The sequence below is a fragment of the Scyliorhinus torazame genome, chromosome 3, assembly GCF_047496885.1.
Source record: "Scyliorhinus torazame isolate Kashiwa2021f chromosome 3, sScyTor2.1, whole genome shotgun sequence".
Classification (NCBI taxonomy): Eukaryota; Metazoa; Chordata; class Chondrichthyes; order Carcharhiniformes; family Scyliorhinidae; genus Scyliorhinus; species Scyliorhinus torazame.
The window spans coordinates 302969747-303182336 of NC_092709.1; the positions used below are offsets into that span (position 1 = coordinate 302969747).

The following is a 212590-nucleotide window of genomic DNA, read 5'->3' on the forward strand; positions in this document are numbered from 1 at the left end:
GTGCCTGCGCCACGTCGGCCAGCGCCTGGGCAATGCCGGCGGCATTCTCAGCCATGGCCGGCTGTGATTAGGCCACGCTCAGAAGCGCCGCTGCAATTCCCACGTGGCTCTGGGACGCCTGTAAGGTAGCAGCCCTGTCCTGGGCCTAGACCAGCGCCTGCACAAAATGCTCCAGCCTTTGACATGCTGATCCATAGCCAAAACCCCTCCGCCCCAATGCCTCCAGTGTGGATGCCACCCATGTGGTGTTGGCCTCGGGCCATGCATGGTCGGCACCACCTCCTGTTCCAGGATGCGGGTGGACTCCTCCAACTGTGCTGGCAGGTGCTGTGGATGCTCGCCGACAAACCCTCATGTAGTCCCTGGCTCTGCGACTGCATATCCGCAATTGATGGGACTGTCCGTTCCAGAAGCCCGAAACCCATCTTGGGGTCAGCCCGCCCTCCGACAGTCCGCCCCCTCGGGTGTTCCTACCTCCACCTGACGTACTGGACCAGCTGTGTGGTGCGCATCAGACAGTGTCTCAGGAGCCTCTTCACTAAAGTGCCCAACCGAGGTGAATGGTGGAGGGTGTTGCAAGACACAAGACACAATGCACGATTAGATTGCGGGCCAGGGGAGGAGTGGGGGTGGTGGGGATGAGGGTGAGGGTAGGGTAAGGGTGGTGTGGGGGTGAGTATGTTGTGGGGGTGGTGTTGGGGGCAGGGTGTTGTCCGTGTCATGGGGAACCGCAACTCAGTCGGGTCTCACTTCTTCCCGCACAGCCGATCTGCACCCTGGCGATCTCCCTTTCCGCTGCGCCGCCGACCACATCCAGGGCCCTCTGCTCTGTCACGGTGAGGGAACGGCAGGTGGCGATTTGACGCCAAATCGCAATGCTTGGCAGTGGCGTTCCGAACCGCACATACAGTAAACACCGTTTGCATATCATCAGCGGGCCCAGCCCGGTATCTCCGGGGCCTCCGCGATTCTCCGCCTCCGATGGGTCGAGTTCCCGACGGCGCAGTTCATTTGTGCTTTTAAATATTGTGAAACCGGCGTGGTGGGAGGGAGAGAGAGGGGCTACGGAAAGTGACCAACATCGCCATAGTTTCCTCACAGTTGTGCCGCTGGCCGGGGGCTTCTGCCAGGGCTGGGGGAAATGGCGGGGGTGGCTGAGGGGTTGGGGTGGAAGGGCACAGAACACCATGGCCACAGAAGCCATGCAGTTGCGCACACCGCTAACAGCCCACTTTGAACTTAGGGCAACAGGTCGTATAGGTCCCCCCCCCCGGGCACCCCTCTGGGTGCCCTCTGGCCCCAGCCAACCCATCAGCTGTTGTGCGTGCTTCAGCACAACCAGTGCCATCTTTTTGGCTGGGATAAGTGTGTATGTGGATTGTTATGTGTATGGGTGGCACGGTAGCACAGTGTTTAGCACTGCTGCTTCACGCGCCAGGTCCCCAGGTTCGATTCCCGCTTGGGTCACTGTGCGGAGACTGCACGTTCTCCCCGTGTTTGCGTGGGTTTCCTCCGGGTGCTCTGGTTTCCTCCCATAAGTCCCAAAAGACGTGTTGTTAGGTGAATTGGACATTCTGAATTCTCCCTCAGTGTACCCGAACAGTCGCCAGAGCGTGGCAACTAGGGGATTTCCATAGTAACTTCATTGCAGTGTTAATGAAAGCCTACTTGGGACAGTAATAAAGATGATTATTATAAAGGGTAGGATTGCAGGTGTGTGGGACAGGGGTGAGTGCTACGGGCACAGTGCTGCCGGCTCACCCTGGCCACCCTGAGGAAGTTGTGCAGTTTTTTTACGGCACTGCTGGCTGGTCCGGATGGTGTTGCTGGTGGCGCTAACCGCCTCTGCCACCTGTGCCCAGGCACAGTGAATGGCAGCCGCTGGCAACCTCCTTCCCGGGGTACAGGGTCAACTGTCTCTCCTCCACTGCATCCAGGAGGGTCTCCAGCTCGGCTTCCATTAAACATGGGCCCCACATCTTGCTGCCATCTTGTTGGCTGGGTTAGTGTCTGTGGGGAGTGAAGTGTGTTTATGCTGCTGCAGCTTGTCAGCCTCCTGAGTGTCAATCACGGACCTGGTGAATCCGGCACCGATTCTCCTTGGAATCGGTTGTGTTCCACGTGGCGCCGGTGCTAGCCCCTCCACAGTCGCTGAATCGGTCCAAGTGCAGCGCCGGTTTTGCTGTCGTGGATCTCTACGAATCCTGTGCCGGCGTCAACACTTAATTTCGGGAATAGAGAATCCAGCCCCATATCTTTCCTTAAATAAGGGGACCAAAACTGCTCACAGTACTCCAGATGCGGTCTCACCAGTACCTTGTACAATTACAGCAAGACTTCCCGACTCTTAAACTCCAACCCGCTCGAAATAAGGGCCAACATTCCATCAGCTTTCCAGGTTACTTGCTCCATGTGTGTGCTAGCTTTCTGTGTTTCGTGTACAAGTACCCCCAAGTCCCTTTGTGTTGCAGCTCTCTGCAGTTTTCTCCATTTAAATAATACTCTGTTCTTTTGTTCTCCCTTCCAAAATCAACAACTTTATATTTTCCCACATTATACTCCATTTGCCAACTTTTTGTCCACTTACTTAACCTATCAATATCTCTCTGTAAACTGTTTCTCGCCCACTTCCGATGAATTCCAGTAGTTAATCCACTGGGTATGTTCAGTTCCTCCTCCTCTTCATCTGCTCCCAGTAGTAATGGTCTGATTTGCCACCTCTGTATACTGGAAGCAGGAACATACATTCTCATGACAGCTCCTATTTCTGATATTCTCAGGTGACAATGTGGAGCATTAGCATTGGGGCTGTGTAAACAGGAAGGTCAACTGGATATTGGGAGGGATAAATGGGAGTTCAGAGGGAAGCCATTAACAATGATTTGAGGCAACAAATGTAAACAATTTGATTGTGCCCCCAGAATATTGATGTGAGCCTAGCTGCTGATTGTGTCCATTGGGCAGTTTCCTTGCTGTCATACTTTACTGACCTATCTCTGTCTCCTTCCCTCTACATCTCCCTCTTTCATATGTGGTTGTCCCCTGGGTTTAACTACGTTTGTCACTGACATTTCCTGTTTTCTGCAGAAATACTGCTTTGCAGCAGCGAGTAATTGCTTTCCAGGGGCAGAGTTTAGGTTCGCCTACGATCAGAGAGAAACTGTGAATCTTATAATGATTTCAGACAGCCAGAACTTGCCCTCAGCATGTGAGAGAGGGGTACCATGCATTTTACACTGGGGCTTTCTGACAACCCAACAGCTTCATCGTCACTTTTATTGACACCAGATTTCCATTTTTTTAATTGAAGGTCCAACTGACAGCAATGAGAAAGAGACCACATAATATATTTAAGTGAGGGATAAATATTGGTCAATGCTCTTGGCGAGTTCTCTGCTTTTCTTCGACAAGCGCAATGGGATACCGCGGGCTGGATTCTCCACTGTCGGGATTCTCCGTTATGACGGCAGCGTACTCACGCTCAGGGATTTCCTGACAGCGTGGGGCTGGCCACAATGGGAAACCCCGTTGGCCGGCTGGCGGGACGGAGAATCTCGCTGCCGGCGGGGGCGCAACGCACCAGAACACTTTTGCAGCGGAATGGAGAATCCGGCCCCGTATTCCCACCTGAGAGGGCAGATGGGCTTTGCTTTAACATCCGACCCACCGCACCAGTTTTCCATCCAGCCAGCCGGTCAATGGGGTTTCCCCTTGTGGGCAGGCCCACGCCGTCGGGAAATCCCCGGGTGTTGATACACAGCCGGCGCCACAGAGAATCCCGCCAGCGGAGAATCCAGCCCACCCTTTCTGACAGAGCAGTTCTGCCTCTGTTCTGGACTGGACTGAAGAGCTCTCACCTCCTTTCAAAAGTGGGATGTATTGGAATAATCAAGCTTAGAAGTAATGAAGGCGTCAATGAGGGTTTCAGCAACAGATGAGCTGAGAAGGGGCAAAGTTGGGCAATGTTGTGGAGGTGAAATACACGGTCTTGGGCACGGAAGTGATGTCAGAGCATCATCTCGGTGTCAAATGTGACATCAAGGTTGTGAACAGAGTGGCTTAATCTCACAGTGTTGCCAGGGTGAGGAATGGAGTCAAGCAGTCAGTTTGGAGCAGTGACCAGTGTAGGATAAGCAGACTGATGATTTAGCAGCAGTGGAGGAGTATCGAGATGGTGTTGAGGTAGGGCTGCATGCCATCAGTGTACATGTAAAACCTAACAGTACTTTCAGATGATGCCACCGAGGGGTAATGAGAAAAAGGATGGGGTCAAGGACCTTTATCACCCAGAAGGGAAAGAGCAGCGGGTATATGGGATCACTGAATCTCTGAAGTGTTACAGCACAGAAGGATGCTACTTGGCCCATCGTGTCTGCAATGGCTCTTTGAACGAGCAATTCACCTACTTCCATTCTCTCGTCTTCTTCTTGTAACCCTGTACATTTTTCCTTTTTACATTCTTAATTTTTCAATCTACATTTCACCTCGCAATGGAAGGCAAGAAATATAGTCAATTTAGGGAGTTGAGTTCAATCATGGGAGAATTTAACTATCCTGCCATTAATTTTACAGAACAATTAGGTAAAGTGGATAAAGGAATGGACTTTTTTTTAACCTAAATGTGAAAAGCCAAACAAGGGAAGATTCACTATTGAATCTAGTAATGAACTAGAGCAGATAAGAGAAGTAAAAGTAGGGGATCATCTAGGCAACAGTGACCATAACACAATATGCTTTATGATGATGATAGAGAAGGACATAAATATGATGGAAACCAGCTTAACATATTGGAGAGAAGCTGATTCCGCAAGACTGAGTATAGAATTTGGGAAAATAAAATAGAACATAGAACAGACAGTGCGGAAGGAGGCCATTCGGCCCATCGAATCTGCACCGACCCACTTAAGCCCTCACTTCCACCCTATCCCCGTAACCCAATAACCTCTTCTAACCTTTTTGGACACTAAGGGCAATTTAGCATGCCCAATCCACCTAACCTGCACGTCTTTGGGCTGTGGGAGGAAACCGGAGCACCCGGAGGAAACCCACGCAGACATGGGGAAAACGTGCAGACTCCGCACAGACAGTGACCCAGCGGGGAATCGAACCAGGGACCCTGGCACTGTGAAGCCACAGTGCTATCCACTTGTGCTACAGTGCTGCCCAAAATGTGCAACAATATTGACAACAACAATGTGGAACAACAATGGGAAAAATTAAACTGGTGTTCAACAGAGTGCATGGAAAATATATTCTGCTGAAGGAACGAACAAGGGGACTCCATAAGTGAATAAAGATGTAAGGGGATTAGGGGTTATGGGGAGAGGGCAGGAGAATGGGGATGAGGAATATATCAGCCCTACCGAATGGCGGAGCAGACTCAATGGGCCGAATGGCCTAATTCTGCTCCTGTATCTTATGGTCTAAGGACATTAAAACAAAGGATATACTTGACATAGAGGGAGTGCTGTGAAGGTTTGCCAGACTGATCCCTGGGATGGTGGGGTTGTCCTATGAGGAGAAATTGGGGAGACTGGGCCTGCATTCTCTAGAGTTTAGAAGAGTGAGGGGCCATCTCATTGAAGCATACAAAATTCTTACAGGGCTTAATAGGGTAGATGCAGGATGGGGTGGAGGGTCCTAGAACCTCAGAACAAGGGATATGGCATTTAGGACTGAGATGGTGGTGAATCTTTGGAATTTTCTATCCCAGAGGGCTGTGGTGGTTTTCATAGAATTTACAGTGCAGAAGGAGGCCATTCGGCCCATCGAATCTGCACCAGCTCTTGGAAAGAGCACCCCACCCAAGGTCAACACCTCCACCCTATCCCCATATCCCAGTAACCCCACCCAACACTAAGGGAAATTTTGGACACTTAGGGCAATTTATCATGGCCAATCCACCTAACCTGCACATCTTTGGACTGTGGGAGGAAACAGGAGCACCCAGAGGAAACCCACGCACACACGGGGAGGATGTGCAAACTCCGCACAGACAGTGACCCAAGCCGGAATCGAACCTGGGGCCACTGGAGCTGTGAAGCAATTGTGCTATCCACAATGCTACCGTGCTGCCCGTTCAGTCATTGAGTATGTTCAAACAGAGATCAAGGAATTTTTAGATTTTGAAGGCATCAAGGAATATGGGGCTGGTGCGGGAAAATGGCATTGAGATAGAGGATCAGCCATGACCTGGTTGAATTGCAGAGCAGGCTCAAGAGGCTGAATGCCCCACTCCTGCTCATATTTTCTATGCTCTCAACGCAGTAAAATAATTTACAGGTATAAAGCTAAAAAAGGAAGACTCTGATAGAAATATGACCCTTAAGGAATAAACTGGATAATACCATTGGCGACGACAGAGAGATGCCAGAATATTAAATATATTGCTTTGGAGTTTACCAGGGAGATAGTACAGGTAGACATGATATTGAGTGATGAAATGAGCAGTGAGGTAAGTGCATTTAACTAAAAAAGGTAGTGGATTGAATAAACTAATCACGTTTGAAGAGGAGAAAGCACTTGGTCAGGATGGATTGCATCCATGGATTTTTAAAGTATCTAAGGAAGAGGTAGCAGATGTGTTACTATACATATTTAGTAATTTGTTAGAAAATGGTATAATACCAGAAGATTGGTGGATAGCTAATGTAATTTGTAAATTTAGAAATGTAACGCTAGGGCAGCATGGTGGCGCGGTGGATGAGCCCTGCTGTCTCACGGCGCCGAGGTCCCAAGTTTGATCCCGGCTCTGGGTCACTGTCCATGTGGAGTTTGCACATTCTCCGCGTGTTTGCGTGTGTTTCGCCCCCAATTCCCAAAGATGAGCAGGGTAGGTGGATTGGCCTCGATAAATTGCCCCTTAATTGGAAAAAATGAATTGGGTACTCTAAATTTATTTTAAAAAAGAAACGTAATGTTAGTGGTAAGAATGAATTTGGACTAAAGAAAACAGAAGAACATCCAGGGCATAATTTTTGGGTCTTTAGCCAGCAGATTTGCAGGCAGATGAGGGCCTGTAAATTCCCTGGGTGATGGTCTTCCTGCTGCCTACCTGCCTACTCTCGATCTGTTCACAACTATATTGGATTGGATTGGATTTGTTTATTGTCACGTGTACCGAGGTACAGTGAAAAGTATTTTTCTGCGAGCAGCTCAATAGATCATTAAGTACATGAGAAGAAAAGGGAATAAAAGAAAATATATAATAGGGCAACACAAGATACACAATGTAACTACATAAGCACTGGCATCAGATGAAACATACAGGGTGTAGTGTTAATGAAGTCAGTCCATAAGAGGGTCATTTAGGAGTCTGGTGACAGTGGGGAAGAAGCTGTTTTTGAGTGTTCGTGCGTGTTCTCAGACTTCTGTATCTCCTGCCCGATGGAAGAAGCTGGAAGAGTGAATAAGCCGGGTGGGAGGGATCTTTGATTATACTGCCCGCTTTCCCCAGGCAGCGGGAGGTGTAGATGGAGTCAATGGATGGGAGGCAGGTTTGTGTGATGGACTGGGCGGTGTTCACGACTCTCTGAAGTTTCTTGCGGTCCTGGGCCGAGCAGTTGCCATACCAGGCTGTGATGCAGCCCGATAGGATGCTTTCTATGGTGCATCTGTAAAAGTTGGTAAGACTCAATGTGGACATGCCGTATTTCCATAGTTTCGTGAGGAAGTATAGGCGCTGTTGTGCCTTCTTGGTGGTAGCGTCAACGTGGGTGGACCAGGACAGATTTTGGAGATGTGCACCCCTAGAAATTTGAAACTGCTAACCATCTCCACCTCGGCCCCGTTGATGCTGACAGGGGTGTGTACAGTACTTTGCTTCCTGAAGTCAATTCCCAGCTCTTTAGTTTTGCTGGCATTGAGGGAGAGATTGTTGTCGCTACACCACTCCACTAGGTTCTCTATCTCCCTCCTGTATTCGGACTCATCGTTATTCGAGATCTGGCCCACTATCGTCGTATCGTCAGCAAACTTGTAGATGGAGTTGGAACCAAGTTTTGCCACGCAGTCGTGTGTGTACAGGGAGTAGAGTAGGGGGCTAAGTACGCAGTCTTGCGGGGCGCCGGTGTTGAGGACTATTGTGGAGGAGGTGTTGTTGTTCATTCTTACTGATTGTGGTCTGTTGGTCAGAAAATCGAGGATCCAGTTGCAGAGTGGGGAGCTAAGTCCTAGGTTTTGGAGCTTTGATATGAGCTTGGCTGGGATTATGGTGTTGAAGGCGGAGCTGTAGTCAATAAATAGGAGTCTAATGTAGGAGTCCTTGTTGTCGAGATGCTCGAGGGATGAGTGTAGGGCCAGGGAAATGGTGTCTAATGTGGACCGGTTGCAGCGGTATGCGAATTGCAGTGGATCAAGGCGTTCTGGGAGTATGGAGGTGATGCGCTTCATGATCAACCTCTCGAAGTACTTCATTACGTATGTAGGACTATATGTAGGACAGGCAAGGTCCAAGGCAACCACCAGCCCCAATTGAGTCCCTTAAATGGCCAATTATTGCCTACTTAAGTGTCACTTCCCATCCAGTCTCAAGTTTGGCCTTCCCGTAATGCCACTTTAATTTTCTTTCTTCTCTCATTTCAGTGGCCCTGACCAGGTTCATACTCATCCAGGTCTGCTTCATAGTGATCCTGACCTGCTGCACTCTCCTCCCAGTCTGCTTTACAGTGATCCTGACCTGCTGCATACTCCTCCCGGTCTGCTTCACAGTGATCCCGTCCTGCTGCACACTCCTCCCGGTCTGCTTCATAGTGATCCTGACGTGCTGCACTCTCCTCCCGGTCTGCTTCACAGTGATCTTAACCTGCTGCACACTCCTCCCAGTCAGCTTCACAGTGATCCTGACTTGTTGCAGTCACCTCCAGGTCTGCTTCACAGTGATTCCGACCTGCTACACACTCTTCCCGGTCTGCTTTACAGTGATCCTGATCGGCTGCACACTCCTCCCGCTGTGTTTCAGAGTGATTCCGACCTGCTGCACACTCCTCCCGGTCTGCTTCCCAATATACCCGACCTGCTGCACACTCCTCCTGGCCTGCTTCCCAGTGATCTTGACCTGCTGCACACTCCTCCCGGTCTGCTTCACAGTGATCCTGACCTGCTGCACTCTCCTCCCGGTCTGCTTCACAGTGATCCTGACTGCTGCACACTCCTCCCGGTCTGCTTCACAGTGATCCTGACTGCTGCACACTCCTCCCGGTCTGCTTCACAGTGATCCTGACCTGTTGGAGAGTATTCCAGCTCCAACAACACTGAAGAAACTGATCACCATTTGGACAAAACAGCTTGCTTGATTGGCACCCTATCCACCATGTAAAACATTAATTCTCTCCACCACTGAAGCACAGTAACAGCAGTGTGGACCATCTACAAGATGCATTGCAGCAACTCACCAAAGATCTTCAGCAGCATCTGACATCTACCATCTAGAAGGACAGATTCATGGGAACACCACCGCCTGCAAGTTCTTTTCAAAACCATACACAGCCCTGATTTGGAACTACATTGCTATTCCTTCATCGGAGGAGGAGGAGCAGTCTCTGTCAGGGAGAGAACCTGAGAACATCTAAGACACTCAGAAGGTAAGAAGGTAAGTAAGTGATTTTTACTCATTTTTACTTTTATACCTTTTTCAAATTGTGTGTGTCGGGGGGAAACTGAAGTGACATCACAGAAAAGCTGTGACCTGAGTGGCTGGTTGGGAATCTACATAAAATTTAAAAAATTAAGCATTGGTAACTAATTAAACATAATTACTTAATTATAATTTAGAGGGGTATCTAAGCCAGAGATCGGAGAGTACTATATTTAGTTTTCGCATTTATATTAGAAATCTAGTGCTAGGAAACAGCATAAAAAATAAAAAAAATATATAATAAAAATAAAAAAAACCTTTTAATTTTAATTAATTGACGCAATGTCAGTTAGAGGGGTGCAGTGCTCTGACTGTGAGATGTGGCAGGTCCGGGAGGCTTCCAGCGTCCCGGATGGCTTCATCTGCAGAAGGTGCACCGAACTGGAGCTCCTCACAGACCGCATGGTTCGGTTGGTGCAGCAATTGGATGTACTTAGGAGCATGCAGGTGGCGGAAAGCGTCATAGATCGCAGTTATATAAATGTGGTCACACCCAAGGTGCAGGCAGAGAAATGGGTGACCACCAGAAAGGGCAGGCAGTCAGTGCAGGAATCCCCTGTGGTTGTCCCCCTCTCGAATAGGTATACCCCTTTGGATACTGTCGGGGAGGGATAGCCTATCACCACTGCCGGCTCTGATGTTCAGAAGGGTGGGTTAAAGCGCAGAAGAGCAATAGTAATAGGGGACTCTATAGTCAGGGGCACAGATAGGCACTTCTGTGGACGTGAAAGAGACTCCAGGATGGTATGTTGCCTCCTTGGTGCCAGGGTCCAGGATGTCTCCGAACGGGTAGAGGGCATCCTGAAGGGGGAGGGCAAACAGGCAGAGGTCATTGTACATATTGGTACTAACGACATAGGCAGGAAGGGGCATGAGGTCCTGCAGCAGGAGTTCAGGGAGCTAGGCAGAAAGTTAAAAGACAGGACCTCTAGGGTTGTAATCTCGGGATTACTCCCTGTGCCACATGCCAGTGAGGCTAGAAATAGGAAGATAGAGCAGCTAAACACGTGGCTAAACAGCTGGTGTAGGAGGGAGGGTTTCCGTTATCTGGACCACTGAGAGCTCTTCCGCGGCAGGTGTGACCTATATATGAAGGACGGGTTGCATCTAAACTGGAGAGGCATAAATATCCTGGCCGCGAGGTTTACTAGTGTCACACGGGAGGGTTTAAACTAGTATGGCAGGGGTGGGCACGGGAGCAATAGGTCAGGAGGTGAGAGCATTGAGGGAGAACTAGGGAATAGGGACAGTGGGGCTCTGAGGCAGAGCAGACAGGGAGAAGTTGCTGAACACAGCGGGTCTGGTGGCCTGAAGTGCATATGTTTTAATGCAAGAAGTATTACGGGTAAGGCAGATGAACTTAGAGCTTGGATTAGTACTTGGAACTGTGATGTTGTTGCCATTACAGAGACCTGGTTGGGGGAAGGGCAGGATTGGCAGCTAAACGTTCCAGGATTTAGATGTTTCAGGCGGGATAAAGGGGGATGTAAAAGGGGTGGCGGAGTTGCGCTACTGGTTAGGGAGTATGTCACAGCTGTACTGCGGGAGGACACCTCAGAGGGCAGTGAGGCTATATGGGTAGAGATCAGGAATAAGAAGGGTGCAGTCACAATGTTGGGGGTTTAACTACAGGCCTCCCAACAGCCAGCGGGAGATAGAGGAGCAGATAGGTAGACAGATTTTGGAAAAGAGTAAAAACAACAGGGTTGTGGTGATGGGAGACTTCAACTTCCCCAATATTGACTGGGACTCACTTAGTGCCAGGGGCTTAGATGGGGCGGAGTTTGTAAGGAGCATCCAGGAGGGCTTCTTAAAACAATATGTAGACAGTCCAACTAGGGAAGGGGCGGTACTGGACCTGGTATTGGGGAATGAGCCCGGCCAGGTGGTAGATGTTTCAGTAGGGGAGCATTTCGGGAACAGTGACCACAATTCAGTAAGTTTCAAAGTGCTGGTGGACAAGGATAAGAGTGGTCCTAGGATGAATGTGCTAAATTGGGGGAAGGCTAATTATAACAATATTAGGCGGGAACTGAAGAACATAGATTGGGGGCGGATGTTTGAGGGCAAATCAACATCTGACATGTGGGAGGCTTTCAAGTGTCAGTTGAAAGGAATTCAGGACCGGCATGTTCCTGTGAGGAAGAAGGAAAAATACGGCAATTTTCGGGAACCTTGGATAACGAGAGATATTGTAGGCCTCGTCAAAAAGAAAAAGGAGGCATTTGTCAGGGCTAAAAGGCTGGGAACAGACGAAGCCTGTGTGGAATATAAGGAAAGTAGGAAGGAACTTAAGCAAGGAGTCAGGAGGGCTAGAAGGGGTCACGAAAAGTCATTGGCAAATAGGGTTAAGGAAAATCCCAAGGCTTTTTACACGTACATAAAAAGCAAGAGGGTAGCCAGGGAAAGGGTTGGCCCACTGAAGGATAGGCAAGGGAATGTATGTGTGGAGCCAGAGGAAATGGGCGAGGTACTAAATGAATACTTTGCATCAGTGTTCACCAAAGAGAAGAAATTGGTAGATGTTGAGTCTGGAGAAGGGTGTGTAGATAGCCTGGGTCACATTGAGATCCAAAAAGACAAGGTGTTGGGTGTCTTAAAAAATATTAAGGTAGATAAGTCCCCAGGGCCTGATGGGATCTACCCCAGAATACTGAAGGAGGCTGGAGAGGAAATTGCTGAGGCCTTGACAGAAATCTTTGGATCCTCACTGTCTTCAGGTGATGTCCCGGAGGACTGGAGAATAGCCAATGTTGTTCCTCTGTTTAAGAAGGGTAGCAAGGATAATCCAGGGAACTACAGGCCGGTAAGCCTTACTTCAGTGGTAGGGAAATTACTGGAGAGAATTCTTCGAGACAGGATCTACCCCCATTTGGAAGCAAATGGACGTATTAGTGAGAGGCAGCATGGTTTTGTGAAGGGGAGGTCGTGTCTCACTAACTTGATAGAGTTTTTTGAGGAGGTCACTAAGATGATTGATGCAGGTAGGGCAGTGGATGTTGTCTATATGGACTTTAGTAAGGCCTTTGACAAGGTCCCTCATGGTAGACTAGTACAAAAGGTGAAGTCACACAGGATCAGGGGTGAGCTGGCAAGGTGGATACAGAACTGGCTAGGTCATAGAAGGCAGAGAGTAGCAATGGAAGGATGCTTTTCTAATTGGAGGGCTGTGACCAGTGGTGTTCCACAGGGATCAGTGCTGGGACCTTTGCTGTTTGTAGTATATATAAATGATTTGGAGGAAAATGTAACTGGTCTGATTAGTAAGTTTGCAGACGACACAAAGGTTGGTGGAATTGCGGATAGCGATGAGGACTGTCAGAGGATACAGCAGGATTTAGATTGTTTGGAGACTTGGGCGGAGAGATGGCAGATGGCGTTTAATCCGGACAAATATGAGGTAATGCATTTTGGAAGGTCTAATGCAGGTAGGGAATATACAGTGAATGGTAGAACCCTCAAGAGTATTGAAAGTCAAAGAGATCTAGGAGTACAGGTCCACAGGTCACTGAAAGGGGCAACACAGGTGGAGAAGGTAGTCAAGAAGGCAAACGGCATGCTTGCCTTCATTGGCCGAGGCATTGAGTATAAGAATTGGCAAGTCATGTTGCTGCTGTATAGAACCTTAGTTAGGCCACACTTGGAGTATAGTGTTCAATTCTGGTCGCCACACTACCAGAAGGATGTGGAGGCTTTAGAGAGGGTGCAGAAGAGATTTACCAGAATGTTACCTGGTATGGAGGGCATTAGCTATGAGGAGCGGTTGAATAAACTCGGTTTGTTCTCACTGGAACGAAGGAGGTCGAGGGGCGACCTGATAGAGGTCTACAAAATTATGAGGGGCATAGACAGAGTGGATAGTCAGAGGCTTTTCCCGGGGTAGAGGGGTCAATTACTAGGGGGCATAGGTTTAAGGTGAGAGGGGCAAGGTTTAGAGTAGATGTACGAGGCAAGTTTTTTACGCAGAGGGTAGTGGGTGCCTGGAACTCGCTACCGGAGGAGGTGGTGGAAGCAGGGACGATAGTGACATTTAAGGGGCATCTTGACAAATACATGAATAGGATGGGAATAGAGGGATACGGACCCAGGAAGTGTAGAAGATTGTAGTTTAGTCGGGCAGCATGGTCGGCACCGGCTTGGAGGGCCGAAATGCCTGTTCCTGTGCTGTACATTTCTTTGTTCTTTGTTGCTGGGTCAAAATCATGGAACTCCTTTCCTAACATCACTGTGGGTGTATCTGCACCAAATGGACTGCAGCGGTTGAAGGAAGCTCGGCACCACCTTTTCAAAATCAGTTAATGATGGGTAACAAGTGCTAGCCTAACCCGTGACACCCCCTCGATCCATGAACAGAATACCCCACAGACTGCAGCAATCAAGAAAGGTGCTAAACATTCACTGACCGCGGTGCCACAATACTCCGTAGTAAAATACCTTCTCAGTTCGTTCTGCCCAGCAAGATATGGCGAGAGAAAAAACAATTCTGACCCTTAGATAATTATTTCTATTTAAATAATGTGCAGGAAATGGCAGACAAGTGCAAGATGTGGAGTGTGCAAACCACCAGTCATTTCTGGACTGGTATGCACTATAGCATATTCCTACACATCTAGTGCTACATAATCCAATTTATTTGTTCATTTGTATGGGATGTGCTACCAGCATTGTCACTTTAGGGGTTTTAAGGATGATCATTGTAATCCCTCGCCGTTTGGAGTCCTATTTTAAAAATCTGTGAATGTGTAGATAAATGAAACCTCGGCCAGATCGTTTGTTTATAGAATGGGTGGGGGAGAAGGAGAGAGTGTATGTGTGTGTGTGCTGGGGAGGAGAAGGGGGGGGGGGGGGGGGGCTCTCTTGTCCTTGACGACTTGCGCTAGTGACCTTGTTTATTATTCTGAGAGGAGGTAGGTGGCTGAAGATAGGAAAACAGAGGCGAGCAACCCAGAGAGAGCAATGTGACACGAGTGAATGAGAGAGACCACAAAAACTGCCTCGCGTGGGTTTAATTGTTACTCCAAATGCTTATTTATTTTTACGAGATTTTTACGATATTTAAGATCGGCACACGTTGTTTGGCGGGGGGTGGGGTGGGGGGGGGGGGACTGGACAAAAGACAGAATTTAAACATGTTTGCATGTTATTGCCCAGCGGGAGAGGGGGAGAAGCGGCTGCAGCGAAACTGAACCGTGCGGCTGGAGAGGCTGGACCGGCCCCCATTCCCTTTAAAGCAAATGTTTCCCAGCGACTAGTTTCTGTGGTGGGAAGTGCCCTGCTCGCTCGACTTGTTTTACAATTAAAAGCCTCCGCACTACCTGGCATCGGCAGCAATTAACGCTGCATATTTCACATTGTGTTCCCGGGCTTCTTTGCTGCTGATTCGTTTGCGGGGGGGGGGGGGGGGGGGGGGTCAAGAAAATATATTTAGATTTTTTTTTAATTAAAAAAAAATAGGGAACTTTGTTTTTTTTTTAAGGGTGTGTGTGTGTGGTGGGGTGCATTGTGTGCATTGCATAAAGGAGATTGCGACTCCAGTCTATCACAACAGATTTCAAGGGTGAACGGACAGAATCAAAGAGTTTGGCGATTGATGGACTGACTGAATTCAGCGTTGCAGCGGCGCCTTGCTTTCACCGCGGCAGGTCGCAGATTTGCCTGGCAGGGGGCTTTTTGAAAGAAGACCCTCTTCTCCCACACTCAGCCCACCCCATCCTCAGCGAGGGGTCGCCTTCATGTTAGCAGAATGTACGCAGACCCTTCGGGAAGAGATCTGCTGGGGAACCGAACCCTGTTTTTCATATTTATCTGTTCCTTTGCAATAGTCACTCTGCTGCAGCAGATCCTCTACGGCAAGAACTACGTTAAGAGGTAAGGTAACTTCTATCTTCCAAATAGCTGGCAATGAATGGTTTACACGTGCAGGGAGAACTGGGAGGAACCAGCAGATCCCGAGTTTCATTATTCCAACTCAAATTCCCACACTTGCCCGAATTGTTCTTCTTGAGCTAGGGGGGTACACGGGACACCAGCGGAACTCCAGCATCACTTGTGTACACTGCCTCCCACCGTCCACCCAACCCCACAATTCGCCGTTCCCATATGTGATCATAGATTTTCAGCATATTTCCAACAGTGTCAAAGTGAAGTCCCATTCTGCTATTATCCAGTGCTCCGAGGTGGAGGCTCAATGCTAAGTCGTCAATACTGCTAAACGTTGGTGAGGGCCAATTTTGCAATTGTCCTCTGGATATCGAGTGTTAACAAGGCTGCACTTATTGCCCATTCCAAGGTGGCCCCTGAAAAGCTGGTGGTGGGCTTTCATACTGGACAAGCGGTGATGTGGCTTCCACCATGATACTGGGGAGGGAGCACCACAAAATGATCTCACCGATGATAAAAGAACAGAGGCGTCTCTAAATTAGGATGTTGCATGGGAGGGTAGCTCGGAAATGATTGTATTCCCAATATTACTGTGGTTGGGATTGTTGGGGGTGGGAGGGGAGAGGGAGCGAGAACTTGCATTCATATCATGTATTTTGCGACCTTGGGCGTCCCGATGATATAGCCCATTAAGTAATTTTCCGAAATGTGGTTACTGTTACAATGTTGGAAAAAGGGAATCGAATTTGCATACAGCAAGATTTCACAAACAGCAGTATGATATTATTCAGTCTGTTTCAGTGATGTTGGTCGAGAATAAACATCAACCAGCACACTGTGGGAGAATGCCCTTCTTCTTCACACCCTTTTGAGAAAGCAGACAGGCCTTTGGTTTAACATCTCATGAAAGAATGCACCTCGAACAGTGCAGCACAGAGAATCAGGCTACATTTTGTTCTCAGGTTTCTGGAGTGGGACTCGAACCTCTTCTGACTCAAAGGTGAGGGTGCTGCCACTGAGAATGCCTGAGTAATCCTGGCAAAATGCTGCCCTGCATCTTGTAAATTGTACATGTTGCAGCCATGAGGTCAAGTGAGCTACTTTACATTCAATGATATTGAACTTCTTGAGGTTTGCTGGGGTTGCACCCATCTAATCAAATAATGATGTATGGAATGTTAGCCTTCATTGCAATTGTATGCTGCAGTTGCACAGTGCCTTGGTAAGGAGGCTACACCTGGAGTATTGTGTGGTCTCCTTCCCAATGGATGTACTGGCCATAGAGACTGCAATGAAGGTTTGCCAGAAGGTTTGGGATGGCACAGTGGTTAGCACTGCTGCCTCACAGCGGCAGGGACCCGGATTCAATTCCTCGGGTGACTGTCTGTGTGGAGATTGCACTTTCTCCCCGTGTCTGAGTGGGTTTCCTCCGCCTGCTCTGGTTTCCTCCCATAAAGATGTGCAGGTTCGGTGGATTGGCCCTCCTCACAGACCGCATGGTTCGGTTGGAGCAGCAATTGGATGCACTTAGGAGCATGCAGGTGGCGGAAAGCGTCATAGATCGCAGTTATGTAAGTGTGGTCACACCCAAGGTGCAGGCAGAGAAATGGGTGACCACCAGAAAGGGCAGGCAGTCAGTGCAGGAATCCCCTGTGGTTGTCCCCCTCTCGAACAGATATACCCCTTTGGATACTGTCGGGGGGGATAGCCTATCAGGGGAAAACAGCAGCAGCCAGAGCAGTGGCACCACGGCTGGCTCTGATGTTCAGAAGGGAGGGTCAAAGCGCAGAAGAGTAATAGTTATAGGGGACTCTATAGTCAGGGGCACAGATAGGCGCTTCTGTGGACGTGAAAGAGACTCCAGGATGGTATGTTGCCTCCCTGGTGCCAGGGTCCAGGATGTCTCCGAACGGGTAGAGGGAATCCTGAAGGGGGAGGGCAAACAGGCAGAGGTCGTTGTACATATTGGTACTAACGACATAGGCAGGAAGGGGCATGAGGTCCTGCAGCAGGAGTTCAGGGAGCTAGGCAGAAAGTTAAAAGACAGGACCTCGAGGGTTGTAATCTCGGGATTACTCCCTGTGCCACGTGCCAGTGAGGCTAGAAATAGGAAGATAGAGCAGACAAACACGTGGCTAAACAGCTGGTGTAGGAGGGAGGGTTTCTGTTATCTGGACCACTGGGAGCTCTTCCGGGGCAGGTGTGACCTGTATAAGATGGACGGGTTGCATCTAAACCGGAGAGGCATAAATATCCTGGCCGCGAGATTTGCTAGTGTCACACGGGAGGGTTTAAACTAGTATGGCAGGGGGGTGGGCACGGGAGCAATAGGTCAGAAGGTGAGAGCATTGAGGGAGAACTAGGGAATAGGGACAGTGTGGCTCTGAGGCAGAGCAGACGGGGAGAAGTTGCTGAACACAGCGGGTCTGGTGGCCTGAAGTGCATATGTTTTAATGCAAGGAGCATTACGGGTAAGGCAGATGAACTTAGAGCTTGGATTACTACTTGGAACTATGATGTTGTTGCCATTACAGAGACCTGGTTGAGGGAAGGGCAGGATTGGCAGCTAAACGTTCCAGGATTTAGATGTTTCAGGCGGGATAGAGGGGGATGTAAAAGGGGAGGCGGAGTTGCGCTACTTGTTCAGGAGAGTATCACAGCTATACAGCGAGAGGACACTTCAGAGGGCAGTGAGGCTATATGGGTAGAGATCAGGAATAAGAAGGGTGCAGTCACAATGTTGGGGGTATACTACAGGCCTCCCAACAGCCAGCGGGAGATAGAGGAGCAGATAGGTAGACAGATTTTGGAAAAGAGTAAAAACAACAGGGTTGTGGTGATGGGAGACTTCAACTTCCCCAATATTGATTGGGACTCACTTAGTGCCAGGGGCTTAGACGGGGCAGAGTTTGTAAGGAGCATCCAGGAGCGCTTCTTAAAACAATATGTAAACAGTCCAACTAGGGAAGGGGCGGTACTGGACCTGGTATTGGGGAATGAGCCCGGCCAGGTGGTAGATGTTTCAGTAGGGGAGCATTTCGGTAACAGTGACCACAATTCAGTAAGTTTTAAAGTACTGGTGGACAAGGATAAGAGTGGTCCGAGGATGAATGTGCTAAATTGGGGGAAGGCTAATTATAACAATATTAGGCGAGAACTGAAGAACATAGATTGGGGGCGGATGTTTGAGGGCAAATCAACATCTGACATGTGGGAGGCTTTCAAGTGTCAGTTGAAAGGAATACAGGACAGGCATGTTCCTGTGAGGAAGAAAGATAAATACGGCAATTTTCGGGAACCTTGGATGACGAGTGATATTGTAGGCCTCGTCAAAAAGAAAAAGGAGGCATTTGTCAGGGCTAAAAGGCTGGGAACAGACGAAGCCTGTGTGGCATATAAGGAAAGTAGGAAGGAACTTAAGCAAGGAGTCAGGAGGGCTAGAAGGGGTCATGAAAAGTCATTGGCAAATAGGGTTAAGGAAAATCCCAAGGCTTTTTACACGTACATAAAAAGCAAGAGGGTAGCCAGGGAAAGGGTTGGCCCACTGAAGGATAGGCAAGGGAATCTATGTGTGGAGCCAGAGGAAATGGGCGAGGTACTAAATGAATACTTTGCATCAGTATTCACCAAAGAGAAGGAATTGGTAGATGTTGAGTCTGGAGAAGGGGGTGTAGATAGCCTGGGTCACATTGTGATCCAAAAAGACGAGGTGTTGGGTGTCTTAAAAAATATTAAGGTAGATAAGTCCCCAGGGCCGGATGGGATCTACCCCAGAATACTGAAGGAGGCTGGAGAGGAAATTGCTGAGGCCTTGACAGAAATCTTTGGATCCTCGCTGTCTTCAGGGGATGTCCCGGAGGACTGGAGAATAGCCAATGTTGTTCCTCTGTTTAAGAAGGGTGGCAGGGATAATCCCGGGAACTACAGGCCGGTGAGCCTTACTTCAGTGGTAGGGAAATTACTGGAGAGAATTCTTCGAGACAGGATCTCCTCCCATTTGGAAGCAAATGGACGTATTAGTGAGAGGCAGCACGGTTTTGTGAAGGGGAGGTCGTGTCTCACTAACTTGATAGAGTTTTTCGAGGAGGTCACTAAGATGATTGATGCAGGTAGGGCAGTAGATGTTGTCTATATGGACTTCAGTAAGGCCTTTGACAAGGTCCCTCATGGTAGACTAGTACAAAAGGTGAAGTCACACGGGATCAGGGGTGAACTGGCAAGGTGGATACAGAACTGGCTAGGCCATAGAAGGCAGAGGGTAGCAATGGAGGGATGCTTTTCTAATTGGAGGGCTGTGACCAGTGGTGTTCCACAGGGATCAGTGCTGGGACCTTTGCTCTTTGTAGTATATATAAATGATTTGGAGGAAAATGTAACTGGTCTGATTAGTAAGTTTGCAGACGACACAAAGGTTGGTGGAATTGCGGATAGCGATGAGGACTGTCTGAGGATACAGCAGGATTTAGATTGTTTGGAGACTTGGGCGGAGAGATGGCAGATGGAGTTTAACCTGGACAAATGTGAGGTAATGCATTTTGGAAGGGCTAATGCAGGTAGGGAATATACAGTGAATGGTAGAACCCTCAAGAGTATTGAAAGTCAAAGAGATCTAGGAGTACAGGTCCACAGATCACTGAAAGGGGCTACACAGGTGGAGAAGGTAGTCAAGAAGGCATACGGCATGCTTGCCTTCATTGGCCGGGGCATTGAGTATAAGAATTGGCAAGTCATGTTGCAGCTGTATAGAACCTTAGTTAGGCCACACTTGGAGTATAGTGTTCAATTCTGGTCGCCACACTACCAGAAGGATGTGGAGGCTTTAGAGAGGGTGCAGAAGAGATTTACCAGAATGTTGCCTGGTATGGAGGGCATAAGCTATGAGGAGCGATTGAATAAACTCGGTTTGTTCTCACTGGAACGAAGGAGGTTGAGGGGCGACCTGATAGAGGTATACAAAATTATGAGGGGCATAGACAGAGTGGATAGTCAGAGGCTTTTCCCCAGGGTAGAGGGGTCAATTACTAGGGGGCATAGGTTTAAGGTGAGAGGGGCAAAGTTTAGAGTAGATGTACGAGGCAAGTTTTTTACGCAGAGGGTAGTGGGTGCCTGGAACTCACTACCGGAGGAGGTAGTGGAGGCAGGGACGATAGGGACATTTAAGGGGCATCTTGACAAATATATGAATAGGATGGGAGTAGAGGGATACGGACCCAGGAAGTGTAGAGGATTGTAGTTTGGTCGGGCAGTATGGTCGGCGCGGGCTTGGAGGGCCGAAGGGCCTGTTCCTGTGCTGTACATTTCTTTGTTCTTTGTTTTGTTCTTAATGTCAAAGTTAGGTGGGGTTACGTGGTTCGATAAGGCAGTGGGTCTAGGTAGGGTGCTCTTTCAGAGGGTCAGTGCAGACTCAATGGGCCAAATGGCCTCCTTCTGCGCTGTAGGAATTCTATGGTTGTATGATTCAGACTAATCCTGGGGCTGGTGGGATTGATCTATGTGGAGAGATTGAGGAGACTGGACCTGTATTCTCTGGGGTTTAGAAGAATGAGAGGTGACCTCATTGAAACTTACAAAATTCTTACAGGGCTTGACAGGGTGGATGCAGAAAGGATGTTTCCCTTGGTTGGGCGGTCTAGAGCCAAGAGACATAGGGACTGTATTCTCCGATCGCTGACGCCAAAATCACATTCAGCGATCGGCTGGAGAATCTACTTTTACGCTGCAATCGGGGGCACCGCCGTTTTTCTGATGCTTCGCCCCCTCAAAAATGTCGTACCCGAGAAGTACACACACACCGGGGGATGTCACCTGAGGCCCTCCCCCCGATGCTCCACCCCCAATGGGCCGAGTCCCCGACGGAGTGGGACACGTGTCCTCACAACGTTTTGGGACCTCGCATGGCGGCTGCGGACTGTGTCCAGCTCCGCCTCAGTTGGTGGGGAGGGGGGGGGGGAACCGTTCCACTGGCAGGGCGGGCTTCGGTAGGGGATGGAGTGATTGATGGGGGGGGGGGGGTCCGGGGATGGCGAGGGGGGTTACAGGGGGGACAGTTTTTGGCAGGCAGGGTCCGCCTGAGGCCGGTGCCATGCTCTACGGCGGCGACTGATACAGCTCACAGCCGTGCATATGCGCGGCCACGGACCTTGCCATTCTGCGGCCGCATCCGCAGGTAAAGCCGGGGGCTTTACGTGGCGCGGCTGCTAGCCCCCCACCGAGCGGAGGATCGGTGTGGGGGCGGCGCCGGCTTTCTGGTCGTAAGACCAGACGGATCCTGCGGACATAGCTGCAGAATCGGAGAATCCAGCACATAGTCTCAGAATAAGAGGCAGGCTATTGATGACGGAGATGAGGAGGAATTTCTTCAGTGAAAGGGCAGTGAATCTTTGAAATTGTACACCCCCGAGGGATTTGGAGGCTCAATCGTTCAGTATGTTTAAAGCAGAGGTCAGTAGATTTCTAGATACCAATGACATTAAAGGACACGGGGATAGTGCAGCAAGATGGGTGTTGATGTAAAAGATCAGCTTTGATCTAGTTAAATGGTGGAGCAGGCTCAAGGGGCCGAATGGCCTACTTCTGCTCCTATTTCCTGTGTTCCTAAGAAAATTCAATCATACTCACTAAATCATGGTTAGCCTTGTAGTTGGGCAGCTAGGCACTGAGGGATTGAGAGCTCAGCCACTCCTGGTGTACAAAGCCTCTGCCCTGCTCTAACACCCACAGTGTTGATATGATTGGTCCAGCAGAGCTTCCTGTCAATAGTGCGCCAAGATGATGATAGTGGAATACTTGACAATGGTGGTGTTATTGAAGGTCAATGCAAGATGGTTGAGCGTTAGCTCTTATTCAAAATGGTCATTAGCTGAAACTTAAGTAGTGTGCATGTAATTTTGCTTTAAATTGAATTGTTTCCCTACTTTAATACGCACAAACATTGAAGCAAAGATCTTCTAACGTCTATGGCTTATGACTTCATGGAGTTTAAAAGACAGCTGTTTCCATTCAACTATGTTCGAAAAATCCAATTTTCCGATGAAGGGTTGCAGCCAAAATACTGAACAATGTTTCTCTTTCTGATGCTGACTGCCATGGTATGCATTTCTAACATTTTCCTTTGAAATTCCCTACCCCAGAGAGAAGTGGAGGCTGTAGAGTAAAGCGTTACCATCAGGAACACGTGATGCTGATGTAACTATGATTTAATGACACATGACTAAGTTACAGAGATTTGGAGGATGGAGAAGTCCAACCCTGTGCAAAGTTCCTAAGGTGCACATAGAGCATAGAGTTGAAAATAAATAGTAATGGTTTTAACAAACTACAATCTTGAGTAACTTACTTAAGGAAAGTAAATAAATCTCAAAGAACCTGACCTAGACCCAAACGCATGATGGAACATAGTGACAGCAGACAGCGAGTAAAAGACCCAGAAAAACACCAAGAAACGATTACAGGCCTGACAAGCCCACATAAACCTTTAAAGAGGGATGAAAGGATGGATTGAAGGTTCATCAAAAAAATTGGAGCATCATAGAATTTACATAGAATTTACAGTGCAGAAGGAGGCCATGCGGCCCATCGAGCCTGCACCGGCCCTTGGAAAGAGCACCCACATAAGCCCATGCCTCCACCCTATCACCGTATCTCAGTAACCCCATCCAACCTTTTTGGACACTAAGGGCAATTTATTATGGCCAATCCACCTAACCTGCACATCTTTGGACAGTGGGAGGAAACCGGAGTGCCCGGAGGAAACCCATGCAGACACGGGGAGAACGTGCAAACTCCGCATAGACAGTGACCCAAGCCAGGAATCTAACCTGGGACCTTGGAGCTGTGAAGCAACTGTGCTCACCACTGTGAACCACTGTGCTACTGTGCTGCATCCTGATTGTAGCAGATGCAAGCTGAGATACGGAGCTGGAGTCAGGACAGCAGTGAACACAGAACAGAATGAACAATCAACACCAGTGAAGCTGCTTAGTATAAGCATGTAACCTACACTGTCAATCCCAGAACCTTTCAAAACACTAAATGCTCGTAACAGGCTCAGCATTACAACAACCAGAGAAAGAGATTTTCCAGGTTTAGAACTGGTTGTGGTTTGCACAAAAAGGTCAGTATTTACTCCATGTAGTTGGTCCTATTGCCAACATAATACTGAGACAGGGAGTCAATGAGACTTCAAGCTTTTATGAGGTGGATCTCTAAACAATCAATTTATAGTTTGGTGTTCACACAAATTTAAGTATAGAACAGGCAAAATTTAACAAGGTAAAACAAACAGCAGGCGAGAGCATGGATTCAGCCATCAATAATCTACATGGACTGGCAGAAAATTGTGACTGCTGAATATTGAGGGATGAATTGATTTGTGACTAGGCAGGGTAGATGAAAGGAAGATGTTACCAATGATAGGTGTGTCCATAACCAGAGGTCACAGTCTGAGGATTCAGGGTAAACCATTTCAGACAGAGATGAGGAGACATTTCTTCACCCAAAGAGTGGTGAGCCTGTGGAATCCATTACCCCAGGAAGTAGTTGATGCTAAAACATTGAATATATTCAAGAGGCGGCTAGATATAGCACTTGGGGAGAAAGGGATCAAAGGCTATGGGGAGAAAGCAGGATTAGGCTATTGAGTTGGATGATCAGCCATGATCATGATAAATGGCGGAGCAGGCTCGAAGGGCCAAAAGGCCTCCTCCTGCTCCTATCTTCTGTGCATCTATGTATCTATATGCGATCACATAGTAATTGGAGCCCTAGATAAAGCTCCATCAGATTTCTTGCAAACGAGGGAAGATCAAACTCTAATTAAGGCAGGACAAATTGCGAGACAAACCGAGCTCAGAAAGCAAAATAGCGTGTTTGCGGGGAAGGTGAGGTATCTTTGAAACAAGTGAGTGAGGCCATTCAATATGTAAGTCAGAAGAGGGAGAGTGCGCCAAAACAGGAGCCCTCAAAAATGGGGGAAAGAGAGCCATCTACCATCTTGAAACAATTTTGGTATGGCGGGAAAAAACTGCCCAAGCGGCAAGAATTCCCCGCAGTGCCACAACTGTGCAAAATTAGGACATTTTAAAATTGTCTTCTGATCTAAAACACAGCCTGCAAAAAGAAAGAAAAATATTAAGGGCAAACCACACACAAGAGTGGAAGAATCGCAGAAAAAGGAAATCATTTTCAGGGAGGTACGGCAAACAGAAAATAAATACAGCCGCATTAAATGCGAAGTGTATGGACAACCCACAGAGGCAGTCTTATTTGACAAAGTAAAGCGTTTAAGCACATTACAATACAACCATCACCCATCTAGTTACAAGGTCCAGAAGTGAAAGTCATAGGACAACTCCTGGCAAAATTAACATGCGAGGATAGAGAACTCTTGAGTCGATTTCGGCGGCGTGAGAGCAGCTGGTTAGTCAGTTTCAGCGGGAGCATTGCGGAAGGAGGGTGCTGGGAGGTAAGTCAACCTTTAAAAGCACTTCTCTTTGCAGGGGCAGGCCAGTCGATTTCGGCGGCGTGAGAGCAGCTGGTTAGTCAGTTTCAGCGGGAGCATTGCGGAAGGAGGGTGCTGGGAGGTAAGTCAACCTTTAAAAGCACTTCTCTTTGCAGGGGCAGGCCAGTCGATTTCGGCGGCGTGAGAGCAGCTGGTTCGTCAGTTTCAGCGGGAGCATTGCGGAAGGAGGGTGCTGGGAGGTAAGTCAACCTTTAAAAGCACTTCTCTTTGCAGGGGCAGGCCAGTCGATTTCGGCGGCGTGAGAGCAGCTGGTTAGTCAGTTTCAGCGGGAGCATTGCGGAAGGAGGGTGCTGGGAGGTAAGTCAACCTTTAAAAGCACTTCTCTTTGCAGGGGCAGGCCAGTCGATTTCGGCGGCGTGAGAGCAGCTGGTTAGTCAGTTTCAGCGGGAGCATTGCGGAAGGAGGGTGCTGGGAGGTAAGTCAACCTTTAAAAGCACTTCTCTTTGCAGGGGCAGGCCAGTCGATTTCGGCGGCGTGAGAGCAGCTGGTTAGTCAGTTTCAGCGGGAGCATTGCGGAAGGAGGGTGCTGGGAGGTAAGTCAACCTTTAAAAGCACTTCTCTTTGCAGGGGCAGGCCAGTCGATTTCGGCGGCGTGAGAGCAGCTGGTGAGTGGTGAGTCAGTTTCAGCAGGAGCTGAGACTTTTTCTCTTTTCTTTAAATTAGTTTTTTAGGCGGGATCAGGAAGTCGACCCGCGGACGTCTGGGAAGACCCTCACCAATAAATTCTGGTGGAGAGGAAACCCGAGACACTACACGTGTAGTGTCTCCCACCCGCCCTCCTCCTCTAACCTAATAATAAAACCCATTGGTCTGAGGTAAGTACCATATTTTTATTATATTATTATTATTTTTTATAAAAATTTAATTTAGTTGTTAGCTAGATCTTGGTAGAAAGTTAGAGGAATGGCAGGGAAGGGAGTACAATGTTCCTCCTGCAGGATGTTTGAGGTGAGGGATGCAGTTAGTGTCCCTGCTGATTTTACCTGCAGGAAGTGCTGCCATCTCCAGCTCCTCCAAGACCGAGTTAGGGAACTGGAGCTGGAGTTGGAAGAACTTCGGATCATTCGGGAGGCAGAAGGGGTCATAGATAGCAGCTTCAGGGAATTAGTTACACCAAAGATTGGAGATAGGTGGGTAACTGTAAGAGGGACTGGGAAAAAACAGTCAGTGCAGGGATCCCCTGCGGTCGTTCCCCTAAGAAACAAGTATACCGCTTTGGATACTTGTGGGGGGGACGACTTACCAGGGGTAAGCCATGGGGTACGGGCCTCTGGCACGGAGTCTGTCCCTGTTGCTCAGAAGGGAAGGGGGGAGAGGAGCAGAGCATTAGTAATTGGGGACTCTATAGTCAGGGGCACAGATAGGAGATTTTGTGGGAGCGTGAGAGACTCACGTTTGGTATGTTGCCTCCCAGGTGCAAGGGTACGTGATGTCTCGGATCGTGTTTTCCGGGTCCTTAGGGGGGAGGGGGAGCAGCCCCAAGTCGTGGTCCACATTGGCACCAACGACATAGGTAGGAAAGGGGACAAGGATGTCAGGCAGGCTTTCAGGGAGCTAGGATGGAAGCTCAGAACTAGAACTAACAGAGTTGTTATCTCTGGGTTGTTGCCCATGCCACGTGATAGTAAGATGAGGAATAGGGAGAGAGAGCATTTAAACACGTGGCTACAGGGATGGTGCAGGCGGGAGGGTTTCAGATTTTTGGATAACTGGGGCTCTTTCTGGGGAAGGTGGGACCTCTACAGACAGGATGGTCTACATCTGAACCTGAGGGGCACAAATATCCTGGGGGGGAGATTTGTTAGTGCTCTTTGGGGGGGTTTAAACTAATGCAGCAGGGGCATGGGAACCTGGATTGTAGTTTTAGGGTAAGGGAGAATGAGAGTAAAGAGGTCAGGAGCACAGATTTGACGTCGCAGGAGGGGGCCAGCGTTCAGGTAGGTGGTTTGAAGTGTGTCTACTTCAATGCCAGGAGTATACGAAACAAGGTTGGGGAACTGGCAGCGTGGGTTGGTACCTGGGACTTCGATGTTGTGGCCATTTCGGAGACATGGATAGAGCAGGGACAGGAATGGATGTTGCAGGTTCCGGGGTTTAGGTGTTTTAGTAAGCTCAGAGAAGGAGGCAAAAGAGGGGGAGGTGTGGCGCTGCTAGTCAAGAGCAGTATTACGGTGGCGGAGAGGATGCTAGATGGGGACTCTTCTTCCGAGGTAGTATTGGCTGAAGTTAGAAACAGGAAAGGAGAGGTCACCCTGTTGGGAGTTTTTTATAGGCCTCCTAATAGTTCTAGGGATGTAGAGGAAAGGATGGCGAAGATGATTCTGGATATGAGCGAAAGTAACAGGGTAGTTATTATGGGAGACTTTAACTTTCCAAATATTGACTGGAAAAGATATAGTTCGAGTACAATAGATGGGTCGTTTTTTGTACAGTGTGTGCAGGAGGGTTTCCTGAAACAATATGTTGACAGGCCAACAAGAGGCGAGGCCACGTTGGATTTGGTTTTGGGTAATGAACCAGGCCAGGTGTTGGATTTGGAGGTAGGAGAGCACTTTGGGGACAGTGACCACAATTCGGTGACGTTTACGTTAATGATGGAAAGGGATAAGTATACACCGCAGGGCAAGAGTTATAGCTGGGGGAAGGGCAATTATGATGCCATTAGACGTGACTTGGGGGGGATAAGGTGGAGAAGTAGGCTGCAAGTGTTGGGCACACTGGATAAGTGGGGCTTGTTCAAGGATCAGCTACTGCGTGTTCTTGATAAGTATGTACCGGTCAGACAGGGAGGAAGGCGTCGAGCGAGGGAACCGTGGTTTACCAGGGAAGTGGAATCTCTTGTTAAGAGGAAGAAGGAGGCCTATGTGAAGATGAAGTGTGAAGTTTCGGTTGGGGCGATGGATAGTTACAAGGTAGCGAGGAAGGATCTAAAGAGAGAGCTAAGACGAGCAAGGAGGGGACATGAGAAGTATTTGGCAGGAAGGATCAAGGAAAACCCAAAAGCTTTCTATAGGTATGTCAGGAATAAGCGAATGACTAGGGAAAGAGTAGGACCAGTCAAGGACAGGGATGGGAAATTGTGTGTGGAGTCTGAAGAGATAGGCGAGATACTAAATGAATATTTTTCGTCAGTATTCACTCAGGAAAAAGATAATGTTGTGGAGGAGAATGCTGAGCCCCAGGCTAATAGAATAGATGGCATTGAGGTACGTAGGGAAGAGGTGTTGGCAATTCTGGACAGGCTGAAAATAGATAAGTCCCCGGGACCTGATGGGATTTATCCTAGGATTCTATGGGAGGCCAGGGAAGAGATTGCTGGACCTTTGGCTTTGATTTTTATGTCATCATTGGCTACAGGAATAGTGCCAGAGGACTGGAGGACAGCAAATGTGGTCCCTTTGTTCAAAAAGGGGAGCAGAGACAACCCCGGCAACTATAGACCGGTGAGCCTCACGTCTGTAGTGGGTAAAGTCTTGGAGGGGATTATAAGGGACAAGATTTATAATCATCTAGATAGGAATGATATGATCAGGGATAGTCAGCATGGCTTTGTGAAGGGTAGGTCATGCCTCACAAACCTTATTGAGTTCTTTGAGAAGGTGACTGAACAGGTAGACGAGGGTAGAGCAGTTGATGTGGTGTATATGGATTTCAGCAAAGCGTTTGATAAGGTTCCCCACGGTAGGCTATTGCAAAAAATACGGAGGCTGGGGATTAAGGGTGATTTAGAGATGTGGATCAGAAATTGGCTAGCTGAAAGAAGACAGAGGGTGGTGGTTGATGGGAAATGTTCAGAATGGAGTACAGTCACAAGTGGAGTACCACAAGGATCTGTTCTGGGGCCGTTGCTGTTTGTCATTTTTATCAATGACCTAGAGGAAGGCACAGAAGGGTGGGTGAGTAAATTTGCAGATGATACTAAAGTCGGTGGTGTTGTCGATAGTGTGGAAGGATGTAGCAGGTTACAGAGGGATATAGATAAGCTGCAGAGCTGGGCTGAGAGGTGGCAAATGGAGTTTAATGTAGAGAAGTGTGAGGTGATTCACTTTGGAAGGAATAACAGGAATGCGGAATATTTGGCTAATGGTAAAGTTCTTGAAAGTGTGGCTGAGCAGAGGGATCTAGGTGTCCATGTACATAGATCCCTGAAAGTTGCCACCCAGGTTGATAGGGTTGTGAAGAAGGCCTATGGAGTGTTGGCCTTTATTGGTAGAGGGATTGAGTTCCGGAGTCGGGAGGTCATGTTGCAGCTGTACAGAACTCTGGTCCGGCCGCATTTGGAGTATTGCGTACAGTTCTGGTCACCGCATTATAGGAAGGACGTGGAGGCTTTGGAGCGGGTGCAGAGGAGATTTACCAGGATGTTGCCTGGTATGGAGCGAAAATCTTATGAGGAAAGGCTGACGGACTTGAGGTTGTTTTCGTTGGAGAGAAGAAGGTTAAGAGGAGACTTAATAGAGGCATACAAAATGATCAGGGGGTTGGATAGGGTGGACAGTGAGAGCCTTCTCCCGCGGATGGATATGGCTGGCATGAGGGGACATAACTTTAAACTGAGGGGTAATAGATATAGGACAGAGGTCAGAGGTAGGTTCTTTACGCAAAGAGTAGTGAGGCCGTGGAATGCCCTACCTGCTACAGTAGTGAACTCGCCAACATTGAGGGCATTTAAAAGTTTATTGGATAAACATATGGATGATAATGGCATAGTGTAGGTTAGATGGCTTTTGTTTCGGTGCAACATCGTGGGCCGAAGGGCCTGTACTGCGCTGTATTGTTCTATGTTCTATGTTCTATGTAACTCATTGAAGCTCTGCAAGTCTGAATCATCGTTATTAAGCAGGAAGGCATGCTTACAATTGATGCTGACATATAAAGTTGATGAAGTTGCTGATGAGTTGAACAGTAGCACATCAGGAGTGAATATCCAAGATTATTTAGAGGCTTGAGAAAACTGGAAGACCATGTCACCATAAAAGCTGATGGTAAACCAATTTGCCCCCTCATCCCGAGGGAAGGTCCTTCACCCACTCTTGGACAATGTCAAGGGTGAAATCAAGCACATAGTACAGCAGGTAGTTAGCTCTCCAGTCACCATACCAACAAGGCGATGTTCTGGAATGCTCACAGTCCCCCAAAGCCAAATGACTCAATTAGAATCTCAATGGATTTGACTCGGCTAAATAAATCACTAGAATGTGAGATCCACCCGATGGCCTCAGCAAATTAGAGTCCTGCCAAACTAGCTAAAAGTACATTATGCACCAAATTAGATACAAATGGCTGCTTTTGGTACTTGCCTCTGGATAAGGAATCCAGACCATTTTTATAACACCAATCAGTCATTATTGCTTAAATAGGTTACCGTTTGGAATTCTATCTGCACCAGAAATATTCCAGAGAACAATGTCTCAGACCTGAAGAAAGCATGGAAGGAGTAATGTGTCAAATGGGTGACATGCTCGTATACTGCTTCACAACAGATCAGCATGACCATAGAGTGAACACAGTCCTGAAAGTTCCACAAGATGCAGTTGGATACTGAATGAGAAATGTGAATTTGCAAAAACTAATATTACATTTTTAGGGCACATTGCGCAAGCCTCAGGAATAACAGAGAAGCCAAAAGTGATTACAGAGTTCCAACAGCCCAGGAACATTACAGAGTTATAGATATTCCTAGAATGGCCAACCAATAGGCAAGTTCCTAACAATTTTGGCAGGAACCACTGAGGCATTAAGTCAGATGTTGAGGCAAGGTGGCATTCGAATGTGGATTTGCCGAATGCTTTTGGCAAGATCAAAAATGTCTAATTTCTCCTGAAATTTTAGTGCTCTACAATCTAGAACTGCCAACCGTAGTAGCAGCAGATGCATTGTTCACAGATCTGGGTACATATATACATCTCCTCAATGAAATTCAAATCCTCATTTTGGTTCCTTCAACTGGTATTCTTGATAGTGCACCTGCTGTTTGGAACCTCCCTTGAATGTATTCAGTTACTGCCGAATGCCTCATTGGTCTCAGTCTGAAGTGTTGAATTCTAAGCGGTATTTTGTAATCTCCTTAATTTATTTTCTCATTCCTAGCCTTGTTTGCCCTCCACATATGCATTGTCCTCCATCATCCTCCTATCTCATCTCAGTTCTCCCTCCCTCCCTTCCCTGTCTTAACCCTCCATTTATCTCCTGCCCATCTGCCCCCCCCCCCCCCCCCCCGATGGGAGTTACATGCCCATAAGACCAACAGTTTGCTCTATGAAGGCCCTCCATGTGCCATGGCTTTCATCAAATCTCTCTTCTGCTTCACAGAGCAGGTCTTACAGGTTTCATCAGCTAGATTTGCAGCAGGAAGTATCTGTGACCATTTGACCCATCTATAAACCTGTAGCCCTGGGGCAACCAGCTGTGACACTTGCGAGCGGCACAGCGCTGATGCATTCTGGCAGCTCAGTGATCTCGCCCACCCACCTGCAACTGGTGCTTCTGGCCATCCATAGCAACATTGATATTGAGCAAGTAAAGACCCCCTCCCCATATCGAGAGGCAATCTCATTGAAACCCACAAAATTCTGAGGGGGCTTGATTGGGTAGCGCTGAGAGGATGTTTCTGTTGGCTGTGGAATCTTAAACACGGGCACAGTCTCAGGGTAAGGGGTTGATCATTTAGGACCGAGATTAGGATAAATCACTAGGTGGTGGTGTGGCGGGGAGAGTGGTATTGCCACTTGACTAGTAATCCAGAGGCCCACGGTAAAGCTCTGAGGACCTGGGTTTGAATCCCACTGCATACTCATGGAATCCTACATTACAGACAATGTCCCTGGCACCACCATCACTAGCCCTGGGCATGTCCTATCTCAATGGCAGGACAGGCACAGTGGTATATAGGTGGGAGGGAACTGCCTCAATGTCAACTCTGAACCCCCTTAAGTTTCATGGCTAATTACCATGTACTGCACCCCCCCCCCCCCCCCCCCCCCCAACTCAACTAATGAACTGATGCTCGTCCATGTTGAACACCATGGAGGAAGCATGTGCTCAGCATGTACTCCGGGTGGAGGGATATGAATGTCCACCACTTAGGGTGACTAGGTAGTGCCACCACAGACCGAGCTGGCTGGGTCCTAAAGGACATAGCTGATAAACTGGGTCTGCGGCAGGGGGGGTGAGGAAACCAGCAGAGAGAAAAACATACATGACCTCATCCTCACCAAACTGCCAGCAGCAGATATACCTGTCCATGACTGTATTGGGAGGAGTGACCATCGCACAGTCGTTGGGGAGATGTAGTCCCGACTTCACATTTTCCATCATGTGTGGCGTTATCACCATGCTAAATGGGATTGCTTTCAAATAAATCTATCAACTTAAAATTGGACAATCATGAGATGCTCCACAAATATTCCCATCCTCAATGATGGAGGAGCCTAGCACATCAGTGCAAAAGATGAGGCTGAGACATTTGCAACAATCTTCAAACAGAAGTACTGAGTGGATGATCCATCTCCACCTCCAGAGGTCCCCAGATCGCAGTCTTCAGCCAATTCTATTCATGACATCAAGAAACAGCCAAAGGCACTGGATACTGCAAAGGCTATGGACCCCGACAATATTGGGCAATAGTACTAAAGACTTGTGCTCCTGAACTTGCCGCACCCCTAGCCAAGTTGTTCCAGCACAGCTACAACACTGGTATCTACCCAGCAACGTGGAAAATTGCCCAAGTAAGTCCTGTATAAAAAGACAGGCAAATCCAACCTAGCCATTTCTGCCCCATAACTCTTGATCATCAGTAAATTGAAGGAAGGAGTCATCAACAGTGCTATCAAGCAGCACTTGCTTGGCAATAATCTGCTCACTGACGCTCAGTTTGGGTTCTGCCAGGGCCACTTAGCTCCTGGTCTCATTACAGCCTTAATTCAAACGTGGACAAAAGAGCTGAACTCCAGAGATGAGATGAGTGACTGCCCTTGACATCAAGGCAGTATTTGACAGAATGCGGCATCAAGGAGCCCCAGCAAAACTGGAGTCAATGGGAATCAGAGGGAAAACTTTCCGCTGATTGGAGTCATACCTAGCACAAAGGAAAATCGTAAGAACTGTTACAACACCAGGTTAAAGTCCAACAGGTTTGTTTCAAACACTAGCTTTCGGAGCACTGCTCCTTCCTCAGGTGAACCAGGATTCAGATAGGGTACCTGTGTCAAACCAGATTACATCTTGGTACCAATAAGAAGATAGAATGCAAGGATCCAGGAAGATTATATTGGCCTTTAAGGGGACAAAGCACAGAGCCCCGGTAAAATATCAGTGTTTAAAGGGTTAAACCATGAGGTTAGGGTATGTAAATTTGAGTTAAGAAAGCTGAAGGTAATTTAATCGAGGTGCTCAACATGATAAAGAGATTGAATAAGTTATACACAGATAAACTGTTTCCTCTTTTGGTGAAATCTATGACAAGGAGGCAAAGTTTAAAATTAGGGATGGCCCATTTCGGAGTGAAATGAGGAAGCAATTTTCAAACGATAGTATAATGGAAATCTCAAACTCTCTTCATAAAAGGCTCTGTGTATGTTGGTCAGTTGAAATCGTTAAGATTACAATCAATGGATTTTTATTTGTTAAGGGTACCAAGGGATATGGAACAGAGTTAAAGTTTGGGGGGGGGGGGCAGCATGGTGGCACAGAGGTTAGCACTGCTGCCTACGGCGACGAGGACATGGGTTCGATCCTGGCCCCGGGTCACTGACCATGTGGAGTTTGCACATTCTCCCCGTGTCTGCATGGGTCTCACCCCCACAGTAAAAAAAGATGTGCACAGTAGGCGAATTGAATTGAAATGAAATGAAAATTGCTTATTGTCACAAGTAGGCTTCAAATGAAGTTACTGTGAAAGTTGCCACATTCCAGCACCTGTTCAGGAAGGCTGGTACGGGAATTGAACCGTGCTGCTGGCCTGCCTTGGTCTGCTTTAAAAGCCAGCTCTTTAGCCCAGTGCCAAACCAGCCCCTTGCCCCTTAATTGGAAAAAAAGAATTGGGTACTCTAAATTTTAAAAAACGAGTGAAAGTTTGGGACATGGAGTTGACGTACAGATTAGTCATGATGTAATTGGATGACGGGGACAGGCTGAATGGATGCATCATGCAGGTCATTCCCAATATTCTGCCAGTAGTCATGATGCTGTCATTCTGTGGCTAACTGGCGCCAGCTGCATTTAAGCTGCCACAGGAAAGCAAATGGTGCTACTGTGTGACAAGCGACATGGTTGGTGAGTCATCAGTGATGACTCTGGTGCATAACCCATGTATGTGTGCACAGAATGGGTATCATGAAAGCCATGCTGCCTCATGGAATGTGATAGCGGAGGCCATTTTCACACTGAAACAACACTTCAGCTGCCTGGGAGGCTCTGGGGAACCTGCAGTGCTCGACAGATGTCAAGAATTATTCTGACCTGCTCCATGCTGCACACCCTCGCCACCCTAACCAATTTGTTAGGTCAGAGCCCACATTGGTCCACCTGGAGAATCTCTTCGATCTGAAGTGTTAGGAAGTTTTCCCTCAGTTTTCCTCCATTTTCCATGCTCCATCCTCCATGGAAAGGCAGATGCCTGAGCACCCATTAATACACTTGGTTTCCTGGTAGCTGGAGCTGGTATTTTCCCTTGGTAAGCTTACCCTGTGCCAGTCACTTGCTCAAACACCTCTAACCAATAAATACATGGCAGGTACCTAAGATATCAGGGTGGTCACCTCTCCCCCTGTCCATCATGTTAGCTTGAAGTCACCTTTTAGCTTAGTTTATGCTGAGGGTCATTTGTTAGACTTTACCAAACAATTGTATAGATGAGAGGGTAAAAGACACCGTTCTATCAACTTAGGAATATCAACGTGGAAGTCCGAACTTCCATGTCCGAAGTCCAACATGGAGGTTTGGTGTACAAATTACCAACAATCTGTCCTGGTCCACTCACGTCAATGCTACGAACAAGAAAGCACAACAGCGCCGATACTCCCTCAGGAAACTAAGGAAATTCGGCATGTCCACATTGACTCTTACCAATTTTTACAAATGGACGATAGAAAGCATCCTATCTGGCTGCATCACAGCCTGGTATGGCAACTGCTCGGACCAAGACCGTAGGAAACTACAAAGAGTCGTGAACACAGCCCTGTCCATCACCCGGACCCGCCTCCCATCCATTGACTCTGTCTACACCTCCCCGCTGCCTTGGGAAAGCGGGCAGTGTAATCAAAGACCCCTCCCACCCGGGTTATTCTTTCTTCCAACCTCTTCCATGGGGCAGGAGTTACAAAAGTCTGAGAACACGCACCAACAGAGTCAAAAACAGCGTCTTCCCCACTGTTAACAGACTCCTGAATAGCCCTCTTATGGACTGAACTGATCTCTCCAAGCATCTTCTCTACTGAGTAGTACTACGCACCGTATGCTTCACCCGATGTCTGTGCCTTATGTATTTACATTATGTATTTATGTATGTCCCATGTTTTGCATGTATGGAGCAATCTATCTGGACTGTACGCAGAACAATAATTTTCACTGTGCCTCGGTACACATGACAATAAATTCGAATGGAATCGAATCAGGAAATCTCAACACCTCTCGGGACTATTTCCGTGTTTTTCCAGAGAGGGTAAGCAAACAGTTTCTCTGCCAAGGTTGCCTTATGCTGTGCCTACCAGTTCCATAACTGAAAAGTACAATTTAGTAAAGATCCTACACTCTCAGTAATCCTAGTAATCTGGTGGAGGATAGATTGATGGATTGCTGGAACACTCTGTAACCCCTTTGTCGGCTGTAACGATCGCAGAGTCTGAGTTTGTAAGGCAGCAAGCTGACAGCAGTCTGAGATTCCACTGTAGCACTCAGATTGGGAACCTGCTGTTTATGTTTCAGTGGAAGCTGTGACGTCGACTGTCAAATGCTACATCATGTTTGGGTTCACAAGACTGCGAATGGAGTTGGCCACCACTTCCTCGCTGCATTGGATGAACTAAAAGCTCTGCTCAAAGCCTCGTACCAAGTTGGTGTGGGACTCCTCTCTGCTCTTTGGTATTCACTGCTGCTCCTGTTGCCCCATCCAAGTCTTCATGTGGGCCCACTGCAGCAGAACCCAATGTAGACCTCACACTTCGCTGAGCTGGCACCTGCACTATCTTAGCTTCCTGCCCTGGCTGTGACTCACTTATGCCTGCTATCTCACCACACGCAGATTCCGCTGCTAGTCTATATCTTAAAATACATTAGTGTCGATAGCTGAGCTTGTGAATGTGAATATGAAATCTCGTGACAGTGCTGTATTTTCATCACCGTTCTCATCTTAATGTTCTTCCAATGCCTGGCCAAGATGCATTCCATTGAACGCAATGGAAAATAAAATCGGGCAGTGTGCCAGCCTCGAGAAGGTTTATTATGACCAGGTGAGAAGGAGTGAACTGGTTCCACTCTATTCATCTTCCTCAATTGGTCACAATAAAAGTTTAAGTTTTGTTTTCACAAGGATACGTCTTTTTGAAATCCAAATTTGTTTAACTATTTATGCAGTGAGCAATAAGCAGCCAATCAAACAAGGTTTTCTTAAGGTAAAGAAAGAGCAAATTTATTCACCATTAAACCTGGCATCCACATGCACACATACACACGTCTACACGCATACACAGACATACACACAAGCGGGCGCACACACAGACAGACAGACATACACACGCGCACACACACATACACACACACACGCACAAACAGACACACACAGACAGACACACTGCACACAGGCAGACAGACAGACATACACGCACACACACAGATAAACACAGACACACAAACACACATGCAGATAGACACATGCAGAAACACTCACACACAAACACACACACAAATAAACACAGACAGACACACAGCCACACAAACACACATGCACAAACATGCAAATACACATGCGCAAACACACACACACAAAACATACGTTGACACACGCACACACCCATACATACATTCAGACACAGGCATACACACACTCACAAATATACACACATGCGCATACACATACAAGCGCAAACATGCAAACATACAAATATGCAGACGCGTGCAAAAACATACAAACACACACACACACACAGGTATCACAGGGCCAATTTGGATTAGCTGGTTTCTTGGATGAGGTCAGTTGTAGAAGATGTTGCAATTGATGCCTTTCATGCGACGGTGCAGACACGATGGGCTGAAGGGCCTTTTCTGCACTGTATGTTCCTGTGATTCTCTGTGATCTAAGTTTGCTCCTCAGTAGGTTTCTAGTAAATTCGATTTCCGAACCACTTGTTCCAAAAAAGAGAGAGGGCACTTGTAACCTCTGCTGAAAACCTTCTTGACGGATTCCCTGGGCTGGACTCTCCGATTCTGAGGCTATGTTCCCACACCTGCATGGGAACGGGGGCGTTTTACGACCGGAAATTTGGTGTAAAACAGCCACCGATCTTCTGTTTGGCTGGGGGCTAGCAGCTGAGCAGCGTAGAGCACCCGGCTCTAGCTACCGATACGGCCTGGAGAATTGACGGGCTTGTGGCCACACATGCGCACGGCGGCGGCCGGCCGTGCCGTGCAACATAACACTGGCCGCTCGCGGACCCGGTCTGCAAAATAGTGTCCCCCCTTTGGCCGGCTTGCGCGCCTCAGACCACCCCCAACAGTTCCCCCTGCCCCTGACAAAGTCCCCCCTGCCCACGGATCAGCCCTCCCCGACTGTGGTGGTGCTGGACTGAGTCTGCAGCTTCCATGCCGAGTTCCCGACGGATGATACCACATGCGACCGACGCCATCAGGAACTGGGTCAGTCGGGGGCGCAGCATTGGGGGGCAACTTTGGAGGGGGCGGGGCATCACGAAAGCGGCGCCGCCCCCGATTTGTCAGAAATGGGTATTCTCTGGCCAATCGCTGACAGCGATTTTGGCATCGGCAACCGGAGAATCCCGCCCCTGTGTCACTTGCAATCTCCCTGCATAGGCTGCAGATCGACCTGTTCTAATTCACCCATTGTGCGAGTCCTAGGGGTTTTGCGTGGGTCTGCCTGTGGATATTAGAACAAAGAACAATACAGTACAGGAACAGGCCCTACGGCCCTCCAATCCTGCGCCAATCACATGTCCTATCTAGACCAGCCGCCTGTATCCTTCTATACCTTGTCTGTTCATGTGCCTATCCAGATAAGTCTGAAATGTCGCTAACGTATCTGCCTCAACCACCTCACTTGGCAGTGCATTCCAGGTCACCACCACCCTCTCTGTAAAAAACCTCTCCCGCACATCTTCCCTGAAGATTTTCCCCCTCACCTTGAACTTGTGCCCCCTTGTAATTGTCATTTCCGACCTGGGAAAAAGCCTCCAACTAGTCACCCTACTATACCCTAATAATTTTTATAAACATCTATTAGGTCGCCCCTCAGCCTCCGTCTCTCTAGGGAGAACAATCTAAATTTATTCAATCTCTCCTATAGCTAATACCCTCCATACGGCAACATCCTGGTAAACCTTTTCTGTACTCTCTCCAAAGCCTCCACGTCCTTCTGGTAGTGTGGTGACCAGAATTGGACACAGTATTCCAAATGTGGCCTAACCAACGTTCTATATAATTGTAACATAATTTTCGAGCTTTTATACTCGACACCCCGTCCTATGAAGGCAAGCATGCCATATGCTTTCTTTACCACCATTTCCACCTGTGCTGCCACTTTTAAGGATCTGTGGACCTGCACGCCCAGATCTCTCGGCGTCTCTATGCGCCTGATGGTTCTGCCATTTATTTTATAGCTCCCACCTGAATTGGATCTACCAAAATGCATCACCTCGCATTTGTCCGGGTTAAATTCCATCTTCCATTTCTCTGCCCAATTTTGCAGCCTATCTATATCCTGTTGTATTCTCTGACAATCGTCATCACTATCTGCAACTCCTGCAATCTTAGTATCATCCACAAACTTGCTAATCAGACCCACTGCATTTTCATCCAAGTCATCTATATATATTACAAAGAGCAGAGGTCCCAGTACTGATTCCTGCGGAACACCACTAGTTACAGACCTCCATTCGGAAAAACACCCTTCCACTGCTACCCTCTGTCTTCTATGGCCAAGACAATTCTGGATCCATCCAGCTAGTTCACCCCTGACCTCATGTGATGTAATCTTTATTTCAATATTGTTTCAATATCCAATAGCAATGTGGTTGACACTTAAATGCCCTCTGAAATGTCCTAGCAAGGCACTCAGTTGTATTCAACTGCTATGAAAACACGAAAAAGGAATGAAACCAGATGGAAAACCTGGCCTCAAACCAGGAACTGGAAAAGACAACGGCAAACCCAGTCATGCCGACTCTGCAACGTCCTCCTTACGAACATTTGGGGACTTTTGCCAAAGTTGGGAGAGCTGTCTCACAGACTAGTGAAGCAACAGCCTGATATAGTCACACTCACAGAATCATAGCTGACAGACAATGTCCCAGACACCACAATCACCATTCCTGGGTATGTCCTGTCTCTCCGGCAAGACAGACCCAGCAGAGGTGGCGGCACAGTGGTATACAGTCAGGAGGGAGTTGCCCCGGGAGTCCTCAACATCGACTCTGAACCCCAGGAAATCTCATGGCTTCAGGTTAAACATGGGCAAGGAAACCTCCTGCTGATTACCACGTACCGGCCACCATCAGCTGAAGAATCCGTACTCCTCCATGTTGAACACCACTTGGAGGAAGCAGTGAGGGTGGCAAGGGTGCAGAATATGCTGTGGGTGGGGGACTCCAATGTCATCACCAAGAGTGGCTCGGTATTACCACCATAGACCGAGCTGGCCGGGTCCCAAAGGACAAAGCTGCTAGACCGGGACTGCAGCAGGTGGTGAGGGAACCAACAAGAGGAAAAAATATACTTGACCTCCTCCTCACCGATCTGCCTGCCGCAGATGCATCTGTCCATGACAGTCCATGGTGGAAGAGACCAATGAGGGGCAGCACGGTAACACAGAGGTTAGCACTGCTGCCTCACGGTGCCAACGAGCCAGGTTCGATTCCGGCCCCGGATCACTGTCCGTGTGGAGTTTGCACATTTAAAAAAAACGCATTTTATTCAAACTTGCATCAAAGTAGTTACAGCAAATAAACACCCCGGGAAACATTCTTCCCAACAATCAACTATACAGTTTGTCTTGCCGGGCAGGATTCCCGGCCCCGCCACGCCACATTTCCACCCCGACCGGCCGGCGGGATTCTCCGTTACGCCGGCCGGTCAATGGGCTTTCCCATTGTGGGGCAGCCCCACGCCGTCGGGAAACCCGCGGGCGCCGCTATAACGGAGAATCCCGGCAGCGGAGAATCCCGGCTCCCGTGTCTGCGTGGGTCTCACCGCCACAACCCAAAGATGTGCAGGGTAGGTGGATCGGCAACGCTAAATTGCCCCTTAATTGGGAATTTAAAAAATTTATTGGGTACTATAAATTCAAAATAAAAGAAGTGACCACTGTGCTGTCCTTGAGGAGATAAGTCCACTCTTGACATTCTCCCGTGTTTGCGTGGGTTTCCTCCGGGTGCTCCGGCTTCCTCCCAGAGTCGAAAGATGTGCAGGTTAGGTGGATTGGCCCTTAGTGTCCAAACAAAAAGGTTAGGTGGGATTACTGGGTTATGGGGATAGGATGGAGGCATGGGCTCAAATAGGGTGCTCTTTCCAAGAGCCGGTGCAGACTCGATGGGCCGAATGGCCTCTTTCTGGACTGTAAATTCTATGACTCTATGTCATTGAGGGTACCCTCCATCGTTAACACATACCACTGTGCTGAATGGGATAGACTTCAAACAGATCTAGCAACTCAAGTCTGGGCACCCATGAGGTGTTGTGGGCCATCAACAGCAGCAAAATTGTATTCAACCTCATGGCCCAGCAAATCCTCCACTCTACCAGAACCACCAAGCCAGGGGATCAACTCTGAAGAGTGTAGGAGAGCATGACAGGAGCAAAATCAGGCATACCAAAACATAAGGTGTCAACCTGGTGAAGCTACAACACAGGACAAGTGTGCCAAACAGCATAAGTAGCAAGCAATAGGCAGAACTAAGTGATTCCACAACAAACACATCAGATATAAGCTCTGCAGTCCTGCTACATCCAGCCATGAATGGCGATGGACAATTAAACAACTCACTGGAGGAGGAGGCTCCACAAATATCCCCATCCTCAATGATGGAAGAACCCAGTACATATGTGCAAAAGAGAAGGCCGAGGCATTCGTAACAATCTTCAGCCTGAAGTGTTAAGTGGATGATCCATCTCGGTCTCCTCCGGAGGTCTCCAGCATCACAGATGTCAGTCTTCAGCCAATACCATTCACTCTGCGTGATATCAAGAAGTGGCTGAAGGCACTGGATACTGCAAAGACTATGGGCCCTGACAATATGGCAGCAAAAGTACTGAAAACTTGTGCTCCAGAACTTGCTGCACCCCTAGCCAAGCTGTTTCAGTACAGCTACAACACTGGCATCTACCCGCCAATGTGGAGAATTGCCCAGGTGTGTCCTGTACACCAGAAACAAGATAAATCCAACCCAGCCAATTACCACCCTATTAGTCTACTCTTCATCGTAAGAAAAGTGATGGAAGGAGTCATCAACAGTGTTATCAAGCGGCACTTACTCAGCAGTAACTTCCTCACGGACATTCAGTTTGGATTCCGCTAGAGTCACTCGGCTCCTGACCACATTACAGCCTTGGTTCAAACATGGACAAAAGAGTTGAATGCCAGAGATGAGGGGAGAGTGACTGCCCTTGACATCAAGGCAGCATTTGACCGAGTGTGGCATCAAGGAGCCCGAGCTAAACTGGAGTCGATGGGAATCGGGGGAAAACTCTACGCTGGTTGGAGTCATATCTAGCACAAAGGAAGATGGTTGTGGTGGTTGGAGGTCAATCATCTCCGCTACAGGACATCACTGCAGGAGTTCTTTAGGGCAGTGTCCTAGGCCCAACCACCTTTAGGTGCCTTATCAATGACTTTCCTTCCATCACAAGGTTAGAAGTGGGGATGTTTATGGATGACTGCACAGTGTTAAGCACCATTCGCGACCCCTCAGATAATGAAGCAGTCGTGTCCAAATGCAGCAAGAACTGAACAATATCCAGGCTTGGGCTGAAAAGTGGCAAGTTACATTGGTGCCACACAAGAGGCAAGCAATGATTATCTCCTACAAGAGAGGATCTAACCATCGCCTCTTGACATTCAATGGCATTACCATCGCTGAATCCCCCACAATCAACATACTGGGGGTAATCATTGATCAGAAACTGAACTGGACTAGTCACATTAATACGTGGCTACCAGGGCAGGTCAAAGGCTAGGAATCCTACAGCGGGTAACTCAACTCCTGACCCCTCCCCAAAGCCTGTCCGCAATCTACAAGGCACAAGTCAGAAGTGTAATGAAATACTCTCCACTTGCCTGGATGAGTGCAGCTCCAACAACATTCAAGAAGCTCCACACCATCCAGGACAAAGCAGCCCGCTTGATTGCTCCTCCTTCCACAAACATTCAAACCCTCCACCACCAACGAACAGTGGCAGCCGTGGATACCATCTACAAGAGGCACTGCAGGAACTCACCAAGGTTCCTTAGACAGCACCATCCAAACCCACGACCACTACCATCTAGAAGGACAAGAGCAGCCAATACCTGGGAACCCCACCACTTGGAAGTACACCTCAAAGTCACTCACCATCCTGACTTGGAAATATATCACTGTTCCTCCACTGTGGCTGGGGCAACATCCTGTATCTCCCTCCCTAACAGGACAGTGGATGTACCTACACCTCAGGGACTGTTGCGGTTCAAGAAGGTAACACACCACCACCTTCTGAAGGGCAACTAGGGATGGGCAATAAATGCTGGCCTAACCAGTGATGCCCACATCCCGTAAATGAATTAAAAAACATTTTTTAAAAATCCGGCACTTTAAAGTCTCTTCCTTAAACAGTGACAAATTTCGATGGACCGGAAAATCGGAAATTATCGGAAAAATCCCTCTCTTTACAATCTCTTGGGGGTGTATCGATTGCTTTTCCATATTCACCTTGGCAGTTGGCTTTGTATATTTAAGTAGTTTGTTCTATTTCATTTGAAATTTTGAAATGACCAGTCAGTTAATAGTAAAATACTCATTTTCAAAAGTAAAGGGGCATAGTCTCATGCCAGGTTGTCTTTGCAAACTCTTGCTCCAACTGTTCGGGAATGTTTGTGGCAGGGGTATGGGAACCGATGCAGAAAGTCAGAGGAAAGGAAAGTGGGGACAGAAACAAAAGGCAGTAAGGGGAAAAGTGAAAGGCAGAGAAACCAAAATCAAAAAGGGCCACAGTACAGAGACTGTGGAGAACTCAGTGAATGGGTCCAATAAGGCTAAGATGAATAAAACACAGGGAGAGTGCACAAAACATGACCGGAAGATGTTCTGAGAAAGCAGAGTAAGAAGTCTTACAACACCAGGTTAAAGTTCATCAGGTTTGTTTCGAATCACTAGCTTTTGGAGCGCTGCTCCTTCCTCAGGTGAATGAAGAGGTATGTTCCAGAAACTTGGGCGAGATTCTCCACTCCCGCGCCAGTTGGGAGAATCGCCTGGGCCGCCAAAATTTCCCGGGACGCCGGTCCGACGCCCTCCCGCGATTCTCCCAAGCGGCGGGAACGGCCCCGTCAAGTTCCGCGGGCTGCAGGCCGGAGAATCGCCGGAGACACCCAAAATGGCGATTCTCCGGCACCCCCGCTATTCTCAGGCCCAGATGGGCTGAGCGGCCAGGCCAAAACGGCGGGTTCCACCCGGCGCCGTCCACATCTGGGGCGGAATTCTCCCGAAACGGCGCGATGTACGCCGACTGGCGCCCAAAACGGTGCCAATCAGACGGGCGTCGCGCCGCCCCAAAGGTGCGGAATGCTCCACATCTTTGGGGGCCGAGCCCCAACATTGAGGGGCTAGGCCGACGCCGGTGGAATTTCCGCCTCGCCAGCTGCCGGAAACGGCCTTTGTTGCCCCGCCAGCTGGCGCGGAAATGACATCTCGGGGCGGCGCATGCGCGGGAGCGTCAGCGGCCGCTGACAGTTTCCCGCGCATGCGCAGTGGAGGGAGTCTCTTCCGCCTCCGCCATGGTGGAGACCGTGGCGGAGGCGAAAGGGAAAGAGTGCCCCCACGGCACAGGCCCGCCCGCGGATCGGTGGGCCCTGATCGCGGGCCAGGCCACCGTGGGGGCACCCCCCAGGGCCAGATCGCCCCGCGCCCCCCCAGGACCCCGGAGCCCGCCCACGCCGCCTTGTCCCGCCGTTCAAAAGGTGGTTTAATCCACGCCGGCGGGACAGGCAATTTATCGGCGGGACTTCGGCCCATCCGGGCCGGAAAATCCAGCGGGGGGGGGGGCCCGCCAACCGGCGCGGCCCGATTCCCGCCCCCGCCGAATATCCGGTGCTGGAGACTTCGGCAACCGGCGGGGGCGGGATTCACGCTGGGGGGTCGGAGAATGACGCCCCTGTTCGCTGCTGTCGGGAACAGCGCGGGAACGCTGGGGGAGCGGCCTGCGGGGGGCGGGGGGAGGAGGGGGGATCCTGCACCGGGGGTACCTCAAATGTGGCATGGCCCGTGATCGGTGCACACCGATCGTTGGGCCGTCCTCTCTGAAGGAGGACTTCCTTCCTTCCACGGCCCCGCAAGATCCGTCCGCCATCTTCTTGCGGGGCGGACTCAGAGAGGTCGGCAACCACGCATGCGCGGGTGATGCCAGTTATGCGGCGCCGGCCGCGTCATGTATGCGGCGCCGCCTTTACGCGGCGACAAGGCCTGGCGCGTGTAGATGACGTGGCCCCGATCCTAGCCCATTGTCGGGGCCTGAATCGATCGGGATCGGGGCCATTTTGCGCCGTCGTGAACCTCAACGGCGTTCACGACGGCGTGGGCACTTCGGCGCGGGAGTGGAGAATCCCGCCCCCTATATATAGACAAATTCAAAGATGCCAGACAATGCTTGGAATGCGACCATTAGCAGGTGATTAAATCTTTACAGATCCAGAGATGGGGTAACCCCAGGTTAAAGAGGTGTGAATTGTACCAAGCCAGGACAGTTGGTAGGATTTTGCAGGCCAGATGGTGGGGGATGAATGTAATGCGACATGAATCCCAGGTCCCGGTTGAGGCAGCACTCGTGTGAGGAACTTGTGCTCACCCCAGTCCAACGCCGGCATCTCCACATCCTGAGAAAGCAGGGCCGAGAGCAAGGGAAGTCTAAATTGAACTGCATTTATTTCAGTGCAGAGGCCTGACGGACAAGGCAGATGAACTCAGGGCATGGATGGGTACTTGGGACTGGGATATTATAGCTATTAATGAAACATGGCTAAGGGGGGGGGGGGCAGGACTGGCAGCTCAATGTTTTGGGGTACATAGAATCGAAAGTACAAAGATGGAACAGGAGATAAGAGAGGAGGGGGAGTTGCAGTTTTGATTAGGGACAGTATCACAGCAGTATAGAGGGAGGATATATCCGAGAGTTTGCCCCCTGAGTCCATATGGGTAGAACTGAAAAATAAGAAGGGTGAGATCACTTGAATGAAATGAAATGAAAATCGCTTATTGTCACAAGTAGGCTTCAATGAAGTTACTGTGAAAAGCCCCTAGTCGCCACATTCCGGCGCCTGTTCGGGGAGGCTGGTGCGGGAATTGAACCGTGCTGCTGGCCTGCCTTGGTCTGCTTTCAAAGCCAGCGATTTTTTGATAGGACTGTACTATAGGCCCCCAAATAGTCAGCGGGAAATTGAGGAGCAAATATGTAAGCAGATTATAGATAGCTACAATAAAAATAGGGTGGTATTAGTTGGGGACTTTAACTTTCCCAACATTGACTGGGATAGCCATAGCATTAGGAGCTTGGATGGAGAGAAATTTGTCGAGTGTATTCAGGAAGAATTTCTCATTCAGTATGTGGAGCCCGGCTAGAGAGGGGGCAATATCTGACCTCCTCTTCGGAAATAAGGAAGGTCAGGTGACAGAAGTGTTAGTGAGGGATCACTTTGGGACCAGTGAGCATAATACCATTAGTTTTAAGATAGCTATGGAGAATGATAGGTCTGGTCCAAAAGGTAAAATTCTAAATTGGGGCTAATTTTAACTTCCAAAAGTTGATTGGGCGAGTCTGTTGGCAGGTAAAGGGACTGCTGGTAAGTGGGAGGCTTTCAAAAGTGTGTCAACCAGGGTTCAGGGTAAGCACATTCCTTTCAAAGTGAAGGGCAAGGCTGGTAGAAGTAGGGAATCCTGGATGACTCAGGATATTGAGACCCTGGCCAAACAGAAGAAGGATGCGTATGACATGCCTAGGCAGCTGGGATCAAGTGAAACCATAAGATCATAAGATATAGGAGCAGAATTAGGCCACTCAGCCCATCGAGTCTGCTCCGCCATGCAATCATGTCTGATGTTTTTCTCATCCCCATTCTCCTGCCTTCTCCCCATAACCCCTGATCCCCTTATTAATCAAGATTCTATCTATCTCTGTCTGAAAGACACTCAGTGATTTCGGCTCCACAACTTTCTGTTGAAGAGGATAGAGGTTGTCGGAGTAGAGTTAAGACAGAAATCAGGAGGGCAAGAAGGGGACATGAGATTGCTTTGGCAGATAAGGCAAAGGAGAATACAAAGAGCTTCCACAAATATATAAAGGGCAAAAGAGTAACTAGGGAGAGAGTAGGGCCTCTTAAGGATCTACAAGGTCATCTATGTGCGGATGCACAAGAGATGGGTGAGGTCCTAAATGAATATTTCTCATCGGTATTTACTGTTGAGAAAGGCATGAATGTTAGGGAACTTGGGGAAATAAATAGTGATGTCCTGAGGAGTGTACATATTACAGAGAAGGAGGTGCTGGAAGTCTTAAAGCGCATCAAGGTAGATAAATCCCCGGTATCTGATGAAATGTTTCGCAGGACGTTGTGGGAAGCTAAGGAGGAAATTGCGGGTCCCGCAAAAGAGATTTGAATCTTCAACAGCAACAAGTGAGGTGTCTGAAGATTGGAGGGTAGCAAATGTTGTGCCTTTGTTTAAGAAGGGCCGCAGGGAAAAGCCTGGTAACTCCAGACCGGTGAGCCTATCGTCTATGGTGGGTACGTTGTTAGAAGGTATTCTGAGAGACATGGGGCTGGATTCTCCGATTCTGGGGCTATGACCCCACGCCGGAAGAGAACGGTGGCCAGACAAAATGGCGTAAAATGGTCTCCCTTTCCGCGTTTGGCTGGGGGCTAGCATGCCGGCTCTAGCTGCCGATATGGCCCGGAGAATTGCCGAGTCCGTGGCCGAGCATGCGCACTGCAATGGCCTTTAGCGGCCGTGCCATGCTACATGGAGCCGGCGGCTCGCGGACCTGGCCCGTGAAATAGTCCCCCCTTCGGCCGGCTCGCGCGCCCCGGACCAACCCCCACAGTGCCCCCAGCCCCTGATGAAGTCCCCCTTTGCTTGCGGATCGGCCCTCCCCCGACTGTGGCGAGGTTGGACTGAGTCCGCAACCGTCACGCTGAGTTCCCGACAGATGGGACCACACGCGACCGACGCCGTTGGGAACTCGGCCGGTCGGGGGCGGAGCATCGTGGGTCGGGCCTCAGGCAATGTCCTGAGGCCGTCGATAAGTGGCGCGACGTACTCTGTGAGTACGTTGCTTTGGAGGGGGTGGAGCATCGCAAAAGCAGCGCCGCCCCCGATTTGGTCGGTCACTTTGATTTTGGCGTTAGCGACCGGAGAATCCAGCCCCTGATTCAGAAGATGGACCTCCGGATTAAACCAGATCGCCTGCAGCTGGATCCACACACAAGCGACGCCAGAAAGGACTTCCAGCACTGGCTAGCTTGTTTTAAAGCGTATATCAACGCGGCGCCGACCCCTGTTCCAGAGGCTCAGAAGATTCAAATCTTGTACTCCAGACTCAACTCTAAAATCTTCCCGCTGATCCAGGATGTGCCCAATTACGCTGATGCTATGACTCGACTCAAAGAGAATAATGAGCAGAAGACGGACACGCTCTTCGCCAGACACGCGCTCGCAACGCGTACTCAACTACCTGGTGAGTCAATCGAGGACTTCTGGAGGGCCATGATCCCACTAGTGCGGGACAGTGACAGCCAGGACGTTACAGCTAAGGAGCACTCAGATCTCCTTATGCGGGACGCTTTTGTAACTGGGATTGGTTCGGATGTTATCGGGCAGCGGCTCCTAGAAAGGGCTACGAGCGACCTCGCAGAGACTAAAACACTAGCGCTTTCCATGACGGTCGCCCTGCGCAATGTACAGTCCTACGCCCCCAACCGCGTGGCCCACTCCTCCTACGCTTCATGGGCCCCACAGGCAGCCGCCCCAGCGGGGGCGCTACCCACCCCCCACCCAATACGTCTGCGTTACGCGTCAGCCAGTGATCTCCGGGGGGCCCCGTGCTATTTTTGCGGCCAACAAAGACACCCCCGCCAACCCTGCCCGGCCCGCACTGCCCTTTGTAAGGCCTGCGGGAAGAAGGGCCGCTACGCAGCGGTGTGCCAGGCCCGCTCGGCAACGGTCGTCCCCCCCCCGTCCCCCGGTCACGGACAGTGGGTGCCGCTATCCTCCCCTCCTCCCCAGGCCATGTGCGAGCCACAGGCGCCGCCATTTTCTCCCCCGCACAACACGTGAGTTTCATGGGCGCCGCCATCTTGCTCCACCCCCGCAACGTGCGTTCCACGGGCGGCGCCATTTTGTGACCCCCAGGACCTCCGGGCGCCGCCATCTTGTCCACCCCGCAGCACATGGAGACCAACAGCGTTTCAGGACCCCGACGCAGCAGCTGCCTCACTACCCGACGATCAACCATGACTCCCATGGTAATCGACCAGTCCAGACCACACACTCTGACCAATGCATCCACCAGCGTGAAAGTCAACGGCCACGTGACCTCCTGCCTACTGGACTCCGGGAGCACCTAGAGCTTTGTATATTCAAATACGGTAAGGATCTGCTCCCTTAAGGTACACCCTACCAATCAAAGTATCTCCCTGGCCTCCGGATCCCATTGTGTAGCGATCCGAGGGTACTGCACGGTCACGCTCACAGTCCAAGGCGTAGAGTTCCACGGTTTTCGCCTATACGTCCTCCCTAACCTCTGCGCTGCACTTATCCTTGGCCTGGATTTTCAGTGCAACCTCCAGAGCCTGACCCTTAAATTCGGCAGACCCTTACCACCCCTCACTGTGTGCGGCCTTGTGACCCTAAAGGTCGATCCTCCTTCCCTCTTTGCCAATCTAACTCCAGATTGCAAACCCGTCGCCACCAGGAGCAGACGGTACAGCACCCAGGATAAGGCCTTCATCAGGTCCGAGGTCCAGCGGTTGCGTCGGGAGGGAGTCATCGAGGCCAGCAACAGCCCCTGGAGAGCTCAAGTGGTAGTGGTTAAGTCTGGGGAGAAAAACCGAATGGTCATGGACTACAGCCAGTCCATCAACAGGTACACGCAGCTCGACGCGTACCCCCTCCCACGCATATCTAACATGGTTAACCAGATTGCACAGTACTGGGTCTTCTCAATGGTGGACCTGAAATCCGCTTACCACCAGCTCCTCATCCGTAAATCGGACCGGCCATACACCGCCTTCGAGGCAGACGGCCGACTATATCATTTCCTTAGGGTCCCCTTCGGCGTCACCAATGGGGTTTCAGTCTTCCAAAGGGAGATGGACTGGATGGTCGACCGGTACGGCTTGCGAGCCATGTTTCCGTACCTAGACAATGTGACCATCTGCGGCCATGATCAGCAGGACCACGACGCCAACCTCGCTAAATTTCTCCGCACCACCACTCTCCTCAACCTCACGTATAACAAGGAGAAGTGTGTGTTCCGCACAAACCGCCTAGCCATCCTCGGCTACGTGGTCCAGAACGGAGTTCTGGGGCCCGATCCCGACCGCATGCGCCCCCTCATGGAGCTTCCCCTTCCCCACTGTCCCAAGACCCTCAAACGCTGCCTGGGGTTCTTCTCGTATTACGCTCAGTGGGTCCCAAACTATGCGGACAAGGCCCGCCCACTCATACAGTCCACTCATTTCCCTCTGACGGCAGAGGCCCAATAGGCCTTCGCCCGGATCAGACCTGATATTGCCAAAGCTGGAATGCACACTGTAGACGAAACACTGCCCTTCCAAATAGAAAGCGACGCATCGGACGTCGCCCTTGCCGCCACCCTCAACCAGGCAGGCAGGCCCGTGGCATTCTTTTCCCGCACCCTCCATGCCTCCAAAATTCGGCACTCATACGTCGAAAAGGAGGCCCAGGCTATTGTTGAGGCTGTGCGATATTGGAGGCATTACCTGGCCGGTAGGAGATTCACTCTCCTCACTGACCAACGGTCGGTTGCCTTCATGTTCAACAACACACAGCGGGGCAAGATCAAAAATGACAAAATCTTGCGGTGGAGAATTGAGCTCTCCACCTATAACTACGAGATTAAATATTGCCCTGGCAAACTCAACGGGCCCCAGGCGCCCTATCCCGAGGTACATGTGCCAGCGCACAGGTAGACCAACTCCGGACCCTGCACGACAGCCTTTGTCACCCAGGGGTCACTCGGTTGTACCATTTCATTAAGGCACAAAATTTTCCCTACTCTGTCGAGGAAGTAAGGACGATAACCAAGGACTGCCAGGTCTGTGCGGAGTGCAAACCGCACTTCTACCGGCCGGACCGCGCGCACCTGGTGAAGGCCTCCCACCCCTTTGAACGCCTCAGCGTGGATTTCAAAGGCCCCCTCTCCTCCTCCGATCGACACACATATTTCCTCAGTGTGATCGATGAATACTCCCGTTTTCCATTCGCCATCCCATGCCCCGACATGTTGTCTGCCACAGTCATTAAAGCCCATAATTCTATCTTCACTCTGTTCGGCTTCCCCGCCTACATCCACAGTGACAGGGGATCCTCATTCATGAGTGATGAGCTACGCCAGTTCCTGCTCAGCAGGGGTATCGCCTCCAGCAGAACGATGAGCTACAACCCCCGGGGAAACGGACAGGTAGAAAGGGCGAATGGGACGGTATGGAGCGCCGTCCAGCTGGCCCTGCAGTCCAGAAACCTCCCGCCCTCCTGCTGGCAAGAGGTCCTCCCTGATGCACTACATTCAATTCGCTCATTACTCTGCACTGCTACTAACAGTACACCGCATGAACGTCTTTTTTGCCTTCCCCAGGAAGTCCACATCTGGGGTATCACTCCCAACTTGGCTCACAGCTCCGGGAACCGTGCTTCTCCGTAAACATGTGCAGCTCCACAAGGCGGACCCGTTGGTGGAAAGGGTGCACCTGCTCCACGCAAACCCACAGTATGCCTATGTGGCGTTCCCCGACGGCCGCCAGGATACCGTCTCCCTCAGGGACCTGGCACCAGCAGGTTCCACCCCCACACCACCCCCATCGCCCCCGGCACCACCCTCCCCTCCCCCGCCGCCCCCATCACCCCCCTTAGGACTGTCCGTCCTCCCCCTGCCCACCCCCGTTGATGAAGAGGATTTTGACACGCTCCCGGAGTCAACTTCGACCATGACAGCACCAACATTGCCGGCTCCAGTTCGTCGATCCCAGAGGACGATCAAGACGCCGGACCGGCTGAACCTCTGACCGGCCCACCGGATGACCAGAGACATTTTTTTTCACTGTTCTGTAAATATTAAAGATTGCAAATTGTATATAGTTATCCACCACCCCCGCTGGACTCAATTTTAACAGGGGGTGAATGTGGTAAACCACTGTGTTCCTATATTAAGGGTTGTACGGTAGAACCTGCACTACAGGTTCACCTGGGCCCCTGCATATTAACTCCTCCCAGGAGCCGGGTTATAAATATGCGTGGCCTTCAGCTCGCAGCCATTTCGTCAGCTGCTGTAGGAGGCCACACTTCAGATACTAATAAAGCCTCAGTTTGAATTCAACTTCGTCTCCAGCCAAATTGATCGTGCCTCAGGATTACAGCGGGATCTTGATCAATTGGGCCAGTGGGCCGATGAATGGCAGATGGAGTTTAATTTAGAAAAGTGTGAGGTGATGCATTTTGATAGATCGAATCGGGGCAGGACCTACTCAGTTAATGGCAGGGAGTTGGGGAGAATTATAGAACAAAGAGATATAGGAATACAGGTTCATAGCTCCTTCAAAATTGGACAGGGTCGTGAAGAAGGCATTCAGCATGCTTGGTTTTATTGGTCAGAACATTGAATACAGGAGTTGGGACACCTTGTTGAAGTTGTACAAGACATTAGTAAGGCCACCCTTGGAATACTGTGTACAGTTCTGGTCACCCTATTATAGAAAGGATATTATTAAACTAGTAAGAGTGCATGAAAGATTTACGCGGATGCTACCGGCACTTATAGTTTGAGCGAAAACAGGATGCTGGATAGGCTGGGACTTTTTTCCATGGAGCGAAGGAGGCTTCGGGATGATCTTATAGAGATCTATAAAATAATGAGGGGCATAGATGAGGTAGATAGCCAACATCTTTTCCCAAAGGTAGGGGAGTCTGAGGGCATAGGTTTAAAAAAAAATTTAGAGTACACAATTATTTTTTTTATCAATTCAGGGGCAATTTAGCATGACCAATTCACCTAACCAGCATATCTTTGGGTTGTGGGGGTGAAACCCACGCAGACATGGGCAGAATGTGCAAACTCCACACGGACAGTGACCCAGGGCCAGGATTTGAACGTGGGGACTCAGCGCCGTAGTCCCAGTGCTAACCACTGTGCCACCATGCTGCCCCAAGGGCATAGGTTTAGCATGAGACGGGAGAGGTACAAAAGGGCCCAGAGGGACAATATTTTCACACAGAGGGTGGTGAGTGTCTGGAACAAGCTGCGAGAGGCAGTAGTAGAGGCGGGTACAATTTTGTCTTTTAAAAGCATTTAGACAGTTATCTGTGAAAGATGGGTATAGAGGGATATGGGCCAAATGCGAGCAATTGGGACCAGCTTAGTGGTAAAAACTGGGCAATATGTACAAGTTGAGCCGGAGGGTCCTGTTTCAATGCTGTAAACCTCTAACTCCAACCTTTTTGCCTCTGAAGTCCTTGAACATGAGTTTCTGTTCCCATCCCACACCATTACTTCTGGAACATCTCAATGACTTATCCTTGGCCCTCTTATTTAAAGATCTGATGCTAGATTCCACAGGCGTGTTAAGGGCATCTAGTTTACTGCGACCTTTCCCAAGACCTGAACACCGTTGTGAGACTGCTTGCCCAATATCAAATCTTAGATGAGCCCAAATTGTTTCAATTAAACATTGGGAAGACTGAACCTATTGGCCGGGATTCTGCAATACGGCGGCTAAGTGCTGACGCCGGCGTAAACACCGGAATGTTTCACGCTGGCGTCAACGGGCCTCCTGGCCCAGCGATTCCATGGCCCACAGGGGGCCAGCACGGCGCGGACTGCTCCATGCTGCACCGGCGCCGATACGCAGCCCTGCACTGCCGGGTGTGGGTCTGTGCATGCGCGCGGAGCTACACAGCGGGCCGACGCGGAAGAAGGTAGGCGCCCCCACCCGGATCGCGCGCGCCCGCCGATCGGTGGCCCCCGATCGTGGGCCTGGCCATCGTGGAGGCCCCCTCCCAGTGTCCGATCCCCCTGCTCCCCCACCAGGACGGCCACCGAGGCTGCGGGCCCGAGTTCCCGCCAGGTGGAACTATGTTAAAACCACGCCGGCGGGAACTCGGCCAGTCGACCGCGGAGAATCGGCGCGGGGGCCTCTTTCAACGGCCCCCGACTGGCGCCGTGTCGAGCGTGCGCGGCTGGCAGCGATTCTCCGGTCACCGGAGAATCGCATCCCGGCATCGGACCAGCGTCGCGGGCCACTTTGCCATCAACTTCGACTCTCCGAGCCGGCGTGGGCTCGGAGAATCCCGGCCATTGTCTTCGTGGCGATTACAAATCAAAATTCCCGACAAACAGTATTCCGTTCTGGTCGCTGTTTCAGGTTGAAACAGACCATTTATGAATGTTAGATCTGGTTTGCAGGGCCAGGGAGAGAATCATGGGCCTTGGTGCTTCTCCTGTTTCTGGGCCCCTTATTCCCACTCCCCATTTTAATCCTGCCCTCCCAATCATACATGACATTTTCTCCTTTCAAAATTCACCAAACAATCGTGGAAAGCTCCTTGTAAAGTGATAACACTCATTGTTGACATTTGGTTGCAAATATCATCCGATATATATGCAGCATGGATCATTAATATCGAGCAGTGGCAATATATACAGTATTAGTTTGTGTGCAGCCTATAAGTGATCCTACCACGACTATTAAACAAACGATAGAGTCCACATTTTACTTTAACAGCATTGGGCAATACAGTTAATTTGGCAGGAAAATATCTTATTTTATATTTGTAACACTGTGCAGACACTGATGTCAGTGACTGTCTCAGTCCTCATTAATATTTTCTGCACATTGCACCATATGGAAACGATGACAATAAATTCATATTTGTGGAAAGTTCCATACTTTCAACCCAGATAAACTGCACAGGATCTTTTCTATTCTGTAGAAGTAGAAGAAGACTTTATTCTGCCTGGGTGCATGATATTATTCAATATAATTATTTCATACAAGGGGTGTAATTGAACCCAGTTTAATCAGTAATCTCACAGGGTAGAAAGATCAAATCACTCCTGAACAACAAAGTGGAATGACCAAACAGCATATCTGTCAGTGGGAAGTGTTGGAGCCCTCAAGTATCTCTGTGCAACAAAACTTTTAAGAGGCCAGAGGACAAAGACTGAATGGTTCACAATTGTATGTGTTTTCTGGATCAGTAAGTTTGAAGTCTCCACTGATTGTTGCTTCTCACTACAATATATTTCCAGTATCTATCTATATGCAGCACAACTTTATAACTATATTTCCATATCTTAAAAACGCATAAAAACACCAAGTTAGAGTGGGATAATCGGTAAGTAAACAAAAGGTAAAAATTGAGGTCACTGGAAGAACACCTTTGAGAATCATATGCAGGACTTCCGGTGGTGGCCATGGAGTAAGTAGTTGCACATTTGGCAGCTCCCGCTCGAGGTGTTTTTTTGGTCCTTTTCCCAGTTTGCTGGGTGGATGTTTTGGTGGAAAAAGGTGTAGACTTGGTGGAGGACAGTTAGCCTCCACTGGCAGTGTTGGTGGATGGATCCACGGACCAGACGTGGGTCAGGAAGGGAGGAGCTGTTGAACTAAGAAATTCTTTGTGCGTCACAAGTGAATATGGCGGAGGGTAAAGGGTCGGCCCTGCCAGCCCAATGGTCGACGGAGCAGCTGGTGGACGTCTTAAGTGAGAAGTTCAGCCAGTAGAGGAGGGAAGCCCAGGAGGACCTGGCCAAGGCGGTGGAACTGCTGAAAGCGGGGATCGACTGAGTGGAGCAGAGGCTGGAGACCCAAGAGCCAGGCGATCCAGAAAGTGGAAGAGGAGGTGGGGGAGCATGAGGTGCAACTTACCTCGTTGGTGGCCAAGACTGGGATGATGCGGGAGACCCAGAAGCAGCTAAAGGAGAAGGTGGGAGGATCTGGAGAACCGCTATTGCTAACTTTTGGTTGGCTCTTAAATCGTAATTTGCTCTGTTTGTTTAACCTTTGCTCTAGAGTCGCCAAGTATCTTTATAATACCGCCACGAGGTTCAAGTTCAAGTAATGATCAATAACTCAACACACCAATTAGTAAGATTCAAATCAAAACACATTTATTATACACAGTAAATCACTACTCATGCATAAACTCTACTTTCTAGACTATTCCTATCACTAAAAGGCCAATACTTAGCTTCAGACTGGCCCACCAGGTCAGGGGAACAAATGGCCTTTTGTTCAGGTCCTGAGTCTGCAGGATTCAAAAGCTGGTATGGACTGGTAGCTAGGAACGCCTATCTCGTAGCGAGCGTTGACTTGAGACTTACTTGGTTGGCGGCAGCGAGGCAGGTCACTGTCAAGGGTTGGTTCAAGTTGCTGAGTGACCCTGTCAAAGAAGGATGATTTGAACTTGGGGGCTTTACTTTATAGTCCCCAGGGGCTTCCTGCCCTTCGGGGCGGACCCCGGACCTGGTTCCAAATGATTGGACTGCGTTCCGATCACTTGGATCGATTTCTCCAATGCTGGAGTGGCTCCCTGATCGCTGGGCGGTCCCTAAGTATCTGTTGGCCTTCCTTTGTCTTGGCTCCTGCTGGCGCCGAGGAGTCTGGCTTGGCTTTGTTTACCTTAACTGTTGCCATTGTGCCTGGGAATCGCACATTACTATGTAGATTGCTGCTACATTACTATGCAGATGGCTGCTGGTTTCAGTGCCGCCTGGTTGATTTGCAGGCTCCAATATACATGATTTCGGTATTTGCTAGTCTTTGCCTGTGTTGGCTGAATTTCCCTTCAGCCTTTGCGGTTCTCCATTTTAAGTCGGGAAGTGGCCAACTCAGTTGGCTACACCGCTCCTGGAGACAAAACTTAAGAATCGTAGGGATGTCAGAGGGCATCGAGGAAGCTGGCTCATATGTAACCAAGATGCTGGAGAAGCTGTTTTGGGGGTGGGGCCTTTGACCAGCTCCTGAAGGTCGGCCGGGTGTTTGGGCGCTGATGAGGAAGCCGCAGGCGAATGAGCCGCCGAGGGCGATGGTGGTGGCTCCACCGATTCCTCAACAAGACGATTTGGTGGTGGGCCAGGCAGACGAGGAGGTGCACCTGGGAAGGCAATTAAGCTCCAGGTGTACCAGGACCTCGGAGTGGAACCGACGAAGAGGAGAGCCGGGTTCAACCGAGTGAAGGCTGCCCTCTTTTAAAAAGGGGGTGACATTTGGGATGCTGTACCCAGTCTGCCTCTGGGTGACTTACAACGGCCGAGAGCATTATTTTGGGACTAGCAGGAGAGGGAGAACTTGGAGGGTGAGTGTACCTTTTTTTATTTCATTGTTGTTTGTTCTATGGAGGTGTGTGTGCTAGGTGGGGAGGGGAATCAGTGGGGGGTAGGAGGTTTGGCGCCAATGGCGGGGGCTGCCAGGCTAGCTGGGTGAGCTAGTTAACTGGAGCGCAGTGAGGGGTGAGCAGGTGGTTAGTCAAAGTGGGGGGGGGGGGGGGGGTTGGGAGTGTTGTCTTGTTTAAGGGAGTGTAGGAGAGGGTAATGCAGACAAAGGTATGGCTGTTGTGGAGTAGCATGGAGGTGGTGGTGGTGGACATCCCAGGGCAGGCCGAGAAGGTTGCTTGGCACGGGCCGGGGTCTGGCTCAACAAAGGATATGGTTGTTCGGCAGGGGAGGGGGGTGGGGTGCCCCCCCCCGACTAGGTTGATTACGTGGAACATGAGAGGGCTGAATGGGCCAGTCAAGCGGTCACGCGTGTTCGTGCATCTTAGGAGCTTGAAATGCACTTGAAGGTTGGACCAGACTAGGCTAAGGAAAGGGTGGGTAGGGAAAGTGTTCCATTCAGGACTAGATATGATTAGCGCAGGGGCGGTGCTGATAAACAAGCGGGTGACGTTTGAGGTGGGGAATATAGTGGCAGATTCGGGAGGGAGGTTCGTGATGGTGAGTGGGAAGCTGGAGGGCATGCCAATGGTCTTGGTGAATGTTTATGTCCCAAATTGTGACGATGTTGAGGCAGGCAGGTGCTGGGGAAGATCTCGGACCTGGACTCGCACCGGTTGATTGGGGGGACGACACTTTAACACGGTCATTGAGCCTGTTTTGTTACCTGTATGGCAGGTAACATGGTGCTACTCAATTCAGTTACAGCAAAGGTTTTCGGAAGAAGGCTCAAAGTCATCCAGAAGTTTTACATAAAGTTTATTGAGTAACACAACTTAAATAACTGCGTGAGCTCTTACTTTAAGAACTGTACTAGTCGAAGGTTACAACTTTTCTATACACTCCAACTAGGCCTGACCACACTAGCAGCCCTGAGCTAAATCTCTGCCTTTGTTCTCCTCACAGTCTAATCAGCCAAAGAGGCTTGAGGGCTGCTTGCTTCCCCCTTTATTCCCGCCAGTGCTGTCCCCTAGTGGTCTTTCCATGTCCCATCTGCCCCTTCTGTACATACCCATGTAAAGATCACTACAGAGCCCGTGCTCGGGGAGGGTGTTGGCGGTGGCGAAGGAGCTGAAGGGGTTTATGGAGCGTAAGAGGAAGGGCGGGGGGGGGATGGACCCAAGGCCTCACAAAATACATTTTCGTACTTCTCCCATGTGCACAGGATGTACTCGCGGATCAATTACTTTGTGGAGGACAAGATGTTGCTGACAGGGGTGGTCGACTCCAGGTATTCGGCGATTTTGGTCACGCGCCACACTGGGTGGACCTGCAGGTGGACCGGTGGGGGGGGCAGTGCCTGCAGTGGAGGCTGGACGTAGGGCTGTTAGCGGACAAGGAGGTGTGTGAGCGAGTGAGGGCCACCATTCCGGGGTATGTGGAACTGAATGAAACCAGTGAGGTTTCGGCCACCATGCTATGGGAGGCACTAAGGTCAGGGGAGAGTTTATATCGGTTCGGACGCATAGGGACAAGGTGGAAAGAGTGGAAATGGCAAGGCTGGTGGATGAGATTTTGCGAGTGGATAGGAGGGACACGGAGACCCCGGAGGCAGGGTTGTTGAAGGAGAGGCAGAAGCTCCAGATGAAGTTTGGGCTGGCGTCCACGGGGAAGGCAGTGGGGCAGTTGCGGAGGGCCAAAGGGGCAGTGTACGAACATGGAAAGAAGGCGCGTAGGATGCTGCCTCACCAACTTAGGAAGCAGGAGGTGGCGAGGGAGATGGTATGGGTGAAAGACGAGAGGGGAAGAGTGGTACCGGACCCAGTGGGTGTCAATGAGGTTTTGGGGAGTTTTATAAGAGGCTTTATGAATGGGAGACTCCAACCTGGGGGGACGGAATGCGGCGATTCCGAGACGGGTTGGAGTTTCCCAAGGTGGAGGAGGACCTGGTGGAGGGGCTGGGGGCCCCCATTGGACTGCTGCAGGTGACGGAGGGCATGGAGGCAATGCAGGCAGGGAAGGCCTGGGTCCAGAAGGGTTCCGTTTAGAATTTTATAAGACTTTTTCTGGGGATCTGGGCCCCCTGCTGGTAAGGGCATATAACGAGGAGAGGGATAAGGGGGAACTCCCCTCATATTATCACAGGCTTCCATATCCTTAATATTAAAGAAGGATAAAGAACCGGAGCAGTGTGGTTTCTATCGCCTGATATCGTTGTTAAATGTGGACCCCAAATTACTGGCAAATATCCTGACCTCACGGATTGAGGACAGTGTGCCGGGGGTGATGGGGAAGATCAGATGGGGTTTGTAAAGGGGAGACACCTGACGACGAATGTCAAGAGATTACTGCTGCCCCCGGAGGGACAGGATTTGGAGGTGGCAGTGGCAATGGATGCAGAGAAGGCATTCGATCGGGTGGAGTGGGAGTTTTTGTGGTAAGTGTCGGGCCAGTTTGGGTTCGGACAAGGGTTTGTGGACTGGGTCCGTTTGTTGTACAGGGCACTGGTAGCGAGTGTATGGACAAATTGGGTGAGCTTGAGCCACTTCGGGCTACACTGTGAGACAAGCCAGGGGTGCCCATTCTCCCCATTGCTCTTTGCCTTGGCAATAGAGCCACTGGCAATGGTGCTTAGAACTTCAAGGAATTGGAGAGGGATAGTACGGGGGGAGCGGGGATGTTGGAGCACAAGATCATGCTATATGCGGACGACCTGCTACTTTATATCTCGGACCTACTGGGAGGCATCAGAGGAATTATGAATATTTTAGAGGAGTTTGGCCGGTTTTCCGCATACAAGTTAAAAATGGGGAAGAGTGAAGTCTTCCTGATCGAGGCCAGGGAACAGGAGAGGAGGTTGGGTGAGCTGCCGTTTAGGGTGGTGGGGGCGAGCTTCAGATATTTGGGCATCCAGGTGGCACGAGGATGGGAACAACTGCATCAATTGTATCTGGCACTGTTGGTGGAACGGATGAGGGGGGATTTCAAGAGGTGGGATATGCTCCCGTTATCACTGGCGGGGTGGGTGCAGACAGTGAAAATTAGGTATTCCCCAGGCTCTTAATTGTTTTTCAGAACCTCCAGGTCTTTAGTGTCTGATTGGCTGAAGCTGCCCCCACCATAAACTTAAATTAAACTAATTAATTAATTAGTGATGGCTGGTCAGGTGATGTGCTTGAGCTGCTTGATGTGGGAGCTGGCAGATCCCATTGCGAGCTGCAGCGACCACATCTGCAGTAAGTGTTGGCTGCTCGAAGAGCTCCGGCTCAGAGTTGATGAGCTGGAGTCTGAGCTTCAAACACTGAGGCACATCCGGGAGGGGGAGACTTACCTGGACACTGTGTTTCAGGAGGCAGTCACACCTGTCAGAGTAAGTAGTTTAAATCCTGCCAGGGACAGCAGGGTGTGACTGCAAGTCAGGCAGGTAAAGGGAACCAGCAGTCAGGAACTCAGGAGCCTCAGCCCTTGACACTGTCCAACAGATATGAGGCACTTGCTCCCTGTGTGGATGGCGAACAGGGTTGCAGGAAGGATGAGTCAGCTGACCAAGGCACCATGGTTCAGCAGGCCATTCAAGGGGAGGGAGTAAATAGGCAAGTTGTAGTTGTAGGGGATTCTATTATCAGGGGGATAGATAGTATCCTTTGTGAGCAGGATAAAGAGTCCCGCATGGTATGTTGCCTGCCCGGTGCTAGGGTGCGGGACATCTCTGACCGGCTTGAAAGGATACTGGAGAGGGAGGGGGAGGATCCAGTTGTTGTGGTCCATGTCGGTACCAACAACATAGGCAAGTCTAGGAAAGAGGACCTGTTTAGAGATTATAAAGAGCTAGGATTCAAATTAAAAAACAGGTCCTCAGGGTCATAATCTCCGGATTACTGCCCGAGCCACGTGCAAATTGGCATAGGGAGTCAAGAATAAGGGAAGTTAACACGTGGCTGAAAGAGTGGTGTGGGAATGAGGGGTTCCTTTTCATGGGACACTGGCATCAGTTTTGGGACAGGGGGGACCTATACCGTTGGGATGGTCTCCACCTGAACCGAGCTGGGACCAGTGTTCTGGCGAAAAGAGTAAATAGGGTGGTCAATAGGACTTTAAACTAAAGATTGGGGGGGAAGGGAAAGTCAGGGAACCAATAGGTGAAGTAATCAGCAGGGAGCGTAGCTGCTTAGGAATACAAAAAAACACGAACAGACAAAACTCAAGAGTGGTTACGATTGTCCCCATCCCACAAAATATGACACAGTGTATGGAAAGGCTCAGTAAACCAAGGTCCTCCACACTAAGAAAACAAAAAGGGACGGTCAATAGAGAATTAAAGGTGCTATATTTAAATGCGCGCAGTGTACGGAACAAGGTAGATGAGCTTGTGGCCCAGATTGTGACTGGCAGGTATGATGTGGTAGGCATCACAGAGACATGGTTGCAGGGGGTTCAGGACTGGCATTTAAACATCCAGGGATTCACAACCTATCGAAAAGACAGAGAGGTGGGCAGAGGGGGCGGGGTTGCCTTGTTAATTAGGAATGAAATTAAATCAATAGCACTAAACGACATAGGGTCAGATGATGTGGAGTCTGTGTGGGTAGAGTTGAGGAACCACAAAGGCAAAAAAAACATAATGGGAGTTATGTACAGGCCTCCTAACAGTGGTTAGGACCGGGGGCACAAAATGCACCACGAAATAGAAAGTGCATGTCAGAAAGGCAAGGCCACAGTGATCATGGGGGACTTCAATATGCAGGTGGACTGGGTAAATAATGCTGCCAGTGGACCCAAGGAAAGGGAATTCATTGAATGTTTACAGGAGGGCTTTTTCGAACAGCTTGTGATGGAGCCCACGAGGGAACAGGCCATTGTGGACTTAGTGTTATGTAATGAGCCAGACTTGATTAAAGATCTTAAAGTAAGGGAGCACTTAGGAGGCAGTGATCATAATATGGTCGAATTCAATCTCCAATTTGAAAGAAAGAAGGTAGAATCAGATATAAAGGTTTACAGTTAAATAAAGGTAACTACAGGGGCATGAGGGAGGAACTGCCGAAAATCAACTGGGAGCAGAGCCTAGTGGAAAAGACAGTAGAACAGCAATGGCAGGAGTTTCTGGGAGTAATCGAGGACACAGTACAGAGGTTCATCCCAAAGAAAAGAAAGGTTATCAGAGGGGGGATTAGGCAGCCATGGCTGACAAAGGAAGTTAGGGAATGCATCAAAGCAAAAGAGAAAGCCTATAATGTGGCAAAGAGTAGTGGGAAGTCAGAAGATTGGGAAGACTACAAAAACAAACAGAGGATAACAAAGAGAGAAATAAGGAAAGAGAGGATCAAATTTGAAGGTAGGCTAGCCAGTAACATTAGGAATGATAGTAAAAGTTTCTTTAAATACATTAAAAACAAACGGGAGGCAAAAGTTGACATTGGGCCGCCCCAAAATGACGCTGGTAATTTTGTGATGGGAGACAAGGAAATAGCTGAGGAACTGAATAAGTACTTTGCGTCAGTCTTCACAGTAGAAGACATGAGTAATATCCCAACAATTCCGGAGAGTCAGGGGGCAGAGTTGAATATGGTAGCCATCACAAAGGAGAAAGTGCTAGAGAAACTGAGAGGTCTAAAAATTGATAAATCCCCGGGCCCAGATGGGCTACATCCTAGAGTTCTAAAGGAGATAGCTGAAGAAATAGTGGAGGCGTTAGTTATGATCTTTCAAAAGTCACTGGAGTCAGGGAAAGTCCCAGAGGATTGGAAAATCGCTGTTGTAACCCCCTGTTCAAGAAGGGAACAAGGAAAAAGATGGAAAATTATAGGCCAATTAGCATAACCTCGGTTGTTGGCAAGATTCTAGAATCCATTGTTAAGGATGAGATTTCTAAATTCTTGGAAGTGCAGGGTCGGATTAGGACAAGTCAGCATGGATTTAGTAAGGGGAGGTCATGCCTGACAAACCTGTTAGAGTTCTTTGAAGAGATAACAAATAGGTTAGACCAAGGAGAGCCAATGGATGTTATCTATCTTGACTTCCAAAAGGCCTTTGATAAGGTGCCTCACGGGAGACTGCTGAGTAAAATAAGGGCCCATGGTATTCGAGGCAAGGTACTAACATGGATTGACGATTGGCTGTCAGGCAGAAGGCAGAGAGTTGGGATAAAAGGTTCTTTTTCGGAATGGCAACCGGTGACGAGTGGTGTCCCGCAGGGTTCAGTGTTGGGGCCACAGCTGTTCTCTTTATATATTAACGATCTAGATGACGGGACTGGGGGCATTCTGGCGAGGTTTGCCGATGATACAAAGATAGGTGGAGGGGCAGGTAGTATGGAGGAGGTGGGGAGGCTGCAGAAAGATTTAGACAGTTTAGGAGAGTGGTCCAAGAAATGGCTGATGAAATTCAACGTGGGCAAGTGCGAGGTCTTGCACTTTGGAAAAAAGAATAGAGGCGTGGACTATTTTCTAAACGGTGACAAAATTCATAATGCTGAAGTGCAAAGGGACTTGGGAGTCCTAGTCCAGGATTCTCTAAAGGTAAACTTGCAGGTTGAGTCCGTAATTAAGAAAGCAAATGCAATGTTGTCATTCATCTCAAGAGGCTTGGAATATAAAAGCAGAGATGTACTTCTGAAGCTTTATAAAGCATTAGTTAGGCCCCATTTAGAATACTGTGAGCAATTTTGGGCCCCACACCTCAGGAAGGACATACTGGCACTGGAGCGGGTCCAGCGGAGATTCACACTGATGATCCCAGGAATGGTAGGCCTTACATACGATGAACGTCTGAGGATCCTGGGATTATATTCATTGGAGTTTAGGAGGTTGAGGGGAGATCTAATAGAAACTTACAAGATAATGAATGGCTTAGATAGGGTGGATGTAGGGAAGTTGTTTCCATTAGCGGGGGAGACTAGGACCCGGGGGCACAGCCTTAGAATAAAAGGGAGTCACTTTAGAACAGAGATGAGGAGAAATTTCTTCAGCCAGAGAGTGGTGGGTCTATGGAATTCATTGCCACAGAGGGCGGTGGAGGCCGGGACGTTGAGTGTCTTTAAGACAGAAGTTGATAAATTCTTGATTTCTCAAGGAATTAAGGGCTATGGAGAGAGAGCGGGTAAATGGAGTTGAAATCAGCCATGATTGAATGGTGGAGTGGACTCGATGGGCCGAATTGCCTTACTCCCACTCCTATGTCTTATGGTCTTATGGTCTTTATCCCAAACTCATTTTTCAGGAAGGTTAATGCTTTGAGCTTTGATCTGGGGTTTGTGTGGGCAGGGAAATCGCCACAGGTAAAGAACAGGTTGTTGGAGTGGGGGCATCGAGGGGTGGTGGGTTAGATGCGGGATTTCGGGGGTGGCGACAGAAAGGGATCGAGCGGTTTGGGAACCTGTTTGTGGGGGGGGGTAGCTTTTCGCGTTTAGAAGAACTGGAGGAGGAGTATGAGCTGCCCAGTGAGAATGGTACGGGATTATGTGAGGAAGCAGGTGCTGTAATTTCCCAAGTTGCTGCCCCCAGGTCTACCAGGTAAGGAGATATTGAAAGCAGAAGTGGGTGAGGATAAGGGCCGGGATTCTCCGAACCCGCGCCGGTTGGAGAATCCCTGGGGGATGTGAGAATTGCACCCTGACGCCGGCTTACCGATTCTCCGGTGCCGATTCCCGGACGCCCGCGGGTTCGCCGCCTCGCTGGTCGGGGCCGTTGAAAGCGGCCTGACAATTCGCAGAGCCCCGATGGGCCGAGTGGATGACGAGTTTGGCCGAGTACCACACGGCGGGACCTGCGGGGGCCGTCGTGGAGGGAGGGGATCCAACCCCAGGGGGGGCCTCCACGGTGGCCTGCCCCACGATCGGGGCCTACCGATCGGCGGGCGGGCTGGTTCCATGGGGCCCCGGGGGCCGGCGCGGAGATGGGAACCCACGCACATGCGCGGAATCACGCCGGCTGTTCCGCTCATGGTCGGATCCCCCCGGGTCCCTGGGGTCGGATCCCCCTGCCCCCCCTCCAGGACGGCCCCCGCAGACACCCCTTCCAGGTCCCGCCGTGTGGGATTCGGCCGAACTCGTTCCGTGCCACCTGGAGCTGTGGCACCATTCCGGCGGCGACCTAACCCCCTAGGAAGGGGAGCATTCCTCATTATTGTTGCCACCGGAGTGGTTGGCGCCGCTATTCATGCCGGCGTCAGAACGTGGCCGCGGGGGGCCGCCAAGGTGTCCGGGATTTACAAGGAGCTAATGGACTGAGAAGGAGCCCTGATACGGGAAGTCAAACAGAAATGGGAGGAGGAACTGGGGAGGGTGGAGGGGTAGATTGTGGGTTGTGGGAGGAGGCTCTGAGGAGGGTGAATGCATCTTCGTCGTGTGCCAGGTTAGCTTTATTCAGTTTAAGGTAGTTCAGGGTGCGTATGACTGTGGCCAGGGTGAGTAGGTGCTTTGAGGGAGTGGAGTGGGCGGTGCACAGGGAAGCCTGCGAACCAAGATCACATGTTTTAGGCATGCCCAAAGCTGAAGGGGTTCTGGCAGGGGTTCGCGGGTGTCATGTCTGAGGTGCTGAAGGTGAAGGTGGTCTCGGGTCCAGAAGTGGTGATATTTGGAGTGTCGGAGGTTCCGTGAGTCCAGGAGGTGAGAGAGGCCGACGTTTTGGCTTTTGCCTCCCTGGTCGTCTGAAGACTGATTTTGCTGGCCTCTCGGAGGGACTTGGTGCCACCTAAGCCGGGGGTGAGGGTGAGCGACCTGGCAGAGTTCCTGAGACTGGAGAAAATTAAGTTTGCCTTAAGAGAGTCGGTTGATGGGTTTGCCCGGAGATGGAAGCCGTTCATCGACTTCTTCAAGGAAAATTGAGGTGTTAGTGGGGGAAGGGGAAGGGGAGGAATAAAGGGGTTAAAATAGGCAAGGCAGGTTGGATGAAGGGGAACGGCAGGGAGGTTGGGGTAGTTATTTATTCGTTTTGAGGTTTCTATTTGTTCTCACTCTTGTATTGGTTTGTGTTTAATGTTTATACAAATGCCTTAATAAAAATATTTTAAAAAAGAGAATCATATGCGGTATAAAACAGGTCACTGACTCACTATGAGTCCATTATCCACTCCCACATTATCAATTTCACCCCATAAAGCCTGCTCACTTAAACTATTATCAGCCACAAAATAAAGTGAGTCCAGCCATAATTCTACTCTTTGTTCGCAAGATAATTATAGGTGACAAAAGCCATCTTGTCTCATCCGTCCAGAATGACATATGAACATGTGTCCTTGTAACAGGAGCTGGACATTTGGCCGCTCAAGCTTTCTCCACCATTTGATAACATTGCAGTAAAGTGATTTGGGACGTCACAAAAGATGTTGTATAAATGTACGTTTTGCCTTTCTTTCATTACACCTGCATGCAGTCGGCAGATTGACTACAGCAATGATGAAATTGGAGGAAAATGTAAACTGCTATTTATATGCTGGTTTAATTCAAAAGGGAATTTTGAGCAGTGTATAGTATTTAATTTTGTGGTGCTAAAACTTAAAAGTTTCCCTCCGTTTCCCTTCAACCCACCCCACCCAGCCTCACCAACCTCCCCCACCAACCTGATCGCCCCTACCCCCTCCCAACCTACCCCCACCCTCCAACCCCCTCAACTTCACTGCCACCTCCATGACTCAACTTCCCCTATCCCCTCACCCAATCTCCCCTCCCACCACCTCCGATCATCCACACCCTCCAAACACTTCAGCCTCCCACCCCTCTCCTGCCCTTACCTCCCCTTTCCCTTTCCAACCCCCCATCACTATCCAACCCCCCCTACCAAACCCCACCCCTCTGATCCAACCTCCACATCCTCCCTCCAACCCTCCCAATCTCACCCCATTTGTCCTCCCCCCAACTTCCCCATCCCCTTCCAACCTCTCCCCATTCCTCCCCAAACTCCCACCAACCCCCAAACCCCAATCCTGCCCATCCCCTTCCAACATTATGCCCATCCCCATTCAACCTACCACAACCCCTCCACCAATCTTCTCCCAACACCATCAACCACGCAGCCCACCCACTCCAACCCCCAATCTACCCCAAACCCACCTTCTATCCCAGTCTCACTGCCAACCTTACCCCCCCACCTCACATCCAACCTCCTCCTTCCCCCCCTGAATCTCACATCCCAGCACCCTTAATCTCCCATCCCCTTCCAATCTCCCCCACACCCAACCTCCTGTACCTCCCAACCTCCCTTACCCACTCCAAACTCCTGCCCACTCCCCCAACCCTCATCCAAACTTTGCACACCCCCCTCCAACCTGCCCTATCCCCTCCAGACTCTCCACACCTTCTTGAACCTCCCCATTCACTTCTTCTCCATTCCCTGACCTTCTCCCATCTCATCCATCCTCCCCACCCCAGTGCCCCTCCAACCTTTCCCACCCCAATATTCCCCAACTCATCCAGCAACTCCACTGTGCCCCCACCTCCCTCGAACACTCCCCTCACTCCCACAACCTCTCCACCACTCCCCATCACACATACAGACACAGACAGACACACAGCGTAGAATTGTTTCTAAAATTGCAGGGGGTTTCACTTGCCATCTTTGGACAGAGATCACTCCCTTGACAGTTACTGGGTTGCTGCTGATCTTGGTTTCTTGGTTGAATTTTCAAAAAAAATAATCAGAATCACGAAGCTGTCCGAAGATTGTGGGCCGGATTCTCCATCAGCCGACACCGAAATTGGGAAAGGCGATTGCCGTGGCCTTCAAGTCAGCCATCTTGCTGACCACCCACCATGGCCCTTGGTTCTGCAGAGTGATACCAGCTGTGTGGGTGCTCCCACCCTTCCATCCCTTGCGCCCCAGTCCCCACCCTCCACCATACCACCGCCCCTAAACCGGCCGCCACCTGCTGGTGGGGCATCATGTGGCCCACCCAAGGGCAACACTCACAATAGCCCGTGAGGGGGGCGCCGAATAGAGGCCACGGAGCTCACCGCTGGCAAGGGAGGTATCAGCCGATGGTACCCCTGGCAGCAGGATGGGTGCCAGGGCCAGAGGCCCCCACGGTGCCGGGCACCACGGAGCCAGGGGTGCGGAGGTGGGGGAGGGGGGCATGCAGGAGCAGAGTCTTCAGTGCCAAACGGGACCACCACGATGGGGACACACACCATGCTAACAGGTGCCGCTCTCCCCGCTGCCATCTTGTTGGCTGGGATGGTGTGAGTGGGGAGTGAAGTGTGCATATGTTGCTGTAGCCCCCTGAGTGACAATCCCAAACCCGGCGAATCCTGCAGCGTTTCTCATTGGAATCGATCGTGTTCCACAAGGTGTCGGTGCTAGCCCCTTAACGTTTAGTAACTTGGTCCAAAGCGGCGCCAGTTTTGCTGTAGTAGAACTCCACAAATCCTGCCTCGGTGTCAGGAACGGAGAATCCGGCCCCGTCTGTTTAACACCCAGAATATAAGGACTTGGTTTGTTTGGTTTGGGAATTTGCTGGTTAGTGTTTGGGTTTCAGAGTTTTGTTGAGCAGATGTTAGCTCATCCACAATGGGAAGTAGATTAAACCAGATTTTGTTCTTTTTCCCTAGGAGCCCCTGCTACAACAAAGATTACATATATACTTCAGCGAAAGTAAAATGATCATATGGAAATATGCTCAGGATAAATTGGCTGAAAACAATATAAAATATGACTTTACAATTTAAAAAAAATTAGTTTTGTAGACCTTAAATGTAAACCTACTGAATGATTTTCTTGTTAGAGGACTGCATTATAAAAGGCAGCATACGGAAGATTTGGATAATGTGACAGGGGCCTTTAATTTCATGGACGATGGAGGACAGAAGATTGACAGTGATTTGCACAGCAGGTACTTTTAAAACAGATTAATGTGACTACTTTGAAGTGTTATTTCTGAAACCGTTCATGATGACAAGTAGAATTCACTTTGGGTTGGATCCAAGTTAAATGTCACATGCAGTCTTGCAAAAAGGCAGTGAGATAAATTTAAAGTGGAGCAGCTTGTTGGTACGCAATCGCTTTCGTCACGTGGAGCAGGTGGGTACTGTGTTTGCATCTGTTGATCCTCCACATGCCAGCTCCATTCAACGAGGTTGCCGGTGTTTTTGGGCACTCTCTCTACGCATTTTAGAATGTCTCAGCATAATTGGCATTTTAGCAGGCAGCTGGCATGGAAGGTGCCCAAGAGAAAGGAAAAATGAAAAAGCCGAGACTCATGACGAGGATCAAAATTAAAGCGGGTTGGAACATTAGCCTTTAAACTTGGGAGTCTGAGTTCAGATCTATTTAACGCTGATTGAAAGTCTCCTCTGACTGCATCTTAATTGTTTGGCGGCTAGTAATCGCAGGGACAATCCCAAGAAATCCCCAATGTAGCAGCCGTGGACTAATTGCTGTGAACATAAGAATAGCAACAGAAGGTGCTAAAGCTGGGGCTCAAGAACATGGTTGAGGCAGATGTTACGATCCTTGACCAGACCCCAGCAATGTCTGGGATACTGGATTGAAACTCTAATATTTTAGTTTATTTTATAAGACTGTCCGGAAAGAGTGATTCACTCCAGGAGTGATTGCATGAAGAAATAGGGTGTTGGTATTTAAAACAAAACTTTATTATGAATACGATATTAAACTGTTTAACTTCACACCCAAAATGACCAGCTTACAATTACGCCTTAAACACTGTACTCAATTCCCCATGAAACAACAAGAAAATAAACAAATAGCTCTCAACCCAGCTTAAAACCAGCACGGCATAGTGTAATACCTGCTTTGCAGAACAGATTTGGGCCCCGGTTAGAACCCTTCAGACGCGAGATGAATATCTTCAAATAGCTGCTTCAACTGGGTTGTTTTAGCCTCTTCCCTGGCTTCAGACAAGACTGCTTTGCTTTAAATATTATTACTTTTTAAAAATCTATCCTATTGGGAAAGAAAACTGCCTTTAATAATAATAGCTTATTGTCACAAGTAGGCTTCAATGAAGTTACTGTGAAAAGCCCCTAGTCGCCACATTCCGGTGCCTGTTCAGGGAGGCCGGTACAGCAATTGAACCCGCATTACTGGCTTTGTTCTGCATTACAAGTCAGCTGTTTAGCCCACTATCCTAAAGCAGCCCCCGGGGCTCCTGTGGGCTCTGTGGTAGCCTGATCAGACCTCTTCAAAACCTTTGTCAAAATCTCTCACTCCCTTAGCTCCACCCAGCACTGACATCATCTCCCCAAGCTGAAAAACAAATGAACTTTCCAGCGACTTAAAGCACATTAACTCCCCAGGGACTTTCCCAGTCAAACCACAGTGCATTAGCCCAGACTGAAAAACACATTCCTCCGTCAATTTAATCTTCTGGCTGCTAAAGCTCCCAGGAGCTGCAAAACAGAATCCTTTTTTTAAATAACAGGACCACTGCAGTCAATTGAACTCTAACCCCAGGATTTTAACCCTTAAATTGCCCAATACATTTATAATCCAGTTTTCCTAAAATCCACCATTCGTCACACAGAATAGAGGGAGGTTTGCCTTGCATTTGCATGTTTCAAATATCAAACCAAACTAATCATTCATTTATCAAACCACCAATGTTCGTCAAACATTTGCATGGCCTGGCATTACTTTGTCTGCCTTTTCCCATTTCCTTGTTCCAGCACCCGGGTGATGTTTTGGTAACCAGCTGCACAGCACCACTGTCAAAGATCTGATGAAATGGTCTTTGGCCCATGCATGGTTAGGCAGGGAGGCTTGGATGGGGTGAGAGTACAATGTATGAATCATACACAGCACAGCATCATTGAATAATTTGCCTTGTGGTTTTAAATTTCATTCAATCCCGGCAATTGATCTGAGGCAAGTGGAGAGAACCAAATCCTGAAATACAAACAGCAAGTGTAGGAAACACTCAGCCGGCCGGGCAGCATCTGTGGCGTGAGAAATAGAGTTAACAACTTAGTTTGATGGCTTTTCATTACGGATGACCAGTGGCTTATTCTAATGCATTCTAGCAGTTGGCCACTGGGGAACTGGAAAAAAATATCCCTTCAAGTATTTATCCAATTGCCCCATTGAGAATTCTTACTGAATCTTTGTCCACCATGCTTTCAGGCAGCACATTGCAGAGCGTAACAACTCTGCATATTTCTTTTCCTCTGGGTCGCCATCCAATAGAATCGTAGAATTTACAGTGCAGAAGGAGGCCATTCGGCCCATCGAGTCTGCACTGGCCCTTGGAAAGAGCAGGCCACTTAAGCCCACACCTCCGCCCCATACCCGTAACACAGCAAACCCCCCAATCCCTTTGGACACTAAGGACAATTTAGCATGGCCAATCCACCTAATAAGTTCCCGATTGGAACAAGTTATCAGTGGGGAGATCTACAGAAGAGCAGTGGGGGTGTTGAAAGAGGAAATGGGGAGGGTACAGGCCCAACATGTTCCCGCGAGGGTGATAGGAAGGAGAAACAAGCTCAGAGAACCGTGGATGACCAGAGATATTCAGGATACAATGAGAAGGAAGAGTGAGGCTTTTAATAAATACAAGGGGAGCAACTCAACAGAGGCATTAGTTGGGTACAGAAAGTGCAGGATGGAGCTTAAGAAAGCAATTATGAGAGCAAAGAGGGGATATGAGAAATCTCTTGTTGGTAAAAGTATAGAAAATCCCAAGATATTCTCTTTGTGTATCAATGGGAAGAGGATAACTAGGGAAGAAGTCGGGTCCATTAGGAACCATGGGGGGAATCTGTGGGTGGAGCCAGAGGACATTGGTAGAGTGTTAAATGAATATTTCACATCTGTCTTCACCCAAGAGAATGAGGAGGCAGATATGGAACTCGGGGAGAGAGACTGAGGTTATTGAGCAAGTTGCCATAAGGAGGGACAAGGCACTGAAGGTGTTGGCAGGCTTAAAAGTGGAGAAATCTCCAGGTCCAGCCAAATTGTGTCTCAGGTTGCTGTGGGAGGCGAGGGATGAGATTGCAGGGACCCTGATTCAAATTTGTAAGCCTTCTCTGGCCACGGGAGAGGTGCCAGAGGACTGGAGAACCGCAAATGTGGTCCCACTATTTAAGAAAGGCTGTCTGGAAAAGCTAGGGAACTCCAGGCCAGTGAGTCTTGTCATAATATCCACTCATGTATATAATGAGATGCAGACAGGCAGTGATTGACACATAGGATGACCAGTAAGCATACAACACAGCACTGCCAATCACCAGACAGGACACTACCACTATAAAGCCAGAGGGCACTAGGTTTCCCGCTCTCCCGGGACCCAGCTACTGAGATAGTCAGAGTCCACAAGCTAGCAAGCACAAACACCATGCGGTAGCTAGTAAGTCTGGTTAGGCTACTACAAGGTCACTAGTCAGATCAGTATAGTGTCGGCACACAGCTGCATATGTACAGCAGTTCATCTAGTTGAATAAAACAGTGTTGGATCTTCTCCTGTGTTAGACGTCTGTTTCTAACTTCCCTGCATCGAGTGCAGTCCATATCGAACCAACCTGCCTAAAACATCATGGTACCAGAGTGATATTGATCTTGACGGACCTCCCTCGAGTGAATCAGCATTGACCAGCAAGCAGCCATCCAGTGAAATGGAAAACATCCAGCCTCCTCCGCAACTCCGCATCTCCGGCAACCTCGGCGCCAACTGGAAAATCTTAAAGCAAAAGTTCCTCTTGTACATCGAGGCCTCCGACCTCAAGGCAGCATCGGATGCCAGGAAGATCGCGTTTTTCTCTCCACTTTTCACTCATCCATATCTACAATTCGCTTACGTTTGCCGACAGCGAAGACAAAACGAAATTCAAAACAGTCCTGCTGAATTTCGACAGCCACTGTGACATTGAGCTGAATGAGAGCTTTGACTGGTACATCTTCCAGCAGAGGCTTCAGGGTAAGGATGAACCTTTTCAGTCCTTCGTCACCCATCTCCGCATCCTAGCGCAGCCATGTAACTATGACTCGACGGCTGATTCCATGATCCGGGGTCAGATCGTTTTCAGGGTCCACTCCAACTCACTTCGGCAGCAGCTCCTTAAAATCAAACAGTTGACCCTCTCTGTCGCTATCGAGACATGCGTTGTCCATGAGCATGCCAAGAAACGTTACTCCCACATAAGGGCGGCAGAAACTGCAAAGCTGGCCTCCCACGAGGCAGAAAGGGTGCAGGCCATTGCATAGATGCAGGGCCTGAGCATCGAGGAGAGTGGCCGTTTTGCGCGCTTTTCTCGGATCCCTGCGAATGTGCGCCACGACCGAGTGGGCGACGAGACCGAAAACCCGACTGCGCAGGTGCGTATGTCGGCCGACTGCACTGCGCATGCGCGATGGCGCATGGATCGCGCTGACGTCAGCGTCATGACATGTCCGAATTGTGGCTCCGCCCACTTAAAGCGACAATGTCCGACAAAAGGACGCCGATGTCTCCAGTGTGGCAAGGTTGGCCACTATGCAGCCCTCTGCAGATCCGCTCCACCGATCTGCCAGCGATCCTGCCGGCCCACGCGACCCTGCCGGCCCACGCGACCACTGCAATGTCAGCGATCCCACCTCTCCACGTGCAGGCGGCTCCTGATCCACCTCTGCGGCGATCGACAAGAATTTGTCTCCCGCCACAAAGACAAATTTGTAGACTTAACTTTTGTAAATTTTGTGACTGAATCCATCGACTTAACTCTTGTAAATATTACTTAATTTGCCAAGTATCTGCACTATCAACACCTTCCCATGTATATACGTTCAATCACGGTTTGTATATAGTCAGGCATATATATATATATATATACATACATACCTCAGTATTTATTTAACTCAAAAAAAAGGGGGGAGATGTCTTAATATCCACTCATGTATATAATGAGATGCAGACAGGCAGTGATTGACACATAGGATGACCAGTAAGCATACAACACAGCACAGCCAATCACCAGACAGGACACTACCACTATAAAGCCAGAGGGCACTAGGTTTCCCGCTCTCTCGGGACCCAGCTACTGAGACAGTCAGAGTCCACGAGCTAGCAAGCACAAACACCATGTGGTAGCTAGTAAGTCTGGTCAGGCTACTGTAAGGTCACTAGTCAGATCAGTAGAGTGTCGACCCACAGCTGAATATATACAACAGTTCATCTAGTTGAATAAAACATTGTTTGATCTTCTCCTGTGTTAGACGTCCGTTTCTAACTTCCCTGCATCGAGTGCAGTCCACATTGAACCAATCTGCCTAACACATCAAGTCTCACGTCAGTGGTGGTGAAAGTAATGGAGAAAATTCTGAAGGAGAGAATCTATCTCCACTTGGAGAGGCAAGGCTTGATCAGGGATAGTCAGCATGGCTTTGTCAGAGGGAGGTAATGCCTAACAAATTTGAATTTTTTGCACACAAGACTAAGTGTGTAGATGAGAGTAGTGCAGTTGATGTAGTTTACATGGATTTCAGCAAAGCATTTGACAAGGTCCCACATGGGAGACTTATAAAGAAGGCAAATGCACATGGGATACAGGGGAACTCGATAAGGTGGATTCAAAGCTGGCTGAGCTGCAGGAAACAGAGGGTGATGACAGACGGCAGCTTTAATGACAGGAGCCAGTGTCCAGTGGCGTACCACAGGGATCTGTGCTGGGTCCACTATTATTCGGCATTTATATAAACAACATAGATGACTATGTGGGTGGTAGGATCAGTAAGTTTGCGGGTGACACAAAGATTGGCGGGTGGTTAATAGTGAGGCTGAGAGTCTTGGGTTACAGGAAGGTGTAGACGAGATGGTCAAATGGGCAGAAATGTGGCAGGTGGAATTTAATTCTGAAAAGTGTGAGGTGTTACACTTTGGAAGGAGTAATGTGACAAGGAAATATTCAATGAATGGCACCACACTGGGAAGTCCTGTGGAACAAAGAGACCGTGGCACATTTGTAAATATATCTCTGAAGACAGAAATGCAGGTTAATAGGGTGGTGAAAAATGCATATGGTACAATTGCCTTATCAATCATGGGATAGATTATAATGATAATAATAATCTTTATTTTTTTGATAATAATCTTTATTGTCATAAGTAGGCTCACATTAACACTGCAATGAAGTTACTATGAAAAGCCCCTGGTCACCACACTCCGGCGCCTGATCGGGTACAGAGGAAGAATTCAGAATGTCCTATTACCTAACAGCACGTCTTTCAGGAGGAAACCCACGCAGACATGGAGAGAACGTGCAGACGCCACATAACCAGTGACCCAAGCCGGAATGGAACCTGGGACCCTGGTGCTGTTAAGCAACAGAGCTAACCACTGTGCTACCGTGCCGCCCCAAAGCCATGTTGGAGTCATATAGAGTATTAGTGAGGCCACAGCTGGAGTATTGTGTGCAGTTCTGGTCACCACATTATAGGAAGGATGTGATTGCACCGGAGCGGATGTAGAGGCGTTTCACCAGGATGTTGCCTGGGATGGAACATTTAGGTTATGAAGAGAGGTTGAATAGGCTTGAGTTGTTTTCGCTGGAGCAGAGAAGACTGAGGGGTGGCCTGACCGAGGTGTACAAGATTCTGGACAGGGTGGATAGGAAACAGTGTGGGCAGCATGCTAGCACAATGGTTAGCTCTATGGCTTCACAGCGCCAGGGTCCCAGGTTTAATTCCCCGGTTGGGTCACTGTCTGTGCGGAGTCTGCACGTTTTCCCCGTGTCTGCTGGGTTTCCTCCGGGTGCTCCGGTTTCCTCTCACATGTCCCGAAAGACGTGCTGTTAGATAATTTGGACATTCTGAATTTTCCCTGTGTGCCTGAACAGGCGCCGGAATGTAGCCACTAGGGGTTTTTCACAGTAACTTCATTGCAGTGTTAATGTAAGCCTACTTATGACAATAAAGATTTTTTCTTTTATAAATTTAGAGTACCCAATTATTTTTTTTCAATTAAGGGGCAATTTAGCATGGCCAATTCACCTACTCTGCACATCTTTGGGTTGTGGGGGTGAAACCCACGCAGACACGGGGAGAATGTGCAAACTCCACACGGACAGTGACCCAGGGCCGGGATTCAAACCCGGGTCCTCAGCGTCGCAGTCCCAGTGCTAACCACTGTGCCGCGTGCCGCCCAACAATAAAGATTATTAATTAAAACAACAGCTGTTCCTCTTAGTTGAAGGGTACGAGGGGACACAAGCTCAGGGGGGATTTGCGGAAAAACATTTTTATCCAGAGGGTGGTGATGGTCCGGAATGCACTGCCTGGGAAGGTGGCACTGGTAGGTTGCCTCACATCCTTTGAAAAGTACCTGGATGAACGTTTGGCACGCCATAACATTCAAGGCTATGGGCCAAGTGCTGGAAAATGGGGTTAGGATTGACAGATCTGCGGCGGGATTCTCCGACCCCCCGCCGGGTCGTAGAATCGCTGGGGGCTCGCGTGAATCCCGCCCCCGCCGGTTGCCAAATTCTCCGGCACCGGAGATTCGGAGGGGGCAGGAATCACGGCGCGCAGGTTGGCGGCCCCCCCCGGCGATTCTCCGGCCCGGATGGGCCGAAGTCCCGCTGCTGGAATGCCTGTCCCGCTGGCGTGGATTAAACCACCTCTCTTACCGGCGGGACATGGCGGCGCGGGCGGGCTCCGGGGTCCTGGGGGGGGGGCGCGGGGCGATCTGGCCCCGGGGGGTGCCCCCACGGTGGCCTGGCCCGCAATCGGGGCCCACCGATCCGCGGGCGGGCCTGTGCCGTGGGGGCACTCTTTTCCTTCCGCCTTCGCCACGGTCTCCACCATGGCGGAGGCGGAAGAGACCCCCTCCACTGCGCATGTGCGGGGATGCCGCGAGCGGCCGCTGATGCTCCCGCGCATGCGCCGCCCGGCAATGTCATTTCCGCGCCAGCTGGCGGGGCACCAAAGGCCTTTCCCGCCAGCTGGCGAGGCGGAAATCAGTCCGGCGCGGGCCTAGCCCCTCAAGGTTAGGGCTCGGCCGCTCAAGATGCGGAGGATTCCGCACCTTTGGGGCGGCGCGATGCCGGACTGAGTTGCGCCGTTTTTGTCGGCGGACATCGCGCCGATTACGGAGAATTTCGCCCCAGGTGCCTTTCATGTAGCGGTGCAGACTTGATGGGCCGAACGGCCTTTTCTGCACTGTATTTTTATGTGATTCTGTGATTCTGTAAATCCCATCTGCACCTGCTCTAATACCTTTACATCTTTTCAAAATGCAATGTCCAGAATTTGCTACAATATGCTCACTAGACACCAGCCAACGATAAAAATTTAGGACGGTGTTCATACTTCTGCACTCTGTGCTTCTATGTACAAAGCCAACAATCCCACCTGCCGTTTTAACTGCCTTATCAACGTGTTCTACCACCTTCCAAGCTTGTGTACGTAGAGACCCTTTAAAATTGGACCATCTGCAAACTTTGAAATGATGGGCGAAATTCTCCCCCAACGGCGCGATGTCCGCCGACTGACGCCAATCAGACGGGCATCGCGCCGGCCCAAAGGTGCGGAATGCTCCGCATCTTTGGGGGCCCAGCCCCAACATTGAGGGGCTAGGCCGGCGCCGGAGGGATTTCCGCCCCGCCAGCTGGCGGAAATGGCGTTTGGTGCCCCGCCAGCTGGCGCGGAAATGCGGCGCATGCGCGGGAGCGTCAGCGGCCGCCGACAGTTTCCCGCGCATGCGCAGTGGGGAGAGTCTCTTCCGCCTCCGCCATGGTGGAGGCCGTGGTGGAGGCGGAAGGGAAAGAGTGCCCCCACGGCACAGGCCCGCCCGCGATCGGTGGGCCCCGATCGCGGGCCAGGCCACCGCGGGGGCACCCCCCGGGGTCAGATCGCCCCGTGCACCCCCCAGGGCCCCAGAGCCCGCCCACACCACCTGGTCCCGCCGGTAAATACCGGGCCCGATTCTCCACTCCCACGCCGGTTGGGAGAATCGCCTGGGCCGCCGAAATTTCCGGGGCCGCCGGCCCGACGCCCTCCTGCGATTCTCCCGAGCGGCGGGAACGGGCCAGTCGAGTTTCGTGGGCCGCAGGCCGGAGAATCGCCGGAGATACCGAAAATGGTGATTCTCCGGCACCCCCGCGATTCTGAGGCCCGGATGGGCCGAGCGGCCAGGCCAAAACGGCGGGTTCCCCCCGGCGCCATCCACACCTGGTCGCTACAGTCGTGGGCGGTGCGTGAACGTTGGGGGGGCGGCCTGTGGGGGGGGGGGGCGAGGGGGGATCCTGCACCGGGGGGCACCTTGAATGTGGGATGGCCCGCGATCGGTGCCCACCGATCGTCGGGCGGTCCTCTCTGAAGGAGGACCTCCTTCCTTCCGCCGCCCCACAAGATCTGTCCCCCATCTTCTTGCGGGGCGGTTGTGGACAGGACGGCAACCATGCATGCGCGGGTTGATGCCGGCCAACCCGCGCATGCGCGGATGACGTCCGTTATGCGGCGCCGGACGCGTCATCTAATCGGCGCCGCTTTTACGCCGGCGACGAGGCCTGGCGCGGGTAGATGACGCGGCACCGATACTGGCCCATTGTCAGGGCCTGAATCGGTCGCGACCGGGGCCGTTCCACGCCGTCGTGAACCTCGACGGCGTTCACGACGGCGCGGCCACTTCGGCGTGGGGGTGGAGAATCGCGCCCACCAGCTTTGATTTACGCCGGCGGGACAGGCAATTTCTGGGCGGGACTTCGGCCCATCCGGGCCGGAGAATTGAGCGGGGGGTCCCGCCAACCGGCGCGGCCCGATTCCCGCCCCCGCCCAATCTCCGGTACCGGAGACTTCGGCGGGGGCGGGTCGGGATTCACGGCGGCCAACGGCCATTCTCCGACCCGGCGGGGGGTCGGAGAATGACGCCCGATGTCTGGAATATCCAAGTTCAGGATGCTAATATTGAAAAGATCAGCAGTGCCAACATTAATCCCGGGAGGCTCCACTGCACGCTTCCTCCAGTCTGAGAAACATCTGCTCACCACCACTCCGCTTTTTAGCCAGTCTGTATTCATGCAGCCACTTGCCCCTTTTAATCCCATAGGTTTCAATTTTGCTAACAAGCCTATTATGTGATACATTATCAAATGATTATTGAAAGTTGAACTCTACTATCCTCTTCGGCCCTCTCCATTACTTCACCAAACATCTTGATCAAGTTAGTCAAACATAATTTGCTTTTAATACATTTGTGCTGGCCTTCATTTATTAATCCATATTTTTCATGGTGCCAATTAATTTTGCCTCATAGAGTTTCCTTACCACAGGTTAGGTTCACTGGCCTGTAGATGCTGGGTTTTATCCCTTTATTTTTTTGAACAGGGGTGTAACATTTGCAATCCCCCAGTCCTCTGGCACGACCATACCAAAAAGAAGGAAGATTGGAAGAACCTCAGAACAATTTCCATTCCTGCTTCTCTCATTATCAGCGGCACAGTAGCACAGTGGTTAGCACTGTTACTTCACAGCACCAGGGTCCCAGGTTTGATTCCCAGCTGGGTCACTGTCTGTGCGGAGTCTGCATGTTCTCCCCGTGTCTGTGTGGGTTTCCTCCCACAAGTCCCAAAGATGTGCTTGTTAGGTGAATTGGACATTCTGAATTCTCCCTCCATGTACCCGAACAGGCGCCGGAATGTGGCGACTCGGGGATTTTCACAGTAACGTCATTGCAGTGTTAATGTAAGCCTACTTGTGACAATAAAGATTATTTTAAAAAATTAACTGAGGTTATATGCTATCTGAACCGGGAGACTTTTCTACTTTGAACAGTGCCAGTTTTTTAAGCACCTCTCCTGTTTATTCATTTTTATCCTATTCAATTTCTTTACCTCCACCTTCTTTACTGTGTCACTGACAACATCCTTTCCTGTGAAGACAGAGGCAAAGAACTTGTTTGTTATGCTGTGGTAGTATGTATTGGGGGTCATGTGGGACTGGAAGCCCTAATGTCATTGGCTGACAGATCCCGGGTCCTGGTTGGCCGTTGACCTCATACTCCGCCCTGAAGGCGAAGTATAAGAAGCCGGTGCCTTCCCCCGCAGGCCAGTTTACTATCGGGCTGCTGGGGAACAGACACGCTTAATAAAGCCTCATCGACTTCACTCTGTTTGTCTCACGGAGTCTTTGTGCGCCACATATGCCAGCTGTACCCGCTGACTCCACAAGATCTCTTTTTTGATGCACCTTTACCTGGCAAATTAAAATAAAAACGGAATAAATAGATGAAAAGATTTTAAAAATATTTAGCATATATTATGTTATCTGACACCTTCACCTGTGTATAAAGGCAGTGAGACAGCCGGGCCAGGACGCTGACTATAAATAAGAACAGGTCTCATTTATCAGGCTGTCACATGCCAGCTGTTCCAGCACTATCTGGGTAACATTTGCTGCTATACTGCAAAAAAGGAAGTAGCGAGTGTAATGGAATTCACATAATGTTCTGAAGGACAAGTTTATGATATTTATAGCCACTACTTTTTGACTATAATTATATTGATGAAAGTTAACCATCACTGTCTTTTTCAAAGCTTGATTATTTTCAGGGTAGAAATTATTTTCAGCGTAGAGGAAGTATTTTTGATACCTGTACCTTACTTCAACCCCGCATAAATGGATGATCTCAAAGTAGACACGTTTCATTAACCATTGACTCCATGCCTTCTATAATATAATAATAATCTTTAATTGTCACAAGTAGGCTTATATTGCAATGGTTACTGTGAAAAGCATCTAATCGCCACATTCCGGCGCCTGTTCGGGTACACGGAGGAGAATTCAGAATGTCCAAATTACCTAATAGCACGTCTTTTGGGACCAGTGGGAGGAAACGGGAGCACCCGGAGGAAACCCATGCAGAGATGGGGTGGGATTCTCCGGGATTCGGTGCGATGGCCCGATGCCGGCGCCAAAAACGGCACGAAACACTCCAGCGTCGGGCCCCCCGGAATTTTGCGAATTCTCCGGCTGGGAATGGGCTAGCAGCGGCGTGGCGCCATTCGCAATGGCGTCACCCATCACAGACGCGCGCGCCGTCATTGACGCAGCGCGGCATTGCAGCACAAAAGACCCCCGCCAAAATGGCCGCCCGCCGCGCATCGCAAGGTTCCAGGAGCGGGACATCGAGGCGCTCCTGGACGCAGTGGAGCAGAGCAGGGAGGTCCTGTACCCCGGACACGGCCGCAGGGTCGCACCACACCTCAGTCGGCGGCTGTGGAGGGAGGTGGCAGAGGCCGTCAGCGCCGTGGCCGTAACAGCCAGGACAGGCATCCAGTGCCCCAAGAAGGTCAATGACCCTGTCAGGGCAGCCAGGGTGAGTACCCCCCCCATACCCGATGGGCGGTACAGCCCTAGGTGAAACCGACATGGCTGCACCCACCCATGCAGACTGCCCCATATCCTCCCTTCCTCCATATCCCCCCTTTCCCCATCCCCCCTTCCCCCATATCCCCCCTTCTCCCATATCCCGACTTCCTCCCATCCCTCCTTCCCCATAACCCCCTTCCCCATATCCCCCCTTTCCCCATATTCCCCCTTCTCCCATATCCCCCCTTTCCCCCATCCCCATATCCCCCCTTCCCCCATATACCCCCTTTCCGCATATCCCCCTTCCCCCATATCCCCCCATCCCCCATATCCCCCTACCCCCAGGGCGGCCACGAGCCAGGGACAGACCCGCAGCACCAGGCAAACGCCACCCCCAGCACGTGCCCGAGTGCCCCTGAGCCAGGGACAGACCCGGAGCACCAGGCGGACGCCGCCCCCATCTAGTGCGAGTGTGGCGACGTCGGCGGGCCACACCCAGCAACGAGGGGGGGCAGCCACAGCAACAGGCCCCCGTTGCAGTCGACCCAGGACACTGCGCATGGGACACAAGCACCCAGGAGACCCACATACAGGACACACCCACCCAGGACACACCCACCCAGGACACACCCACCCAAGACACACCCACCCAGGACACACCCACCCAGGACACACCCACCCAGGACACCGACACCCAGGACACTGACGCCGAGGACACTGACGCACACGACACCCACACACAGGGGACGGATGGGCAGGAATCACCACTCCAGGGGACCCCGGACTTCGGGTCGGATATGGAGCACGCCATTACGCCATTGCTATTTCCTACACCCTCCACCATCGCAGAGACACTCACCTCGGTTGGGCACTTTAGCGATGAGGCATCTGGGACACTAACTGGTGCGCACAACACAACCGTCCCGGTGCAGCAGGTGGAGGCAGGAGCAGCCGAGGGGCCGGGCGGTCGGAGGGCAGCCCGGCGCAAGCAACCATCTGCCGCCCAGACGGGTCCCGGGTTCCTGGACTTGCCACACCCACCCATAGACCCGATGCAGTCACGGACCAACGTACTATCGAAGGGGGTGACGGCCGACTTGCGGCAGCTGCAGATGCAGGTGGAGGAGTCCATCCGCGTCCAAGAGCAGGGAGTGGTGCCGGTCATTCGTGCCACCTAGGCCGAAACCGCACGGGTGGCGTCCGCAGTGAAGGCAATGGGTGCGATGGTGTCAGACATGGGGAGCAGTATACAAGGCCTGGGGCGTTCCGTGCGGGCACGTCCGTGGCCCAAGACATGGCTGCCCTCTCACAGGCAGCCATGAGCCAGAGCCAGCAGCAGATCGCAGAGGCGCTCAGCGCTGTGGCCCAGTCTCAGCAGGCCATGGGCCAGTCTCAGCAGGCCATAGCGGAGGGCATCGGCGCCATTGCCCAGGTCCCCCCCTCCCCCTCTCCCTGTCCCCCCCTCCCCACCTCCCCCTCCCCCTCCCCTCTTTCCCCCCCCCCCAGCTTACAGGATCTTCATTCTGGTGGAAAGGGGACCCATTTTACTTTCTAAGGCAATCACTATTGTGACAGCAGCAACTTTGAAATGACATGATTGAATTTGTTTTTTCAAACTTCTGCCAGCGCAGTCGGCCCTCCAGCTCCCTGCTGAGGCCAGCCCTCTGGTAATGCCAGTTATTTCCTGGGGATCCATCCATATTTTGGAAATTCTTTGGCCCTGGGATTTGGACGCTGTCTGTGGGGGTGGAAATTGAAGCCCACCCTAGAACCGTTCCCAAAGGCCTTCCCTTTAGAAGCTTATGTCTGTTTGTACTCAACATATTCATTAATATGATTCAGGAAGTACCAGAGACATGTCGTGCAGTGGAGGCTGTTTTGATCGGAGTATCTCTTTTCAAAGAACATTTGTTTCAAAACTATATCGCATAACATTCAAAGGAGACAGATAAACTGGAAAAGTTTTGTCACAATAACAGACAGAAAGAACCTAGGTTAACACTCCTGGCACTCCAGGTATACATTACTGGACTGTCAACTGAAATCCTATGTAGAGTTCAAACCCACAGTCAAGTGTGCCAATAACCGAGACAGGCTGCAGTTAATTTAGAAAACATTGATGTCCATTAAAGGCTTCAATGCGTCGTTGGATTAAATATGCTTTACGATTATTTTTTTAATCTGCAATTTAACTGTGTTACAAAGGGAGCATTCAATCTTGCTCTGAATCTGCTTGTACCCTCTTTGTCCTCAATGCTGGAACTTCCTCTCTCTCTTCTGTGAGCCATCTATCTCTGTGACACCTGATTAGGCAGCATGAGCCAGATGGCTTCCACTGAGGCTGCAAACACACAGAAATTGGAGCCAGTATACTGTTGTTCAAACATATGGAACAGCTGCTTATTTTGAGGACACTAGAGGGTCATACAGACTCAACATTATTATTGCTTCCCCAGTGAATTAAGTAAGTGTATTAGTCAAAGTGTAACTGAACAGTAAAGACTTTGGGAGATTCTAAATTCAGCTCTGATCCTACCCAGTGAGCATGCTATGATTGATCCCCATACCTCGAGGCTACAGAACTCAGCTCAGGTTCAAACAGGACTTCAGGCTTGCTACAGGGTAGTTGTATACTCAGGAGCAGGGTGTGGAGGATATCAGTGGCTCAGGTGATCAGCAAGTATTTATCTTGGATGGGGTGAAGCCGTGACAGAAGGCCTCTGAGTAAAGTGGGGTTGGTGGGCTGAATGGCCTCATTTCATTCAAAGCATTCTGATGTACTTATTGATTTGCCACCGTTGTGACTTTACTTTATGGCTGGAAAATTCAGGATTTCTTTTAAAATTCTAATATTTCAACACAGAACTAATATGCAATCATTAATTGAAAGTAAATAACAACTTGTTATTATAATTAAACAAAATTGATTCCATTAATTGTCTCTTTACGTACTGTACATTCAGCCTGACACGTCTACTTCTGTCCCACGTGAGCTTCCGCTAAACATTCTTGCGACATAAACTTCTATTATTTCCCCTTTCATATTTACATAGCTTCTCCTTAAATATATCCATGCTGTATTTTTAAAATGAAGCCAACCTGCCCCAGCCCAAGCCTCAGGCTAGTGCTTCTCTAATGTGTCACGTCTCCATGTCAGGCATGCCAGAGGCCTTTCTGAGAATTATTGTCAGCAATGAAACCAAAACCTACAGGAAAGACCTGTCATCAAGCTTAATGTTTTGAGGCCCGACCAAAACATCAGGAAAGGTCTAAGAAGAGTATCTTCCCTTCTCATGACCTTGTAAGATGATTACATGCGCAGGAAGGTGTCCAGTTACTCTGATTCTCCAATGTTTCTATATATGTCAGCTGTGGCTCAATTGATAGTGCTCTAGCTTCTAAACCAGAAGTCTGCACATTCTCCCCTTGTCTGTGTGGGTTTCCTCTGGGTGCTCCGGTTTCCTCCCGAAAGACGTGCTGTTAGGTGAATTGGACAAACTGAATTTCCCCTCTGTGTACCCGAAGAAGTGCCGGAGTGTGGCGACGAGGGGATTTTTCACAGTAACTTCATTGCAGTGTTAATGTAAGCTTACTTGTGACACTAATAAAGATTATTATTATTCGTACTCCAGTCCTGTCCTGAAGGAGTGTAGCATTGTCTGAGGTGTCATCTTTTGGATGAGATATTAAACAGACCCTGCCTGCCCTCTCAGTTATTGAGGGAGTTTGTTGTGTGCAAACTGGCTGTCGAATTGTCCAACAATAATATATTTCAAAAAGTGCTTCATTGGCTGTAAAGCTATTGAGGTCATCCTGTGATCATGAAAGGCACTATATAATTGCAAGTCTTTCTTTCTTCAGAGTAGAATGCTTAGGAAGATGAACCATTGATTTTCTTTTTAAACAAAATTATTTAAAGTCTTTCGGGAGACAAGAATAAGTTATAGGCGATCTGTGCAAGGAATAAAATTAATGAACCAATTGATAATTCCTTATTTGCTGATTTTTGATCTTGTTATGAATACTTTGCTGTCACACTATTTCTAAACAGGAAGTAGTTGAGGCCAAAACTTTTGTTTTCAAGAAGCAGTTAGATATAGCACCTAAGGCAAAGGTGATCAAAGGATATGGGGGGAAAGCGGGATTAGGCTATTGAATTGGATGATCAGCCATGATCATAGTGAATGGCGGAGCAGGCTTGAAGGACTGAATGGTCTCCTCCTGCTCCTATTTTGAATGTTTCTACACCATAGATAATCTTGTAGCTAAACCAAGACAAGTAAAGATTTCATTGGAGACTGACAAATCTAAATGCCTGGCATAGTTAGGATTCAGATTCTCAGGGTCTAATGTTTGCTACTTATTATTATTACTGAGTTGGGACCCATCTTAATCGGGTTTTGGTTTAGACCCAATTTTTGCTCAGGGGATAGACTCTGACCTGGAAGCAGATTGTAGGTGGCCACAGGGTGCAGGCATGTGCCAAGGTGGGTGGTTAGAAGGCCCACTCCAATTCTTTGCGACTTTGTCCCAATTGTTTCAGAATGTTAGAAAAACAAAAGTTTTAAGGGATTTATATTTGTATTAGCAAACATTAGAAATAGGTTATAGTTTTAAGTGGATTTAATTTAATGTTTCTGTGCTTGGGACAATAAAACCCATAGTTAGATTCATGTTGGACAAAGGTTTTTGTATGTGTGGAGGCTCGTTTCAATTCCATTGTGCTTAGAGAGGGTTACAGTGTGAAGAATAAATAGAACAAGCAGGTGTTGCTTAGCAACTGGAGGCCCTTGTAAGGATAAAAAAAAGTTACATTTTAGTTTTCGCTGAATATGTGGGCAGTTAGAGATAGGGGAATGAACAGTTTTCAATTCTGCCAGAAGAAAAACTGGACAGGGCGGGAGCTGCAAAGAGGCAGGCTTCCTAAAGGACAAGTTATAGTCCAGATAACCAGGGAATTGGGACAAAAAGAAAACCGACGAGGGTTAAGTGAACAGAAACCAAGATATTGTTCAGACAAATTCAAGGAAGACTAAACAAAGTGTTTGAGTTAAAGAGACAATTAAAGTAACCAGATTTAGAATCATAGAATTTTCAGTGCAGAAGGAGGCCATTCGGTCCATCAAGTCTGCACCGGCCCTTGGAAAGAGCACCATACTCAAGCTCACACCTCCACATATCCCCGCAACCCAGTAACCCAACCGAACCATTTTGGACACTAAGGGCAATTTAGCATGGCCAATCCACCTAACCTGCACATCTTTGGACTGTGGGAGGAAACCGGAGCACGCAGAGGAAACACACACAGACAAGGAGAGAACATGCAAACTCCGCACAGACAGTAACTCAAGCCAGGAATCGAACCTGGGATCCTGGAGCTGTGAAGCAACTGTGCTAACCACTGTGCTACCGTGTTGCCCGTTTAAAGTGGGACAGCAGCATTCAAAAGTAAATTAAATGTTTGATGCCATTTTAATACAGTCTGGCAATCCAGATTTAAAGCAATTGTGAACAGTTTGCACAGCAGTCAAGACAAAGCACTCGTAAAGTGGTTGGTGCAAAATCCTGGACTGGATTTCCTGTGAAAAGCGGAGTGGAAGCTTTGTTTGAAATGTCATTTGGAATACCTGGTCTGGATTTCGCAATGCTAACCACGAAAGCAAAGCATAATTATGAGAGAAGATTTTGAAGCGTGTTTTTGGGAGTGGAGGTTGGGAACTCTCACATGACAATAATCTGGGGGGATTCTGAGGAGACATCCTCAAACATTCACTTGGGATTCAGAGTGGAGAGTGTATTTGCTGCAGTCACCTTGTGTGCTTAAAAGGGACTTTGTGTGAATAAGATTATTTTAGATTAAACTGTACTTTGTAATCTGTGCTACTCTTAAAACATGTGTGTAATTGTTAAGCTAAGGGGGGAGTAATTGTATCGTAATCCAATTTCTTGCTGTTAAAACTAGTTAACGGTCCAATGACTCTGTTCCTCCACATTTTGTTAAAAAAAAAGTTATGGTCTTATGAGTTATCGTTCCATTCTGGGATCTTCCCATGGAGTGAGAACATCAACTGGGATCATAACAAGAAGCTGTTAGGTCCTTTAGCCTTGAGCCCTCATACCCCATAACTAGTCACCATGCCTCCTCCATCCCAAGTCATGTCACCCACTCACCCACTTTCCGTACCCCTTCATATCGTCCATTCAATCTAATTTCCCAATGCTACCTCCAGACCTTAGGAGCCATGTGGAGATGAAAAAGAATAAACATCTCATAATCTAATATGTTTCTAACTCATACACACTTTTGATAGTGAAAAATTTCCTACTCAAGAAACCCTTTCGAAGCTTTTAAGTCTCAAGTGGTTAATATATTCTAAAAATAGACACACCTCTATTCAGACCAGGCGAATAATTTTCTAAGTAAAAAAGGTTGCTGATTCTGTTGGCAGAGGTTCAGTTCATCATCTATTGATCCAGGGTGTTTAGCCTTTTTGCTTCTTTGGTTCTTTTCCCAGTTATAAAAATGCCACAGATCCCATGTAACACAAAATAACTTATTTAAAGATTAATTCCTATCTTCTGGCAAAAGCCAGCAGAAAAGTTACACACAGTAAAAACCCACAACAGGAAACCTTGTGAATTGCTGGAGCTCCATGATCACTTCCCAATCTTAAAAAAATAGGTCAACTTTCACGGCTGCCCACATTTTGCAGTGAGTATCCCACAAAACAGTCACCAAACCCCATTGACCCAAACCCCACTTCTCAGGTTTAAACATGGCCACAAGAGCAGCACGGTGATGCAGTGATTAGCACTGACGCCTCACGGCGCTGCGGACCTGGGTTTGATCCCAGCCCTGGGTCACTGTCCATGTGGAGTTTGCCATTCTCCCTGTATCTGCATGGGTCTCACAACCCAAAAAGATGTGCAAGGTATGTGAATTGTTCACGCTAAATTGTCCCTTAATTGGAAAAAATATAATTGGGTACTCTCAATTTATTTAGAAAAAGATGGGCTCAGGCCAGCCTGTGCCACATGGACTGCCAGCCAAAAGAAAACACTACCAAACGTCACTATTGGATCTGAAGGAGGAGAGGAGCAGTGTTTCCACTTCTCCAACATCAGTGGTGGCTGTACCACATTGATCCAACCTTGCACTGTGCACTGAGTTAGACTCTCATTTTATTGGAGCTGGGTAAAGAAATAAAAGTCGATTTCAAGGTCTCATTACGATTAATAAATAAGGTGCCACTAGCATTGGTAGTGATCAGCCTAGCTGGCAGAATGGGATTTTAAAAAAATGATTTTATCCTTGAAGGATGCTGATTTGGCGAACTCCTTGAAAACATTGCAGAGACCTTGTAGAGAACCCCTGTGGCACAGGACAGGATGTGTCACACTTCAAGTCTCAATTAATGTTAGGTTGCTGGGAGATTTGCAGGAAGGATCGATATGACTCACTGGTCTTTAGAGCTGAGGCAGGAGACAGTGGGTAGATTTTAACTTGGGATGTGAAGTAGGCAAGCTATGGGTACAATACTTGCAAATTCTTGCAATGGGTGACTTGGTCTGAATGAAGGGCCGGGCCTCGTTATCTTGCCATCCTTGAGCAACATGCTGTGACTGGGCATTCCTTGAAGCCGGCACAATGCTGTATTGTTTGGAGGTTGACCTGGCAGGCAAGCAGGTTGGTCAGGGGAGGGGGAACTCCAGTTGGCAGTGGCCCACCTTGTTCTGTGGAGACGTCTGAATAATTGTATATGCATTATAGGGATGAAAAGAGCTAAGAAATCAGCGGCAAAGGAGGGAGAGGATAGTGCTGAAATAATGAGGACAGTATATGAAAGTGAAAATTAAATTAACCTTCTCTGAGATTCAGTTCTTCTTTGAAAATGGTCTGTTAATTTTTTTAAAGTATAACCTTGGTGTCTCACCCTATACATTATTCAAACCGAATCGAACATGATGTGATTAGTTTTAAACCCTTTCCAATATGGTGTATACCTGGGCAACATAATCTCTGTGAGAGGCATCCACTGGTTACTTAGCTATTGAGATTAGTCTATCTCTCTGAGGGGACAGTAAGAAGTCTTACAACACCAGGTTAAAGTCCAACAGGTTTGTTTTGAATCACGAGCTTTCACAGCCTGGCCTGGGCTTGCAAAATCCTAGCAACTGTCCTGGTTGAGACAATTCACACCTCTTTAATCCGTGATTATCCCTCTCCATCTGGACCTGTAAAGACTTAATTACCTGCAAAGACTCGCATGCAAACTCGCAACTTGCATCATTGACTTTGTCCATATATGTGGTTGTGGAATCCACCTTTTCACTCACCTGAGGAAGGAGCTGTGCTCCGAAAGCTAGTGATTCGAAACAAACCTGTTGGACTTTAACCTGGTGTTGTAAGACTTCTTACTATGCTCACCCCGGTCCAATGCCGGCAACTCCACTTCATCAGGCACCTGGTTTGAACCAACATTTCTCTGCAGAAGCTCAGCTCTTGAAGGTTGGAAACTTGCCACTTGGGGAGTTCCATTGGCAAACCCTGCTGTCCCACTCCAGCAGGACGGTATGTTGGAGCTCTAGCACAATGTGCAATTGTGCCATCTCTCTTGTCGCACAGATTCCTTGCTCATCTTAAGTATTATGCAGAGCAGTAAACTGTTCAAAATCACTTGTCCAAGGATTTGTGGAGAAGTGGATTGTACTGCTTGCATTGATGAAACTGCGTTGTATGAATTTGTTTTTTAAAATGCCAATTTTATTTGCTGCAGATACTTTGAGTTGCGTGAAGGCCCATTCGTGTACAACTCCTCAACATGCCGGAAACTACGAAATGAGATCACGGAGGTGAAGATACTTTCCATGTAAGTCATTGTAACTTCAAAGGCAGAGGCTCTATATAGAATTGCGCAGGATATACAGGATAGAAACAGGCCATTTGGCACATCCAGTCTATGCGAGCAATTACGCTCCACTGGGGCCTCCTAGTTTTCCTCATCTAAATCTACTATTGTAACTCTGCTCCCTTCTCCCTCATATGTTTGTCTAACTTCCCTCAAATGCCTGTCTTTTATTCACTTCACCACTCCCTATGGTAGCAAGTTCCACATTCTTATCTTTCCTTTGGTGAAGAAGCGCCTTCTGAATTTAATATTGGATTTCTTGGTGACTATCATATTGATGGACCCGAATTATGTTCTTCCTTATAAAAGGAAACATCTGAGGGGTGGAAGTCCCATCAGCAGCCAATTCACACTTGTTGGAGTGTTAATTGGCTACAAAGCAGGCAGCATTGGTGGGGGCCAGTTTAGCTCAGTTGGCTGGACAGCTGGTTCATGATGCATGTTTAGGATTGGAGCATGCAGGCAGAGAGTGCAGTGGAAGATATCCAGGCAGGCCAACAGCATGGGTTCAATTCCTGTACCGGCTGAGGTTATTCATGAAGGCTCCGCCTTCTCAACCTCGCCTGAGGGTGTGGTGATCCTCAGGTTAAATCACCACCAGTTAGCTCTCCCCCTCAAAGGGGAAAGCAGCCTACGGTCAACTGGGAATATGTCAACTTTACTTTATTGATGGGGGACTGCTATCCGCCTATTCCTCGGATGGCGGGAAAGGAAACCACACCATCCTAAAAAACCCTGGCCTCGGAGTAAAGAAATTACTCCTCATCCCAATCTTAAATAGTCCGCCCTTATTCTGAGACTTTGTCCCCTAGTCTAGACTCACCAGCCTGTCATGCCCTTTAAGAATTTTATAAATTTCAATATGGTCACTTTTCATTCTTCAAAACTCTGGAGAACATGGGCCCAGTTTCCTCAATATCTCCTCATAACTGAATCCCACTATTTGAGGGACTAGTCTGGTGAATCATTGTTGCATTTGCTTAATGGCAAGTATATCCTTCCTTAGATAAGGAGACAAAAGCAGCACACAAAAGCAGTCTCACCAAGGCTCTATACAATTGCAGCAAGACCTATTCATTCCTGTACTCCAATGCTTTGCGATGAAGGCCAACATACCATTTGCCTTCTAAATTGTTTGCTGCGCCTGCATTCTAACTTTTAGTGAATTGAATGAATTCCTAGGTCCCTTTGGGCATCAACACTTCCCATCCTCCCATCATTTAAGAAATACTATGCCTTTCTGTTTTTTCAAACAAAATGTGAACATCTGTGACCCCAGCACTGCTCCTTGCAGTACCCCACTAGTAACAACCAGCCACACTGAGAATGACCCATTTATTGCAATTCTCTGTTTTCTGTCTGTTGATCAATTCTCAATCCGCACCAGTATATTACCCCCAATCCAATGTACTTTCATTTTGTTTACTAACCTCCTGTATGGGACCTTCATCAATTCTGAAAATCCAAATACACTACACCCACTGGTTCTCCTTTATCTATGCTACAAGTAACATCCTCAAAAAACTCCAACAGGTTTGTCAAACATGATTTCACTTTCATAAATCCATGTTAACTTTGCTCAATCATATTGTTGTTTTCCAAGTATCCAGTTATCACATCCTTTATAATATATTCTAAAGTTTTCCCCACTACTGAGACCAAATTAACAAGTCTGAAGTTTTCAGTTTTCTCTCTCCCTCCCTTCTTAAATAGTGGGGTTATGTTTGCTATAATCTTTTCAGAATCTATAGAATTTGAAAGGTAACCACCAATGCATCTAGTATCTCTCGAGCCATCTCCCTCAACACTCTGGGATGTAGCTCATCTGGTCCAGGGGATTTATCTACTTTCAACCTAATTAATTTTGGATATTACTCTTTATTAATAATAATTTCTTTCAGTTCTTCATTTGCACAAGCCCCTTGGTTCCTGAGTATTTCTGGGAGTTTGCTGTATCTTCCTCCATGAAGGCAGTCACAAAGTAATTGTTTAGTTTCTCCGCCATTTCCCCATTCTCCATTACAAATTCTCCTGCCGCTGCCTGTAATCGACCCATATATTCCGTTTTCAAGTTTTACAGTCTGCCTTTATATTTCTCGCCAGCTTGCAGTTATATTCATTTTCCCCCTTCTTTATCAGTTTCTTGGTCTTTCTTTGCTGGACTTTAAATTGCTCCCACTCTTCGGGCTTACCGCTTCTGGCAATCTTATAAACCACTTACTTTGATCTAATATAATCTTTAATTTTTATTGTTAGCCACAGCCGATTCACCTTTCCTTTCCAGTTTTTTCTGTCTTGGAGGAATGCATATTTATTTTAGACTATTTAATACTTCTTTAAATACTAGCCATTGCCGGTCCGCTGTGAAATTGTTAGTGTATTTTCCCAATCCACTATAGCCAACTCTCTCCTCATACTTCATCATTTTGTTTGTTCAGTTTTGAGACCTTAGTTTCAGAATGAATTGTATCACTTTCAAACTTAATGTAAAATTCTATCATATTATGGTAACTATTTCCTAATGGCTCATTTACAGCAAGGTTATTAATTATCCCTTTCTCATTACATAATATTAAATCTTAAATGTTCTTGTCCCGAGTTCTTTAGTGTACTGCTCCAGACTCCCATCTTGTACACATTCCAGGAATTTATCCTCCACAGCATCAGTGCTAATTAGGTTTACCCAGTTTATATGCAAATTAAAGTTACCCATTATTCTGTATTACCCATGTTACGTACAGCTCTAATTTCCAGATTTATACTGTGCCTAAAATTACTATTGCAGTTTGGTGGCCTGTAAACAACTCCCACGTTTGCTGCCTCTTGCTGTTCCTTAGCTCCACATAAACTGATTCTAAAATCTTGATCCCTTAACAATGCTACCCCACATTCTTTTACCCTCCTCCTATCCTTCGTAAATGATGAATATCCTTGAATATTCAGTTCTGAGTCTTGGTCACACTGTAATATCCATTTGCTTCTATTTGTGCCTTCAATTATAATAATAATCTTCATTAGTGCTACAAGTAGGCTTACATTAACACTGCAATGAAGTTACTGTGAAAATCCCCTAGTTGCCACACTCCGGCATCTGTTCGGGTACACTGAGGGAGAATTCAGAAGGTCCAATTCACTTAACAAGCACGTTGTTCAGGACTTGTGGGAGGAAGCTCCGCGGAGCACCTGGAGGAAACCCATGCAGACATGGGGAAATTAATCTACCCTGTTGCAAATGTTGCATGTATTCAGATAGCATTCCCTTAACGTAATGGGTTTAATATTATTCCACATTCTGTCCTATTTGTTTTGTCTGCCTTCTAATTTCGCATACTACTTTTATTACTTCCTGTTACCAGTTTTGCTTCCCTTCAATCCGAGCCCCCTCTCAGGCTCCCAGTTGCTGCCAATCTAGTTTAAACCCTCCCCAACAGAACCAGCAAATCTCCCTATGAGGATGTTATTCCCAGTCCTAAACATGAATCACAGTGACTCCAGCCACTACTTGAGTTCTGAAACTTGGGAGTTCATGCCGGTGACACTTCCTACAGATGAGTTTGTTTAGGACACACAGTGCATCCAACACTTCCCACATGCCACTGGATGCACATTCCACTCCCCTGAGCTGCTCTACTTTACCTTTACATTACAAACTATTTATTGCAAGTAGAATAACTTAGCAGTTACTCACCAATCAGCTTCTTTCCTTGTACCGAAGTAAACTGGAGACTCAAAAAGGTCTAAAAGAAAGGAGCACCTCCACCCCCTCTTCACCAAATTCCTCGGTCCTAAATGATTGACTCCTTATCCTGTGACTCTACCTCCTTGTTTTAGATTCCCAGACCAGCAGAAACAATTTTTCAGTGACCACCACATCAAGCCTTGCATCTTGTAGGTTTCACTGAGATCGCCTCTCATTCAGCCCAGTTTACTCAACCTCTCATTTTAAGACAATCCCCTCATCTCAGCGAACAATTTAGAGAACTTCTGCTGTACCTCCTCCAATGCAAGTATAACCTTCCTTAAATGTGGAGATCAAAAGTGGTCTCCAAAACCCTGTACAACTGTAGCGAGACTTCCTTCTCCTGTACTTCAATCCCTTTGCAATAAAAGCCAACATGCATTTGCCGTTCTAATTGGTTGTTGCACCTACATGCTATCTTTCTGCATTCCTTCAACACCCAAGTCTCCTAGAACATCGACACTTACTAGTTTCTCATATTTGAAAAATATTCTGTTTTTCTACTCTCATGACCAAAGCGAATAACTGCACATTTCCCTATCATCCCCTATCTGTCATATTTTTGTCCACTCACTTAACCTGTTTATATGATTTTTCAGCCTCTCTGTGTCCTCCCCACAGCTTTCCTTCTCACCTAGCTTGGTATCATCATCAAACTTAGATATATTGCTCACTGTCATTTCACCTGAGTCATTAATATAGATTGTAAATAGCTGAGGCCCCAACACTGATCTTTGCAGCACTCCACTATTCACTGGCTGCCAACTTGAGAAAATCCCTGTTTATGCCCACTTTTATACATTAATCAACCCTGTATCTATGCTAGGATATTACTCCCAACTCCATGAGCCCCTAACTTGGCAATTAGCCTTTTGTGTGACACCTTATTGACTGCCTTTTTGAAATTCAGGTATTTATTGGTTCACCTTTACCTCCCTTTCTGGTTACATCCTTAATAAACTCTAATAAAGTTGTATCAGGATTATAACAAAAGCATGTCTTGTTCTAATTATCAGTTGCTTTTCCAAGTGCAGTGTTTGACTTAATAATAGATTCCCCGTGTCTGTGTGGGTTTCCTCCGGATGCTCCAGTTTCCTCCCACAGTTCAGATGTGCAGATTAAGTGGGTTGGCCGTGATTAATGCATGGGGTTACGGGGATAGGGCAGGGGAGTGGACATGGGTGGGGTGCTCTTTCGGACAGCTGGTGCAGACTTGATGGGCCGAATGGCCTCCTCCTGCACTGGGGATTCTGTAGTAATGTAATTGGGCTAATAATCTAGCCGCCCAGGCAAATTCTCTGGGGACATGGGTTCAAATGCCACAATGGCAGCTGGTATAATTTAAAGTCAATTAATAAATCTGGAATTGAAAGCTAGTCTGAGTAATGGTGCCCACGACAACCATCAACGATTATTGCAAAAACCCTGTTCTTACTAATATCCTTTCAGTATGGCAGGAACAAATGATGATGGAAGGTTGAGCTGAATGTAAAAATTAGGTATAATTGCATTTACTTTTGGTATGATCTCTATGGCTGCTCAATTACTAAAACTGCTGTTGTTTTAGCACCATTATTACTGTAACATTGATGCTCATATGATGTGTCGGCAGAAAATCGTCCAGCCTCAGAAGGCAGTCATTTCATTGAATCTGTCAACAATCTTGGGAGACAAATTGAAATTAAGGCAAAAGAACCCTTTTGGCCAAATTTCTGATTAATACCCTGCTGCTGATTGTGTAGAAAAGACTCAGTATTGAGGAACATGAATGTGTGACACGTGCCTCAAATGCTTTAAAAGGCTCCTGATAACGAAAGTAGCTCTTTGCACGTAAATTTGACACAGCTGTTTCCATGACACTGGTCCTTTGTTTTCTGCAGGGTGAAACAGTCTGAATTGTTCGACAGATGGAAGACCCTGCAGTTGTGTAAATGGGAAATTAACACTACTGCGGCCAATATTTTCAAGTAAGTGGATGAGAAAACAGGAAGGTTAAGAAGGGTGTGTAAAAACGATGGTTGGGGATGGGGGCGGGGGAAAGAAGTAGGAGGTAGAGAAATTGAGGAGGGAGAGTGCCAGTGAAGATGGAAGAGGAGGAGTGGGAAAGAGAGGAATGAAAAAATGGGATCACAGATGGGAAAGAAGGTAAGGGAAGCTAATATGAAGGGTACAGTGTTCGGTTAATTCATTATATATTTGTATATTGCATTTGATGAAATGTATAGTTGGCAATGTTAGAAAAATAATAAAAGGATGGCACCAGTTTTGACCCCACCACTAACTTAAAATGCTGCCGAAATTGCCTCCATTCTTCAGTGAGGCAGATGTTCTTCTCCACCCCCCCCCCCCCAACAATTCGCAAACATCCTCGGAAGTACCCAATTGGCCTCAGGCCTTCCAGCCCCTCAGTCAGCCCCACAATCTGCAGATTCCGCCGCTGTGACCTCTTCTCCAGGTCCTCCATTTTACCTCTCAGTCGTTTATTACTTCCCTCCACCTTCAGCAGCTGTGCTCCCAGTGAGGCGAGCTGATCGCTGTACCGTGGCAATGCCTATTCCACCCCTTTCAATCCCGCACCACCTCCAACGTCATCCCAAGAGCCTCCTTTAATCGATGCCATACCTTCCACTGACGGTTTGAATGTTCCCATCATCTTCCCTTTCTGCTCAAAATGATTGGCAAATTGCCGCTCAAACTTCACCGCCATCACCTCGGCCAATATGTCCACTATAATGGGCACAGTCCCGCCCATTGAGCTTACCCCCACCATCTTTCCTCCCACGTAACTCTGCACTGTACTCATATAAGCATAGAATTTACAGTGCAAAAGGAAGCCATTCGGTGGGAACCACCCAACGTGCGACCTCCACCTACATGTCGCTACAAGAAGTCCATAATTGTTGTTATTTAACATGAATTCTTTAGTGTTGTTAGTTTTTCCTTCATTCTAATACAGTGACCTTTTTTGGATTTCACTTTGGCCCAAACCAAGAACACGTGTTAAGCCCTCGAACATTGCCCGAAGGTTGACCTCATGACTGGGACCTGTACAAGGCAGATGGGTTGCACCTGAACCGAATGGGACCAGCGTCCTTGTAGGGAGGTTTGCTTGTGCTGTTGGGGAGGGTTTAAAATAACTCGGTTGGGGGCGGGGGGGGGATCATGAGAGAAGGTTCAGCGGGGAGAGATGCACAGCCAAAATTAGAAGAGACATCAAGTGAGTCATGAAAGCATAGAATTTCTGGACTAGTTAAGTCACGAGGGAGTTTGGCAAGATTGGATGGTATTTATTTTAATGCAAGGAGTCTGACGAACAAGGCAGATGAATTGAGGGCACAAATGGGAGTATGATGTCAATGCTGTCATTGAGACATGGTTGAGAGAGGGGCAAGATTGGTTGCTCAATATTCCAGGATATAGATGGCGGGATTCTCCATCCCATTGCCCAGCTTTCTGGCATGGATCCTCCATTTCCCGTTGTGGCTAGCCCATGCCGTTGGGTGTGCTGCTGGTGAAGCAGAAGATCCCGCTGGCGGAGAATCTCACAGATGATCTTCAGGCAAGACATGGAAGGAGGTCAAAGAGGAGGGGGTGTTTCAATTTTGATATGGGAATCAATTTACACCAGGAAGGAGGGATGACATCTTAGAAAGCTCTTCAAATGAAGCCACATGGGGGAACTTTGAAACAAAAAAGGAACACTCACATTGCTGGGAGTGTCCTAATGGCCCCCCAACAGTCCAAGAGAAATAAAAGAGCAAATATGTAGGCAAAAGTAAATCTGTGACAGAACAGTGGGATGTTTTCAAGAAGGAAATAGGGAGAGTACAGGGCCAACATGTTCCAATCAAGAAAATGGGTGGGGCCAACAAATCCGGTGAACCCTGGCTATCGAAAGATATACAGCATTGGATAAGGAGAAAATGGGAGGCTTATGGCAGATATCGAGGGCTCAAAACAGCAGGAGCACTCAAGGCATGTAGAATGAGCAAGAGAGAACTTAAAGAGAAATTAGGTGAGCAAAAAGGGGACATGAAAGGATACTGATAGATAAAATAAAGGAAAATCCTTAGTTGTTTTCCAAGTACGTTAACTGAAGCGGCAGCTTGCTTGCGACGCATTACCTTATGGAGTTGGAGTAGTTGTATCACATATAATACCTTCAGGCGAAGAGCAGCCAATAGCATTTGCATCCAAGACATTGACTAGCGCTGAGTCCAACTATATTCAACTTGAGAAAGAAGCTCTCAGCATTATTTTTGGTATTCAAAAAGTTCCACTATTACTTATTTGGCCGCCAATTTACTGTATTGACCAACCATCGTCCTTTAACAACAATTTTTGGGCAGCATAAGGGGATCCCTTGCTCATTGTTAGTCGATTACAACGTTGGCCGACATGTTCCGGTAACATCTTTTCAGGTGCAAAAATTTACCTGAACAGATCCGGTGATGGGGAAGGTGTTGGACATGATTCAAAAAGGCACTAGCACAAGAGCACAGAAAGAATCCACACCTTAAACCCTACATTACCAGGTAAATGATGTATTGTTATGGGGTATTAGAGTAATAATTCCACCGTGTCTACAAAGTAGAATCCTGATTATTGCGGATATGGAGTATTGCGTGCAATTCTGGTCGCCGCGTTATAGGAAGGACGTGGAAGCATTGGAAAGGGTGCAGAGGAGATTTACCAGAATGTTGCCTGGTATGGAGGGAAGATCTTATGAGGAAAGGCTGAGGGACTTGAGGCTGTTTTTGTTAGAGAGAAGAAGGTTGAGAGGGGACTTAATTGAGGCATACAAGATGATCAGATGATTGGACAGTGAGAGCCTTTTTCCTCGGATGGTGATGTCTAGCACGAGCGGACATAGCTTTCAATTGAGGGGAGATAGATATAGGACAGATGTCAGAGGTAGGTTCTTTACTCAGAGAGTAGTAAGGGCGTGGAACGCCCTGCCTGCAACAGTAGTGGACTCGCCAACACTAAGGGCATTCAAATGGTCATTGGATAGACATATGGATGATAAGGGAATAGTGTAGATGGGCTTTAGAGTGGTTTCACAGGTCGGTGCAACATCGAGGGCCGAAGGGCCTGTACTGCGCTGTAATGTTCTATGTTCTATGAAACAGCTGCACGTGGGCCATCCTGGTGTAGTTAGAATAAAGAGTTGGTGAGAAGCCTGGTGGCCTGGGTTGGATGCCCAAATAGAGGAGAAGGTGGGGTTATGCCAATCCTGTGCTGCGTTGAGCAATGTACCTCCACTATAACCTTTGCATCCATGGGAATGGCCCACCAGGCTGTGGCGAAGAATCCATGTTGATTGTGCAGGACCAGTCAAAGGACACATGTTTTTGGTCATAGTTGACACGCATTCAGAGAGGCCGGAGGTTGCCATCATGAAATTGACAACTACAGAACAGACCATGGAAAGGCTTGATGAGGTATTTGCAAGATTTGGGTGACCTGAACAACTTGTGAATGATAATGGTACTCAGTTCGCATCAACCGAATTTGAGGACTACCTGAAGGGGCATGACATATCAAATCTGCCCCATAACATCCAGCTATCAATGGTTTAGCTGAATGTTTGGTACAATTGCTCAATCATGTAGGGAAAGTTGAGGCATAAAGGTGTCAATAGCTTTCTAGTGACATTCAGAAATATGGCACAATGAACAACACAAAGCCCACCGGCTATACTGATGTTCAAAGGGAAACTACGCACCTATTGACTCTCCCTTCAACTTCAGAGATAGTCAGCCAACAACATCAGATTCAAGAGGCTCAAAGAGAATAACATTCAATTGAGTGTGGGGAACGTATTCTTGTGAGAAATTACACCTTGGGTGAAAAATGGACACCAGCAATTGTATTAGCCAAAACGGGTCCGATTTCATCTACTGTACAATCTGACAATGAGCGAATTTGGTGTTGGCACGCTAACATGTCTGCACACAGTACAGAATCTGTACATGGGGCGGAATTCTCCGGAAACGGAGCGATGTCCGCCGACTGGCGCCCAAAACGGCGCAAATCAGTCGGGCATCGCGCCGCCCCAAAGGTGCGGAATGCTCCGCATCTTTGGGTGCCGAGCCCCAACCTTAAGGGGCTAGGCCCGCGCCGGATGAATTTCCGCCCCGCCAGCTGGCGGAAAAGGCCTTTGGTGCCCCGCCAGCTGGCGCGGAAATGACATCTCCGGGCGGCGCATGCGCGGGAGCGTCAGCGGGCGCTGATGGCATTCCCGCGCATGCGCAATTGAGGAAGTCTCTTCCGCCTCTGCAATGGTGGAGACCGTGGCGAAGGTGGAAGGGAAAGAGTGCCCCCACGGCACAGGCCCGCCCGCGGATCGGTGGGCCCCGATCGCGGGCCAGGCCACCGTGGGGGTACCCCCCCGGGGCCAGATCACCCCGCGCCCCCCCCAGGACCCCGGAGCCCGCCCGCGCCGCCTTGTGCCGCCGATAAGGTAGGTGGTTTAATTTACGCCGGCGGGACAGGCATTTTAGCGGCGGGACTTCGGCCCACCCGGGCCGGAGAATCGCGGAGGGGGGCCCGCCAACTGGCGCGATGCGATTCCTGCCCCCGCCGAATATCCGGTGGTGGAGAATTCGGCAACCGGCGGGGGCGGGATTCACGCCAGCCCCTGGCGATTCTCCGACCCGGCGGGGGGTCGGAGAATCTCGCCCCAGATGTTTTCACCACAGAGAGCATGCCTGACTTGAGGACTACAACTGCTGAAATTACAGAATCCGTTATGCCAGAGTCATCCACACAACCAGAGACAGTTCCTGAGTTGGTTTCGCCCAATGTAACACCGAGCCGTGTACAGGAAGGCACTCCTGGTCTCCCTAAGAGCCAAGTTCCTGAACATCGTGTTCTATCAAAATGAAACAGACGTTCACCCAAGTACTAATGTACTTGTATCCGCAACATAACAATGTTACAGTACGAAGTCTTACAACACCAGGTTAAAGTCCAACAGGTTTGTTTCGATGTCACTAGCTTTCGGAGCGCTGCTCCTTCCTCAGGTGAATGAAGAGGTCTGTTCCAGAAACACATATATAGACAAATTCAAAGAGGCCAAACAATGCTTGGAATGCGAGCATTAGCAGGTGATTAAATCTTTACAGATCCAGAGATGGGGTAACCCCAGGTTAAAGAGGTGTGAATTGTACCAAGCCAGGACAGTTGGTAGGATTTCGCAGGCCAGATGGTGGGGGATGAATGTAATGCGACATGAATCCCAGGTCCCGGTTGAGGCCGCACTCATGTGTGCGGAACTTGGCTATAAGTTTCTGCTCGGCGATTCTGCGTTGTCGCGGGTCCTGAAGGCCGCCTTGGAGAACGCTTACCCGGAGATCAGAGGCTGAATGCCCTTGACTGCTGAAGTGTTCCCCGACTGGAAGGGAACATTCCTGCCTGGTGATTGTTGCGCGATGTCCGTTCATTCGTTGTCGCAGCGTCTGCATGGTCTCGCCAATGTACCACGCTTCGGGACATCCTTTCCTGCAGCGTATGAGGTAGACAACGTTGGCCGAGTCGCACGAGTATGTACCGCGTACCTGGTGGGTGGTGTTCTCACGTGTAATAGTGGTATCCATGTCGATGATCTGGCACGTCTTGCAGAGATTGCCATGACAGGGTTGTGTGGTGTCGTGGTCACTGTTCTGAAGACTGGGTAGTTAGCTGCAAACAATGGTTCGTTTGAGGTTGCGCGGTTGTTTGAAGGCAAGTAGTGGGGGTGTGGGGATGACCTTGGCAAGATGTTCATCGTCATCAATGACGTGTTGAAGGCTGTGAAGAAGATGACGTAGTTTCTCCGCTCCGGGTAAGTACTGGACGACGAAGGGCATTCTGTCGGTTGTGTCCGATGTTTGTCTTCTGAGGAGGTCGGTCCGGTTTTTCGCTGTGGCGCGTTGGAACTGTCGATCGATGAGTCGAGTGCCATATCCCGTTCGTACGAGGGCATCTTTCAACGTCTGTAGATGTCTGTTACGCTCCTCCTCGTCTGAACAGATCCTGTGTATACGGAGCGCTTGTCCATAGGGGATGGCTTCTTTAATGTGTTTAGGATGGAAGCTGGAGAAGTGGAGCATCATGAGGTTATCCGTACGTTTGCGGTAAAGCGAAGTGCTGAGGTGACCGTCCTTGATAGAGACGAGTGTGTCCAAGAATGCAACTGATTTTGGAGAGTAGTCCATGGTGAGTCTGATGGTTGGATGGAACTTATTAATGTCATCGTGTAGTCGTTTCAGTGATTCTTCGCCGTGGGTCCAAAGGAAAAAAATGTCATCGATGTATCTGGTGTATAACATCGGTTGAAGGTCCTGTGCGGTGAGTAGGTCCTGTTCAAACTTGTGCATGAAGATGTTGGCGTATTGGGGTGTGAATTTGGTCCCCATGGCTGTTCCGTGCGTCTGGATGAAGAACTTGTTGTCGAAGGTGAAGACGTTGTGATCCAGAATGAAGCGGATGAGTTGCAGAATTGCGTCTGGAGATTGGCAGTTGTCGGTGTTGAGTACTGAGGCTGTTGCAGCAATGCCGTCGTCATGGGGGATGCTGGTGTAGAGTGCCGACAACTACACTCACGACGGACTTCCTACAGAAACTCAGCACCCATGGACCAGTTGAACCAGGAACATTCCTCGTCACAATGGACGTCTCGGCACTCTACACCAGCATCCCCAGACCAGCAACGTCCTGGTAAACCTTCTCTGCACCTTCTCCAAAGCCTCCGCATCCTTCTGGTAGTGTGGCGACCAAAATTGTGCGCAATATTCCAAGCGTGGCCTTGCCAAGGTTCTATACAACTGTAGCATGACTTGCCAGTTTTTATATTCGATGCCCCGTCCAATGAAGGCGAGCATTCCGTATGCTTTATCGACTACCTTGTCCACTTGTGTTGCCACCTTCAAAGATCTGTGGACCTGCACGCCCAGATCTCTCTGACATTCTATATTCCCAAGAGTTTTGCTATTTACCGTATATTTCCCCTCCATGTTAGACCGACCAAAATGCATTACCCCACATTTGTCTGGATTAAACTCCATTTGCCATTTCTCTGCCCAAGTCTCTAATCTATCTATGTCCTGCTGTATCTTCTGAAAATCCTCAACACTATCTGCCACTCCACAGACCTTGGTGTCATCCACAAACTTACTAATCAGAGCAGCTACATTTTCCTCCAGATCGTATGTACACCACAAAAAAGAGGCCCAAGCACAGATCCCTGTGGAACACCTCCAGTCACAACCTTCCATTCAGAAAAACACTTCATTGAAGTGTTTCGCGGGCTTTTGTGGAGTTCACCATTGTGTCCTGTTTTGAGCAGCATCTTGTAAATAATCCTGTTGTGTTATTCACCCTGGGGTAACACGGACTGCAACACGATGCAGATAAACGATAAAGCACACACCAAACGTAGACATTGGTTCAATAAGATTTATTGAACTTCAGTAACGAAGCACACAGCTGCCTGTGGGTTGACTCTCTACTACTCTCAGTAAACTAACTCTAACTATCTCGGCCAGGCTAGCTCTGATCCACGTGTAGAAGGTGTTGAATGATTTGTACACCCTGACTGTCACTACAGTTGTCACCAGTGGAAAGAGGCAGAGTGCTGATGCCTCGTGTGTTTTATAGTTGAAAGCCCCCCTCTGATGTTCTGTCTGGTGATTGGTTGTGTTCTGTTCTGTATGTTGATTGGCTCACCTGGGTGTCTGTCACTGCCTGTTTTTACCTCATGATTTGCATGGGTGCATATTATGACAAACCCCTTGCAATATGTTATACGAGCTCAAAGTGTGTCACCTCTGCTTCTTTCTCTTTACAGCTACAAGAATATAACCATATGCAATCTGTATTGCCTGAATTCCCGATATTTACTGTGTCTGGAATGTCCTGTGCAACCGGGAGCAGACTCGGGAAAATCCCTTTGTTTGCCTGCTGGTGGTTTTACACTGTGTCAATCTTACCTGTTAGTGAATTTTTTTCTGTGCTGCCCATATGAACTCTGAGATCACTTGACTTGTTATGTTTCCATCATCCCTCTTTGTTATATAGATCTCATTTGACACGATGCTGCAATGCTCCTGTATTTCTATTTACAACGCAGAAGAACACTCCCAAGGGCTTTAAGCTGAAGTATGAAGTAGACAGCAGTGGCTTCCTCTTCATTGATGCTGAAGTCTTCCAATTGTTTCCAAAGGTAAGGTCATCAGGCAGCATGCTATAATGAAGCCTCAGTGGATAACAGCCATTTTCAACTAAAAGCATAAGTACAGCTTATTACTCAGAATTTTTGTGCCACAAGGTGTCATTAATTTGTTGAACAAAGAAACGTACAGCACAGGAGCAGGCCCTACGGCCCTTCAAGCCTGCACCGACCATACTACCTGCCTGACCTAAAACCTCCTACACTTCTGGGGTCTGTATCCCTTTATTCCCATCCTATTCATGTATTTGTCAAGTAACCCCTTAAACGTCACTATTGTATATGCTTCCACCACCTCCTCTGGCAGCGAGTTCCAGGCACAGACTACCCTCTGTGTTAAAAACCTCGCTCGGCACATCTCCTTTAAACATTGCCCCTTGCACCTTAAACCTATGTCCCCTAATAATTGACTCTTACACCCTGGGAAAAGTTTCTGGCTATCCACTTTGCCCAAGCCCCTCAGAATTTTGTAGACTTCTATCAGTTCACCCCTCAACCTCCGTTGTTCCAGTGAGAACAAACCAAGTTTATCCAACCTCTCTTCATAGCTAATGCCCTGCATGCCAGCCAACATCCTGGTAAACCTCTTCTGTATCCACTCCAAAGCCTCCACGTCCTTCTTGTAGTGTGGTAACCAGAGTTGAACACTATATTACAAGTGTGGTATAACTAAGGTTCTATACAGTCATAATATGACTTGCCAATTTTTAGACTCAATGCCCCGATAAGGCAAGCATGCTGTATGCCTTCTTGACTACCTTTTCCACATGTGTTGCCATTTTCAGTGACCTGTGGGCCTGTACATCCAGACCCCTGTGCCTGTCAATACTCTTAGGAGGGAGGGTTTCCGTTATCTGGACCACTGGGAGCTCTTCCGGGGCAGGTGTGACCTGTACAAGAAGGACGGGTTACATCTAAACTAGAGAGGCATAAATATCCTGGCCGCGAGGTTTGCTAGTGTCACATGGGAGGGTTTAAACTAGTATGGCAGGAGGATGGGTTCCGGAGCAATAGGTCAGAAGGTGAAAACATTGAGGGAGAACTGGGGAATAGGGCCAGTATGGCTCTGAGGAAAAGCAGACAGGGAGATGTTGCTAAAAACAGGGTTGCTTCAGGGTTGGCCCACTGAAGGACAGGCAATCTATGTGTGGAGCCAGAGGAAATGGGCGAGGTACTAAATTTATACTTTGCATCAGTATTCACCAAAGAGAAGGAATTAGTGGATGTTGAGTCTGGAGAAGGGTGTGTAGATAGCCTGGGTCACATTGAGATCCAAAAAGACAAGGTGCTGGGCGTCTTGAAAAATATTACGGTAGATAAGTCCCCAGGGCCTGATAGGATCTACCCCAGAATAGTGAAGGAGGCTAGAGAGGAAATTGCTGAGGCCTTGACAGAAATTTTTGGATCCTCACTGTCTTCAGGTGATGTCCCGGAGGACTGGAGAATAGCCAATGTTGTTCCTTTGTATAAGAAGGGTAGCAAGGATAATCCAGGGAACTACAGGCCGGTGAGCCTTACGTCAGTGGTAGGGAAATTACTGGAGAGAATTCTTAGAGACAGGATCTACTCCCATTTGGAAGCAAATGGACGTATTAGTGAGAAGCAGCATGGTTTTGTGAAGGGGAGGTCGTGTCTCACTAACTTGATAGAGTTTTTCGAAGAGGTCACAAAGATGATTGATGCAGGTAGGGCAGTGGATGTTGTCTATATGGACTTCAGTAAGGCCTTTGACAAGGTCCCTCATGGCAGACTGGTAAAAAAGGTTAAGTCACAGGGGATCAGGTGTGAGCTGGCAAGATGGATACAGAACTGGCTAGGTCATAGAAGGCAGAGAGTAGCAATGGACGGGTGCTTTTCTGATTGGAGGGCTGTGACTAGTGGTGTTCCGCAGGGATCAGGCCTTTACCTTTGCTGTTCTCACTGGTTTGTTCTCACTGGAACGACGGAGGATGAGGGGTGACCTAATAGTGGGGCATAGACAGAGTGGATAGTCAGAGGCTTTTTCCCAGGGTAAAGGGGTCAATTACTCGGGGGCATAGGTTTAGATGAGATGTACGAGGCAAGTTTTTTACACAGAGGGTAGTGGGTGCCTGGGACTCGCTGCCGGAGGAGGTGGTGGAAGCAGGGACGATAGTGACATTTAAGGGGCATCTTGATAAATACATGAATAGGATGGGAATAGAGGGATACGGACCCAGGAAGTGTAGAAGATTTTAGTTGAGACGGGCAGCATGGTCGGCACGGGCTTGGAGGGCCAAAGGGCCTGTTCCTGTGCTGTACTTTTCTTTGTTCTTTGTTCTTAAGGGTTCTGCCATTTATTGTATATTTCCCACCTGTATTGGATCTTACGAAATGCATTACCTCACATTTGTCTGGATTAAACTCCATCTGCCATCTCTCTGCCCAATCTATATCCTGCTGTATCCTCGGACAGTCCTCATCGCTATCCGCAATTCTAGCAATCTTTGTGTCGTCTGCAAACTTACTAATCAGACCAGTTACATTTTTCTGCAAATCATTTATATATACTAGAAACAGCAAATGTCCTCGCACTGATCCCTGCGGAACATCACTAGTCACCGCCCTCCAGTCAGAAAAGCACCCTTCCACTGCTACCCTCTGTCTTCTAAAACCAAGCCAGTTTTGTATCCATCTTGCCAGCTCACCTCTGATCCCATATGTCTTCACCTTCTGTACCAGTCGCTATGAGGGACCTTGTCAAAAGCCTTACTGAAGTCCATGTAGACAACATCCACTGCCCCACCTCCTTCATCAGTCACCTTTGTCACTTCCTCAAAAAAGTTGATCAAGTTGGAAATAAGACAGAAACCTTTTCATAAAGTTAAGAAACTTCATGTAATTTACCAGGGAAGGTCCTCAAAGAGAACAGCAGAAACAGTTAGACAAACACTACAAGTAGAATGGGATTAATGGTCTTGATGGCTCTTTCGAGCTGATTTTCTTTTTAAATATTCCTTGATTACTACAACTATTGGTATTTGGCTTTTCAGCATGAAGTATGTTTTATATGGGCAGCCCGCAAGCTCGCTTGATCCTAATTTCTAGTAATGAGAAGATATTTGATGGGTGTATCTCCAGATATGGGGAAATATGACACATCCACAAAAAAGGTGAACAAAGCAACTCTGAGACAATGTGAGTTGGTTGCACAAGAAGCTGGGGAAACACCATGAGGGAAGAAATTCATCCTGCAGCTCTACCTTCCTTAGAATCCCTCTAAGCCTCTGCAGAGTTTAGCTTCCTGCTGCCAATATCAGTGTTCACAGAAAGTGCTTATTATCCAAACCTTATTGTACCCAACATAAGTCTATTCAACCCATGTGCCTACACCAAGAAAAAAACATCAATTCTCAATATTAACCACTACCAAGATGCATAAATATAATCAAGAACTTCATAATAATAATAATCACTTATTGTCACAAGTAAGCTTCAATGAAGTTACTGTGAAAAGTCCCTAGTTGCCACATTCCGGCACCTGTTCAGGGAGGCTGGAACAGGAATTGAACCTGTGCTGCTGGTCTTGTTCTACATTACAAGCCAGCTGTCTTAGCCCACTGAGCTAAACCAGCATCATATCTGCAATTTCCATGTAACATAGGACATAGAACATAGAACTGTACAGCACAGTACAGGCCCTTCGGCCCATGATGTTGTGCCGAACTAGCCTGAAACTAAGATCAAATCAACCTACTCCCAATCATTCTAGTGCACTCCATATGCCTATCCAATAACCGCTTGAAAGTTCCTAACGTGTCCGACTGCACTACCATAGCTGGGAGTGCGTTCCACGCCCCAACCACTCTCTGAGTAAAGAACCTACCTTTGGCATCCCTCCTATATCTTCCACCATGAACCTTATAGTTATAACAGCTACATCCACCCAAGGAAAAAGTCACTGAATCTATCTATTCCTCTCTATCCCACTCTATCTATCCCTCTCATCATCTTATACACCTCAATTAAGTCACCTCTCATCCTCCTTCACTCCAATGAGAAAAGCCCTAGCTCCCTCAACCTTTCCTCCTAAGACCTACCCTCCAATCCAGGCAGCATCCTGGTAAATCTCCTTTGCACTCTTTCCAAAGCTTCCACATCCTTCCCAAAATGAGGTGATCAGAACTGCACACAATACTCCAAATGTGGTCTAACCAAGGTCTTGTACAGTTGCAGCTTAACCTCACGGCTCTTAAACTCAATCCCCCGTTAATAAATGCTAACACACTATAGGCTTTCTTCATGGCTCTATTCACTTGGGTGATCACTTTCAGAGATCTATGGACATGAACTCCAAGATCTCTCTGCTCCTCCACATTCTTCAGAACCCTGCCGTTAACCCTGTAATCCGCATTCAAATTTGTCCTACCAAAATGAATCACCTCACACTTATCAGGGTTAAACTCCATCTACCACTTTTCAGCCCAGCTCTGCATCCTGTCAATGTCTCTTTGCAGCCTACAACAGCCCTCCACATTATCCACTACTCCACCAATCTTGGTGTCATCAGCAAATTTACTAACCCAACCTTGAACTCCATCATCCAAGTCATTGATAAAAATCACAAATAGCAGAGGACCCAGCACTGATCCCTGTGGTACACCGCTGGTGACTGGGCTCCAGTCTGAAAATTTACCATCAATCACCACCCTCCGTCTTCTATGTGATAGCCAGTTACTGATCCAATCGGCCAAATTTCCCTCTATGCCATGCCTCCTTACTTTCTGCATGAGCCGACCATGGGGCACCTTATCAAACGCCTTACTAAAATCCATGTACATGACATCAACTGCTCTACCTTCATCTATGTACTTAGTTACCTCCTCAAAGGATACAATCAAACTTGTGAGGCAAGACTTACCCCTCACAAATCCGTGCTGACTTTCCTGGATTAAGCTGTATCTTTCCAAATGATCATAAATCCTATCCCTCAGGACCCTTTCCAATAGCAAATGTGCTCCAATTATCCAAGTAACTGAAACCCTCCCTCCTACACCATCCCTGTAGCCACGTGTTTAACTGCACTCTCTCTCTGTTCCTCACCTCGCTAGCACGTGGCACTGGCAGCAAACCAGAGATGACAACATGGTCTGTCCTGGCTCTCAGCCTCCACCCTAGCTCCCTGAATTTCTGTTTTACATCCCCATCCCTTTTCCTACCTATGTCGTTGGTACCGATGTGTACCACTACTTGTGGCTACTCCCCCTCCCCCTTAAGGATCCTGAAAACACGATCAGAGACGTCACGGACCTTGGCACCCGGGAGGCAATACACCAACCCTGAGCCTCTATCGTTGCCACAGAACCGTCTATCTGTACCTCTAACTATAGACTCTCCAATAACTAATGCTCTCCTGCTCTCCCCCCTTCCCTACAATAACGTACAATAATTGAAAGAAATTAAAACTTGAATTCAATATAAACCTTTCTTTATCAAATCAAAGGGGAATTGTTGACATCTGAATTGACGTCTAAGGGTTAGTTGTGCAGCTTGGCTGCAATTCTATGGGAATGCGATGTTCCCACAAGAACCTACATTGCTAACACAGTTTTCCTTTCACCAGAGTTTCAGGAGATTATATTCAGAGCCTCTGCTGTTCCGTCCTAACTTTCCTCAGACTTGTCAGTTGTAAGCCGACAGGGTTGAGTAGTTTGTCTACAGTAAGCTTTATATATCACTGAGCACTCAAAGAATTAAGAATGCACACGAACCAATTGCCAATGAGAAATGGGTAGATTCTCCATATATCAAGAGAAGCAAACCATATTAACACAGACACTAAGCACCAGGTATCAATAGGGACATATTTCAATGTATTTTGCATGTTTCTTTGAGAAGAGGCACGGTAGCATAGGAGAATAGTTAATGGATATTTTTAATTTTTGAGGTAGAATTCATTGTAATAGAAGATGAGATGTCAATAAGGCCAATGTATTGTGCCGAATAAGCTGGAACAATTCACCAGAAACTACGTTATAAAAGTATAAGACAATCAATAATTATTGGCATGCCACTTGGGCTACATGCCACCTTCATATATTTCTTCTTCCTTCTCCTCCACCATGGATTGAACTCATGGGGCAAAATTCTCCGAACCCCCGCCGGGTCGGAGAATCGCCGGGGCTGGCGTGAATCCCGCCCCGCCGGTTGCCGAATTCTCCAGCACCGGAGATTCGGTGGGGGCGGGAATCGCGCCGCGCCAGTTGGCAGGCCCCCCCCCCGCGATTCTCCGGCCCGAATGGGCCGAAGTCCCGCCGCTAGAATGCCTGTCCCGCCGGCGTAGATTAAACCACCTACCTTACTGGCGGGACAAGGCGCGCGGGCGGGCTCCGGGGTCCTGGGGGGGGCGCGGGGCGATCTGGCCCTGGGGGGTGCCCCCACGGTGGCCTTGCTCGCGATCAGGGCCCACCGATCCGTGGGCGGGCCTGTGCCGTGGGGGCACTCTTTCCCTTCCGCCTCCGCCACGGTCTCCACCATGGCGGAGGCGGAAGAGACTCCCTCCACAGCGCATGCGCGGGAATGCCGTCAGCGGCCGCTAACGCTCCCGCGCATGCGCTGCCCGGAGATGTAATTTCCGCGCCAGCTGGCGGGGCACCAAAGGCCTTTTCCGCCAGCTGGCGGGGCGGAAATTCATCCGGCACCGACCTAGCCCCTGAAGGTTGGGGCTCAGCCCCCAAAGATGAGGAGCATTCTGCACCTTTGGGGCGGCGCGATGCCCGACTGATTTGCGCCGTTTTGGGCGCCAGTCAGCGGACATCGCGCCGTTTCCGGAGAATTTCGCCCATGGTTTCAAAGTTATACATCTCTGAAAGTCAAAATTGTGTAATTGCCTTTTCAAGAATGCATAGGAGGGAAAATCCCTTCCATTTAAAAATAGACTCTTTGCTCCAATACACCAATCAAATGGTTATGGTTAAAGGATGGTCACGACTGGGAGTTAAATATCCAAGGGTATCAAACTATACGGAAGGACAGAGTGGATGGTAAGGGAGGTGGTGTAGCTCTGTTAAGGATGACATCCGGGCAATAGTAAGGGATGACATCGGTGCTACGGAGGATAAGGTTGAATCGATTTGAGTGGAAATCAGGAATAGTAAGGTGAAAACGTCACTGATAGGAGTAGCATATAGGCCACCAAATAGTAACATAATAGTAATATGATGGGGCAGGCAATAAACAAAGAAATAACGGATGCATGTAGAAGTGGTACAGCAGTTATCATGGAGGATTTGTAGCCACCTGGGTTGGCCACTTCCCGACTTAAAATGGAGATCCGCAAAGACTACAGGGAAATTCAGCCAACACAGGCAAAAACTAGCAAGTGCAGAAATCCTGTGTATTAGAACTTGCAAAAGCCCAGACAGCACTGAAACTCACAGCCATCTGCATATTAATGAGCGATCCCCGGGAACAATTGAAACATGTAAGGTGAATAAGGCCAAGCCAGACTCCTCGGCGCCAGCAGGAGCCAAGACAAAGGAAGGCCACTCAGGGACCGCCCAGCGCTCAGGGAACAACTCCAGTATTGGAGAAATCGATCCAAGTGATCAGAACCTAGTCCAATCACTTGGAACCAGATATGGAGTCCGCTCCTAACGGCGCGAAGCCCCTGGGGACTATAAAGTAGAGTCCCCAAGTTCAAATCGTCCTTCTTGGCAGGGTCACTCAGCAACTTGAATCAACCCTTGACAGTGAACTGCCGAGCTGCCGCAACAACCAAGTAAGTTTCCAGTCAACGCACGCTACGAGATAGGCGGTCTTAGCTACCAGTCCATACCAGCTTTTGAATCCTGCAGACTCAGGCCTTTTAGCGATATAGTCTAGAAAGTAGAGTTTATGCATGAGTAGTGATTTACTGTGTATAATAAATGTGTTTTGATTGGAATCTTACTAATTGGTGTGTTGACTTATTGATCAGTACTTGAACTTGAACCTCGTGGCGGTATCATAAAGATACCTGGCGACTCTAGAGCAAAGGTTATAGAAACAGAGCAAATTAAATAAAGACTGAACAGGCAACAAATTAAGAGCCAACCAAAGTTAGCAACAGATTTTAATCTACATGTTGATTGGTTTAACCAGGTAGGTCAAGGCAGCCTTGAGGAGGAGTTTATAGAATGTATCCGGAATAATTTCCTCGAACAATATGTAATGGAACCTACGAGGGAACAAGTGGTCCTAGATCTGGTCCTGTGAAATGAGTTAGGATTGATTAATGATCTCATACTTAGGGATCCTTTTGGAAGGAGCGATCACAATATGGTGGAATTTAAAATACAGATGGAGGGTGAGAAGGTAAAATCAAACACTAGTGTTTTGTGCTTAAACAAAGGAGATTACAATGGGATGAGAGAAGAGCTGGCTATGGTAGACTGGGAGCAAAGACTTTCTTGGTGAAACAGTTGAGGAACAGTGGAGAACCTTCCAAGCGATTTTTCACAGTTCTCAGCAAAGGTTTATACCAACAAAAAGGAAGGACGGTAGAAAGAGGGAAAATTGACCGTGGATATCTAAGGAAATAAGGGCGAGTATCAAAATGAAGGAAAATGCACACAAAGTGGCAAAGATTAGTGGGAGACTAGAGGACTGGGAAATCTTTAGGGGGCAACAGAAAGCTACTAAAAAAGCTATAAAGAAGAGTAAGATAGATTATGAGAGTAAACTTGCTCAGAATATAAAAACAGGTAGTAAAAGTTTCTACAAATGTATAAAACAAAAAAGAGTGGCTAAGGTAAATATTGGTTCTTTAGAGGATGAGAAGGGAGATTTAATAATGGGAGATGAGGAAATGGCTGAGGAACTGAACAGGTTTTTTGGGTCGGTCTTCACAGTGGAAGACACAAATAACATGCCAGTGACTGATGGAAATGAGGCTATGACAGGTGAGGACCTTGAGATGATTGTTACCACTAAGGAGGTAATGATGGGCAAGCTAATGGGGCTAAAGGTAGACAAGTCTCCTGGCCCTGATGGAATGCATCCCAGAGTGCTAAAAGAGATGGCTAGGGAAATTGCAAATGCACAAGTGATAATTTACCAAAATTCGCCAGACTCTGGGGTGGTCCCGGCGGATTGGAAATTAGCAAATGTGACACCACTGTTTAAAAAAGGAGGTAGGCAGAAAGCGGGTAATTATAGGCCAGTTAGCTTAACTTCGGTAGTAGGGAAGATGCTGGAATCTATCACCAAGGAAGAAATAGCGAGGCATCTGGATGGAAATTGTCCCATTGGACAGACGCAGCATGGGTTCATAAAGGGCAGGTCGTGCCTAACTAATTTAGTGGAATTGTTTGAGGACATTACCAGTGCGGTAAATAACGGGGAGCCAATGGATGTGATATATCTGGATTTCCAGAAAGCCTTTGACAAGGTGCCACACAAAAGGTTGTTGCATAAGATAAAGATGCTTGGCATTAAGGGGAAAGTAGTAGCATGGATAGAGGATTGGTTAATTAATAGAAAGCAAAGAGTGGGGATTAATGGGTGTTTCTCTGGTTGGCAATCAGTAGCTAGTGGTGTCCCTCAGGGATCAGTGTTGGGCCCACAATTGTTCACAATTTACATAGATGATTTGGAGTTGGGGACCAAGTGCAATGTGTCCCAAGTTTGCAGATGACACTTAGATGAGTGGTAAAGCAAAAAGTTCAGAGGATACCGGAAGTCTGCAGAGGGATTTGGATAGGTTAAGTGAATGGGCTAGGGTCTGGCAGATGGAATACAATGTTGACAAATGTGAGGTTATCCATTTTGATAGGAATAACAGCAAAAGGGATTATTATTTAAACGATAAAATATTAAAACATGCTGCTGTGCAGAGAGACCTGGGTGTGCTCGTGCATGAGTCGCAAAAAGTTGGTTTACAGGTGCAACAGGTGATTAAGAAGGCAAATGGAGTTTTGTCCTTCATTGCTAGAGGGATGGAGTTTAAGACTAGGGAGGTTATGCTGCAATTGTACAAGTGTTAGTGAGGCCACACCTGGAGTATTGTGTTCAGTTTTGGTCTCCTTACCTGAGAAAGGACGTACTGGCGCTGGAGGGTGTGCAGAGGAGATTCACTAGGTTAATCCCAGAGTTGAGGGGGTTGGATTACGAGGAGAGGTTGAGTAGACTGGGACTGTACTCGTTGGAATTTAGAAGGATGCGGTGGGATCTTATAGAAACATGTAAAATTATGAAGGGAATAGATAGGATAGATGCGGGCAGGTTGTTTCCACTGGCGGGTGAAAGCAGAACTTGGGGGCAAAGCCTCAAAATAAGGGGAAGTAGATTTAGGACTGAGCTTAGGAGGAACCTCTTCACCCAAAGGGTTGTGAATCTATAGAATTCTTTGCCCAGTGAAGCAGTTGAGGCTCCTTCATTAAATGTTTTTAAGATAAAGATAGATAGTTTTTTGAAGAATAAAGGGATTAAGGGTTATGGTGTTCGGGCCGGAAAGTGGAGCTGAGTACACAAAAGATCAGCCATGATCTCATTGAATGGCGGAGCAGGTTCGAGGGGCCAGATGGCCTACTCCTGCTCCTAGTTCTTATGTTCTTATGTAAATATTCCACTAGAATTCATACGGAGGCATGAGCTTGATTATGCCCTTTATATATATTATATATTTATATTTATGAGCTTAAGGAATTCAGTGGCCAAGACAGTAGTGTTTATACTTATTTTCCTTTGCACCCATGGAAGACAATTACAAAATAAAGGGCATGATCTAACGGAAAGATTTCTAAGTGTGTAGCGAGCTAGAATTGCCGGGTGCTTCAGGACAGCCGGCCCGGCGAGACCGCCATCAGTATCTAACACCAATTAAGGACGGTAATGATGCCCCACTGGCTTCATATCTGAAATAACTGTCCCGCCAGCTGATTCACCTGGACCGGCCCGGCAGCACCCCGCTAGCGAGGGGGAGCAACACCTAAACCCATCCCGCAGAGCAAACCCCAGACAGCACGCAGCCATGCCACCGCGCAGACCCGCTCCACGATTCAGAGATGCCAACCTGGCCAGGTTGTTGGACGTGGTGGTGTCCAAATGGGATACTCTGGCCGGGAGTCTCCCTTCTGGGGACTAAGATCCCGCCCCACGCCAGCGGGAAAACCGGCGCCAACCACTCCGGGGTCAACAGCCCCCGAAAGTGTGGAATTCTCTGCATTTTCGGGGGCTAGGTGGACGGCAGAGGGGTGGACGCCGCTCCAGCCGGTGCCGAACGGCCGGAGCGAGTTCGCGCATGCGCGGAACGGCTGGCGTATTTTTGTGCATGCGCGGGGGTTCTCTTCGTGCCTGCTCCCGGGCAATATGGCGGAGCCTTACAGGGGACCAGCGCGGAAGAAAGAAGTCCCCCCACGGAACAAGCCCGCCCACAGATCGGTGACCCCCCCCGCCCGGGGTCAGATCCCCCTGCGCCTCCCTGAAGACCGCCCCCGCATACTCACCTGTCAGGTGCCGCAGGTGCATGAGGTGAGTGATTCACGCCGGCGGGACTGGCCAAAACTGGACGGCCGCTCAGCCCATCGGGGCCCGGAGAATCGCCGGGAGGGGGGGGGGCGCTGTCAATCGGGACCCCCGAGGGGGTCGAAGGGTCAGCCACAGGGCATCCATGTTGTCTGGGAACAGTAGCCGTCAACAAGGAGCGTGTCACCAGGAATATCACCACCGAGTGCTGCAAGAAGCTAAACAACCTTCACCGGGCTGCACAGGTGAGTTGGCACGGGTCCATATCACCGGTCGCGTCTGCCATGCCTGGCTGCCGAACTCTGCTACAATGACCCTGAGGTTGGCACCACATCCCACCCCCCACCAACACAATACCGCGCCTGTGCCTGAAGCAGACCCTGGCACCCAGCAACACACCCCACCCATTACCAACAGCAAAGAACAAAGAACAAAGAAATGTACAGCACAGGAACAGGCCCTTCGGCCCTCCAAGCCCGTGCCGACCATACTGCCCGACTAAACTACAATCTTCTACACTTCCTGGGTCCGTATCCTTCTATTCCCATCCTATTCATATATTTGTCAAGATGCCCCTTAAATGTCCCTATCGTCCCTGCTTCCACTACCTCCTCCGGTAGCGAGTTCCAGGCACCCACTACCCTCTGTGTAAAAAACTTGCCTCGTACATCTACTCTAAACCTTGCCCCTCTCACCTTAAACCTATGCCCCCTAGTAATTGACCCCTCTACCCTGGGGAAAAGCCTCTGACTATCCACTCTGTCTATGCCCCTCATAATTTTGTATACCTCTATCAGGTCGCCCCTCAACCTCCTTCGTTCCAGTGAGAACAAACCGAGTTTATTCAACCGCTCCTCATAGCTTATGCCCTCCATACCAGGCAACATTCTGGTAAATCTCTTCTGCACCCTCTCTAAAGCCTCCACATCCTTCTGGTAGTGTGGCGACCAGAATTGAACAGTATACTCCAAGTGTGGCCTAACTAAGGTTCTATACAGCTGCAACATGACTTGCCAATTCTTATACTCAATGCCCCGACCAATGAAGGCAAGCATGCCGTATGCCTTCTTGACTACCTTCTCCACCTGTGTTGCCCCTTTCAGTGACCTGTGGACCTGTACTCCTAGATCTCTTTGACTTTCAATACTCTTGAGGGTTCTACCATTCACTGTATATTCCCTACCTGCATTGGACCTTCCAAAATGCATTACCTCACATTTGTCCGGATTAAACTCCATCTGCCATCTCTCCGCCCAAGTCTCCAGACAATCTAAATCCTGCTGTATCCTCAGACAGTCCTCATCGCTATCCGCAATTCCACCAACCTTTGTGTCGTCTGCAAACTTACTAATCAGACCAGTTACATTTTCCTCCAAATCATTTATATATACTACAAAGAGCAAAGGTCCCAGCACTGATCCCTGTGGAACACCACTGGTCACAGCCCTCCAATTAGAAAAGCATCCCTCCATTGCTACCCTCTGCCTTCTATGGCCTAGCCAGTTCTGTATCCACCTTGCCAGTTCACCCCTGATCCCGTGTGACTTCACCTTTTGTACTAGTCTACCATGAGGGACCTTGTCAAAGGCCTTACTGAAGTCCATATAGACAACATCTACTGCCCTACCTGCATCAATCATCTTAGTGACCTCCTCGAAAAACTCTATCAAGTTAGTGAGACACGACCTCCCCTTCACAAAACCGTGCTGCCTCTCACTAATACGTCCATTTGCTTCCAAATGGGAGTAGATCCTGTCTCTAAGAATTCTCTCCAGTAATTTCCCTACCACTGACGTAAGGCTCACCGGCCTGTAGTTCCCGGGATTATCCTTGCTACCCTTCTTAAACAGAGGAACAACATTGGCTATTCTCCAGTCCTCCGGGACATCCCCTGAAGACAGCGAGGATCCAAAGATTTCTGTCAAGGCCTCAGCAATTTCCTCTCCAGCCTCCTTCAGTATTCTGGGGTAGATCCCATCAGGCCCTGGGGACTTATCTACCTTAATATTTTTTAAGACACCCAACACCTCGTCTTTTTGGATCACAATGTGACCCAGGCTATCTCCACCCCCTTCTCCAGACTCAACATCTACCAATTGCTTCTCTTTGGTGAATACTGATGCAAAGTATTCATTTAGTACCTCGCCCATTTCCTCTGGCTCCACACATAGATTCCCTTGCCTATCCTTCAGTGGGCCAACCCTTTCCCTGGCTACCCTCTTGCTTTTTATGTACGTGTAAAAAGCCTTGGGATTTTCCTTAACCCTATTTGCTAATGACTTTTCGTGACCCCTTCTAGCCCTCCTGACTCCTTGCTTAAGTTCCTTCCTACTTTCCTTATATGCCACACAGGCTTCGTCTGTTCCCAGCCTTTTAGCCCTGACAAATGCCTCCTTTTTCTTTTTGACGAGGCCTACAATATCACTCGTCATCCAAGGTTCCTGAAAATTACCGTATTTATCTTTCTTCCTCACAGGAACATGCCGGTCCTGTATTCCTTTCATCTGACACTTGAAAGCCTCCCACATGTCAGATGTTGATTTGCCCTCAAACATCCGCCCCCAATCTATGTTCTTCAGTTCCCGCCTAATATTGTCATAATTAGCCTTCCCCCAATTTAGCACATTCATCCTCGGACCACTCTTATCCTTGTCCACCAGTACTTTAAAACTTACTGAATTGTGGTCACTGTTACCGAAATGCTCCCCTACTGAAACATCTACCACCTGGCCGGGCTCATTCCCCAATACCAGGTCCAGTACCGCCCCTTCCCTAGTTGGACTGTTTACATATTGTTTTAAGAAGCCCTCCTGGATGCTCCTTACAAATTCCGCCCTGTCTAAGCCCCTGGCACTAAGTGAGTCCCAGTCAATATTGGGGAAGTTGAAGTCTCCCATCACCACAACCCTGTTGTTTTTACTCTTTTCCAAAATCTGTCTACCTATCTGCTCCTCTATCTCCCGCTGGCTGTTGGGAGGCCTGTAGTATACCCCCAACATTGTGACTGCACCCTTCTTATTCCTGATCTCTACCCATATAGCCTCACTGCCCTCTGAGGTGTCCTCTCGCAGTATAGCTGTGATATTCTCCCGAACAAGTAGCGCAACTCCACCTCCCCTTTTACATCCCCCTCTATCCCGCCTGAAACATCTAAATCCTGGAACGTTTAGCTGCCAATCCTGCCCTTCCCTCAACCAGGTCTCTGTAATGGCAACAACGTCATAGTTCCAAGTAGTAATCCAAGCTCTAAGTTCATCTGCCTTACCCGTAATGCTCCTTGCATTAAAACATATGCACTTCAGGCCACCAGACCCGCTGTGTTCAGCAACTTCTCCCCGTCTGCTCTGCCTCAGAGCCACACTGTCCCTATTCCCTAGTTCTCCCTCAATGCTCTCACCTTCTGACCTATTGCTCCCGTGCCCACCCCCCTGCCATACTAGTTTAAACCCTCCCGTGTGACACTAGCAAACCTCGCGGCCAGGATATTTATGCCTCTCCGGTTTAGATGCAACCCGTCCTTCTTATACAGGTCACACCTGCCCCGGAAGAGCTCCCAGTGGTCCAGATAATGGAAACCCTCCCTCCTACACCAGCTGTTTAGCCACGTGTTTATCTGCTCTATCTTCCTATTTCTAGCCTCACTGGCACGTGGCACAGGGAGTAATCCCGAGATTACAACCCTCGAGGTCCTGTCTTTTAACTTTCTGCCTAGCTCCCTGAACTCCTGCTGCAGGACCTCATGCCCCTTCCTGCCTATGTCGTTAGTACCAATATGTACAACGACCTCTGCCTGTTTGCCCTCCCCCTTGAGGATTCCCTCTACCCGTTCGGAGACATCCTGGACCCTGGCACCAGGGAGGCAACATACCATCCTGGAGTCTCTTTCACGTCCACAGAAGCGCCTATCTGTGCCCCTGACTATAGAGTCCCCTATTACTATTACTTTTCTGCGCTTTGACCCTCCCTTCTGAACATCAGAGCCAGCCGTGGTGCCACTGCTCTGGCTGCTGCTGTTTTCCCCTGATAGGCTATCCCCCCCGACAGTATCCAAAGGGGTATATCTGTTCGAGAGGGGGACAACCACAGGGGATTCCTGCACTGACTGCCTGCCCTTTCTGGTGGTCACCCATTTCTCTGCCTGCACCTTGGGTGTGACCACATTTACATAACTGCGATCTATGACGCTTTCCGCCACCTGCATGCTCCTAAGTGCATCCAATTGCTGCTCCAACCGAACCATGCGGTCTGTGAGGAGCTCCAGTTGGGTGCACTTTCTGCAGATGAAGCCATCCGGGACGCTGGAAGCCTCCCGGACCTGCCACATCTCGCAGTCAGAGCACAGCACCCCTCTAACTGACATTGCGTCAATTAATTAAAATTTGTCTTTTTTTTTTAATACTTTTTTTTAAATTTCAAAGTTACTGTCAACTATCTGTTTCCTAGCACTAGATTTCTAATAGAAATGCGATAGCTAACTATAATACTCTCCGATCTCTGGCTTAGATATCCTCTAAATTATAATTAAGTTATTATGTTTAATTAGTTCCCAAATACTCAAATTTTTTTAAAAATTTATGTTAGAATCCCAACCAGCCACTCTGGCCACAGCTTTTCTGTGATGTCACTTTAGTTTCCCCCCGACACACACAATTTGAAAAAAGGTATAAAAGTAAAAATAACTTACTTACCTTCTTACCTTCTGAGTGTCTTAGATGTTCTCAGGTTCTCTCGCTGACAGAGACTGCTCCTCCACCTCCGAACCTTGACCTGCACAATGCTAATAATATAATAATAATATAATATGGCACTTACCTTACACCAATGGGTCTTATTATTAGGTTAGAGGAGGAGGGCGGGTGGGAGACACTACACGTGTAGTGTCTCGGGTTTCCTCTCCACCAGAATTTATTAGTTGGGGGGGGGGGGGGGGGACTTGCCAGAGGTCCGCGGGTCGAACTTCCGGTTCCCGCCTTATATAAAAACAAATAAAACAGAAAAGAAGAACAGACACGGGACCAGGCAAGGCTTTTAAATACACTACTCACCTCCAAGAAGGCCCCTGCGCACCGCTGCCGCCGAAATCCGAAGGGCTGCTCCTGTAAAGGCAAGGCTTTTTAAAGTAAGTACTCACCTCCCAGAAGGCCCCTGCGCACCGCTGCCGCCGAAATCCAAAGGGCTGCTCCTGTAAAGGTAAGGCTTTTAAATACACTACTCACCTCCAAGAAGGCCCCTGCGCACCGCTGCCGCCGAAATCCGAAGGGCTGCTCCTGTAAAGGCAAGGCTTTTTAAAGTAAGTACTCACCTCCCAGAAGGCCCCTGCGCACCGCTGCCGCCGAAATCCAAAGGGCTGCTCCTGTAAAGGTAAGGCTTTTAAATACACTACTCACCTCCAAGAAGGCCCCTGTGCACCGCTGCCGCCGAAATCCGAAGGGCTGCTCCTGTAAAGGCAAGGCTTTTTAAAGTAAGTACTCACCTCCCAGAAGGCCCCTGCGCACCGCTGCCGCCGAAATCCGAAGGGCTGCTCCTGTAAAGGTAAGGCTTTTAAATACACTACTCACCTCCAAGAAGGCCCCTGCGCACCGCTGCCGCCGAAATCCAAAGGGCTGCTCCTGTAAAGGCAAGGCTTTTTAAAGTAAGTACTCACCTCCCAGAAGGCCCCTGCGCACCGCTGCCGCCGAAATCCAAAGGGCTGCTCCTGTAAAGGTAATGCTTTTAAATACACTACTCAGCGGTGCCCACGCCTGTCTCCCGCCATGTGTCGTCCCCCCCCCCGGCAATGCATGAAACGTGCGGCTCACAATGCCCTCTCTCATGTTCCTGTCGGACAAGTTGGCCCATAATAGATGGGAAAAGGCCCAGATGGGTGGCGGGGTGTTGGACATCAGACTCATCATGCTCTACAAGGAACAGGTCCTAGGGGCCGTGGGGGTGGCCGAGGTCGGAGCAGTGACCAATGTAGAGATTGGCCTGCGCCGCAGAGGTGAGTATCCACTGGCCCCCACCCAGATGACCTGCCACACGTTTGTTGTTCATGCCAGAATAATGATGCTCCCCTCCCACTGGCCACATGGCCATTCTCCTGGCCATGGACATTCCCCCCCATCCAAGAGAACACCTCGGAGGAGAGCTCTGAGGATGCCATCAAGGCATCACAGCTGTTATCCCCACCCTCCACCAGCGCAGAGACACACACCTTGGTGGGTGAAGATAGTGGACAGGGTTCTGGGGCACAATCTGATAAGCACCACACAGTTTTTTTAAAAATTCATTTATGGGATGTGGGCGTCGCTGGGTGGGCCAGCATTTATTGCCCATCCTTAGTTGTCCTTCAGAGGGTGCTGATGAGTTGCCTTCTTGAACTGCTGCAGTCCTGGAAGTGTAGGTACACCCTCTGTGCTATTAGGGAGAGAGTTCCAAGATGCTGCCCCAGTGAAGGAATGTCGATATATTTCCAAGTCAGGGTGGTGAGTGACCTGGAGGGGAACTTCCAGGTGGCGGCGTTCCCAGGTATCTGCTGCTCTTATCCTTCTAGATGGTAGTGGTTATGGAAGGTGCGTCGAAGGAACCTTGGTGAGTTACTGCAGTGCATCTTGTTGATGATGCACAGGGTTGCCACTGTTCGGCGGTAATGGAAGTTTTGAATGTTTGTGGAAGTGGGGGGGAATCAAGCGGGCTGCTTTGTCCTGGATGGTGTTGAGCTTCTTGAGTGTTGTTGGAGATGCACTCATCCAGGCAAGTGGAGAATATTCCATCACACTCCTGACTTGTGCCTTGTAGATGGTAGACAAGCTTTGGGGGGGGGGGTTAGGGGGTGAGCTACTTTCCATAGAATTCCTCGCCTTTGACCTGCCGTGATAGCCACAGTATTAATGTGACTAGTCCAGTTCAGTTTCTGACCAATGGTAACCCCCAGGATGTTGATTGTGGGGGATTCAGCGATGGTGATGCCATTGAATGTCTAGGGAGATGGTTAGATCCTCTCTTGTAGGAGATGGTCATTGGATTGGATTGGATTGGATTTGTTTATTGTCACGTGTACCGAGGTACAGTGAAAAGTATTTTTCTGTGAGCAGCTCAACAGATCATTAAGTACATGAGAAGAAAAGGGAATAAAAGAAAATACATAATAGGGCAACACAACATATACAATGTATATTGTATACAATGTATATACAACACAACATATACAATGTATATTGTATGGCATGTTTGTGGTGCAGATGTAACTTGCCACTTGTCAGCCCAAGTCTGGATATTGTCCAGTTCTTGCTGCATTTGGACATGGACGGCTTCATTACCTGAGGAGTCGCGAATGGTGCTGAACATTGTGCAGTCATTCGCAAACATCCCCACTTCTGACTTTATAATGGAAGGGAGGTCATTGATGAAGCAGCTGAAGATGGCTGGGCCTAGGACACTACCCTGAGGAACTCCTGCAGTGATGTCGTGGAGCTGAGATGATTGACCTCTGTCATCTGAGAGTACCTTTACTAATTGGGTGTTTATAAATTGGTGTGTATATAAGTATCTGTAGTGAGAGTACCTTTAAGAAATGGGTGTTTATTACTGCAGTGATGTCAGAGAGTGGGTGAAGCTGGGCTGTCTGTCAGCTTGTTACTTTCGATTTAGGCTGTTTGCTGCAGGGTGTGTTTTAGTTTCGTCCTCAGAGCTGGATAGCTACAGTCACAGCCAGAAGGTGTATTAGAGTCTCTGTAATCTAAAGAATGTAAATCGATCCTTTGGTGATTTAAAACTAATAACTGCTCTCAGTAGTGACTTTAACCTGATGTGCTTCTGTTAAAAGTTCTTTTTTAAGTCTTATGGATGTCAAAAGGAAAGTAAGGATTACTTAGTGTTGTATTCTTTGGGGGTTGTATTTGAATTGATGGTTGCTAAGATGTTCACAGTATGTTTTAAAAAGGTTAACTTGAATTCATAGAATAAATGGAAAATACTTTTCCATTTCTGCTGTACCATACCTGTAGAGTGGGCCGTGTGCTCCCCATACCACAATCTATTTAAAGTTGTGGGTCAGGTGAACTCCATGATACACTTTGGGGTTCTCTAAACCCTGTCCTATAACACCTTCAACCATCACAACCATCTTCCTTTGTGCCAGGTGTGACTCCTACGAACGGAGAGAAATCTTTCCCCGATTTCCATTGACTCCAGTTTAGCTCGGGCTCCTTAATGCCATACTTCGGCAAATGCTGCCTTGATGTCAAGGGCACTCACTCTCACCTCACCTCTGGCATTCAGTTCTTTTGTCCATGTTTGAACCAAGGCTGTAATGAGGTCAGGAGCTGATTGACCCTGGCGGAAACCAAACTTTGAGCGTCCGTGAACAGGTTTTTGCTCAGTGAGTGCTGCTTGATAACACTGTTGATGACTCCTTCCATCACTTTGCTGATGATGGAGAGTAGACTGCCAGGGTAGTAATTGGCCCTATCTTGTGTACAGGGCACACCTGGGCAATTTTCCACATTGCTGGGTAAATGCCAGTGTTGCAGCTGTACTGGAACAGTTTGGCTAGGAGTGCAGCAAGTTCTGGAACACAAGTCTTCAGTATTATTGCCGGAATATTGTCAGGGCCCATAGCCTTTGCAGTATCCAGTGTCTTCAGCCGTTTCTTGCTATCATGTGGAGTGAATCGTATTGGCTGAAGACTGATGCTGGAGACCTCCGGAGGAGACCGAGATGGATCATCCACTCGGCACTTCTGGCTGAAGATTGTTGCGAATGCCTCGGCCTTGTCTTTTGCATAGATGTACTGGGCTCCTCCATCATTGAGGATGGGAATATTTGTGGAGCCTCCTCCTCCAGTGAGTTCTTTAATTGTCCAACACCATTCATGGCTGGATGTGGCAGGATGGCAGAGTTTAGATCTGATGCATTCAAAGAACAAAGAAAACTACAGCGCAGGGACAGGCCCTTCGGTCCTTCAAGCCTGTGCTGACCATGCTGTCCATGTAACCTAAAACCTTTGCTAGATCTGTTCCAAGTCTATCCCATCCACCACAACAGGTGGAGGCAGGAACATCCATGGGATACAGCAGTCAGAGGTCTGCTGCATCCCAGGATCCAGCTACGTCCCAGTCAGATGTTGAATCTCCGGACCAGGTTGTCCCGCAGCGGGTCCAAAGTCCCGAGGTTTGCCACCTGGACTCCACCGCGAGGGCAGCTGCTGCGGAGTCCATTATATCATCCTCCTGTGATATCTGTAAGGAATTAGAGAGGATGAGAGACCGACAATTTCCTCTGGCTTCCACCCCTCAAATCCCCCCAGCCTCCTCCACCCTCACGCTTCCTGCTTTCTCTTGTGGTGCCATCCAATGAACCAGTTGTGTTGGGGGACACCGCCCTGCACACGCCCCCCCCCAGCCACAGTTGGGGCACCTGGGCACCGGATCCCAGACACCACACCCCACCAGGAACATTACTTGGACTGGGCGCAGGTCCCCTCCCTGCTCCACACACCCACCCTCTGGTCGCTGGGATTTCCCCAGTGCTGAGGCCCAACTCGAGTGTCTGATTATTGACTGCTGCCCCTATGGTGTTGATCCCCCAATGTTCAGACCTCATGGTCTCATTGGGGGGCTGGGCAATAACGCGACATGGCACTTCTACCCATGGGAATCCACTTGGGAGCTGTGGAATGCTCAAATAACTGACATTACCAATTCCTGATTAGCAATAGCATTCAGCTGTGCAACGAGAGGCCGCCACGGTCAGTGGGAGTTAAAGTGACCTTCACAATATTACCAGGGACAGGCCTCTGCCCTGGGTGTGTTTGGTTGGATGGACAGGCAGCACCTGAGGTTGCCCCTGCTGTGGGTATATGCGATTCGGGGGTGGCATGTTGGGCCTGCAGGCACTAGGCCCCCACCCCCCCTCCCACAGCTCAGGGGGGCAACCCCCTACTGATGGCGTCCAATCCCCCGGCCAGGGCCCCCCCCCCTCCCCTCCCCCACCTTCCCCGAGCACTGAGGCAGCAGCCCCGATGCCCCCAGGCTGACTGCCCAATTTCCAAGATGGCTACTCACCTCCTCCGATCCCCACAGCAGCAATTGTGCTAGCTCCATGTTTTTAAATAGATGTGCTAAGCAGCGTCCGTGCGACCACTCGCCGGGAAGCCGGTTCAATCACGGGAGGCCAATTGATCACGGGTTCTTTCCTGTTAATTGGATGGAGATTGGCCTTAATTAGTGATTATTAGTTTCTCGCCACGTTGCAGCGGGATCCGTATCTCGGCAACGGCAGCAGGCCAGTTAGATCAGAAACTGACCGGCGCCATTCCCGATTTCAGCTTCTCCTGTGATCGAACCGGCTGGCATGGATTCGGCCCGGCGCGGCACTGCCATTAGATGGCGCCCCTTGTCACGATAGTTGTTCCTAGGCTATTGTTTTTTCGCTTCTGTGATTCGTATCTTATTTTCTACAATCAACTGCGTATTAATGAAAGCATTTAAAGCAATGACTGCATATGTGTACCATCAATGAAATGAAAATCGTTTATTGTCACAAGTAGGCTTCAAATGAAGTCACTGTGAAAAGCCCCTAGTCTCCACACTCTGGCGCCTGTTCGGGGAGGCTGGTACGGGAATTGAACCATGCTGCTGGCCTGCCTTGGTCTGCTTTAAAAGCCAGCTATTTAGCCCTGTGCTAAACCAGCCCCAAGGTCGATGAGCTCAATGAGATTCTGTACTTTCAGAAACTTGCCATTTGGTAAAAATCTTGTGTCATTAGGTATTTCCTCCTTTTTTAGCGGGAATTAATGAAATGCTTAAATCATATAAACATACGAATCAAGAACAGGAGTAGGCCATTCGGCCCCTCAAGTCTGCTCCACCATTCAGTAAGATCTTGAGTGATCTGATTGTGGCCTCAACTTTACTTTCATGTCTACCCCATATGTTTAACAAGATTCAAGCTGGTTGGTGAAGTCAAAACTCAGACACAGAGCCATTCTTTGTGGAGTGAGTTTATTGACTTTGTCCAGTCTCAACATTCCTGGCTGATATATGAAATACAGTGTGGAAAAGTGTGAGGTTATGCACTTTGGAAGGAGGAATTTAGGCATAGGCTATTTTCTAAATGGGGAAATGCTTCGGAAATCAGAAGCACAAAGGGACTTGGGAGTCCTTGTTCACGATTCTCTTGAGGTTAATGTGCAGGTTCAGTCGGCAGTTAAGAAGGCAAATGCAATGTTAGCATTCATGTCAAGAGGGCTAGAATACAAGACCAGGGATGTACGTCTGAGGCTGTATAAGGCTCTGGTCAGACCCCATTTGGAGTATTGTGAGCAGTTTTGGGCCCCATATCTAAGGAAGGATGTGCTGGCCTTGGAAAGGGTCCAGAGGAGGTTCACAAGAATGATTCCTGGAATGAAGAACTTGTCGTATGAGGAATGTTTGAGGACTCTGGGTCTATACTCGTTGGAGTTTAGAAGGATGAGAGGGGATCTTATTGAAACTTACAAGATACTGCGAGGCCTGGATAAAGTGGATGTGGAGAGGATGTTTCCACTTGTAGGAAAAATTGGAACCAGAGGACACCATCTCAGACTAAAGGGACAATCCTTTAAAACAGAGATGAGGAGGAATTTCTTCAGCCAGAGGGTGGTGCTGTGGAACTCTTTGCCGCAGAAGGCTGTGGAGGCCAAATCACTGAGTGTCTTTAAGGCAGAGATAGACAGGTTCATGATTAATAAGGGGATCAGAGGTTATGGGGAGTAGGCAGGAGAATGGGGATGAGAAAGTATCAGCCATGATTGAATGGCGGAACAGACTCGATGGGCCGAGTGGCCTAATTCTGCTCCTATGTCTTATGGTCTTATATCCAGTGACCCAGTGTCCCAGCTATCCTCTATTTATATGTGTTCAAATACCCACCGCCTGCTTCCCTTAACAACATAATTGACATGAACAAACTTTAACAATGAAACTATAAGACATGGACACCTTGTTCCCTTTGACTTCTTTGTCAATCATGAATATTTCTAACTCACCTTTAAAAATATTCAATGACCCATTTTCCACTGCTCTCGGGGAGAAATTCTTCAGACTAATGACCTGCAAGTCAAAAACTTTCCTCATCTCCAACTTAAATGGGAGACCCCTTATTTTTAGAAAAATCATAGAAATAATGAAAATCGAGTTGAAGTATCTCATTTGGCCCTTTGAACCTGCTCCAGCATTCAATATGATGATGGCTGACCCTGTATCTCAATGCCGTACTCCCTCTCCCTCTGTCTCTCTGTACCCCTTGATGTCTTGAGCACCTCAAAACCTATTTCCTTCTGAAATATATTCAGTGACTTGTCCTCCAGAGCCTTCTGTGGCAGAGAGTTTCACAGGTTCACCACCCTCTGAGTGAAAGAATTTCTCCTCATCTCAGTCCGAAACGGTCTACCCTGTATTCTGAGACTGTGACCCCTTGTTCTAGATCCTCCAGACAGAGGGAACATCCCTGCATCCAGTCTACCCAGCCCCATCAGAACGTTTAAATGTTTCAATGAGAACCCCTCTCATTTTTCTAAACTCCAGTGAATACGGGTCTAGTTGTCTCAATCTCCCCTCATTTGACAATCCTGCCACCCCAGGAATCAGTCTGATGAACCAGTGCACTTCCTCTATGGCAAGTATATCCTATCTTAGGCAATACCCTGAATAATCAGAGTCAACGTTCCTTGTTTGAATTTAAACCAAGCAATTGATGGCAATGTCTCTACAATCAGAGCTACTTGCCAACAAATTGGCACTCTCTTCTCATGCAATGTAAATTGTTGTTCCCTTTATATTTGATATTCTTGTGAATTACCCTGAGTGTAAGACGAGAAACTTTGATAATGTATTTTCCAGCAAAATGTAAATGTGCTGTCAATATACATTCATCCGTTATACATATAGATCCACCAAAAATAGATCCACGCACAAATAAATGTACACACACATATACATATAAAAGCATCTAGATTTATGTACGCATATATCCAAATGTGTCTGTGTATATCTATGTATGTTGGAGTTGGAGTTCACATCTAGTGTTATACTGGTGATTTAGCTCAGTTGGTTGGACAGCTGGTTTATGATACAGAGTAAGGCCAACAGCAGGGGTTCAATTCCTATACCAGCTGAGGTTATTTATCAAGGCCCACCTTCTCAACCTTGCTTCTTGTCTGAGGTGTGGTGATCCTGAGGCTAAATTACCACCAATCAGCTCTCCCCCTCAAAGGGGAGAAAGGACAATGGTGACTTTACTTTATACGGTCATGACAGAAAATCCCTGTGGCCCATTCCTTGTTCTTTATAATACCGAAAAAGCTGGAAATACTCAGCATAATCAGACAGCATTTCAGGTTTTCAGCACCCACTGTCATTTGCTATCTTGTTATTTGTCATGTTGTTGAGTTTCCTCTTTACAGGAAATGCCATATTCGCGTTCCCAGTTTAAGAAATGTGCAGTGGTTGGGAATGGAGGAATTCTGTCAAACAGCAGATGCGGGAATGAGATTGACTCTGCAGATTTTGTATTCAGGTATGATGGAGCAGAGCCTTTGCTACAACTGAGCAGAAACAAACTTTGAGCATAGACCCGTAATGTTTGGAGTGATATATGAAGATTTGAGTCGTAAATTACTTGTTAAATTGAATACAGGAGAATAACGGCAATTCTTTGGTACCCTCCACATCTGGGTGAACAGTACATTGGTTAACTCTCTGCACCTGCCCTTTCCCCCATCTCCAGCCAGTCCCTCCTCTTTGCTCAGCCAGTTTTTCAAATTGCTGCCAATGGTTTGACTATGGGAATGCTCTCTCATTGTCTGCTATCGCTGCCCACCATTCTGTGGGGACGGATAATCATGAAAGTGGCAGGGAAACCCTTGGGGCTGGATTTCACAACCCCCCCCCCCCCGCACACACACACACACACACACACACACACACTGAATGTGTTTGCAGCAGGGGGCTGGGGGGGGCACACCTAAACTAAGTCGGGTGGTTAGGCCACTGCCTCCTGCCTATCCCCAACCCAATGCCCATGACAGTGATGGGTAAGGAGCCCACTACCCCACCTGCCCTTTGGCTTATTGTTGTCCTTCAGTGGCCACTTAGTACCCATTTAAGAAGGGCCTCAATCTATGCCAACTCGCTGGGCAGTGGAAGGCAGGCGAGAGTGTGAAGGCTGTCTTTTTTCACTCAAGCTGGTGAAAAGGCAGGAAGGAAGGGGAGGGGTTGTGTGAGCAAGGTAGTACATCCTTTGGGGGGTGCCCTGTGTGTATTGAGGGCACCCCTAAGAATGTACCCCTCCCTCACTTTGTGCCTCCCCGTCTGGTCTCTTGCTTCTCTCCCAAGGATGCCTGACACCTCCCTGCCCTAAGAGCCCCTGACTTAACTGAATCTGGTCGCTAAGATCTTCTTCCTGGGATTCTGTGCAGTCCCAGCAGCACCCACTACGGAATTCTTGGCTGGCAGCTCTTCTTTTCACTGAGGGGAAGTCCAATTCTTGTAAGGCCTCCGGTAGCTTTTTACCACTGTGGGACAGCTTTATTTAAAGTCAGTTGGTTTGGGACTGACTTTTCTTCCAGGTTGCAGGGGAGCAGTATTCCCTGTAAAATCCACACTTTAGAATCGTAAAATCTTACATCATGGAAGCAGGCCAACTACAAGTCCAGGTCATTTATATATAACAGGTAAAGCAATGATCCCAATGTTGGGCGCTGAGGGAACTTGCAAGGGAATTTCTCTGAGTCCATAGTCAATGGTTCAAGTAAGTGGACAGGAACAGTTGCAAACCCTTCGACACACCAATCTGATCCTGCCCCACCACCAGACACCAGCCTTTAGACTTTGTCGGTCCATCTCCAGCCAGCGATTCCATGGTCTCAGGAAACCATTGGCAGTCAGCAGCTTGTTGTCTTTCTCCAGACCAAAGGCCAGGTAAGTACAAGTGATCGATCTTATATGTCCATCTCCAACTTGGTGCATTGCTTAAAGTGACTCTGCCGGCTCCATGTAGTTTAGAGGAGGATTTACAACTTGCACTATGAAGCGAGCTTGCCTCACTGCTGAACAAATGGCACAGAGACCTGTCCCCTGAGCCAAACCTGCCAGCCCAATGGCCATAGAACCATGGAATTCCTACAGTGCAGAAGGAGGCCATTCAGCCCATCGAGTCTGCACCGAACCTCTGAAAGAGCACTATACCTGGGCAGACTGCCCCGCCCTATCCCTGTAACTCAATAACCCCACCTAACCTACACAACTTTGAACCCTAAGGGGCAATTTAGCATGGCCAATCCACCTAACCTGTACATTTTTGGACTGTGCGAGGAAACTGGAGCACCCGGAGGAAACCCACGCAGACATGGGGAGAACTTACAAACTCCACACAGGCAGTCACCCAAGGGTGGAATTGAACCAGGGTCCCTGGAGCTGTGAGGCAGCAGTGCTAAACAGTGTGCCATTGTGCCGCACTCTGCCACGTGTCCTTCCATTTTGGGAAAGTACAAGAGTAAAACAAACCGGGAAATATCTTAATGTTTTCTCTTCACACGAACAGACTGAGAAAATAACAATTTTAAAAGAATGATGGAAAAATAGTGAAATGCTCACAATGGACCTTAAACATGACATAGGGTAATTTACCCTGCCTCTCCTCACAGGGACATGTCACATACCCCTATGGGTGTGGGTACCACAATTTGGGAACTACTGTTATTACATTAACTCTCATCAGGGCTGTAGCAGTGCAAGCTCCACACTTCCTTACATAAAACGTTAGCATGGTCAGTGCAGTGTAACTTTCTCAGACATAGCTATGTTTGCTGCAACTGAGAATATCCTCATCTGAAAGCAGTGACTCATACAGGATGTGCTTCCTAGGATTGGCAGAGAAATTGATAGGAGGCTGAAATCTGATCAAGGAATGTAAATGGTTTATGGACAGAGTTATTACAGTCGAGACACTTTATCCTTTATGAACAGAGTGCAGAAAGATTTGCACCATCCTTACTATAAAGGGAAACAATGCCTCTTTAGTGTTCAGCAAACCTCACTGCCATGTGGGCCACTGAACCTTTGAGTCGAAGTTTACATGTCAAAAAGAGTGTGAGAATAACTCCGCTGTTATCTACTTATCTTACTGTTGACTCTTGTGTTAGGTGTAATTTGCCACCAATCTCTGAAAAATATATCGTGGACGTTGGACTGAAGACTGATATTGTGACGATAAATCCAAGTATTGTAATTGAGAGGTGAGTTTTTTCACTTTAGCCATCCATTAAAATACAACAAGACGGGCGTCATTCTCCGCCGGCGGGAGTCTCCGTTTTGCCGGCGCCCGGGGGTTTCCCGATGGCGTGGGGCTGCCCCACAATGGGAAACCCCATTGACCGGCCGGTGTTACGGAGACTCCCGCCGGCCGGTCGGAGCAGAAATGTGGCGGGGCGGGTAGGAGAATTTCGCCCATGATCTTTAATGGTATTTCAGGCTCCTCCCATTGATACCTCAAAATTGCCCAGGAACCATGACCTGATCTCAATTTGCTTCTGAAAGATAGGCCTGGGAACGATTCAGCAATTGCGTTACGCCAGACGCAGATCGGGGAGTGCCGGGTGAATCGCAGGAGAGTTCAAAATCGAGATTCGCGACGGGCGTGAACCATTTTCTGTGCTCCAGTGTCAGCACCATAGAGGAAATTGAATTTCAGGATAGAAGTGCCAGCAGAATTCTGCCCTGGAAGAGTTTGGTAAGACTGACAGGATGATGCTGGTACGGAACTTGAGACCGAGGCGGAGGCTCAATACAATGAGACCCACGTTGCCACCTGTACTGTCATTGAGCGGTGCCCAGGTTGCTCAAAATGCGGTTCAGATGCCTTGACCGTTCTGCTGGTCCTGCAGACAGCCCCCAGAGGGGCTCCCGCTTTCTGGTGGTCTGCTCCACAATCTCGCACAACAACGGGGCGGCAAGTTGGAGGAGGAGGAGGAGCAGGAGGAGGCAAAGGGGCATGCGGTCTCCCCCTTTGAGGAGAATGAGGCGGTCCAGGAAGGGCTGAAGGACGAGCCCAAGGGGTAGCTGGAGGATGGAGGACAGATGGCAGCGAGGGTCCCTCATGCCAGGAGGCCCTCATCATCTCCAGATTCTCCTCGGATGAGGCTGTGTCTGTCAGCTCAACCGCTCTCCCGATTTCCCTATCACCCCCAATCTTCCCCGCCCTCTCTCCCCATTTCTTTCCCTCCCCCCATTCACCCTTCTCAAACCTCTGCCCACAAATTTCCCTCCCCCATTCCACTGTCCACCCCATTCCCGCACCCCTCCCCCCCCGATCACACTGCCCCTTCCCCAACCACCCAGTTCCCCCCTCCAAGTGTCTGTGCAACATCACTCTCATGCCCTCTCTTTGGGTCTGTGTAACATATTCTGTGCCTGTAGCCTTTGGGACTCCTCCAAATGGCCTTGCAATTGCTGGAAGGTCACTGACACCCCTCTGAATCTCACAGCTGTGTCTTAACATCTGCATCAGCTCTGGGCGAACCTTACCCACAGGCTCAGCATCTGGCTGGGACCCAGCTGTGTCCTGGGATCCAGCAGACCGCAGACTGCTGTCTCCTTTAGATGTTCCTGCCTCCACCAGATACATCAGCAACAGTGTGGTGCTCACCAGATTGTGCCACCGAAGCCTGTCCACTAATGTCATCCACTGAGGTGTGTGTCTCTGCATTGGTGGAAAGTGCGGATGACAGCGGTGACACCTCACCGGTGGTCTCCTCGGAGGCCTCCTCCGAGGTGTTCTCCTGGGTGGCGGGTGGAACCACTCCGGATGGCCCAGCTTCATCAGATGGACATCCTGCGAGGCAATGGATATGTAGTCAGTGAGAGGGAAGGATCATTCTGTCTGACATGAGACAGGTCACCTGGGTGAATGGGCAGTGGATCCTCACCTCTCTGGTATAGGCCAACCTCGCTGTCAAAGACTGCTGTCTCCTGGGGCAGCCTCACGATTTCCAGGGCCTGTTCCTCATAGGGGGTGAGGATTCGAGTCTCTGGGATTCCTCCCCCCATCTTGGCTCTTTCCCATTTATTATGGGCTATCTTCTCCTGTGGGACTAAGAGAGGGTATTGTGAGCCTCACACTTGATGGGGCAGGGGGGTCTATAGCAGGTGCCATGTGTGGGCTCCGCTCCTGGATATGAACATAGAACATTACAGCGCAGTACAGGCCCTTCGGCCCTCGATGTTGTGGCGACCTGTGAAACCACTCTAAAGCCCATCTACACTATTCCCTTATTGTCCATATGTCTATCCAATGACCATTTGAATGTCCTGAGTGTTGGCGAGTCCACTACTGTTGCAGGCAGGGCATTCCACACCCTTACTACTCTCTGAGTAAAGAACCTACCTCTGACATCTGTCTTATATCTATCTCCCCTCAATTTAAAGGTATGTCCCCTCGTGTTAGACATCACCATCCGAGGAAAAAGGCTCTCACTGTCCACCCTATCCAATCCTCTGATCATCTTGTATGCCTCAATTAAGTCACCTCTTAACCTTCTTCTCTTTAACGAAAACAGCCTCAAGTCCCTCAGCCTTTCCTCATAAGATCTTCCCTCCATACCAGGCAACATTCTGGTAAATCTCTTCTGCACCCTTTCCAATGCTTCCACATCCTTCCTATAATGCGGCGACCAAAATTGCACACAATTGCACACAATACTCCAAATGTGGCCGCACCAGAGTGTTGTATAGCTGCAACATGACTTCTTGGCTCCGAAACTCAATCCCTCTACCAATAAAAGTTAACACACCGTATGCCTTCTTAACAACCCTCTCAACCTGGGTGGCAACTTTCAGGGATCTATGTACATGGACACCGAGATCTCTCTGCTCATCCACACTGCCAAGAATCTTACCATTAGCCCAGTGCTCAGTCTTCCTGTTATTCCTTCCAAAATGAATCACCTCACACTTTTCTGCATTAAACTCCATTTGCCACCTCTCAGCCCAGCGCTGCAGCTTATCTATGTCCCTCTGTAACTTGTAACATCCTTCCGCACTGTCCACAACTCCACCGACTTTAGTGTCATCTGCAAATTTACTCACCCATCCTTCTACGCCCTCCTCCAGGTCATTTATAAAAATGACAAACAGCAGTGGCCCCAAAACAGATCCTTGTTCAGACTCCAGTCTGAACATTTCCCATCAACCACCACCCTTTGTCTTCTTCCAGCTAGCCAATTTCTGATCCAAACTGCTAAATCACCATGAATCCCATGCCTCCGTATTTTCTGCAGTAGCCTACCATGCGCAACCTTATCAAACGCTTTACTGAAATCCATATACACCACATCAACTGCTTTACCCTCATCCACCTGTTTGGTCATCTTCTCAAAGAACTCTATAAGGTTTGTGAGGCATGACCTACCCTTCACAAAACCGTGTTGACTATCTCTAATCAAATTATTCCTTTCCAGATGATTATACATCCTATCTCTTATAAACCTTTCCAAGAGTTTTCCCACAACAGAGGTAAGGCTCACTGGTCTATAGTTACCGGGGTTGTCTCTACTCCCCTTCTTGAACAAGGGGACAACATTTGCTATCCTCCAGTCTTCTGGCACTATTCCTGTCGACAAAGATGACTTAAAGATCACTAAAATAAACGTAATCGAATTGTGGTCACTATCACCAAAGTGCTCACCTACCTCCAAATCTAACACCTGTCCTGGTTCATTACCCAGTACCAAATCCAATATGGCCTCGCCTCTCCTTGGCCTATCTGTGTAGGGACACCCTCCTGCACACATTGGACAAAAACGGACCCATCTAATGTACTCGAACTATAGCGTTTCCAGTCAATATTTGGAAAGTTAAAGTCCCCATAACAACTACCCTGTTGCTTTCGCTCCTATCCAGAATCATCTTTGCAATCCTCTCCTCTACATCTCTGGAACTTTTCGGAGGCCTAGAGAAAACCCCTAACAGGGTGACCTCTCCTTTCCTAACCTCAGCCCATACTACCTCAGCAGACGAGTCCTCATCAAACGTCCTTTCTGCCACCGTAATACTGTCCTTGACTAACAATGCCACCCCTCCCCCTCTTTTACCACCTTCCCTGAGCTTACTGAAATATCTAAATCCCGGCACCTGCAACAACCATTCCTGTCCCTGCTCGATCCATGTCTCCGAAATGGCCACAACATCGAAGTCCCAGGTACCAACCCATGCCGCAAGTTCACCCACCTTATTCCGGATGCTCCAGGCATTGAAGAAGACACACTTTAAACCACCTTCCTGCCTGCCGGTACACTCCTACAACTTTGATACCCTACTCATGACCTCACTACTCTCAACCTCCTGTATACTGGAGCTACAATTCAGGTTCCCAAGCTCCTGCTGAACTAGTTTAAACCCTCCCGAAGAGCATTAGCAAATTTCCCCCCCAGAATATTGGTACCCCTCTGGTCCAGGTGCAGACCATCCCGTTTGTAGAGGTCCCACCGACCCCAGAATGAGCCCCAATTATCCAGAAATCTGAAACCCTCCCTCCTGAACCATCCCTGTAGCCACGTGTTCAACTCCTCTCTCTCCCTATTCTTCGTCTCGCTATCACGTGGCACGGGTAACAACCCAGAGATAATAACTCTGTTTGTCCTAGATCTAAGTTTCCACCCTAGCTCCCTGAATTCCTGCCTTACATCCCCATCCCTTTTCCTACCTATGTCGTTGGTACCTATGTGGACCACGACTTGGGGCTGCTCCCCCTCCCCCTTAAGGAATCCGAAAACACGATCTGAGCCATCACGCACCCTGGCACCTGGGAGGCAACACACCAACCGTGAGTCTCTCTCGTTCCCACAGAATCTCCTATCTATCCCCCTAACTATGGAGCCTCCAATGACTAATGCTCTACTCCTCTCCCCCCCTTCCCTTCTGAGCAACAGGGACAGACTCTGTGCCAAGACCTGTACCCCATGGCTTAACCCTGGTAAGTCCCCCCCCCCCCCAACAGTATCCAAAGCGGTATACTTGTTACTAAGGGTAACGGCCACAGGGGATCCCTGTACTGACTGCTTCCTCCCAGCCCCTCTCACCGTCACCCATCTATCTTTATTCTTTGGAGTAACTACATCCCAGAAGCTTCTATCTATGACCACCTCTGCCTCCCGAATGATCCGAAGTTCATCCAGCTCCAGCTCCAGTTCCCTAACGCGGTTTCTGAGGAGCTGGAGATGGGTGCACTTCCCACAGATGAAATCAGCAGGGACACTGACGGCGGCCCTCACCTCAAACATTCTGCAGGAGGAACATTGCACTACCTTCCCTGTCATCCCCTCTAGATAAAAAAAAGAAAGAAAGAGCTTACCTGTTATTCACTCCCCTTCTCAGCAAGCACTCACTCAGCAACCTCTGCGCCCCGCACGATAACACCTAAGGGAAAAATAAATAAAAACTACTTACCAGTCCCCAGCCAATCCCTTACCTGCAGGCTGTGACGTCACGGTTCAACTTTCCACTTCTACCTGTTGTCGAGCCTTCCTCTTGATCCTTACAGCGGTTGGTTTTTTTTGGTTAGAGGAGGGGGTAGGGAGGGAAACACTGACAAAGTCACTTGACAAGAGCTCCTCCACAAACCACCTCGAAGTTAGGGTGATCACACAGATGTATGCAAATGTCCCCTGCAACGGCCAATCAGCAGCTCCGCTCTACTGCCCTCTGCTGGATGCTTGTCTTCACTTGAACAGCTAGGGTCTCTTGTTCAGGTACGCCTCCAAGTTAGGGTGAGCACACGGACGTATGCAAATTTCCCCTGCAACGGCCAATCAGCAGCTCTGCTCTTCTGCCCTCTGCTGGATGCTTGTCTTCACTTGAACAGCTAGGGTCTCTTGTTCAGGTACGCCTCCAAGTTAGGGTGAGCACACGGACGTATGCAAATTTCCCCTGCAACGGCCAATCAGCAGCTCCGGTCTACTGCCCTCTGCTGGATGAAGGGCATGTGCTGGTGGGTGCCATGGGGTACTGAGGAACAAACACGAAGATCAGATGTGGGGAGGGTGTGAGGTGTCAGCCAGTCGATTGGGGGCGGAGGAGCGGGGGTTTGGAGAATCTGAGGGGCGGCAGGGAGAATTGGTGCCAGGTGATAGGTGATAACCTACCCTTGCAGCTCGTTGGAGGTCATTTGTCTTCTTCTGACATTGGACGGTGGTCCTCATGGTCAAGCTGTCCGCACTGACAGCTGTTGCCGCTGTCTCTCAGGCGGCATTGCTGACTCTGCTGACTGTCCTCCGACTCCCAGACAGCATCGAGAAGCCTTGGCATCCCCAAATCGCGGAGCAGGTCTGCTCGCTGCCATGCTTGTGTGTTGATTGGGAGCGAGTGGCGAGGGAGCGTTTAAAAGAAATTCCCCCTTGTTAGAGCCGTGAAGGTGAGGCGCGGGTCGGGCGAATCAAACAGCGAAGGAACCAGTAAGGTCGAGAATCTCGTGAGGGCTCATTTTTGGCACTGAGTTCCGTTGATTACGGGCTGCGATCTCGGCAATGCAACCGTCGCGAAATACCCCGGCAAACGCGCACAAAACCGGACTTTAACTTTGGTCCACTGAATCGTGCTCGGGCAGCCCTGATCAAAATGGTTGAGCTATGCTGGAAACAGAAAGTGGCACAGCGCCATTTTCAGACTGGTTCTGTGAGATTCCCAGCGGGCTCCTGTGGTAGAGGTTGTTTTACTGCGTATTGTGCTTTTGCTGCACTTGACGTGGGAGAGCAGGAGATATTAAGAGATATTTTAAAATAACTTTTTTTTTAAATGATAAAGGCTCAGTGCTTTTACTTTTAGATTCCAAAAGCTGGAGAAGTGGAGGAGGCCATTTTATGATGTCCTGCAAGCTTATGAAAATGCATCTGTGGTTATGCCAGCTTTTTACAATACCCGCAACACGGACGTTTCATTCAGGGTCAAGTATGTCCTGGACGATTTTGAGTCTCAACAATCTATGTTCTACTTCCACCCACGATACCTGGAGAATGTCTCCCGTTTCTGGATGAGACAAGGGCTCAGAGCCAAACGATTGAGTAGTGGCCTGATGTTGGTGACAGCTGCCATGGAGCTGTGTGAAGAGGTTCATCTCTATGGTTTCTGGGCATTTTCAATGGACCCTTCAGGATTGTACATCACCCACCATTACTATGACAATGTTAAACCTCGACCTGGTTTCCACAAGATGACTTCTGAGATCTTCAACTTCCTTCACATGCACAGTAAGGGTATTCTTCAGGTTCACACCAAGGTTTGTAGCTGATGTCCAACGGGCTTCAACCCGCTAAGGTGAACCTACTTATGAATTCAGATTAGGTAGACCAAATTTTACCCAGTGCACATTGTGGATCTTCATTGAACAGACATCCTTTCACATTAATGGTTACATAAGTACGTGATAAGTAGAGTAGTTATGCTATCACTGTGATCAAATATACAAAGTTCACAGGCCTCCCCCCCAAAAAAAATAGCTGGGTTTGGGTTCTGCGGGATTTTAAATGTTAATACTTTGACACAAGGTTGTTTGCGATAAGTCATTGTTTTGAAGGGTTGTTTTTCCAGCCACTTGGTTCTCTTCTGAACTCAAGAAAACCTCCCAAAATTGACGATTTAATTTAATTGTGGATTAAAAAAAATATTTTAAAGACTCACTCGATGAGCTTGCCTGAAGTTTTATATGATTTCCCTGAGAGGAATAGGAGGAAGCCATTTGGGCCCTTCAAGTCTGTTCCTCCAATCAATGAGATTGGGGCTGATCTGTGATCCAGCTTCATTTACCCACACTTGCCCCGTATGGGCCTCTTAATACTTTGGTTAACGGAAATCTATCCATCTCAGGTTTAAAATTGACAGTTAATTGCCCAACAATTGCTGTTTGAGGAAGGGAGTTCCAAACCTTTACCATCGTTTATATGTAGAAATGTTTCCAGACTGCAAAGGTTTGGCTCTAATTTTAAGATTCTGTCTTCTGGTCCCAGCAAAAATATCTACCCATAATATCTTGACAACTTCAATCAAATTATTCTTCACTGTCTCAATTTCATCATTAGTTTGTGTAACCTGTCTCGATTCAACCCAGATTTCATTCTGTAAATCTGCATTGCATTCTCTCCAACCATATTTTGTCTCTTTATCCTATTATAGCCCTAGCTAGCCAAAATCTACAATAATAATAATCGCTTATTGTCACAAGTAGGCTTCAATGAAGTTACTGTGAAAAGTCCCTAGTCGCCACATTCCGGCGCCTGTTCGGGGAGGCCGGTACGGGAATTGAACCCGCGCTGCTGGTCTTGTTCTACATTACAGGCCAGCTGTTTAGTGTTTAGCCCACTGTGCTAAGCCAGCCCCAGCAAAATCAGATTTAAAACAAACAAAGAAGTCATTCAGTAAAATGTGTATCTCTGCTTCATTGTGTTAGTTCAACACTATTACATTACGCAGCCCTTCCTTAAGGGTTTCCCTGCCTGTTTGATGCTCTGTAACTTCAAAACTGCAACAAAAAAAATGTTTAAGAACATTGAGGGAGCTTCAGGCCAATCCACATTCAACAATCTGCTCTGAAAACTCTGCTCATGTCTTGACAGCTGTGACAAGCTGCAAAAAGTTGTATTACAGCAGTTAAAGCAATCCACGACATTCTAAAACAATCAATAACATTCTAAATAAAATAACCCATAATATTCTAAAGAAAAGTTCCAATGTTGATGGATCCTTTAAAAATGAATCAATTCTTCCTTAGACTATACCCTGTCTGCGCACCAAGTTTGTTGAAATCTGTCCATTACTTTTTGAAATATGACAAACTAACAGGGGCACAAACATTACTTCTGTCCACCATGAGTGGCAGAGATAATTATTAATCAAGCTATCATCCACTGCTTTTTGTTGAAGAGAGCTCCACAATTGAACCACAGTTTGAAAGGCCTGGCTCTGATTTTAAGGTTATTCTCCTTGTCTTAATCTCCTCCAGCAGTGGGAAATGTTCCCCTCTATCTATCCTATCGATTCCTTTCAAAATTTTGAAACTCAGTCAAATCAGTCTCCACCCTTCTGCCCAAGAGATGACTACAAGCTTAGTTTTTATGTATTCTGTCCTCATAATCGAACCCTTGGGGTCCTGGTGACATTCTAGTGAATTTGCACTGCTTTCTTTCCAAGTCCAGTATATCCTTTCTAAGGTGCAACGCCCAGAACTGTTACCTTGTACTCTAGATGTTGTGTGACTAGCGCTTTGAATAGCTCCAGCTAAACATTCTAACCCTCTACTTGTACAAGCAAACATTCCAACAGCCGTTTTTACGTAACTGTCGTCGAGATTATTGTTGCCTGTGGATATGGCCCCCCACAACTCTTTAGACTTCCACTGCTCCTAGTTTTTCCACCATTTAAAAAATACTTTGATCCATCCTTTTTTAGTCCCGAATGTATGACCCCATAGTATCCTGCATTGGGATCCACTGCCACGGTTTTGTTCACTCAATATGTCTCTGTAGCCGTATGCTCCTGTTTGCACTATTATTCTGTGTCACAAGAAAACGTGGATATATGGCTCTCTATTGTGCGATCTAAATCAGTAATAAATGTAGTGAATAGGCTGTGGCTCAGACTCTTATGCAGCACCACTATTCACTTCCTTATGATTTGAGCATGTATCCATTATCCCTACGCTGTCTGCTATTGCCTAAATAATCTAACCAGGGCAATAATTTGCCTTCAGTTTCATGAGCTTTAATTTCAGCCAACGGTCTCTTATGTGGGAGATTACTGAATGCTTCTGGAAGCCCTCACAAACCACAGCCATAGAAATCCCCTACGACTTGGGTTACCTCCTCAAAGAAATTCTGTCAGGTATTTTGGGCACCACTTACCTACTGGCTCGCTGTAATCAATTCACATTCCTCAAAGTCTTGGAGGAGGATTAGGGTGAGTTTTATTTTGGAGATTTATTCGTGGTTGATTACCTTCCTTCTATATTGTGGCGTTGAGCAGACTCCAGTCTCATTTTGTACAGCAGTGGCCCACTTAAACACATGGTACATTCCGAGCTCATGGTACATAAGTGCTTTACAGTTTATTCACCAAGGATTTCAGAATCTGTGTTGGGTTCGACAGACATAAAAGGACTGAGATATTCCATCTGAGCCAGTGCTGACTGGCATTCTAATATTCAGCTGAGTATTTCTGAAATACGTTGGACAGTAATCAAAGGAAACTGGCTTGGCACCTTTACTTGATAATGCCATTCATAATTAGTGGCACCATAACCGTTTTGTTCATTCTGATCAAAGAGCCATACTAGCACTTGGACAGAAATCAAATTGTCTTTCACTGGTCAAGGCTGAGGACACTTATGGGAGAATAAGCAGCTGGATCTTCACCACATCACAACAATATCAGACTCGCCTCAGAGGGATGGGCATTGTGAATAGAGTGTGATCAGTTGGCAGAGAGTATGGGTCGATAATTGGGCAAAGAATCACTTAGATCCTTATAGGCCACAATCCTGGAATGGTTTTTTTCCCGAGCACTTCAGTATGTTTAAAGCCAGATATTTAGAACAGATCAGAAACAGTTGGAATCTCCGAGACAGGCTGGAAGTGCCAGAGGCAGCAATGACTCTCGTTCAACCAGGATAAACCGAGTGGCAACACAATCACCAAGCTCCATGCTTTATGCTGCCAATGTCCTGTAAAGCACAATTTTGCTTTACAATTATAAGTTAAGGTGTAATGCTTTTCATTTTTTTGCGTATTCTGACCTGTGTAATTTGAGAGAGTGTTGTAAATGAACTCACCATTACTGTTAAAAAGTGTTTGTTGTATAGTTTTAGTCTTCAAGAGCAGTTTCATCATCAGAACCCTTTTTCAAGGGTAAACAATTACAAGATTAAAAATGATATCCAAGCTCATGACACCCAGCTGCCATTTACTCTTGTGCTTCGAAACTGTTAGCTGATAACACTCGCCCTTTTTCTGTCATTACCTCAAACCTCAATGGACTTGTCTTCTCCATCTGGTCCATTGATTTACTCCTGGTGTATCTTCTGATCACTCAACCAGCTCTCTCCTAAATGCACTTAAGCCATCTCGGGAAGGGCAATAAATTCTCAGCATTTTCCGTATTGACTTTTTAAAAACGTTATATCTTGATGCCATTAGTCAACTTTCAAAAATATGTTGACAATATTCAGGTTTAACCCTGTTACATTAACCTCTGATTGTACTGACTGCCTGTCTGACACCAAACCCCCGACCACTTCCATCCAGAAGGACAAGGGCGGCAGATAGTTGGGAATACCATCACCTAGAAGTTCCGCTCCAAGTCACTCACCATCCTGACTTGGAAATATATTGTTGTTTCTTCACTGTCTCTGGATCAAAATCCTGGAACTCCCTCCCTAACATGCCATGGGTGTACCTACACCACATTCTCAAGGGCAATTAGGGGCAGGCAATAAATGGTGACCAGCCAGCAATGCTCATATCCCTTGAATGAATTTTTAAAAAAAAGTTCACGGATGAGCCAGAACTTTACAAAAGACTGTGGTCATCTATTTAGTCCTCTCTACGTCAGGCTCTGCCTTTCCCTATGTTTCTGAATGTTCATTCAGATTCACCCCAATTCCTTGCAACTTTGGTGCCTAGATTGACCTGAACTGCCTACTTTTACATCTGAAATAGCACCCCTGCGCTTTCAACCCTCCCCCTCCTTCACCCACCACCCCACAACTGCTGCATCATTTACTCCTTTGAAACCCCTATTTGTGCATTTATTACCTTCACACTTACCTGTCGTGATTTCCTCTCCATGAGCCTTCCAAACTCCACCCTCTATAAACCCAAGTCATTGACATCCTAGCTGGCCGAATTCTGTGCTGGTAAGGTCCTACTCATTTATCATCCATGCTGATTGAGTCAGTTTACCAATATCTTTAACCTCGAGTTCGCAAGCATTCTCACCCTCTTTCCCCAGTGTTCAATTATACATTTCTGAGACCTGGTCTTCCACCACCAGTGCACTACCGCCTCTCTCCAAGGTGTACTCAATAGCACAAGCTATGCCATATTGCTCTCAGACATCTGAACTTTCTCTATGAACCTTCTTGGTATTTCGAAACAACTTACTTGAAACCTGTCATATTAACTGCACCTCTGGCCACTCTTATAATATGTCTGCTCAGGTCTGACACCTGCCCCAAAACTGTGACGCACCGTGTGACATTTTGCCATGTTAAAAATGTAATTTAAGTGCAGTTCTTGGTTGTTGATCTTTTGGTGCAGACTGTTAGAACTCAAATGCCTGGCATAAGGGAATGATGGGACATGGGTTCGTGTCCAGTATTACCAATACCCTGAGTTCCTGATTTTGGTTGAGATTCTGAATGAAGGCCAGGCATTTCCCCACAAAGAGGGAATGAAAATTGAAGAATGTGCTGCCATCGTCATGGTTTTAATTATTATGTGGCCTGTTAGATCCTGAAGAAAGAAAGAGTTAATCAGTGAAAAGGATAGAGAAGAACAACTCTCCCAGAATTATTTCATTTAACATTTGCGTTTTAGCCAGTCAAGTGTTTGACAGATTCAGAAACTGATCATCCTGCTTGAGCTTCCAAATCAAACCACTTTTTGACTGGAAACCTATCTGGACCAGCCACATAAATACTGTGCTACAATAAGTCAGAAGAGTCGCCTCCAGACTCCCCATAGCCTCTTCATCTTCTCCATGGCACAAGACAGCAGTATGAAGAAATACTATTGCTCAATTGAATGCAGCTCCAAAAACTCTCAGACTTGATACCATCCAAACCAAAGCAGCTCATATAATTGTCTCTCCATCCACCAGCTTAAACATTCACTTCCTCCAGCATGGGTGTGTTGTGTCTGCACTGTGTACCATTTACAATATGCACTGCTTCAATAGTAATAATCTTTATTATCACAAGTAGGCTTACATTAACACTGCAATGACGTTACAGTGAAAATTATGTGGCTGGGTCAAAATCCTTACACTGCCTCCCTAAAGAACTGGGGGAGTACCTTCAGCAGATGGACTGCAGCAGCCCAGGAAAGGAGATCACCGCCTCCAATAGATGCTGGCATAACCAATAACACCCACATCCATGAAAAAAATTAAAAACAAACTCCACTTAAGTTTGGTAAGCTAAGGCACAGGTTGGAAGAGATAATGGAGCAGGAACCACCATCTGTGCATGATATGTTGCATAAAACCACACAGCAACTAACACAGATAGTAAGCAAATATTCTGTGGCTTCTGTTGGTGCATTGGTCTGCACGTTTATTTGGGGATATAAGCCCCTCTGACACTACCCTGGCATCAGGCTGGCCTGACAGTGGCATCAAGTTGGCACTACCTGGGCATGACCCCCCCCCCCCCCAGCACTGCACTCATCTGAGCTCCCACGGGAGTACTGCTCGCCAGGTGCACGCGTCTGGAGACCAGCCATGTGTCATGCCATTCTGATAGCACGCCATTGTAGATGGATTTTATTGACGTTGGGGATGGGGTTGATTCCAGCATTAGGGTTTGATACTGATCTGTAAATTTATTATAATGAGGTTCCTGACGTTCAAACATCGGGAATTGTGGCCTCTCACTGTGGGGGAAAAAACAATTGTATTGTGGCCGTCACATTTGGAGTGTTGTAGAATTTCCTGAAACAAATTTGTATCATATCACCAACTTCCATCACCAAATATTTCACCTTGGAGCCATATTAGCCCCAAAAGCGTGCCATTACCCTCCTTCACCCTTCCAGGGCACTCAAAGAGGTGATAGGCAACTTCCCAGCATTGGTTTGAACTCTTTCTGTGACAGCAGGTACCTGGAGCTCCTCAACACTGCCACAACTCACCATAAAATGTGTGAGTGTATTGCACGAACTTGCTAACCCATGGCAAGACATATCCCATTAAATGCTGCTTACAGAGGAAAGCAATGGCACTTTGGCAAGAGCTGCTCACTTCACTGCCACCTCATCATAGTAGCCACCAAATATATGAAAACATGTTCTCAGCCTTGCCTTACAAATAAACAGCCTCCAGCAGTTGCCACCCACATTTTGAAACGGCAATACAATAGATATTAGTGTGCGGTAAGGCATACAAGGTGCCAGTATTTTAATGTCCTTGTGTCCAGGTTCTGTGCCATATACCTGGTTTGATCATTACTAACTGTTTAATGCAGACAGTCGCCTGGATTCTCCATCCTCGTCGCTGGTAACAGAGTCCCCAATGCGTTGGAGAGTAGGAAAATCAGGATCGGCGCCGGGCACCGATCCGATTAAGATGCTCCGGCCCTTCGATGGCAGCGGGGTCGGGGTTTGCGCCGGCACGCCAGAGGGAGGATGTAAATGGGTGCAAACGGCGACCCGATAAATTTGCATCGTGTGGAACAATGAATTGGTTCCTGATTTTAACTCCCAGGGGGAACATGAATTGGTAGCAATTCTCCTCTACGGGAAAAAAAGAGGCTTTTGCAGACATGTGCCTGCATTGAGCTCATTCCCACTTGGAGCAATCAGTGACAGGCCAGTGAATTATAACAGTGATGTTATTAATTCACAGCTTTTTACTCCAATTCACAGTAAGAACTAACAAAACTTTTACAGTGTCTTATTGGGGCGACTTCATCATAAAATGTTGTTTCCTAGCTGCATCTTGTTCAACAGATGGAATTTAATGCCTCTCCCCACCCCTCACCCCCAAGGAGGGTTCAGGGGTTTGGGACCCTCACCCCTTTCACACTCCCGATCAAATTCCGGGTGGGAAATATGATGGTCAGCCTTCCCATCCTGGTGCCTTTTGTTGATACTTATTGACTACTTAAGGACCTCATCCTGTTGTAATTATTTTCAACCTGTTGGGTTTGCTTGTGGCCTTGTGGGGGAATGGTGAAGGGTCCTCATTCACAGACAAGATTGGAACCCAGCATTGGAAAGTGGAGACACACTGAAAGCCACCTTTGCTTCCAACCCCTCAATCCACCCCCATCCCCAGTGACACCCTCCCTGCGACCCCTAACCCACCCAAACTCACCTCCAGCTGGGGGTCCATCGGAGATCCTCAAGGTAGGCCCAAGTGTAATACTGGCAGTGGCCACTGGTGGTGCTACCAGTGCTGGACAGCTTCCGGCCTCTGTTCGGCCTGCGCTCTCAGAGACGCGATATTCTCAACTGGGAACTGTCGCTGTCCAGGTATGTGCCTGATTGCCACGTAATAGCGCTGGGCCTCCTGGAGAGAAGCGATGGGGTTTTCCAGTTGTTGGGCATGCCCCATCTGCTCAGCCATGTTGCCAACACCAATGTTTTTGGGGGATTGCTTGTAATAAAAACCTTTATTATTGTCACAAGTAGGCTTACATTAACACAGCAATGATGTTACTGTGAAAATCATCCGGTCGCCACATTCCGGCGCCTGTTCGGGTACACAGAGGGAGAATTCAGAATGTCCAAATCACCTAACAAGCACGTCTTTCATGACGTGTGGGGGGAAACCGGAGCACCCGGAGGAAAGCCACGCAGACACGGGGAGAACGTGCAGACTTTGCACAGACAGTGACCAAGCCGGGAATCGAACCTGGGACCCTGGGGCTGTGAAGCAACAGTGCTAACCACTGTGCTACCGAGCTGCCCACAGAGGGAGAGAGTCTTTCCCTTTGTGCTATATCACCAAATATGCTGATAGTTCGAAGGAGATAAACAATGACTGGTTCAAAGTGTAAACCGTATGATTTATATTGTTATGTTTCTTCACGTTTTATCTTTGAACAAGTAAATAGTCCTTGGAAGCGGTTACTTGGTGATTTACTCTTAGTTGTGGGGTGTTAAGCACTATTGCTCCTTCAGAATATCAACACATGAAATGACCTCCTCTGTGCTGTAAGTTTTTATGATTCAGTGAATGGATTTTATTCAAAAGTGTACCGATGGTGAATCCCTTCTCAGTTCATTGGAGAATATTGCCTTTAATAAATGAAATGACGGAACAAATAAATCTGTGATCTTTAAATCAGTTCTTTGTCTCTTTATTGTAAAATGAGGTCTGCGTACATGTTATTCACAACTGATCAGACTCCCAGGGCAGAAGCCTCCATTCCCAACACCAGTGGGAATAGTGGCGGGTCGGGGAGCAAAACGTAACATAAGGCCAAAAATCAGTTTACCGATGTTGGGAAATGTGTCTAGAATCTTGTTCTCCTGACTTCCGTACTGGCTTAAAGGCGGTCCAGTGTCCCATGGAGCTAGGCCGGGAATCCTGTTGGCATCTCATGAAAGCTCACTAAAGGCCGAACACGCCTTGTTCCCTTCCAAACTAAGCGCCCCGAAAGCGGGAATTTAGAAAATTCACTTTTATGACTGCACATAAGCAGCTGTGCCTAGTAAGGTGGATTTCTCCCTGGATTTTCAGGTCAGTAGATGCTGCTTTTGCCTTCCTTTCACATGGTGACTGAAGTGTTGGGTACTCTGATACACAGACGAACCAACACGGTTGCGAATGGTACAACGCAGTTTTATTTCAATGAACTATTAACATATTAAACTCTGGTATTCAGCACATGGTGAACCTCTGAGTGGCTGGCAATGAGGTCTGTGCCCTGAGCCCTGTCCTGCTTGAGTGCCCAGGAAGTGTCATGTTCCCTGCTTTGTACTGTGTATGCTCTTGTCCGTGATTGGCTGTCGTGTTTTGTGTGTTGATTGGTCCGTTGATCTGTCCATCATTATATGTGTATGTATGTGCTGTGATGTTCATCTGAATATCATGACATCCCCCCTTTTTTACAGGATTATGTGCCTACGTGTTTATAAATAGAGATGTGTACTGAGTGTAGCTAAATGTGTGTGTGTGCAATATTTACAGCATGTACATGGGGCTTAACATTATACAAGGGGCGATGCGGGTGTGACATAACAACGAGGTTGTACCTTAAACAAAGAACGGGGAAATGTTGAACGATAAAACAAATTCCTGTAACGATAAGAACATAAACATATTAACAAAGTGGTTGCATGAGTTCAATGTATAAACAGTCTCATAAGTCCAGTCTAGTAGGTGGGCGATGAATTTGGGTTGACCGCCTCAAGGGTAGTTCTGGAACCACCGGCTGAGGAATGGGCCTGGCCACGGGCGAAGACGGAAGGGGCATGGTAGCAGGCAGCTCCACAAAGTCGAAATCAGGAACAACAGGAGGGCATGGTGTCGGTGTAAGGTCTTGTAGCGAGCGTAGAAGTAGGCGAAGAGCCCGGCGATTGCGCCTACGAGCGGATCCATCAGGCATGCGAACCAGGAACGAGCGGGGAGCCACGCGTCGGAGAACTTCGGCAGGTGCTGACCAGCCACCTTCTGGTAGATGGATGCGGACTTCGTCTCCAGGGGCCAGGGTGGGAAGATCAGTTGCCCGTGTGTCATATGACCTCTTCTAGCGACCGCGCTGCAGTTGCATCCTGTGCAGTACCGAAGCATGGTCGATTGTGGGCGCCAGAATGGAAGGCACAGTAGTCCTGAGGGCGCGACCCATCAACAGCTGGGCTGATGAGAGACCAGTGGCTAGTGGGGTCGAGCGATAGGCCGGCAGGGCGAGGCAGAAATCCGATCTGGCAGCAGCAGCCTTACAGAGGAGCCGCTTGACAATGTGAACGCCCTTCTCCGCCTTTCCGTTGGACTGGGGGTGCAGAGGGCTAGACGTCACGTGTGTGAAGCCATATGAGGCAGCAAACGATGACCATTCCTGACTGGCAAAACAGGGCCCATTGTCCGACATGACCATCATCGGAATGCCGTGGCGAGCGAAGGTGTCTTTGCAGGCCCTTATGACAGCGGACGATGTCAAATCGTGCAGGCGTATGACCTCTGGGTAGTTGGAGAAGTAGTCAACGACGATGACATAGTCGCTGCCGAGCGCGTGAAAGAGATTCACACCCACCTTCGCCCATGGGGACATCACCAGCTCTTGGGGCAGAAGCGTTTCAGGAGGTTGCACCGGCTGAAACCTTTGGCAGGTTGGGCAGTTGAGCACCATATTGGCAATATCGTCACTGATGCCCGGCCAGTATACCGCCTCTCGGGCCCTCCTTCTGCACTTCTCGACCCCCAGATGGCCTTTGTGTAGTTGGTCGAGGACCAGCTTGTGCATGCTGTGCGGAATCACGATCCGGTCCAGTTTCAGAAGGACACCATCAATGACGGCCAAGTCGTCTCGGACATTGTAGAACTGCGGGCACTGCCCTTTGAGCCACCCTCCCGTCATGTGGCGCATCACACGTTGTAGAAGGGGGTCGGCCGCAGTCTCTCTGCGAATGCGGGCCAGACTGGAGTCGTCAGCTGGCAGATTTGCCGATGTGAAGGCCACCTGCGCCTCGACCTGACATACGAACCCCTCCGAATTTGGCGGCGTGTTCACTGCTCTCGATAGGGCATCCGCAATGGTAAGGTCCTTCCCTGGGGTGTAGACCAGTTGGAAGTCATACCTCCTGAGTTTAAGTAGGATGCGCTGGAGGCGAGGGGTCACCTCATTCAGGTCCTTGTTTATGATGCTGACCAGGGGGCGGTGGTCAGTTTCAACAGTGAACCGGGGAAGACCATACACATAATCATGGAACTGGTCTAAACCGGTTAGCAAGCCCAGGCACTCCTTTTTGATCTGCGCGTAGCGCTGCTCTGTGGGGGTCATGGCCCGCGAGGCATAGGCGACCAGGGCCCATGACGCAGTGTCATCCCGCTGCAGGAGCAGTGCCCCAATGCCGGACTGGCTGGCATCAGTCGAGATTTTAGTGGCATGAGACGTGTCGAAAAACGCCAGTACCGGTGCAGTGGTGAGCTTGTTTGAGCTCCTCCCATTCCTGCTGGTGTGTGTGCTGCCACTGGAACTCCGTGGACTTTTTGACGAGGTGGCGCAGAGCTGTTGTGTGGGAGGCAAGGTTGGGAATGAACTTCCCCAGGAAGTTGACCATGCTTAGGAAGCGTAGCACTGCTTTCTTGTCTGCCGGCTGCGGCATGGCTGTGATGGCGCTCACCTTGTCTGCATCCGGACGGACCCCTGACCGGGAAATGTGGTCCCCCAGGAACTTCAGCTCGGTTTGGCCGAAAGAACACTTAGCTCGGTTGAGTGGCAGGCCGTTTTCACGTATGCGTGCAAAGACGCGTTGGAAACGATAGATGTGCTCCTGTGGTGTGGTGGATCAGATGATGACGTCGTCCACGTAGACGCGCACCCCTTCGATGCCTTCCATCATCTGCTCCATGATGCTATGAAAGACCTCGGATGCCGAGATGATGCCAAATGGCATTCGGTTGTAGCAGAACCTGCCGAAAGGTGTGTTAAAAGTGCACAGCTTTTGGCTGGACGGATCTAGTTGGATCTGCCAAAAGCCTTTAGAGGCATCCAGTTTGGTAAATATTTTCGCCTGGGCCATTTCACTCGTGATCTCTTCCCATTTGGGTATGGGGTAATGTTCCCTCATAATATTGTTATTGAGATCTTTTGGGTCAATACGGATCCGGAGCTCGCCGGAGGGCTTCTTGACACACACCATGGAGCTGACCCACGGCGTGGGCTCCATGACCCTGGATAGGACCCCTTGGTCCTGGAGATCCTGCAGCTGCTGCTTGAGGCGGTCTTTGAGTGGCGCAGGGACCCTGTGAGGTGCGTGAATGACCGGGGTGGCGTCTGGTTTGAGCCAAATTCTATAAGTGTATGGCAGTGTTCCCATGCCCTCAAATGCCTCCTGGTTGTGGGCGAGGAGCGATTGGAGCTGTGGGTTAAACTCTGCATCCGGGAAGTCAGACGTTCCGTCTGGAGAGAGAGAGTGGACTCGTTGCACGAGGTGGAGAGCCTTGCATGCCTGTGCGCCTAGCAGGGAATCCTTCGATGAGCCGACTATCTCGAATGAGAGTGTGGCCGTGTGTGTGTTGTGTGTCACCTGGAGCTGGCAGGATCCCATAGCCGGGATAACGTTCCCGTTGTAGTCGACCATCCTGCACTGGGACGGCCGAATTGGTGGTCTGACCTTCATGGCGTAGAAGGCTGACCATGCTATGAGGTTGGCGGAGGTGCCAGTGTCCAGGCGGAAAGTTATCGGTGATCGGTTGACCGTCAGGGTAGTACACCATTCATCACCCGGATTGATCGTGTTGACACGGTTCCCATCAATGACCGCAACACAGAAGGCGTCTCGGTCATCTGTGTCACCGGTCTGGATGTCGTCTGGGCAAGATTCGTAATGGGGAGACTGAATGGTCCGCACGTCCCTGCCAGGTTGTCGGAGTTGTGGAAGATTGACAGGTTGAGCTGCTCGACAGTAAGCAACGTAGTGGCCCACCTTGCCACAGCGTAGGCATTGTCGGGTTCTTGCGGGACATTGCCGCTTTAAATGTGCAGCTCCACAGTTGCTGCACGTCGTGACGTCATGACGTTTGTTGCGCCACTGCGCATGCGCAGTTCGGTCTTGCATCGGGTGCGCCTGCGCATCACGTCCCTCAGTGTTGCCGTAGGTTTTGGCACGTGCAAGCGCGGGAGGCCCCGAAAAGCGCGCGAAATGGCCGACGTCGCCCGGGTCGCAGGCCGGGAGGAACACGATCGCCTGGACCCTTTCGGCCTTGTGGGGCACCTGGCTCGCTGATCCGGCCGCGTAGGACCCCCACCGCGCCGATTTGGTCGCCTGAAATTGTGCATAGCGGCTATTCGCATTTTCGTGCAGGACACAGGCTTCGATTGCGGAGGCTAAGGTGAGGCCTTTTATTTTTAAAAGCTGCTGTCGTAGGGTGCCCGAGACGACCCCAGAAATGATCTGGTCCCGGATCATGGAGTCTGAGGTGGTGTCGTAACCGCAGGACTGCGCGAGGATGCGGAGATGGGTGAGGAATGACTGAAAGAGCTCATCCTTACCTTGCAGGCGCTGCTGGAAGAGATATCTCTCGAAGCTTTCGTTGACCTCGACGTTGAAGTGTTGGTCGAGCTTGAGAAGGACCGTCTTGTATTTGGATTTGTCCTTGCCTTCACGAACACCAGGGAGTTGTAGATATGGATGGCGTGCTGCCCTGCGGTGGTGAGGAGGATGGCGATCTTCCTGGTGTCCGAGGCCCTCTCTTTAGTAGGCTTCCAGAAAGAGCTGGAAACGCTGCTTGAACAGCTTCCAATTTACGCCGAGGTTCCCAGCGACTTGCAGCGGCTGCGATGTGTTGACGGTGTCCATGGCGCAGGATGGCAGATTTGTGGGTAGGTATCAAATCACTCCTGGTATCATGAAGTGTTGGGCACTCTGATACACAGACAAACCAACACGGTTGCGAATGGTACAACGCAGTTTTATTTCAATGAACTATTAACATATTAAACTCTGGTATTCAGCACATGGTGAACCTCTGAGTGGCTGGCAATGAGGTCTGTGCCCTGAGCTCTCTCCTGCTCGAGTGCCCAGGAAGTGTCGTGTTCCCTGCTTTGTACTGTGTATGCTCTTGTCCGTGATTGGCTGTTGTGTTTTGTATGTTGATTGGTCCGTTGATCTGTCCATCATTATGTGTGTATAAATGTGCTGTGATGTTCACCTGAATATCATGACAGTGACCGAGAGATATCAGTTGTCTGTAGCAAAAGCTGTGCCAAAGTAGGGGAGTGGTGAGACTGAGGCAGGACTGAGACAGGTGAGACGGGGAGTCAAGGAGCAAAGTGGAAGAGTAAATGGCTGTCCGCGTGCTGTTTAAATATGGGATGTTGGAGCCTTTGAGGTAACTGCGGCCACAAAATTGACCATTCTCGCAGATGCATATTTTTCTAGCTGAACAACACAAGGTGTCCCGTATTCAGCTGCCCTGCTCTCCAGCGGAATTGTCCCATGCTCGGCTGCCCTGCTCTCCAGCAGAATTGTCCCATGCTCGGCTGCCCTGCTCTCCAGCAGAATTGTTCCATGCTCGGCTGCCCTGCTCTCCAGCAGAATTGTTCCATGCTCGGCTGCCCTGCTCTCCAGCGGAATTGTCCCATGCTCGGCTGCCCTGCTCTCCAGCGGAATTGTCCCATGCTCGGCTGCCCTGCTCTCCAGCGGAATTGTCCCATGCTCGGCTGCCCTGCTCTCCAGCGGAATTGTCCCGTGTTCAGCTGCCCTGCTCTCCAGCGGAATTGTCCCGTGTTCAGCTGCCCTGCTCTCCAGCGGAATTGTCCCATGCTCGGCTGCCCTGCTCTCCAGCGGAATTGTCCCATGCTCGGCTGCCCTGCTCTCCAGCGGAATTGTCCCATGCTCGGCTGCCCTGCTCTCCAGCAGAATTGTTCCATGCTCGGCTGCCCTGCTCTCCAGCGGAATTGTCCCATGCTCGGCTGCCTTGCTCTCCAGCGGAAGTCAGATCGATGTATAGGAATCCTGACGGGTGATTGACAAGGCAGGCCCAGACATGTCCTGGCTATGTTTAATGTATTGTTTTTTTTAAAACTATTTTTATTGGCTTGTCTCATATTTATAAACAGTTGCTGTGTATATATATTACATTTATCTTGCCCGCGCTAATTTACTTTATTTTACAGATGTTTGTTTTGTCCTTCAGTAAACCAACTCAATGTACATTTTGTTGCCCTCTGGATCGGTCTATGATTCCCCCCTTCCTCCCCCCCTTCCTACGCTCCCCCCCCCTCATTGGCTTCAGCACCCTTCCTCTTCTCTAGTGGTTTCCCCAACTATCTTCCGCCCTTCCGCCCCCCCACCCCCCCCACGCCCCCCAGGGTCGGAGAATCGCCGGGGGCTGGCGTGAATCCCGCCCCTGCCGGTTGCCGAATTCTCCGGCACCGGAGATTCGGCGGGGACGGGAATCGCGCCGCGCCGGTTGGCGGGCCCCACCGGCGATTCTCCGGCCCGGATGGGCCGAAGTCCCGCTGCTAGAATGCCTGTCCCGCCGGCGTGGATTAAACCACCTCTCTTACCGGCGGGACAAGACGGCGCGGGCGGGCTTCGGGGTCCTGGGGGGGGGGCGTGGGGCGATCTGGCCCTGGGGGGTGCCCCCACGGTGGCCTGGCCCGCGATCGGGGCCCACCGATCCGCGGGCGGGCCTGTGCCGTGGGGGCACTCTTTTCCTTCCGCCTTCGCCATGGTCTCCACCATGGCGGAGGCGGAAGATACCCCCTCCACAGCGCATGCGCGGGGATGCCGTGAGCGGCCGCTGACGCTCCTGCGCATGCGCCGCCCGGCAATGTCACCAAAGGCCTTGCCCGCCAGCTGGCGGGCGGAAATCAGTCCGGCTCGGGCCTAGCCCCTCAAGGTTAGGGCTCGGCTGCTCAAGATGCGGAGGATTCCGCACCTTTGGGGCGGCGCGATGCCGGACTGATTTGCGCCGTTTTGGGTGCCGGTCGGCGGACATTGCGCCATTTACGGAGAATTTCGCCCCAGATTACCACTTTGAGCTGCATTAGGCTTAGTCTTAAAAGAACATAGAACAGTACAGCACAGAACAGGCCCTTCGGCCCTCGATGTTGTGCCGAGCATTGACCTAAACCAAGATCAAGCTATCACACACTCCCTGTCATTCTGGTGTGCTCCATGTGCTCCATGTGCCTATCCAATAACCGCTTGAAAGTTCCTAAAGTGTCCGACTCTACTATCACAGCAGGCAGTCCATTCCACACCCTAACCACTGAGTAAAGAACCTACCTCAGACATCCCTCCTATCTCTCCCACCCCGAACCTTATAGTTATGCCCCCTTGTAACAGCTACATCCACCCGAGGGAATAGTCTCTGAACGTCCACTCTATCTATCCCCCTCAACATCTTATAAACCTCTAATAAGTCGCCTCTCAAACTCCTTCGCTCCAATGAGGAAAGCCCAAGCTCCCTCAACCTTTCCTCATAAGACCTACCCTCCAATCCAGGCAGCATCCTGGTAAATCTCCTTTGCACCCTTTCCAATGCTTCCACATCCTTCCTATAATGAGGTCTCACCAGGGTCCTGTATAGTTGCAGCATAACCCCACCGGCTCTTAAATTCAAGCCCCCTGCTAATAAATGCTAACACACTATAGGCCTTCTTCACGGCTCTATCCACTTGAGTGACAACCTTCAGAGATCTGTGGACATGAACCCCAAGATCTCTCTGTTCCTCCACATTCCTCAGAACCCTGCCGTTGACCCTGTAATCCGCATTCAAATTTGTCGTACCAAAATGAATCACCTCGCACTTATCAGGGTTAAACTCCATCTGCCATTTTTCGGCCCAGCTCTGCATCCTATCAATGTCTCTTTGCAGCCTACAACAGTCCTCCACCTCATCCATTACTCCACCAATCTTGGTGTCATCAGCAAATTTACTGACCCACCCTTCAGCCCCTCCTCCAGGTCATTTATAAAAATCACAAATAGCAGAGGACCCAGCACTGATCCCTGTGGTACACCGCTGGTAACTGGTTTCCAGTCTGAAAATTTTCCATCCACCACCAACCTCTGTCATCTATGTGACAGCCAGTTACTTATCCAATTGGCCAAATTTCCCTCTATCCCACACCTCCTTACTTTCTTCATGAGCCGACCATGGGGAACCTTATCAACGCCTTATTGAAATCCATGTATATGACATCAACTGCTCTACCTTCATCTACACACTTAGTTACCTCCTCAAAGAATTCAATCAAATTTGTGAGGCCCTTCACGAATCCGTGTTGACTATCCTGGATTAAGCTGCATCTTTCCAAATGGTCATTAATCCTATCCCTCAGGACCTTTTCCATTAACTTACTGACTGCCGAAGTAAGACTAACCAGCCTATAATTACCAGGGTCATTCCTATTCCCTTTCTTGAACAGAGGAACAACATTCGCCACTCTCCAGTCCTCTGGCACTATCCCCATGGACAGTGAGGACCCAAAGATCAAAGGCAAAGGCTCTGTAATCTCACCCCTTGCCTCCCAAAGAATCCTAGGATATATCCCATCTGGCCCAGGGGACTTGTCGACCCTCAGGTTTTTCAAAATTGCTAATACATCTTCCCTCAGAACATCTACCTCCTCCAGCCTACCCGCCTATATCATAGACTCATCCTCAAAAACATAGCCCCTCTCCTTGGTGAACACTGAAGAAAAGTATCCATTCAATGCCTCTCCTATCTCTTCTGACTCCATGCACAACTTCCCACTACTGTCCTTGACCGGCCCTAACCTCACCCTGGTCATTCTTTTATTTCTCACATAAGAGTAAAAAGCTTTGGGGTTTTCCTTGATCCAACCTGCCAAGGACTTCTCATGCCCCCTCCTAGCTCTCCTAAGCCTTTTTTTTAGCTCATTCCTTGCTACCTTGTAACCCTCAAGCAACCCAACTGAACCTTGTTTTCTCATCCTTAGATATGCTTCCTTTTTCCTCTTGACAAGACATTCAACCTCTTTTGTGAACCATGGTTCCCTCACACGGCCATTTCCTCCCTGCCTGACAGGGACATACCTATCAAGGACACGCAGTATTTGTTCCTTGAACAAGCTCCACTTTTTATTTGTGCCTTTCCCTGACAGTTTCTGTTCCCATCTTATACTCCCTAATTCTTGCCTAATCACATCATAATTACCCCTCCCCCAATTATAAACCTTGCCCTGCCGTATCCCTATCCCTCTCCATTGCAATAGTGAAAGACACAAAATTGTGGTCACTATCTCCAAAGTGCTCTCCCACAAACAAATCTAACACTTGGCCCGGTTCATTACCCAGTACCAAATCCAATGTGGCCCCACCTCTTGTCGGCCTATCCACATATTGTGTCAGGAAACCCTCCTGCACACACTGTACAAAAACTGCCCCACCCAAACTGTTCGACTTATAGAGGTTCCAATCAATATTTGGAACGTTAAAGTCACCCATGATAACTACCCTGAGACCTCCACACCTATCCATAATCTGTTTTACAATTTCTTCCTCCACATCTCTATTACTATTTGGGGCCTATAGAAAACTCCTAACAATGTGACCGCTCCTTTCCTATTTCTAACTTCGGCCCACATTACCGCAGTCGGCAGATCCCCTTCGAACAGCCTTTCTGCAGCCGTTAGACTATCCTTGATTAACAATGCTACTCCTCCACCTCTTTTACCACCTTCCCTACTCTTACTGAAACATCTCTACCCCGGAACTTCCAACAACCATTCCTGTCCCTGTTCTAACCATGTCTCCGTAATGGCCACAACATCATAGTCCCAAGTACCAATCCATGCTCCACGTTCACCTACCTTATTCCAGATGCTCCTTGCATTGAAGTAGACACACTTCAACCCACCTTCCTGTCTGCCGGTAAACTCCTGCGACCTTGATACCCTCCTCAGTACCTCACTACTCTCGACACTGGCTTCTGAACCACAGCTCGTTTTCCCAGCCCCCTGACAAATTAGTTGTTAAAAAAATAATAATTTTTATTCAAATTTTCACAAATTATCAACAACAAAATACAGAAAGAAAAGAACAAATCCCCTCCCCCCCATATACATAAATAATATCCTTCATCAACACAAAGGCAAATATACACACCCACTCAGGAAAAATTAACCAACCCCCCCCCCCGCCGAGCCCCCCCCCCACCGCCGAGCCCCCCCCCACCGCCGAGCCCCCCCCCACCGCCGAGCCCCCCCCCCACCGCCGAGCCCCCCCGCCCCACCGCCGAGCCCCCCCCCACCGCCGAGCCCCCCCCCACCGCCGAGCCCCCCCCCCACCGCCGAGCCCCCCCCCACCGCCGAGCTCCCCCCCCCCACCGCCGAGCCACCCCCCCCCACCGCCGAGCCCCCCCCCCACCGCCGAGCCCCCCCCCCACCGCCGAGCCCCCCTCCCCCCACCGCCGAGCCCCCCTCCCCCCACCGCCGAGCCCCCCTCCCCCCACCGCCGAGCCCCCCTCCCCCCACCGCCGAGCCCCCCTCCCCCCACCGCCGAGCCCCCCTCCCCCCACCGCCGAGCCCCCCCCCCCCCCCCCCCGGGTTGCTGCTGCTGCCGACCATCTTCTAACGTTCTGCCAGGAAGTCTAGGAACGGTTGCCACCGCCTGAAGAACCCTTGCACCGATCCCCTTAAGGCAAATGTCACCCTCTCCAATTTAATGAACCCTGCCATATCGCTGATCCAGGATTCCACGCTTGGGGGCCTTGCATCTTTCCACTGAAGAAGAATCCTTCGCCGGGCTACCAGGAATGCAAAGGCCAGAATTCCGGACTCGTTCGCCTCTTGCACTCCCGGCTCCTCTGCCACCCCAAATATTGCGAGCCCCAGCCCGGCTTGACCCTGGAACCTACCACCCTCGACACCATCCTCGCTACAACCTTCCAAAAGTCCTCCAGCGCTGGGCACGCCCAGAACATGTGGGTGTGGTTTGATGGGCTCCCTGAGCACCTAACACACCTGTCCTCGCCCCCAAAGAACCAGCTTATCCTTGTCCCGGTCATGTGTGCCCTGTGCAGCACCTTAAATTGTATGAGGCTGAGCCTCGCGCAAGAGGAGGAAGAGTTCACTCTCCTCAGGGCATCTGCCCACGTCCCCTCGTCAATCTCCTCACCCAACTCCTCCTCCCACTTGCCCTTTAGCTCCTCCACCGAGGCCTCCTCCTCCTCCTGCATCACCTGATACGTTGCCGAGATCCTCCCCTCTCCAACCCACACCCCCGACAGCACCCTGTTCTAGACCCTGCGTGGCGGCGACAGTGGGAACTCCCACCACCTGCCGCCGAACAAATGCCCTTACCTGCACATATCTGAAGGTGCTCCCCGGGGGGAGACCGAACTTCTCCTCCAGCTCACCCAGGCTCACGAACTTCCCGTCCACAAACAGGTCCCCCATCCTTCTAATACCTACCCTGTGCCAGCTCAGGAACCCTCCGTCCATCCTCCCCGGGACAAACGGTGGTTCCCCAAAATCGGGGACCACACCGAGGCCCCCACCTTCCCCGTGACGTCTCCATTGCCCCCAAATTTTGAGGGTAGCTGCCACCACCGGGCTTGTGGTAACCTCATTGGAGGAAGCGGCAGCGGCGCCGTCACCAGCGCCTCCAGGCGCGTGCCCACACAGGACGCCATCTCCAGCCTCTTCCATGCTGCCTCATACCCCTCCATCACCCACTTACGCACCATCGCCACGTTGGCGGCCCAGTAATACCCACAGAGGTTAGGCAGCGCCAACCCCCCCCCCCCACACCCCCCACACCCCCCGCCCCCCCATCCCTGCACCGCTCCAGGAACACCCTTCTCACCCTCGGGGTCTTCTGCGCCCACACAAACCCCATAACGCTCCTGTTAACCTGCCTGAAGAAGGCCTTAGGGATCAGGATGGGGAGGCATTGGAACAGGAACAAAAACCTCGGGAGCACCGTCATTTTAACTGACTGCGCCCTACCCGCCAGGGAGAGTGGCAGCGCGTCCCACCTCTTAAACTCCTCCTCCATCTGCTCCACCAGCCTCATGAAGTTAAGCTTATGTAGGGCCCCCAGCTCCTAGCCACCTGGACCCCCAGGTACGTGAAACTCCTCTCCGCCCTTTTTAGCGGGAGCTCACCAATCCCCCTCTCCTGGTCCCCCGGGTGCACCATGAACAACTCGCTCTTCCCCATATTAAGCTTGTACCCGGAGAAATCTCCAAACTCCCTAAGGATCCTCATCACCTCCAGCATTCCCCCCCACCGGGTCTGCCACATATAGCAGCAAATCATCCGCATAGAGCGACACCCGATGCTCCTCCCCACCCTGCATCAGCCCTCTCCAGCTCCTCGACTCCCTCAGCGCCATGGCCAGGGGTTCAATCACCAGTGCAAAGAGCTAGGGGGACAGGGGACACCCCTGCCTCGTCCCCCGGTGTAGCCGGAAATACTCTGACCTTCTGTTCGTGGCCACACTCGCCACCGGGGCCTCATATAGCAGCCTCACCCACCTGACGAACCCCTCACCGAACCCGAACCTTTTCAACACCTCCCACAGAGGGTACTCCCACTCCACCCTATCAAAGGCCTTCTTCGCATCCATCGCCGCCACTATCTCTGCCTCCCCTTCCATCGCCGGCATCATTATAACATTCAAGAGCCTCCGTATATTAGTATTCACCTGCCTCCCTTTCACGAACCCCGTCTGATCCTCGTGTATGACCTGCGGCACACAGGCCTCTATCCTCAAGGCCAAAATCTTTGCCAGTAACTTTGCGTCTACATTTAAGAGTGAGATCGGCCTATATGACCCACAATGTAGGGGATCCTTGTCCCGCTTCAGGATCAGGGAAATCTGCGCTCTCGACATCGTCGGGGGCAGAGCCCCCCCTTCCTGCCTCGTTAAAGGTCCTTACCAACAGAGGGCCCAGCAGCTCTGCATACTTCTTGTAAAATTCAACCGGGAACCCATCCGGCCCCGGTGCCTTCCCCGCCTGCATGTTCCCTATCGCTTTGACCAACTCCTCCAACCCAACCGGCGCCCCCAACCCCGCCACCTGCCCCTCCTCCACCCTCGGAAACCTCAGCCGGTCCAGGAAGCAACCCATGCCTCCCTCCTCCAGTGGGGGCTCAGACTGGTACAGTTCCTCATAGAAGTCCCTGAAGACCCCATTGATACCCACTGCACTTCGCACCGTGTTCCCTCCTCCATCCCTAACTCCCCCGATCTCGCTAGCTGCCTCTCGCTTCCGAAGCTGGTGCGCCAGCATCTGGCTCGCCTTTTCTCCGTATTCATATACCGCCCCCTGCGCCTTCCTCCACTGCGCCTCCGCCTTCCTGGTGGTCAACAAATTGAACTCAGCCTGGAGGCTACGCCGCTCCCTAAGCAATCCCTCCTCCGGGGCCTCCGCGTACCTCCTATCCACCCTCACCATCTCCCCCACCAACCTCTCCCTCTCTCTCCTCTCCCCCCTCTCCTTGTGTGCCCTAATGGAGATCAGCTCTCCTCTGACCACCGCCTTCAGCGCCTCCCAGACCACCCCTACTTGCACCCCCCCATTGTCATTAGCGTCCAGGTACCTCTCTATACACTTCCGGACCCGCCGGCTCACCTCCTCGTCCGCCAGCAACCCCACCTCTAGGCGCCACAGTGGGCGCTGGTCCCTCTCCTCCCCCAACTCGAGGTCCACCCAGTGTGGGGCATGATCAGAAATACTCCGTATCCTCCACCCTCGGAATCAGCGCCCTGCTCATGACAAAAAAGTCAATCCGGGAGTAGGCCTTGTGGACATGGGAGAAGAATGAAAATTTCCTGGCCCCCGGCCTCGCAAACCTCCATGGGTCCACCCCTCCCATCTGGTCCATGAACCCCCTCAGCACCCTGGCCGCCACCGGCCTCCTGCCCACCCTAGACCTAGAGCAATCCAATGTCGGAACCAGCACCGTGTTGAAATCCCCCACCCCATTATCAGGCCTCCTGTCTCCAGGTCCGGAATCCGACCCAGCATACGCCGCATGAACTCCACATCGTACCAGTTCGGGGCATATACATTGACCAACACCACCCGCTCCCCCTGCAGCTTGGTACTTACCATCACATACCCACCGCCATTGTCTGCCACAATGCTCAACGCCTCGAACGACACTCTCTTCCCCACCAAGATCGCCACCCCCCAATTTTTTGCATCCAGCCCCGAATGAAACACCTGTCCTACCCACCCCTTTCTCAATCTTACCTGATCCGCCACCCTCAGGTGCATCTCCTGAAGCATGACCACATCCGCCTTCAGCCCCTTCAGGTGCGCGAACACCCGGTCCCGCTTGACCGGCCCATTCATTCCCCTTACATTCCAGGTTATCAGCCGGATCAGGGGGCTACTCACCCCCCTCCCCCGATGACTAGCCATAACCCTTCCTAGGCCAGCCACGTGCCCGCGCCCCCTGCACGTTCCCCATAGCGGCAGACCCCCGCCCCAACCTCATCTACCAACTCCAGCTCCCCCTTGGCCATTCCAGCAGCAACCCGGTCCCCCCCCGCCCCCCCCCCCGCCCCAGCTAGGTCCCCCCCTAGCTGCATTGCTCCCCCCATTGCACTCCCGTAAGTCAGCCGACTCCTGCTGACCCCGACCACTCCCGCCGCTCTATCGACCCCCCCCCCCAGTGTGGAACTTCCCCTCCCCGCCTTGTCCACCAGCAGGATCTCATCCATTCCACTCCCAGCGTGGGAGAAAAAGCCCGCACTTCCCAGCTCCGGCCCCGCCCCTTCAACCCTAAGCGTGGGAAAAAGCCCGCGCTTTCCACTCGCCCAGCCCCACCTCCCCTGGCGCAGCTCCCTTTCCAGTCCAGGTCCCACTACCCCCAACTCAGGCCTCTCTCTCCCCCCCCCCACCCCCCTCTCCACGGGGCCCCATCTGCCCTACCGACCATCAACCCCACAAGCAGTTTACCTACCCCCCCACACGAGCCCACCCGGCGGACCTAATCAAAACAATGCCCAATCAGGAACCCCCCCCTCTAAACACAACCCAACAATCCCCAACCATCCCTCCACCGCGATCCCTCGTCCCCGACCCTTAGTCCGAGTCCAGTTTTTCGGCCTGAACAAAGGCCCACGCCTCCTCCGGGGACTCGAAATAGTGGTGTCGATCCTTATAGATGACCCACTGACGCGCCGGCTGCAGCATACCGAACTTCACCCCCTTCCTGTGCAGCACTGCCTTCGCCCGGTTGTAGCTGGCCCTCTTCTTCGCCACCTCCGCACTCCAATCCTGGTAGATCCGGACCTCCGCGTTCTCCCACCTGCTGCTCCGCTCCTTCTTGGCCCACCTGAGCACACACTCTCGATCAGCAAACCGGTGGGACCGCATCAGCACTGCCCGGGGCGGCTCGCTGGGCTTGGGCCTCCTCGCCAGCACTCGGTGGGCCCCCTCCAGCCCCAAGGGCCCCTGAAAGGCCCCCGCTCCAATCAGCGAATTCAGCATGGTGACCACGTAGGCCCCCACGTCCGATCCCTCCAGCCCCTCCGGGGTGGGGGGTCGGAGAATTGCGCCCCAGGTCTACCCGGAGAACACCCGGTCGTTTGCAATCTGATTCACCATGTCCGCTATCCGGGGAAGGGGGTACGCATCGGTTTGGCTGTGCTCTACAACCATCTGGTTCTTTCTCCCGGTCCTGACGACCACCACTTGAGCTCTCCAGGGGCTATTACTGGCCTCGATGACCTCCTCCCTCAAGAGCCGCTGGACCTCTGACTTGATAAAAGTCCTGTCCTGGACACTGTACCTGACGCCTACTCCTGGTGGCGACGGGTTTACAGGCGGCGGTGAGGTTCGCGAAGAGCGGGGGAGGAGCGACCTTAAGAGTCGCGAGGCTACATACAGTGAGAGGGGGTAAGGGCCCGCCGAACTTCAGGGTCAGGCTCCTGAGGTTGCACTGGAAATCCAGTCCCAATAGGAGAGGACGCAGAGGTCGGGGAGGATAGTTTGAAATTGGCGTACTCGGCGCCCTGTATCGCGAGGTTCGTGACACAGTACCCCCGGATCTGCACCAACTGTGATCCGGAAGCGAGGGAGATTGTTTGGAACGCGGGGGAAATTTGGAGAGAACAGCGCCTTACCGTGTCTGGGTGTATGAAGCTCTCCGTGCTCCTAGAGTCAAACAGACAGGGCGTTTCGTGCCCATTGACCCTGACGGTCATCATCGAGTTCCTGAGGTGCTTGGGCCGTGACTGGTCGAGGGTGATAACGCCGAGCTGCAGGTAGCCGGCGTGGTCGGAGGTGATGGGGTGGTCCCAAGATGGCGGCCCCCGTCGGTCGCACGTGTCGGGCGGCGTTGGAGATGGCGGCCAAGATGGCGGCCCCCATGAGTCGCATGTGTTGGGTAGGGTTAAAGATGGCTGCCCCCACGGACAGCACGAGGCTGATGACGCATCCGAAGGGGCGGTACTGGCAGGCACGCCGCCACACTGCGGGGTCTGCGGGCCTGTGAGTCTGAAAGTCGGGCCTGTGCTTTAGAAGATTTGGATCTGGCCAGGCAGACTTTTGCCGCAGTCGCTACAGGTCCGAGCGAGCAGCGCTGCCTGAGGTGCTGGTTCTGACCGCAGAAATAGCAGGGCAGCGCCTGGGTTGGGCGGGCAGCCGCGCGGCACAGGCCTGGGGCACCCTCTGCTCGGGTGTCCACGACGGGGGTCGCGTGGTCGGAGGGGAAAGCATTGAGGCTCTGGAAAGCTACTTCTCAGGAGGTGGATAGTTTTACCATCTCTTCTAGGTCGAGGGCGCCCTTTTCGAACAAGCGCTGTCTGACGTAGTTGGACCGGAATCCAGCCACATACGTGTCTCAGATGGCGAGTTCCATATGCTACGAGGCCGTGACGTCCTTGTGATTGCAGTTTCGAGCGAGTACCCTCAGGTCGCCTGGGTATTCCTCCAGCGATTCCCTGGGGCGTTGATGACGAGTGGTGAGGACATGCCGCGCGAACACTTTGTTCACTGGCCTCACGTAGTGTCTTCAGGATCGCGACTGCGTCTGCGTACGTGGCCGCTTCCTCGATCTGCGCGGAGATTCTGTGGCTCACCCGGGCGTGGAAGAGACTCAGTTTCTGTTCCTCGGTGACAGTGGGCGAGGAGGAGGTGGCGAGGTAGGCCTCAAAACAGCGGAGCCAGTGCGAACAAATTCCTTTGGCTTCTGCTGCCTGAGGGTCGAGTTCCAGTCGATCAGGTTTGAGGGCTGCTTCCATAGAGCTATTGTAGCTGATTAAATTGATGCGACCATCCATTCACACGAGACGGAGAGTTGCAGTGAACAGTGGTCCTAATCAGCTAGAACTGTGCCTGCCTGCGACTGCTCTGTATTGAGTGCCGCCTACAGGCTGCAGATCTATATACCTCCCCCCGAGGGGGCGGAGCCATAGGCGTAGCCCACAAGGGCACCAACATAATACAATGAAATGTAATGTAATACAATGGTGGGCCATAGGTGGAGCTCACAAGGGCATTAACATAATACAATGAAATGTAATGTAATACAATAGTGAATGGTAGCAGTAATACATTCACCACATTGCCCAGGTTAAGTTTGTAGCCCAAGAAGGTTCCAAACTCTTTCAGGATCTGCAGTATTGCCTTCAGTCCCTCCTGTGGTTTCGAGACATAGAGGAGCAGGTCATCTGCACAGAGTGAAACTCTGTCTCCTCTCCGGATTGTGTTTAATGTACTTGCTCAAGTTCGAATTCCCATCGGCTTTCCGGGAGTAGACTGCAGCTTGATTTAAAATATCCAATTCTTAATTTAGGGTGTCCAATTTTATCAGGCCTAACATCCAGGCCATTCCAGGTCACCAGTGATGGATAAGTGTGAACCAGTGGATGTAGTGCATTTGAGTAAAGGGGTCACACAAGAGATTATGGCATAAAATGAGAACTAATGAGACTGCGCATTGGTTGTAATAATAATCTTTATTATTGCCACAAGTAGGCTTACATTAACGCTGCAATGAAGTTACTGTGGAAATCCCCTAGTCGCCGCCCAGTTTGTTTCCCCCGTCCCCCCCTTCCCGTGCCCTGACAGGCACGACCAGGGTCCTGGTCAGCAGACCACAGTTGCTCCTCTCTGCATCCTACCTCCTCTCTCTCTCTCAGCAGCTACCACGCCAGGTTCACGATTATTGAGAGCACACATGGAACGTGCAGTCAGGAACTCGGCCCATTGGGGGCGGAGAATCGCGGGTGGGCCCATTAATGATATGCAAACGCGTTTAAACTCCGCGTGGTGTGCGTCGCATTCATGCCATTTTCGGGGTGACGGAGGATCGCAATTCGGCCTCAAACCGGCGGCTGCTGCAATTTTGGAGTCGGAGGGTATTCTCCGCCCGATCGCGTTTTCCGATTTCGCCGTCGGTCGATGGAGAATCCCGCCCTATATTCTCACGCTGGAGATGAATCGCAACTAATTTGACCTTGCGTTGGGAGTGCAAATCCGGAAGTGATTCCTAATCCCTTGCCATGCAGATTTATGCAATGCAAGGGGTTCTGCTGCGAATCTTGCTATCAGGTCACCATTCTGAGCGGGGGGCTCAATAGCAAGATCCAGCAGCTGAGCTCCCCTCTCCTCCCATAATGAAATTCTGCCCCTTACCTCCAGGATTTCCTGGGTTATACCCCCCCCCCACCCAGCTGAATGAGGGTTACCTCCCCCCCCCCACTGACCCCCCCACCAGTGTTTTGCATGAGAGAGACCAACCAATTACCGAGACCCCTGCCAGAGAACGTCCCCCCATGAGAGAGACCCTCACCAGAGACCCCCCCACCAGAATCCCCCAATAAGAGATACTTGCTGGGATTCTCGTTCTCCTAACAGAGCTGAATTGCACCTGATTTGCGCTCGTGCTAATCAGGTCGCGATTCCCAATCTTAAGCCATGAAGGGGACTGCAACGGATTCCTGAGGGATCCTTCAGGGGGTTAGGTTTCGTCACCTGGCTCAAGAATTCCTGGTCGGGGTCAACCCTGTACCGGGGGATGAGAAGTTTTGCATTAGTAAGGCCTTCAAGCCATCTTTAATTATTGTGGAGACCCATAACAGGGTCAACAACAGTGCCTGTCTGTCCTACCAAACTCTTCCACGACTGAGCCCTGCTGCGGCTTCTATCCTGAAATTCAATTTCACTCCCCTGGAATATGAGCAGCCTCCAGCTTCACAACTGAAGGCTATTTCAAATGAGGAATTAGCCTGGTTATTTGTGAGAGACTTCATGCTCCTCGACTCTCAAGTGCCTCCTCAAGGCCAGACTTGCCATGTCCCAGGATGATTACTGGACTGCATGTCCAGCACACTTTGACTCCTGAACAGTGTGCCTGAGCTCGAGGAACATCAGCACCATAGAGGCAGCTGCCAACAATCAAACACTAAAGAGCAGGGTTTTACCACTGAGGATCCGCTTGCGACCAAAGGGTAAGTGGCTGGATGAGCAGAGGGCACCTCAGCATGTCCTCCCTAATGCTCCCGGCAGAGTTCGACGGTCTAGGCCTGATGCGTCCGGGGTGAGTGTGCATAGCAAGGTTTTCCAGCACAACTGCTCGCTGAATGGCACTCTGAGAGAAGGCAGGACAGTCACGGTAAGCACTCTGAGAGAAGGCGGGACAGTCACGGTAAGGGTGGGGGAGGCTTGGGGGATTTGAGGGTTCCGGGTTAAAAGCCCTCACTGATTTTTGGTTTCTCTCCTCCTCCAGTTCCTTCCAGATATAGATTTGTTTGTTGGAGTCGATCTTGCGGAAACTGCCCTCACGATGCTTCCGGCAGCCGAGGCGGGCAGACACCATAGAAGGCAGCAATGACAATGCAGGCTGGAGACATTTTAAAGTGCGCCCTGATCTCAAAGGGAGAGTCAGGCACCCCCGGCATGGTCATCACGCCAGTGGAGACCACTCGCAATCCCCACCAGCTTCACCCTGTGCCAGACGAAGGCACAAACCAGATTTCGCCGCCTGTAGCGGGCCAGGATTATCACATTCTGTTCGGGGCCCGACGCAGAGCCCGTTTAGGTGCACTCCCATTATTGTCCTAGAATAGCGGGATGTGGACCAGGTGCAACGCGGCAGAGGAATCGGCCCTATTGTTCTTCCGATCTGAAATCCTCTCTTACAACTACACTGATCCCATCCCTTATTATCAGCGTGACTCCACCTCATTTCCTTCCTATCCTGTCCTTCCTAAACATCGAGTATCTTTGAATATTCAGTTCCCAGCCTTGGTCACCATACAGCCATGTTTCTGCAATGGCAATTATATCATACCCATTCACCTCTATTTGTGTCTTTGGATCATTTACCTCATTACGAATGCTGTGCGTGTTCAACTTGGGCCAGCCCTCAAATTCCCATCCCCCTGACATGCTGGTTTCAAGCCACCCCAACAGCACTAGCATGATTATATCAGTGCCTGTCCTGTTAGGATGTAACCTGTTTGGCTTGTACAGGTCCCATCTATCCCAGAACTTGACCCAATGCCTCAGAAATCTGATGCCCTCCCTCCTGCACCATTTCTCCAGTCACATATTTAATCCTCCTATTTCTATGCTCACTCGCATGTGGAACTGGGAGTAATCCTGAGATTACTACTCTTAATTGTGCTTTTTATTTCCCTCCTAACTCTCTGAAATCTGCTTTCAGGACATCATTCCCTGAGGAACCATCACCCTCATTAGCCTCCAAAATGGAAAACCGATTAACCAGTGGGATAGATTCATGGGCCTCCTGCATTACTTGTCTGGTTGTCTTAGACTGCCTGCCACCCATTCCCTCTCTGGCTGTACACCCCCAACCTGTGGTGTGACCTCCTCCCTAAACGTGCTATCCACGTAATCCTCTGCCTTGCAGATGCACAACAGCCGCTCAAGTTCCAAAACTTGAAGCTCAATCTTGTGCAGTTGGTGACACTTCCTACATATGTATTTGGCTGGGACACATGATGTGCCCATGATTTCACACATACCACAGGATATACACTCCACCTCATACATATCACAGGATATACACGCCACTTGGCCGAGCTGACCTGTAATTTATACCTCTAACAACTATTTATCACACTTAGCATAAATAGAATGACTAGAATAAATTACGAGCGACTTAACTTTACTATACTTACACAAACTTTAACTTTGTTTTCTTTATTACTTTATTTCACTTAACCTTTCAAGAGCAGAACCGGAGAGATAAAAGAGCACAAGAAAGAGTGAGAGCGGAGTCAGGGAGATAAAAGGGCACAAGAAAAAGTGAGACTTAGAGTGGAGCGGGAGTTAAAAGAGCGGGAGAAAGAGTGAGACTGAGAGCCGAGCCGGGAGGATAAAAGAGCGGGAGAGAAATTGAGACTGAGAACAGAGCCCGGAGGATAAAAGAGCGGGAGAAAGAGTGAGACTAAGAACAGAGCCCGGAGGATAAAAGAGTGAGACTGAGAGAAGAGCCCGGAGGATAAAAGAGTGAGACTGAGAACAGAGCCCGGAAGATAAAAGAGTGAGACTGAGAGAAGAGCCCGGAGGATAAAAGAGTGGGAGAAAGAGTGAGACTGAGAACAGAGCCCGGAGGATAAAAGAGTGAGACTGAGAGAAGAGCCCGGAGGATAAAAGAGTGGGAGAAAGAGTGAGACTGAGAACAGAGCCCGGAGGATAAAAGAGTGAGACTGAGAGAAGAGCCCGGAGGATAAAAGAGCGGGAGAGAGAGTGAGACTGAGAACAGAGCCCAGAGGGTAAAAGAGTGAGACTCTTCTATCCTCCCAGTTCTGCTCTCAGTCTCACTCTTTCTTGCACTCTTCTATCCTCCCAGTTCTGCTCTCAGTCTCACTCTTTCTCGTGCTCTTCTATCCTCCCAGCTCTATTCTCAGTCTCACTCTTTCTTGGGTCCTTTATCCGCCCAGCTCTGCTCTCAGTCTCACTCTTTCTCCCGCTCTTCTATCCTCCCGGCTCTGTTCTCAGTCTCACTCTTTCTTGGGTCCTTTATCCTCCCAGCTCTGCTCTCAGTCTCACTCTTTCTCCCGCTCTTCTATCCTCCCGGCTCTGCTCTCAGTCTCACTCTTTCTTGTGCTCTTTAATCCTCCCAGCTCTGCTCTCAGTCTCACTCTTTCTCCCGCTCTTCTATCCGCCCGGCTCTGTTCTCAGTCTCACTCTTTCTTGCGCACTTTAATCCTCCCAGCTCTGCTCTCAGTCTCACTCTTTCTCCCGCTCTTCTATTCTCCCAGCTCTGCTCTCAGACTCACTCTTTTTCGCGCTCTTCTATCCTCCCAGCTCTGCTCTCACTCTCACTCTTTCTCGCGCTCTTCTATCCTCCCAGCTCTATTCTCAGTCTCACTCTTTCTTGGGTCCTTTATCCTCCCAGCTCTGCTCTCAGTCTCACTCTTTCTCCCGCTCTTCTATCCTCCCGGCTCTGCTCTCAGTCTCACTCTTTCTCCCGCTCTTCTATACTCCCAGCTCTGCTCTCAGTCTCACTCTTTCTCCCGCTCTTCTATCCTCCCAGCTCTGTTCTCAGTCTCACTCTTTCTTGGGTCCTCTATCTTCCCAGCTCTGCTCTCAGTCTCACTCTTTCTCCCGCTCTTCTATCCTCCCGGCTCTGCTCTCAGTCTCACTCTTTCTTGCGCTCTTTAATCCTCCCAGCTCTGCTCTTAGTCTCACTCTTTTTTGCGCTTTTCTATCCTCCCAGCTCTGCTCTCAGTCTCACTCATTTTTGCGCTCTTCTATCCTCCCAGCTCTGCTCTCAGTCTCACTCTTTTTCGCGCTCTTCTATCCTCCCAGCTCTGCTCTCAGTATCACTCTTTCTCCCGCTCTTCTATTCTTCCAGCTCTGCTCTCAGACTCACTCTTTTTCGCGCTCTTCTATCCTCCCAGCTCTGCTCTCACTCTTTCTCGCGCTCTCCTATCCTCCCAGCTCTATTCTCAGTCTCACTCTTTCTTGGGTCCTTTATCCTCCCAGCTCTGCTCTCAGTCTCACTCTTTCTCCCGCTCTTCTATCCTCCCAGCTCTGCTCTCAGTCTCACTCTTTCTCGCGCTCTTCTATCCTCCCAGCTCTGTTCTCAGTCTCACTCTTTCTTGGGTCCTCTATCTTCCCAGCTCTGCTCTCAGTCTCACTCTTTCTCCCGCTCTTCTATCCTCCCGGCTCTGCTCTCAGTCTCACTCTTTCTTGCGCTCTTTAATCCTCCCAGCTCTGCTCTTAGTCTCACTCTTTTTTGCGCTCTTCTATCCTCCCAGCTCTGCTCTCAGTCTCACTCTTTTTTGCGCTCTTCTATCCTCCCAGCTCTGCTCTCAGTCTCACTCTTTTTCGCGCTCTTCTATCCTCCCAGCTCTGCTCTCAGTATCACTCTTTCTCCCACTCTTTTATCTCCCCAGCTCCACTCTTCGTCTCGCTCTTTCTTGTGTGCTTTTATCACCCTGACTCTGCTCTCACTCTTTCTTGCGCTCTTTTATCTCTCTAGCTCTGCTCTTGAAAGGTTCCCAACATCCGTAAAACGTACTGTACGTTGAGGAGAGTAATTGATAAAGTTGTTGGGGGAGGAGTTGAGAAAACTCATCATTCACAGGCACTTCCGTGTTTTCTTTAAAGAAGAATGCAGTTTCTTTGGAGGTGCTTTTTTTATTTTCTAGCTTTCCCTGACTCAGGTCTTTGCCTACACTAGGGCTGGTCTTGTGATTGCCGATCTCACCCAATGGCACTAAGCAATGAAGCACTGGTGCTAATTCATGCTTCATGTCTGGCGCAGTTTATAAACTCACAGCCAATCCAGTCTACTCCTTCCACTTTATGGTTTAGGAAATTCTCAGATCGTGTATCTTCCCTCTTCCCCCCTATGCTTTTCCAGAAACAATGGCTCCGAACACAAACTTGCCCATGCTCTGATTTCAGCATTCAATTCAACTCTTTAGCTTGTTCCTTGTGAAACGGAGCCCACATTCTTAGAACAGCTGTTGCCTATCTTCCCTTCTCAACCAAGCACAATGTGCCTTCTTCGGTTTATCGACTGTTCTGGGCTTCTCTAAAGACAGGAAGTGACCAGAAAGATATCCAATCAACTGCATTCTTTTATTGCAAAATACTGCCGATGTTGGAATCTGATACAAAAGCAGAGAAAGTTTATCTTACATGGCAATACATTATCATGGCACATGTGGAAATTATACCTCATTGCATCTCGTTTCTCCAATTGAAGGACCAGGTGATATACAATTAAAGGGAACAGAAAATAAAACCGAGGAAGAGCCAGGCATTTCCTTTGATTAGGGTAGCACAGTGGTTAGCACTGCTGCCTCACAGCGCCAGGGACCCGGGTTCAATTCCGGTCTTGGGTGACTATGTGGAGTTTGCACTTCCTCCCCATGTCTGTGTGGGTTTCCTCCGGATGCCCCGGTTTCCTTCCACAGTCCAAAGATGTGCAGGTTAGGTGGATTGGCCATGATACATTGCCCCTTAGTGTCCAAAGATGTGCAGGTTAGATGGGGTTACAGGGATAGTGTGGGAGAGTGGACTGGTTAGGGTGCTCTTTCAGAGGGTCGGTGCAGACCTGATGGGCCAAATGGCCTCCTTCTGTGCTGTAGGGATTCTATGGTTCTATGTGCAAAGCAACATAGTCTGTAATTAACTAAAATGTTTTTAATTATACACAAAATCTTTCAGAACATTTCTCAGTTCCAATTAGAAGCCTGTAGTGTTTGATTAAGTAACTGAAAGCTACTAGTAACTCTGTGAAAACTGCTATATGAATACATGTTATTTGGATTCTCACCAAGTTGTCATTGTTCATGTGGGGAGCCCTGAAAGTGAGTGTTAGTAGGCCCCCTGACTGCAGCACACCAGTACTGAGCTGAGTCTCGTTGTCCACACACATTCACAAGAGCATCATCTGACAAGTAGCAGACTGGCCAAGAAGCTATGGGCCCATGGGATCCGAGGCAAAGTGGCGCGTTGGATCCAAAATTGGCTGAGAGGCAGGAAGCAGAGGGTGACGGTAGAGGGATGTTTCTGTGACTGGAAGTCTGTTTCCAGTGAGGTTCCACAGAGCTCGGTGCTGGGGCCCTTGCTGTTTGTGGTGTACATTAAAGCTTTGGACTTAAATATAGGGAATATGATCAAGACGTTCAGGGATGACAGGGAGATTGGTAGGGTGGTAAATATTGAGGAGGATAGCCATAGACTGCAGGAGGATATCAATGGACTGGTCAGGTGGGGAGAGCAGTGGCAAATGGAATTCAACCTGGTAAAGTGTGAGGTAATGCCCTTGGAGTGGCTAACAAGGCAAAGGGTTACAGCATGAATGGTAGGACCCTGGATATTACTAAAGATCAGAAGGACCTTGGTGTGCATGTCCACAGATCCCGGAAGATGGCAGGGCAGATAAATAAGGTGGTTAAGAGGCATATGGGATACTTGCCTTTAGTCGCCAAGGCACAGAATACAAGAGCAGGGAGGTCATGTTGGAACTGTATAAAATGTTGGTTAGGTCACTCCTGGTAGCATGTTTTATGACTAAATTGTAATATAAATATTACTCTTTTGTCTTGCCGAGTTGTATTGAATTCTGATGAGAAATAGTCGAAGTGTTCCAGATGGTGACAAAATGTTTATTGAGTAATACATAATAAACTAGTGAGTTCTTTCACTTCAACACTAAACTAGTGAAACAAGTAAGTAAGTTCAGATTAAATTAACAATTATAATTATAATACACTGCACTCTGATCTGATCACGTCTTCACCCTAGCTGTTCTCCACGCACACTAACTAAGAAAGAGCAGGAAACTCCTTTTATAGGTCCTGTTCGTGTTGCCATCTAGTGTACTGACTTTGGGGTTAATTTAACATGCATTAACACATACAGAGATTACGCATGCAGTTCTGGTCACCACATTATAGGAAGAATGTGATTACATTGGAGAGGGTGCAGAGGAGCTTTACCACGAAGCTGCCTGGGCTGGAGGGTCTGAGCGACGATGAAAGATTGAATAGGCTGGGGCTGTTTTCCTTGGAGCAGCAAAGGTTAAGAAGAGACTTGATACAGATGTATAAGATTATGAGGAGCAGAGATAAAGTGGTCAGGCGGTACTCAGAGGGGTCAATAACCAGGGGGCATAGATTTGAGACATGAGGCTGAAGGCTTAGAGGGGAGTTGAGGAGAAACCTTTTGACCGAGAGGGTGGTGGGAGTCTGGAACACTGCCTGAAAGGGTGATTGAGTCAGAAACTCTTGTAACAGTGCAGAGGTATTTAGATATTCATTTGCGCTGCTGATAACCTCCAGAGCTATGGGGTAGGTGCTGGAAAATGGGATTAGTGTAGTCAGATCTTTGTTGACCAGCATACGCATGATGGACGGAATGGTCTCCTGTACTGTATATATCTATGAATCTCGCACTGCTTGCACCTGCAAACCATTGCTCAGTTAGCATTTTGTACTTTCAGGAGAGGTGAGGGGATAATTGGGAACATTTGTTCTTCCACCTATTTCTTATAGTTTCTGAAGCAGTTATTGTTTGGTACTTACCGTTTTACTCTCACAGTCTTTCCCTTCATTTCTCTCTATTTTTTTAACCTTGTTAATGAGCTGTGTCGCCACCTGGGTTTTTTCATGGAGAGATTTCTTGCGTGTGGTTCTGCTGCCCTCTGCTGGGAAGGTGGGGTTGGATAACCAGCTCACTGACCTCTTCATCACAAGATAAATACAGACGAGGGAAGCCATTCGTATATTACTTCGGAGACCAGTCCAACGATGATTATTCTGTTTGAAGAAACTCTTACTGCCTTCATCTTTTACCTGCTTTAGCCTAAATCTCGACCTCCGCTTTCATTGTTGATGAAAGCAACGGCACTCAGACTATTAGGGGCTGGTTTAGCACACTGGGCTAAATCGCTGGCTTTTAAAGCAGACCAAGCCTCCCCGAACAGGCGCCAAAATGTGGCGACTAGGGGCTTTTCACAGTAACTTCATTGAAGTCTACTCGTGACAATAAGCAATTTTCATTTCATTGCATTTCAGATAGTTAGACTTCATTTTGAATACAGCTGGCGGGAAGGTAGAATTTTAAGCGGTGAGGTGAGGGACATTTTTGAATATTTGTTGAATTTGAACATGGATGGATGGGGAGGAGGGCCTGAAGGGCCCATACTTTCCAATTGGAGAGTCAGAGTCATGCCTCTCACAGACTTGGAACTTCAAAAAGTAGTCTTTTGTAGATAGCTGAATGATAAAGGAAAGGGCTGGCCTACAGGATTAAGGCGACTGCTAATGTGGTCCCACATGGTCCAGTTGGTCCAAATGTCCCGTTTCCCCATTGTGTTGGCATTGCAATTGCAGAAAGAACCATCAGTTGGTGTACCATTAATCCATAAATAAAAACAGAATTTTAGGTTCAATTCCTGATCTGTATTCACTTGGCTGATCTCTGCTGGGGCACCTGTGCTAGAAAAGCAAGAGGTTGTCTAGGGTCAATGCTTCTCACCCCCAGTTAGTAACTTCAGCTGGAGAGTGCTTTTGCTGATGTCAAACGTTCTGATCCTTACAATCAGATTGTCAGCCAACTTCCACGACTTATAGAATCATAGAATCCATACACTGCACAAGGAGGCCATTCAGCCCATCGAGTCCGCATCGACCCTCCGAAAGACCCCACTAAGGCCCACTCCCCCGCCCCATTCCTGTAACCCCACCTAACCTTTGGACACTAAGGGGCAATTTAGCTTGGCCAATCCACCTAACCGGCACATCTTTGGGCTGTGGGAGGAAACCCACGCAGGCACAGGGAGAAAGTGCAAACTCCGCACAAATAGTTGCCCTAGGTCAGAATCGAACCCGGTCCCTGGCGCTGTGAGGCAGCAGGGCTAACCACTCTGCCACCGTGTTGTGGTGATATGCATCACTGTAAATACACAAGGGGTTAATGTAAATACACTATGACTAAGTAAACACTAGAGGGAGCACCAGAGATGTCATGACATGCAGACATACAGCTAATGAACACATAGAATAGGACACGACCAATGGGCAGTCAAGACACCCAGAGGTGACACTACCACAAGGGGGCATTACGCAACCCATATAGAAGGACAGGGCTCACATGCTCCTGTCTCTTTCCACAGGCGACACTTAGAGAGTAGGACAGAAGCATCACACCCACCGCATGGCTTAGGGCAGACTGGTTAGTTAGACTGAGTTACTATAGCAAGATTAGCAGGAGAGTCGAACTCATAGAGAACTGTGCTATTGGTTCAATAAATCGCATTGAATTTACTTCAAAGTCTGGAGTATCTTTTGGTCAAAGCTGCATCGAGTTGCAGCCTGTGTTATGCCAGAGTACATAACACAACACGTGTCACCTTTTACTTAAGTTCACAATAAGGATGACCATTTAGGCAGGGAACCAGAGGGTGATCAGTTTCTGTGGAACACTGCCCAAATATGTGTTCAGAGAATATTGGAGGGGTGAAGGCAGGCTCTCTACATCATTTTAATAGTTATATGATCATACTGTAGTGAAGTTTTACCAAACAGTTGTTTTGTTTTTTATTTATAAATTCAGAGTACCTATTTCATTTTTTCCAATTAAGCGGCAATTTAGCGTGGCCAATCCACCTACCCTGCACATCTTTGGGTTGTGGGGGCGAAATCCACGCAAACTCAGGGAGAATGTGCAAACTGCACACGGTCAGTGACCCAGAGCCGGGATCGAACCTGGGACCTCGGCGCCGTGAGGCAGCAGTGCTAACCACCGCGCCACCGTGCTGCCCCACCAAACAGTTGTTTGTCCAATCCACCTAACCTGCACATCTTTGGACTGTGGGAGGAAACCGGAGCACCTGGAGGAAACACACGCCGACACGTGGAGAAAGTGCAAACTCCGCACAGACAGTCACCCGAGGTTGGAATTGAACCCATGTCCGTGGCGCTAACTACTGTGCCACCGCGCCACTCATGTGCAATTCCATGGTGAGGGGAAAGTTTCATAGGTCAGACCTGCCGTCAGCTGACGATACTGCAGCTATGGGTGGTCTATAAACGAGGCCCTTAGGTCAAGCTGGGGGGCTTTATGTCACGGCCACTTCATAGATCATAGATCATAGAACGATACAGCGCAGTACAGGCCCTTCGGCCCACGATGTTGCACCGAAACAAAAGCCATCTAACCTACACTATGCCATTATCATCCATATGTTTATCCAATAAACTTTTAAATGCCCTCAATGTTGGCGAGTTCACTACTGCAGCAGGTAGGCATTCCACGGCCTCACTACTCTTTGCGTAAACCTCTGACCTCTGTCCTATATCTATTACCCCTCAGTTTAAAGCTATGTCCCCTCGTGCCAGCCATTTCCATCCGCGGGAGAAGGCTCTCACTGTCCACCCTATCTAACCCCCTGATCATTTTGTATGCCTCTATTAAGTCTCCTCTTAACCTTCTTCTCTCCAACGAAAACAACCTCAAGTCCATCAGCCTTTCCTCATGAGATTTTCCCTCCATACCAGGCAACATCCTGGTAAATCTCCAAAGCCTCCACGTCCTTCCTATAATGCGGTGACCAGAACTGTACGCAATACTCCAAATGCGGCCGTACCAGAGTTCTGTACAGCTGCACCATGACCTCCTGACTCCGGAACTCAATCCCTCTACCAATAAAGGCCAACACTCCATAGGCCTTCTTCACAACCCTATCAACCTGGGTGGCAACTTTCAGGGATCTATGTACATGGACACCGAGATCCCTCTGCTCATCCACACTTCCAAGAACTTTACCATTAGCCAAATATTCCGCATTCCTGTTATTCCTTCCAAAGTGAATCACCTCACACTTCTCTACATTAAACTCCATTTGCCACCTATCAGCCCAGCTCTGCAGCTTATCTATATCCCTCTGTAACCTGCTACATCCTTCCACACTATCGACAACACCACCGACTTTAGTATCGTCTGCAAATTTACTCACCCACCCTTCTGCGCCTTCCTCTAGGTCATTGATAAAAATGACAAACAGCAACGGCCCCAGAACAGATCCTTGTGGTACTCCACTTGTAACTGAACTCCATTCTGAACACTTCCCATCAACCACCACCCTCTGTCTTCTTTCAGCTAGCCAATTTCTGATCCACATCTCTAAATCACCCTCAATCCCCAGCCTCCGTATTTTCTGCAATAACCTACCATGGGGAACCTTATCAAATGCTTTGATGAAATCCATATACACCACATCAACTGCTCTACCCTCGTCTACTTGTTCAGTCACCTTCTCAAAGAACTCGATAAGGTTTGTGAGGCATGACCTACCCTTCACAAAGCCATGCTGACTATCCCTGATCATATTATTCCTATCTAGATGATTATAAATCTTGTCTCTTATAATCCCCTCCAAGACTTTACCCACTACAGATATGAGGCTCACCGGTCTATAGTTGCCGGGGTTGTCTCTGCTCCCCTTTTTTGAACAAAGGGACCACATTTGCTATCCTCCAGTCCTCTGGCACTATTCCTGTAGCCAATGATGACATAAAAATCAAAGCCAAAGGTCCAGCAATCTCTTCCCTGGCCTCCCAGAGAATCCTAGGATAAATCCCATCAGGACCCAGGGAATTATCTATTTTCAGCCTGTCCAGAATTGCCAACACCTCTTCCCTACGTACCTCAATGCCATCTATTCTATTAGCCTGGGTCTCAGCATTCTCCTCCACAACATTATCTTTTTCCTGAGTGAATACTGACGAAAAATATTCATTTAGTATCTCGCCTATCTCTTCAGACTCCACACACAACTTCCCATCCCTGTCCTTGACTGGTCCTACTCTTTCCCTAGTCATTCGCTTATTCCTGATATACCTATAGAAAGCTTTTGGGTTTTCCTTGATCCTACCTGCCAAATACTTCTCATGTCCCCTCCTTGCTCGTCTTAGCTCTCTCTTTAGATCCTTCCTCGCTACCTTGTAACTATCCATCGCCCCAAATGAAACTTCACACCTCATCTTCACATAGGCCTCCTTCTTCCTCTTAACAAGAGATTCAATTTCTTTGGTAAACCACGGTTCCCTCGCTCGACGCCTTCCTCCCTGCCTGACCGGCACATACTTATCAAGAACACGCAGTAACTGATCCTTGAACAAGCTCCACTTATCCAGTGTGCCCAACACTTGCAGCCTACTTCTCCACCTTATCCCCCCCCAAGTCACGTCTAATGGCATCATAATTGCCCTTCCCCCAGCTATAACTCTTGCCCTGCGGTGTATACTTATCCCTTTCCATCATTAACGTAAACGTCACCGAATTGTGGTCAATGTCCCCAAAGTGCTCTCCTACCTCCAAATCCAACACCTGGCCTGGTTCATTACCCAAAACCAAATCCAACGTGGCCTCGCCTCTTGTTGGCCTGTCAACATATTGTGTCAGGAAACCCTCCTGCACACACTGTACAAAAACCGACCCATCTAATGTACTCGAACTGTATCTTTTCCAGTCAATATTTGGAAAGTTAAAGTCTCCCATAATAACTACCCTGTTACTTGCGCTCTTATCCAGGATCATCCTCGCCATCCTTTCCTCTACATCCCTAGAATTATTTGGAGGCCTATAGAAGACTCCCAACAGTGTGACCTCTCCTTTCATGTTTCTAACCTCAGCCCATACTACCTTGGAAGATGAGTCCCCAGCTAGCATCCTCTCCGCCACCGTAATACTGCTCTTGACTAGCAGCGCCACACCTCCCCCTCTTTTGCCTCCTTCTCTGAGCTTACTAAAACACCTAAACCCCGGAACCTGCAACACCCATTCCTGTCCCTGCTCTATCCATGTCTCCGAAATGGCCACAACATCGAAGTCCCAGGTACCAACCCATGCTGCCAGTTCCCCTACCTTATTTCGTATACTCCTGGCATTGAAGTAGACACACTTCAAACCACCTACCTGAACACTGACCCCCTCCTGCGACGTCAAATCTGTGCTCCTGACCTCTATACTCTCATTCTCCCTTACCCTAAAACTACAATCCAGGTTCCCATGCCCCTGCTGCATTAGTTTAAACCCCCCCCAAAGAGCACTAACAAATCTCCCCCCCAGGATATTTGTGCCCCTCAGGTTCAGATGTAGACCATCCTGTCTGTAGAGGTCCCACCTTCCCCAGAAAGAGCCCCAGTTATCCAGAAATCTGAATCCCTCCTGCCTGCACCATCCCTGTAGCCACGTGTTTAATTGCTCTCTCTCCTTATTCCTCATCTCACTATCACGTGGCACGGGCAACAACCCAGAAATAACAACTCTGTTTGTTCTAGTTCTGAGCTTCCATCCTAGCTCCCTGAAAGCCTGCCTGACATCCTTGTCCCCTTTCCTACCTATGTCGTTAGTGCCAATGTGGACCATGACTTGGGGCTGCTCCCCCTCCCCCTAAGGACCCGGAAAACACGATCCGAGACATCACGTACCCTTCCACCTGGGAGGCAACATACCAAACGTGAGTCTCTCACGCTCCCACAAAATCTCCTATCTGTGCCCCTGACTATCGAGTCCCCAATTACTAATGCTCTGCTCCTCTCCCCCCTTCCCTTCTGAGCAACAGGGACAGACTCCGTGCCAGAGGCCCGTACCCCATGGCTTACCCCTGGTAAGTCATCCCCCCCCACAAGTATCCAAAGCGGTATACTTGTTTCTCAGGGGAACGACCGCAGGGGATCCCTGCACTGACTGCTTCTTCCCAGTCCCTCTTACAGTTACCCATCTATCTCCAATCTTTGGTGTAACTAATTCCCTGAAGCTGCTATCTATGACCCCCTCTGCCTCCCGAATGATCCGAAGTTCTTCCAACTCCAGCTCCAGTTCCCTAACTCGGTCTTGGGGGAGCTGGAGATGGCAGCACTTCCTGCAGGTAAAATCAGCAGGGACACTAACGGCATCCCTCACCTCAAACATCCTGCAGGAGGAACATTGCACACCCTTCTCTGCCATTCCTCTAACTTTCTACCAAGATCTGACTAACAACTAAATTACATTTAAAAAAAAAAAAAATAAATAAAATATGGTACTTACCTCACACCAATGGGTTTTATTATTAGGTTAGAGGAGGAGGGCGGGTGGGAGACACTACACGTGTAGTGTCTCGGGTTTCCTCTCCACCAGAATATATTGGTGAGGGTCTTCCTAGAAGTCCGCCGGTCGAACTTCCTGTTCCCGCCTAAAACACTAAAAAAATTTTTTTTTAAAAAACAGCAAAGAGGGACCGAAAACGGGTCCAGGTAAGTGTTTACCGCTGAAATTGACTAGCCTGCTCCTGTGAAGGTCTCCCAGAAATCACTAACGCACCGCTCCCGCTGAAATCGACTGGCCTGCTCCTGCAAAGACAAGTGTTTTTAAAGGAGAGACTTACCTCCCAGAAATCACTTGCGCACTGCTCCCGCTGAAATTGACTAGCCTGCTCCGCTCCCGCTGAAATCGACATCATTCCCTGTTCAACTCCATTGCCATTAAAGTAAAACTTATTGGGAGCACAAAGATGCTTTTCAAATTAAAATTTAATTTGTAAATATTTCACTGGTTTCACTTAATTCATATGCGCATCATCATTATTGGCTGTGACTAGCTCAGCCACAGAACTCAATGTACTGGCACACCACATTGCTGGCACTTATGGCTGGTTACAGGGGAGTTGGGAACATTTACCTTACTCCGAAAGAAACAACGTGGTGTTTTTGTTGACTATTGAATGATCACGTTAGTGTCCGGTGTTGTACTCGCCATCCCTGAGACATGGCTGAACCTGTAGGCTTCTAACGGTTACACATGAGCTTCAACCTTTCAAACCCCAGCCCCTTTCCCCTCACCCACCACCAATCCCAATGCCCTCACCTTTCATGCTCTGAGCCTCCATGCAAGCCATCATTCTCCTGCTCCCCCCCTCCCCTCACCCTCATCCCCAGGCTGTAGGGCTCAATAAGGGAAACAGCTGACCCAGGAAACAACAGCGCAAAGCCAACTGTTGTACATCATGTGTGAACAGTGCCAGGAGATGCTTGTGTGCTGCTGACTTAATCTTGAAAGTAGGATATCATTTAAAAAAAAGTTTCAATATAATGAATATTCATGCCAAGCGAATGTATCACAAGTAGGAGCCCATCATAGGCCAGTGTGAGATACGGCTCCAGCTTAATACAGTCATCCTGCATGCTTTATTATCCACTCTCGCAGGCTCGGTAAAATCCTCCCCACTCTTTCATTTTTCAGCTACATCTTCCAATTTCATAGCCACTTGCAAACCACCGCTTTGTCCTCCCCATTACCCCACGCAGCCTGCAACACCTCGCCACGTCTCTTCTTTGGCCTGGGATCTAGTGGCGATCGAGGCCTCGGGTGGATGTTGCACTGAGAACAGCCACTGCCCCCTCCAGTGAGGCTGCCATTCAATAGAGCTATCGGCCTTACCCTGGGCTCTTTGGTCTCATGGAAAATCTGCCACTGGCCTGTCAAGTTCCTGACACAAGGTGGGACGGGCCTTCCCGCAAAGAGGGGAGATAGGGCCCTCGCCGGATCTGCAGCTGGCAGCTGAGACCCCCGTTGCCTCCACTAGACGGCGCCCAATGTGTCCTGACAATTCATCAATACTGAGGGCCCTTGTGACTGTTGGAAACAGTGATCTTCACTTCAATGGATACCGAGTAAATCTGGGCCCAGTGACATTGGTGCTGAACATGGATGGGGCTGAGCACATGGGAGGAGGAGTGTTGTGACTAGGTGAACAGAAAGCTGTCATTGAAACATTCTCCCGTTTCATTGTCTGATCACTGCAGCACACTTTGCAGTCACTGGGCAACCAATCCTCATTCTCAGATTAATCTCACTGCCTTTCATTTCCTGGTTACTCCATCATGATGGCTCTTTGCTGAGCAAAGGGCAGCACGGTGACACACTGGTTAGCAACAGCACCAGGGACCCGGGTTCAATTCCGGCCTCAGGTAACTGCCTGTGTGGAGTTTGCACGTTCTCCCCGTCCCTGTGTGGGTTTCCTCCCACAGTCCAAAGATGTGCAGGTTAGGTAGATTGGCCATGCTAAATTGCTCCTCAGTGTCCAAAGGTTAGTTGGGGTTACGGATTTGTGGGGGAGTGGACCTAGGTAGGCTGCTCTTTTAGAGGGTCGGTGCAGACTTGATGCCCCTCCGAGCCTGATCTGCCATTCATCACGATCATGGCTGACCATCCAACTCAATAGCCTAATCCTGCTTTCTCCCCATAACCTTTGATCCCATTCTCCCCAAGTGCTATATCCAGCTGCCTCCTGAATATATTCAATGTTTTAGCAGCAACTACTTCCTGTGGTAATAAATTCCACAGGCTCACCACTCTTGGTGTAAAGAAATGTCTCCTTATCTCTGTCCGAAATGGTTTACCCTGAATCCTCAGACCGTGACCCCTGGTTCTGTACACACCCATCATTGGTAACATCCTCCCTGCATCTACCCTGTCTCGTCCTGTTAGAATTTTACAGGTCTCTATGAGATCCCCCCTCATTCTTCTATGAAAAAATGATTCTCTGAAAAATGTGAAGGACACAGCAGCCAGCAATAATATGAGAGGCCTGGTCTGTATTATGCCGGGCACTTCCCCGTGACTGCTTCCAGCAGGCTGAGATTGACAGATTGTTGAACACTAAGGGAATCAATGGCTTAATGCCTCGGTAGTATATAGTACTGAAGAAGATGCTCGTAGCTGGCGGAGGCCAATCTTCTCAGCTGTAAGTCAGGGTAGTGTCCTGGATCTAACTATCTTCAGCTGCTTCATCAATGGCCTTCCCTCCATCGTAAAGTCAGAAATGGGGATGTTCGCTGATGCACAATGTTCAGCACCATTCACGACTCCTCAGATGCTGAAGCAGTCCATGTCAATCTGTATCAAGATCTGGATAACATTCAGGTTTGAGCTGTTGAATGTCAAGTTTATTCGTGCCACACAAATGCCAGCCAGTGAGCATCTCTAACAAGGGAGAATCCAACTATCTCCGCCTGACATTAAACAGCTGTCTCTGGGTGAATGATCCAATACTGGCACCGAGCAGCCAAGGAGAAAGGTGCTGTCAGAACTTCTGAAAGGATTCAGAATGAGAGGGCACAGATTTAAAGCTAATGGAAAAAGAAGCAAAGCCATATGAGGAAAAGCTCCCTCAGGCAGCGAGAGGTTAGGGTTTGGGTTTGGATGGCACTGCCTGAGACTATAGTGGAGGCAGGTTCAATCGAAGCATTCAAAATGGAATTGGATTGTGATCTGAAAAGGGTGAATGGGGAGAAGGCAGGAGAATGGCACGAAGTGAATTGCTCATTCAGAGAGATGACACGATGGGCTGAATGGACTTCTGCGCGACAACAATTCTGCTGCCAACAGTTGAATCCCCACTATTAACATTCTGGGGATCACCACTGACTTGAAACAACTGAACTGGACAAGCCATATGAGAATTGTGGCTACAAGGGAGGGTCAGAGGCTGGGAATCCTGGGGCGAGTTACTCATTTCCTGACTCCCTCCCCATCAAGCCTGTCCACCATCTACAATGTGTCATGATATGCAGACACACACATAATGATATTCAGACAAGCAGCTAATGGACACAGAGAACAGGACATGTCCAATAAGCAGGCAGGACACTCAGGGGTGGGATCTGACTATAAAAGACACGGGGCACTCACACTCCGCCTCTTTCCACTGATGAACATCTAGAGAGTCAGTCAAGGTTGTTGTTACAATCTCTCACCTCCATCACGTGGCTAAGAGCTAGTCTGGTTCAGTCAGACAGGGTAACCACACTTAAGTTAACAGAGAGTCGAACTCACAGAGAACTGTGCTAACAGTGCTATTAGTTCAATAAAACTTCAAGGTCTGGAGTATCTTTCTGATCTAAGCAGCATCCAGTAGCAGCCAGTGTTAGCCAGTGTGGAAGGTGGCCCATCAGGCAGAGTGGTTGGAGCTGAAAGCCAAGCTCACCACTGCACCCATATTGGCATTTTTCGACCCAGACAGGGAAACGAAAATCTCGACAGATGCGAGCCAGGATGGCATCGGTGCGGTCCTGCTGCAACGCGATGACACTTCATCCTGGGCACCGGTTGCCTATGCATCAAGGGCAATGACGCCCACCGAACAAAGATATGCACAAATCGAGAAGGAATGCCTGGGCCTTCTCACTGGCATTCTCAAGTTTCACGACTATGTCTACGGCCTGCCGACATTCACAGTCGAGACAGATCACCGGCCCCTGGTCCACATTATCCACAAGGACCTTAATGACATGACGCCTCGGTTGCAGCGCATCCTCCTCAAACTCAGAAGGTACGACTTTGACCTGGTCTACACGCCTGGCAAGGAGCTCATCATTGCCGATAAACTGTCCCCATCACCGTGCCTAGTGAACCACTGGACGTCATCCGGCAAATTGAGTCACAGGTTGAGTCACAGGTGCAGCTGTGTGCTAGCACCCTCCCGGCATCTGAAGAGAAGGTGATTCGTATCCATGAGGAGACAGCCAAGACCCCCTCTTGCAGCGTGTTATGCAACACCTCGCCAATGGCTGGCAAAAAGGTCAGTGCCCTCAATTTTTCAATGTAAAGGATGACCTGACGGTGGTTGATGGTATCCTCCTCAAATTAAACCGGATTGTAATTCCACACAGTCTCCAGAGCTTGGTGCTCCGTCAAATCCATGAGGGCCACCTGGGTGCGGAAAAGTGCAGATGCAGAGCCAGGCAGGCTGTCTACTGGCCCGGGATCAGCCAGGACATTGCGAACATGGTCCTTAGCTGTGCGACCTGTCAACGCTTCCAGCCAGCGCAGAGTAAGGAGACACTTCAGCAGCATGACATCGAAACCTCTCCATGGTCCAAGGTTGGCATCGACGTCTTTCATGCAAATGGTCGTGATTACGTGTTAATCATTGATTACTTTTCCAATTACCCTGAAGTCGTGAAGCTCTCAGACCTCACATCTCGGACCTCAAGGCCTGTAAGGAGTCGTTCTCCAGGCATGGTATCCCACTCACTGTCATGAGTGACAATGGCCCGTGCTTCAGCAGCCACGAATGGTCTCTGTTTGCCCAGTCGTATCAGTTCAAACACGGCACTTCCAGCCCACACTAACCGCAGTCAAACGGAAAAGTTGAGAAAGGGGTGCACATAGTGAAGCAGCTCATCTGCAAGGCCGCAGATTCTGCATCTGACATTCACCTTGCGCCACATGCGTACAGGGCGACCCCACTGTCCACTGGCATGTCGTCGGCTCAACTCGTGATGAACAGGGACCTGCGAACGACACTTCCAGCCATACACGTGCCCAACCTGAATCACCTCCCGGTGCTGCAGAAGGTGCAGCAACTCCGAGACCGGCAAAAACAGGGCTATGATGCTCATGCCACCGGTTTGACCATGTTATCCCCGTCAGACACTGTTCGGGTCAAGATCCCTGATGGAGGCTGGTCAACTCCAGCTGTCGTTGTTCGACAGGCTGCCCCCCACTCGTATGTTGTGCGTCTGGCTGATGGTTCTGTTGTGTGACGAAACAGACGGGCACTGCGCAAAGTTGCCTGTCCGCAACCACATTCTTCTCCATTTCCTTCTGTTGTTTTGCCACCTCCTGATACCTCGACTCACGAGGCCACCAGTCAGGCTTCAATCCCGCCCATCAAGGCCCTGTTGTCCCCACCACCACCACTCCGGCGATCGACCAGGATCACACGCAAGCCACAGAGACTGGACTTATGAACATTTGTTCTATTTGCTATGTTCTGTGTTCTCACATTAGACAGCTGTTTTCACATGTACATATGTTCACATCCACTGCACGTATTTATGTTAATATTGGCCTATTCTTATAAATACGTTCACATATGTCATCCAAATATTTTTAAAAAGGGGAGATGTCATGATATGTGTGTCATGCAGACACACACATAATGATATACAGACAAACAGCTAATGGACACAGAGAACAGAGAATTGGGAGGCTTTAAAGTGTCAGTTGAAAGGAATTCAGGACCGGCATGTTCCTGTGAGGAAGAAGGATAAATACGGCAATTTTCGGGAACCTTGGATAACGAGAGATATTGTAGGCCTCGTCAAAAAGAAAAAGGAGGCATTTGTCAGGGCTAAAAGGCTGGGAACAGACGAAGCCTGCGTGGAATATAAGGAAAGTAGGAAGGAACTTAAGCAAGGAGTCAGGAGGGCTAGAAGGGGTCACGAAAAGTCATTGGCAAATAGGGTTAAGGAAAATCCCAAGGCTTTTTACACGTACATAAAAAGCAAGAGGGTAGCCAGGGAAAGGGTTGGCCCACTGAAGGATAGGCAAGCCAGGTGTGGAGCCAGAGAAAATGGGCGAGGTACTAAATGAATACTTTGCATCAGTGTTCACCAAAGAGAAGAAATTGGTAGATGTTGAGTCTGGAGAAGGGTGTGCAGATAGCCTGGGTCACATTGAGATCCAAAAAGACGAGGTGTTGGGTGTCTTAAAAAATATTAAGGTAGATAAGTCCCCAGGGCCTGATGGGATCTACCCCAGAATACTGAAGGAGGCTGGAGAGGAAATTGCTGAGGCCTTGACAGGAACCTTTGGATCCTCACTGTCTTCAGGGGATGTCCCGGAGGACTGGAGAATAGTCAATGTTGTTCCTCTGTTTAAGAAGGGTAGCAAGGATAATCCAGGGAACTACAGGCCGGTGAGCCTTACTTCAGTGGTAGGGAAATTACTGGAGAGAATTCTTCGAGACAGGATCTACTCCCATTTGGAAGCAAATGGACGTTTTAGTGAGAGGCAGCATGGTTTTGTGAAGGGGAGGTCGTGTCTCACTAACTTGATTTTTTTCGAGGCGGTCACTAAGATGATTGATGCAGGTAGGGCAGTGGATGTTGTCTATATGGACTTCAGTAAGGCCTTTGACAAGGTCCCTCATGGTAGACTAGTACAAAAGGTGAAGTCACACGGGATCAGGGGTGAGCTGGCAAGGTGGATACAGAACTGGCTAGGTCATAGAAGGCAGAGAGTAGCAATGGAAGGATGCTTTTCTAATTGGAGTGCTGTGACCAGTGGTGTTCCACAGGGATCAGTGCTGGGACCTTTGCTGTTTGTAGTATATATAAATGGTTTGGAGGAAAATGTAACTGGTCTGATTAGTAAGTTTGCAGACGACACAAAGGTTGGTGGAATTGCGGATAGCGATGAGGACTGTCAGAGGATACAGCAGGGTTTAGATTGTTTGGAGACTTGGGCGGAGAGATGGCAGATGGAGTTTAATCCGGACAAATGTGAGGTAATGCATTTCGGAAGGTTTAATGCAGGTAGGGAATATACAGTGAATGGTAGAACCCTCAAGAGTATTGAAAGTCAAAGAGATCTAGGAGTACAGGTCCACAGGTCATTGAAAGGGGCAACACAGGTGGAGAAGGTAGTCAAGAAGGCATATGGCATAAGAACACAAGAACTAGGAGCAGGAGTAGGCCATCTGGCCCCTCGAGCCTGCTCCGCCATTCAATGAGATCATGGCTGATCTTTTGTGGACTCAGCTCCACTTTCTGGCCCGAACACCATAACCCTTAATCCCTTTATTCTTCAAAAAACTATCTATCTTTATCTTAAAAACATTTAATGAAGGAGCCTCTACTGCTTCACTGGGCAAGGAATTCCATAGATTCACAACCCTTTGGGTGAAGAAGTTCCTCCTAAACTCAGTCCTAAATCTACTTCCCCTTATTTTGAGGCTATGCCCCCAAGTTCTGCTTTCACCCGCCAGTGGAAACAACCTGCCCGCATCTATCCTATCTATTCCCTTCATAATCTTATATGTTTCTATAAGATCCCCCCTCATCCTTCTAAATTCCAACGAGTACAGTCCCAGTCTACTCAACCTCTCCTCGTAATCCAACCCCTTCAGCTCTGGGATTAAACTAGTGAATCTCCTCTGCACACCCTCCAGTGCCAGTACGTCCTTTCTCAAGTAAGGAGACCAAAACTGAACACAATACTCCAGGTGTGGCCTCACTAACACCTTATACAATTGCAGCATAACCTCCCTAGTCTTAAACTCCATCCCTCTAGCAATGAAGGACACAATTCAATTTGCCTTCTTAATCACCTGTTGCACCTGAAACCCAACTTTCTGCGACTCATGCACTAGCACACCCAGATCTCTCTGCACAGCAGCATGTTTTAATTTTTTATCATTTAAATAATAATCCCTTTTGCCGTTATTCTTACCAAAATGGATAACCTCACATTTGTCAACATTGTATTCCATCTGCCAGACTCTAGCCCATTCACTTAGTCTGTCCAAATCCCTCTGCAGACGTCCAGTATCCTCTGCACTTTTTGCTTTACCACTTATCTTGGTGTCGTCTGCAAACTTGGACACATTGCCCTTGGTCCCCAACTCCAAATCATCTATGTAAATTGTGAACAGTTGTGGGCCCAACACTGATCCCTGAGGGACACCACTAGCTACTGATTGCCAACCAGAGAAACACCCATTAATCCCCACTCTTTGCTTTCTATTAATTAACCAATCCTCTATCCATGCTCCTACTTTCCCCTTAATGCCATGCATCTTTATCTTATGCAACAACCTTTTGTGTGGCACCTTGTGTGTGGCACCTTGTGTGGCATGCTTGCCTTCATTGGCCGGGGCATTGAGTATAAGAATTGGCAAGTCATGTTGCAGCTGTATAGAACCTTAGTTAGGCCACACTTGGAGTATAGTGTTCAATTCTGGTCGCCACACTACCAGAAGGATGTGGAGGCTTTAGAGAGGGTGCAGAAGAGATTTACCAGAATGTTGCCTGGTATGGAGGGCATTAGCTATGAGGAGCGGTTGAATAAACTCGGTTTGTTCTCACTGGAACGAAGGAGGTTGAGGGGAGACCTGATAGAGGTCTACAAAATTATGAGGGACATAGACAGAGTGGATAGTCAGAGGCTTTTCCCCAGGGTAGAGGGGTCAATTACTAGGGGGCATAGGTTTAAGGTGAGAGGGGCAAGGTTTAGAGTAGATGTACGAGGCAAGTTTTTAACGCAGAGGGTAGTGGGTGCCTGGAACTCGCTACCGGAGAAGATGGTGGAAGCAGGGACGATAGTGACATTTAAGGGGCATCTTGACAAATACATGAATAGGATGGGAATAGAGGGATACGAACCCAGGAAGTGTAGAAGATTGTAGTTTAGTCGGGCAGCATGGTCGGCACGGGCTTGGAGGGCCGAAGGGCCTGTTCCTGTGCTGTACATTTCTTTGTTCAAAAAAAAAGAACAGGACATGACCAATAAGCAGGCAGGACACTCAGGGGTGGGATCTGACTATAAAAGACACGAGGCACTCACACTCCGCCTCTTTCCACTGATGAATATCTAGAGAGTCAGTCAAGGGTGTTGTCACAATCTCTCACCTCCACCACGTGGCTAAGAGCTAGACTGGTTCAGTCAGACAGAGTAACCACACTTAAGTTAGCAGAGAGTCGAACTCACAGAGAACTGTGCAAACTGTGCTATTAGTTCAATAAACCTGATTGAACTAACTTCAAGGTCTGGAGTATCTTTCTGATCTAAGCTGCATCCAGTTGCAGCCAGTGTTAGACCAGTGTACCTAACACGACACAAGGCACATCAGGAGTGTGATGGAACACTCTCCACTTACCTGGGTGAGTGCAGCTCCAACAACACTCAAGAAGCTCGACACCATCCAGCAGAAAGTAGCCCAGTTGATCGGCATTTCATCCACCACCTTAAACATTCATTCCCTCCATCGCTTGCTCTGGGGAGAATCGTAAGAATTAGCAATTCAGAATGATTCAGATTCACTTTCAGAATGATTGAGATTCACAGAATCACACGGCGCAGAAGAGGCCCTTCAGCCCATCAAGTCTGCACCGACACATGAAAGGCCCTGACCTGCCCACCTAATCCCATTTGGAGCACTTGGCCCACAGCCTTGGATGTTATGACGTGCCAAGTACTCATCTAGGCGCTTTATAAAGGATGATAGGCATCCTGTCTCTACCACCCTCCCAGGCCGTGCGTTCCAGACCATCACCACCCACTGGGAAAAAAGGTGATTCCTCAAATCCCCCCTGAACCTCCTGCCCCTTACCTTGAACTTGTGTTCCCTTCAACTAAGGGGAACAGCTGTTCCCTATCCACCCTGTCCATGCCCTTCATAATCTTGTTCACCTCGATCAGGTCGCCCCTCAGTCTTCTCAGCTCCAGCGGAAAAAAAAACGTATCCCTCATCCGGGAAGACGATTGCATGCCAAGGAATCTCATTGGTGCTGTGATTGTAATTATATTCAAGAGAGAAGACAAGTCCAATTGCAGCAACTACAAAGGGGTCTCCCTGCTGTCTACTGAGAGGCACAACAGACATTGGGCATGATTCTCCGTTTCTGAGTCAAAGGGCTGGATTCTCTGATTCTGTGGCTATGTCCGCGGGATCGGTCTGGTCTTACGGCCAAAATGTTGGCGCCACCCCCGGACCAATGCTCCGCCCGGTGGGGGGCTAGCAGCCGTTCCACGTAAAACCCCTACCTGCCGATACGGACGTAGAATTGCCGGGTCCGTGATTGACACTTGGGAATCTAACAAGCTGCAGATTTTGTACATTACACTCCCCACACACACTGATCCCAGCCAAGAAGGTGGCACTGGTTGTACTGGAGCACGCCCATCCAGCTGATGGGTCGGTCAGGGCCAGAGGGCACCTAGGGGTGTGGCCTGGGGGGACACCTATGAGACCCGTCGCCCTAAGTTCACAGTGGGCAGTCAGCAGTGTGTGCAGCTGCATGGCTGCCTTGCCATGGTGTTCCGTGCCTGTCCACCCCAACCCCACAGCCCAACACCTGACGACACCCGCTACTCCCCCCAGCCCTGGCAGAAGCCCCCCCAGCCAGCGGCACAGCTGTCAGTAAACTATGGCGATGTTGGACACTTTCCTTACCCCCTCTCTCTCCCTCAGCAGCCACGTCGCCGGTTTCACAGTTTTTAAAATCACAAGTGAACCGCGCCGTCGGAACTCGGCCCATTGGAGGTGGAGCGTCGGAGAGGCCCCGGAGAATACCAGGTCGGGCCCACTAATGATATGCAAAAGGTGTTTACTGGACATACTTTCCGGAATGCATTGACGCTGCTGTCGGGGTGACGAAGAATTGCGATTTGGCGTCAATTCAGCGCCCACCACGATCTTAGTGTCGGAATCTATTTCGCGATTTCGGCAACAGCCAACGGAGTATCCTGCCCAAGATCTCCACCATGCAAAAATATAAGGAACCGCGTCAACTGCTGGACATTACCCGACGCCAATATCGTAATCGGCGATCGGGTGGAGAATCGATTCCAACGCTGGAATCGGGGCCGGCGCTGGTTTGACACCGGTTTGCGAGTCTCCGCCCCTCCAAACCGGTGTCATCATGATGGCGCCGCGCGCAGTCGCAATGCCATTGGCGCCCCATTGGCTGGCACACTCGTGATGCTCCGTCCCCGATGGGCCGAGTTCCCGACGGCGCGGGACATGTGTCCTCACACAAATTGTAAACCTGGCGTGGTGGCTGTGGACGAAGGGTGGAGCAATTATATTTTGGAATGCACGAAAGAGCAGGATTAGAGAAGCGCAGATATCTCGGAGGGTAGTGGGACTAGAGGAGATTATAGAGACAGAGAGGGATTTGAAATCAAAGACGAGCATTTTAACATCAGGATTTTGGGTGCCAATGTAGGCCAGCGAGCACGGGTGATAGAGGAACGCGACTTGCTGTGGGTTAAGACGCGGGCAGCAGAGATTTGGATGATGTCGGATGAGCAGCCCGACAGTTTAGCCACAATGGAGGAGTCAAGAGACATATGGTGGCCTGGGTCTCGGCAGTGAGGATGTCGCGTGGAAATGAGAAATACAAGGGGCCAAGGATTGATGCTTGGCAGGTCTTTGAAATGAGAGCAGGAAGAGAAAACATTGCCTCTGGCTACAATTAGATAGCTAAGAACAGCACCAGGTGAGAGCAGTCACACCCTGCTCGACAACAGTGGAAAGGCATTGTCAAAGTGTGCAGACAGCTGGGGAAGGATGAGGAGGGAAAGTTGACATTTGTTACAGTCACATGGGACCTCATTTGTGACTTTGATAAGAGACAGGAGACGGTGCTGGGAACACAATGACTGCCCAGATTTCTGTGCACAATGCCAGTGCCATTCAGAAAGAAAGGCACCATTTTACCTCAGGGTGAAACAGGAACAGCCCGAAACCGCAGTGAATGTCCCTGAAAGTACCTGAGGCTGAAATTCTTGTTGCTCCAAATGGGAAGTGCAGATTGGGGGAATGGGAAGTGCAGATTGGGGGAATGGGGAAAGTAGATTGGGGGAATGGGGAGTGTAGATTGGGGAGTGTAGATTGGGGGGTTGGGGAGTGTAGATTGGGGGAATGGGGAGTGTAGATTGGGGGAATGGGGAGTGTAGATTGGGGGACTGGGGAGTGTAGATTGGGGGAATGGGGAGTGTAGATTGGGGGACTGGGGAGTGTAGATTGGGGGAATGGGGAGTGTAGATTGGGGGGCTGGGGAGTGTAGATTGGGGGAATGGGGAGGGTAGATTGGGGGAATGGGGAAAGTAGATTGGGGGAATGGGGAGTGTAGATTGGGGGAATGGGGAGTGTAGATTGAGGGAATGGGGAGTGTAGATTGGGGGAATGGGGAGGGTAGATTGGGGGAATGGGGAGTGTCGATTGGGGGAATGGGGAGGGTAGATTGGGGGAATGGGGAGTGTAGATTGGGGAAATGGGGAGTGTAGATTGGGGGAATGGGGAGTGTAGATTGGGGAAATGGGGAGTGTAGATTGGGGGAATGGGGAGTGCAGATTGGGGGAATGGGGAGTGTAGATTGGGGGAAGGGAGAGGGTAGATTGGGGGAATGGGGAGGGTAGATTGGGGGAATGGGGAGTGCAGATTGGGGGAAGGGAGAGGGTAGATTGGGGGAATGGGGAGTGCAGATTGGGGGAATGGGGAGGGTAGATTGGGGGAATGGGGAGTGTTGATTGGGGGAAGGGAGAGGGTAGATTGGGGGAATGGGGAGTGTAGATTGGGGGAATGGGGAAAGTAGATTGGGGGAATGGGGAGTGTTGATTGGGGGAAGGGAGAGGGTAGATTGGGGGAATGGGGAGTGTAGATTGGGGGAAGGGAGAGGGTAGATTGGGGGAATGGGGAGTGCAGATTGGGGGAATGGGGAGGGTAGATTGGGGGAATGGGGAGGGTAGATTGGGGGAATGGGGAGTGTAGATTGGGGGAAGGAAGAGGGTAGATTGGGGGAATGGGGAGTGCAGATTGGGGGAATGGGGAGGGTAGATTGGGGGAATGGGGAGGGTAGATTGGGGGAATGGGGAGGGTAGATTGGGGGAAGGGAGAGGGTAGATTGGGGGAATGGGGAGTGCAGATTGGGGGAATGGGGAGTGTAGATTGGGGGAATGGGGAGTGTAGATGGGGGGAATGGGGAGTGTAGATGGGGGGAATGGGGAGTGTAGATGGGGGGAATGGGGAGTGTAGATTGGGTGAATGGGGAGTGTAGATTGGGGGAATGGGGAGTGCAGATTGGTGAAATGGGGAGTGTAGATTGGGGGAATGGGGAGTGTAGATTGAGGGAATGGGGAGTGTAGATTGGGCGAATGGGGAGTGTAGATTGGGGGAATGGGGAGTGTAGATTGGCGGAATGGGGAGGGTAGATTGGGGGAATGGGGAGGGTAGATTGGGGGAATGGGGAGTGCAGATTGGGGGAATGGGGAGTGTAGATTGGGGGAATGGGGAGGGTAGATTGGGGGAATGGGGAATGCAGATTGGGGGAATGGGGAGGATAGATTGGGGGAATGGGGAGGGTAGATTGGGGGAATGGGGAGTGCAGATTGGGGGAATGGGGAGTGTAGATTGGGGGAAGGGAGAGGGTAGATTGGGGGAATGGGGAGTGCAGATTGGGGGAATGGGGAGTGTAGATTGGGGGAATGGGGAGTGTAGATGGGGGGAATGGGGAGTGTAGATGGGGGGAATGGGGAGTGTAGATGGGGGGAATGGGGAGTGTAGATGGGGGGAATGGGGAATGTAGATTGGGTGAATGGGGAGTGTAGATTGGGGGAATGGGGAGTGCAGATTGGTGAAATGGGGAGTGTAGATTGGGGGAATGGGGAGTGTAGATTGAGGGAATGGGGAGTGTAGATTGGGCGAATGGGGAGTGTAGATTGGGGGAATGGGGAGTGTAGATTGGGGGAATGGGGAGGGTAGATTGGGGGAATGGGGAGTGTAGATTGGGGGAATGGGGAAAGTAGATTGGGGGAATGGGGAGTGTTGATTGGGGGAAGGGAGAGGGTAGATTGGGGGAATGGGGAGTGTAGATTGGGGGAAGGGAGAGGGTAGATTGGGGGAATGGGGAGTGCAGATTGGGGGAATGGGGAGGGTAGATTGGGGGAATGGGGAGGGTAGATTGGGGGAATGGGGAGTGTAGATTGGGGGAATGGGGAGTGTAGATTGGGGGAAGGGAGAGGGTAGATTGGGGGAATGGGGAGTGCAGATTGGGGGAATGGGGAGTGTAGATTGGGGGAATGGGGAGTGTAGATGGGGGGAATGGGGAGTGTAGATGGGGGAATGGGGAGTGTAGATTGGGTGAATGGGGAGGGTAGATTGGGGGAATGGGGAGTGCAGATTGGTGAAATGGGGAGTGTAGATTGGGGGAATGGGGAGTGTAGATTGAGGGAATGGGGAGTGTAGATTGGGCGAATGGGGAGTGTAGATTGGGGGAATGGGGAGTGTAGATTGGGGGAATGGGGAGGGTAGATTGGGGGAATGGGGAGGGTAGATTGGGGGAATGGGGAGGGTAGATTGGGGGAATGGGGAGTGCAGATTGGGGGAATGGGGAGTGTAGATTGGGGGAATGGGGAGGGTAGATTGGGGGAATGGGGAATGCAGATTGGGGGAATGGGGAGGATAGATTGGGGGAATGGGGAGGGTAGATTGGGGGAATGGGGAGTGCAGATTGGGGGAATGGGGAGTGCAGATTGGGGGAATGGGGAGTGTAGATTGGGCGAATGGGGAGTGTAGATTGGGGGAATGGGGAGTGAAGATTAGGGGAATGGGGAGTGTAGATTGGGGAGTGCAGATTGGGGAAAGGGGGAGTGCAGATTGGGGGAATCGGGAGTGTAGATTGGGGGAATGGGGAGTGTAGATTGGGGGAATGGGGAGTGTAGATTGGGGGAATGGGGAGTGTAGATTGGGGGAATGGGGAGCGCAGATTGGGAAAATGGGGAGTGTTGATTGGGGGAATCGGGAGTGTAGATTGGGGGAATGGGGAGTGTAGATTGGGGGGATGGGGAGTGTAGATTGGGGGAATGGGGAGTGTAGATTGGGGGAATGGGGAGTGTAGATTGGGGAAATGGGGAGTGTAGATTGGGGGAATGGGGAGTGTAGATTCGGGAGTGTAGATTGGGGGAATGGGGAGTGTAGATTGGGGGAATGGGGAGTGTAGATTGGAGGAATGGGGAGTGTAGATTGGGGAAATGGGGAGTGTAGATTGGGGGAATGGGGAGTGTAGATTGGTGGAATGTGAAGAGTAGATTGGGGGAATGGGGAGTGTATATTGGTGGAATGGGGAGTGCAGATTGGGGTAATGGGGAGTGTCGATTGGGGGAATGGGGAGTGTAGATTGGGGAGTGTAGATTGGGGGAATGGGGAGTGTAGATTGGGGGAATGGGGAGGGTAGATTGGGGAAATGGGGAGTGTAGATTGGGGGGAATGGGGTGTGTAGATTGGGGGAATGGGGAGTGTAGATTGGGGAAATGGGGAGAGTAGATTGGGATAATGGGGAGTGTAGATTGGGGAGAGTAGATGGGGGAATGGGGAGTGTAGACTGGGGGAATGGGGAGTGCAGATTGGGGTAATGGGGAGTGTAGATTGGGGGAATAGGGAGTGCAGATTGGGGGAATGGGGTGTGTAGATTGGGGAGTGCAGATTGGGGTAATGGGGAGTGTAGATTGGTGGAATGGGGGAATGGGGAGTGTAGATTGGGGGAATGGGAAGTGCAGATTGGGGTAATGGGGAGTGTAGATTGGGGGAATGGGGAGTGTAGATTGGGAAGTGTAGATTGGGGGAATGGGGAGTGTAGATTGGGGGAATGGGGAGTGTAGATTGGGGGAATGGGGAGTGTAGATTGGGGGAATGGAGAGTGTAAATTGGGGAAATGGGGAGTGTAGATTGGGGGAATGGGGAGAGTAGATTGGTGGAATGGGGAGTGTAGATTGGGGAGAGTAGATGGGGGAATGGGGAGTGTAGACTGGGGGAATGGGGAGTGTAGACTGGGGGAATGGGGAGTGCAGATTGGGGTAATGGGGAGTGTAGATTGGGAGAATAGGGAATGCAGATTGGGGGAATGGGGTGTGTAGATTGGGGGAATGGGAAGTGTAGATTGGGGGAATGGGGAGTGTAGATTGGGGGACTGGGGAGTGTAGATTGGGGGACTGGGGAGTGTAGATTGGGGGACTGGGGAGTGTAGATTGGGGGAATGGGGAGTGTAGATTGGGGGAATGGGGAGTGTAGATTGGGGGAATGGGGAGTGTAGATTGGGGGAATGGGGAGTGTAGATTGGGGGAATGGGGAGTGTAGATTGGGGGAATGGGGAGTGTAGATTGGGGGAATGGAGAGCGCAGATTGGGAAAATGGGGAGTGTTGATTGGGGGAATCGGGAGTGTAGATTGGGGGAATGGGGAGTGTCGATTGGGGGGATGGGGAGTGTAGATTGGGGGAATGGGGAGTGTAGATTGGGGGGATGGGGAGTGTAGATTGGGGGAATGGGGAGGGTAGATTGGGGAAACGGGGAGTGTAGATTGGGGGAATGGAGAGCGCAGATTGGGAAAATGGGGAGTGTTGATTGGGGGAATCGGGAGAGTAGATTGGGGGAATGGGGAGTGTAGATTGGGGGGATGGGGAGTGTAGATTGGGGGAATGGGGAGTGTAGATTGGGGGGATGGGGAGTGTAGATTGGGGGGATGGGGAGTGTAGATTGGGGGAATGGGGAGTGTTGATTGGGGGAATGGGGAGTGTAGATTGGGGAAATGGGGAGAGTAGATTGGGATAATGGGGAGTGTAGATTGGGGGAATGGGGAGTGTAGATTGGGGGAATGGGGAGTGTAGATTGGGGAAATGGGGAGTGTAGATTGGGGGAATGGGGAGTGTAGATTGGGGGAATGTGGAGTGTAGATTGGGGGAATGGGGAGTGTAGATTGGAGGAATGGGGAGTGTAGATTGGGGAAATGGGGAGTGTAGATTGGGGGAATGGGGAGTGTAGATTGGTGGAATGGGGAGTGTAGATTGGGGGAATGGGGAGAATAGATTGGGATAATGGGGAGTGTAGATTGGGGAGAGTAGATGGGGGAATGGGGAGTGTAGACTGGGGGAATGGGGAGTGCAGATTGGGGTAAAGGGGAGTGTAGATTGGGGGAATAGGGAGTGCAGATTGGGGGAATGGGGTGTGTAGATTGGGGAGTGCAGTTTGGGGCAATGGGGAGTGTAGATTGGTGGAATGGGGGAATGGGGAGTGTAGATTGGGGGAATGGGAAGTGCAGATTGGGGTAATGGGGAGTGTAGATTGGGGGAATGGGGAGTATAGATTGGGAAGTGTGGATTGGGGGAATGGGGAGTGTAGATTGGGGGACTGGGGAGTGTAGATTGGGGGAATGGGGAGTGTAGATTGGGGGAATGGGGAGTGTAGATTGGGGGAATGGGGAGTGTAGATTGGGGGAATGGGGAGTGTAGATTGGGGGAATGGAGAGCGCAGATTGGGAAAATGGGGAGTGTTGATTGGGGGAATCGGGAGTGTAGATTGGGGGAATGGGGATTGTCGATTGGGGGGATGGGGAGTGTAGATTGGGGGAATGGGGAGTGTAGATTGGGGGGATGGGGAGTGTAGATTGGGGGAATGGGGAGGGTAGATTGGGGAAATGGGGAGTGTAGATTGGGGGAATGGAGAGCGCAGATTGGGAAAATGGGGAGTGTTGATTGGGGGAATCAGGAGTGTAGATTGGGGGAATGGGGAGTGTAGATTGGGGGGATGGGGAGTGTAGATTGGGGGAATGGGGATTGTAGATTGGGGGAATGGGGAGTGTAGATTGGGGGAATGGGGAGTGTTGATTGGGGGAATGGGGAGTGTAGATTGGGGAAATGGGGAGAGTAGATTGGGATAATGGGGAGTGTAGATTGGGGGAATGGGGAGTGTAGATTGGGGGAATGGGGAGTGTAGATTGGGGAAATGGGGAGTGTAGATTGGGGGAATGGGGAGTGTAGATTGGGGGAATGTGGAGTGTAGATTGGGGGAATGGGGAGTGTAGATTGGAGGAATGGGGAGTGTAGATTGGGGAAATGGGGAGTGTAGATTGGGGGAATGGGGAGTGTAGATTGGTGGAATGGGGAGTGTAGATTGGTGGAATGGGGAGTGTAGATTGGGGGAATGGGGAGTGTAGATTGGGGCAATGGGAAGTGCAGATTGGGGGGAATGGGGAGTGTAGATTGGGGGAATGGGGAGTGTAGATTGGGGATATGGGGAGAATAGATTGGGATAATGGGGAGTGTAGATTGGGGAGAGTAGATGGGGGAATGGGGAGTGTAGACTGGGGGAATGGGGAGTGCAGATTGGGGTAAAGGGGAGTGTAGATTGGGGGAATAGGGAGTGCAGATTGGGGGAATGGGGTGTGTAGATGGGGGAGTGCAGTTTGGGGCAATGGGGAGTGTAGATTGGTGGAATGGGGGAATGGGGAGTGTAGATTGGGGGAATGGGAAGTGCAGATTGGGGTAATGGGGAGTGTAGATTGGGGGAATGGGGAGTATAGATTGGGAAGTGTGGATTGGGGGAATGGGGAGTGTAGATTGGGGGAATGGGGAGTGTAGATTGGGGGAATGGGGAGTGTAGATTGGGGAAATGGGGAGTGTAGATTGGGGGAATGGGGAGTGTAGATTGGGGGAATGGGGAGAGTAGATTGGTGGAATGGGGAGTGTAGATTGGGGAGAGTAGATGGGGGAATGGGGAGTGTAGACTGGGGGAATGGAGAGTGTAGACTGGGGGAATGGGGAGTGCAGATTGGGGTAATGGGGAGTGTAGAATGGGGGAATAGGGAATGCAGATTGGGGGAATGGGGTGTGTAGATTGGGGGAATGGGAAGTGTAGATTGGGGGAATGCGGAGTGTAGATTAGGGGAATGGGGAGTGTAGATTGGGGGACTGGGGAGTGTAGATTGGGGGAATGGGGAGTGTAGATTGGGGGAATGGGGAGTGTAGATTGGGGGAATGGGGAGTGTAGATTGGGGGAATGGGGAGTGTAGATTGGGGGAATGGGGAGTGTAGATTGGGGGAATGGGGAGTGTAGATTGGGGGAATGGAGAGCGCAGATTGGGAAAATGGGGAGTGTTGATTGGGGGATTCGGGAGTGTAGATTGGGGGAATGGGGAGTGTAGATTGGGGGGATGGGGAGTGTAGATTGGGGGAATGGAGAGTGTAGATTGGGGAAATGGGAAGTGTAGATTGGGGGAATGGGGAGTGTAGATTGGGGGAATGGGGAGTGTAGATTGGGGGAATGGGGAGTGTAGATTGGGGCAATGGGGAGTGTAGATTGGGGAAATGGGGAGTGTAGATTGGGGGAATGGGGAGTGTAGATTGGGGAGTGTAGATTGGAGGAATGGGGAGTGTAGATTGGGAAAATGGGGAGTGTAGATTGGTGGAATGGGGAGTGTAGATTGGTGGAATGGGGAGTGTAGATTGGGGGAATGGGGAGTGTAGATTGGGGGAATGGGGAGTGTAGATTGGGGGAATGGGGCGAATAGATTGGGATAATGGGGAGTGTAGATTGGGGAGAGAAGATGGGGGAATGGGGAGTGTAGACTGGGGGAATGGGGAGTGCAGATTGGGGTAATGGGGAGTGTAGATTGGGGGAATAGGGAGTGCAGATTGGGGGAATGGGGTGTGTAGATTGGGGAGTGCAGATTGGGGTAATGGGGAGTGTAGATTGGTGGAATGGGGGAATGGGGAGTGTAGATTGGGGGAATGGAGAGTGTAAATTGGGGAAATGGGGAGTGTAGATTGGGGGAATGGGGAGTGTAGATTGGGGAAATGGGGAGAGTAGATTGGTGGAATGGGGAGTGTAGATTGGGGAGAGTAGATGGAGGAATGGGGAGTGTAAACTGGGGGAATGGGGAGTGTAGACTGGGGGAATGGGGAGTGCAGATTGGGGTAATGGGGAGTGTAGATTGGGGGAATAGGGAATGCAGATGGGGGGAATGGGGTGTGTAGATTGGGGGAATGGGAAGTGTAGATTGGGGGAATGGGGAGTGTAGATTGGGGGAATGGGGAGTGTAGATTGGGGAAATGGGGAGTGTAGATTGGGGGAATGGGGAGTGTAGATTGGGGGGATGGGGAGTGTAGATTGGGGGAATGGGGAGTGTAGATTGGGGGGATGGGGAGTGTAGATTGGGGGAATGGGGAGTGTAGATTGGGGGAATGGGGAGGGTAGATTGGGGAAATGGGGAGTGTAGATTGGGGGGAATGGGGAGTGTAGATTGGGGGGAATGGGGAGTGTAGATTGGGGGAATGGGGAGTGTAGATTGGGGAAATGGGGAGAGTAGATTGGGATAATGGGGAGAGTAGATTGGGGGAATGGGGAGTGTAGATTGGGGGAATGGGGAGTGTAGATTGGGAAAATGGGGAGTGTAGATTGGGGGAATGGGGAGTGTAGATTGGGGAGTGTAGATTGGGGGAATGGGGAGTGTAGATTGGGGGAATGGGGAGTGTAGATTGGGGGAATGGGGAGGGTAGATTGGGGAAATGGGGAGTGTAGATTGGGGAAATGGGGAGTGTAGATTGGGGGGAATGGGGAGTGTTGATTGGGGGAATGGGGAGTGTAGATTGGGGAAATGGGGAGAGTAGATTGGGATAATGGGGAGTGTAGATTGGGGGAATGGGGAGTGTAGATTGGGGGAATGGGGAGTGTAGATTGGGAAAATGGGGAGTGTAGATTGGGGGAATGGGGAGTGTAGATTGGGGAGTGTAGATTGGGGGAATGGGGAGTGTAGATTGGGGGAATGGGGAGTGTAGATTGGAGGAATGGGGAGTGTAGATTGGGAAAATGGGGAGTGTAGATTGGGGGAATGGGGAGTGTAGATTGGTGGAATGGGGAGTGTAGATTGGGGGAATGGGGAGTGTAGATTGGGGGAATGGGAAGTGCAGATTGGGGGGAATGGGGAGTGTAGATTGGGGGAATGGGGAGTGTAGATTGGGGAAATGGGGAGAATAGATTGGGATAATGGGGAGTGTAGATTGGGGAGAGTAGATGGGGGAATGGGGAGTGTAGACTGGGGGAATGGGGAGTGCAGATTGGGGTAAAGGGGAGTGTAGATTGGGGGAATAGGGAGTGCAGATTGGGGGAATGGGGTGTGTAGATTGGGGAGTGCAGTTTGGGGTAATGGGGAGTGTAGATTGGTGGAATGGGGGAATGGGGAGTGTAGATTGGGGGAATGGGAAGTGCAGATTGGGGTAATGGGGAGTGTAGATTGGGGGAATGGGGAGTATAGATTGGGAAGTGTGGATTGGGGGAATGGGGAGTGTAGATTGGGGGAATGGGGAGTGTAGATTGGGGGAATGGAGAGTGTAAATTGGGGAAATGGGGAGTGTAGATTGGGGGAATGGGGAGTGTAGATTGGGGGAATGGGGAGAGTAGATTGGTGGAATGGGGAGTGTAGATTGGGGAGAGTAGATGGGGGAATGGGGAGTGTAGACTGCGGGAATGGGGAGTGTAGACTGGGGGAATGGGGAGTGCAGATTGGGGTAATGGGGAGTGTAGATTGGGGGAATAGGGAATGCAGATTGGGGGAATGGGGTGTGTAGATTGGGGGAATGGGAAGTGTAGATTGGGGGAATGCGGAGTGTAGATTGGGGGAATGGGGAGTGTAGATTGGGGGAATGGGGAGTGTAGATTGGGGGAATGGGGAGTGTAGATTGGGGGAATGGGGAGTGTAGATTGGGGGAATGGGGAGTGTAGATTGGGGGAATGGGGAGTGTAGATTGGGGGAATGGGGAGTGTAGATTGGGGGAATGGGGAGTGTAGATTGGGGGAATGGAGAGCGCAGATTGGGAAAATGGGGAGTGTTGATTGGGGGAATCGGGAGTGTAGATTGGGGGAATCGGGAGTGTAGATTGGGGGAATGGGGAGTGTAGATTGGGGGGATGGGGAGTGTAGATTGGGGGAATGGAGAGTGTAGATTGGGGAAATGGGAAGTGTAGATTGGGGGAATGGGGAGTGTAGATTGGGGGAATGGGGAGTGTAGATTGGGGAAATGGGGAGTGTAGATTGGGGGAATGGGGAGTGTAGATTGGGGAGTGTAGATTGGGGGAATGGGGAGTGTAGATTGGGGGAATGGAGAGCGCAGATTGGGAAAATGGGGAGTGTTGATTGGGGGAATCGGAAGTGTAGATTGGGGGAATGGGGAGTGTAGATTGGGGGGATGGGGAGTGTAGATTGGGGTAATGGAGAGTGTAGATTGGGGAAATGGGAAGTGTAGATTGGGGGAATGGGGAGTGTAGATTGGTGGAATGGGGAGTGTAGATTGGGGGAATGGGGAGTGTAGATTGGGGGAATGGGAAGTGCAGATTGGGGGGAATGGGGAGTGTAGATTGGGGGAATGGGGAGTGTAGATTGGGGAAATGGGGAGAGTAGATTGGTGGAATGGGGAGTGCAGATTGGGGGAATGGGGTGTGTAGATTGGGGAGTGCAGATTGGGGTAATGGGGAGTGTAGATTGGGGAGAGTAGATGGGGGAATGGGGAGTGTAGACTGGGGGAATGGGAAGTGCAGATTGGGGTAATGGGGAGTGTAGATTGGGGGAATAGGGAGTGCAGATTGGGGGAATGGGGTGTGTAGATTGGGGAGTGCAGATTGGGGTAATGGGGAGTGTAGATTGGTGGAATGGGGGAATGGGGAGTGTAGATTGGGGGAATGGGAAGTGCAGATTGGGGTAATGGGGAGTGTAGATTGGGGGAATGGGGAGTGTAGATTGGGGAAATGGGGAGAGTAGATTGGTGGAATGGGGAGTGTAGATTGGGGAGAGTAGATGGGGGAATGGGGAGTGTAGATTGGGAAGTGTAGATTGGGGGAATGGGGAGTGTAGATTGGGGGAATGGGGAGTGTAGATTGGGGGAATGGAGAGTGTAAATTGGGGAAATGGGGAGTGTAGATTGGGGGAATGGGGAGTGTAGATTGGGGAAATGGGGAGAGTAGATTGGTGGAATGGGGAGTGTAGATTGGGGAGAGTAGATGGGGGAATGGGGAGTGTAGACTGGGGGAATGGGGAGTGTAGACTGGGGGAATGGGGAGTGCAGATTGGGGTAATGGGGAGTGTAGATTGGGGGAATAGGGAATGCAGATTGGGGGAATGGGGTGTGTAGATTGGGGGAATGGGAAGTGTAGATTGGGGGAATGCGGAGTGTAGATTGGGGGAATGGGGAGTGTAGATTGGGGGACTGGGGAGTGTAGATTGGGGGAATGGGGAGTGTAGATTGGGGGAATGGGGAGTGTAGATTGGGGGAATGGGGAGTGTAGATTGGGGGAATGGGGAGTGTAGATTGGGGGAATGGGGAGTGTAGATTGGGGGAATGGAGAGCGCAGATTGGGAAAATGAGGAGTGTTGATTGGGGGAATCCGGAGTGTAGATTGGGGGAATGGGGAGTGTAGATTGGGGGGATGGGGAGTGTAGATTGGGGGAATGGAGAGTGTAAATTGGGGAAATGGGAAGTGTAGATTGGCGGAATGGGGAGTGTAGATTGGGGGAATGGGGAGTGTAGATTGGGGAAATGGGGAGTGTAGATTGGGGGAATGGGGAGTGTAGATTGGGGAGTGTAGATTGGGGGAATGGGGAGTGTAGATTGGGGAAATGGGGAGAGTAGATTGGTGGAATGGGGAGTGTAGATTGGGGAGAGTAGATGGGGGAATGGGGAGTGTAGATTGGGAAGTGTAGATTGGGGGAATGGGGAGTGTAGATTGGGGGAATGGGGAGTGTAGATTGGGGGAATGGAGAGTGTAAATTGGGGAAATGGGGAGTGTAGATTGGGGGAATGGGGAGTGTAGATTGGGGAAATGGGGAGAGTAGATTGGTGGAATGGGGAGTGTAGATTGGGGAGAGTAGATGGGAGAATGGGGAGTGTAGACTGGGGGAATGGGGAGTGTAGACTGGGGGAATGGGGAGTGCAGATTAGGGTAATGGGGAGTGTAGATTGGGGGAATAGGGAATGCAGATTGGGGGAATGGGGTGTGTAGATTGGCGGAATGGGAAGTGTAGATTGGGGGAATGCGGAGTGTAGATTGGGGGAATGGGGAGTGTAGATTGGGGGACTGGGGAGTGTAGATTGGGGGAATAGGGAGTGTAGATTGGGGGAATGGGGAGTGTAGATTGGGGGAATGGGGAGTGTAGATTGGGGGAATGGGGAGTGTAGATTGGGGGAATGGGGAGTGTAGATTGGGGGAATGGGGAGTGCAGATTGGGGGAAGGGAGAGGGTAGATTGGGGGAATGGGGAGTGCAGACTGGGGGAATGGGGAGGGTAGATTGGGGGAATGGGGAGTGTTGATTGGGGGAAGGGAGAGGGTAGATTGGGGGAATGGGGAGTGTAGATTGGGGGAATGGGGAAAGTTGATTGGGGGAATGGGGAGTGTTGATTGGGGGAAGGGAGAGGGTAGATTGGGGGAATGGGGAGTGTAGATTGGGGGAAGGGAGAGGGTAGATTGGGGGAATGGGGAGTGCAGATTGGGGGAATGGGGAGGGTAGATTGGGGGAATGGGGAGGGTAGATTGGGGGAATGGGGAGTGTAGATTGGGGGAAGGGAGAGGGTAGATTGGGGGAATGGGGAGTGCAGATTGGGGGAATGGGGAGTGTAGATTGGGGAAATGGGGAGTGTAGATGGGGGGAATGGGGAGTGTAGATGGGGGGAATGGGGAGTGTAGATGGGGGGAATGGGGAGTGTAGATTGGGTGAATGGGGAGTGTAGATTGGGGGAATGGGGAGTGCAGATTGGTGAAATGGGGAGTGTAGATTGGGGGAATGGGGAGTGTAGATTGAGGGAATGGGGAGTGTAGATTGGGTGAATGGGGAGTGTAGATTGGGGGAATGGGGAGTGTAGATTGGGGGAATGGGGAGGGTAGATTGGGGGAATGGGGAGGGTAGATTGGGGGAATGGGGAGTGCAGATTGGGGGAATGGGGAGTGTAGATTGGGGGAATGGGGAGGGTAGATTGGGGGAATGGGGAATGCAGATTGGGGGAATGGGGAGGATAGATTGGGGGAATGGGGAGGGTAGATTGGGGGAATGGGGAGTGCAGATTGGGGGAATGGGGAGTGTAGATTGGGGGAAGGGAGAGGGTAGATTGGGGGAATGGGGAGTGCAGATTGGGGGAATGGGGAGTGTAGATTGGGGGAATGGGGAGTGTAGATTGGGGGAATGGGGAGTGTAGATGGGGGGAATGGGGAGTGTAGATGGGGGGAATGGGGAGTGTAGATGGGGGGAATGGGGAGTGTAGATTGGGTGAATGGGGAGTGTAGATTGGGGGAATGGGGAGTGCAGATTGGTGAAATGGGGAGTGTAGATTGGGGGAATGGGGAGTGTAGATTGAGGGAATGGGGAGTGTAGATTGGGCGAATGGGGAGTGTAGATTGGGGGAATGGGGAGTGTAGATTGGGGGAATGGGGAGGGTAGATTGGGGGAATGGGGAGTGTAGATTGGGGGAATGGGGAGTGTTGATTGGGGGAAGGGAGAGGGTAGATTGGGGGAATGGGGAGTGTAGATTGGGGGAAGGGAGAGGGTAGATTGGGGGAATGGGGAGTGCAGATTGGGGGAATGGGGAGGGTAGATTGGGGGAATGGGGAGTGTAGATTGGGGGAATGGGGAGTGTAGATTGGGGGAATGGGGAGTGTAGATTGGGGGAAGGGAGAGAGTAGATTGGGGGAATGGGGAGTGCAGATTGGGGGAATGGGGAGTGTAGATTGGGGGAATGGGGAGTGTAGATGGGGGGAATGGGGAGTGTAGATGGGGGGAATGGGGAGTGTAGATGGGGGGAATGGGGAGTGTAGATTGGGTGAATGGGGAGTGTAGATTGGGGGAATGGGGAGTGCAGATTGGTGAAATGGGGAGTGTAGATTGGGGGAATGGGGAGTGTAGATTGAGGGAATGGGGAGTGTAGATTGGGCGAATGGGGAGTGTAGATTGGGGGAATGGGGAGTGTAGATTGGGGGAATGGGGAGGGTAGATTGGGGGAATGGGGAGGGTAGATTGGGGGAATGGGGAGTGCAGATTGGGGGAATGGGGAGTGTAGATTGGGGGAATGGGGAGGGTAGATTGGGGGAATGGGGAGGGTATATTGGGGGAATGGGGAATGCAGATTGGGGGAATGGGGAGGATAGATTGGGGGAATGGGGAGGGTAGATTGGGGGAATGGGGAGTGCAGATTGGGGGAATGGGGAGTGCAGATTGGGGGAATGGGGAGTGTAGATTGGGCGAATGGGGAGTGTAGATTGGGGGAATGGGGAGTGAAGATTAGGGGAATGGGGAGTGTAGATTGGGGAGTGCAGATTGGGGAAAGGGGGAGTGCAGATTGGGGGAATCGGGAGTGTAGATTGGGGGAATGGGGAGTGTAGATTGGGGGAATGGGGAGTGTAGATTGGGGGAATGGGGAGTGTAGATTGGGGGAATGGGGAGTGTAGATTGGGGGAATGGGGAGCGCAGATTGGGAAAATGGGGAGTGTTGATTGGGGGAATCGGGAGTGTAGATTGGGGGAATGGGGAGTGTAGATTGGGGGGATGGGGAGTGTAGATTGGGGGAATGGGGAGTGTAGATTGGGGGAATGGGGAGTGTAGATTGGGGAAATGGGGAGGGTAGATTGGGGGAATGGGGAGTGTAGATTCGGGAGTGTAGATTGGGGGAATGGGGAGTGTGGATTGGGGGAATGGGGAGTGTAGATTGGAGGAATGGGGAGTGTAGATTGGGGAAATGGGGAGTGTAGATTGGGGAAATGGGGAGTGTAGATTGGTGGAATGTGAAGAGTAGATTGGGGGAATGGGGAGTGTAGATTGGTGGAATGGGGAGTGCAGATTGGGGTAATGGGGAGTGTCGATTGGGGGAATGGGGAGTGTAGATTGGGGAGTGTAGATTGGGGGAATGGGGAGTGTAGATTGGGGGAATGGGGAGGGTTGATTGGGGAAATGGGGAGTGTAGATTGGGGGGAATGGGGAGTGTAGATTGGGGGAATGGGGAGTGTAGATTGGGGAAATGGGGAGAGTAGATTGGGATAATGGGGAGTGTAGATTGGGGAGAGTAGATGGGGGAATGGGGAGTGTAGACTGGGGGAATGGGGAGTGCAGATTGGGGTAATGGGGAGTGTAGATTGGGGGAATAGGGAGTGCAGATTGGGGGAATGGGGTGTGTAGATTGGGGAGTGCAGATTGGGGTAATGGGGAGTGTAGATTGGTGGAATGGGGGAATGGGGAGTGTAGATTGGGGGAATGGGAAGTGCAGATTGGGGTAATGGGGAGTGTAGATTGGGGGAATGGGGAGTCTAGATTGGGAAGTGTAGATTGGGGGAATGGGGAGTGTAGATTGGGGGAATGGGGAGTGTAGATTGGGGGAATGGGGAGTGTAGATTGGGGGAATGGGGAGTGTAGATTGGTGGAATGGGGAGTATAGATTGAGGAAATGGGGAGAGTAGATTGGTGGAATGGGGAGTGTAGATTGGGGAGAGTAGATGGGGGAATGGGGAGTGTAGACTGGGGGAATGGGGAGTGCAGATTGGGGTAATGGGGAGTGTAGATTGGGAGAATAGGGAATGCAGATTGGGGGAATGGGGTGTGTAGATTGGGGGAATGGGAAGTGTAGATTGGGGGAATGGGGAGTGTAGATTGGGGGAATGGGGAGTGTAGATTGGGGGACTGGGGAGTGTAGATTGGGGGACTGGGGAGTGTAGATTGGGGGAATGGGGAGTGTAGATTGGGGGAATGGGGAGTGTAGATTGGGGGAATGGGGAGTGTAGATTGGGGGAATGGGGAGTGTAGATTGGGGGAATGGAGAGCGCAGATTGGGAAAATGGGGAGTGTTGATTGGGGGAATCGGGAGTGTAGATTGGGGGAATGGGGAGTGTAGATTGGGGGGATGGGGAGTGTAGATTGGGGGAATGGGGAGTGTCGATTGGGGGGATGGGGAGTGTAGATTGGGGGAATGGGGAGGGTAGATTGGGAAATGGGGAGTGTAGATTGGGGGAATGGAGAGCGCAGATTGGGAAAATGGGGAGTGTTGATTGGGGGAATCGGGAGTGTAGATTGGGGGAATGGGGAGTGTAGATTGGGGGGATGGGGAGTGTAGATTGGGGGAATGGGGAGTGTTGATTGGGGGAATGGGGAGTGTAGATTGGGGAAATGGGGAGAGTAGATTGGGATAATGGGGAGTGTAGATTGGGGGAATGGGGAGTGTAGATTGGGGGAATGGGGAGTGTAGATTGGGGAAATGGGGAGTGTAGATTGGGGGAATGGGGAGTGTAGATTGGGGGAATGTGGAGTGTAGATTGGGGGAATGGGGAGTGTAGATTGGAGGAATGGGGAGTGTAGATTGGGGAAATGGGGAGTGTAGATTGGGGGAATGGGGAGTGTAGATTGGTGGAATGGCGAGTGTAGATTGGGGGAATGGGAAGTGCAGATTGGGGGGAATGGGGAGTGTAGATTGGGGGAATGGGGAGTGTAGATTGGGGAAATGGGGAGAATAGATTGGGATAATGGGGAGTGTAGATTGGGGAGAGTAGATGGGGGAATGGGGAGTGTAGACTGGGGGAATGGGGAGTGCAGATTGGGGTAAAGGGGAGTGTAGATTGGGGGAATAGGGAGTGCAGATTGGGGGAATGGGGTGTGTAGATTGGGGAGTGCAGTTTGGGGTAATGGGGAGTGTAGATTGGTGGAATGGGGGAATGGGGAGTGTAGATTGGGGGAATGGGAAGTGCAGATTGGGGTAATGGGGAGTGTAGATTGGGGGAATGGGGAGTATAGATTGGGAAGTGTGGATTGGGGGAATGGGGAGTGTAGATTGGGGGAATGGGGAGTGTAGATTGGGGGAATGGAGAGTGTAAATTGGGGAAATGGGGAGTGTAGATTGGGGGAATGGGGAGTGTAGATTGGGGGAATGGGGAGAGTAGATTGGTGGAATGGGGAGTGTAGATTGGGGAGAGTAGATGGGGGAATGGGGAGTGTAGACTGGGGGAATGGGGAGTGTAGACTGGGGGAATGGGGAGTGCAGATTGGGGTAATGGGGAGTGTAGATTGGGGGAATAGGGAATGCAGATTGGGGGAATGGGGTGTGTAGATTGGGGGAATGGGAAGTGTAGATTGGGGGAATGCGGAGTGTAGATTGGGGGAATGGGGAGTGTAGATTGGGGGACTGGGGAGTGTAGATTGGGGGAATGGGGAGTGTAGATTGGGGGAATGGGGAGTGTAGATTGGGGGAATGGGGAGTGTAGATTGGGGGAATGGGGAGTGTAGATTGGGGGAATGGGGAGTGTAGATTGGGGGAATGGGGAGTGTAGATTGGGGGAATGGGGAGTGTAGATTGGGGGAATGGAGAGCGCAGATTGGGAAAATGGGGAGTGTTGATTGGGGGAATCGGGAGTGTAGATTGGGGGAATGGGGAGTGTAGATTGGGGGGATGGGGAGTGTAGATTGGGGGAATGGAGAGTGTAGATTGGGGAAATGGGAAGTGTAGATTGGGGGAATGGGGAGTGTAGATTGGGGGAATGGGGGGTGTAGATTGGGGAAATGGGGAGTGTAGATTGGGGAAATGGGGAGTGTAGATTGGGGGAATGGGGAGTGTAGATTGGGGAGTGTAGATTGGGGGAATGGGGAGTGTAGATTGGGGGAATGGGGAGTGTAGATTGGAGGAATGGGGAGTGTAGATTGGGGAAATGGGGAGTGTAGATTGGGGGAATGGGGAGTGTAGATTGGTGGAATGGGGAGTGTAGATTGGGGGAATGGGGAGTGTAGATTGGGGGAATGTGAAGTGCAGATTGGGGGGAATGGGGAGTGTAGATTGGGGGAATGGGGAGTGTAGATTGGGGAAATGGGGCGAATAGATTGGGATAATGGGGAGTGTAGATTGGGGAGAGTAGATGGGGGAATGGGGAGTGTAGACTGGGGGAATGGGGAGTGCAGATTGGGGTAATGGGGAGTGTAGATTGGGGGAATAGGGAGTGCAGATTGGGGGAATAGGGAGTGCAGATTGGGGGAATAGGGAGTGCAGATTGGGGGAATGGGGTGTGTAGATTGGGGAGTGCAGATTGGGGTAATGGGGAGTGTAGATTGGTGGAATGGGGGAATGGGGAGTGTAGATTGGGGGAATGGGAAGTGCAGATTAGGGTAATGGGGAGTGTAGATTGGGGGAATGGGGAGTGTAGATTGGGGAAATGGGGAGAGTAGATTGGTGGAATGGGGAGTGTAGATTGGGGAGAGTAGATGGGGGAATGGGGAGTGTAGATTGGGAAGTGTAGATTGGGGGAATGGGGAGTGTAGACTGGGGGAATGGGGAGTGCAGATTGGGGTAAAGGGGAGTGTAGATTGGGGGAATAGGGAGTGCAGATTGGGGGAATGGGGTGTGTAGATTGGGGAGTGCAGTTTGGGGTAATGGGGAGTGTAGATTGGTGGAATGGGGAGTGTAGATTGGGGGAATGGGAAGTGCAGATTGGGGTAATGGGGAGTGTAGATTGGGGGAATGGGGAGTATAGATTGGGAAGTGTGGATTGGGGGAATGGGGAGTGTAGATTGGGGGAATTGGGAGTGTAGATTGGGGGAATGGAGAGTGTAAATTGGGGAAATGGGGAGTGTAGATTGGGGGAATGGGGAGTGTAGATTGGGGGAATGGGGAGAGTAGATTGGTGGAATGGGGAGTGTAGATTGGGGAGAGTAGATGGGGGAATGGGGAGTGTAGACTGGGGGAATGGGGAGTGTAGACTGGGGGAATGGGGAGTGCAGATTGGGGTAATGGGGAGTGTAGATTGGGGGAATAGGGAATGCAGATTGGGGGAATGGGGTGTGTAGATTGGGGGAATGGGAAGTGTAGATTGGGGGAATGCGGAGTGTAGATTGGGGGAATGGGGTGTGTAGATTGGGGGACTGGGGAGTGTAGATTGGGGGAATGGGGAGTGTAGATTGGGGGAATGGGGAGTGTAGATTGGGGGAATGGGGAGTGTAGATTGGGGGAATGAGGAGTGTAGATTGGGGGAATGGGGAGTGTAGATTGGGGGAATGGGGAGTGTAGATTGGGGGAATGGAGAGCGCAGATTGGGAAAATGGGGAGTGTTGATTGGGGGAATCGGGAGTGTAGATTGGGGGAATGGGGAGTGTAGATTGGGGGGATGGGGAGTGTAGATTGGGGGAATGGAGAGTGTAGATTGGGGAAATGGGAAGTGTAGATTGGGGGAATGGGGAGTGTAGATTGGGGAAATGGGGAGTGTAGATTGGGGAAATGGGGAGTGTAGATTGGGGGAATGGGG

The 212590-nt window shown here is 49.6% G+C and overlaps 1 protein-coding gene across 2 annotated transcripts; it reads left to right on the top strand.

Annotated features, from left to right (window-relative positions):
• Positions 1-15039: 15039 nt before the first annotated feature.
• Positions 15040-147709, top strand: st8sia5 (ST8 alpha-N-acetyl-neuraminide alpha-2,8-sialyltransferase 5). 2 transcript variants are annotated; one of them, XM_072497472.1, is made up of 8 exons: positions 15040-15502; positions 68811-68918; positions 90100-90192; positions 95851-95937; positions 104033-104177; positions 129070-129182; positions 131809-131901; positions 138482-147709. In XM_072497472.1, the coding sequence occupies exons 1-8, from the start codon at positions 15378-15380 to the stop codon at positions 138942-138944; spliced, it is 1227 nt and encodes a 408-aa protein (XP_072353573.1). In that variant the 5' UTR covers positions 15040-15377; the 3' UTR covers positions 138945-147709. The 2 variants fall into 2 exon arrangements, with proteins under 2 accessions (XP_072353573.1, XP_072353574.1); XM_072497473.1 differs by lacking the exon at positions 68811-68918.
• Positions 147710-212590: the final 64881 nt, after the last annotated feature.

Coding starts and splice junctions, on each gene's coding strand:
- st8sia5 (XM_072497472.1), top strand. CDS start 15,378: ATGTACGCAGACCCTTCGGGAAGAGATCTGCTGGGGAACCGAACCCTG. Junction 68,919..90,099: donor GACAGTGATTTGCACAGCAG/GTACTTTTAAAA, acceptor TATTTGCTGCAG/ATACTTTGAGTTGCGTGAAG. Junction 95,938..104,032: donor ACTGCGGCCAATATTTTCAA/GTAAGTGGATGA, acceptor TTTGTTATATAG/ATCTCATTTGACACGATGCT.